This window comes from Ranitomeya imitator, chromosome 2, assembly GCF_032444005.1.
Source record: "Ranitomeya imitator isolate aRanImi1 chromosome 2, aRanImi1.pri, whole genome shotgun sequence".
NCBI lineage: Eukaryota > Metazoa > Chordata > Amphibia > Anura > Dendrobatidae > Ranitomeya > Ranitomeya imitator.
The window spans coordinates 527,686,790-527,975,147 of NC_091283.1; the positions used below are offsets into that span (position 1 = coordinate 527,686,790).

General features: G+C 44.7%; 1 protein-coding gene across 1 annotated transcript; it reads right to left on the minus strand.

Moving 5' to 3' along the window:
• Positions 1-13,222: 13,222 nt before the first annotated feature.
• Positions 13,223-188,722, minus strand: LOC138664849 (G protein-activated inward rectifier potassium channel 1-like). Its single transcript, XM_069751854.1, has 3 exons — positions 187,757-188,722; positions 37,398-37,614; positions 13,223-14,069 (listed from the first exon to the last, which is right to left on the minus strand). Exons 1-3 carry the CDS (start codon positions 188,423-188,425, stop codon positions 13,468-13,470), a joined length of 1,488 nt encoding a protein of 495 aa, XP_069607955.1. The 5' UTR covers positions 188,426-188,722; the 3' UTR covers positions 13,223-13,467.
• Between the last annotated feature and the right edge of the window lie 99,636 nt (positions 188,723-288,358).

A 288,358-nucleotide genomic window follows, 5' to 3' on the forward strand; every position in this document is an offset into this window, starting at 1 on the left:
TTAATGCTTTACTGCATGCCGGTTCTGCACATAATCCTTCCACCATTGGGGCCGTCCCGGTCGGACAATTCCTAAGAATGAGGCGTATTTGTTCCACCGATGATAGATTTTTGGCAGAGGCGGCTGACCTTGAGGGGCGCTTCAGGGATCGCGAATATAGCCACAGAAGCATTAGGCGGGGCTTTGAGAGGGCAAGGAGGACGCCCCGTAGAGACCTTCTGTACACCAACAGTATGGGACGTAGGGAGAGAACCGATGGAAATAAAATCAGGTTCATCGCAACATACAATCATGAATGGTCCAACATGAGAAACATACTTAAGAGGCACTGGTCGGTCCTGATGACCGAACCCTCTCCCAAGCCCTGGGTGACTTCCCGCTAATGACCTCCAAAGATCCCCTAATTTAAACAACTTGCTTGTCCGCAGTCATTATGTCCTTGCTGCTGCCAACCCTTTTAGCTCCAGGGGCCCGATGCTCGGCTCCTTTAAGTGTGGCCATTGTTTGGCATGTAACAACATCGTGCGGGACACCACATTTAAATCTTCCGATGGTAGAAAAGAGTTCACGATCAGGCAACACATCACGTGTAGCACTTCAATTGTTGTCTATTATGCTACATGTGGGTGCTCTCTGATCTATATCGGCCTGACATCTAGGGAGCTAAGGGTACGTGTCCGTGAACACGTTAGGGACATATGGGCAGCAAGGACTCTTGACAATGCCTCTGATCTGAAGACCATTCCCCGCCATTTTAAACAATTTCATGACTGTGATGCGGGGACTCTTCAGATCAGGGGCATCGAGAGTATCCATCTTGGCACTAGGGGAGGCAACTATAAAAATGTTCTTGCCCAGCGCGAGGCGGGCTGGATTGTTCGTGTGGACATTATGGCGCCCAAAGGACTCAATGAGTCTCTTAGCTTCTCCTCTTTCCTCTAAAACGATATTGTGGGTCTTGGTGGTACCGTGGTTTAGATTTTGGCGGTCTACCAGACTCATATTATTATGACTTTTTTACTTTTTCTCTTCTTCTATGTATGTGCTTCCTGCGTTTGTTCTTCCTTGGCCCCTCCTTTGTTCTAATCTCCCCCTTGAGTGAGCTTCCATTTTGGGATGTTCCCCTTCCTGTTATGGGTTTAATCATTGTTTTTATTTTCACTTTATTACTTTTGTATGTTTTTTAGCCATATTCACCTAAGGATTGAGTCACTGGCATCCACCATATACTCTGTGATCATTGTTTACCAGGATGGACCTCCCTCTCAAAACATCTTGAGGACGTCTTCTCTTCATTTATTCTTGTTAACAGATACCGATTATGAAAGTTTGTGCGGCATATTTTGCTTGGACTATACCATCTTATTGATCTATACGCTAGAGTATATCTGCCGCTCGCATATGTAATGTCACCATCTTTTTGTATTTTTTTTTATGTGACGATTCACATAGGGCTGTTGTACTGGCATATATTGCCTGAATTATATCGTTTGTATCTACTTATACTTGTGGTTCTTATATATTGACATGTCGGCATTTATCTCTTGTTCATATCAGGTATCTGTTATGTCTTTATATGTGGGAGGCCCTTTTAATTCAGTAACCGTGTTCCCGCGGTAGTGCGCATGCGTCGTGTTCCTTCCCCTGTTCCCTGTCGCAGCGGCGTCTTTTTTGCATCGCGCGTGCGTTCTGGATTTTTTCCAGGTGCTCCCGCGGTGCATGACGCCTTCTGCGACGCGGCACTTGGCATCGAACACGCGCATGCGCCACACACGCCACGGTTATTGGATGGTCACTCAGCATGTGACCGATCACATGGTGGTGTGCCGGCCTTATTTAAAAGCCGCCTGACTCATCCAGCATTATCCCCTTGATAAAGCTAATCAATTTGTGGGTGAAACGCGCGTCGGGGGTTGTGTTGGTGCCCTGCCTCGGTGCCTTGTTTTGGTAAGTGCTGCTACGTTAGACTTTAAATACTCTTTTTGCCACTGGGCATTACTTATACACTGGTGCAGTCATTTATGTGCACCTGAAGCAGCACACTCAAATTATATGCTTGCACATTGGCCCTATTGGCGGTGCACACCAGGGGATGTCCACTCATGTTTTTGTTTTAACCATCCTTGAGCATTATATATATATATTTTTGTACTATTGTGTGGTTACTATGTGCATGTTGCATTTTTACATGTAATTTAATAAAGTATTGTTACCTTTTCTGTCTACCTTATGCTCCTTATGTACTCCTTGTTCACATATCTTATGGAGTTGGTTCTTTTGTTTGGTGGGGGGTTATTTCGCACTATTTAGTGCCCTTATCCCCCTCCTGTATCTATTATGTTGCCTGGTTGTGTTACCAACATTTCAAAGAAATCTACATGGCTGTGATCTGACAGCCATTGCCTGATACCACACTATCTGTGGTATGGGCAGCATGTATTAGGTCTTAGATTATCTTTAAACAGTCACTGCTGATAGAGGCAGGTGCCATCTATCTTACACAACTCGCATATACCCTGTATGGAGTTGGCTCAGCTCCTGAGCACGCTTCAAACATGTTTCTGTGTATGATGTACACACCAAGGTGAAAGAAAGTCTTTAAGTATTGCCTCATATGATACATTTATGGTATATTCATAGGCTATCATAGCATGTTTCAAAAATGTATAAAAAATATTGGTCTCATCTCTAAGACCTTCACTGAAGTTCAGATTGGGACACTGACTTATGCTGCTGGGAAAGGATGCGTACAACAACTGAAATGCATGTCAACAGCTGTAGGGCCTACAGATTTTGCATCCATTGAACCTGGTTACTGATTCATAAGAGGTCCTTATCCCTTAATATTTGATGTTGTTTCAGTCATAGGTGCCACAGGATAGGTTTTTGATGGGAGTGCTGCTGGAGGCAGTTGTGTACTGCTAATAGGGTCAGACCATATGACTGGTATGGGGCTGATGAGTCAGGGGAGCCCTGTAACCGGCAACCCATCTGACCCCTGGTGTCAAGCTTTCAAGTATATCTTTATCCTGGGTGAATGCAGACACAGTTGAAAACAATGTGTGACCACGGAACCATCAGCATTTTCTGCCATCATTGTGTCTGAGCTCCCAGTCAAAGAACAGCATGGCCTTTTTATTTCAGGAATTAATAAGTTTATGGGGCTATGCTGTGTGTGCTTTTGGGGTCATCAAATGTATGTGGGAAGGGGACTTTGAGTGATCAAACTGGGGTTTTCGCTGTAGGGACCACCAAACTGTATATGTAGGGGATTACTTTGGGTGCCATTATATTGTGTTGGGGAACAGTAAGGGCCATCAAAAAGTGTTGAGATCACTGGAGATCTTACTGTGTGTATGTAAGGGTGGGGACTGTGGGGTCATCAATGTGTGTGGGCATTAAAAGGAAATCATGCTGTATATGCCGAGGGTACTGTGGAGGAATTCACTGTGAGAGTATAATGTGTTTGCGGAAAAAATATGCTGTATTATAGATTATGGTAGCCATTAATGGATTATCGTAGTGGGTGAGAACACTAGGGGGTTCAATAGACAAAAATGACTTTGTAGGTGCTACAATACATGTCCATCTCCCTGCCTTTAAGACCTGGGAGATAAAGCCTTCTGTGACTGCACCTATGTCGAAGGGAAAACCCCAATTAGGATGTCTGCTATGGAGCACCATTACTTCAATGTATGCCCCTAGCTACAGGAGGACCTACGGTCAGGTCATATTATGATAATTATAGTTTATAGACTCAGCTGATCCTCCCACCTTATTAAAGGAGTTTTCCACCCAGTTAAAATGTTTAGACACCAGTCCTGAATACTAACAAGAGTGCAATGTTAGAGTTCGGACTGGCGGTCAGTCGGTCACGTGACCAGGAATAGGTGATATGCAAACACACGGCCACATTCGCACTTGCAATATACTTACTAGTGACAGATAGTGTGAATGCAGACTTGTTGATTAAGGCTATGTGCACAAGTTGCGGATTCCCTGCGGATCCACAGCGTTTTTTGAGGCGCAGAAATGCTGCAGATCCGCAATTGATTTACAGTACAATGTAAATCAATGAGAAAAAAAAATGCTGTGCACACTTTGCGGAAAATCCGCTGCGGAAACGCTGCAGTTTAAAAGAAGTAGCATGTCACTTCTTTTTTGTAAATCTGCAGCGTTTTTGTACCCATTCCATTATAGAAAACTGCAGGGGTAAAAAACACAGCAAATCCACAAGAAAACCGCAGCAAAAACGCACAAAAAACGCTGTGGAACCGCACAAAAAGCGCGACAAATCTGCAGGTGCGTTTTCTGCCAGGAGAGGCAGAATCCGCACCAGAAATTCCTAAGCCTAATCCGCAATGTGTGCACATAGCCTTAGACTGGATAACCCCTTAAAGAGAAACGGATGAGAATCAGTTTGGTAAAAAGCATATTTACAGTAACGTGTCAACTGTTTGAGCTCCTAGTAAAGCCAAATCCAAATCCAATTACACTCTGTTCGTATTCAGCACTGGTGACTAAACATTTGCACTGAGTGGAAAATTCCTTTAATGTTATAACCACATAAAGAAAAATCTAAAGTGGTTGTCCAGTCAGGAAATACTACTCTTGAAGCAATGACCCCAGCAGCAGTCCACTCCTTGCGAATCTCCCTCAAATTTTTAAATGGCCTTTTTTAACTATCATTTCAAGGCTGCGGTTATCCCGGTTGCTTGTGCACCTTTTTCCAACACACTTTTTCCTTCCACTTAACTTTCCATTAATATGCTTGGATACAGCACTCTGTGAACAGCCAGCTTCTTTAGCAATGACCTTTTGTGGCTTACCCTCCTTGTGGAGTGTGTCAGTGACTACCTTCTGGGCATCTGTCAAGTCAGCAGTCTTCCCCGTGATTGTGGAGCCTACTGAAACAGACTAAGGGACCTTTTTAAATGCTAAGGAAACCTTTGCAGGTGTTTTTTGTTAATTATTCTAATTTACTGAGATAATGACTTTTTGGTTTTCATTGGCTGGAAGTCATAATCATCAACATTAACAGAAATAAATACTTGAAATAGATCACACTGTTTGTAATGACTCAATATAATATATGAGTTCCACTTTTTGTTTTCAAGAACTGAAATAAATTAACTGTTTGATGATATTCAAATTTTGTGAGAAGCACCTGTATGTATTTTTATTTATCTTTTACTTTTACTGCTGTTATCAGTGTACTTCCTGCTGTAGACGCTGGGGGCACCCAAGCGATTGAAGACCATGGGCATTTGCCCCTTCCCCTAACGATGGCCCAGATTGCGGTATACATTGGGAGAGTCCCATGAAGTACATCTCAATTATGGGCTCAAAATGAGATGTGAACACCGGCGGACATGTTGTTCTCTGATAGATATCAGCATGTCCACGTGCTTAAAGCAACCAAACTCCTAAAGCAGTTTCTTGCTTATTTCTGAGGGTATTTTGGCTTACTTTGTCTTAAACTTTGCTTATGGTATTTTGGAAAATATTATTTAAAGGGTATCAACTTATAGGGGTTTATTTAAACCCTAAAAAAATTGTATTTGTTTACACGGCTGCAACAATGATGTTCCCTTTACTCTTATGACTGTGTAAGAAGATGGACCGGACCGGGGGTACCGCTCTTGCGCTGGTTCCGGAACTGTTGCGGCTGTCATTATTGTTGTCTGGGGGAAAGTTTTCCAACCCAGACCGACCTTTGCACTTGACAGCAGGGGGCGTGACGATGATAAAAGGTCCTGTGTGCGGGAAAGAGGGGACAGACTTAGCAGGAAGACAGCGCACAGCAGAGGAAAGTTGGTGGTCCGGCCTCTGAGCATCGTGATAGTGCAGGCCTGCGCTGTAGATTTCCTTTGTCCAGGTACACTGACTGTGGACAGAGATCTGCTGGGTGCCCATTGTCTCCCGTGATGAAATTTACAGACGCTCTGGTCCGGTGGTTGCTGCATGCGTGCCGCCTAAGACAGACCAGGTGAAACATCTACAACTGTGTCATTCCTCACCCGCATACTACTATCGAGCTTAGTCGCGCTCTGGCGGTGTTACGGACTGTGCTGCTCCCATACAATGAACCTTGGATCCAAGACCCCGCTTGGTACAACCAGGACGCACTGCCATTGCAGGGAACCGGCCCTTCAGCTTCTTCAGGACGACACCGGAGTCATCATGCGCCAGTTGCCTGGGCGCCACCATTGGAACTTATGGCTCTGCAGCCAGGAAGCCTGTGGACTGATAAGTTAACGCTTTCAAGAACAGTTGTTTTATCTTTTACCTCACCTCTCACTCAAACTGTGCTAATATCAACTCCCATACCCCCTGCTTAACCCATTACCTCCCTGTGTGGAGTATACCTCCGTTAATAAATCTGTTAACTCTTGCTCTACCTCCTGTCCGTCACTGCATCCAGTAACTTGCTCACAACTGCTGCAGCCAATCAGCGGCATCAGTTGTTTCTTTATCCAAATGAATAAAAACCTATAGGAACTTTTTTTACTGTACATATGAGAAGATGTGTCTCAACTTCTTAGTCTCTCTTGTAACAGGGGTGCCACAGGATTGGATGATGGTTCACGTGGTACTGATTTTTAAGAATGGGAGGCACTGTACTGTGTAAGGAGGGTGCTTCTGACTGCGGCGCCCCCCCCTCATTCCCTTAAGGTTGCTAGATCACGCTGCTTCCCTCCTGCCAACTAGCTAATGGGGTGAGGGTGCAGGGTTTAAATTTGTAGGGCCAATGAAAGGGGCGAAAAGTACATTACAGCCTCTTCAGGATGTATATATATAGTGGCTCTTTGCCGCCCTCTCTTCAGCTTTCCCCTCTGTACTGGGCCCCGCAGGTGCTTGTAGCAGAGCCGATCAAGTTTTGGCAGCTGCTAGCCTCCCATGGACGCTATTGAAGCATGCCAAACGTGAAGAAAGAAAAGTTTTTAAAATTCTGAAAAAAATAAAATCATATAAAAGTTCAAATCACTCCCCTTTCGTCCCATTCAAAATAAAACAATAAAAAACATACCGTATATACTCGAGTATAAGCCGACCTGAGTATAAGCCGACCCCCCTAATTTTGCCACAAAAAACTGGGAAAACTTATTGACTCGAGTATAAGCCTAGGGTGGAAAATGCAGCAGCTACCGGTGAATTTCAAAAATAAAAATAGATGCTCCATACCGTTCATTATGGCCCCATAGCTGTGCCATATAGTGCTCTGCACCGTTCATTATTGCCCCATAGCTGTGCCATATAGTGCTCTGCACAGTTCATTATTGCCCCATAGCTGTGCCATATAGTGCTCTGCACCGTTCATTCTTGCCCCATAACTGTGCCATATAGTGCTCTGCACTGTTCATTCTTGCCCCATAGCTGTGCCATATAGTGCTCTGCACCGTTCATTATTGCCCCATAGCTGTGCCATGTAGTGCTCTGCACCGTTCATTATTGCCCGATAGCTGTGCCATATAGTGCTCTGCACCGTTCATTATTGCCCCATAGCTGTGCCATGTAGTGCTCTGCACCGTTCATTTTTGCCCCATAGCTGTGCCATATAGTGCTCTGCACTGTTCATTCTTGTCCCATAGCTGTGCCATATAGTGCTTTGCACCGTTCATTCTTGCCCCATAGCTGTGCCATATAGTGCTCTGCACCGTTCATTCTTGCCCCATAGCTGTGCCATATAGTGCTCTGCAGCGTTCATTTTTGCCCCATCGATGCTCCGTATAAAGCTGCTGCTGCTGCAATAATAAAAAAAAATGCCATACTCACCTTTCTTGCTTGCAGCTCCCGGCGTCTTGTCCCGATGTCTCTCTGCACTGACTGATCAGGTCAGAGGGCGCCGCGCACACTATATGCGTCATCGCGCCCTCTGACCTGAACAGTCAGAGCGGAGAGATGCCGGGAAGATGGAGCGGCACCGGGAAGACAGCGGCGCCCGGCGGGTGGAACGCGGACAGGTGAATATAAAATACTCACCTAGTCCCGGCGCTCCTGACGCTGCCCCTGCCTGTCACACTGTCTTTGGTGCCGCAGCTCTTCCTGTCAGCGGTCACTGGCACCGCTCAGAGGAATGAATATGTGGCTCCACCCCTATGGGAGTGGAGTCCATATTCATTTCTCTAATGAGCGGTCCCACGTGACCGCTGAACAGGGGAAGAGCTGCGGCACCCGGAGACAGTGTGACGGGCAGGGGGAGCGTCAGAAGCAGCGGGACTAGGTAAGTATGCCTCAGCGCCCTCTCCCCCTCACCTGCCGACCCTGCCGCCCACCGTGACTCGAGTATAAGCCGAGAGGGGCACTTTCAGCCCAAAAATTTAGGCTAAAAAATCTCGGCTTATACTCGAGTATATACGGTATACATATTTGGTATCGCCGCATTCAGAATTGCCCAATCTATCAATATAAAAAAGGATTAAACTGATTGCTAAATGGTGTAGCGATAAAAAAGTCAAAATGCCAGAATTACGTTTTTTTAGTCGCCACGATATTGCATTAATATGCAATAATGGGCGATCGAAAGAACGTATCTGCACCAAAATGGTATCATTAAAAATGTCATCTTGGCATGCAAAAAATAAGCCCTCACCCAACTCCAGATTACGAAAAATGGAGACACTACGGGTATCAGAAAATTGCGCAATTTATTTTTTTTAGCAAAGTTTGGATTTTTTTTTCACCATTTAGAATAAAAAGAACCTAGACATATTTGGTGTCTATGAACTTGTACTGACCGGGAGAATCATAATGGCAGGTCAGTTTTAGCATTTAGTGAACCTAGCAACAAAGCCAATCAAAAAACAGTGTGCACTTTTTTTTGCAGTTTCACTGCGCTTGCAATTTTTTTCCCTTTTTCTAGTACTCGACATAGTAAAACCAATGGTGTCGTTCGAAAGTAAAACTCTATGGCTCTGGGAAGGAGGGGAGCGAAAAACGAAAAGCAAAACCGAAAAAAGCTCCGGGGGTTAAGGTATTAATGTATATAAATGTAGAGTAATGCACCTAGGATGGAGTAATCCTATAGCTAAATATATATACAATAAATAGGGGTATACTTGGAACTACAGAACAGAACGATTTGGGTATTCTAGTTACCAGTAAGTTGAGCAGCAGTACTCAATGGCAAGCAACAGCCGCAATGCAAACAAGATTTTAGGATATGTAAAAAGAGAGCGAAAATCCTGCAATCCCAACATATTGTTACCCCTTTAAAAATCACTGGTGAGGTCACATCTAGAATACGGGATCCAGTTTTCGGCTCCACATTTTAAAAAGGATATTCAGAAGTTAGAGTCAGTTCAAAGGCGGCAACTAGATTATTGCAAGAGGTGGAAGGCCTTTCATATGATGGGAGTTGGAAAAGTTGGGCTTGTTCAGCTTAGAAGACGCCTCAAAGGGAATCTCATTTATATGTATAAATATATGTGTGGTCAGTACAAAACACTGGCAAATAATTTATTCCTTCCAAAGACCATATAAAGGACTAGGGGGCACTCACCATGGGTGGAAGAAAGGCGATTCCGGACGCTAAATAGGAAAGTTTTTTTTACAGTAAAGCAGTGAGAATGTGGAATACCCTGCCACAGGAAGTAGTAATCGCAGACACTATAACAGCTTTTAAAAAAAGTGAGGATACTTTCCTTCAGCACAAATGACATTGTGTCATAGATTATTTAGTGATAAAGACCTCACGCTTGGTGGAGAAAGGTTAAACTTGATGGACATTGGTCTTTTTTCACCCTATGTAACTACCAGAGAACATGTGTTGTAGGGGACGGTTAATTAACAGGTCATTGAAAAAATTGTCATTTCCATGCCAGGTTCGGCCAGCTTCGGGATGCGGCATGGTGTCACCCACTCATCTAAATCATGACAAGCCTTGTGTACTTTACGTCACAAATCTTATTCCAGTCTTTGACTGGAGTAAGAATTGTAGCTGGGTGCAAGGAGTTGCATGCCTCTTTGAAGACGTGCCTTCAAGAGTGAAAATATATCTCTATGCAAAGACCAACACTGATATCACCGCTATAAGTCGATCATAGAGTGGTAGATACCAATCTTGCAGAACATATAAAATATTGCAATACAGTTACAGAGACTCACAGGTAACGTTCAGTCTGATGAAATTGTTCACTTTTCTCGTCATTTCCATCTGGCCCAGACCGACCTGGCAACAACTTCTAGCCACGACTCGTCTGCAGAGTTTACAACAAAAATATGTTTGACTTCTCACATTTTCAGCATCATCTCCGTCTATTCCCAACTTGCACAAGCTCCTTATCCTACTTTCATCCCAATGCTGAGCCTTCTGCTGCCATATTCGTTGCTGTTACTGAACCTACTGTTTGGTACAGATACAGTGCTCCTTAGTGGCCCACATGATAATGCCTACCACTGCGCCCCTTACAAAGACAATGCCCTCTTGATCGTATATTTGATCCCTAGAAAATATGAATGTGCTCTGCAAGTGCCTTAGAAAACAATACCCACATTTTGTCCCCTAGAAAGTAATAATGCTCCAGTGTTCTCTTTTGACGATCACACCCATAACTATAGTTCTTCTTAAGTGGCAACTTAACATTTAACCCCTTAGTGACGGAGCCAATTTTTTAAATCTGACCAGTGTCACTTTATGTGGTAATAACTCTGGAATGCTTTGACAAATTCCAGTGATTTTGAGACTGTTTTTTCGTGACACATTGTACTTTATGATAATGGTAAATTTATGTTGATATGTTTTGCTTATTTATAAAAAAAATATCAGAAATTTGACAAAATGTAAAAAAATTAGCAATTTTCAAAATTTAAATGATTATCCCTTTAATTCAGATAGTGATACCATAGCAAAACATTAATAAATAATATTTCCCTCATGTTTGCTTTACATCAGCACCATTTGTAAAATGTTATTTTATTTTGTTAGCATTTTAGGAGGTTTAAAAGTATAGCAGTAATTTTTAATTTTTTCATGGAAATTTACAAAATTATTTTTTTTAGCGACCTATCCAGGTTTGAAGTGACTTTAGGGGTCCTATATATTGGAAAAACACCAATAAGTGATACCATTTTAAAAACAGCACCCCTCGACATATTAACATTTTCCATTATGTAGTTTATTAACCCTTCAGGTTATTTTCAGAAATTAATGCAAAGTGGCATGATAGGAATGAAAAAGTGTATTTTTTACCACCTAAATGTTGATAACTTCTGAACAGGCCGCTATAGCCAGCAGACTCTACGGCCACTATTTGCTCGTGAATTGCCATGGAAAACATCAGGACCACACAATCGCGATCTCAGGGCGCCAATGGGGAGAAAGAGGGAGAAGCCACACTCTTTTAAACATTTATGTTATATAGTCACTATTGATAGCAGCATCTAAGGGGTTAAACAGATATGGACGGTGCCAACACTAATGGCTGATGCAGCAAGTTGTCTTCTATAGTGTACAGCCGACAGCAGCTGGATTGTCACCTGTATGGGGAGGCTATTCTCTTATATCTCAGGTCAGTTAAAATACGTATAGACGGTCATTAAGGGATATCCTCTGAGTCCCCTTCACATACAGTAATAATGTTCACTAATTCTTCCGTACAGCAATATAGTCCCGTGTCCTCCACAGTACAGCATTAATTAGATCAATTAGTAAGATTCTACCCACAGCTCCGCTATATACATTGTGATGCCTCAGCTGCTTCCCTATAAATAGTATGATATGCGCACCACTCCCCTATATACAGTATGATGTCCCACACACAATATGATGTTCCCATTGATCCCCTATACACATTATGATGTACTCCACAGTCCCTTATACATAGTATGATGGGCCCCAGCTCCCTTTATACAGTAGGGTGGCCTCCACAGTTCCCTGTAAACAGCAATATGATGCCCTTATAGCTCCCCTATACACAGTATAATGCCTCTACAGCTCCCTGTAAACAGTATGATAGCCCTCAAAACGCCATGTGTACAGTATAATGCTATCCTACGCACAGTATAAGGCACCAATTCCCCCTGTAAACAGCATAATGCACCACACACTGTATGAGACAGTTTAATGACCCCTAGAGCCCCTCTATAATCAGTATAATGCCCACCTATACCCACTATGATGGCCTCACAGTAGTCCTAACAGTATAATGCCCCCCATGCCCCATGATGCACAGTAAAATGCCCCCACACTGGATGATGCCCCATGGCCCCCCTATACAAAGTGTAATGCCACCCACACGGTATATTTGCTGCCACAGTAGTCCCCACACCGTATGATGTTCCACTGTAGCCTTCACACTGTATGATGGCCTCACAGTCCCCTTACAAGTATTATTAAAATAACAAATAAACATCATATATGCATTTAGCCCTGGTTCCTTGCCTTGCGAGTCTGATGGCAGACAGCTGCAGGGTGCAGGTGGACCAACACAATGCAATCATCACAATGCAGTTTATAGCGACCTGCGGTCTCCAGAACAGAGAGCAGTAGTGCAGGGATACAATGCTTCCCTACTCTGCTATAGAGTTTAATTGTCACTGCCCCGTCCCCCGGTTGCTACACTGTTGATCTAGACATCTAGATACATTCTTTGTGGGTAGGAATGCCTCTTTGTTAAAAGGTTTTGGGTGACTCTTACCTTGAATAGCTATTCTTAGGATCAGTCATGAATACCTAATTAAGAGAAGTCCAGCTGTTTGTGCTGATATTCGGTTAGCTTTTTAAAGGGTCCACGGTATACAATTTGTAGTGGCTTTGCCAGGTATTACAGCCACTGCTGTTCAATCTCCTGAGTGGGACTTAGCTGCAATACCAAGCACTGCTACTAAAAAATGTATGGCCCTGTGCCAGGTAAGCAATAAAGACACAGACCTCTTCAATCAAACAAACGAGGTGTAGGGAGTCGGAACCCCATCGATTTGATATTGATAACCTGTCTAAGGTTTTTTTTTTACACATCAGTATTTTTGATCAATATTTCATCAGTGTTTGTATGGCAAAATCAGGAGTATCTCAGGTGTCAATCTTTCAGTTATAGTTTTTCTCTGTATGTTCCACTTGGCATACAAACACTGATGCAAAATACCGACCAAGACACGCTCTTAAGGACATAATAAAAAACTGGGAAAATAAAACATGTATGAAATAAGTATAAATCTTAAAAACTGCACACAAACAGAGCAGTAAATACCCGAGGTCATGCACATTCAGTAAATCTTGATTCACATTTTAAGAGAATTTTTATTATTTTCAACTATTTTTTTCCTCGTTCCAAATACATATTATATAATCTATGTGTCAATTCTCATGCATTAATGAAAAGAAACCACTTTTTCAATGCATGTTTTAATGTCGAAAACAATGTTTTATGACAAAAATGTAGAACAGTGAATGTCTCTTCTTGTCACAAAGTTTAAGGCCATTTATTATTATATTCCACTTAGGAAACCTCTTCAGGTCATATAAGTTTAGCTGATGCAGCCAGAATTCATTTTCCTCAGCTTTGCTGGTAGATTACTATCCAGCATTGTCCCCAAGGTTAGCATGCCCTGTGTCTTCTTCTGAAGCTGGAGGTTTCCAGTAGACTGTGTCATACACTCGGGTTTTACCTTGAAATATTTCAGTGGTGTATTCTCCTCGCTGTCTTCACATGTGGAAACTGTGATCCGTTGTATTTTTAATGGGAGGTCCCCGGTGCTACATGCTCTTTCCACACTATTACTACACATTCTTAGTAGTTTTCTCTGGGTGTTGTCACTGCCCCGACTGAGTTTTTGAAGCTTGGATGGAAGTAAACTGCTGCCTACTTCAAACACATTGAGGTAGTCCAAAGAGCAAACCCTATCCCGGTTATATTTATCATTGCAAAGAGATGTTAGAGGAGAACTTGGGGCTTGTTTGTCCTCTAATTCCTTTACACTGTAGTAAGGAGTTGGGACTTCAAAGGTTGCGTGAAACTGGGAGTAGTCCACCCTGAAGAAGCCCTCTTCTAGGGACATGACTGGAAGAAATCTATGTCCCCAAAGTACTTCATCCTCAGTATAGGATGTTCTTGCTTGGCAAGTCATTCCTGCAAGACAATCAAGATGTTATTAGATTTTTTTAAATTTAATAATATACATATGATATATTGTATGTATTAGAGGGAAACTGTCAGGAGCTTTAGAGTCGCCAAAGTAATCACATTTCTGTTAAACTATACGAGTCCCAAATAAGAATAAGGCCACATTCACACGTTGCTTTTTATTCTACGGGTTCTCCCGCAGCGGATTTGATAAATCTGCAGGGCAAACCCGCTGCGGTTATCCCTGCAGATTTATCGCGGTTTGTCCTGCGGGTTCCGCTGCGGGATTTACCCCTACTATTGATGCTGCATATGCAGCAATATGCAGCATCAATAGTAGTGTTAAAAATAATAAAATCATGATATACTCACCCTCTGACGTCCCGATCTCCTCGGCGCTGCAGGCGGCGGTCCGGTTCCAAAGATGCTGTGCGACCAGGACCTTCGGTGACGTCCCGGTCATGTGACTGCGACGTCACCGAAGGTCCTGGTCGCATAGCAAACCTGAGACCGGACGGCCGCGTGCAGCGCTGAGACTTCCGAGGGTGAGTATACATTATTTTTTATTTTAATTCTTTTTTTTACACAAATATGGTTCCCGGGGCCTGGAGGAGAGTCTCCTCTCCTCCACCCCGGGTATAACCCGCACATTATCCGCATTACTTCCCGCATGGTGGGCACAGCCCCATGCGGGAAGTAAGCGGATCAATGCATTTCTATGGGTGCAGAATCGCTGCGATTCTGCACAAAGAAGTGACATGGTCCTTCATTTTTTCCGCAGCAATTCTGTGCGGTTTTTTTCGGGTTTTTCCACATCATGTACACTGCGGTTTCTGTTTTCCATAGGGTAACATTGTACTGTACCCTGCATGGAAAACAGCTGCGGACCCGCAGCGGCAAAATCGCAGCGGTTCCGCAGTAAAGACCGCATAGTGTGAACATGGCCTAAAGGCATACAAGTCAATAGAGATATTATCCTACACAAATGTAATCCGAAATACCTATCTTTTTAATGTAATGATCTAATTACTTTTCTTCCTGATGTTTTGCTTGAGAATCTCCAGTGCATGTTGCGATAGTAAAACAAGACGTAATCAAGGGAGATAAGCTGCGGTCACTGACATCTATTCCAGGGGCAGAGCTACCCACTGCTCTATTGAGTATATGTTGGTTGTCAATTCCAAAGTGTGCTCAGTAGGATCTTGTCACTGTGCAATATTCTTTTTAATACACAGTGACAGTGCGATCCCTCGTCAGCTCTGGTGAGAAGTGACGAGCTGCCGAGAGAGCATATTATCAGTGCGCATTATAAGGAGATAACCCGGCAAGCAGAAGAAGCAGAAACAAGCCCTAACCCCAAAGTTGACATTAAGTTCAGTGGCGTTCCTCTCTACAAAGACTTGTTTTAGGAAATTGCTCCTAAAGGACAGGAAACAAGATTATTACAGAAAAAATGATCAAAACCAGAGTGAAGCATAGCAAAATGTTAAAAACTAAAGAGTCAAAAAAAGTTAGCCATTTGTTATTGGTGCATACTTGCAAACAGTCCTGTATTTTGTGGGAATGTTCTGCATTCTGGAACTCAAATATATACCTAACCCCTGACCAGGACAATTTTTTCAGTTCTGACCACTGTCAATTTATGAGGTCATAACTCTGGAATGCTTCAATGGATTCCACTGTTTCTGAGGGTTTTTTTTTGTGACGATTTCTACTTCATGATAGTGGTAAAATTTATTTGATATGACTTGCTTTTATTTGTGAAGAAATCGGAAATTTGGCGAAAAATGTGGAAAATGTAGCAATTTTTGTATTTTAATTTTTATGCCTTAAATCAGAATGGAAATAGTTAATACATAACATTTCCCACATGTCTACTTTACATCAGCACAATGTTTGAAATATAATTTTTACTTATTAGGAAGTTATAAGGGTTAAAATTTGATCAGCGATTTCTTATTTTTACAACAAAATTTACAAAACCATTTTTTGAGGGACCACATCACATTTGAAGTGACTTTGGGGGCCTGTATGATAGAAAATGCCAAAAAGTGACACCATTCTAAAAACTGTTCCCCTCAAGGTATTCAAAGCAACATTCTAGAAGTTTATTAACCCTTCAGGTGCTTCACAGGAATTTATGGAATGTGGAAGGAAAAATTAAACATATAACTTTTTCACAAAAAATTTCCTATAGACCCAAATTTTTATTTTCATGAGATTAACTGGAGATATTGCACCATACAATTTGTTGTGCAATTTCTCTTGAGCATGCCCCATATGTTGTGGAAAACCATTGTTTGGGCGCACAACAGAGCTCAGAAGGGAAGGAGTGCCATTTACTTTTGGAATGTAACATTTGCTGGAATAATTAGCGGACACATGTTGCGTTTGGAGAGCCCCTGATGTTTCTAAACAGTGAAAAAAAACACAAGTGACCCCACTTCGAAAACTACACCTCTCAGGGAACTTATTTAGATGTGTGGTGAACCCCCCAGTTGCTTCATAGAAGTTTATAACGTTCAGCCGCGAAAATAAAAAAAAATCTCATTTTTCCCACAAAAATGTTTTTTAGCCCAAAATATTGTAATTTCAGAAGGGTAACTGGATAAATTGCACCATACAACTTGTTTTGCAATGTCTCCTGATTAGCAACTTTCTCTGTCAGTGCAGAGCTGACAGATTGAACAGCATGGAGATGCTGTGCAAAATAAATATTTTTATGAAAAAAATAATAATTAAAAGTGCACAAATTTAGTATCGCCACAGTCACAACGACCTGACCTATAAGGGTATGTGCACACGTCCGGATTTTTAGCGTTTTTTTTGCGGAATTTCGCTATAAAAACACTATAAATCCAGTAAAAAAACGCTAACATTATGCATCCTATTTGTTAGAATGCATTCCGCATTTTTTGTGCATATGTTAGCGTTTTTTTTCCGCAAAAAAACCGCATTCCGCAAAAAGAACGGACATGCTCATTCTTTTTGCAGATTTTTTGTGGATTCCATATCAAAAAGGACATTCCGGAAAAAAAAAAATCCGCAAAAATTCCGCAAAAAATCTGCGAAAAAAACGTGCAAATTCCGCGGATTTCTGGCAGAATTCTCAGGATTTTGTCAGGAAAAAACCTGACGTGTGCACATACCCTAAGGTCATGTTCACACAGTGCGTTTTTTTCTGCGGAACCGCAGCGTTTTTGCAGCTGCGGTTCCGCAGCTGTTTTCCATGCAGGGTACAGTGTACTGTACCCTATGGAAAACAGGAACCACTGTGCACATGATGCGGGAATCGGGAAAAAAAGCCGCGCTGAATAGCCGCGGTAAAAAAGAAGTACCATGTCACTTCTTTTTTCGGAGCCGCAGCGGTTCTGCACCCATTGACCTCCATTGTGAGGTCAAACCCGCAGTAAAACCCGCAGATGAAAAAAATATCTGCGGGTTTTACTGCGGTTTGTGGTGCCGAACCGCTGCAGCAGGAAGTGCGGGGAAGCGGGCGGAAGTGCGTGGGCGGAGTGTGGCTGCCCCCCCGTGCTCCAATCCCGCCCCCCCGTGCTCCAATCCCACCGTCCCATGCTCCGATGCGCCCCCAGTGCTCCGATGCCCCCCCCCGTGCCCTAATCTCCCCCCCTTATACTTACCCGGCGTCCCGGTGTCCGTCCGGCCGTCTTCTCCTTGGGCGCCGCCATCTTGCAAAATGCCGGGCCGGCAGATTCGTTCCAAAGTGCATTTTGATCACTGAGATATAACCTATCTCAGTGATCAAAATAAAAAAAAATAGTAAATGACCCCCCCCCCCTTTGTCACCCCCATAGGTAGGGACAATAAAAAAAAATTAAGAATTTTTTTTTTTTCCCACTAAGGTTAGAATAGGGTTAGGGGTAGGGTTAGGGGTAGGGTTAGGGGTAGGGTTAGGGTTAGGGGTAGGGTTAGGGGTACGGTTAGGGGTACGGTTAGGGGTAGGGTTAGGGTATTTTCAGCCATTTTAACTGCATAGAAAACTGCATAAAAAAAGGATCAAAAAAAGGATCAAAAAAAGGATCAAAAAAGGACAAAAAAAGGACCAAAAAAAGGACCTGCGTTTTCTGCCAAGAGCTGCAGTTTTTTAAAAAACAGTCCTGAAAAAAAAAGGATGGAAATCAGGAACGTGTGAACATATCCTAAAACTGTCCCACTAGTTAACCCCTTTAGTAAACACCATAAAAGTAAATAAAAAACAAGGCAAAAAAACAATGCTTTATCATCATATCGCTGAACAAAAAGTGTAAAAAAGCGTGATTAAACAGATGGATATAAATAAACATGATATTGGTGAAAACGTCATCTTGTCAAGCAAAAAACAAGATGCCAAATAGCTCCATCAGCATTCTTATATAAAATATTTTTTATTATGTAATAAGAGATATAAATGAGGGATTGCTGTAATCGTACTGACCAAAGAAATAAAACTTCTTACCACCCACGGAACGGCATAAACCCCCTCCTCCCAAACAATTCCTGAATTGCTGGTTTTTGTTCATTCTGCTTCCCAAAAATCGGAATAGAAAGCAATCAAAAAATGTGATGTGTCCAAAAATGGTACCAATAAAAATGTTGACTCGAGTCACAAAAAACGAGTCCTCACATGATTCTGTGGGCCAAAATATGGAAAAATTATAGCTCTTAAAATATAGTGATGTAAAAACTATTTTTTGCAATAAAAAGTGTCTTTTAGTGTGTGACAGCAGCCAAACTCAAAAACTCAATATACAGTAATTTTTTTGTGAAAAAAAGTTAAATGTTCCTTTTTTTCCACATTCCAAAAATTCCTGTGAAGCACCTGAAGGGTTAATAAACTTCTTGAATGTGGTTTTGAGCATTTTCAGGGGTGCGGGTTTTAGAATGGTGTAACTTTTGGGTATTTTCTTTCATATAGACCCCTCAAAGTGACTTCAAATGTGGTGTGGTCCCTAAAAAAAATGGTTTTGTAAATTTTGGTGGAAAAATGAAAAATTGCTGGTCAACTTTTAACCCTTATTATAACTTCCTAACAAAAAAATTGGTTCCAAAATTGTGCTGATATAAAGTAGACATGTAGGAAATGTTTTTTATTAACTATTCTGCGTGACATATGTCTGTGATTTAAGGGCGTCAAGATTCAAAGTTGGAAAATGGCAAAAATTAACAAATTTTTCGCCATATTTCCATTTTTTTCGCAAATAAACGCAAGTCATAATGAAGAAATTTTACCACTATCATGAAGTACATGCTGTCATAAAAAAAATTCTCAGAATCACCGGGATCCGTTGAAGCGTTCCAGAGTTATTACCTGACAAACTGACAGTGGTCAGAATGATAAAAATTGGCCTGGTCAGTTTCGTGAAAACCATCTTCGGGGGTAAAGGGGTAAAAATGATACATTGGTTGATGAAAACCAACTTGTTTGGGGAGGTCTTCATGTGGTGCTGAGTGATTACCTATTCATAATGAAGACTGCTGACAAACTCAGTGACCTGCCCCCTAGTTTACGTAAAGAATATTAAATATCCATATTGAAAAAAAAAAACTCGCTCTGCCAGCATATTTATGTGTGTATAATTAATGTGTTTGACGTTATCCTGATTTGGGTGCCATTTTCAAATGGATTTTTTTTTGGGAATATCAGGATAACCTCAAACAGAGTGATCTACAGTGGGTATGGCAATTATTCAGACACCTCTAAATTTTTCACTTTGTTTCTTTGCAGCCATTTGATAAATTCAAAAAAGTTCATTTTTTTCTCATTAATATACATTCTGCATCCCATCTTGACTGAAAAAAACAGAAATGTAGTGATTTTTCCAAATTTATTATAAAAGAAAAACTGAAATATCACATGGTCAACTCATAAGTATTAACTTAGCTCATTATTTAGTAGAGGCACCCTTTTGAGCTAGTATAGCCATGAGTCTTCTTGGGAATGATGCAACAAGTTTTTCACACCTGGATTTGGGGATCCTCTGCCATTCTTCCTTGCAGATTCTCTCCAGTTCTGTCAGGTTGGATGTGAATGTTGCTGTACAGCCATTTCCAGGTCTCTCCAGAGATGCTCAATTGGGTTTAGGTCAAGGCTCTGGCTGGGCCAGTCAAGAATGGTCACAAAGTTGTTATGAAGCCACTCAGTGTTATTTTAGCTGTATGCTTGTTGAAAGGTGAACCTTCGGCCAAGTCTGAGGTCCAGAGCACTCTGGAAGAGGTTTTCATCCAGGATGTCTCTGTACTTGGCCGCATTCATGTTTCCTTCAAAGTCAAGCAGTCGTCCTGTCCCTGCAGTTAAAAAACACCCCCATAGCATGATGCTGTCACCACCATGTTTCACTGTTGGGATTGTATTGGGCAGGTGATGAGCAGTGCCTGGTTTTCTCCACACATACCACTTAGAATTATCACCAAAAAGGTCTATCTTTGTCTCATTAGACCAGAGAATCTTATTTCTCATAGTCTGAAAGTCCTTCATGTGTTTTTAGCAAACTCTATGCAGGCTTTCATATGTCTTGCACTGAGGAGAGGTTTCCGTCAGGCCACTCTACTAATAAAGGCCCGACTGGTGGAGTGCTGCAGTGATAGTTGACTTTGTGGAACTTTCTCCAATCTCCCTGCTGCATCTCTGAAGCTCAACCACAGTGATCTTGGGGTTCTTCTTTACCTCTCTCACCAAGGCTCTTCTCCCACAATTGCTCAGTTTGGCTGGACGGCCAGGTCTAGGAAGACTTCTGGTGGTCCCAAACTTCTTCTAAGGATTATGGAGGCCACTGTGCTTTTACAATCCTTGAGTACTGTAGAAATTCTGTTGTAACCTTGGCCAGATCTGTGCCTTGCTAAAATTCTGTCTCTGAGCTCCTTGGCCAGTTCCTTTGACCTCATGATTCTCATATGGTATGACATGCGCTGTGAGGTCTTATATAGACAGGTGTGTGCCTTTCCAAATCAAGTCCTATTAGTTTAATTAAACACAGCTGGACTCCAATGAAGTAGTAGAAGCATCTCAAGGAGAATCACAAAGAAATGGACAGCATGTGACTTAAATATGAGTGTCTGAGCAAAGGGTCTGAATACTTATGACCATGTGATATTTCAGTTTTTCTTTTTTACTGCATTTGCAATAATTTCTACATTTCTGTTTTTTTCAGTCAAGATGGGGTGCAGAGTGTACAATAATGTGAAGAAATGAACTTTTTTTTTAACTTACCAAGTGGCTGAATACTTTCAGTACCCACTGTATTTCCAGTGCTTTTTTCTGTTAATGTTGATGATTATGGCTTACAGCCAATGAAAACCCAAAAGTCATTATCTCACTAAATTAGAACACTTTATAACACCAGCTTGAAAAATTATTTTAAAATCCGAAATGTTGGTGTACTGAAATATATGTTCAGTAAATACACTCAATACTTGTTGGGGCTCCTTTTGCATCAATTAATGCATCAATGCAGCATTGCATGGAGACGATGAGACGATGAGCCTTTGGCACTGCTGAGGTGTTCTCGAAGCCCAGGTTGCTTTGATAGCAGCCTTCAGCTCGTTTGCATTGTTGGGTCCGGTGTCTCTCATCTTCATCTTGACAATACCCCATGGATTCTCTATGGGGTTAGGGTCAGACGAGTTTGCTGGCCAATCAAACACAGTGATACTGTTGTATTTAAACCAGGTATTGATACTTTTGGCAGCGTGGACAGGTGCCAAGTCCTGCTGGAGAATTAAATTTCCATCTCCAAAACACCTTGTTGGCAGAGGGAAGTATGAAGTGCTCTATAATTTCCTGGCTGCACTGACTTTGATCTTGATAAAACACAGTGGACCTACACCAGCAGATACAGTGGGGCAAAAAAGTATTTAGTCAGTCAGCAATAGTGCAAGTTCCACTACTTAAAAAGATGAGAGGCGTCTGTAATTTACATCATAGGTAGACCTCAACTATGGGAGACAAACTGAGAAAAAAAAATCCAGAAAATCACATTGTCTGTTTTTTTAACATTTTATTTGCATATTATGGTGGAAAATAAGTATTTGGTCAGAAACAAACAATCAAGATTTCTGGCTCTCACAGACCTGTAACTTCTTCTTTAAGAGTCTCCTCTTTCCTCCACTCATTACCTATAGTAATGGCACCTGTTTAAACTTGTTATCAGTATAAAAAGACACCTGTGCACACCCTCAAACAGTCTGACTCCAAACTCCACTATGGTGAAGACCAAAGAGCTGTCAAAGGACACCAGAAACAAAATTGTAGCCCTGCACCAGGCTGGGAAGACTGAATCTGCAATAGCCAACCAGCTTGGAGTGAAGAAATCAACAGTGGGAGCAATAATTAGAAAATGGAAGACATACAAGACAACTGATAATCTCCCTCGATCTGGGGCTCCACGCAAAATCCCACCCCGTGGGGTCAGAATGATCACAAGAACGGTGAGCAAAAATCCCAGAACCACGCGGGGGGACCTAGTGAATGAACTGCAGAGAGCTGGGACCAATGTAACAAGGCCTACCATAAGTAACACACTACACCACCATGGACTCAGATCCTGCAGTGCCAAACGTGTCCCACTGCTTAAGCCAGTACATGTCCAGGCCCTTCTTAAGTTTGCTAGAGAGCATTTGGATGATCCAGAGGAGTTTTGGGAGAATGTCCTATGGTCTGATGAAACCAAACTGGAACTGTTTGGTAGAAACACAACTTGTCGTGTTTGGAGGAAAAAGAATAGTGAGTTGCATCCATCAAACACCATACCTACTGTAAAGCATGGTGGTGGAAACATCATGCTTTGGGGCTGTTTCTCTGCAAAGGGGCCAGGACGACTGATCCGGGTACATGAAAGAATGAATGGGGCCATGTATCGTGAGATTTTGAGTGCAAACCTCCTTCCATCAGCAAGGGCATTGAAGATGAAACGTGGCTGGGTCTTTCAACATGACAATGATCCAAAGCACACCGCCAGGGCAACGAAGGAGTGGCTTCGGAAGAAGCATTTCAAGGTCCTGGAGTGGCCTAGCCAGTCTCCAGATCTCAACCCTATAGAAAACCTTTGGAGGGAGTTGAAAGTCCGTGTTGCCAAGCGAAAAGCCAAAAACATCACTGCTCTAGAGGAGATCTGCATGGAGGAATGGGCCAACATACCAACAACAGTGTGTGGCAACCTTGTGAAGACTTACAGAAAACGTTTGACCTCTGTCATTGCCAACAAAGGATATATTACAAAGTATTGAGATGAAATTTTGTTTCTGACCAAATACTTATTTTCCACCATAATATGCAAATAAAATGTTAAAAAAACAGACAATGTGATTTTCTGGATTTTTTTTTCTCAGTTTGTCTCCCATAGTTGAGGTCTACCTATGATGTAAATTACAGACGCCTCTCATCTTTTTAAGTGGTGGAACTTGCACTATTGCTGACTGACTAAATACTTTTTTGCCCCACTGTATGTGGGACCTTGATTTCCAAATGAAATGCAAAATTTACTTTCATTTGAAAATAACACATTGGACCACTGAGGAACAGTCCAGTTCCTATTCTCCTTGTCCAGGTAAAACGCTTCTGACATTGTCTATTGGCCATGATTGGCTTGACACAAAGAATGCGACACTTGTAGCCCATGTCCTTGATATGTCTGTGTGTGGTGGCTCTTGAAGCAATGACTCCAACAGCAGTCCACTCCTTGTGGATCTCCCCCAAATTTTTTAATGGCCTTATCTTAACAATTCTTTCAAGTCTGTGGTTATCCTGGTTGCTTGTGCACCTTTTTGTACCACACTTTTTCCTTCCACACAACTTTCCATTAAGATGCTTGGATACAGCACTCTGTGAACAGCCAGCTTCTTTAGCAATGACCTTTTATGGTTTACCCTCCTTGTGGAATGTGTTAATGATTTCCCTCTGGACATCTGTCAAGTCAGTAGTCTTCCCCATGATTTTGGAGCCTGCTGAAACCGACTACAGGACCTTTTTTAAACACTTAGGAAGCCTTTGCAGGTGTTTTTTGTTAATTATTCTAATATACCGAGATAATGACTTTTGGGTTTTCATTGGCTGTAAGCCATAATCATCAACAGAAATAAACACTTGAAATAGACTCTGTTTGTAATGACTCTATATAATGAGTTTCGCTTTTTGTATTGAAGAACTGAAATAAATTAACATTTGATGATATTCTAATTTTGCGAGAAACACCTGTGTATATATAATATTCATTATAGAAACTAGGGGGTAGGTCACTGAGGGATCAGTGGATACCGCGTTGATGTTCTCCTTCGGTCCACGTCATTTCGGAGCTGTATGATACCAGTATCGTTATATGGAATTACCCCTGGATACTTTATAACATAGTTATCCTTTGGACACCATCATTTTTCTATGTGTGTGACATTACTCTCGTAGCCACACATCTCTCCAGATATCTCAAGTCCTTCTCCCAAGTTATCCTTTCCTTATATTTCCTGTGGAAGAGAACTGATATCATCTTGTTTGGCTATATGCAGCCATCTTTCAGGTCCTACTGGATTTAAACATAGGACCCCTCAGTCATACACATATAAGTGCCGTTTACACTTCAACATAACAGCAGTCGGTTTACTGAAGAAGGTCTTAATGTTTGACCGAAACGTTTATTTTGCTGGACTGCTACTCTAAGTAATAAATTTTGATTTTCTTGACTACCACTATCCACCAAGTTGAGTGCCAAGTTATTTATTTACTATATTTACTGGTGTGGGAAACCTCTCTTGAGCACCGACACAGCTGTGCCACGTTATACTTCACTACTGAGGGATCAGTGACCTGTCAGAAGTCATACACATGAATAGCTAATCAGAGCATCACATGAAGATCTCTCACAGGCCGTCCTGGAGCATGAGCATATCATTAAATCAAAACTGAAAGTAAATTAAACAACAACCACAAGATGGATTTCATCAAACAAAGTATCATTTTAATCAGTATAACGGCACCGACCTGACAATGTGTGTAGGTTACTGTGCACCATCCTGCTGACAGGTTCCCTTTAACCCCTTCCGACATCGGGCGTAATAGTACGCCGATGTTGGACTACCTCCCTTTGATGTGGGTTCCGCCGCTGAGCCCACATCTTTTCTGGCACTTGACAGTTGTTTTGAACAGCTGACATGTGCCTCTAATAGATGAGGGTGGAATTGAGATCCACCTGCGGCTGTTAACTAGTTAAATGCCGCTGGCAATCTTTGATAGCTGCATTTAACTTGTGCTTCTGGCAAGCGCTCCGGAAATCCTGCCCATCGGTGACCCCGTCACGTGATTGCGGGTCAACGATCGGTAAGAATCACAACCAGGTCTCCAGCAGACCTCTATGGCTGTCACTGGCGGATCGCTATGAGTGCCACTGGGTTGTGGCCAAAAAGAACCTATACATGTTTGGTGTCTATGAACTCGTAATGACCTGGAGAATCATAATGGTAGGTCAGTTTTAGCAATTAGTGAACATGGTAAAAAACCACCGAAAAAAAACTGTGGGATTGCTCTTTTTTTACAATTTCATCGAACTTGGAATTTTTTCCTGTTTTACAGTACACTATATGTTAAAACTAATGATGTTCAAAATTACAACTCTTCCCGCAAAAAATAAGCTCTCATATGGACATTTTGACCAAAAAATTAAAAAAGTTATGGCTCTGGGAAGAAGGGGAGCAAAAAATGAAAATGCAAAACCAAAAATACCTCTGTACCTCTGGTCGTTAACCCCCTCATGACCCAGCCTATTTTGACCTTAAAGACCTTGCCGTTTTTTGCAATTCTGACCAGTGTCCCTTTATGAGGTAATAACTCAGGAACGCTTCAATGGATCCTAGCGGTTCTGAGATTGTTTTTTCGTGACATATTGGGCTTCATGTTAGTGGTAAATTTAGGTCAATAAATTCTGTGTTTATTTGTGATAAAAACAGAAATTTGGCAAAAATTTTGAAAATTTCGCAATTTTCACATTTTGAATTTTTATTCTGTTAAACCAGAGAGGTATGTGACACAAAATAGTTAATAAATAACATTTCCCACACGTCTACTTTACATCAGCACAATTTTGGAAACAAAATTTTTTTTTGCTAGGAAGTTATAAGGGTTAAAATTTGACCAGCGATTTCTCATTTTTACAACGAAATTTACAAAACCATTTTTTTTAGGGACCACCTCACATTTGAAGTCAGTTTGAGGGGTCTATATGGCTGAAAATACCCAAAAGTGACACCATTCTAAAAACTGCACCCCTCAAGGTACTCAAAACCACATTCAAGAAGTTTATTAACCCTTCAGGTGCTTCACAGCAGCAGAAGCAACATGGAAGGAAAAAATGAACATTTAACTTTTTAGTCACAAAAATGATATTTCAGCAACAATTTTTGTATTTTCCCAATGGTAAAAGGAGAAACTGAACCACGAAAGTTGTTGTCCAATTTGTCCTGAGTACGCTGATACCTCATATGTGGGGGTAAACCACTGTTTGGGCGCACGGCAGGGCTTGGAAGGGAAGGAGCGCCATTTGACTTTTTGAATGAAAAATTGGCTGCACTCTTTAGCGGACACCATGTCAAGTTTGGAGAGCCCCCGTGTGCCTAAAAATTGGAGCTCCCCCACAAGTGACCCCATTTTGGAAACTAGACGCCCATCTAGATGCATAGTGAGCCCTTTAAACCCCCAGCTGCTTCACAAATTGATCCGTAAAAATGAAAAAGTACTATTTTTTCACAAAAAAAATTCTTTTAGCCTCAATTTTTTCATTTTCACATGGACAACAGGATAAAATGGATCCTAAAATTTGTTTGGCAATTTCTCCTGAGCACACCGATACCTCACATGTGGGGGTAAACCACTGTTTGGGCACATGGTAAGGCTCGGAAGGGAAGGAGCGCCATTTGACTTTTTGAATGAAAAATTATCTCCATCGTTAGCGGACACCATGTCGCGTTTGGAGAGACCCTGTGTGCTTAAACATTGGAGCTCCCCAACAAGTGACCCCATTTTGGAAACTGGACCCCCCAAGGAACTTATCTAGATGCCTAGTGAGCACTTTAAACCCTCAGGTGCTTCACAAATTGATCCGTAAAAATGAAAAAGTACTTTTTTTTCACAAAAAAATTCTTTTCGCCTCAATTTTTTCATTTTCACATGGGCAATAGGATAAAATGGATCCTAAAATTTGTTGAGCAATTTCTCCCGAGTACGCCGATACCTCATATGTGGGGGTAAACCACTGTTTGGGCACACGGCAGGGCTCAGAAGGGAAGGCGCGCCTTTTGACTTTTTGAATGGAAAATTAGCTCCATTTGTTAGCGGACACCATGTCGCATTTGGAAAGCCCCTGTGTGCCTATGCAATGGAGCTCCCCCACAAGGAACTTATCTAGATGCATATTGAGCACTTTAAACCCCCAGGTGCTTCACAGAAGTTTATAATGCAGGGCCATGAAAATAAAAAATAATTTTTCTTTTCTCAAAAATGATTTTTTAGCCTGGAATTTCCTATTTTGCCAATGGTAATAGGAGAAATTGGACCACAAATGTTGTTGTCCAGTTTGTCCTGAGTACGCAGATACCCCATATGTGGGGGTAAACCACTGTTTGGGCGCACGGCAGGGCTCAGAAGGGAAGGCACGCCATTTGGCTTTTTAAATGGAAAATTAGCTCCAATCATTAGCGGACACCATGTCGCGTTTGGAGAGCCCCTGTGTGCCTAAACATTAGAGATCCCCCAGAAATGACCCCATTTTGGAAACTAGACCCCCAAAGGAACTAATCTAGATGTGTGGTGAGCACTTTGAACCCTCAAGTGCTTCACAGAAGTTTATAACGCAGAGCCATGAAAATAAAAAAAAAAAATTCTTTTCTCAAAAATGATTTTTTAGCCCGCAATTTTTTATTTTCCCAAGGGTAACAGGAGAAATTTGACCCCAAAAGTTGTTGTCCAGTTTCTCCTGAGTACGCTGATACCCAATATGTGGGGGTAAACCACTGTTTAGGCACATGCTGGGGCTCGGAAGTGAAGTAGTGACGTTTTGAAATGCAGACTTTGATGGAATGCTCTGCGGGCGTCACGTTGCGTTTGCAGAGCCCCTGATGTGGCTAAACAGTAGAAACCCACCACAATTGACCCCATTTTGGAAACTAGACCCCGAAAGGAACTTATCTAGATGTGAGGTGAGCACTTTGAACCCCCAAATGCTTCACAGAAGTTCATAACACAGAGCAGTGAACATAATAAATACGTTTTCTTTCCTCAAAAATAATTTTTTAGCCCAGAATTTTTTATTTTCCCAAGGGTTACAGGAGAAATTGGACCACAAATGTTGTTGTCCAGTTTCTCCTGAGTACGCTGATACCCCATGTGTGGGGGTAAACCACTGTTTGGGCACACGTGGGGGCTCAGAAGGGAAGTAGTGACTTTTGAAATGCAGACTTTGATGGAATGGTCTGCGGGCGTCACGTTGCGTTTGCAGAGCCCCTGGTGTGCCTAAACAGTAGAAACCCCACACAAGTGACCCCATTTTGGAAACTAGACTCCCAAAGGAACTTTTCTAGATATGTGGTGAGCACTTTCAACCCCCAAGTGCTTTACAGAAGTTTATAACACAGAGCCGTGAAAATAATAAATACGTTTTCTTTCCTCAAAAATAATTTTTTAGCCCAGAATTTTTTATTTTCCCAAGGGTTACAGGAGAAATTGGACCCCAAAAGTTGTTGTCCAGTTTCTCCTGAGTACGATGATACCCCATGTGTGGGGGTAAACCACTATTTGGGCACACGTCGGGGCTCAGAAGGGAAGTAGTGACTTTTGAAATGCAGACTTTGATGGAATGGTCTGCGGACGTCATGTTGCGTTTGCAGAGCCCCTGTGTGCCTAAACAGTAGAAACCCCCCACAAGTGACCCCATTTTGGAAACTAGACCCCCCCAAGGAACTTATCTAGATATGTGGTGAGCACTTTGAACCCCCAAGTGCTTCACAGACGTTTACAACGCAGAGCCGTGAAAATAAAAAATCATTTTTCTTTCCTCAAAAATGATGTTTTAGCAAGCAATTTTTTATTTTCTCAAGGGTAACAGGAGAAATTGGACCCCAGTAATTGTTGCGCAGTTTGTCCTGAGTATGCTGGTACCCCATATGTGGGGGTAAACCACTGTTTGGGCACACGTCGGGGCTCGGAAGTGAGGGAGCACCATTTGACTTTTTGAATACAAGATTGGCTGGAATCAATGGAGGCGCCATGTTGCGTTTGGAGACCCCATGATGTGCCTAAACAGTGGAAACCCCTCAATTCTAACTCCAACACTAACCCCAACACACCCCTAACTCTAATCCCAACTGTAGCCATAACCCTAATCACAACCCTAACCCCAACACACCCGTAACCCCAACACACCCCTAACCCTAACCACAACCCTAATTCCAACCCAACCCTAAGGCTATGTGCCCACGTTGCGGATTCGTATGAGATTTTTCAGCACCATTTTTGAAAAATCCACGGGTAAAAGGCACTGCGTTTTGCCTGCGGATTTACCGCGGATTTCCAGTGTTTTTTGTCCGGATTTCACCTGCGGATTCCTATTGAGGAACAGGTGTAAAACGCTGCGGAATCCGCACAAAGAATTGACATGCTGCGGAAAATACAACGCAGCGTTCCCGCGCGGTATTTTCCGCACCATGGGCACAGCGGATTTGGCTTTCCATATGTTTACATGGTACTGTAAACCTGATGGAACACTGCTGCGAATCCGCAGCGGCCAATCCGCTGCGGATCCGCAGCGGCCAATCCGCACCGTGTGCACATAGCCTAATTCTAAAGGTATGTGCACATGCTGCGGAAAACGCTGCGGATCCGCAGCAGTTTCCCATGAGTTTACAGTTCAATGCAAACCTATGGGAAACAAAAATCGCTGTACACATGCTGCAGAAAAACTGCACGGAAACGCAGCAGTTTACATTCCGCAGCATGTCACTTCTTTCTGCGGATTCCGCAGCGGTTTTACAACTGCTCAAATAGAAAATCGCAGTTGTAAAACCGCAGTGAAATGCGCAGAAAAAACGCGGTAAATCCGCCATAAATCCGCAGCGGTTTAGCACTGCGGATTTATCAATCCGCAGCGGAAAAATCCGCAGAGGACCAGAATACGTGTGCACATACCGAAACCCTAACCCTAGCCCTAACCCTACCCCTAACCCTAACCTTAACCCTACCCCTAACCCTACCCCTAACCCTAACCCTAGTTCTTACCCCAACCTTAGTGGAAAAAAAAAATTATTTTTTTTATTGTCCCTACCTATGGGGGTGACAAAGGGGGGGGGGTCATTTACTTTTTTTTATTTTGATCACTGAGATATAACCTACCTCAGTGATCAAAATTCACTCTGGAACGAATCAGATTCGGCGGAGGGGGGGAGATCAGGGCACGGGGGGGGGGGCGTCGGAGCACGGGGGAGTGGATCGGAACACGGGGGGGTGGATTGGAGCACGGAGTGGGGGATCGCTGTGTGGGCGGGTGGATTGGAGCACGGGGGGGATCGCTGTGCGGGGGGGGGATCGCTGTGCGGGGGGGATCGGAGTGCGGGGGGGTTTGATTGGAGCACCGGGTGTGTGATTGGAGCACGGGGGGAGCGGGCAGGAGGACGGGGGAGCGGAGCACAGGACCGAGGGGAGCGGACCACAGATCAGGGGGCTGGGGGGGCGATCGGAGGGGTGGGTGCACATTAGTGTGTCCAGCCATGGCCGATGATATTGCAGCATCGGCCATGGCTGGATTGTAATATTTCACCATTTTTTTAGGTGAAATATTACAAATCGCTCTGATTGGCAGTTTCACTTTCAACAGCCAATCAGAGCGATCGTAGCCACGAGGGGGTGAAGCCACCCCCCCTGGGCTAAACTACCACTCCCCCTGTCCCTGCAGATCGGGTGAAATGGGAGTTAACCCTTTCACCCGATCTGCAGGGATGCGATCTTTCCATGACGCATTTGCTGCGTCATGGGTCGGAATGGCACCGACTTTCATGACGCAGCGTATGCGTCAAAGGTCGGGAAGGGGGTAAAGTTCACCTGTCACCAGGTTTGGCCAAATTGAGTTATGACCACCACCTTTTGGAGCTTACATACAGCATTTTATAATATCTAGAAAAACTGAAAAATAACTATAAAATAAAAAAATAACTATAATAACTATAATAATATACTCACCTGCACTGTGGTCCAGTCCAAGAGGTGTCACTCTTCTTGGTCCGGCACCTCCCATCTTCTTACGATCATTGTTATCCTTCTTGGTTCATGTGGATGATGCGTCCCTGCATCATCCACACAGTCTCCCTGTACAGCCATACTTAACTGCCCTGCTGAGGGCAGAGCAAAGTACTGCAGTGCGCAGGTGCCGGGAAAGGTCAGAGAGGCCCAGCGCCTTTGCACTGCAGGACTTTGCTCTGCTCTCAACTGGCCAGATAAGTACGCCTGCGCAGGAGCTCGATGCCGGGGAGACTGTGTGGATGATGCAGTGATGCGTCATCCACACAAGCCAAAAAGGATGATGGTGATCCTAAGAAGATGGGAGGCGCCGGACCAAGAAGAGTGACATCCCTCGGACCGGACCACCCCGCAGGTGAGTATAATAAAAGTTATTTTCAGTTCTTCTTGGTCGGGTTGGGGGCAGATATACAGCATTAAAGAATGCTGTATATCAGCCCTGAAAGGTGATTGCCGTAACTCATATCGGCCAAACCTGGTGACAGGTTCCCTTTAAGGGGATATAAAATCCAGGCATAATACCGGCTTGTGGGACATTATGGGTCTCATTCTAAGATTTGCACAGTGCTGCCTGATGTTTTCTTTGAACGTTATGTTCAGATTTCAGGATGCTTATAATTCTCTCCGTATTGACTATAATTTACTCTGACATTTCTGAAAATTGCACCAAATGTTACTCTGGAGTAGGGAATGTAGCGGTTTGGTACACGTTACTGTTACATCTGATGGAACACCCGCCAGGGCCGTGGAGTACTCGGTACCGGGTTCGTTACTTAAAGGGATGTGTCACGGTGGCGGCGACCCAGTCCGTGGCCCTGGGCACCCATGTAAAAGGGAAGGTCTTTAAATGGGTATTATGAATGAAGTTTGTTCGTGACACCACCTGTGGTATTCGGTCAGGGATGACCGACGCTGCTGAAAGGGGTCTACTGGGGTGATGTTGTGGCAGCAGGGATGAAATGGCTTCCCATAGTTGAAGCTGGGTCCCCAGGGCTCCCGATGTAGTAGGGACAGGAGTTAGGTGGTATAGAAAGAAATGGAGGACACAGGGTTGCAGTCTCTTTACCTGGTTTACTGATGAATTCAGGTAGCCACAGTCCAGGGTATCGGATCACAGATACAGATATGGTCCGGCCATGGAAGCGAATCTGGAATCCACTTTACCGGGTGGGGTTAGAAGCCTTCCCTCTAGCACTGTGGTGTAGTCCCTTACTGCCTTAAGCCTCTCACAAGGTCCTCACGTTCTCTCTGTCCCCCTTGTTGGTAGGACACTAGCCTTTTTAAAGGATCTCTATCACGACCTGGGCTCTATGTGCTACTGTGTCCTCGGGTGTCAATGGTGGACAGGTGACTTGAAGTCCAGCCATCCTGCCGGTTTCTGCTGTGAGACATACAGTACTGCACAACCTCGGTCTTCTAGCTACCGGTATCTGCGCCCAGCGTGGAGGATGCTCAGTCGCAGCTTCTCTTTCCAGCTCTTCACTCTCCTGTTCTCAACTTCCCCTCTCAATCTCTTTACAGACTGCTCTGCTTTCTCTTTGCTCTTCCCAGGAGCTGCAACACCTCACGTGGCTGCACAGCCCCAGATCTCCTTCCTCACTCTCCTCTCACGAACTATCTGCTCTGGTCTCCCTGAACCAACTCACTCACTACTCCAGACCAGAATATATCTCTATATCTTATATCTAGGGAAGCTCCCTTGAAACTGGGTTCAGAGCTCCCTCTTCTGTCCTGGAGTCAGAACAGTGTTGTATGTGCTGAATACTTGATAAAGGGATCCTTCCTTGCTTCCAAGCGTGACATCACTCTCCCCGTGAGGAAAGCAATGCCACTGTAACAACCAGGAACCTGGGGTGTTACAGTTACAACCATTTAATGTGAAGTGTTTTTTAAGCACATAGTTTTTTTTACATTATCCAGATATAAGTGATGCAAAAAAAAAGAGAAAAACGCCGGGTATCTGCAGCCAGTTTTCTGGTAGTAGGCAAATAAATCTTGTAGATCCCTAGATCAACTTCATATTATTTATATATAGGCCACTTTCACACATTTAAGTTTCAGAATCCGTGTGTAGACCTTGATTTCTGGACCATGTGCAGGTCTTCTGACCCAAACCTTACAGCTTCATACAGTAGGCATGAGGCTGTTGAGATGAGTCAGACCTGTTAACTCTTAATGCCAATAGATGTGTTACAAAAGTCAAGGCTGTTAGTGTACTGGCTTATTCTAAATTTTAGGGTAGGGCATTGTAACTTTATGTGCACTAATTTCATATGCTTATTCTGATTCTCCTTTTCCCCCACACAGTTCTTGCAATGTATACATTAGGTGCCAATTCTTTACATTGAAAGGCTGAAATGGGAATATCTGACTGTGTAGCAGCCACAAGTAGTCAGGACTGTGAAAACAGCCAAGGAGACTGAGCTATGTTGTTTCTGTAACACCCTTTCATTTTTATGGGAATTATGGAAAAAATGTAAAACCAGTGGCTTGGCGGTTTCTTTAATCCTGACCACTAGTGTTGAGCATTCCGATACCGCAAGTATCGGGTATCGGCCGATACTTGCGGTATCGGAATTCCGATACCGAGATCCGATACTTTTGTGGTATCGGGTATCGGTATCGGATCCATAGTGAGGTGTAAAATAAAGAATTAAAATAAAAAATATTGATATATTCACCTCTCCGGCGGCCCCTGGACATCACCGCGGGTAACCGGCAGGCTTCTTTGTTTAAAATGAGCGCGTTTAGGACCTGAGGAATGACGTTGCGGCTTCTAATTGGTCACGTGCCGCCCATGTGACCGCCACGCGACCAATCAGAAGCCGCGACGTCATTCCTCAGGTCCTAAATTCCTCATTCTAGGAATTTAGGACCTGAGGAATGACGTCGCGGCTTCTGATTGGTCGCGTGGCGGTCACATGGGCGGCACGCGACCAATCAGAAGCCGCGACGTCATTCCTCAGGTCCTAAACGCGCGCATTTTAAACAAAGAAGCCTGCCGGTTACCCGCGGTGATGTCCAGGGGCCGCCGGAGAGGTGAATATATCAATATTTTTTATTTTAATTCTTTATTTTACACATTAATATGGATCCCAGGGCCTGAAGGAGAGTTTCCTCTCCTTCAGACCCTGGGAACCATCAGGATACCTTCCGATACTTGGTGTCCCATTGACTTGTATTGGTATCGGATATCGGTATCGGCGATATCCGATACTTTTCGGGTATCGGCCGATACTATCCGATACCGATACTTTCAAGTATCGGACGGTATCGCTCAACCCTACTGACCACCTGTACAGAGATTGATCCAGTTTAAAAAAAAGAAAAAGATAGAAAAATGAAAAAAGGATATCCCAATTTCAGTAATGAAAGTCCAAGAAGGGAATACACCTTTAACCACACATACACATAAATATACAGTATACAATTCCAATTATTAAGATCTACTCTAAAGGGTTCCTTTTTTAAGTTCAGTCAGTCCAGTTTTTCTAGCTTCCCGGTATACACACCTTTTACAATGTTTTTGTGTAGTCACCATTCTTTATAAGGGTTGTCCCATAAACGAAATATGTCACCTATCCAAAGGACGATAAATGTATGATTGATGGAGGTCCTCACTGATGATAAGAATCGGTGTCTCAACGTCTCCTATGTGAGTGAAGCATTAATGTGCATTTGTTGTGACCACTGCTTCTCTAATTGAATATTGCAATAGTGATTTCTCCACAGCTCAATTCACACAGGACTTTGTGCACAGCATTCTCAATGTGGGTCACGGTTGCCAGACTATCAACGATCATACTGATCCTGTGGATAGGTGAGAAATGTTGTTCATGGTACAACTCCTTTTAAGTACTGTAACTCTAAAATGCCCAGTTGTAAGAACGTTCTATATATATATATATATATATATATATATATACATATATATATATATGTATATATATATATATATATATATATATACATATGAATAATAATATATGCCTCTCTATTATATGCCTTATAAGCAGGTGCAGACTGGGGCTGAAATTGAGTCCTGGCATTTGAAATCACACAGGCCCATGTTGTCCCCGTTCCCATGAACCAGATGGGATATATTCATGATATTACCCTGGATGGTGGAAAGGAAGGTTTTCTACAAGATCAATATTTCAATTGATACCCATGGCCTGCTGGGGTAAGTGATGGAGACAGCAACTTTGTGCTCCATCACAACTCTTAAAGGGAACCTGTCACCCTCAAAATCAATGGTGAGGTAAGCCCACCAGCATCAGGGGCTTATCTACAGCATTCTATAATGCTGTAGATAAGCCCCGATGTATCCTAAAAGATGAGAAAAAGAGGTTATATTATACTCACCCAGGGGCGGTCCCCGCTGCGGTCCGGTCCGATGGGTGTTGCGGTCAGGTCTGGCGCCTCCCATCTTCATCAGATGACGTCCTCTTCTTGTCTTCACGCCGCAGCTCTGGCCCAGGCGTAATTTGTCTACCCTGTTGAGGGCAGAGCAAAGTACTGCAGTGGGCAGGCGCCGGGCCTCTCTGACCTTTCCCAGCACCTGCGCACTGCAGTACTTTGCTCTGCCCTCAACAGGGCAGACAAAGTACGCCTGTGCAGGAGCTGCGGCATGAAGACAAGAAAAGGTCGTGATCGTAAGAAGATGGGATGCCCCGGACCGTGACGCCCATTGGATCGGACCGCCCTCCCAGGTGAGTATAATCTAACCTCTTTTTCTTATCTTTCATGTTACATCGGGGGCTTATCTACAGCATTACAGAATGCTGTAGATAAGACCCTGATGCCAGAGGGCTTAGCTCACCCTACATTTTGGGGGGTGACAGGTTCCCTTTAACAGTATGGGTATCTTGAGAACACTGATTCTGTTAACAACATAGTAGACAAGGCAGCCCATGAGCAGGCAGGCCCTTCTTGCATTTGCCAGAATTTCCAGAAGGCCAGTCCGGCCCTACTTATAAGTTTACATTTTACAAATGATATGCTTTAGATTTGGTAAACCTTAAATGGAATCTGTCACCTGGTTTTTGATACCCCATCGGAGAGCAGCATAATGTAGGGGAAGAGACTCTGATTCCAGTGATGTGTTACTCACTGGGCTGCTTTCTTTTGTATCTACCAGTTCTCTGAATGCTGACTTCTGTGTAATCCCACCCACACCACTGATTGGCAGATTTCTGAGTACAATGTGCATAGGCAGAAAGCTGCAAATCAGTGGTGGTAGAGGGATTGTACAGATCTCAAGATCTCATAAATATGGAGGACTTCATGGCCGAAGGTTTACTAGACATAAAGTGATAATCCCCTGCTGATAAAATAATCCAGTCCAGTAAGTGATACATCGTTGTAATCAAGGTCTCTGTTGCTACATGATGCTGCTCTCAGATTATGTGGCAAACATTTGGTGACAGATTCCCTTTAACTGGAATCATGCTGTATTTGCAGAATCGATAGATTCCACCTATGGATTCAACTTATTTGGACCCAGAGGCCCATTGTTATACATAGAAGATGGAGGGTCCTATGACAAAGAATCAAAAGGGTTTGCTTATAGGTGGTGCTTGCCACCACTGTACACCTAACCACATACAACTGTTGGCCCCTGCCCTTTTTATGACCTTTGTACATTTTCCTATGCTATTCTTGCCACCTTTTATAATGCTGTTGCAACTGGCCCCAATGCTGCCCCGTCCGCTAGCTCTCCATAGGCATGAATGTGTGTAGGCTACACAGCAATATTAGTTGTCTGAAGATAGCGCTTTTGTGTTGCAGTTGACCAGTGAAGTTGGCTTATGCCTTCTCCCTTTATTTCTTTTGTGTTTTTCTCTTTTCTCCCTCCTTCAGCCTGACCTGTTTTCTCTGTCTCCCTCCCCCTATCACTTATTTTCTCATCTGATCTCATTCCTGCTCCCTCTCCCCGTATCCTCCTTATCACATTTATCATACTCTTGATATAAATCATTACATTATTGATCTGCTATTATAAACTATGTTGTATTTCATTCTCGGTTCCTGCTGTAGTGGTCATGGAATCATTATTATGCTCTAATCCTCACCTGTAGTTTCCACAATGCCTTCCAGAATGACCACTATCTCAAACTGCTCACTCCGCAGTGACTTGTGCGAGAGATCAAAGAATGGACTCCGACGGTTGATCTCATGGCAGATTGTTAGTGGAGAAACAAGGAACAGTTGATCAGCTCCGGTGCCAAATCCAACATCCAGCTCACGTTGGTCTAGTGGCAGGAATTCACCTTCTGGGGTCTGTCTGGACTGAGAAACAATGCAAATATTAAACGATTAATCATACCAGAAATTCTGCCTGCAATGTGGATGAAAGTAATAAGCGACATGAATGTTGTGATGATCAGTTACATGTCAATACAATTAGGGAGTAAAGAGAAACCATCATTTTAATTTTTATTTCAAAAATTAATAGAACATGTGAAAATAAGTAACTTCATAATATACACTGCTCAAAAAAATAAAGGGAACACTAAAATACCACATCCTAGATATCACTGAATAAAATATTTCAGCTACAAATCTTTATTCATTACATAGTGAAATGTGTTGAGAACAATAAAGCAAAAAAAAAATGATCAATGTAAATCAAAATGAATATCCCATGGAAATCAAAGTGGAAAATCAAATTACAAGCTGATCCAATTTCAGTGGAAATGCCTCAAGACAAGGAAATGATGCTCAGTAGTGTATGTTGCCTCGATATGCCTGTATGACCTCCCTACAACGCCTGGGCATGCTCCTGATGAGGCGGCGGATGGTCTCCTGAGGGATCTCCTCCCAGACCTGGACTAAAGCATCCGCCAACTCCTGGACAGTCTGTGGTGCAACGTGTCATGAGTGGATGGTGCGACATGATGTCCCAGATGTGTTCAATTGGATTCAGGTCTGGGGAACGGGTGGGTCAGTCCATAGCTTCAATGCCTTCATCTTGCAGGAACTGCTGACACACTCCAGCCACATGAGGTCTGGCATTGTCATGCATCAGAAGGAATTCAGGGCCTACTGCACCTACATATGGTCTCACAAGGTGTCTGAGGATCTCATCTTGGTACCTAATTGCAGTTAGGCTACCTCTGGTGAGCACATGGAGGGCTGTGCGGCCCTCCAAAGAAATGCCACCCCACACCATTACTGACCCACTGCCAAACCGGTCATGCTGAAGGATGTTACAGGCAGCAGATTGCTTTCCACGGCGTCTCCAGACTCTGTCACATCTGTCACATGTGCTCAATGTGAACCTGCTGTCATCTGTGAAGAGTACAGGGCGCCAGTGGCGAATTTGCCAATCCTGTTGTTCTGTGGCAAATGCCAATCATCCTGCAAGGTGTTGTGATGTGAGCACAACCCCCATCTGTGGACGTCGGGCACTCACACCATCCTCATGGAGTCGGTTTCTAACTGTTTGTGCAGACACACGCACATTTGTGGCCTGCTGGAGGTCATTTTGCAGGGCTATGGCAGTGCTCCTCCTGTTCCTCCTTGCACAAAAGTTGAGGTAGCGGTCCTGCTGCTGGGTTGTTGCCCTCCTAAGGCCCCCTCCATATTTCCTGGTGTACTGGCCTGTCTCCTGGTAGCTCCTCCAGCCTCTGGACACTACGCTGACAGACACAGCAAACCTTCTTGCCACAGCTTGCATTGATGTGCCATCCTGGATGAGCTGCACTACCTGAGCCACTTGTGTGGGTTGTAGAGTCCATCTCATGCTACCACAAGTGTGAAAGCAGAACCAGCATTCAAAAGTGACCAAAACATCAGCTAGAAAGCATTGGTACTGAGATGTGGTCTGTGGTCCCCACCTGCAGAACCACTCCTTTATTGAGCGTGTCTTGATAATTGCCAATAATTTCCATCTGTTGTCTATTCCATTTGCACAACAGCATGGGAAATTGATTGTCAAACAGTGTTGCTTCCTAAGTGGATAGTTTGATTTCACAGAAGTTTGATTTACTTGTAGTTATATTCTGTTGTTTAACCCTGCTGTTCTGTTCGGTCTGGGGAGACCTATTTTGAACTTTGGTATTTTTTGGGGTGTTCAAGATGCGGTTCTGAAACTTGTGGTTGATTGACTTAAATGAGGATGGGTCGGTCGGCCACGGGTTTCAGAGCCGCATCTTGAATATTTTAAAGAATATTGAAGTTCAAAGTCGGTCATTTTTGACCAACAGAACAGCAGGGTTAAGTGTTCCCTTTATTTTTTTGAGCAGTGTATATTTTCAGAACAATCAGCTTGTTTCTCTTCCTCTTGGATTGATAATTACATGCATATAAAGCAAAATAAAAAATATATATGTACCTCCCCTTTATCATATACTCACACGGAGCTTTTTTTTACTTTAGATTTTCCTTTAAAATGTATGAGGGCTCTCACTCCTACATTTGGGGATCCCTCAAACATTTCAAATTGTTAGCAAGAAAGTGGAATACATATTCCCCAACACGTTACAATGCCAGCTAAAACATGCCTGTTTGAATTTTGGGCTTTGCCCACCACCACCACCACGTCCACCGCCATGTCATTATGCAGCCCTTGTTTCACATTTTCAGAAGGCGCCAGCACCTGAGTTTTGTGAGCTCCACAGTTCATTTTGGCCATCGGATCCCAATGGAGCCACTGTAATAGCAGGTGCAGCCTCTGTAAGGTGAATTTAATACAGGAATTGGGGGAGCAGTATGCTCAATGTCAGGAAAATGGATTCTACCAGACACCAAAAGCATTAGAATTAAATTCTGAATACAGTGTATGCAAGCAAGAGCCTGTATTGTCAGTCTGTCAGGCCTGAAAACCATGTCAGGAACATGTACAAGCCTCATTTAACTTGTAAGCAACCTCCTCAAAGGAAAGAGACAGGAGTGCCATTGACCAATCTGCACAAGCCTACACACTTCTTCTGGAAACTACCCAACCACGCAGAATGTATCTTTTGCAAGGTTTTGAGCAAAAATGGAGTAATTAGTTGATATGTCCCAGAGAGTGTCGAGGTCTGTGGAGTGTATTACTCAGGTGACATGCAGTGCTACAGAGCTCAGGTAAAGGCCTTAGCATGGCAATGACCATGTTCCAATAAGTGTAAGGCTGCGGCCTGAATAGGTCTGTGGAGCATATTAACCAAGTCTCTTAGATGTATTTAAAATGTACAGAAACTGACCAATACCCCACCACCATTTTTTTTGTACCCAAATTTAGAAATTTTAAGGGAAGTGACAGTTTAATATTAATAAAGAGACACAAGTCTCATTTAGGAGCCTGGAAAAGCCAGCAATGGTATTTGTCCAGCACCGAACAATGTACAGTGCTAACAAATATGTATGCCCTATCTAACTAATAATTTGGGAAGAGACATACAGGTGTTTCTCACAAAATTAAAATATCGAAATGTTAATTTATTTCAGTTCTTCAATACAAAAAGTGAAGCTCCTATATTATATAGAGTCAGTACAAACAGATCGATCTATTTCAAGTGTTTAATTTTGTTGATGTTGATGATTATGGCTTACAGCCAATGAAAACCCCCAAAGTCATTATCTCAATAAGTTAGAATAATTAACAAAAAAACACCTGCAAAGGCTCCCTAAGCATTTAAAAAGGTCCCTTATTCTGTTTCAGTAGGCTCCATAATCATGGGGAAGACTACTGACTTGAGAGATGTCCAGAAGGCAGTCATTGACACACTCCACAAGGAGGGTAAGCCACAAAAGATAATTGCTAAAGACACTGGCTGTTCACAGAGTGCTGTATCCAAGCATATTAATGGAAAGTTGAGTGGAAGAAAAAAGTGTGGAAGAAAAAGGTGCACAAGCAACCAGGATAACTGCATCCTTAAAAGCATAGTTAAGAAAAAGCCATTCAAAAATATGGGGGAGTTTCTCAAGGAATGGACTGCTGCTGGAGTCATTGCTTTAAGAGCCACCACACACAGACTTATCCAGGTCATGGGCTACAAGTGTTGCATTCCTTGTATCAAGCCACTCATGACCAATCGACAACGCCAGAAGTGTCTTACCTGGGCCAAGGAGAAAAAGAACTGGACTGTTTCTCAGTGGTCCAAGGTTTTGTTTTCAGATGAAAGTACATCTTACATTTCATTTGGAAATCAAGGTCCCAGAGTCTGGAGGAAGAGTGGAGAGGCACACAATCCAAGCTGCTTGAGGTCTAGTGTGAAGTTATTACAATCAGTGATGGTTTGGGGAGCTATGTCATCTGACGATGTTGACGGTGTAGGTCCACTATGATTTATCAAGACCAAAGTCAGAGCAGCAGTCTACCAGGAAATTTTAGGGCACTTCATGCTTCCCTCTGCCGACAAGCTTTTTGTAGATGGAAATTTAATTCTCCAGCAGGACTTAGCACATGTCCACACTGCTAAAAGTACCAATACTTGGTTTAAAAACAACAGTATCACTGTGCTTGATTGGCCAGCAAGCTCGCCTGACCTTAATCCCATAGAGAATCTATGGGGTATTGTCAAGATGATGATGAGAGACACCAGACCCAAGATTGTAGACGAGCTGAAGGCTGCTGTCAAAGCAACCTGAGCTTCCATAACACCTCAGCAGTGTCACAGGCTGATTGCCTCCATGCCACGCCACATTGATGCATTAATTGATGCAAAAGGAGCCCCAACCAAGTATTGAGTGCAATTACTGAAAGTACATTTCAGTAGGCCAATATTTCGAAATTCAAAATCATTTTTCAACTGGTGTTATGAAGTGTTCTTATTTAATGAGATAATGACTTTTGGGTTTTCATTGGCTGTAAGCCATAATCACCAACATTAACAGAAATAAACACTTGAAATAGATCACTCTTTATCTAATGACTCTATATAATATATGAGTTTCACTTTTTGTATTGAATAATTGAAATAAATTAATTTTTTGCTGATATATTGATATTCTAATTTTGTGAGAAGCACCTGTATATGCTGACCAGGGATAACTGAAAGCTGCACTGCGACAACAAACTGGATGTGGTTGCTGACTGTTATGTCTCTGCAACTGCAAGTTGTGGGCAAGAGGCATCAGCGCCTCCTTCCTGGACAGCAGATTGGGAAAAATGTAACACAGGAGAAGGGCCAGCGGTTTCACCCTCAAACACAGATTTAGTAGAGAGCTGTTCCGCCCAATTACTGGAGTGCTGCGTATGTGAGCAGTATATGGCATATGCTAACAGAGAGATTATGTAGAATTTCCCTCTATAAAAGGATGTGTGGGTAAGATTTTTGAACTGGAGCTTATTTATATATAGAACATATTTCATTACTCATATTATCATTGTGTGTAAGGCTGAATCCTGAAGAAGTGTGTTTAGCATATTAATGGATTGATGTTCCACAATGTCCAAGTGCAGACCCAAAACTCAACATCAGGCTCCCAGATTCACACTTAAAGAGAATGTGAGAAGGGCAACACAATAAAAATTTTTAAATAATATAATATACTAGCTGAAGAGCCCGGCATTGCCTGGGCATAGTAAATATATGTGGTTAGTTATAGCACCTCACTTCTCTTATTTTCCCATTACGCCTCTCATTTTCCCAATCACATCTTTCATTTTCCCCCTCACATCTCTCATTTTCTCCCTCACTCCTCTCATTCCCCCCTAACACTTGTCATTTCAACCTCACATCTGTCATTTTCTGATCACTCCACTATTTTTCCTCACTTCTCTCATTTTGCACTCACACCTTTTCATTTTCACCTCACACCTCTCATTTTCACCTCATCACCTCAGTATATACATGTTTGTCATCTCCCTTATATATAGTATACATCTGTATGTCATCTCCTGTATATAGTATATACCTGTATGTCATCTCCCCTGTATATAGTATATACCTGCTGTGTGTCATCTCCCCTATATATAGTATATACCTGAATGTCATCTCCTTCTATATATAGTATATACCTGTATGTCATCTCCTCCTGTATATAGTATATACCTGTGTGTCATCTCCCCTGTATATAGTATATATCTGAGTGTCATCTCTTCCTGCATATAGTATATACCTGCATGTCATCTTCTATATATAGCATATACCTGTATGTCATCTCCTCCTGTATATAGTATATACCTGTGTGTCATCTCCCCTGTATACAGTATATATCTGAGTGTCATCTCCTCCTGCATATAGTATATACCTGCATGTCATCTTCTATATATAGCATATACCTGTATGTCATCTCCTCCTGTATATAGTATATACCTGTATGTCATCTCCTCCTGTATATATATGTACCTATATGTCATCTCCTCCTCTATATAGTATATACCTGTGTGTCATCTCTCCTGTATATAGTATATATCTGTGTGTCATCTCCCCTGCATATAGTATATACCTGTGTGTCATCTCCTCCTGTATTAGACCTCGTTCACACGTTATTTGCTCAGTATTTTTACCTCAGTATTTGTAAGCTAAATTGGCAGCCTGATAAATCCCCAGCCAACAGGAAGCCCTCCCCCTGGCAGTATATATTAGCTCACACATACACATAATAGACAGGTCATGTGACTGACAGCTGCCGTATTTCCTATATGGTGCAATTGTTGTAGTTTGTCTGCTTATTAATCAGATTTTTATTTTTGAAGGATAATACCAGACTTGTGTGTGTTTTAGGGCGAGTTTCGTTTGTCAAGTTGTGTGTGTTGAGTTGCGTGTGGCGACATGCATGTAGCGACTTTTGTGAGATGAGTTTTGTGTAGCAACATGCGTGTAGCAACTTTTTGTGTGTCGAGTTACATGTGACAGGTTAGTGTAGCAAGTTGTGTGCAGCAAGTTTTGCGCATGGCGAGTTTTGCGCGTTGCGAGTATTATGTGTGGTGCCTTTTGAGTATGTGCAAGTTTTGTGTGAGGCAACTTTTGCATGTGTTGCAACTTTTGTGCATGTGGCAATTTTTCCGCGTGTGCAAGTTTTGCGTGTGGCGAGTTTTTCATGAGGAGAATTTTGCACTTGTGGCGAGTTTTGCAAGAGCCTAGTTTTTGCATGTGGCGAGTTCTGCGCGTGGCGAGTTTTGAGTGGCGACTTTTGTGTTTTGACTTTTATGTGGCGAGGTTGGTGTATTTGTGGTGAAATGTGTGCTGAGGGTAATATGTGTTCAAGCATGTGGTAGTGTGTGGCGCATTTTGTGTGTGTTCATATCCCCGTGTGTGGTGAGTATCCCATGTCGAGGCCCCACCTTAGCAACTGTACGGTATATACTCTTTGGCGCCATCGCTCTCATTCTTTACGTCCCCCTTGTTCACATCTGGCAGCTGTCAATTTGCCTCCAACACTTTTCCTTTCATTTTTTCCCATTATGTAGATAGGGGCAAAATTGTTTGGTGAATTGGAAAGCGCGGGGTTAAAATTTCACCTCACAACATAGCCTATGACGCTCTCAGGGTCCAGACGTGTGACTGTGCAAAATTTTGTTGCTGTAGCTGCGACGCTTCCAACACTTTTCCTTTCACTTTTTCCCCATTATGTAGATAGGGGCAAAATTGTTTGGTGAATTGGAACGCGCGGGGTTAAAATTTCACCTCACAACGTAGCCTATGACGCTCTCGGGATCCAGACGTGTGACTGTGCAAAATTTTGTTTCTGTAGCTGCGACGCCTCCAACACTTTTCCTTTCACTTTTTTCCCCATTATGTAGATAGGGGCAAAATTGTTTGGTGAATTGGAAAGCGCGGGGTTAATATTTCACCTCACAACGTAGCCTATGATGCTCTCAGGGTCCAGACGTGTGACTGTGCAAAATTTTGTTGCTGTAGCTGCGACGCTTCCAACACTTTTCCTTTCACTTTTTTCCCCATTATGTAGATAGGGGCAAAATTGTTTGGTGAATTGGAACACGCGGGGTTAAAATTTCGCCTCACAATATAGCCTATGACGCTCTCGGGGTCCAGACGTGTGACTGTGCAAAATTATGTGGCTGTAGCTGCGACGGTGCAGATGCCAATCCCGGACACACACGCACACACACACACACATTCAGCTTTATATAGTAGATAGAGATTGAGAGTAGAAATTTGACCATTGCACAATGTACAAAAGTTTCCAAAAATTACCCAAGGGGTCTGTATCATACACACTGAAAGAGACTGTGATGGGGACCTCACAATACATTTTTCAATTATTAGAATGGAGTACAAGTTTCACCATTGCACAATGTGCAAAGTTTTCCCAAAATTACCCACTGTATTATACATGCTGAAAGAGAGCATGATGGGGACCTCACACTACATTTTGCAGTTATTACAATAGGTAGAAATAGGGAGTACAAGTTTCACAAAGGCTTCCAAAGGTTTTCCAAATATTTTCCAAATATTTTAAAATATTACCAACGTGGGGTATATATAAATATGACCCCTAAGTACTTGTTGCAGAAGCAGGAGGAGTAGGACGTGATTTCCTAAACAAAATGGATTTGGATGGTAAGGCATGGAGGTTAAGACAACTTCCAAAAAAGAACATTTGGGCTGCATTCTGGTTAGGTTGCTGTCATCCGTAGGGCTTATAAAGTAAGAGGAAATCCAGCCCTTGTTCAGTTTTTGAAGAGTCAGCCTGTCTGCGCCTATCCGTTATGATTGCACTGGCCAAACTAAAAACATGCTCAGACAACACACTTGTGGCATGGCATGGCAGCACCTCTAAGGCGTACAAGGAGAGGTTGGGCCAAGTGTGCAGTGTGGACAACCAATAGTTAAATGGCATTGGAGAATCAGGAAGGACGCTGGTATGGTCACTTAAGAACTACATCATCTTGATCAACTTCTCACTCCTCATCATAGTTACACCCACATGCCAACAGCAGAGTAAGGAAAATTATTGCCACTGGTAAATTGTGACATTTGCATATACCTGCACTGTTTGCATGAGTCGCACAACTGCTAGATAAAGATACGCTATTTATTTAACCAATATAATTTTTATTTTATTTTTTGTATCACCTTTTTGAGACACGCCAACAGCAGACTCAGGGAAATTACAGGTACATAGTCACGTTTCCATTAGCTCAGAAAGTTTTGCGCCAGTCGCACAACTGCTAGATAAATATTAGCTATTTCAGCAATAGGCAAGGAATGTTACTTAGCAATTAGCTTTTAAAAAGGATGTTTACTATATGCTGGCACTAACTAATATTATTTAGCTGTAAAAAAATTGTTTTAATATGCTGGTACGCAAGAATATTATGTTGGTTAAAAAAAAATTGTTTAGTATATGCTGCTACTAACTAATATTATTTGGCTCTAAAAAGAGCTGCTTTTTATATTATGGTAGCAGATGAAACCCTGCCTATCTCTCCCTAATCCCAGTCTGTTCCTAAACTTTACAACACAATGCAAACTAGCAGAGATCTGAAGCATGTTCTTGCAATGATGATAACACCCTGGTGCCTGCCTTTCACTCTCCCTTGTATTAAATCTCTCCCTTTGCTATCTCAACCTAACAAATAACTAATATTCACAATCTTAAGCCCTTAAAAGAGCTTTTTGCAATCACCAACTCTTCCTACATGCTGCTTTTACTCTCCCTACTCTCACACTACTCTCTCACTATGCTGTTTCTGACTGCAATGTGCGCTAGATGGCGCCAGCAGATATTAAATTTCCCCTAATAACACTGTGAGGCCAGCCAATCACAGTAATGCCACACCAAACATGGTGCCGATATTACTGTGATTGGCAAGCAAGCTGAGCATGTTAATTGGCTGCAAATAAAGTGCCAAACATGCTGGGCGGGTCACTCGAATGTACTGAGGCAAATAGCAAATTACTCGCCCCGTAACAAATAGCCCGAATAGCGTACTATTCGTGCGAGTAACAAATAGTGCCGAATGTATTTTGCTCATCACTATTTGGCTGCCATCACGCTAGCAGTATTTGATCAGTATTTTACATCAGTATTTGTAGCCAAAACCAGGAGTGGAACAATTAGAGGAAAAGTATAATAGAAACATATGCACCACTTCTGCATTTATCACCCACTTCTGGTTTTGGCTTACAAATACTGACATAAAATACTGACCAAATACTGCTAGTGTGACGGTAGCCTTTGACCCAACTCTTATTCTGTTGATTGCAAGAGAAGCTTTTTAACATATAAGATACTCTTAGACCATGTTCACATGTTGCGGTTTTTACCGTGGATCCGTGGCGATTTTGATGCTGTGGATCTGCAGCAGTTTCCCATGCGGTTTACAGTACCATGTAAACCTATGGAAAACCAAATCCGCTGTGCACATGCTGCGGAAAAAAACGCGCGAAAACGCAGCATTGTTTTTTCTGCAGCATGTCAATTCTTTGTGCGGATCTGCAGCGTTTCTGCACCCATTGAGTTGTATTGAGTTGGGCACATTCACAGCAAAACCGCAGATGTAAAAAAGATCTGCGGTTTAGCTGCGTGTGAAAACGCTGCAGATCGGGAGGGGGGAGTGTGTGGGCGGAGTGTGGGCGGAGATTGTGCGTGTCTGTGTGTGCGGGCAGGGTCTGTGCGGGCCTGCCGGGGGTCTGTGCGGGCTGCTGGGGGTCTGTGTGGCCCACTCAGGGGTCTGTGCGGGCCTCTCGGGGGTCTGTGCGGGCCTCTCAGGGGTATGTACGGGCCTGCCAGGGGTCTGTGCCGGACTGTCATGAGTCTATGTGGGCTCTCGGGGGTCTGTGTGGGCCTCTCAGGGGTCTGTGCGGGCTGCCGGGGGTCTGTGCAGGGCTCTCGGGGGTCTTTGTGTGTGTGTGTAGGCATCGTCCGATGGGACTACAAGTCCCATCGAGATATGCCTGCTACAATGACAGTGATTGACACATTAGCCAATGATGGGACAGTAATAGTCCCATCATCCAGCTAATGTGTTGAATGTAAAAAAAAACAAAAAACACAAACATATAACATACAACATACAACGTATAACAGAACATAGAACATACAACATATAACAGAACATATAACATACAACATACAACATATAACAGAACATATAACATATAACAGAACATACAACATATAACATACAACATATAGCAGAACATACAACATATAACATGCAACAGAACATACAACATATAACAGAACATATAACATACAACATAAAACAGAACATATAACATACAAAATATAACAGAACATACAACATATAACAAACAACAGAACATACAACATATAACAAACAACATACAACAGATAAAAGACCATACAACATATAACATACAACATATAACAGAACATACAAATATAACATATAACATACAACATATAACAGAACATACAACATACAACATATAACATATATGATTTCAATGGAAAAAAATTGTATTTTTTTCTGAAAAGGATAGTCAAAATTACAAAAAAAATCCCCAGATCTCAAATAATGCAAAGAAAACATGTTCATAATCATTTAGAAACAACAATACTAATGTTTTAACTCAGGAAGAGTTCAGAAATCAATATTTTGTGGAATAACCATGATTTTTAATCACAGCTTTCATGCGTCTTGGCATGCTTTCCACCAGTCTTATACACTGCTTCTGGCTAAAAAATTGAAGCAGTTCTTCTGTATTTGATGGCTTGTGACTATCCATCATCCTCTTGATTACATTCCAGAGGTTTTCAATGGGGTTCAGGTCTGGAGATAGGGCTGGCCATGACAGGGTTTTGATGTGGTGGTCTCTTTAATTTTTGCCAGAGCTATATATATATATATATATATATATATATATATATATATATATATACGCCCGATCTATCAATATATAAAAAGAATGAATTCAATCGGTAAACTGCTTAATGAGAAAAAAAATCAAAGCTCCAGAATTACGTTTTTTTAGTCACCAATAACGGGCAATCAAAACATTGTATCTACCCCAAAATGGTATCAATAAAAACGTTAGCTCAACACGCAAATACCACGCCCACACAGCCCAATACCATGAAAAATGGAGATGCTGCAGGTCTCCGAAAATGGTGTCATTTATTTATTTTTTTACAAACTTTGGATTTTTTTGATCACCACCTAAATTTTTTGATCACCACCTAAATAAAAAAGAACGTATACATGTTTTGGTGTGTTTGAACTCATAACCACCTGGAGAATCATAATGGCAGGTCAATTTTCACATTTCGTGAATATGTAAAAATAAAAAAAAGCATAAAACAGTTGTGGAATTGCAATTTTTTTTTGCAATTTCACCACACTTTCATTTTTTTTTTTGAAAAGGTCAAAAGTAAAACTCTTTCCACAAAAAATAAGCCCTCACATGGCCATATTGACGGAAAAATAAAAAAAGTTATGGCTCTGGGAAGAAGTGGGGCAAAATACGACAACTCAAAAACGGAAAAACCCAAGGTGGCAAAGGGGTTAAATTCCTAAGGAAAGTACTTGCTAGTCAATGTGGTTAGATCTGCAGCCCCCTGTAAGGGATAATTTATAAGAAAAATAAGCCACACATGCCTTTTACCCAATGTAATAAGCCTCATATCATTGGGCGACGCGTGAACGGTATGTGATATTTCCATGTGAGCTTTAGCTATTTGCATATAACATTTGATATAGGGGTTGCAGACTGCCATATCACCATACAAGGCATAGGAGCAATATACTTGCTGAACTTAACTGGTGGCATATCTGTAGTGGATGTGGCTACCACCCTGCGGGGAACCAATAGGGTTGTGCCCAGCCATAGTGTGCATGGCTAGCTTTATTCCATTCTGAAGTGTTTGTATCGGAGCAGATAACTTGACTAGAGCTGTGCTGGAATTGAGCTTGAAAATCATGTGTTTCGCCTAGGCAGTAAAAGATTAATGGAGCATGACAAATTTATATCCACCAAATGTGTGCATAAGAAAAAAAACCTGCATGAGCAAAAAAATTAAACAATTTTCCTTCAAGTTATGAATCTGAACTAGGCCCTTCTGAGACCAAGAAACCTTCAACTTTCAAGGAACAGTCAGAATATTTAAAGACTTGGCGCAATATGTTATTCTCTGCTGCTTGTGATATGCTTCCAGCGAGGTGTCGATACTTTACAGTAGGTTTACCTTTGAGTAACCCAAACACACGTGCTTGGGAACGGTGTAAACTGAAATTTCCTACCATAAATTTGTAATTGGAAGGGCTTCCGTAATAAGATGGAGCGATCCATTAACCCCTTCATGACCGGGGGTATTTTCATTTTTGCGTTTTTTTTTTTTGCTCCCCATATTCCTACAGCCATAACATTTTTACTTTTCCATCAATATGGCCATGTGAGGGCTTGTTTTTTGCGGGACGAGTTGTACTTTTGAACAACACCATTGGTTTTAAAATATCGTGTACTGGAAAAGGGGAAAAAAATCAATTGCAGTGAAATAGCAAAAAAAGTGCAATCCCACAGTTATTTTTTTTTTTTTTTTTTTTTTACTATGTTCACTAAATGCTAAAACTGACTAGCCACTATGATCCTCCACGTAATTGTGAGTTCATAGACACCAAACATGTATAGGTTCGAGTGGTGAAAAAAAATTACAAATTTGTAAAAAAAAAAATATTTGCATCATTTTCCGATATCGCGGACGCCTCTCCATTATTAATCTGGCTTAATGTCACCTTACAATAGCAAGGTGGCATTGACCCTTCATTACCTAATATCCCACCGCTACACGGGAATGGGAAGAGAGTGGCCAAGTGCCAGAATAGGCGCATCTTCCAGATGTGCCTTTTCTGGGGTGGCTGGGGGCAGATGTTTTTAGCCAGGGGGGGCCAAAAACCGTGGACCCTCTCTAGGCTATTAATATCTGCCCTCAGTCACTGGCTTTACTACTCTGGCGGAGAAAATTGCGCGGGAGCCCACGCCAATTTTTTCAGCGATTTAACCCTTAAATTGCCTTTAACCCTTAAATTTAATAGCTTTCAGCAATTTAAGGGTTCAATCGCTGAAAAAATTGGCGTGGGCTCCCGCGCAATTTTCTCCGCCAGAGTAGTAAATCCAGTGACTGAGGGCAGATATTAATAGCCTAGAGAGGGTCCATGGTTTTTGGCCCCCCTGGCTAAAACATCTGCCCCCAGCCACCCCAGAAAAGGCACATCTGGAAGATGCGCCTATTCTGGCACTTGGCCACTCTCTTCCCATTCCCGTGTAGCGGTGGGATATGGGGTAATGAAGGGTTAATGTCACCTTGCTATTGTAAGGTGACAGTAAGCCAGATTAATAATGGAGAGGCGTCAATTCTTACACCTATCCATTATTAATACATTTGCATTAAATATATATATATATATATGTACTTCGCGCTGATTAACCCAGTGTGAATACATACACAGGAAAATAAATAATAATGGTGCACTAAATAAGAAAATAGTACCAAAGTAGTACAGAAATCTGCAATTAGAAAATCAATACCTTTAAAAATAGAGTTCAGTCTTGTCACATATCGTGAGTTGACAAGGATTCCTGGGTGAAGATAGAGCGGTCTCCAGCAGGATACTTGAATCGGAGGGCTGCCCCGGCCGGTAGCAGTTCCTCCAAGCACCGAACCTTCAGTCTAAGGTGAAGAAGCAGCGTCCTGAGCTGATCGCGCCGTTTGGTGCGAACAAAGTGAAACGCCGCGTCTAGGACCTACGTGACGCTGTGAATCATGTGACCGCCCCACGTGACTACAAGGTTTGGTACGGATCGCGGTAAGGACCAACACAGCCTACGCGTTTCGAAAACAACTGTTTTCTTCCTCAGGGCTGGTCCTGTTCCGTCTTCAGGGTCCTTATGTAGCATCCGCGATCTCATTCAATAAAATCCAAACAGCTCTACTCCACAATTCAGTCCCCTAGGAGTCAGCGTATCTAAAAGGAAAATCCATTTGCTCTCGGTCCTGGACATCGATTTAATATAATTGCCACCTCTCCAATGTCGATTAACAATTTCAATGCCAGAGACCTCCATTGTTTGAACCGCGCCACCATGTACCTCTATAAAGTGCTTAGATAGTGGATGACCTTTGAACTTTTTCTTAATGTTGCGTATGTGCTCATTTATTCTAATTTTGAGGGGTCTTTTTGTATGCCCCACATACAGCTTCTGACATGGGCACTTAATAGTATAGATTACTCCTGTTGTGGAGCACGTAATAAAGTCTTTTATCCTAAAGTTCAAGTCCCCTTTCTCTATATTAAAAGTCCTATGTGTGTTAGTTTGCTTACACATGCTGCACTTGTGACATGGAAAAAAACCTTTCAGTACGCTGTGAAAAAATGAGTTTTTGACAAGAAAAGGTTCATTCTGTACAGTTGGAGCCACCATATTACCCAGATTCTGGGCTTTTTTATATACAAATCTGGGACAGGCCGATATTTGGTCCCCAATAATCCTATCATCCTTTAGTAGGTGCCAATGTTTATTTACTATTTTACGTAGTAAATGTGAGTTGGAATTATACTGAGTAATAATGGGGATATAGTCATTATTAGTTTTCAACTTGCCAGTAGGATTAATCAGATCTTGGCGTGATTTAATCAAAGCACTCTCTTTTGACCTTTCCAAGGCATCCGGTCTATACCGTTTTTGCAAAAATTTCTTGGTCATTGTTTCAGCCTCCCTATTGAAGTCTTCTTTTCTCGAACAATTCCGATGGATACGCATGAATTGGCTCTTGGGGATATTTAGCAACCAGGTTGGAAGATGGCAACTGTCCAAAGGGATAAAGCTATTGGTGTCTGTAGGTTTGTAAAAAGTCGTTGTTTGGATAGCACTATTCTCGACAAAAATCTGCAAGTCTAAAAAATTGATGACATCTGTACTAATATTTGATGTAAATTTTAAAAAGAAATCATTTTTATTTAAATTATTTAAAAAATCATTAAGAGTATTAAGTCCTCCTGACTATATAAAAACGATGTCATCAATAAACCGTTGCCAGAGGACCAGGTTCGCCCCCAGTCGCCCTCCGGGGTAGATGTCATGACCTATAGTTACCTTCATTCATGGTGATGCGCCCCCTGCTGGATGTCCTCATATGACCTCGAGCCTGGGAACTTTTCCCACACTCCAGGGACATACAGCAGGGGGCGCATCACCGCGAATGAAGGTAACTACAGGTCATTGACCTACATTACCTTCATTCGCTGGGGTTTACAGCCACGAGCAGTGCTGCATTAGCAGAGCTCGTGGCTGTAAAATATTTTAACCCCTTCAGATGGATTTACAACGTGGGACGTTACAGATCTACGGAAGGTATGTATATTGTTGGTTTATTATTTTTTATTTGTTACAGAGCGAGGGTATTCAGCAAGTGGATTGAGCGTACAATAAAATATTACAACAAACGGTGTGTTTATTTCATTAAAATACTTTTTAATATTGTGTGTGTGTTTTTTTTACTCTTTCATACAATTGGATTAATAATGGATAGGTGTCAGAATTGACGCCTCTCCATTATTAATCTGGCTTAATGTCAACTTACAATAGCAAGGTGGCATTAACCCTTCATTACCCCATATCCCACCGCTACACGGGAATGGGAAGAGAGTGGCCAAGTGCCAGAATAGGCGCATCTTACAGATGTGCCTTTTCTTGGGTGGCTGGGGGCAGGTGTTTTTAGCCAGGGGGGGCCAATAACCGTGGACCCTCTCCAGGCTATTAATATCTGCCCTCAGTCACTGGCTTTACTACTCTGGCGGAGAAAATTGCGTGGGAGCCAATTTTTTCCGCGATTTAACCCTTAAATTTAAGTGCTAGAGCGCTGAAATTTTGCACATGCACACTACTAACATTAGTAGTGTGGAATATGCAAAAAAAGGGGGATATGACATGGTTTACTGTATGTAAACCACGTCTCAAATCATGTTGGGTTTTGGCAGGAGAAATGAAAAGCCGGTAATTGAATTACCGGCTTTTCTGCTATATCGCGCTGAAGTTAATATAAATATATATTTATATATGTGTCTGAATGACATATATATATATATATATATATAAAACGAAACCCGACTTTTAATTAGAGATCGCCGACCGCCGACCCGATCCCAGAAAAGTGCCGATCTGTTTCTCTCAACCCTAGTCTCCACTTTTCGTGATCTGGGGTCGGGTGAGGGCTTAGTTTTTGTGCGCCAAGCTGACGTTTTTAATTATACCATTTTGGTGAAGATACGTTCTTTTGATCGTTCGTTATTGCATTTTTATGCAATGTGGCGGCGACAAAAAATTTGTAATTCTAACGTTTTGACTATTTTTCTTGTAGCGTTTGGGTTAATCCTTTTTTATTGATAGATTGGGTGATTCTGCATGCGGCGATACTAAAAATGTGTAGGTTTGATTTTTTATTGTCAATGGGGCGAAATGGGGGTGATTTAAACTTTTATATTTCTTTTATTTTTTTCATATTTTTAAAAACATTTTTTTTAAATTTTGGAATGCTTCAATAGTCTCCATGGGAAACTAGAAGCTGCCATAACCAGATCACCTCTGCTACATACAGGCAATGATCAGACCGCCTGTATATAGCAGAATTACTCACTTGCTATGAGCGCCGACCTCCTGGAGGCGCTCATAGCAATCAGGCAGTGACAACCATAGAGGTCTGCAGGTGACCTCTGGTTGTCATGCCAATGGGGGTCACCAATTAGTGGATTTTCGGCGCATTGGCCAGAACCGCGTGTTAAATGCCACTGTTAGAGTTTGACAATGGCATTTAACTAGTTAATAGCCATGGGTGTATCACGATTCCACCCGCGGCTGTTCCGGGAACATGTCAGCTGTTCAAAACAGCTGACGTGTGTCAGGAAAGATGTGGGCTCAGCGCCGGAGCCCACATCAAAGTGAGGGTGTCCGACATCGGCATATTATTACGCCCGATGCAATGCGATGATGCGATTTTCTCGCACCAATGTATCTGTATGACATCTGTTTGGATTTATATTTCTCATTGCTTTTCCACATTGAATTTAATGGCTCAATGGGCTGAAATGAGGAAAATGTGTGCGTATTTCTCGCAAGCTACACAGAAGGTCGATGTGGCGTTCTAGTTTTTCTCGCACCCATAGGCTTGCATTGGCGAGACTCGACCGATATACGCGTAAAATCGCACGCTGAATACACCCAAGAACAAAAACGGTGATGGGAGCTGCCCCATAGATTAACACTGGTCCGTGTGCTGTGCAATGTTTCATCACATAGCACTCGTCCGTATTCTATGGTAGTGTAACCCCGGCCTAATGCTAAGGTCAGTGATTGGCTACAGCAGTCACATGAATGATGTACATAACATCATTGTTGCAGAACCAGTGCAGACTACCAAACATGTACTGGTTACTGTTTATAGTTAAGTTGTATTAACATGATGCCTTTCTGACGTGTTTTATATGATTTTTCCAAAACTCAGTAAAATCACTGTTTTTACTGCATTTTTTGAAAATTGTGTGAAAAATGCAATTTGAAAGATAGGTCACAGTGGTCAGGGATTTGTCACTTATTAGGCCGTGTGCTGTTGTTTCAAAACAATGAATGTTTTATCACCAGGATATTATCACTGGCTGGACTATAGTTCCAATGAGCCCTGGTCCAACCACTTCCCCTCCTCTGAGAAGCAGCTCACTGTCAATAGACAATGTACACAGAGAACCTGGTGTGGGTGGGTTTAGCTTTCTGAGATCTGCTACATCTAAAAACTCTGATTGTGTCACAATTGCAACAGTAAATTGAGTAATACATTGCTGAAATGAGGGTTTATTTTTCAACATTATGCTGCTCTCAGGTGAGGTAGCAATAACCTGGTGACAAATTCCCTTTTATTTAGAAAGGTACCCTATTAACATACAGCTGTCCTACAGCTGGGACTCTAGGAATTAGTAGTAATCTTCCAGGGAACCTGGCATCAAAAGTTTGATTTTCCTGCAGCACCTCCGGAGGAAAAATGAAGTATTACAGGGTGCCAATTATAATCTGCTTCTATTATGCATGGATTGTCTGCGCCCTCAAGAAAGAGAGATGAACTCTTTGTAGAAACTAACTACTCCATTAAAATGATGGAGGTTCTGAAAGATGGACTACTTCTATTAAAGAGGTATTAGGTATCCAAAAATATTGAACCTATGAATGGTGGTCCACCGTTGAGGTCCTTATTTCTTAGCCAGAGATAAAAGCTGCTGTAGAGAGCCTCTATTAATTTGCAGGACCCAACAAATCTATGTGGACTGCCCAATTATCCACAGGGCATAATATGATGAGCCATCACACTGGACTCCGATATGACAATGCAATATTAATATCATGAACTTTGAATCAGAAGAAATTATATTTTAATAGTGACGTTCGCATTCACAACTTTCCCGTAATGATGGGTTTAACATACAATATATTGTAGCCCTCCAGGAAATGAAAGTATTTTCCTGGCTGCAGATGACTGATATCAGAATCTAATAAAAGTAAACCTTGTCTGATTTTAATATCAAAGTTTGTAGTAAAATATAAAAGTTTGATATTACTTTACTGTTACCACAATGAAAAACTAATTAAGAGCAAAAATCATATATATTGTAATAGCCAAAAATCCCAGCAAGTTATTGCTGTGGCTTCAGTAAGCCCCTCTCGCCTATCTCTGGGGCTTGTATCGTCAGGATTGCAGATTCATTGGATTCCCTGAGGTGTAGGTAGTTATTATGCGTGACTTCTCGAATTGTAAAACCAGTGGCGTAATATATGTAGCCACCTGTGGGTGCCCCAAAAACTATGTGGGGAAAACGAGGGAACTGAGAATGAGGGTAGGAGAGCACATTGGGGATATCAGGCATAAACGTGACCCCCCTATTGCTAGACACATGAATGAGGCACATCATGGCAACGTGAGTGATATCTCATTTAGTGTTATTGAAACATTGACTCCAAATCCCAGAGGTGGGAATTTTGACAGACTATTGTGGCAAAAAGAAGGTGCCTGGATCCATCGGTTTAATTGTGTCACTCCAAGGGGTCTAAATGAAAACACATCATATGCATGCTTCCTATAGGGAGAACATTAGATCTAATCCTAATGTGTTTTTAACATTCAGTATGCCTAGTCCCAATTTCATAATCATACAAGACCATGCGTTTAAAGCCTGATCTGTGTTTCCAAAAAAACATTATTCCTGTATGGAGGGGTTCCTGTATAATAAGTACGATATAATCTTGTCATGATACAGCCTCTACAGTATATTCTATTTTCTAATGGGATTCATAAATTATTATGGATTATCATGTAATATCATTTATAGCTGATTATTAACTTTCCAATAGTCATTAAACACCCAATTGTCATCTTTAATATCCAACTAGTATATGCAGTGATAAGGCATTGACATGTGCAGAATATGTGGAACACACATTAGCGCTCCATTGCGGTTTAGTCTGGATTGATCCCTGGTAAAATGGCCGCCGTTGTACATCTTGACATGCGCAATGTGATTTAATACATTGTTCCCTGGCAAAATGGCCTCTGATTTATATCCGGACATGCGCAATGTCTGATCTTTGGTAAAATGGCCACTGCAAAACATCCAGACATGCGCAATGCCTGATCTCTGGTAAAATGGCCGCCGCAACACATCCGGACATGTGCAATGTGATCTAGCATACTGCTTTCCGGTAAAATGGCCTCCGAACCATATCCGGACATGCGCAATTCTATTTATATACACGCCGAGACACCATGCGCTATGGATGCTGTACTCACTTCCGGTCTGGTGATACCTGTTGGTATCAGCCTATTATTAGCAGACCAATGATCAATTGACAACTGAAGTGCGTGGACATGACCACGTAAGCGGCGCACTTGCAATACAATGTTGGGGATATACTCTAGGCCCTTCTTGTGGAAATGCTTCCTCTACCTCTATCGGTTTAAGAGAGTGTCTCCTCATTCGGGCAAGGCCCATTTACGATATCTATATCTAGTAGTGATATGGGTGGTCATCATGCAGCATCTGTCTATCCAAGCCTCCTGATGATCCAGATCGGTGAAACGCATTGAGGCGTTTGTTCTTAAACATCAGAAATGATGAGTACCCCGTTGTTATAACTGTTATATTTATGTGTTGCAAGAATGGGATCACAGTCCTATATCAGAACTGTGCTCATGTGTATTAACTGGACTCAGCCTATTTGAAATTACTATTTGTGGCCATAGGATTTGGGCCCATTGTGCTATACACCTGGGAGTTATTAGCTTATCTATAGGGTTCTCTCCTGGGTGAGCCGTCGAGGAGTGGCGGCGCCATATCCACTGAACAGTAGGGTGCCAACCCGCACAGCTAGGTAGGCTGTTGCAATCAGCAGGGAACAGTTATAGTGAGGTATTCTGTGTCTATCATGCACTTGTATGCACCTTACGTTGTCTTGTCATTCACTCTCTCTCACACTGTCTAATGGTGGCCGCAGACTACTCAATTGTAAGGTGACCACTGTCCATTTCATTTTTTCCTGTCATGCTGGATCGGTGGCTCAATTGTATCACACTATTCATAGCTGACAGATAGGAGTAACAGGGACAGCCGCCATCGAGCGGGGGTGCCTATCTCGTATATACTATAGGGTGCTAACCTGCGCTGCATGGCAGGGTTAATCAGCAAATAACAGTCTGAGGGTTAGTTATAGTTTAGCACGGTTGTCAGCATGTTGATTGTATGTTCAATGTTTTAAAGTGAATAATAAATATTAAGTTTTATCCATGACCTATTAGAACACAAGGTTCTTCTTGGTTTTTGAACCTTGGTTATTCATTCTATTTGTTTTTTGAGCAGTTATTATTGCCATGAATAGACATGGATTACATAGTTTATTGAAATTTCTTTACATCCTCTGCTGCCTTGTCAAAATCTGCCCGGGGAGACATGGTGGGTTCAGGACAATAGTTTATTGAAAGTAAATATGTGGCAGGAAATTTTAGGCTGCACTATTTTGTAGTGATGAGTAAAAAAAGGCAAAGATTGGTACCACAATTTGATTCAAGCTGAATGAAAGGGTTCATGAACATGCTGTAGTACTGATCTGCAGGGACCCTGTGTGCTGCCATACACTGCCCGCATAAAGCCCCATATTACAGTTATTCTCCCCTAAAAGTAATCTTTCTAATGAAGAATACCGCTGTAATAAGGCATCTGAGGGAGCATGCCATGATTCTTTTTGTGTCAGACACATAATGGAATATGTCAGGAAACAGCCCTGCATGATTAGTAAGGCATATGGAAATGCAGAATGGTCCAAAGGGTTTCATGGATGAATTTCATAACTTTCCTCACAATTTGGAGGTTGTACAGTACCATCATACACCCATGTTTGAGGCACTCAAAAGTTCTTAAAGGTGTCTCCCCCATTAAATACAGTTATCTTCTATCTACAGGATTGGTGATAAATTAGTTATTGCAAAGGATCGGACCATTGGGACCCCAACAATCCCAAGAATAAATATCTCAAAAACTCTTGTGTGAATGGAGCACACGTGTTACCACCGCTCTAGTCACACAGAACTTTAGACTCATTGTGGGTCACTGTGGTCTGATCACCTCAGTGATCATACATTTAACACATGTGCTGTAGATTAGTGGTGGGGAGCCTCCGGCCCGCAAGCCCTTTATTGCCTGTAATGTCATTTCATCCGACCCCTGGGCAGATTACAGGACCAGTCCTTGGTGGTCTGGTTTTTCTGGCTGGCTGCCCTTGAATTCCTCTTTAGACTGTGAGTGACCTCAGCCAACTTTCAGTACTGAATGCTACAGTGTATGAACTGAAGGATTACTTCCTAATGATGGCCAGTAGGGTTGAGCGACCTTGACCTTTTTAGAGTCGAGCCGTGTTTCGCGAAACCCGACTATCTTAGAAGTCGAGTCGAGTGGAATCGGCCGATTATCGCGAAAAGTCGGGTATCGCCCGAAACACGAAACCCAATGCAAGTCAATGGGGGAGCATAGTCGGCAGTGAGTGGAGGCCAGGAAAACACCTACACTGCCCATTTTAATGGCAAAAACATCCATTCTTGTTACAGAAGCTTGTCAATCGTAATTTACCTTATAATAATTGGAAGGCATTTGAAATTGGGGGTCATTTGGCTAAAGTTGTGGGGGGTAGGGCTGGTTCAACTAATTAGTGGGCCCAGGAAATCTGGAACACGTCACGGCAGTGGAGCAGAGAGAGGTAAGTATTTCAACTTTGCAAGTGCTGAGATCCTGAGCAAGCAGGGGGGGCCCACTCGTTGGCATTGGCACTGGCACAGGGCCCCTCAAAGTACAGCGGTGTGTTTGCACGGCGGGGGCGCCTCCCACCGGCAGCAACACTTTTGCATACTACAAGAGGCCCTGTGCCAGTGACGTCGCCAACTAGTATTCCTCCCCTCACCTGATGAAGGAACCTGCACCTTCATCTGCACCTTCCTCTTTGTCACCGTGTAAGGTGGTATGGTATGCGGGAAGAGGAACCTGACTTTCAGCAGGGTCACAATCTTGCTGTGTAGCGTGCACGGGCAATTTTGCGTTATGGGTCAATGTACCAGCAGACTCATCTATCACTGGCTGGGCAATGGGCAGGATGAGGAGGAAACACAGATATAGGCCCAAAGAATAAAGTGGGCTAAATGCAGTTCAAAATTGGTAACACAGGACTAACCAGGGGGCATTGCAGTGGAGGACAACTGGAATGAGAGGCTGACACAGAGAGTAGGCCCAAATCAGTAAGTAGTCGAAATGCAGTTCAAAATTGGCAACCGTAGTAAACAGGCGGCACAGCTTTGTTCAGTGCAGGAGAACAGCAAGGAGTGGCAGACACCGATAGTAGGCCCCAACCCAACTAGTAGGCCAAATGCAGTCTAACATTAACAACTACTTAACGAGAGCCTGAAAATGGAATTTCAGGACAGGAAACCAGGAGAACAGCAAGGAGCGGCAGACACTGTTAGTAGGCCCCAAATCAACTAGTACGCCAAATGCAGTTGTTCCATTTAACCACTATTTAACAAGAGCCTGAAGATAGAAGCTCAGGAAAGGCAACCTGGAGAACACCTTGGAGTGGAACACACCGTCTCTACACCCCATACACAATTTGTATGCCTAATGCAGCGTAGTTTCCAACAACTACTAAACGAGAGCATGAAGATCGAAGCAATGGAGAGGAAACCTGGGGAACACCTTGGAGTGTAACACACCATCTCTCTACACCCCATACCCAATTTGTAGGCCTAATGCAGCGTAGTTTCCAACAACTACTAAACGAGAGCATTAAGATCGAAGCAATGGCGAGGAAACCTGGGGAACACCTTGGAGTGCAACACACCATCTCTCTACACCCCATACCCAATTTGTAGGCCTAATGCAGCGTAGTTTCCAATAACTACTAAACAAGAGCATGAAGATCGAAGCAATGGAGAGGAAACCTGGGGAACACCTTGGAGTGGAACACACCATCTCTCTACACCCCATACCCAATTTGTAGGCCTAATGCAGTGTAGTTTCCAACAACTACTAAACGAGAGCATGACGATAGAAGCTCAGGAAAGGCAACCTGGAGAACACCTTGGAGTGGAACACACCGTCTCTACACCCCATACACAATTTGTAGGCCTAATGCAGTGTAGTTTCCAACAACTACTAAACGAGAGCATTAAGATCGAAGCAATGGCGAGGAAACCTGGGGAACACCTTGGAGTGGAACACACCATCTCTCTACACCCCATACCCAATTTGTAGGCCTAATGCAGTGTAGTTTCCAACAACTACTAAACGAGAGCATGAAGATCGAAGCAATGGCGAGGAAACCTGGGGAACACCTTGGAGTGCAACACACCATCTCTCTACACCCCATACCCAATTTGTAGGCCTAATGCAGCGTAGTTTCCAACAACTACTAAACGAGAGCATGAAGATCGAAGCAATGGAGAGGAAACCTGGGGAACACCTTGGAGTGGAACACACCATCTCTCTACACCCATACCCATTTTGTAGGCCTAATGCAGTGTAGTTTCCAACAACTACTAAACGAGAGCCTGAAGATAGAAGCTCAGGAAAGGCAACCTGGAGAACACCTTGGAGTGGAACACACCGTCTCTACACCCCATACCCAATTTGTAGGCCTAATGCAGCGTAGTTTCCAACAACTACTAAACGAGAGCATTAAGATCGAAGCAATGGCGAGGAAACCTGGGGAACACCTTGGAGTGCAACACACCATCTCTCTACACCCCATACCCAATTTGTAGGCCTAATGCAGCGTAGTTTCCAATAACTACTAAACGAGAGCATGAAGATCAAAGCAATGGAGAGGAAACCTGGGGAACACCTTGGAGTGGAACACACCATCTCTCTACACCCCATACCCAATTTGTAGGCCTAATGCAGTGTAGTTTCCAACAACTACTAAACGAGAGCATGAAGATAGAAGCTCAGGAAAGGCAACCTGGAGAACACCTTGGAGTGGAACTCACCGTCTCTACACCCCATACACAATTTGTAGGCCTAATGCAGTGTAGTTTCCAACAACTACTAAACGAGAGCATTAAGATCGAAGCAATGGCGAGGAAACCTGGGGAACACCTTGGAGTGGAACACACCTTCTCTCTACACCCCATACCCAATTTGTAGGCCTAATGCAGTGTAGTTTCCAACAACTACTAAACGAGAGCATGAAGATGGAAGCAATGGAGAGGAAACCTGGGGAACACCTTGGAGTGTAACACACCATCTCTCTACACCCCATACCCAATTTGTAGGCCTAATGCAGCGTAGTTTCCAACAACTACTAAACGAGAGCATTAAGATCGAAGCAATGGCGAGGAAACCTGGGGAACACCTTGGAGTGCAACACACCATCTCTCTACACCCCATACCCAATTTGTAGGCCTAATGCAGCGTAGTTTCCAACAACTACTAAACGAGAGCATGAAGATCGAAGCAATGGAGAGGAAACCTGGGGAACACCTTGGAGTGGAACACACCATCTCTCTACGCCCCATACCCATTTTGTAGGCCTAATGCAGTGTAGTTCCCAACAACTACTAAACGAGAGCATGAAGATCGAAGCAATGGAGAGGAAACCTGGGGAACACCTTGGAGTGGAACACACCATCTCTCTACAACCCATACCCAATTTGTAGGCCTAATGCAGTGTAGTTTTCTACAACTACTAAACGAGAGTCGGAAGACCGAAGCAATGTGGACGAAACCTGGGGAACACTTTGGAGTGGAACACACCATCTCTCTACACCCCATACCCAATTTGTAGGCCTATTGCAGTGTAGTTTCCAACAACTACTAAACGAGAGCATGAAGATCGAAGCAATGGAGAGGAAACCTGGGGAACACCTTGGAGTGGAACAAACCATCTCTCTACAACCCATACCCAATTTGTAGGCCTAATGCAGTGTAGTTTTCTACAACTACTAAACGAGAGTCGGAAGACCGAAGCAATGTGGACGAAACCTGGGGAACACCTTGGAGTGGAACACACCATCTCTCTACACCCCATACCCAATTTGTAGGCCTATTGCAGTGTAGTTTCCAACAACTACTAAACGAGAGCATTAAGATCGAAGCAATGGCGAGGAAACCTGGGGAACACCTTGGAGTGGAACACACCATCTCTCTACACCCCATACCCAATTTGTAGGCCTAATGCAGCGTAGTTTCCAACAACTACTAAACGAGAGCATGAAGATCGAAGCAATGGAGAGGAAACCTGGGGAACACCTTGGAGTGGAACACACCATCTCTCTACGCCCCATACCCATTTTGTAGGCTTAATGCAGTGTAGTTTCCAACAACTACTAAACGAGAGCCTGAAGATAGAAGCTCAGGAAAGGCAACCTGGAGAACACCTTGGAGTGGAACACACCATCTCTCTACACCCCATACCCAATTTGTAGGCCTAATGCAGCGTAGTTTCCAACAACTACTAATCGAGAGCATGAAGATCGAAGCAATGGAGAGGAAACCTGGGGAACACCTTGGAGTGGAACACACCATCTCTCTACACCCCATACCCAATTTGTAGGCCTAATGCAGTGTAGTTTTCTACAACTACTAAACGAGAGTCGGAAGACCGAAGCAATGTGGACGAAACCTGGGGAACACCTTGGAGTGGAACACACCATCTCTCTACACCCCATACCCAATTTGTAGGCCTAATGCAGTGTAGTTTTCAACAACTACTAAACGAGAGCCTGAAGATAGAAGCTCAGGAAAGGCAACCTGGAGAACACCTTGGAGTGGAACACACCATCTCTCTACACCCCATACCCAATTTGTAGGCCTAATGCAGCGTAGTTTCCAACAACTACTAAATGAGAGCATGAAGATCGAAGCAATGGAGAGGAAACCTGGGGAACACCTTGGAGTGGAACACACCATCTTTCTACACCCCATACCCAATTTGTAGGCCTAATGCAGCGTAGTTTCCAATAACTACTAAACGAGAGCATGAAGATCGAAGCAATGGAGAGGAAACCTGGGGAACACATTGGAGTGGAACACACCATCTCTCTACACCCCATACCCAATTTATAGGCCTAATGCAGTGTAGTTTCCAACAACTACTAAACGAGAGCATGAAGATAGAAGCTCAGGAAAGGCAACCTGGAGAACACCTTGGAGTGGAACACACCGTCTCTACACCCCATTCACAATTTGTAGGCCTAATGCAGTGTAGTTTCCAACAACTACTAAACGAGAGCATTAAGATCGAAGCAATGGCGAGGAAACCTGGGGAACACCTTGGAGTGGAACACACCATCTCTCTACACCCCATACCCAATTTGTAGGCCTAATGCAGTGTAGTTTCCAACAACTACTAAACGAGAGCATGAAGATCGAAGCAATGGAGAGGAAACCTGGGGAACACCTTGGAGTGTAACACACCATCTCTCTACACCCCATACCCAATTTGTAGGCCTAATGCAGCGTAGTTTCCAACAACTACTAAACGAGAGCATTAAGATTGAAGCAATGGCGAGGAAACCTGGGGAACACCTTGGAGTGCAACACACCATCTCTCTACACCCCATACCCAATTTGTAGGCCTAATGCAGCGTAGTTTCCAACAACTACTAAACGAGAGCATGAAGATCGAAGCAATGGAGAGGAAACCTGGGGAACACCTTGGAGTGGAACACACCATCTCTCTACACCCATACCCATTTTGTAGGCCTAATGCAGTGTAGTTTCCAACAACTACTAAACGAGAGCCTGAAGATAGAAGCTCAGGAAAGGCAACCTGGAGAACACCTTGGAGTGGAACACACCGTCTCTACACCCCATACCCAATTTGTAGGCCTAATGCAGCGTAGTTTCCAACAACTACTAAACGAGAGCATTAAGATCGAAGCAATGGCGAGGAGACCTGGGGAACACCTTGGAGTGCAACACACCATCTCTCTACACCCCATACCCAATTTGTAGGCCTAATGCAGCGTAGTTTCCAATAACTACTAAACGAGAGCATGAAGATCGAAGCAATGGAGAGGAAACCTGGGGAACACCTTGGAGTGGAACACACCATCTCTCTACACCCCATACCCAATTTGTAGGCCTAATGCAGTGTAGTTTCCAACAACTACTAAACGAGAGCATGAAGATAGAAGCTCAGGAAAGGCAACCTGGAGAACACCTTGGAGTGGAACTCACCGTCTCTACACCCCATACACAATTTGTAGGCCTAATGCAGTGTAGTTTCCATCAACTACTAAACGAGAGCATTAAGATCGAAGCAATGGTGAGGAAACCTGGGGGACACCTTGGAGTGTAACACACCATCTCTCTACACCCCATACCCAATTTGTAGGCCTAATGCAGTGTAGTTTCCAACAACTACTAAACGAGAGCCTGAAGATAGAAGCTCAGGAAAGGCAACCTGGAGAACACCTTGGAGTGGAACACACCGTCTCTACACCCCATACCCAATTTGTAGGCCTAATGCAGTGTAGTTTCCAACAACTACTAAACGAGAGCCTGAAGATAGAAGCTCAGGAAAGGCAACCTGGAGAACACCTTGGAGTGGAACACACCGTCTCTACACCCCATACCCAATTTGTAGGCCTAATGCAGTGTAGTTTCCAACAACTACTAAACGAGAGCATTAAGATCGAAGCGATGGCGAGGAAACCTGGGGAACACCTTGGAGTGTAACACACCATCTCTCTACACCCCATACCCATTTTGTAGGCCTAATGCAGTGTAGTTCCCAACAACTACTAAACGAGAGCATGAAGATCGAAGCAATGGAGAGGAAACCTGGGGAACACCTTGGAGTGCAACACACCATCTCTCTACACCCCATACCCAATTTGTAGGCCTAATGCAGTGTAGTTTTCTACAACTACTAAACGAGAGTCGGAAGACCGAAGCAATGTGGACGAAACCTGGGGAACACCTTGGAATGGAACACACCATCTCTCTACACCCCATACCCAATTTGTAGGCCTAATGCAGCGTAGTTTCCAACAACTACTAAACGAGAGCATGAAGATCGAAGCAATGGAGAGGAAACCTGGGGAACACCTTGGAGTGGAACACACCATCTCTCTACAACCCATACCCAATTTGTAGGCCTAATGCAGTGTAGTTTTCTACAACTACTAAACGAGAGTCGGAAGACCGAAGCAATGTGGACGAAACCTGGGGAACACCTTGGAGTGGAACACACCATCTCTCTACACCCCATACCCAATTTGTAGGCCTATTGCAGTGTAGTTTCCAACAACTACTAAACGAGAGCATTAAGATCGGAGCAATGGCGAGGAAACCTGGGGAACACCTTGGAGTGGAACACACCATCTCTCTACACCCCATACCCAATTTGTAGGCCTAATGCAGTGTAGTTTCCAACAACTACTAAACGAGAGCCTGAAGATAGAAGCTCAGGAAAGGCAACCTGGAGAACACCTTGGAGTGGAACACACCATCTCTCTACACCCCATACCCAATTTGTAGGCCTAATGCAGCGTAGTTTCCAACAACTACTAAACGAGAGCATGAAGATCGAAGCAATGGAGAGGAAACCTGGGGAACACCTTGGAGTGGAACACACCATCTCTCTACGCCCCATACCCATTTTGTAGGCTTAATGCAGTGTAGTTTCCAACAACTACTAAACGAGAGCCTGAAGATAGAAGCTCAGGAAAGGCAACCTGGAGAACACCTTGGAGTGGAACACACCATCTCTCTACACCCCATACCCAATTTGTAGGCCTAATGCAGCGTCGTTTCCAACAACTACTAATCGAGAGCATGAAGATCGAAGCAATGGAGAGGAAACCTGGGGAACACCTTGGAGTGGAACACATCATCTCTCTACACCCCATACCCAATTTGTAGGCCTAATTCAGTGTAGTTTTCTACAACTACTAAACGAGAGTCGGAAGACCGAAGCAATGTGGACGAAACCTGGGGAACACCTTGGAGTGGAACACACCATCTCTCTACACCCCATACCCAATTTGTAGGCCTAATGCAGTGTAGTTTTCAACAACTACTAAACGAGAGCCTGAAGATAGAAGCTCAGGAAAGGCAACCTGGAGAACACCTTGGAGTGGAACACACCATCTCTCTACACCCCATACCCATTTTGAAGACACAAAAGAGAATAGTAAAACCAAAAACACTCAGTTTGAAAAAATGTTGCAGTAATCCGCAAGTGCTAGTAAAAGATGTAAAAAACAGGGTATTTGGTTGATACGTTTTTTGCAAAAAATGTATACTAAGCTGCTCTACCAATCTTCACGGTATACCCTTATCAGAGCAGTCCTAACTAATGTTTGCAATCCCTATCTGATGTATTTAAAAACCTGATCATCTGTATATAACCTGTGTGAACAGGGTTCAGAGAGGAAAAATCCATGTGTGCATACAGGGTAGAACAGCTTTTGTGCAGATAGCCCAAGAGGAGTGGTGGAACTCCCCAGTCTTGTAGACACAAGAGAACAATTATGGAAACAGGAACACATGGGCTACTTGCACAGTGAACAAGTCTGTATGATCATGTTCACACACCACCAAGAAACCTGAAGACACAAAAGAGAATAGTAAAACCAAAAACACTCAGTTTGAAAAAATGTTGCAGTAATCCGCAAGTGCTAGTAAAAGATGTAAAAAACAGGGTATTTGGTTGATACGTTTTTTGCAAAAAATGTATACTAAGCTGCTCTACCAATCTTCACGGTATACCCTTATCAGAGCAGTCCTAACTAATGTATGCAATCCCTATCTGATGTATTTAAAAACCTGATCATCTGTATATAACCTGTGTGAACAGGGTTCAGAGAGGAAAAATCCATGTGTGCATACAGGGTAGAACAGCTTTTGTGCAGATAGCCCAAGAGGAGTGGTGGAACTCCCCAGTCTTGTAGACACAAGAGAACAATTATGGAAACAGGAACACATGGGCTACTTGCACAGTGAACAAGTCTGTATGATCATGTTCACACACCACCAAGAAACCTGAAGACACAAAAGAGAATAGTAAAACCAAAAACACTCAGTTTGAAAAAATGTTGCAGTAATCCGTAAGTGCTAGTAAAAGATGTAAAAAACAGGGTATTTGGTTGATACGTTTTTTGCAAAAAATGTATACTAAGCTGCTCTACCAATCTTCACGGTATACCCTTATCAGAGCAGTCCTAACTAATGTATGCAATCCCTATCTGATGTATTTAAAAACCTGATCATCTGTATATAACCTGTGTGAACAGGGTTCAGAGAGGAAAAATCCATGTGTGCATACAGGGTAGAACAGCTTTTGTGCAGATAGCCCAAGAGGAGTGGTGGAACTCCCCAGTCTTGTAGACACAAGAGAACAATTATGGAAACAGGAACACATGGGCTACTTGCACAGTGAACAAGTCTGTATGATCATGTTCACACACCACCAAGAAACCTGAAGACACAAAAGAGAATAGTAAAACCAAAAACACTCAGTTTGAAAAAATGTTGCAGTAATCCGCAAGTGCTAGTAAAAGATGTAAAAAACAGGGTATTTGGTTGATACGTTTTTTGCAAAAAATGTATACTAAGCCGCTCTACCAATCTTCAACGTATACCCTTATCAGAGCAGTCCTAACTAATGTATGCAATCCCTATCTGATGTATTTAAAAACCTGATCATCTGTATATAACCTGTGTGAACAGGGTTCAGAGAGGAAAAATCCATGTGTGCATACAGGGTAGAACAGCTTTTGTGCAGATAGCCCAAGAGGAGTGGTGGAACTCCCCAGTCTTGTAGACACAAGAGAACAATTATGGAAACAGGAACACATGGGCTACTTGCACAGTGAACAAGTCTGTATGATCATGTTCACACACCACCAAGAAACCTGAAGACACAAAAGAGAATAGTAAAACCAAAAACACTCAGTTTGAAAAAATGTTGCAGTAATCCGCAACTACTAAACGAGAGCATGAAGATCGAAGCAATGGAGAGGAAACCTGGGGAACACCTTGGAGTGGAACACACCATCTCTCTACGCCCCATACCCATTTTGTAGGCTTAATGCAGTGTAGTTTCCAACAACTACTAAACGAGAGCCTGAAGATAGAAGCTCAGGAAAGGCAACCTGGAGAACACCTTGGAGTGGAACACACCATCTCTCTACACCCCATACCCAATTTGTAGGCCTAATGCAGCGTAGTTTCCAACAACTACTAATCGAGAGCATGAAGATCGAAGCAATGGAGAGGAAACCTGGGGAACACCTTGGAGTGGAACACACCATCTCTCTACACCCCATACCCAATTTGTAGGCCTAATGCAGTGTAGTTTCCAACAACTACTAAACGAGAGCCTGAAGATAGAAGCTCAGGAAAGGCAACCTGGAGAACACCTTGGAGTGGAACACACCATCTCTCTACACCCCATACCCAATTTGTAGGCCTAATGCAGCGTAGTTTCCAACAACTACTAAATGAGAGCATGAAGATCGAAGCAATGGAGAGGAAACCTGGGGAACACCTTGGAGTGGAACACACCATCTCTCTACACCCCATACCCAATTTGTAGGCCTAATGCAGCGTAGTTTCCAACAACTACTAAACGAGAGCCTGAAGATAGAAGCTCAGGAAAGGCAACCTGGAGAACACCTTGGAGTGGAACACACTGTCTCTACACCCCATACCCAATTTGTAGGCCTAATGCAGTGTAGTTTCCAACAACTACTAAACGAGAGCATTAAGATCGAAGCAATGGCGAGGAAACCTGGGGAACACCTTGGAGTGGAACACACCATCTCTCTACACCCCATACCCATTTTGTAGGCCTAATGCAGTGTAGTTTTCTACAACTACTAAACGAGAGCATGAAGATCGAAGCAATGGAGAGGAAACCTGGGGAACACCTTGGAGTGGAACACACCATCTCTCTACACCCCATACCCAATTTGTAGGCCTAATGCAGTGTAGTTTTCTACAACTACTAAACGAGAGTCGGAAGACCGAAGCAATGTGGACGAAACCTGGGGCACACCTTGGGGCGGCAGACACCGTTAGTAGGCCCTACCAAAGTTGTACCCCCAATGCAGTTTTAAAATTCCTAGAGGCTGAAAACAAGACTATTGACGCTCAGCTTTTTTCAAAGGAACACAGCTGAATTGAGTGGCGCAGACAGACACAGGTAGTAGGCCTTAAACCAAAAATGTGGCTCACTGCAGCTTAAAAAAGTTACAGGGGTACACAGGCAGCATTGCTCTGGGCAGTGGAGGACAATTTCAATAGTGGACCGCAGACAGACTTTGTACGCCTACTATTAAAAAAATGATGCTCTATGCAATTAAAAATTGGTTCCAGGGGTCCACGGGCAGCAGTGGTGTGGTCAGTGGACGAGTATTGGAAGGAGGGACCGCAGACAGGCGTAGTAGGCCTAACATAACAAAATTAGGCTGTAGGCACTTTAAAAATGGTTCCAGGGGTACACGGGCAGCAGTGGTGTGGTCAGCGGAGGAAAATTTGAATTAGGGACTGCAGACAGACTTTGTAGGCTGTCCCCTGTGGACCATGCATCCAACACATTAACCCAGTGCGCCGTAATGGACACGTAATTTTTTGTGGACATGCCTACTGGTCCATGCGTCTCTTGTCAGGTGCACCTTTCAACTGTTTGATTGCCTGAGTGCTATGACAATGCAGACTTTTTCATGCCGGTGGAAGGCTGGGATGGCTTTTCTCGCAAAAGAAATGTCGACTGGGTAGCTTGAACCATCTGGGCTTTCTAAATATAAAACAAAGAAAAAAAGGAGGCTCCATGCACTTTCAGCTGGGTTCCAGGGGTACACGGCCAGCATTGGTCTGGTCAGTGGAGAACTATTGGAAGGAAAGACCGCAGACAGGCTTCGAAGGCCTAACATAAAAAAATTGGGCTGTAGGCACTTTATAATTGGTTCCAGGGGTACACGGGCAGCAGTGGTCTGGTCAGTGGAGGCCTAGTGGAAGGAGTGACCGCAGACAGGCATCGAAGGCCTAACATAATAACAGATGGCTGTAGGCAATTTTAAATTGGTTCCAGGGGAACACGGGCAGCAGTGGCCTGGTCAGTGTAGTAGTAGTAGAAAGAACGGACCGCAGACAGGCTTCGAAGGCCTAACATAAAAAAATTGGGCTGGCTGTAGGCAATTTAAAATTGGTTCCAGGGGAACACGGGCAGCAGTGGCCTGGTCAGTGTAGTAGTAGTAGAAAGAACGGACCGCAGACAGGCTTCGAAGGCCTAACATAAAAAAATTGGGCTGGCTGTAGGCACTTTATAATTGGTTCCAGGGGTACACGGGCAGCAGTGGTCTGGTCAGTGGAGGCCTAGTGGAAGGAGTGACCGCAGACAGGCATCGAAGGCCTAACATAATAGCAGATGGCTGTAGGCAATTTAAAATTGGTTCCAGGGGAACACGGGCAGCAGTGGCCTGGTCAGTGTAGTAGTAGTAGAAAGAACGGACCGCAGACAGGCTTCGAAGGCCTAACATAAAAAAATTGGGCTGGCTGTAGGCAATTTAAAATTGGTTCCAGGGGAACACGGGCAGCAGTGGTCTCGTCAGTGGAGGCCTAGTGGAAGGAGTGACCGCAGACAGGCATCGAAGGCCTAACATAATAACAGATGGCTGTAGGCAATTTTAAATTGGTTCCAGGGGAACACGGGCAGCAGTGGCCTGGTCAGTGTAGTAGTAGTGGAAAGAACGGACCGCAGACAGGCTTCGAAGGCCTAACATAAAAAAATTGGGCTGGCTGTAGGCAATTTAAAATTGGTTCCAGGGGAACACGGGCAGCAGTGGTCTGGTCAGTGGAGGCCTAGTGGAAGGAGTGACCGCAGACAGGCATCGAAGGCCTAACATAATAACAGATGGCTGTAGGCAATTTTAAATTGGTTCCAGGGGTACACGGGCAGCAGTGGTGTGGTCAGTGGAGTCCTAGTGGAAGGAGTGACCGCAGACAGGCATCAAAGGCCTAACATAATAACATATGGCTGTAGGCAATTTTAAATTGGTTCCAGGTGAACACGGCCAGCAGTGGCCTGGTCAGTGTAGTAGTAGTAGAAAGAATGGACCGCAGACAGGCTTCGAAGGCCTAACATAAAAAAATTGGGCTGTAGGCACTTTATAATTGGTTCCAGGGGTACACGGGCAGCAGTAGACAGGTCAGTGGAGGCCTAGTGGAAGGAGGGACCGCAGACAGGCTTCGAAGGCCTAACATAATAAAATGGGCTGGCTGTAGGCAATTTAAAATTGGTTCCAGGGGTACACGGGCAGCAGTGGTGTGGTCAGTGGAGGCCTAGTGGAAGGAGTGACCGCAGACAGGCATCAAAGGCCTAACATAATAACATATGGCTGTAGGCAATTTTAAATTGGTTCCAGGTGAACATGGCCAGCAGTGGCCTGGTCAGTGTAGTAGTAGTAGAAAGAATGGACCGCAGACAGGCTTCGAAGGCCTAACATAAAAAATTGGGCTGTAGGCACTTTATAATTGGTTCCAGGGGTACACGGGCAGCAGTAGACAGGTCAGTGGAGGCCTAGTGGAAGGAGGGACCGCAGACAGGCATCGAAGGCCTAACATAATAACAGATGGCTGTAGGCAATTTTAAATTGGTTCCAGGGGTACACGGGCAGCAGTGGTGTGGTCAGTGGAGTCCTAGTGGAAGGAGTGACCGCAGACAGGCATCAAAGGCCTAACATAATAACAGATGGCTGTAGGCAATTTTAAATTGGTTCCAGGGGTACACGGGCAGCAGTGGTCTGGTCAGTGGAGGCCTAGTGGAAGGAGTGACCGCAGACAGGCATCGAAGGCCTAACATAATAACAGATGGCTGTAGGTGATTTTAAATTGGTTTCAGGGGTACACGGGCAGCAGTGGTGTGGTCAGTGGAGTCCTAGTGGAAGGAGTGACCGCAGACAGGCATCAAAGGCCTAATATAATAACATATGGCTGTAGGCAATTTTAAATTGGTTCCAGGTGAACACGGCCAGCAGTGGCCTGGTCAGTGTAGTAGTAGTAGAAAGAACGGACCGCAGACAGGCTTCGAAGGCCTAACATAAAAAAATTGGGCTGTAGGCACTTTATAATTGGTTCCAGGGGTACACGGGCAGCAGTAGACAGGTCAGTGGAGGCCTAGTGGAAGGAGGGACCGCAGACAGGCTTCGAAGGCCTAACATAATAAAATGGGCTGGCTGTAGGCAATTTAAAATTGGTTCCAGGGGTACACGGGCAGCAGTGGTCTGGTCAGTGGAGGCCTAGTGGAAGGAGTGAACGCAGACAGGCATCAAAGGCCTAACATAATAACATATGGCTGTAGGCAATTTTAAATTGGTTCCAGGTGAACACGGCCAGCAGTGGCCTGGTCAGTGTAGTAGTAGTAGAAAGAACGGACCGCAGACAGGCTTCGAAGGCCTAACATAAAAAAATTGGGCTGTAGGCACTTTATAATTGGTTCCAGGGGTACACGGGCAGCAGTAGACAGGTCAGTGGAGGCCTAGTGGAAGGAGGGACTGCAGACAGGCTTCGAAGGCCTAACATAATAAAATGGGCTGGCTGTAGGCAATTTAAAATTGGTTCCAGGGGTACACGGGCAGCAGTGGTCTGGTCAGTGGAGGCCTAGTGGAAGAAGTGAACGCAGACAGGCATCAAAGGCCTAACATAATAAAATGGGCTGGCTGTAGGCAATTTAAAATTGGTTCCAGGGGTACACGGGCAGCAGTGGTCTGGTCAGTGGAGGCCTAGTGGAAGGAGTGAACGCAGACAGGCATCAAAGGCCTAACATAATAACATATGGCTGTAGGCAATTTTAAATTGGTTCCAGGTGAACACGGCCAGCAGTGGCCTGGTCAGTGTAGTAGTAGTAGAAAGAACGGACCGCAGACAGGCTTCGAAGGCCTAACATAAAAAAATTGGGCTGTAGGCACTTTATAATTGGTTCCAGGGGTACACGGGCAGCAGTAGACAGGTCAGTGGAGGCCTAGTGGAAGGAGGGACCGCAGACAGGCTTCGAAGGCCTAACATAATAAAATGGGCTGGCTGTAGGCAATTTTAAATTGGTTCCAGGGGTACACGGGCAGCAGTGGTCTGGTCAGTGGAGGCCTAGTGGAAGGAGTGACCGCAGACAGGCATCGAAGGCCTAACATAATAACAGATGGCTGTAGGCAATTTTAAATTGGTTCCAGGGGTACACGGGCAGCAGTGGTGTGGTCAGTGGAGGCCTAGTGGAAGGAGTGACCGCAGACAGGCATCAAAGGCCTAACATAATAACATATGGCTGTAGGCAATTTTAAATTGGTTCCAGGTGAACACGGCCAGCAGTGGCCTGGTCAGCGGAGGATGATTGTAATGAGTGTCTGCCAGTTAGTAGTCCAAAACAATACATAAATGTGAATGTCTCACATTCAAATCCAGCGAAAACACTAAAGGGTGCAATCTTTAGGTACAGGGGTGGGATCCTCTGCGTTGTTTCTGACCTACTAATTTGGCGCAAAGTTTTTACTTGGGTAAATAGAGGACACTGCCCCTGACTATGTTAAGTACCATTATACATGTCAACACAATGGTATTGTCAGTGGCAGGAATGAAAGGATGTCAGCGCATAGTCTAAACATTGGTGGAAGTGTGAGAGATAATTGTGGAAGTGGCAGAGCAATGTTTGACCTGGGGGTGGGTGAACTCTCTTGTGGACGGCGGTACAGGCCCAGGGCCTCTCATGTTACAACAGTGTGTCTGACGTTGGGTGCGCACCACCACCACCAGAGACAGTTTATTGTACTATGAGGGACCCAGTGGCAGTGCCGTCGACCAAAAGCGGGCACACCCACCTCTTCAGACAAACAGCACTCTCACGGGTGCTTGCGCCAAGTCGCGATACCACGGCTCCGTTTGGCCATTTAGGGAGGTGTAAACATGTCGTATGCTGGACAATCAGCTGCAGCAAATTAGACATTCGAAAAGTAATTCACAGTAGTCCACAGGCAAGAGCTTTTCGTAGGAAAGCTAGGTGTCTGCCGGGCAAGGTGGGGCAAAAGAATTCGAAATCCAGTTGTGGTTCATTTTAATGAATGTTAGATCATCAACATTTTGGGTAGCCAGACGAGTCCTTTTTTCGGTTAATATTGAACCTGCAGCACTGAATACTCTTTCTGATAGGACACTAGCTGCCGGGCAAGCGAGCTCCTGCAATGCATATTCTGCCAATTTTGGCCAGGTGTCTAATTTTGATGCCCAGTAATCAAATGGGAATGACGGTTGAGGGAGAACATCGATAAGGGATGAAAAATAGTCAGTAACCATACTGGACAAATGTTGTCTCCTGTCACTTTCAATTGATGCAGCATTACTTGTCCTGTCTGCGGTCATAGCAAAATCACTCCACAACCTGGTCAGAAAACCCCTCTGTCCAACGCCACTTCTGATGTGTGCATCCCTAACACTCCTGGTCTGCTGCCCCCTTGAGCTCGTGTGAGAACGATCACGGGCGCTGTGTGCTGGGAATGCCTGAAGCAAACGGTCAACAAGAGTTGATTGTTTGGTTGCTAATATTAGTTCCAAGTTCTCATGTAACATAATATTTTGCAATTTGCTTTTATAGCGAGGATCAAGGAGGCAGGCCAACCAGTAATCATCATCGTTCATCATTTTAGTAATGCGTGTGTCCCTTTTGAGGATACGTAAGGCATAATCCGCCATGTGGGCCAAAGTTCCAGTTGTCAAATCTGCGGTTGTGATTGGTTGAGGGGCAGTTTCAGGCAAATCTACGTCACTTGTGTCCCTCAAAAAACCAGAACCCGGCCTTGCCACGCAACCAATTTCCAGTGCCTCCGGGAAAGCTTCCTCATTAAAAATATACTCATCCCCCTCGTCCTCCACCTCCTCTTCGCCCGCTACCTCGTCCTGTACACTGCCCTGACCAGACAATGGTTGACTGTCATCAAGACTTTCCTCTTCCTCTGGTGCAGACACCTGATCCTTTATGTGCGTCAAACTTTGCATCAGCAGACACATTAGGGGGATGCTCATGCTTATTATGGCGTTGTCTGCACTAACCAGCCGTGTGCATTCCTCAAAACACTGAAGGACTTGACACATGTCTTGTATCTTCGACCACTGCACACCTGACAACTCCATGTCTGCCATCCTACTGCCTGCCCGTGTATGTGTATCCTCCCACAAAAACATAACAGCCCGCCTCTGTTGGCACAGTCTCTGAAGCATGTGCAATGTTGAGTTCCACCTTGTTGATTAGGCGATGCTGGGGAAGGTTCAAAGACCGCTGATAGGTCTGCATACGGCTGGAGTGTACAGGCGAACGTCGGATATGTGAGCAAAGTCCACGCACTTTGAGGAGCAGGTCGGAGAACCCAGGATAAGTTTTCAATAAGCACTGCACCACCAGGTTTAAGGTGTGAGCCAGGCAAGGAATGTGTTTCAGTTGGGAAAGGGAGATGGCAGCCATGAAATTCCTTCCGTTATCACTCACTACCTTGCCTGCCTCAAGATCTACTGTGCCCAGCCACGACTGCACTTCTTGTTGCAAGAACTCGGACAGAACTTCCGCGGTGTGTCTGTTGTCGCCCAAACACTTCATAGCCAATACAGCCTGCTGACGCTTGCCAGTAGCTGGCCCATAATGGGACAACTGGTGTGCAACAGTGTCAGCTGCCGATGGAGTGGTTGGCCGACTGCGGTCTGTGGAAGAGCTGTCGCTTCTGCAGGAGGACGAGGAGGAGGAGGAGGGGGTGCGAACGCCTACAGCCAACTGTTTCCTAGACCGTGGGCTAGGCACAACTGTCCCGAAATTGATGTCCCCTGTGGACCCTGCATCCACCACATTCACCCAGTGTGCCGTGATGGACACGTAACGTCCCTGGCCATGCCTACTGGTCCATGCATCTGTAGTCAGGTGCACCTTTGTACTCACAGATTGCCTGAGTGCATGGACGATGCGCTGTTTAACATGCTGGTGCAGGGCTGGGATGGCTTTTCTGGAAAAAAAAGTGTCGACTGGGTAGCTCGTAGCGTGGTTCAGCGTACTCCATCAGGGCTTTGAAAGCTTCACTTTCAACTAACCGGTAGGGCATCATCTCTAACGAGATTAGTCTAGCTATGTGGGCGTTAAAACCCTGTGTACACGGATGCGAGGATAAGTACTTCCTTTTTCTAACCAGAGTCTCATGTAGGGTGAGCTGGACTGGAGAGCTGGAGATCGTGGAACTTGCGGGTGTGCCGGTGGACATGGCAGACTGAGAGACGGTTGGAGACGGTATTATTTCCGCCGGTGCCCTAGATGCAATATTTCCTCCTACAAAACTGGTGATTCCCTGACCCTGACTGCTTTTGGCTGGCAAAGAAACCTGTACAGATACTGCAGGTGGTGCGGAAAATGGTGGCCTTACAGTGACGGAAGGGATGTTGCGTTGCTGACTAGCTTCATTGGCCGAGGGTGCTACAACCTTAAGGGACGTTTGGTAGTTAGTCCAGGCTTGAAAATGCATGGTGGTTAAATGTCTATGCATGCAACTTGTATTGAGACTTTTCAGATTCTGACCTCTGCTTAAGCTAGTTGAACATTTTTGACAGATGACTTTGCGCTGATCAATTGGATGTTGTTTAAAAAAATGCCAGACTGCACTCTTCCTAGCATCGGATCCCTTTTCAGGGATTACAGACTGAGCTTTAACCGGATGGCCACGCTGTCCTCCAACAGGTTTTGGCTTTGACCCGCGTTTTGGGCCAGATACGGGCCCGGCAGATGGAACCTGTTGTGATGTTGATGCCTGCTGCGGCCCCTCCTCCACCTCCGCTTCTGAACTACTGCCGCCTGCACCCTGTTCCCCCAATGGCTGCCAATCGGGGTCAACAACTGGGTCATCTATTACCTCCTCTTCTAGCTCGTGTGCAACTTCGTCTGTGTCACCGTGTCGGTCGGTGGTATAGCGTTCGTGACGGGGCAACATAGCCTCATCAGGGTCTGATTGTGAATCAGTACCCTGAGAGGGCAATGTTGTGGTCTGAGTCAAAGGACCAGCATAGTAGTCAGGCTGTGGCTGTGCATCAGTGCACTCCATGTCAGAATCTACTTGTAATGGGCATGGCCTGTTAAGTGTTTCACTTTCTAAGCCAGGGACGGTATGTGTAAAGAGCTCCATGGAGTAACCCGTTGTGTCGCCTGCTGCATCCTTCTCTCTTGTTGTTGTTTTTGCTGAAGAGGACAAGGAAGCGACTTGTCCCTGACCGTGAACATCCACAAGCGACGCGCTGCTTTTACATTTACCAGTTTCAGAAGAGGAGGCAAAAGAGCTAGAGGCTGAGTCTGCAAGGTAAGCCAAAACTTGCTGTTGCTGCTCCGGCTTTAAAAGCGGTTTTCCTACTCCCAGAAAAGAGAGCGTTCGAGGCCTTGTGTAGCCAGACGACGAACCTGGCTCCACAGCTCCAGACTTAGGTGGAATATTTTTTTTCCCACGACCACCTGATGCTCCACTACCACTACCATCATTAACAGCTGACAATGAACGCCCACGGCCACGACCTCTTGAATCAGACTTCCTCATTGTTTTAAAAACTTAACCAAAGTAACTTTATTTGTTGCTGTCAAACAACTTACACGGTGACCTATAACTTCAGTATGATTTCAATATCCCTTTACAGGTTGGTGAGACCACAAGGAAAATCAGGCACAATGTTACACACTCTGTTTTCTGTGGCACCAAATCACAGAGATGCCACACACGCAGGACTGTCACTCAAGCACAAATGTCAATATTAATCTCCCACTGTTTTATTTATTTATTTTTTTTCAGGGAGACTTTAGAAACAAAATTAAAAAAAAAGATTTTTTCAGGAAGAATTTAGAAACCAAATAAAAAAAAAAAAAAAGGCTTTCTATGGCCCACTGAGTGAGAGATGGCACACACAGGAGTCAGGAGTGGCACACAAGCCCAGAGGCCAATATTTTTCTCCCACTGATTGATGTAGTGATTTTTTTCAGGTAGATTTTGGAACCCAAATCAAGCAAAAAAATAAATAGGATTTCTATGGTCCACAATTTGAGAGAGAGAGAGAGAGAGAGAGATGCCACACCCAGGAGTCAAGACTGGCACACAAGCAGAAAGGGCAATATTAATCTCCCACTGTTTTATTTTTATTTTTTTTTTCAGGGAGACTTTAGAAACAAAAAAAAATAAAATGATTTTTTCAGGAAGAATTTAGAAACCAAATAAAATAAAATGATTTTTTCAAGGACAATTTAGAAACCAAATAAAAAAAAAAAAAAGGCTTTCTATGGCCCACTGAGTGAGAGATGGCACACACAGGAGTCAGGAGTGGCACACAAGCCCAGAGGCCAATATTTTTCTCCCACTGATTGATGTAGTGATTTTTTTCAGGTAGATTTTGGAACCCAAATCAAGCAAAAAAATAAATAGGCTTTCTATGGCCCACAATTTGAGAGAGAGAGAGATGCCACACCCAGGAGTCAAGACTGGCACACAAGCAGAAAGGGCAATATTAATCTCCCACTGTTTTATTTTTATTTTTTTTATTTTTTTTCAGGGAGACTTTAGAAACAAAATAAAATAAAATGATTTTTTCAGGAAGAATTTAGAAACCAAATAAAATAAAATGATTTTTTCAAGGACAATTTAGAAACCAAATTAAAAAAAAAAAAAAAAAAGGCTTTCTATGGCCCACTGAGTGAGAGATGGCACACACAGGAGTCAGGAGTGGCACACAAGCCCAGAGGCCAATATATTTCTCCCACTGATTGATGTAGTGATTTTTTCAGTTAGATTTTGGAACCCAAATCAAGCAAAAAAATAAATAGGCTTTCTATGGCCCACAATTTGAGAGAGAGAGTGTTAGGACTGGCGGAACGCACCAAGAAAGGTGATATAGATGCGTTCGCAGTCCGGGGTCCACCGTACAGGTGAAAACCTGCTGCTAGTAAATACAGACTATGTGGCGGTACACTAAAGTATATACACGTGGGTTCAACCTCACCCAGCGTGAAGGGAGCAATCCTGTTGTGTCACAGGATCGCGGTACCGCACCTAAAGCGCGAGCGAGTAGTCAGCGTACTTAACCCCAACTGGGATTGAAGTCCGATTAGACCCTCGCTGGCACTACACCGCAACAGGGTGTGAAAGGAAACTAAATATAAATATATAAATGCACAGGACTGCGAGCAATGCCGCACTGACTGACGCCACCAACCACACAGGCTTGGGTAAGGAAAGCGCTAGGCAAGCGCACGGCGCCGTACAGGCAGACACAGCAAGAGGACGCTGTAATGTGCGTATCGTGCAGATGATTAGTCGGGCGCTAGATAGCTACCAACATCCGCGAGCAGACAACAACTCTAGGGAGGGATATTTAGGAGCTTTCATCCATCGACATACATTCATCTACACACACACATATAACATTATGAGACAATACTAGCGCATGGCCGTGCGGTCATGCACAGTTTATATAGTTGCAGCACAGGAAGTGGCTACAGAACTTTTGCCCTTCCAAGACCTGCCAAGAGGACCAATGGAATGTGCCGCAGAGCCCGAGCACATGACCCTCGATCTCCAACGGGAGATCTTGCCCTGGGCATGCTCAGTGTGTGCAGATAAGGACTTAGTCCCAGAGAAGTCCGCTCGCTGCTGACCAGTATTGGCTTTAAAGGCAGAAGCTGGAGAAGCAGCAGTAACTCTTCTCACAGAGTCAGACTGAGCGAGACGCTGGGATCGACGTCCCCGCTGAGCAGACTCCACTGCGGCTGGAGGAGAATGGGAGACCGCAGCGGAGACGGATCGAGATTCCCCCTGTGCAGCAGAGGAAACTCGACTCCTAACATTGGCCCCCCCCTCCTTGGGCCTCGCTACGTTCGAAGGCAGCAATGAGCTGCGGAGCCCGAATGTGCTCAACAGGCTCCCAGGACCTGTCCTCGGGGCCATAACCCTTCCAGTCCATCAAATAAAATTTTTTACCACGCACCACCTTGCACCCCAAAATAGCGTTCACCTCATAATCATCCGAAGACGAACCCGATGTCCCAGCAGATGACTCGGAGAACCGGGACATATACACGGGTTTCAAGAGGGACACATGAAAGGTGTCGGTGATACCCAGGCGTGGCAGAAGGGCCAAACGATAGACCACAGGATTAACCTGCTCGAGGACTTTGAAAGGGCCCAAGTAGCGAGGAGCAAATTTAGTGGACTCAACTCGCAGCCTGATGTTATGGGCGGAGAGCCACACCAAGTCGCCAGGAGCAAAGGTCGGAGCGGGGCGCCGATGAGCATCGGCGGAGGACCTCATTCTCTCCTTAGAGGCCCGAATGGCATCCTGAGTGCAGTCCCAAATATCCCGTGCCTCCACAGCCCAGTCTGCCACCCTGGAGTCGGCGGAAAACACGGGCATAGGCACAGGTACCCGTGGATGCTGACCATAGTTGAGGAGGAATGGGGTTTGTCCAGTGGAATCGGCTACGGCGTTCAGTGCAAACTCTGCCCATGATAGCAAGGATGCCCAGTCATCCTGCCTGGCTGAAACAAAATGTCGCAGGTATGTGACCAAGGTCTGGTTGGCCCTCTCTACCAACCCATTCGTCTCGGGATGATAAGCGGAAGAGAGATTCAACTCAATACTGAGAAGACGACAGAGCTCTCTCCAGAACCGAGACACAAACTGGGGACCCCGGTCACTGACAATTTTGTCTGGCATACCATGCAGGCGGAAGATATGTCTAATGAACAACGCTGCTAAGGCCCGTGCAGAAGGTAACCGTGGTAGCAGCACCAAATGCACCATTTTTGAGAAATGATCGGTGATGACCCAAATGATGGTACAGCCGCGAGACTTGGGCAAACCCACAACAAAGTCCATCCCGACCATCTCCCAGGGCCTATCTGCCACCGGCAAGGGATAGAGCAAACCAGCTGGCCTTTGACGCGGAGATTTATTTTTGGCGCAGGAGACACACGCCAGAACATAATCCCTGACATCCCGGACCATATGCGGCCACCAGTACGTCCTCGCCAGTAGCTCAGATGTCCTCTTTGTCCCAAAGTGTCCACCCACCCTGGATGAATGAGCCCAAGAGAGAACCTCCGGTCGCAAATTAATGGGCACAAAAGTCTTGCCCGGAGGCACAGACTCTAGCGAAACCGGCGCCACGGTTCTCAGGCTCTCGGAAGGGACAATAAGCCGAGGCTCCTCTTCCTCCTCCTCAGTTGACATAAGGGAGCGAGAGAGAGCGTCAGCATGGATATTCTTCTCCCCGGCGAGATAATGAAGAGAAAAGTGGAACCGGGAGAAGAACAGGGACCATCTGGCCTGGCGAGAATTTAGCCGCTGGGCTGTCTGCAAATAGACCAAATTTTTGTGGTCCGTGTAAACTTGGAAGGGAAACCGCGCACCTTCCAGAAGGTGTCTCCACTCCGAAAAGGCCAACTTCATTGCTAGCAACTCCCTGTCCCCGATGGAGTAGTTCCTCTCCGCTGGCGTGAAGGTCTTAGAGAAGAAGAAGCATGGATGCTTCCGACCTTGAGCATCCTTTTGGTAGAGGACTGCTCCAGCACCAACGGACGAGGCATCCACCTCCATTAGGAATGGCTTATCCACATCGGGACGATGTAAGATGGGAGCGCTAGCAAAGTGGGACTTAATAGAAGTGAAGGCCTTGCAGACCTCTTCCGACCACAATTTGGGATTCGCTCCCTTCTTGGTGAGGGCTACCAAGGGAGCTACCAGAGTTGAGAAGTAGGGAATGAACTGGCGGTAATAGTTTATGAACCCCATAAAGCGCTGCACCGCTTTAAGAGAATGGGGCTCTTGCCAGTCCATCACAGCCTGTAGTTTGGCAGGATCCATAGCCAATCCCTGGGCGGAGATGATATAGCCCAGGAAAGGTAAGGACTCCTGCTCAAACACACACTTCTCCAACTTTGCATAAAGAGAGTTTGCCCGTAGGAGATCGAAGACTCTGCCAACATCTCTCCGGTGGGAGTCAATATCTGGAGAAAAGATGAGAATATCATCCAGATAGACTACAACCGAGGTGGAAAGCATATCCCGGAAGATATCGTTGACAAAGTCTTGGAACACGGCAGGTGCATTACAGAACCCGAAGGGCATCACCAGATACTCATAGTGCCCATCTCTGGTGTTAAATGCCGTTTTCCACTCGTCCCCCTCACGGATGCGAATCAGGTTATAAGCACCCCGCAGATCTAGTTTAGTAAACACTCTAGCTCCCCGAAGCCTATCGAAAAGCTCAGATATCAACGGCAAAGGGTACTTGTTCTTAACTGTGATAGCATTAAGACCCCTGTAGTCTATGCATGGACGTAGTTCTCCATTCTTCTTCTGCACGAAAAAGAACCCTGCCCCAGCAGGTGACACTGACTTCCTGATGAACCCTCTTGCCAAATTCTCTTGTATGTACTGAGACATTGCCTCCGTTTCCGGGAGAGATAATGGATAGACTCGACCCCGGGGAGGCTCAGCACCAGGCAAGAGATCAATAGGACAGTCATAGGGGCGATGGGGCGGAAGAGTCTCCGCTGCCTTTTTGGAGAACACGTCTGCATAAGACCAATATTGCTTGGGGAGAGAGGAGAGATCTGCGGGTACCTCTGTAGTAGTAACCTGAACGCACTCTCGATGACACCTGTTCCCACAAGATTCACCCCATCCCAGAATTCTGCCTGAGGACCACTCGATGTGAGGAGAGTGGTACCGTAACCAAGGTATCCCCAAGAGAACCTCATCAATTCCCTCAGGAATGACGAGTAGAGATATAATCTCCTGATGAGATGGTGACATGGACAGAGTAAAAGGGATAGTTTGATGTGTAATCTGTGTGGGCAGTGTCGACCCATTCACCACTCGTACCGTTACTGGTTGAGATAGCATGACCAGAGGAATTGCGTGACGTTGGGCGAAGGCTGAAGACATAAAATTGCCCTCCGCCCCAGAATCCACACAGAGCTCTACCGAGTGGGAGGATGAGCCTAATGTTATTGTCCCCTTAAAGGACAATTTGGAGGCAAACGTCGCCGTGTCTAGTGCACCTCCACCAACTACCACTAGACGCTGACGTTTCCTCGACCGCTGGAGACATCTGGAGGCAAGATGTCCAGACTGTTGGCAAAGATGACAAATCTGGAGTGCACGAGCAGTCCGGGACTTAGATCCTGCTCGAGACTCTACCACAGGCTCATGGGGCTCAGGAGCCTGGTCTGGAGATTCCAAAGGTTTGGCGAAGGTGGGAGCCAGCCGAAACCTCTGCCTACACTGGGCTCGCTCTAACCTCCGCTCGTGAAAACGGAGATCAATACGAGTGGATAGAGTTATTAATTCCTCCAGTGTGGCGGGAATCTCCCTAGTGGCCAGGGCGTCCTTAACGTGGTCAGCCAGCCCCCTCCAAAATATTGGAATGAGAGCTTTATCCGACCACTCCAGCTCAGATGCTAAGGTGCGGAAGTGGACGGCAAAATGACTGACCAAGGACGAGCCCTGAGTCAATGCCAACAATTGGAGCGCCGTATCATGGGTGACACGAGGTCCCAAAAAGACCTGTTTCAGAGTGCTCAGAAACAACGGAGCACTCTGCACCACATGATCGCTACGCTCCCATAGCGGCGTAGCCCACTGCAACGCTCTGTCCGACAGAAGAGACACTATAAATCCCACCTTAGCCCGCTCTGTTGGGAAACGAGAGGCCAGAAGCTCGAGATGGATAGAGCACTGACTCACGAAACCCCTACAAGACTTACAGTCACCAGAGAATTTCTCTGGAAGCGGGAGGCGAGTTAGAGTCGGGACAGGAGCGGCAGTGGACAAGGTGGCTGCAGCAACACTAGCAGCCTGAACAGCGACAGCAGTGACATCCACAGCTGAGGTTGAACGCTCAAGAGCCGCCAACCTTCCCTCCAGCTGCTGGATGTACCGCTGTGAACGCTGATCGTCCATCATTTACTAGCCAGACCCTGGCGCTAGTATTCTGTTAGGACTGGCGGAACGCACCAAGAAAGGTGATATAGATGCGTTCGCAGTCCGGGGTCCACCGTACAGGTGAAAACCTGCTGCTAGTAAATACAGACTATGTGGCGGTACACTAAAGTATATACACGTGGGTTCAACCTCACCCAGCGTGAAGGGAGCAATCCTGTTGTGTCACAGGATCGCGGTACCGCACCTAAAGCGCGAGCGAGTAGTCAGCGTACTTAACCCCAACTGGGATTGAAGTCCGATTAGACCCTCGCTGGCACTACACCGCAACAGGGTGTGAAAGGAAACTAAATATAAATATATAAATGCACAGGAGTGCGAGCAATGCCGCACTGACGGACGCCACCAACCACACAGGCTTGGGTAAGGAAAGCGCTAGGCAAGCGCACGGCGCCGTACAGGCGGACACAGCAAGAGGACGCTGTAATGTGTGTATCGTGCAGATGATTAGTTGGGCGCTAGATAGCTACCAACATCCGCGAGCAGACAACAACTCTAGGGAGGGATATTTAGGAGCTTTCATCCATCGACATACATTCATCTACACACACACACGTATAACATTATGAGACAATACTAGCGCATGGCCGTGCGGTCATGCGCAGTTTATATAGTTGCAGCACAGGAAGTGGCTACAGAACTTTTGCCCTTCCAAGACCTGCCAAGAGGATCAATGGAATGTGCCGCAGAGCCCGAGCACATGACCCTCGATCTCCAACGGGAGATCTTGCCCTGGGCATGCTCAGTGTGTGCAGATAAGGACTTAGTCCCAGAGAAGTCCGCTCGCTGCTGACCAGTATTGGCTTTAAAGGCAGAAGCTGGAGAAGCAGCAGTAATGCTTCTCACAGAGTCAGACTGAGCGAGACGCTGGGATCAACGTCCCCGCTGAGCAGACTCCACTGCGGCTGGAGGAAAATGGGAGACCGCAGTGGAGACGGATCGAGATTCCCCCTGTGCAGCAGAGGAAACTCGACTCCTAACAGAGAGAGAGATATGCCATACCCAGGAGTCAAGACTGGCACACAAGCAGAAAGGGCAATATTAATCTCCCACTGTTTTATTTTATTATTTTTTTTTTTCAGGGAGACTTTAGAAACAAAATAAAATAAAATGATTTTTTCAGGAAGAATTTAGAAACCAAATAAAATAAAATGATTTTTTCAAGGACAATTTAGAAACCAAATAAAAAAAAAAAAAAAGGCTTTCTATGGCCCACTGAGTGAGAGATGGCACACACAGGAGTCAGGAGTGGCACACAAGCCCAGAGGCCAATATTTTTCTCCCACTGATTGATGTAGTGATTTTTTCAGGTAGATTTTGGAACCCAAATCAAGCAAAAAAATAAATAGGCTTTCTATGGCCCACAATTTGAGAGCGAGAGAGAGAGAGAGATGCCACACCCAGGAGTCAAGACTGGCACACAAGCAGAAAGGGCAATATTAATCTCCCACTGTTTTATTTTATTTTTATTTTTTTTTCAGGGAGACTTTAGAAACAAAATAAAATAAAATGATTTTTTCAGGAAGAATTTAGAAACCAAATAAAATAAAATGATTTTTTCAAGGACAATTTAGAAACCAAATAAAAAAAAAAAAAAAAAAAAAGGCTTTCTATGGCCCACTGAGTGAGAGATGGCACACACAGGAGTCAGGAGTGGCACACAAGCCCAGAGGCCAATATTTTTCTCCCACTGATTGATGTAGTGATTTTTTCAGGTAGATTTTGGAACCCAAATCAAGCAAAAAAATAAATAGGCTTTCTATGGCCCACAATTTGAGAGAGAGAGAGAGATGCCACACCCAGGAGTCAAGACTGGCACACAAGCAGAAAGGGCAATATTAATCTCCCACTGTTTTATTTTATTTTATTTTTTTCAGGGAGACTTTAGAAACAAAATAAAATAAAATGATTTTTTCAAGGACAATTTAGAAACCAAATTAAAAAAAAAAAAAAAAAAAAAAGGCTTTCTATGCCCCACTGAGTGAGAGATGGCACACACAGGAGTCAGGAGTGGCACACAAGCCCAGAGGCCAATATTTTTCTCCCACTGATTGATGTAGTGATTTTTTCAGGTAGATTTTAAAACCCAAATCAAGCAAAAAAATAAATAGGCTTTCTATGCCCCACTGAGTGAGAGATGGCACACACAGGAGTCAGGAGTGGCACACAAGCCCTGAGGCCAATATTTTTCTCCCACTGATTGATGTAGTGATTTTTTCAGGTAGATTTTAGAACCCAAATCAAGCAAAAAAATAAATAGGCTTTCTATGAAAAGTGAAAGGCTGAAAGGTGGCAGATGAGGTTTAACAAGGATAAATGTAAGGTTATACACATGGGAAGAAGGAATCAATATCACCATTACACACTGAATGGGAAACCACTGGGTAAATCTGACAGGGAGAAGGACTTGGGGATCCTAGTTAATGATAAACTTACCTGGAGCAGCCAGTGCCAGGCAGCAGCTGCCAAGGCAAACAGGATCATGGGGTGCATTAAAAGAGGTCTGGATACACATGATGAGAGCATTATACTGCCTCTGTACAAATCCCTAGTTAGACCGCACATGGAGTACTGTGTCCAGTTTTGGGCACCGGTGCTCAGGAAGGATATAATGGAACTAGAGAGAGTACAAAGGAGGGCAACAAAATTAATAAAGGGGATGGGAGAACTACAATACCCAGATAGATTAGCGAAATTAGGATTATTTAGTCTAGAAAAAAGACGACTGAGGGGCGATCTAATAACCATGTATAAGTATATAAGGGGACAATACAAATATCTTGCTGAGGATCTGTTTATACCAAGGAAGGTGACGGGCACAAGGGGGCATTCTTTGCGTCTGGAGGAGAGAAGGTTTTTCCACCAACATAGAAGAGGATTCTTTACTGTTAGGGCAGTGAGAATCTGGAATTGCTTGCCTGAGGAGGTGGTGATGGCGAACTCAGTCGAGGGGTTCAAGAGAGGCCTGGATGTCTTCCTGGAGCAGAACAATATTGTATCATACAATTATTAGGTTCTGTAGAAGGACGTAGATCTGGGGATTTATTATGATGGAATATAGGCTGAACTGGATGGACAAATGTCTTTTTTCGGCCTTACTAACTATGTTACTATGTTACTATGTATGGCCCACTGAGTGAGAGATGGCACACACAGGAGTCAGGAGTGGCACACAAGCCCTGAGGCCAATATTTTTCTCCCATTGATTGATGTAGTGATTTTTTCAGGTAGATTTTAGAACCCAAATCAAGCAAAAAAATAAATAGGCTTTCTATGGCCCACTGAGTGAGAGATGGCACACACAGGAGTCAGGAGTGGCACACAAGCCCTGAGGCCAATATTTTTCTCCCACTAATTGATGTAGTGATTTTTTCAGGTAGATTTTAGAACCCAAATCAAGCAAAAAAATTAATAGGCTTTCTATGGCCCACTGAGTGAGAGATGGCACACACAGGAGTCAGGAGTGGCACACAAGCCCTGAGGCCAATATTTTTCTCCCACTGATTGATGTAGTGATTTTTTCAGGTAGATTTTAGAACCCAAATCAAGCAAAAAAATAAATAGGCTTTCTATGGCCCACTGAGTGAGAGATGGCACACACAGGAGTCAGGAGTGGCACACAAGCCCTGAGGCCAATATTTTTCTCCCACTGATTGATGTAGTGATTTTTTCAGGTAGATTTTAGAACCCAAATCAAGCAAAAAAATAAATAGGCTTTCTATGGCCCACTGAGTGAGAGATGGCACACACAGGGATGGCACTCTAGCAGAAATGCCAATCTTAATCTCCCACAAAAAAAAAAAAAAAAAAAAAACAGGGACTGTCCTACAATTACTATCTCCCTGCAGTAATCTCAGCCAGGTATGGCAGGCAGCAATAAGGAGTGGACTGATGCACAAATTAAATAAAAAGTGTGGACAAACAAACAAGATAGCTGTGCAGAACAACAGGATTTGTGCTTTGAAAAAAGCAGTTGGTTTGCACAGCGGCGTACACACAGCAATGCAGCTATCACGGAGCCTTCTAGGGCAGCCCAAAGAGCTACAGCGCTGAGGGGAAAAAAAAAATGTAGCTTCCACTGTCCCTGCACACCGAAGGTGGTGTTGGGCAGTGGAAATCGCTACAGCACAAGCGGTTTGGTGGTTAATGGACCCTGCCTAACGCTATCCCTGCTTCTGACGAAGCGGCAGCAACCTCTCCCTAAGCTCAGATCAGCAGCAGTAACATGGCGGTCGGCGGGAACGCCCCTTTATTGCCCCTGTGACGCCGCAGACAGCAAGCCAATCACTGCAATGCCCTTCTCTAAGATGGTGGGGACCACGACCTATGTCATCACGCTGCCCACACTCTGCGTTCACCTTCATTGGCTGAGAAATGGCGCTTTTCGCGTCATTGAAACGCAACTTTGGCGCGAAAGTCGCGTACCGCATGGCCAACCACGCACAGGGGTCGGATCGGGTTTCATGAAACCCGACTTTGCCAAAAGTCGGCGACTTTTGAAAATGAACGACCCGTTTCGCTCAACCCTAATGGCCAGTTCCAGTTTCAGGGGGCAGAGTTAGCATGCTCTGCACTCACGTCCCACTCCTATTAAGAAGGCAGCAATCACTGTGATGTATATACTTCAGCCCCAGTGTCTCCTATGTGATTTATACAGCAGTCTCAGTGTCTACTATGTGATATATTATATGCCAGTCCCTGTGTATCCTATATGATCTACAGTCATGGCTGAAAGTGTTGGCATGCTTGAAATAATTGCAATTACACATTCTTTGTTATATACGTTTATTTCCTTCCTGTGTATTGAAATAACACAAAACAACTGAGAAAAAAGTCAAATTGGACATAATTTCACACTAAACCCCAAGAATGGGCTGGACAAAATTGTTGGCATCATCAACTTAATATTTGATTGCACACCTTTTGGAATAAATAACTGCAATCAATCACTTCCTATATATATGTATGTCAACAAGCTTCTTACACCTCCCAAATGGAATTTTGGACCACTCTTTTGCAAGTTGCAGCAGGTATCCCATATTTAAAGGGTACCTTCTCCCAACAGCAATTTTAAGATCTCTCTGTACACATGTTCAATGGGATTTAGATCCAAACTCACTGCAGGTCACTTCAGAACTCTCCAGCACTTTTCCATTCATTTCTTGGGTTCTTCTTGAAAAATGTTTAAGGTCATTGTCCTCTTGGAACGCAAACCCAGCTTTCTGATATTGGGCACTAAATTGCAACCTAAATCCTTTGGTAATCTTCAGATTTCATGATGCCTCCCACACAGTCAAGCACCCACTGCCAGAGGCAACAGCAAAACATCTTTGAACCTTCACTATACGAAGATTTGACTACAATATTTGACTGTAGGTACTGTGTTCTTTTTTTGATAGGCCTCATTTCATTTTTGGTAAACAGTAGAATGATGTGCTGTAACTAGTGTTGAGCATTCCGATACCGCAAGTATCGGGTATCGGCCGATATTTGCGGTATCGGAATTCCGATACCGAGTTCCGATATTTTTGTGACATCGGGAATCGGTATCGGGATTTAGATTAATGTGTAAAATAAAGAATAAAAATAAAAAATATTGATATACTTACCCTCGGACGGGCCCTGGTTGTCACCGCTGCAATCGCCATGTTTTCCTTCCTATGAATGAGCTTGTTAAGGACCTTCGATGACGTCGCGGCTTGTGATTGGTCGTGTGAGCGGTCACATGACCGCTCAGCGACCAATCACAAGCCGCGACGTCATCGAAGGTCATTAAAGCGCTCATTCTTAGGAAGAAAAGCATGGCGATTGCAGCGGTGACAACCAGGGCCCGTCCGAAGGTAAGTATATCAATATTTTTTATTTTGATTCTTTATTTTACACATTAATATGGATCCCAGGGCCTGAAGGAGAGTTTCCTCTCCTTCAGACCCTGGGAACCATTACGGATACCTTCCGATATTTGTGTCCCATTGACTTGTATTGGTATCGGATATCGGTATCGGCGATATCCGATATTTTTCGGATATCGGCCGATACCATCCGATACCGATACTTTCAAATATCGGACGGTATCGTTCAACACTAGCTGTAACAAAAAAGCTCTACCTTGGTCTCATCTTACCAAAAGACGCTTTCCCAGAACGATTTTGGCTTACTCACATACATTTTGGTAAACTGCAGTCTAGCTTTTTCATGTCTCTGTGTCAGCAGTAGGGTCCTCCTTTGTCTCCTGTCATAGTGTTTCATTTCATTTAAATGTTGTCAGATTGTTTAAGCTGACACTGATGCATCCAGAGCATATAGGACAGCTTGAACTTATTTGGAACTTGTTTGGGGCTGCTTATCCACCATCTGGATTATCCTGCTTTGCAACATTTCATCAAGTGTTTTCTGCCATCCACGTCCAGGAAACTTAGCTACAGTGCCAGGGGATGTAAACTTTTTGATTATGTTAGGAATTGTGGACAAAGGAACATCAAGATATTTGGAGATGGACTTGTAACTTTGAGATTGTTGATGTTTTAAACAATTTTGATTCTCAAGTCCTCAGACAGTTCTTTTCTCCTCTTCCTGTTCTCCATGCTTAGTGTGATATACACACAGACACACAGTGCAAAAATTGAGTCAACTTCTTCCCTTTTTATTTCTGGTGTGATTTTCATATTGCCGACACCTGTTAGTTGCCATAGGTGAGTTTGAATGAGCATCACATTCTTGAATGAAAATTTATCCACAATCCCAACAACTTTGTCCGTCCCATTTTTGGGGTTTTTGTCACGATTCTATTGTCATATAACCTGGGGCCAGGGGCTATCCCTGCTCCCAAGCTTACTTCTGATAGTGAAGATGCTGGGGCCATGTACCTTGCAGTACTCCTGAATCAGTCCTTATCTGGCCCTTCCCCCTCCCAGGGAAATGAGGAGGATTAGTGTATGTATATACACAAATCAGACAAACAAGGAAGGATGTCCAGGGATAAATGAATATAGCTATCATTCAAATATGCACTCACAGACAACAGTGGGGAACACCGGGTAGAAAAGTAGGGAGAATAAATAGGAGAAGACAGGGGATTGCACACAGTCAAAACACCTAGCAAAAGTCACAAAACAATTCTCCAAAAATGAAAATACCAAACACCGAATCCTCCACGCCTTCACCAGGCAGTACAAGACTTAACACTGGCAATCCAGATTGCCAGAGGCAGAAATATATTGGAGAGGGGTGTGGTGGATACTGCACAGCAGAGATCCTCTACAGACAAAGCTACTGAAACTCCAAGCTGAACAGTTTAACCAGTGCAGTTCTGAAAGAAAACGTCACCATGTTATTTGAGGAAGATGTGCTTCCGTTCAGTGCTGAAATATGAGAACTCAGACGCTGTGGTCTTTTGGCTCCTCTCTGTCGCGGTAAACCTGTGACAGTACCCCTCCTTCTAAGAGGCCCTCCGGAATCTCAGGGCCAGGGTTATCAGGGTGTGCCGTGTGAAAGGATTGAAACAACCTAACATCATGGACATCAGATGATGGTAACCACAACCTCTCTTCAGGACTGTAACCCCTCCAGTGTACCAGACACTGAAGAGACCAACGAACCAATCTGAAACTCCAAATTCCCATCCACCAAGACTGTAGATGGAGGTAGTGGTCATGGTTCAAAGAACGCAACATATTTTTTGAGCAAAGACCAATAAAACACATTTTAAATCATAAACGTAGGTGGAAAAGCAAGGTGAAATGCTACAGGATTTATGCCTGCCGACTAACCTGGGACCAAGGTTCCAAGAGGGAACCTTCAACTTAATGTTCCTTGAGGACAACCACACCAAGTCACCAACACACAGGTCCAGACCCACCACACATTTTCAATTAGTCACACTCTTATATTTGGTCTCCATCTTCTTCAAATTGTTAGGATGATGAAAATCTTTCCTTTTCACAATTTCCTTATGAACAATTCTTACTAAAAGAGCTGAATTGAGGATGAAACCTGCAGGCCCAAAAAAGGTGGGCTTACCAGTAGACTCAAGACAATGGTTACTCACCGCAAATTCAGCTAAAGGTAAGTAAGTAGCCATCCTGATTCTCAGATACAAGACACCAAAGAAACCGTATTTATTTTTGGACTCTATAAGACGCACCGGACCATAAGACGCACCCAAATTTGGGGTGGAAAATAGCAGAAAAAAGATTTTTATAAGATGGGGGTCTGTCTTATTGTTCGAATTTAAGGTATCTTACCTGAGAGCCGGTGGTGGTACAGCGGGGTCACACAAGCCATGGTCCCTTCCTCAGGAAGCCGGCGGTGGCAGAAGTGGAGCAATGCTGCAGTCCCAGGGTGCGGTGAGGCAGAGCATGGAGCAGGGTCCTTTCTTCAGGATACCAGTGGCAGAAATGTGGCAATGTCGCGGCCCGGTGTCCACGGCGAGCAGAGACAAGTGCATCACTGGTTTCCCTGCGGCCATCTTTCTGAAGCCGTGGGCCACTGGAGGCTTCAGGAAAATGGCCGCCGGAGGCAGCGCGTGCGCAGATTGAGATCTCAACAGCGATTTTCCTGAAGCTGAGTGCCGCCAAGATTTCAATCTGTGCATGCATGGCCTCCGGCGGCCATTTTCCTGAAGCCTCCGACAGCCCATGGCTTAACTAAGATGTGGTATCTGGGGCTAACACAAAATTTTTGTGATAAAAATTTTATTATTTTTTCTTCACTGCCCAATGGTATAAAATTCTGTGACACCCCTGTGGTGTCAATATGATCATTGCACCCTTAGATGAATTTGTTTGGAGGTGTAGTTTGTAAAATTGGGTCACTTATGGGGGATTTTTCTGTTCTGTCACCTCAGGGGCTCATCCATTTGGCCATGGCAACTGCAAACCATAACAATAAAATCTGCATATTAATATGGTGCTCCTTCCCTTCTCAGATTTGATTGCGCCTCTAAAGTATTTTACAATTACATGTAGGGTATTGGTGCACTCAGAATAAATTTCACAACAAACTCTGAGGTCCATTTTTTCCATTAGCACTTATTAAAATTTAAAATTTGAGGCTAAAACAACATTTTGGCGGTAACAATGTAATTATTTTTTCTTCACTGCACAATGGAATACAATTCGGTGACACACATGCTCACTGCACCCCCTAGATGAATTAATTGAAAGGTGTAGTTTGTAAAATTACTTCACATATGGGTGATTTCTGTCAATGTGACATGGCACACTCAAACCAGTCCAGCAATTTTTGAACTCCCATATGGCGCTCCTTCCCTCTTGAGCTTTGCACTGTGCCTCAAAAGTAGTTTTGCGCCACAGATGGAGTATTTTAAGGTGCATTCTCTCCTGTTACCGTTGTGAAAATAAAAAATATAGGGCTAAGCAGACATTTTTGTGAGAAAAATTTGATTTTTTTATTTTCACGGCTCAATGTTATAAACTTCTGTGAAGCACCTGGGGTTTCAAGGTTTCAAGACAGATACATGCCTTGAAGGGTCTAGTTTCCAATATGGGGTCACTTGTGGGGGGTTACCACATTTTCACATGGAGAAATGGGTAAAAATGGCATCGAGATTTGTCACACAATTTCTGTTGAACACCCCATATGTGGGGACGGTGCGCTATTTGCGTCCTTGATCACAGAGATAGTTTGCGGACTCCATATGCAGAGCCCCTAAGTGCTAGAACAGCAGAAGTGACCCCACTTTAGAAATAATATCTCTGCCAAACATGTGGACAGTAAATGAGGTTTAGGCACAATTTGGGGCTCAGAGGGACAGGGGCATTTGGTTTTGGGAGTGCAGAATTTGCTGAATTTCCTTTGGAGGGAGCATAGCACTTTTTCAGATCCTCTTTGCTATCAGTAACATGGAAGCCCCCTATATTACTGTTAACAGATGATGGACCTCAGTGGAGACTTTTTTTGTTAATTGAGCTGACGCTTTCGTTTGGAACATTTTGCATAATGATGCATTCCTCTAAAACCTGCACACCCTGCCCATGTCCCAAAGCAAGGAATAAAGGACTAACATTATTTATCAATTTGGTGAGTGCCGCATATTACTACTGTTGCATATTTTAAACCTTTTTTGTCAAGCACCTGTTATCATTCGATAAACCACTTCAGCTCCAATATCTGGTTGCATCACTGCTTCAAATACCACTAGGGTTGAGCGAAACGGGTCGTTCATTTTCAAAAGTCGCCGACTTTTGGCAAAGTCGGGTTTCATGAAACCCGATCCGACCCCTGTGCGGGGTCGGCCATGCGGTACGCGACTTTCGCGCTAAAGTCGCGTTTCAATGACGCGAAAAGCGCCATTTCTCAGCGAATGAAGGTAAACGCAGAGTGTGGGCAGCGTGATGACATAGTTCCTGGTCCCCACCATCTTAGAGAAGGGCATTGCAGTGATTGGCTTGCTGTCTGCGGCGTCACAGGGGCTATAAAGGGGCGTTCCCGCCGACCGCCATGTTACTGCTGCTGATCTGAGCTTAGGGAGAGGTTGCTGCCGCTTCGTCAGAAGCAGGGATAGCGTTAGGCAGGGTCCATTAACAACCAAACCGCTTGTGCTGTAGCGATTTCCACTGCCCAACACCACCTTCGGTGTGCAGGGACAGTGGAAGCTACATTTTTTTTTTTTTTCCCCTCAGCGCTGTAGCTCATTGGGCTGCCCTAGAAGGCTCCCTGATAGCTGCATTGCTGTGTGTACGCCGCTGTGCAAACCAACTGCTTTTTTCAAAGCACAAATCCTCTTGTTCCTTCCTTTCTGCACAGCTATCTTTTTTGTTTGTACACACTTTTTATTTAATTTGTGCATCAGTCCACTCCTTATTGCTGCCTGCCATACCTGGCTGAGATTACTGCAGGGAGATAGTAATTGAAGGACACTCCCTGTTTTTTTTTTTTTTTTTCTTTTTTTTTGTGGGAGATTAAGATTGACATTTCTGCTAGAGTGCCATCCCTGTGTGTGCCATCTCTCACTCAGTGGGCCATAGAAAGCCTATTTATTTTTTTGCTTGATTTGGGTTATAAATAGTGTTGAGCATTCCGATACCGCAAGTATCGGAATTCCGATACCGAGATCCGATACTTTTGTGGTATCGGGTATCGGTATCGGATACATAGAGATGTGTAAAATAAAGAATTAAAATAAAAAATATTGATATATTTACCTCTCCGGCGGCCCCTGGACTCAGCGCGGGTAACCGGCAGGCTTCGTTGTTCAAAATCAGCGCATTTAGGACCTGAGAATCACGTCCCGGCTTCTGATTGGTCGCGGGCCGCCCATGTGACCGCCACGCGACCAATCACAAGCCGCGACGTCACCGCAAGCTATTAACGCGCTCATTTTTAAAAATGAGCGCGTTAATGACTTTCAAAGACGTAGCGGCTTGTGATTGGTCGCGGCCACGCGACCAATCACAAGCCGCGACGTCACCGCAAGCTATTAACGCGCTCATTTTTAAAATGAGCGTGGCCGCGACCAATCACAAGCCGCTACGTCTTTGAAAGTCATTAACGCGCTCATTTTTAAAAATGAGCGCGTTAATAGCTTGCGGTGACGTCGCGGCTTGTGATTGGTCGCGTGGCGGTCACATGGACGGCCCGCGACCAATCAGAAGCCGGGACGTGATTCTCAGGTCCTAAAAGCGCTGATTTTGAACAAAGAAGCCTGCCGGTTACCCGCGCTGAGTTCAGGGGCCGCCGGAGAGGTAAATATATCAATATTTTTTATTTTAATTCTTTATTTTACACATCCCTATGGATCCCAGGGCCTGAAGGAGAGTTTCCTCTCCTTCAGACCCTGGGAACCATGAGAATACCTTCCGATACTTGATGTCCCATTGACTTGTATTGGTATCGGATATCGGTATCGGCGATATCCGATATTTTTCGGGTATCGGCCGATACTATCCGATACCGATACTTTCAAGTATCGGACGGTATCGCTCAACACTAGTTATAAAATCTACCTGAAAAAATCACTACATCAATCAGTGGGAGAAAAATATTGGCCTCAGGGTTTGTGTGCCACTCTTGACTCCTGTGTGTGCCATCTCTCAGTCAGTGGGCCATAGAAAGCCTATTTATTTTTTTGCTTGATTTTGGTTCTAAAATCTACCTGAAAAAATCACTACATCAATCAGTGGGAGAAAAATATTGGCCTCAGGGCTTGTGTGCCACTCCTGACTCCTGTGTGCATCATCACTCACTCAGTGGGCCATAGAAAGCCCTTTTTTTTTTTTTTTGCTTTATTTGGGTTCTAAATTCTACCTGAAAAAATCAATAAATCAATCAGTGGGAGATTAATATTGGCCTTTGGGCTTGTGTGCCAGTCCTAAGCGTGCCATCTCTCTCTCTCAGATAGTGGGCCATAGAAAGCCTATTTATTATTTTTTTTATTGGGTTTATAAATTTTCCCTGGAACAAAAAAAAAAAAAGTGGGAGATTAATATTGGCCTCTGGGCTTGTGTGCCAGTCCTGAGCGTGCCATCTCTCTCGCAAATAGTGGGCCATAGAAAGCCTATTTATTTTTTTGCTTGGTTTGGGTTCTAAAATGTACCTGAAAAAATCACTACATCAATCAGTGGGAGAAAAATATTGGCCTCAGGGCTTGTGTGCCACTCCTGACTCCTGTGTGCATCATCACTCACTCAGTGGGCCATAGAAAGCCTATTAATTTTTTTGCTTTATTTAGGTTCTAAATCCTACCTGAAAAAATCAATAAATCAATCAGTGGGAGATTAATATTGGCCTTTGGGCTTGTGTGCCAGTCCTAAGCGTGCCATCTCTCTCTCTCAGATAGTGGGCCATAGAAAGCCTATTTATTATTTTTTTTATTGGGTTTATAAATTTTTCCTGGAAAAAAAAAAAAAAGTGGGAGATTAATATTGGCCTCTGGGCTTGTGTGCCAGTCCTGAGCGTGCCATCTCTCTCACAAATAGTGGGCCATAGAAAGCCTATTTATTTATTTTTTTGGGGTTTTATAAATTCTCCCTGAAAAAAAAAGGGAGATTAATATTGGCCTTTGGGCTTGTGCGCCAGTCCTAAGCGTGCCATCTCTCTCTCTCTCTCAGATAGTGGGCCATAGAAAGCCTATTTATTATTTTTTTTATTGGGTTTATAAATTTTCCCTGGAACAAAAAAAAAAAAGTGGGAGATAAATATTGGCCTCTGGGCTTGTGTGCCACTCCTGACTCCTGTGTGCGTCATCTCTCACTCAGTGGGCCATAGAAAGCCTTTTTTTGTTTTATTTGTTTTCTAAATTCTCCCTGAAAAAATCATTTTATTTTATTTGGTTTCTAAATTCTTCCTGAAAAAATCATTTTATTCTATTTTTTTTTTCCTAAAGTCTCCCTGAAAAAAACAAACAAAAACAAATCAGTGGGAGATTAATATTGCCCTTTCTGCTTGTGTGCCAGTCTTGACTCCTGGGTGTGCCATCTCTCTCTCTCTCTCTCCAATTGTGGGCCATAGAAAGCCTATTATTTTTTTAGCTTGATTTGGGTTCCAAAATCTACCTGAAAAAATCACTACATCAATCAGTGGGAGATAAATATTGGCCTCTGGGCTTGTGTGCCACTCCTGACTCCTGTGTGCGTCATCTCTCACTCAGTGGGCCATAGAAAGCCTTTTTTTGTTTTATTTGTTTTCTAAATTCTCCCTGAAAAAATCATTTTATTTTATTTGGTTTCTAAATTCTTCCTGAAAAAATCATTTTATTCTATTATTTTTTTTCCTAAAGTCTCCCTGAAAAAAAAAAAAAATCAAATCAGTGGGAGATTAATATTTACATTTGTGCTTCAGTGACAGTCCTGCGTGTGTGGCATCTCTCTCATTTCTTGCCACCAACAACAGAGTGTGTAACATTGTGCCTGATTTTCGTTGTGATCTCACTCACCTGTAAAGGGGTAGCTAAATCATACTGAAGTTATAACTCACCGTGTAATTTGTGTGACAGCAACAAATACCGTTAGTTTGTTTACGTTTTTAAAACAATGAGGAAGTCTGGTGGAAGAGGTCGTGGCCGGGGGCGTTCATTGTCAGCTGGTAATGAGGGTAGTGGTAGTGGTGGAGCATCAGCTGGTCGTGGGAAAAAAAAATTGCACCTAAGTCTGGAGCTGTGGAGCCAGGTTCGTCGTCTGGCTACACAAGGCCTCGAACGCTCCCTTTTCTGGGAGTAGGAAAACCGCTTTTAAAGCGGGAGCAGCAAGAGCAAGTTTTGGCTTATCTTGCTGACTCAGCCTCTAGCTCTTTTGCCTCCTCTCGTGAAACTGATAAATGTCAAAGCAGCGCGTCGTTAGTGGATGTTCACGGTCAGGGACAAGTCGCTTCCTTGTCCTCTTCAGCAAAAACAACAACAGAGAAGAATACAGCAGGCGACACAACGGGTTACTCCATGGAGCTCTTTACACATACCGTCCCTGGCTTAGAAAGTGAAGCAGTTAACAGTCCATGCCCATTACAAGTTGAATCTGACATGGAGTGCACTGATGCACAGCCACAGCCAGACTACTATGCTGGTCCTTTGACTCAGACCACAACATTGCCCTCGCAGGGTAATGATCAAGAATCAGACCCTGATGAGACTATGTTGCCCCATCACGAACGCTATACCACCGACCGACACGGTGACACAGACGAAGTTGCACACGAGCTACAAGAAGAGGTAATAGATGACCCAGTTCTTGACCCCGATTGGCAGCCATTGGGGGAACAGGGTGCAGGCGGCAGCAGTTCTGAAGCGGAGGAGGAGGGGCCGCAGCAGGCTTCAACATCGCAACAGGTTCCATCTGCCGGGCCCGTATCTTGCCCAAAACGCGTGGCAAAGCCAAAACCTGTTGGAGGACAGCGTGGCCATCCGGTTAAAGCTCAGTCTGCAATGCCTGAAAAGGTATCCGATGCTAGAAAGAGTGCAGTCTGGCATTTTTTTAAACAACATCCAATTGATCAGCGCAAAGTCATCTGTCAAAAATGTTCAACTAGCTTAAGCAGAGGACAGAATCTGAAAAGTCTCAATACAAGTTGCATGCATAGACATTTAACCACCATGCATTTGCAAGCCTGGACTAACTACCAAACGTCCCTTAAGGTTGTAGCACCCTCGGCCAATGAAGCTAGTCAGCAACGCAACATCCCTTCCGGCAGTGTAGGGCCACCATTTTCCGCACCACCTGCAGTATCTGTGCAGGTTTCTTTGCCAGGCCAAAGCAGTCAGGGTCAGAGAATCACCAGTTTCGTAGTAGGAAACACTGCATCTAGGGCACCGGCGGCAACAATACCATCTCCCACCGTCTCTCAGTCTGCCATGTCCACCGGCACCCCCGCTAGTTCCACGATCTCCAGCTCTCCAGCTCTCCAGTCCAGCTCACCCTACATGAGACTATGGTTAGAAAAAGGAAGTACTTAGCCTCGCATCCGCGTACACAGGGTTTGAACGCACACATAGCTAGACTAATCTCGTTAGAGATGATGCCCTACCGGTTAGTTGAAAGCGAAGCTTTCAAAGCCCTGATGGACTACGTTGTACCACGCTACGAGCTACCCAGTCGACACTTTTTTTCCAGAAAAGCCATCCCAGCCCTCCACCAGCATGTTAAAGAGCGCATCGTCCATGCACTCAGGCAATCTGTGAGCACAAAGGTGCACCTGACAACAGATGCATGGACCAGTAGGCATGGCCAGGGACGTTACGTGTCCATCACGGCACACTGGGTAAATGTGGTGGATGCAGGGTCCACAGGGGACAGCAAGTTTGGGACAGTTCTGCCTAGCCCACGGTCTAGGAAACAGTTGGCTGTAGCCGTTCGCACCCCCTCCTCCTCCTCTTCGTCCTCCTGCAGAAGCGAGAGCTCGTCCACAGACCGCAGTCGCACAACCACTCCATCCGCAGCTGCCACTGTTGCACACCAGGTCTCCCATTATGGGGCAGCTACTGGCAAACGTCAGCAGGCTGTATTGGCTATGAAGTGTTTGGGCGACAACAGACACACCGCGGAAGTTCTGTCCGAGTTCTTGCAGAAAGAAACGCAGTCGTGGCTGGGCACTGTAGATCTTGAGGCAGGCAAGGTAGTGAGTGATAACGGAAGGAATTTCATGGCTGCCATCTCCCTTTCCCAACTGAAACACATTCCTTGCCTGGCTCACACCTTAAACCTGGTGGTGCAGTGCTTCCTGAAAAGTTATCCGGGATTATCCGACCTGCTCCTCAAAGTGCGTGGACTTTGCTCACATATCCACCATTCGCCCGTACACTCCAGCCGTATGCAGACCTATCAGCGTTCTTTGAACCTTCCCCAGCATCGCCTAATCATAGACGTTGCAACAAGGTGGAACTCAACACTGCACATGCTTCAGAGACTGTGCGAACAGAGGCGGGCTGTTATGTTTTTGTGGGAGGATACACATACACGGGCAGGCAGTAGGATGGCAGACATGGAGTTGTCAGGTGTGCAGTGGTCGAAGATTCAAGACATGTGTCAAGTCCTTCAGTGTTTTGAGGAATGCACATGGCTGGTTAGTGCAGACAACGCCATAATAAGCATGAGCATCCCCCTAATGCGTCTGCTGATGCAAAGTTTGACGCACATAAAGGATCAGGCATCTGCAGCTGAGGAAGAGGAAAGCCTTGATGACAGTCAGCCATTGTCTGGCCAGGGCAGTGTACAGGACGAGTTAGCGGGCGAAGAGGAGGAGGAGGACGAGGAGGATGATGGGGATGATTATATTTTTAATGAGGAAGCTTTTCCGGGGCCACTGGAAATTGGTGGCGCGGCAAGGCCGGGTTCTGGTTTTTGGAGGGACACAAGTGACGTGGATTTGCCTGAAACTGCCCCTCAACCAAGCACAACCGCAGATTTGAGAACTGGAACTTTGGCCCACATGGCGGATTATGCCTTACGTATCCTCAAAAGGGACACACGCATAACTAAAATGATGAACGATGACGATTACTGGTTGGCCTGCCTCCTTGATCCTCGCTATAAAGGCAAATTGCAAAATATAATGCCACATGAGAACTTGGAACTAATATTAGCAACCAAACAATCAACTCTTGTTGACCGTTTGCTTCTGGCATTCCCTGCACACAGCGCCCGTGATCGTTCTCACACAAGCTGCAGGGGCCAGCAGACCAGAGGAGTTAGAGGGGCAGAAATCAGAAGTGGCGTTGGCCAGAGGGGTTTTCTGACCAGGTTGTGGAGTGATTTTGCTATGACCGCAGACAGGACAGGTACTGCAGCATCAATTCAAAGTGACAGGAGACAACATTTGTCCAGTATGGTTACAAACTATTTTTCATCCCTTATTGATGTTCTCCCTCAACCGTCATTCCCATTTGATTACTGGGCATCAAAATTAGACACCTGGCCAGAATTGGCAGAATATGCATTGCAGGAGCTTGCTTGCCCGGCAGCTAGTGTCCTATCAGAAAGAGTATTCAGTGCTGCAGGTTCAATACTAACAGAAAAAAGGACTCGTCTGGCTACCCAAAATGTAGATGATCTAACCTTCATTAAAATGAACCACAACTGGATTTCGAAATCTTTTGCCCCACCTTGCCCGGCTGACACCTAGCTTTCCTATGAAAAGGTCTTGCCTGTGGACTATTCTGAATGCCTTTTCCAATCTCGTAATTTTCTGCACCTGATTGTCCAGCATACGACATGTTTACACCTCACTAAATGGCCAAACTCCCCACACGGGGCCGTGGTATCGACACTTGGCGACAGCACCCGTGAGAGTGCTGTTTGTCTGAAGAGGTGGGTGTGCCCGCTTTTGGTCGACGGCACTGCCACTGGGTCCCTCCTAGTACAATAAAGTGTCTCTGGCGGTGGTGGTGCGCACCCAACCTCAGACACACCGTTGTAATATGAGGGGCCCTGGGCCTGTACCGCCGGCCACAAGACAGTTCCCCCCCCCCCCAGCTCAAACAGTGCTCTACCACTTGCAAAATTATCTCACAGCTCCACCAATGTTTAGTCTATGCGCTGACATCCTTCAATGCCTGCCACTGACAATACCATTGTATTGACATTTTTGTTATGTTAGGCCTTCGAAGCCTGTCTGCGGTCACTCCTTCCACTATGCCTCCACTGACCACACCACTGCTGCCCGTGTACCCCTGGAACCAATTTAAAATTGCCTACAGCCAGCCCAATTTTTTTATTTTAGGCCTTCGATGCCTGTCTGCGGTCCATTCTTTCTACTACTACTACACTGACCAGGCCACTGCTGCCCGTGTACCCCTGGAACCAATTTAAAATTGCCTACAGCCATGTGTTATTATTTTAGGCCTTCGATGCCTGTCTGCGGTCACTCCTTCCACTAGGCCTCCACTGACCACACCACTGCTGCCCGTGTACCCCTGGAACCAATTTAAAATTGCCTACAGCCATGTGTTATTATTTTAGGCCTTCGATGCCTGTCTGCGGTCACTCCTTACAATATGCCTCCACTGACCACACCACTGCTGCCCGTGTACCCCTGGAACCAATTTAAAATTGCCTACAGCCAGCCCAATTTTTTTATTTTAGGCCTTCGATGCCTGTCTGCGGTCCATTCTTTCTACTACTACTACACTGACCAGGCCACTGCTGCCCGTGTACCCCTGGAACCAATTTAAAATTGCCTACAGCCATGTGTTATTATTTTAGGCCTTCGATGCCTGTCTGCGGTCACTCCTTCCACTAGGCCTCCACTGACCACACCACTGCTGCCCTTGTACCCCTGGAACCAATTTAAAATTGCCTACAGCCATGTGTTATTATTTTAGGCCTTCGATGCCTGTCTGCGGTCACTCCTTACAATATGCCTCCACTGACCACACCACTGCTGCCCGTGTACCCCTGGAACCAATTTAAAATTGCCTACAGCCAGCCCAATTTTTTTATTTTAGGCCTTCGATGCCTGTCTGCGGTCCGTTCTTTCTACTACTACTACACTGACCAGGCCACTGCTGCCCGTGTACCCCTGGAACCAATTTAAAATTGCCTACAGCCATGTGTTATTATTTTAGGCCTTCGATGCCTGTCTGCGGTCACTCCTTCCACTAGGCCTCCACTGACCACACCACTGCTGCCCGTGTACCCCTGGAACCAATTTAAAATTGCCTACAGCCAGCCCAATTTTTTTACTTTAAGCCTTCGATGACTGTCTGCGGTCACTCCTTCCACTAGGCCTCCACTGACCACACCACTGCTGCCCGTGTACCCCTGGAACCAATTTAAAATTGCCTACAGCCATGTGTTATTATTTTAGGCCTTCGATGCCTGTCTGCGGTCACTCCTTCCACTAGGCCTCCACTGACCACACCACTGCTGCCCGTATACCCCTGGAACCAACATCAGAAAATATAAAAATAAGTATTTTGCTTATAAAAAAGAAAATACTGGAGAGATATCAAATGCAGACATTTTAACATTAAAAACAAACACATACAACAAAAATCTGGTACAGTACTAAAAATGGCCACCAGCTACAATAACTTTCTCCTGCAAGTAGTTAACTGAAAGTTTTTTTCAATTTAAAACACAGATATGGCATCCACCGAGTGTTGTCCTGTCGCGTCTTCTTTATATTATTGCCAAGAAGATGCAAAACAATGAAAATAATAAAATCATTATTTACCAAAAAAATAGAGTAAGTCAAAACCACATTGCAAATAAACATTCATTACAAATAAAGAAGCAGGGCGCGTCCGAGGGTGAGTATATACCTAATAAGAATATAATCACCCTCGGACGCGCCCTGCTTCTTTCCGACAGCCTTCCTTCCTAAGAATCAGCCCTTCCGTGGTGTAGAGAAAGGGTTTGTTACACTCCAAGGTGTTCCCCAGGTTGCCTTTCCTGAGCTTCGATCTTCATGCTCTCGTTTAGTAGTTGTCGGAAAGTAGGCTGCATTAGGCCTACAAATTGGGTATGGGGTGGAGAGAGATGGTGTGTTACACTCCAAGGTGTTCCCCAGGTTTCCTTGCCATTGCTTCGGTCTTCCGACTCTCGTTTAGTAGTTGTAGAAAACTACACTGCATTAGGCCTACAAAATGGGTATCGGGTGGAGAGAGATGGTGTGTTACACTCCAAGGTGTTCCCCAGGTTGCCTTTCCTGAGCTTCGATCTTCCGGCTCTCGTTTAGTAGTTGTTGGAAACTACACTGCATTAGGCCTACAAATTGGGTATGGGGTGTAGAGAGATGGTGTGTTCCACTCCAAGGTGTTCTCCAGGTTGCCTTTCCTGAGCTTCGATCTTCCGGCTGTCGTTTAGTAGTTGTTGGAAACTACACTGCATTAGGCCTACAAATTGGGTATGGGGTGTAGAGAGATGGTGTGTTCCACTCCAAGGTGTTCCCCAGGTTTCCTCACCAATGCTTCGATCATCATGCTCTCGTTTAGTAGTTGATGGAAACTACGCTGCATTAGGCCTACAAATTGGGTATGGGGTGTAGAGAGATGGTGTGTTCCACTCCAAGGTGTTCTCCAGGTTGCCTTTCCTGAGCTTCGATCTTCCGGCTCTCGTTTAGTAGTTGTTGGAAACTACACTGCATTAGGCCTACAAATTGGGTATGGGGTGTAGAGAGATGGTGTGTTCCACTCCAAGGTGTTCCCCAGGTTTCCTCGCCAATGCTTCGATCATCATGCTCTCGTTTAGTAGTTGATGGAAACTACGCTGCATTAGGCCTACAAATTGGGTATGGGGTGTAGAGAGATGGTGTGTTCCACTCCAAGGTGTTCCCCAGGTTTCCTCGCCAATGCTTCGATCTTCATTCTCTCGTTTAGTAGTTGTTGGAAACTACGCTGAATTAGGCCTACAAATTGGGTATGGGGTGTAGAGAGATGGTGTGTTCCACTCCAAGGTGTTCTCCAGGTTGCCTTTCCTGAGCTTCGATCTTCCGGCTCTCGTTTAGTAGTTGTTGGAAACTACACTGCATTAGGCCTACAAATTGGGTATGGGGTGTAGAGAGATGGTGTGTTCCACTCCAAGGTGTTCTCCAGGTTGCCTTTCCTGAGCTTCGATCTTCCGGCTCTCGTTTAGTAGTTCTTGGAAACTACACTGCATTAGGCCTACAAATTGGGTATGGGGTGTAGAGAGATGGTGTGTTCCACTCCAAGGTGTTCTCCAGGTTGCCTTTCCTGAACTTCTATCTTCAGGCTCTCATTAAATTGTGGTTAAACGGAACAACTGCATTTGGCGTACTAGTTTGTTTGGGGCCTACTATCGGTGTCTGCCACTCCTTGCTGTTCTCCTGGTTTCCTGTCCTGAAATTCCGTTTTCAGGCGCTCGTTAAGTAGTTGTTAATGTTAGACTGCATTTGGCCTACTAGTTGGGTTGGGGCCTACTATCGGTGTCTGCCACTCCTTGCTGTTCTCCTCCACTGAACAAAGCTGTGCCGCCTGTTTACTACGGTTGCCAATTTTGAACTGCATTTCGACTACTTACTGATTTGGGCCTACTCTCTGTGTCAGCCTCTCATTCCAGTTGTCCTCCACTGCAATGCCCCCTGGTTATTCCTGTGTTACCAATTTTGAACTGCATTTAGCCAACTTTATTCTTTGGGCCTATATCTGTGTTTCCTCCTCATCCTGCCCATTGCCCAGCCAGTGATAGATGAGTCTGCTGGTACATTGACCCATAACGCAACATTCCCCGTGCACGCTACACAACAACATTGTGACCCTGCTGAAAGTCAGGTTGCTCTTCCCGCATACCATACCACCTTACACGGGGACAAAGAGGAAGGTGCAGATGAAAGTGCAGGTTCCTTCATCAGGTGGGGGGAGGAATACTAGTTGGCGACGTCACTGCCACAGGGCCTCTCATAGTACGCAAAAGTGTTGCTGCCGGTGGGAGGCGCCCCCGCCGTGCAAACACACCGCTGTACTTTGAGGGGCCCTGTGCCAGTGCCAATGCCAACGAGTGGGCCCCCCCTGCTTGCTCAGGTTCACAGCACTTGCAAAGTTGAAATACTTACCTCTCCCTGGTCCACTGCCGTGACGTGGTCCAGATTTCCTGGGCCCACTAATTACTTGAACCAGCCCTACCCACCACAACTTTAGCCAAATGATCCCCAATTTCAAATGCCTTCCAATTATTATAAGGTAAATTACGCTTGACAAGCTTCATTAAGAAGAATGGATGGTTTTGACATTAAAATGGGCACTCTAGGTGTTTTCCTGGCCCCCACTCACTGCCGACTATGCTGCCCCATTGACTTGCATTGGGTTTCGTGTTTCGGTCGATCCCGACTTTACGTCATAATCGGCCGATTTCACTCGACCCGACTTTTGAGATAGTCGGGTTTCGCGAAACCCGGCTCGACTCTAAAAAGGTCAAGGTCGCTCAACTCTAAATACCACAACTTTGTTGGTGTCATTATTTCTTTCTCAATCTATAAATCCATTCATACTACAGGGCAGGCGCCATTTTGATGAAGTCCATTTTTTTCTAACCTCACAATAGTATATACAGTATGTAAAATAGGGGGCAGGTCACCGAGGGATCAGTGACCTGTCATAACCCATACAGATGAATATGTAAGCAGAGCATCACATGAAGACCCCCCCACAGCCCTGCCCCGGAGCACGAGAATCTCATTAACTGAAAACTTCAAATACAGATTAAAAAACAATTACAAGACAGATTTCTTCACTCCAGGTATTATTTTAATTAGTGTAACGGCGCCATCCTGACAGTGTGTGTAGTTTACTGAGCCTTATAACAACCTTACACTGAAGCTACACAAACAGTGACTCGCAGAATCTATATGCAGATGGGTAAGAAATTGGCTGCAAAATAGGAAACAAAGAGTCATTGTAAATTATACATTCTCTAAATGGGATATAGCCAGCAGTGGAGACCGCAGGGATCTGTGCTAGGACTGATTCTTTTTAATCTCTTTATTTATGACCTTGTGGATGGGATTGAGAGTAGTGTTGAGCCACCCCCCTAGTGTTCGAGTTTGGTTCAGTTCGTTGAAATGGGGCGTGTTCGCCGAATGGTCGTCGAACATTCGACGAACACCGTCGAACCCCATTGAAACCAATGGCAGGCAAACACAAACACATACAAACACATAGAAAACACCTTAAAAGGTTTCCAAAAGCTGACAAACTGCTTAGAAGACACAACGAACACATGGAAAAGTCACAAGTACATATAGTCATGCGAAAAGGAAAGAGGTGGAGGAGTAAAAGGAGGAGGAGACACAGATATAGGCATGTCATGCCCTTCTAAAATCAAGAAAGGCTGGAGTAAAAATCTTAAATCAGCCTACCAACACCCAGACGTCGTGATAAAAAAATTTAAAAAAGAAATATCTTTAGGTAGAATGGCGGCGGGTCCGTTCAGAACACTTTACTTAGAAGAAGTAGTGGTGTCCCCGTTGGGAGTCGTGCCAAAAAATGAACCCAATACATTCAGACTAATCGACCATTTGTCATATCCAAGAGGCAGGTCAGTAAATGACAACATCAACGCGGAACCAAGTACAGTACTATATACTGTACCTCCTTTGACGAGGCAATCAGGAGGGTCAAGAAGTTGGAAAGGGGCACCCTAATGGCCAAAACAGACATTGAGGGGGAGTTCCGGTTACTACCTGTGCCTCCGAATAATGTCCGTCTATTGGGCTGCTTCTGTGAAGGAGCATACTACATAGATCGCTGTTTGCCCATTGGTGCTCCATATTCTGCTCACTATTTGAGGCGTTTAGTTGCTTCCTCGAATGGGTCGTCATGGACGTTTCTAAGGGGGCACATATTATCCATTACCTCGACGACTTCTTATGCCTGGGCCCAAAAGATTCATCACAGTGTGAATACACGTGGTAGTCCACCTGTGAGAAGGAGAGAGCTGGAGGGAGAGCAGACACCCCAGAGCCGAGGGGTTAGATTGAGAAAGGAAGAAGGCGGTGTAGCTTGCTTCATGGGTGGGGTACTCTGCTGAGTAGCACAAAATGCTACTAGGCCCAAAAGGATTTCCTGGGCTAGATGCAGTTAAAAATTTGTACTTAGATAAACAGGCGGTGTAGCTTGCTTCATGGGTGGGGTACTCTGCTGAGTAGCACAAAATGCTACTAGGCCCAAAAGGATTTCCTGGGCTAGTTGCAGTTAAAAGTTAGTACTTAGATAAACAGGCGGTGTAGCTTGCTTCATGGGTAGGGTACTCTGCTGACTAGCAGACACTGAAGCTTTGGAGCAGACCTTTGAATCCCAGGCCATAGTATGAGTAAACAGCTCTGCAGACTCAACCATCTGTGTTACCCCAAGCCATAGTGTATGTAGTTTCTAAAGGTTAAAAGGGGGGGAGCGACCCCACCCACCTGGAATTGACGATGACAACGTCATGTAAAACAAAGCAAGGGGACTCCAAAAAGAGTCTCCATTTTTTCCAAAAATTGGGGCACAGACACCACTTAAGTGGCATCAATTTCACCAGAGTTTTTTAAAATGGTTGGTGAGGTGATTTTCAAAAATCATCAAGCTTTTAGTCTCCCCAGGATGACACAGGGGTAGAAAAGTCCTTGCGGATCTTGATGAACGTTAGTCTGTCTACATTGTCACTGGACAGCCGCGTGCGCTTACATGTCAGCACACCACCAGCAGCGCTGAACACACGTTCAGAGAGAACGCTGGCTGCAGGGCACGACAAGATGTCCAAGGCGTGAGTGGCTAGCTCAGGCCATTTTTCCAGATTGGAAGCCCAAAATGAGCAAGGGTCCAGTTCCACAGTCATGGCATTGATGTTAACTTGGAGATACTCCTGTACCATCCTCTCTAGGCGTTGGCTGTGCGTCAGACTTCATGTCTCCTGTGGCCTTGCAAAGGATGGTCTAAAAAATTCTTGAAACGATTGGAAAAAATTGTTGTCACCACCAGATACGATGTTACTGTTACGGTTTGAGTGATGACTTTACAGTCTCATGGTTGGCAAGTTAGAACTCAGAGATTCACTATGTGCACCACTGGTGTTTTGTGGAAAAGCAGATGTTAGATTCTGTAACAGTCTCTGCTGATACTCCTGCATGCATGAATCCCTTTCTATGGCAGTAATTATTTAGCCAAATTTACTTTTGTACCAGGGATCTAAGAGTGTGGCAACCCAGTGGTCGGCATTACTTCGGATTCTGACAATCCGAGGGTCAAGTTGCAGGTATCCAGCAAGATGGCACTCATGTGTCTTGCGCATCAAGGAGGACCAAGTCCTTGTTGTCTTGGTGGCGTCGAGGTGAGAATCATGCTTCCTTCCTCTGCCCTCTCCCCCCAACCTCGCTCAACAGAAATTTGATCAAGGTCTCCCTCATCTGATGAGTCTTCCATGCCCAGTGCCAGTTCGTCCTCCACTTCTTCCTTGCCTCCTGCACCTTCCTCAACAGTTTGGCTGCTACCATGCGCCGTCGGTAATCCCTCTCCCCCACCCTCCAATGCCAGCCGCCTTGGTGCTGCCGACCGTCTGGACCTTGGAGATATTATCCCTTCCTCATACGACTCCTCCTGTTCCTCCTCCTCTTGTCCCACCACCTGACTCCAAATACTGTTTAAGGTGTTCTCACACATGTAAATGACCAGAATAGTCATGCTGATAATGGCATCATCAGCACAAAACATCTTCGCCGCTATTTCAAAACTGTGCAGAAGGGTGCATAGGTCCCTGATCTGAGACCACTCCTGCAGCGTGATTTGCCCCACCTCTGGATCTCGTTGGCCCAGGCTATACATCATAACGTATTGCACCAGGGCTCTTCGGTGCTGCCACAGTCGCTGCAACATGTGCAGAGTTGACTCCCACCGTGTGGGCACCTCGCATTTCAGCCGGTGAACTGGCAGGCCCAACGACTTCTGTAGAGATGTAAGTCATTGAGCTGTGGGATGTGAATGGCGGAAGTGAGCACACAGCGACCGTGCCCTCTGCAGAAGCCCATCTAGTCCGGGATAGCTGGATAAAAATTGCTGGACAACCAGGTTCAAAACGTGAGCCATACAAGGCACGTGTGTAACATTGCTCCGGTGAAGGGCCACATCCAGGTTTGCAGCATTGTGGCACATGGCCTTCCCTGGCTGCAGGTTGAGTGGAGACAACCATTGATGGAACTCGGTCTCCAGAGCTGACCACAACTCCTCAGCTGTGTGACTCACATTTCCCAGGCATTTCAAGGTAAACACCGCCTGATGCCGTTGAGCCCTGGTGACAGTATAGTAAGGAGGTGTGCAGGATTCCTTCTGCGCAGTTAGAACGCGGGTGGCATTACTAGACAGGCTTTGGGTGCAGGTGGAGGACCGAGAGGAGGTTGAGGAGGCAGAAGCAGTGGAGGAACTTCTAGATACAGAGGATCGACGAGCAACTCATGGGGACGGCAAGACTTAGACAGCAGCCCCTTCTCCTGATGTCACCATAGTTACCCAGTGCCCAGTCACCGACATGTAGCGCCCCTGTAACGCCCCTGTCCTTGTCTACTCATCCAAGTGTCTGTGGTGAAATGCACCCTGTCACACACAGAGTTTCTCCAGGAAGTGGTGATGTTGTGTGCAACATGCTGGTGTAGCGCAGGCACAGCTTTCTTTGATAAGTAGTGTCGACTGGACATCTGGTACTGGGGCACTGCGACGGACATAAGGTCTCAAAAATCCTTTGTGTCCTCTGTGGCGGAAAGGCAGTATTTCTGTAGCCAACAGCTTGCAGATGGTGAAATTCAACCTCTTAGCTTTGTCATGGCTAGGAGGAAATGTTCTTGTACTGGTCCACATCTGAGGGACCGAGGGCTGGCTGCCGTGCTTTGACGGGGTTCAGTAGGGTGTCTCCGGCAAACTGCTGGTCTGTGAGGAAGGTGCAGGCAGAGATATTATGTTGCCTTGATCAAAATGTGGTCTCGATGTCGGAGAGCGCTCAACATCAGCAGGTGTTTCCACTTGCAAATGTCCTGACGACCTGCCAATCACACTGGCTGTTGCGGGTAAAGAGGTGGAAGGTCTGCATCCAAAACCATGTGCGACTGCTGTCCCCACATTCACAGAGGATGAAGAGGCCGTGGATGCACTTGATGGGGCAGACGGTGGTTGGCCCGACCCACTAGGCCAGATTGTAGCACAGTGAGCTTCCCACTGCAACTTATGCCTCATATCCATGTGACAGTTCATGCATGAAGTACTCAAACTATTCATTTTTTGGCCTCTACTGAGATTTTGGTGACAAATCTTACAGACAACATGAGTTGGGTCATCCTTTGGGATCTCAGAAAATGCCCAGGCTATGCAAGGCTTAGAGCCCGTGCGACCTGAAGAGCCACCACGACTTGTGCTCAGAGGCACAGTTGTGGTTGAGGATGCAGTTGTTGACGTGCCTCCAGTACTCCGTCTCTGTCCAGGAAGGCGCAACCTAACCTTGTCGTCAGACTCGTCACTATTATCCTCCTCCACCTCCTCTGCTGACCTCATGGACTTTCGGACTGTGGGTTGACAGTAAGTGGGGTCTCCAACCTCGTCATCATCACCCTGTGTGTTCTCATACCCATCGTCCTCAGAGCCAACCTCTTACTGCCCTGACCGAAAAGTCAAGTTTTCGTTCTAATCAGGTATCTCAGTCTCATTATCATCTTCCTCATTGTCTCCAACAACAGGAGTTACAGTTTGGGAATGAGGGTCTACATTATGCTCAGAACCTTCTTCATCTGGGCCTGGATGCGACTCACAAAGATTCTGGGCAGATCATTTCATCGTCTGGATTCACAGAAACTCTGGAGCAGACCTCTGATTCCCAGGCTATAGCATGAGTAAACAGCTCTGCAGACTCAACCATCTGCGTTACCCCATACTCAGACAGGCGGGTGGAGACTTGGGAGCTGTGAGGAAGCAAGTGCGATTGGGGTGACACCTCTGAGGACTGGAGTATTTGTGATGTTGAGATGGAGGACAGCCCACTTGAATGAGCACTTGATATCCGTTCAAGCACCTGCTGTTTTTGTGCCTCATCTGGAATTTGTAGCAATGCTCGTAGCGATGGTCGTAAGAAAGGGATCATATCAGATTGTCCACGAAAAGAAGTAGACATCTTACTTTGGCTGGAAGATTGTCTTTCTTCTGCAGATATTACTGTTGCTTTACCACCTACCCCATGGACACAACTTTTTTTCCCTTTCCAACACGCCTACTCCCCTTTCCACCAGCAGCAGGCCTTTTGCCACTCATTTTGATGCTTTACTATTTTTAAACCCTGTATCTGCAGTTGTTGGCACAAAAAACGATGGATGGAAACCGAGCAGAGCTGAGTGGCCAAACTGTGCTCCTAGGCCCAAAACGATTTACTGGGTTAAATGCTATAAAAATTTAGATACACAGGTGATGTAGCTTCACAGGCGGGCTGCTCCACTGACGTGCAGACACTGCTCCTAGGCCCAAAATGATTTAATGGGTTAGGTACAGTACAAATTTAGATACACAGGTGGTGTAGTTAGCTTCACAGGCGGGCTACTCAGCTGACGTGCAGACACTGCTCCTAGGTCCAAAATGATTTACTGGGTTAGATGCAGTACAAATTTAGATACACAGGCAGGGTAGTTAGCTTAATAGGCGGGCTACTCCGCTGACGTGCAGACACTGCTCCTAGGCCCAAAATGATTTACTGGGTTAAATGCAGTAACATTTTGATACACAGGCGATGTAGCGTCACAGGCGGGCTACTCTGCTGACGTGCAGACACTGCTCCTAGGTCCAAAACGATTTACTGGATTAGATGCAGTAAAAATTTTGATACACAGGCGGTGTAGCTTCACAGGCGGGCTACTCGCTGACGTGCAGACACTGCTCCTAGGCTCAAAATGATTTACTGGGTTAGATGCAGTAAAAATTTAGATACACAGGCGGTGTAGCTAGCTTCACAGGTGGTCTACTCAGATGACTACCAGACAATGCTATTAGCCCAATAGGATTGGCTGAGCTAGATTACACCAAATGCTGTGACAAACACTTGCACAGCACTGGCACAGACCTGCCTGGCAAAAAGTGCTATGAACTGCTGTAACCTACTCTGAAAAGGGCTGATATTACAACTAGTCCCAACTCCTGACTCCCTAATCCTATCTCTCAGAAAATTCGCTCCCAAAAAAGACTCTCAGTCTGTATAGCGCCCACAGCAGCAGCGGTGCCATCTAACACTAAGCTGCAGCAGTGAGGAAATGGTGGCGATGGGGAAAATGGCTGGTTCTTATAGGGCAAGGACATGTGACATACACAGCCAATGACATATGCCCTTGCTTGTGTGCATCACATGCACATTGCTGTGTGTGTGCGCACTGCTGATAGGCTGAGAGACTGCACTGCCCCACTGGAAATGCAGGAAAGAAAAAAAAAATGGAGATCGGCGTTATTTCAGCACAGATCTATCCCCCGCGCCCCCCGCCCACTATACACTGAAACAGTCTATTAACAATGATAAACAGTTTTAATGTGCAAATCAAGCTAGGCTTTTGGTGAACGAAAAGTTATCAAACAGAAACTCGAACAGCCGAAATTTAAGCAAATCGTTTAAGTTCGTCGAACGACTCGAACACCGCCCAAAACAGCTCGAATTTTAAATTGGCGAACAGTTCGACTCAAACACCGCTCATCTCTAATTGAGAGTAAAGTGTCAGTCTTTGCTGATGATATCAAACTTTGTAGGATATTAAAATCTGACCTTGGCAGTACAATATTACAAAATGATCAGGATAAGATGTCTATATGGGCAAACATATGGCAGATTATATTTAACCCCTTTATGACCTGGGTTTTGTGTTTTTGTGTTTCCTTTTTTGTGTTTTCCTTTTTTGCTTCCCTTCTTCCCTTCTTCCCAGACTCATAACTATTTCCATCAGCATAGCCATGTGAGGGCTTGTTTATTGCAGGAAGAGTTCTGCTTTTGAACATCACCATTAATTTTACCATATAGTGTACTGGAAAACGGGAGAACAGGCCGGCGATCACAACAGTTCAGCAATGACAAGCACAGTCTTCTGCAGACAACTGCTTGTCATGCCAACCCATTGGTGCCCCACGATTATGTGACAGGGGGGCTGATGGACAGAGTTTGTGATGCGCTTCTGGCACGATCATTCCACTGTCATAGATTGACAGCGGTATTTAACATGTTAACAGCCATGGGTAGATCGCCATTCCACCTGCAGCTGTTAGCGGAACATGACATCTGATCAAATCAGCTGTTACTTTCAAAAAATGAAGTGAGCTCAGTGCTGGAGCCTGCATCAAAGGGGGAAAGATGACCTATTATGTACCTATATGCCAAAGGTCGTGAAGTGGATAATGTTGATAAATGTAGAGCAATGCACCTTGGAAGGAGTAATCTTACTGCTGCTTATACATTGAATGGAAATTTACTTGGGACTAAACAACAGGAGAAAGATTTGGGTATTCTGGTTACAAGTAACCTGAGCAGCAGTACTCAATGTCAAGCAGTAGCCGCAAAGGCAAACAGGATTTTAAGTTGTATAAAAGGAGAGATAAAAATCCAAACGTATTGTTACCTCTCTATAAATCACTTGTTAGGCCACATGTAGAATACGGGATCCAGTTTTGGGCCCCATGTTTTGAAAAGGATACTCAGAAGTTAGAATCAGTTCAAAGGCGGGCAACTAGATTATTATAAGGAATAAAAGGTCTCTCATATGATGAGAGCCCATAGTGGCCACATGGCCTGCCTTTATGGACAGTGCAACCCCGTCTCTAAATTTTCACAGAAATATGACAGTGAATTTTAGGCTGCATCAGACGTGATTGTCTGGTGAACTAGCATTTGCTCTTTGCTGGTTGGTGTCTGCCATGTTAACATGAGCCTAGAAGTAGGGGTCTTCTCCCTGGTCTGTGCAGCATACAGCCTCTATGGGTAAGCACTTTATATAGGTATTGATTATATTACTTTTTGTATCTTGGAACAAGGGTATGGTGGATGGCTGTATGGTACCAATATGGCTTAATGTTTAACCCACTAACATAGTAAACCTTTTATGGCCACTGATATTACTGCCCTTTGGACCAATTATAAGACGTTGTATTCACAGATGAATACTTACTCTGTATTTACCTATGTATATTGAGTTCATATATTGGTCTGCACATGACTTGGGATGTTTTTATGGTTGTCTAAAATAACCTCTTTATTATTGCTGTACAATTTTTGTTTGCTATATGTTAATTTTTTATCGCAATAAATTTAGATTTTTACATTGAATTTAGTGCTCCAATTTTTCTTTGTTTGGTTGGGTATGACTCAGGGGTTCATTCAGTACTATATTTAAATATAACAATTCCACTGGAAAAAATAGTAAATGGGGGGCCATATGTAATTTTAAAATTCTGTTCCTGGCTTATTTTTTGTGTTTTTGGCCTGTGAATTTGATATGACTAATTACAGGAGTAAACTGGCTTTCCAAGGTAGCAGGATAGCTTTGAGGGACATTTTTAAGATAAAAGCTTGAGCACCAAAATGGACTGTGGTTCAATCAAAACAGGCAGGCTCATTAGGATTGGTGATTGACAAGCAGATTCAGTATACCCAAGCTTAATTTTGGGCCACAGAATATAAATATCAAGTGACAATGGTTACAGTCTGGTGAGCTTCAAGAGTAGTGGTCTGGTGATCGTAGTACTGATCCATTACCCCTTATATTTCATAGATGTTATTCTTTATGCAGTGTAAAGCCAAATCATAAAAACCACAGAGCACACATAGCGTCTATGAATTTGGTATTAGCACCCACTGGACCTCAATGTCTATTACACCCCAGCTGCTATCTCTATGATGGACGGAAATAAATAGGACATGCGTTCAAACAAGTATTAAAAGACAAGGATGAAAGTAAATGATGTATATTGAGAACCACTGTGATATTTCAGGCACAATATATGGCTTTAAATAGGATGAAACATTTACATAGCTGTCAGTGGCCTTATCATTGTATTGTATGATATTTGGGCTGTCAGTACAAGCAGCGATCCTGTTGCCGCCGCTGAGAAACGACGTACAGTGAATGTAAAGTAGGACATTATTCTTCAAAAAATGAATTAGAGCTGACAACCCAGGAAGAGAATAGATAACACGCTATACTATATCCCAGCACTAATACATTCTTCGCAATGGTTACATTACCACTGTGTAACATACTGACAAATCCACTGAAAAATCTTCTCAGTTTCATATATAAGAATACAGTTCTAAAAGTGGGGCAACATAGAAATATTGGTAAAATCGAAGTGTGGGTGGTCAGGGCTGGTCCTATGGTGAAAAAAGCGCTCAAGCCATAAAGTGCACTGTCATGTAAATATCCATGTCATTCTGCAAGCTAGGGATTACAGATAACCATTTTCTATGTGACTAGTTGGTTATTGATGGCCCGTGAAGTTTGTCATCTTGGTTACAGTGCCATATATTAAAAGGCCAGTTCTGAAAAAAAAACGAATCAATCTCTGGTGTGATCTCTGCTCCAGTCTAAGCATACAATCATGAGAGCTGTCATTTGGTGGAAACGACTTTTCAATGACATCACTAGAAGAAGACTGAAAAATTCCAAAGTGGCAGATCAGCTTTTTGACAGATTTGTAATTAGTTGGCATCTGTCAAGCTCAACAAAATATTCAGCCTAAAATGATCAAAATCTGCATGCACAGTGAAGCACTTAAGTAACACCAGCATATAGTGATCAAATAAATACTCTAATGACTAAATGTTGCCACAAAACAGTTAAAGGGACACTGTCACCTGAATTTGGAGGGAACAATCTTTAGCCATGGAGGCGGGGTTTTGGGGTGTTTGATTCACCCTTTCCTTACCCACTGGCTGCATGCTGGCTGCAATATTGGATTGAAGTTCATTCTCTGTCCTCCGTAGCACATGCCTGCACAAGGCAATCTTGCCTTGCCTTGCCTTATCCATTCTGTGCTTTCTATGTTTGTCCAGCTTATCTGTTGTGAGTTCTGTTTTTGGTTTCCCTCTGGTGGTTACTGATGGTACTGGGTGACTTGTGTTCTCTGCGGTCTCTGGTGTCCACCTGTTCCATCAGGTTATGGGTGTTTCCTATTTAACCTGGCTTTTTTGTCATTTCCTCGCTGGCTATCAATGTAATCAGCGTGTCTTTTTACCTCTGCTCCCTGCGTCTGTTATCTTCAGGACAAGCTAAGTTTTGATTTTCCTGTTCTACGTTTTGCTTACTTTTTGTCTTAGTCCAGCTTGCAGATATGTGATTCCTTGCTGCTGGTTGCTCTAGTGGGCTGAAATTACTCCTCATGTTCCATGAGTTGGCACATGAGTTCAAGTAATTTGAGGATGGTTTTTTGAAGGGTTTTTCGCTGACCGCGCAGTTCACTTTTGTATCCTCTGCTATCTAGCTTTAGCGGGCCTCATTTTTGCTGATTCTATTTTCATAACTACATATGTGCTTTCCTCTCATTTCACCGTTATTACATGTGGGGGGCTGCTATTTCTGTGGAGTGTTTCTCCAGAGGCAAGTGAGGTCTGTGTTTCTTCTTATAGGGGAAGTTAATCCTTCGGCTGGCGCGAGACGTCTAGGAATCATCGTAGGCACGTTCCCCGGCTACTGCTAGTTGTGTGTTTAGGTTCAGGATCGCGGTCAGCTCAGGTTCCATCACCCTAGAGCTTGTTTTGTTTTTGTGCTTGTCCTTTTGTGATCCCCTGCCATTGGGATCATGACAGTATAGCCGGCCAAAAAAAAATTGGTCATCGTTTTGGCTGAAGTAGGAGGAAAAGTAGTCTGAGGAAGTTTTTTTTTTTTTTTCCCTCCTCAGTGTTTGCTGCCTAGCCTTAATTGCAGCTTGACTGCTTCTTTCCTCCTCTTAATCCTTGAATGGCTCTGACCTCAGCTGTATATCATGGACGTCCAGAGTTTGGCTTCCAGCCTGAATAATCTTGCTGCTAAGGTTCAAAATATACAAGATTTTGTTGTACATATGCCTATGTCTGAACCTAGAATTCCTGTCCCAGAGTTTTTTTCTGGAGATAGATCTAGTTTTCTGAATTTTAGGAACAATTGCAAGTTGTTTCTTTCCTTGAAATCTCGCTCCTCTGGAGACCCTGCTCAGCAGGTCAAGATTGTTATATCTTTCCTGCGGGGTGACCCTCAGAATTGGGCATTTGCATTGGCACCAGGGGATCCTGCGTTGCTCAATGTGGATGCGTTTTTTCTGGCATTGGGTTTGCTCTATGAGGAACCTAACCTAGAGATTCAGGCTGAAAAAGCTTTATTGGCTCTCTCTCAGGGGCAAGATGAAGCAGAAATATATTGTCAGAAATTTCGGAAATGGTCGGTGCTTACTCAGTGGAATGAGTGCGCTCTGGCTGCAAAATTCAGAGATGGCCTTTCTGAGGCCATTAAAGATGTTATGGTGGGGTTCCCGGCGCCTACAGGTCTGAATGAGTCCATGACTATGGCTATTCAGATTGATCGGCGTTTACGGGAGCGCAAACCTGTGCACCATTTGGCGGTGTCTTCTGAACAGGCACCTGAGATAATGCAATGTGATAGAATTCAGTCCAGAAGTGAACGGCAAAATTATAGGCGGAAAAATGGATTGTGTTTTTATTGTGGTGATTCAGCTCATGTTATATCAGCATGCTCTAAACGCACAAAAAAGGTTGATAAGTCTGTTGCCATTGGTACTTTACAGTCTAAGTTCATTCTGTCTGTGACGCTGATTTGTTCATTATCATCCATTTCCGTCGATGCCTATGTGGATTCAGGCGCTGCCCTGAGTCTTATGGATTGGTCATTTGCCAATCGCTGTGGGTTTAGTCTGGAACCTCTGGAAGTTCCTATTCCTTTGAAAGGAATTGACTCTACACCTTTGGCTATGAATAAACCTCAGTACTGGACACAAGTGACCATGCGTATGACTCCCGTTCATCAGGAGGTGATTCGCTTCCTGGTACTGTATAATTTACATGATGTCTTAGTGCTTGGTCTGCCATGGTTACAAACTCATAACCCAGTCCTGGACTGGAAAACAATGTCTGTGTTAAGCTGGGGATGTCAGGGGATTCATGATGATGCATCTCCGATTTCTATCGCTTCATCTACTCCTTCTGAGGTTCCGGTATTTTTGTCTGATTATCGGGAGGTTTTTGAGGAGCCTAAGCTCAGTTCGCTTCCTCCTCACAGGGATTGCGATTGTGCTATAGATTTGATTCCTGGCAGTAAATTCCCTGAAGGTCGTTTGTTCAATCTGTCAGTGCCAGAGCATACTGCTATGCGGAATTATGTTAAGGAGTCCTTGGAAAAGGGACATATCCGTCCATCTTCGTCCCCTTTGGGTTCTGGTTTTTTTTTTGTGGCCAAAAAAGATGGTTCCTTGAGGCCTTGCATAGATTATCGTCTTTTGAATAAGATTACAGTCAAATATCAGTATCCTTTGCCATTGTTGACTGATTTGTTCGCTCGCATTAAGGGGGCTAAATGGTTCACTAAGATTGATCTTCGGGGTGCGTATAATCTTGTGCGGATAAGGCAGGGTGATGAGTGGAAAACCGCATTTAATACGCCTGAGGGCCATTTCGAGTATTTGGTGATGCCTTCTGGACTTTCTAATGCTCCTTCTGTCTTCCAGTCTTTTATGCACGATATTTTCCGTGAATATCTGGATAAATTTATTATTGTGTATTTGGATGATGTTTTGGTTTTTTCTGATGACTGGGAGTCTCATGTTCAGCAGGTCAGGAAGGTGTTTCAGGTCCTGCGGGCCAATTCTTTGTTTGTAAAGGGTTCTAAATGTCTCTTTGGAGTCCAGAAGATTTCTTTTTTGGGGTATATTTTTTCCCCTTCTACTATTGAGATGGATCCCGTCAAGGTTCAGGCTATTTGTGACTGGACGCAGCCTACATCTCTTAAGAGTCTACAGAAGTTCTTGGGCTTTGCTAATTTTTATCGTCGCTTCATAACTAATTTTTCTAGTGTTGTTAAGCCTTTGACGGATTTGACTAAAAAGGGTGCTGATGTTACTGATTGGTCTCCTGCGGCTGTGGAGGCCTTTCAGGAACTTAAGCGCCGGTTTTCTTCTGCTCCTGCGTTGCGTCAGCCAGATACGTCGCTTCCTTTTCAGGTTGAGGTTGATGCTTCCGAGATCGGAGCGGGGGCGGTTTTGTCACAGAGAAGCTCCGATGGCTCAGTGATGAAGCCATGTGCATTCTTTTCTAGAAAATTTTCGCCCGCTGAACGGAATTATGATGTTGGTAATCGGGAGCTTTTGGCCATGAAGTGGGCATTTGAGGAGTGGCGTCATTGGCTTGAGGGTGCTAGACATCGTGTGGTGGTCTTGACTGATCACAAAAATCTGATGTACCTTGAGTCTGCCAAGCGTCTGAATCCTAGACAGGCTCGTTGGTCACTGTTTTTCTCCCGTTTCAATTTTGTGGTTTCATACCTGCCAGGTTCAAAGAATGTGAAGGTGGATGCTCTTTCTAGGAGTTTTGTGCCTGACTCCCCTGGAAATTCTGAGCCCACTGGTATCCTTAGGGATGGGGTGATTTTGTCGGCTGTCTCCCCAGACTTGCGACGTGCTTTGCAGGAGTTTCAGGCGGATAAACCTGATCGTTGTCCGCCGGAAAGACTGTTTGTTCCGGATAATTGGACCAGTAGAGTCATCTCCGAGGTCCATTCTTCTGTGTTGGCAGGTCATCCTGGAATATTTGGTACTAGAGACTTGGTGGCCAGGTCTTTTTGGTGGCCTTCCTTGTCGAGGGATGTGCGTTCTTTCGTGCAGTCTTGTGGAGTTTGCGCTCGGGCTAAGCCTTGCTGTTCTCGGGCCAGTGGATTGTTGTTACCTTTGCCTATCCCGAAGAGGCCTTGGACGCACATTTCCATGGACTTTATTTCGGATCTCCCTGTCTCTCAAAAAATGTCCGTCATCTGGGTTGTGTGTGACCGCTTTTCTAAGATGGTTCATCTGGTACCCTTGCCTAAGTTACCTTCCTCCTCTGAGTTGGTCCCTCTGTTTTTTCAAAACGTGGTCCGTTTGCATGGCATTCCGGAGAACATCGTTTCTGACAGGGGATCCCAGTTTGTGTCTAGATTTTGGCGGACGTTCTGTGCTAAGATGGGCATTGATTTGTCCTTTTCGTCTGCATTCCATCCCCAGACGAATGGCCAGACGTAACGAACTAATCAGACTTTAGAAACTTATTTAAGGTGTTTTGTTTCTGCTGATCAAGATGACTGGGTTTCCTTTTTGCCGCTTGCCGAGTTTGCCCTTAATAATCGGGCTAGTTCTGCTACCTTGGTTTCTCCTTTCTTTTGTAATTCGGGGTTTCATCCTCGTTTTTCCTCTGGTCAGGTGGAGCCTTCTGATTGTCCTGGAGTGGACATGGTGGTGGATAGGTTGCATCGGATTTGGAGTCATGTGGTGGACAATTTGAAGTTGTCCCAGGAGAGGGCTCAGCAGTTTGCTAATCGCCGTCGCCGCGTGGGTCCTCGACTTCTTGTTGGGGACTTGGTGTGGTTGTCTTCTCGTTTTGTTCCTATGAAGGTCTCTTCTCCTAAGTTCAAGCCTCGGTTCATCGGTCCCTATAGGATCTTGGAAATTCTTAACCCTGTGTGGTTTCGTTTGGATCTCCCGGCATCGTTTGCTATTCATAATGTGTTCCATCGGTCGTTGTTGCGGAAGTATGAGGTACCTGTCGTTCCTTCGCTTGAGCCTTCTGCTCCGGTGCTGGTGGAGGGTGAATTGGAGTATGTTGTGGAGAAGATCTTGGATTCTCGTGTTTCCAGACGGAAACTCCAGTATTTGGTCAAGTGGAAGGGTTATGGTCAGGAGGATAATTCTTGGGTGATTGCCTATGATGTTCATGCTGCCGATTTGGTCCGTGCTTTTCATAGGGCTCATCCTGGTCACCCTGGTGGTTCTCGTGAGGGTTCGGTGACCCCTCCTCAAGGGGGGGGCACTGTTGTGAGTTCTGTTTTTGGGCTCCCTCTGGTGGTTACTGATGGTACTGGGTGACTTGTGTTCTCTGCGGTCTCTGGTGTCCACCTGTTCCATCAGGTTATGGGTGTTTCCTATTTAACCTGGCTTTTTTGTCATTTCCTCGCCGGCTATCAATGTAATCAGCGTGTCTTTTTACCTCTGCTCCCTGCGTCTGTTATCTTCAGGACAAGCTAATTTTTGATTTTCCTGTTCTACGTTTTGCTTACTTTTTGTCTTAGTCCAGCTTGCAGATATGTGATTCCTTGCTGCTGGTTGCTCTAGTGGGCTGAAATTACTCCTCATGTTCCATGAGTTGGCACATGAGTTCAAGTAATTTCAGGATGGTTTTTTGAAGGGTTTTTCGCTGACCGCGCAGTTCACTTTTGTATCCTCTGCTATCTAGCTTTAGCGGGCCTCATTTTTGCTGATTCTATTTTCATAACTACGTTTGTGCTTTCCTCTCATTTCACCGTTATTACATGTGGGGGGCTGCTATTTCTGTGGGGTGTTTCTCTGGAGGCAAGTGAGGTCTGTGTTTCTTCTTATAGGGGAAGTTAATCCTTCGGCTGGCGCGAGACGTCTAGGAATCATCGTAGGCACGTTCCCCGGCTACTGCTAGTTGTGTGTTTAGGTTCAGGATTGCGGTCAGCTCAGGTTCCATCACCCTAGAGCTTGTTTTGTTTTTGTGCTTGTCCTTTTGTGATCCCCTGCCATTGGGATCATGACACTTATCAGTGTGAATTAATTCTGTCTTGCTGGAAGCTCTGGGAGGCAGATTTGCCCTCCACACCTTTAGTCAGGTGTAGAGATTTTTTGTAAACTCTGCGTGGATTTTTGTAATGTTTTATACTGACCGCACAGTATTCCATCCTGTCCTATCTATTTAGTTAGACTGGCCTCCTGTGCTCATCCTGGTTTCATTCTGTGTATGTCTTTTCCCTCTCCACTCACAGTCATTATTTGTGGGGGGCTAATCTATCCTTTGGGGATTTTCTCTGAAGCAAGATAGCTTTCCTGCTTCTATCTTTAGGGGTAGTTAGCTCTTAGGCTGTGACGAGATGCCTAGGGAGAGTTAGGAGAATTCCACGGCTACTTCTAGTGTTGTGTTGAGCTTAGGGACTGCGGTCAGTACAGTTACCACTTCCTTCAGAGCTCGTTCCATGTTGCTCCTAGACCACCGTATCATAACAGTACAAGTGGCCAAAAATGAATTAAATGCATCTCAAAAGATGGAAAAGAAGGTTCTGAACCATTTTTTTTCTGTGCTCTAGTTTGTCTTTTTTTTTTCTTTTCCTCTTGATATCTGGGTGGTTCAGGATATATGCTGTGGCATGGATGTTCAGGGTTTGTTTTCTCGTGTGGATCAACTTGCTGCAAGAGTACAGTGTATCCAGGACTATGTTGTCCAGACTCCGGCTTTAGAGCCCAGAACTCCTACTCCTGATTTGTTTTTTGGGGACAGATCCAAGTTTTTGAACTTTAAAAATAACTGCAAATTGTTTTTTGCTTTGAAACCCCGTTCTTCTGGTGATCCCATTCAGCAAGTAAAAATCATCATATCCTTGCTGCGGGGTGACCCTCAAGACTGGGCTTTTTCTCTTGAAACAGGGGATCCGGCATTATTGAATGTAGATGCATTTTTTCAAGCGCTCTGATTATTGTATGATGAACCTAATTCTGTCGATCATGCAGAAAAAACCCTGTTGGCCTTGTGTCAAGGTCAGGAAGCGGCAGAGTTATACTGCCAGATATTTAGAAAATGGTCTGTGCTCACTAAATGGAATGAAGAGGCTCTGGCTGCTATTTTCAGAAAAGGTCTTTCTGAAACCCTTAAAGATGTTATGGTGGGCTTTGCTACTCCTGCCAGATTGAGCGAATCTATGTCTCTAGCCATTCAGATTGATCGGCGTCTGCGCGAGCGCAAAGCTGTGCACCATATGGCAGTATCCTCTGTGCAAAGTCCTGAACCTATGCAATGTGATAGGATTTTGACTAGAATAGAACGGCAGGAATTCAGACATCAGAATAGGCTGTGTTTTTACTGTGGTGATTCGGCTCATGTTATCTCTGATTGCCCTAAGCGTACTAAGATAGTCGCTAGGTCTGTTACCATTAGTACTATACAGCCATTAGCACTATACAGCCTAAATTTCTCTTATCTGTGTCCCTGATTTGCTCATTGTCGTCCTTTTCTGTCATGGCATTTGTGGATTCAGGCGCTGCCCTGAACTTAATGGACTTAGAATTCGCCAGGCGCTGTGGTTTTTCCTTGCACCCTTTGCAGAGCCCTATTCCTTTGAGGGGCATTGATGCTACACCCTTGGCCAAGGATAAACCTCAGTAGTGGACACAGATGACTATGTACATGGCTCCTGCACATCAGGAAGATTGCCGTTTTCTGGTGTTGCATAACCTGCATGATGTTGTTGTACTGGGATTTCCATGGTTACAGGAACATAATCCGGTGCTGGATTGGAAAACTATGTCGGTGACTAGTTGGGGTTGTCGAGGAGTACATAGTGACGTTCCTTTGATGTCAATTTCCTCTTCCCCCTCTTCTGAGGTCTCTGAGTTTTTGTCGGATTTCCAGGATGTATTTGATGAGCCCAAGTCCAGTTCCCTTCCTCCGCACAGGAACTGTGATTGTGCTATTAACTTGATTCCTGGTTGTAAGTTCCCTAAGGGCCGACTTTTCAATCTGTCTGTGCCAGAGCATGCCGCCATGCGGAGCTATGTTAAGGAATCTTTGGAGAAAGGGCATATTCGGCCCTCTTCGTCACCATTGGGAGCGGGTTTCTTTTTTGTTGCTAAGAAGGATGGCTCCTTGAGACCCTGTATTGATTATCGTCTTCTTAATAAGATCACGGTCAAATTCCAATACCCCTTGCCTTTGCTTACTGATTTGTTTGCTCAGATTAAGGGGGCTAGTTGGTTTACTAAGATTGACCTCCGAGGGGCATATAATCTTGTTCGTATTAAACAGGGTGACGAATGGAAAACTGCATTTAATACGCCCGAAGGCCATTTTGAATACCTTGTGATGCCATTTGGGCTCTCTAATGCTCCATCTGTGTTTCAGACTTTCATGCATGATATTTTCTGCAATTATCTTGATAAATTCATGGTCGTATATTTGGATGATATTTTGATTTTTTCCGATGATTGGGAGTCTCATGTAAAGCAGGTCAGGATGGTGTTCCAGAGCCTTCGTGATAATGCTTTATTTGTGAAGGGGTCTAAGTGCCTATTCGGAGTTCAGAAGGTCTCTTTTTTGGGTTTTATTTTTTCTCCCTTGTCTATAGAAATGGATCCTGTTAAGGTCCAAGCTATTCATGACTGGATCCAACCCACATCTGTGAAGGGTCTTCAAAAATTTTTGGGTTTTGCTAATTTCTATCGCCGTTTCATTGCCAACTTTTCCAGTGTGGTTAAGCCCCTTACTGATTTGACGAAGAAAGGTGCTGATGTGACGAATTGGTCCTCTGAGGCTGTTGAGGCCTTTCAGGAGCTTAAACGGCGATTTACTTCTGCCCCTGTGTTGCGTCAACCGGATGTTTCTCTTCCTTTTCAGGTTGAGGTCGACGCTTCTGAGATTGGGGCAGGGGCCGTTTTGTCTCGGAGGGAGTCTGATAGTTCTTTGATGAAACCGTGTGCTTTTTTCCAGAAAGTTTTTGCCTGCGGAACGCAATTATGATGTCGGCAATCGGGAGTTGTTGGCTATGAAGTGGGCGTTTGAGGAGTGGCGACATTGGCTTGAGGGAGCTAAACACCGTGTTGTGGTCCTGACCGATCATAAGAATCTGATTTACCTCGAGTCGGCCAAGCGGCTGAATCCTAGATAGGCTCGATGGTCCCTGTTTTTCTCCCGTTTTGATTTTGTGGTCTCGTATCTTCCGGGATCTAAGAATGTTAAGGCTGATGCCCTCTCTAGGAGTTTTTCGCCTGGTTCTCCTGGAGTCCTTGAGCCGGTAGGCATTCTTAAGGAGGGGGTGATTCTTTCTGCTATCTCCCCTGATTTGCGGCGGGTGCTTCAGGAATTTCAGGCTGATAGGCCTGACCGCTGTCCAGTGGGGAAGCTGTTTGTTCCTGATAGATGGACAAGTAAGGTAATTTCTGAGGTTCATTGTTCAGTGTTGGCTGGGCATCCTGGGATTTTTGGTACCAGAGATTTGGTTACTAGGTCCTTTTGGTGGCCTTCCTTGTCACGCGATGTGCGTGCTTTTGTGCAGTCCTGTGGGACTTGCGCCCGGGCCAAGCCTTGCTGTTCCCGCGCCAGTGGGTTGCTTTTGCCTTTGCCGGTCCCTGAGAGGCCCTGGATGCATATTTCCATGGATTTTATTTCGGATCTTCCTGTTTCCCAGAAGATGTCTGTTATCTGGGTTGTTTGTGACCGGTTCTCTAAAATAGTCCATCTGGTACCTTTGCCTAAGTTGCCTTCCTCCTCAGATCTGGTTCCATTATTTTTTCAGCATGTGGTTCATTTGCATGGCATTCCGGAGAAAATTGTGTCTGACAGAGGTTCTCAGTTTGTCTCTAGATTTTGGCGGGCCTTTTGTGCTAGGATGGGCATTGATTTGTCTTTTTCTTCGGCGTTTCATCCTCAGACTAATGGCCAAACTGAGCGAACTAATCAGACCTTGGAGACCTATTTGAGATGCTTTGTGTCTGCTGATCAGGATGATTGGGTGTCTTTCTTGCCGTTGGCCGAGTTTGCCCTTAATAATCGGGCTAGTTCGGCTACTTTGGTTTCACCTTTCTTTTGTAATTTTGGTTTTCATCCTCGTTTTTCTTCTGGGCAGGTTGAGTCTTCTGATTGTCCTGGTGTTGATTCTGTGGTGGACAGGCTGCAGCAGATTTGGACTCATGTGGTGGACAATTTGATGTTGTCTCAGGAAAGGGCTCAACGTTTTGCCAACCGCCGTCGGTGTGTTGGTCCCCGGCTTTGTGTGGGGGATTTGGTTTGGTTGTCTTCTCGTCATGTTCCTATGAAGGTTTCTTCTCCTAAGTTTAAGCCTCAGTTTATTGGTCCTTATAAAATTTCTGAAATTATTAATCCAGTGTCTTTTCGTTTGGCTCTTCCTGCCTCTTTTGCCATTCATAATGTTTTCCATAGATCTTTGTTGCGGAGATATGTGGTGCCCGTTGTTCCCTCGGTTGACCCTCCTGCCCCGGTGTTGGTTGAGGGAGAGTTGGAATATGAGGTTGAGAAGATTTTGGATTCTCGTTTTTCGAGGCGGAGGCTTCAGTATCTTGTCAAGTGGAAGGGTTATGGCCAGGAGGATAATTCTTGGGTTATTGCCTCCGATGTCCATGCCACCGATTTGGTTCGTGCTTTTCACTTGGCTCGTCCTGATCAGCCTGGGGGCTCTGGTGAGGGTTCGGTGACCCTTCCTCAAGGGGGAGGGTACTGTTGTGAATTCCGCTCTTGGGCTCCCTCCGGTGGTTGTACTGTAAGTGGCACTTTTGTGAGTTCTGCTCTTGGGCTCCCTCTTGTGGTTTCTAGTGGTATGGCTGCTCCTTGGAGTTAGCTGTCATCAGCTGCCTCCACTTATCGTCTCTTCTGCTCTGCTATTTACCGTAAGTCTGGCTCTATCTTCAGCCAGTGCCACTTGTAAATGGTTCCTGGTTGGATTCACATCTCTTTGGAGTTCCCTGTTATCCTGACCAGTTCAGCTAAGCTAAGTTTTTGCTTGCCCTTTTCTGTCCATAGATTGTGGACTTATCAATTCTGTGCTTTCTATGTTTGTCCAGCTTATCAGTGTGAATTAATTCTGTCTTGCTGGAAGCTGTGGGAGGCAAATTTGCCCTCCACACCTTTAGTCAGGTGTGGAGATTTTTTGTAAACTCTGCGTGGATTTTTGTAGTGTTTTATACTGACCGCACAGTATTCCATCCTGTCCTATCTATTTAGTTAGACTGGCCTCCTGTGCTCATCCTGGTTTCATTCTGTGTATGTATTTTCCCTCTCCACTCACAGTCATTATTTGTGGGGGGCTTATCCATCCTTTGGGGATTTTCTCTGAGGCAAGATAGCTTTCCTGCTTCTATATTTAGGGGTAGTTAGCTCTTAGGCTGTGACGAGATGCCTAGGGAGAGTTAGGAGCATTCCACGGCTACTTCTAGTGTTGTGTTGAGCTTAGTGACTGCGGTCAGTACAGTTACCACTTCCTTCAGAGCTTGTTCCATGTTGCTCCTAGACCACCGTATCATAACATAGAAGCTCCCTTTTGAGCTAGTACAACCTTGGGAATGTTGCAACAAGTTTTTTACACCTGGATTTGGGGATCCTCTGCCATTCTTCCTCGCAGATCCTCTTCAGTTCCGTCAGGTTGGATGGTGAACCTTGGTGGACAGCCATTTTCAGGTCTCTCCAGAGATGTTTAATTGGGTTTAGGTCAGGGCTCTGGCTGGGCCAGTCAAGAATGGTCACAGAGTTGTTCTGAAGCCACTCCTTTGTTATTTTAGCAGTGTGCTTAGAGTCATTGTCTTATTGGAAGGTAAACCTTCGGCCAAGTCTGAGGTCCAGAGCACTGTGGAAGAGGTTTTCTTCCAGGATATCTCTGTACTTGGCCGCATTCATGTTTCCATCATTGGCAACTAGGGTTGAGCGAAACGGGTCGAACATTTTCAAAAGTCGCCGACTTTTGGCGAAGTCGAGTTTCATGAAACCCGATCCGACCCCTGTGCGTGGTCGGCCATGCGGTACGCGACTTTCGCGCCAAAGTCGCGTTTCAATGACGCGAAAAGCGCCATTTCTCAGCCAATGAAGGTAAACGCAGAGTGTGGGCAGCGTGATGACATAGGTCCTGGTCCCCACCATCTTAGAGAAGGGCATTGCAGTGATTGGCTTGCTGTCTGCGGCGTCACAGGGGCTATAAAGGGGAGTTCCCGCCGACCGCCATGTTACTGCTGCTGATCTGAGCTTAGGGAGAGGTTGCTGCCGCTTCGTCAGAAGCAGGGATAGCGTTAGGCAGGGTCCATTAACCACAAAACCGCTTGTGCTGTAGCGATTTCCACTGCCCAACACCACCTTCGGTGTGCAGGGACAGTGGAAGCTCCTTTTTTTTTTTTTTTTTTCCTCAGCGCTGTAGCTCATTGGGCTGCCCTAGAAGGCTCCCTGATAGCTGCATTGCTGTGTGTACGCCGCTGTGCAAACCAACTGCTTTTTTCAAAGCACAAATCCTCTTGTTCCTTCCTTTCTGCACAGCTATCTTGTTTGTTTGTCCACACTTTTTATTTAATTTGTGCATCAGTCCACTCCTTATTGCTGCCTGCCATACCTGGCTGAGATTACTGCAGGGAGATAGTAATTGAAGGACAGTTCCTTTTTTTTTTTTTTTTTGTGGGAGATTAAGATTGACATTTCTGCTAGAGTGCCATCTCTGTCTGTGTCATCTCTCCCTCAGTGGGCCATAGAAAGCCTATTTATTTTTTTGCTTGATTTGGGTTCCAAAATCTACCAGAAAAAATCACAACATCAATCAGTGGGAGAAACATATTGGCCTCAGGGCTTGTGTGCCACTCCTTACTCCTGTGTGTGCCATCTCTCACTCAGTGGGCCATAGAAAGCCTATTAATTTTTTTGCTTGATTTGGGTTCATAATTCTACCTGAAAAAATCAATCAATCAATCAGTGGGAGATTAATATTGGCCTTTGGGCTTGTGTGCCAGTCCTAAGCGTGCCATCTCTCTCTCTCAGATAGTGGGCCATAGAAAGCCTATTTATTATTATTTTTTTTATTGGGTTTATAAATTTTCCCTGGAAAAAAAAAAAAGTGGGAGATTAATATTGGCCTCTGGGCTTGTGTGCCAGTCCTGAGCGTGCCATCTCTCTCACAAATAGTGGGCCATAGAAAGCCTATTTATTTTTTTGGTTGATTTGGGTTCCTAATTCTACCTGAAAAAATCAATCAATCAATCAGTGGGAGAAAAATATTGGCCTCAGGGCTTGTGTGCCACTCCTTACTCCTGTGTGTGCCATCTCTCACTCAGTGGGCCATAGAAAGCCTATTAATTTTTTTGCTTGATTTGGGTTCTAAATTCTACCTGAAAAAATCATTAAATCAATCAGTGGGAGATTAATATTGGGCTTTGGGCTTGTGTGCCAGTCCTAAGCGTGCCATCTCTCTCTCTCAGATAGTGGGCCATAGAAAGCCTATTTATTATTATTTTTTTTATTGGGTTTATAAATTTTCCCTGGAAAAAAAAAAAATGGTAGATTAATATTGGCCTCTGGGCTTGTGTGCCAGTCCTGAGCGTGCCATCTCTCTCACAAATAGTGGGCCATAGAAAGCCTATTAATTTTTTTGCTTGATTTGGGTTCCAAAATCTACCTGAAAAAAATCACTAAATCAATCAGTGGGAGATTAATATTGGCCTCTGGGCTTGTGTGCCACTCCTGACTCCTGTGTGCATCATCTGTCACTCAGTGGGCCCTAGAAAGCCTATTTTTTGTTTTATTTGTTTTCTAAATTCTCCCTGAAACAATCATTTTATTTTCTTTGGTTTCTAAATTATTCCTGAAAAAAATCATTTTTTTTGTATTTTTTTTCTCTCAAGTCTCCCTGAAAAAAAAAAAAAAAAAAAAATCTGTGGGAGATTCATATTGCCCCTTCTGCTTGTTTGCCAGTCTTGACTCCTGGGTGTGCCATCTCTCTCTCTCTCTCCCCAATTGTGGGCCATAGAAAGCCTATTAATTTTTTTGCTTGATTTGGGTTCCAAAATCTACCAAAAAAAAATCACTAAATCAATCAGTGGGAGATTAATATTGGCCTCTGGGCTTGTGTGCCACTCCTGACTCCTGTGTGCGTCATCTGTCACTCAGTGGGCCCTAGAAAGCCTATTTTTTGTTTTATTTGTTTTCTAAATTCTCCCTGAAACAATCATTATATTTTCTTTGGTTTCTAAATTATTCCTGAAAAAAATCATTTTTTTGGTATTTTTTTTTCTCTCAAGTCTCCCTGAAAAAAAAAAAAAAAAAAATCTGTGGGAGATTCATATTGCCCATTCTGCTTGTGTGCCAGTCTTGACTCCTGGGTGTGCCATCTCTCTCTCTCTCCCCAATTGTGGGCCATAGAAAGCCTATTAATTTTTTTGCTTGATTTGGGTTCCAAAATCTACCAAAAAAATAACTAAATCAATCGGTGGGAGATTAATATTGGCCTCTGGGCTTGTGTGCCACTCCTGACTCCTGTGTGCGTCCTCTCTCACTCAGTGGGCCCTACAAAGCCTTTTTTTTTTTCCTAAATTCTCCCTGAAACAATCATTTCATTTTATTTGTTTTATAAATTCTTCTGTAAAAAATAATTTTTTTTTAATTTTTTTTTTTTCTGAAGTCTCCCTTTTAAAAAAAACAAACACAAATCAGTGGGAGATAAATATTTACATTTGCGCTTCAGTGACAGTCCTGCGTGTGTGCCATCTCATTTGTTGCCAACAACAACAGAGTGTGTAACATTGTGGCTGATTTTCGTTGTGGTCTCACCCACCTGTAAAGGGGTAGCTAAATCATACTGAAGTTATAGCTCACCGTGTAAGTTGTGTGACAGCAACAAATACCGTTCGTTTGTTAACGTTTTTAAAACAATGAGGAAGTCTGGTGGAAGAGGTCGTGGCCGGGGGCGTTCATTGTCAGCTGGTAATGAGGGTAGTGGTAGTGGTGGAGCATCAGCTGGTCGTGGGAAAAAAAATATTGCACCTAAGTCTGGAGCTGTGGAGCCAGGTTCGTCGTCTGGCTACACAAGGCCTCGAACGCTCCCTTTTCTGGGAGTAGGAAAACCGCTTTTAAAGCCGGAGCAGCAAGAGCAAGTTTTGGCTTATCTTGCTGACTCAGCCTCTAGCTCTTTTGCCTCCTCTCGTGAAACTGGTAAATGTCAAAGCAGCGCGTCGTTAGTGGATGTTCACGGTCAGGGACAAGTCGCTTCCTTGTCCTCTTCAGCAAAAACAACAACAGAGAAGAATGCAGCAGGCGACACAACGGGTTACTCCATGGAGCTCTTTACACATACCGTCCCTGGCTTAGAAAGTGAAGCAGTTAACAGTCCATGCCCATTACAAGTTGAATCTGACATGGAGTGCACTGATGCACAGCCACAGCCAGACTACTATCCTGGTCCTTTGACTCAGACCACAACATTGCCATCGCAGGGTGCTGATCAAGAATCAGACCCTGATGAGACTATGTTGCCCCATCACGAACGCTATACCACCGACCGCCACGGTGACACAGACGAAGTTGCACACGAGCTACAAGAAGAGGTAATAGATGACCCAGTTCTTGACCCCGATTGGCAGCCATTGGGGGAACAGGGTGCAGGCGGCAGCAGTTCTGAAGCGGAGGAGGAGGGGCCGCAGCAGTCATCAACATCGCAACAGGTTCCATCTGCCAGGCCCGTATCTTGCCCAAAACGCGTGGCAAAGCTAAAACCTGTTGGAGGACAGCGTGGCCATCCAGTTAAAGCTCAGTCTGCAATGCCTGAAAAGGTATCCGATGCTAGAAAGAGTGCAGTCTGGCATTTTTTTAAACAACATCCAATTGATCAGCGCAAAGTCATCTGTCAAAAATGTTCAACTACCTTAAGCAGAGGACAGAATCTGAAAAGTCTCAATACAAGTTGCATGCATAGACATTTAACCACCATGCATTTGCAAGCCTGGACTAACTACCAAACGTCCCTTAAGGTTGTAGCACCCTCGGCCAATGAAGCTAGTCAGCAACGCAACATCCCTTCCGGCAGTGTAGGGCCACCATTTTCCGCACCACCTGCAGTATCTGTGCAGGTTTCTTTGCCAGGCCAAAGCCGTCAGGGTCAGGGAATCACCAGTTTCGTAGTAGGAAACACTGCATCTAGGGCACCGGTGGCAACAATACCATCTCCCACCATCTCTCAGTCTGCCATGTCCACCGGCACCCCCGCTAGTTCCACGATCTGCAGCTCTCCAGTCCAGCTCACCCTACATGAGACTATGGTTAGAAAAAGGAAGTACTTAGCCTCGCATCCGCGTACACAGGGTTTGAACGCACACATAGCTAGACTAATCTCGTTAGAGATGATGCCCTACCGGTTAGTTGAAAGCGAAGCTTTCAAAGCCCTGATGGACTACGCTGTACCACGCTACGAGCTACCCAGTCGACACTTTTTTTCCAGAAAAGCCATCCCAGCCCTCCACCAGCATGTTAAAGAGCGCATCGTCCATGCACTCAGGCAATCTGTGAGCACAAAGGTGCACCTGACAACAGATGCATGGACCAGTAGGCATGGCCAGGGACGTTACGTGTCCATCACGGCACACTGGTTAAATGTGGTGGATGCAGGGTCCACAGGGGACAGCAAGTTTGGGACAGTTCTGCCTAGCCCACGGTCTAGGAAACAATTGGCTGTAGCCGTTCGCACCCCCTCCTCCTCCTCTTCGTCCTCCTGCAGAAGCAAGAGCTCGTCCACAGACCGCAGTCGCACAACCACTCCATCCGCAGCTGCCACTGTTGCACACCAGGTCTCCCATTATGGGGCAGCTACTGGCAAACGTCAGCAGGCTGTATTGGCTATGAAGTGTTTGGGCGACAACAGACACACCGCGGAAGTTCTGTCCGAGTTCTTGCAGAAAGAAACGCAGTCGTGGCTGGGCACTGTAGATCTTGAGGCAGGCAAGGTAGTGAGTGATAACGGAAGGAATTTCATGGCTGCCATCTCCCTTTCCCAACTGAAACACATTCCTTGCCTGGCTCACACCTTAAACCTGGTGGTGCAGTGCTTCCTGAAAAGTTATCCAGGGTTATCCGACCTGCTCCTCAAAGTGCGTGGACTTTGCTCACATATCCGCCGTTCGCCCGTACACTCCAGCCGTATGCAGACCTATCAGCGTTCTTTGAACCTTCCCCAGCATCGCCTAATCATAGACGTTGCAACAAGGTGGAACTCAACACTGCACATGCTTCAGAGACTGTGTGAACAGAGGCGGGCTGTTATGTTTTTGTGGGAGGATACACATACACGGGCAGGCAGTAGGATGGCAGACATGGAGTTGTCAGGTGTGCAGTGGTCGAAGATTCAAGACATGTGTCAAGTCCTTCAGTGTTTTGAGGAATGCACACGGCTGGTTAGTGCAGACAACGCCATAACAAGCATGAGCATCCCCCTAATGCGTCTGCTGATGCAAAGTTTGACGCACATAAAGGATCAGGCGTCTGCAGCTGAGGAAGAGGAAAGCCTTGATGACAGTCAGCCATTGTCTGGCCAGGGCAGTGTACAGGACGAGGTAGCGGGCGAAGAGGAGGAGGAGGACGAGGAGGATGATGGGGATGATTATATTTTTAATGAGGAAGCTTTTCCGGGGCCACTGGAAATTGGTGGCGCGGCAAGGCCGGGTTCTGGTTTTTTGAGGGACACAAGTGACGTGGATTTGCCTGAAACTGCCCCTCAACCAAGCACAACCGCAGATTTGAGAACTGGAACTTTGGCCCACATGGCGGATTATGCCTTACGTATCCTCAAAAGGGACACACGCATAACTAAAATGATGAATGATGACGATTACTGGTTGGCCTGCCTCCTTGATCCTCGCTATAAAGGCAAATTGCAAAATATAATGCCACATGAGAACTTGGAACTAATATTAGCAACCAAACAATCAACTCTTGTTGACCGTTTGCTTCTGGCATTCCCTGCACACAGCGCCCGTGATCGTTCTCACACGAGCTGCAGGGGCCAGCAGACCAGAGGAGTTAGAGGGGCAGAAATCAGAAGTGGCGTTGGCCAGAGGGGTTTTCTGACCAGGTTGTGGAGTGATTTTGCTATGACCGCAGACAGGACAGGTACTGCAGCATCAATTCAAAGTGACAGGAGACAACATTTGTCCAGTATGGTTACAAACTATTTTTCATCCCTTATCGATGTTCTCCCTCAACCGTTATTCCCATTTGATTACTGGGCATCAAAATTAGACACCTGGCCAGAATTGGCAGAATATGCATTGCAGGAGCTTGCTTGCCCGGCAGCTAGTGTCCTATCAGAAAGAGTATTCAGTGCTGCAGGTTCAATACTAACAGAAAAAAGGACTCGTCTGGCTACCCAAAATGTAGATGATCTAACCTTCATTAAAATGAACCACAACTGGATTTCGAAATCTTTTGCCCCACCTTGCCCGGCTGACACCTAGCTTTCCTATGAAAAGGTCTTGCCTGTGGACTATTCTGAATGCCTTTTCCAATCTCGTAATTTTCAGCACCTGATTGTCCAGCATACGACATGTTTACACCTCACTAAATGGCCAAACTCTCCACACGGGGCCGTGGTATCGACACTTGGCGACAGCACCCGTGAGAGTGCAGTTTGTCTGAAGAGGTGGGTGAGCCCGCTTTTGGTCGACGGCACTGCCACTGGGTCCCTCCTAGTACAATAAAGTGTCTCTGGCGGTGGTGGTGCGCACCCAACGTCAGACACACCGTTGTAATATGAGGGGCCCTGGGCCTGTACCGCCGGCCACAAGACAGTTTCCCCCCACTCCAGCTCAAACAGTGCTCTACCACTTGCAAAATTATCTCACAGCTCCACCAATGTTTAGTCTATGCGCTGACATCCTTCAATGCCTGCCACTGACAATACCATTGTATTGACATTTTTGTTATGTTAGGCCTTCGATGCCTGTCTGCGGTGACTCCTTCCACTAGGCCTCCACTGACCACACCACTGCTGCCCGTGTACCCCTGGAACCAATTTAAAATTGCCTACAGCCATGTGTTATTATTTTAGGCCTTCGATGCCTGTCTGCGGTGACTCCTTCCACTAGGCCTCCACTGACCACACCACTGCTGCCCGTGTACCCCTGGAACCAATTTAAAATTGCCTACAGCCATGTGTTATTATTTTAGGCCTTCGATGCCTGTCTTCGGTCACTCCTTCCACTAGGCCTCCACTGACCACACCACTGCTGCCCGTGTACCCCTGGAACCAATTTAAAATTGCCTACAGCCATGTGTTATTATTTTAGGCCTTCAATGCCTGTCTGCGGTCACTCCTTCCACTAGGCCTCCACTGACCACACCACTGCTGCCCGTGTACCCCTGGAACCAATTTAAAATTGCCTACAGCCATGTGTTATTATTTTAGGCCTTCGATGCCTGTCTGCGGTGACTCCTTCCACTAGGCCTCCACTGACCACACCACTGCTGCCCGTGTACCCCTGGAACCAATTTAAAATTGCCTACAGCCATGTGTTATTATTTTAGGCCTTCGATGCCTGTCTGCGGTGACTCCTTCCACTAGGCCTCCACTGACCACACCACTGCTGCCCGTGTACCCCTGGAACCAATTTAACATTGCCTACAGCCATGTGTTATTATTTTAGGCCTTCGATGCCTGTCTGCGGTCACTCCTTCCACTAGGCCTCCACTGACCACACCACTGCTGCCCGTGTACCCCTGGAACCAATTTAAAATTGCCTACAGCCAGCCCAATTTTTTTATTTTAGGCCTTCGATGCCTGTCTGCGGTCCATTCTTTCAACTACTACTACACTGACCAGGGCACTGCTGCCCGTGTACCCCTGGAACCAACATCAGAAAATATAAAAATAAGTATTTTGCTTACAAAAAAGAAAATACTGGAGAGATATCAAATGCAGACATTTTAACATTAAAAACAAACACACAACTAAAATCTGGTACAGTACTAAAAATGGCCACCAGCTACAATTACTTTCTCCTGCAAGTAGTTAACTGAAAGGTTTTTTAAATTGAAAACACACATATGGCATCCACCGAGTGTTGTCCTGTCGCGTCTTCTTTATATTATTGCCGAGCAGATGCAAAACAATGAAAATAATAAAATCATTAATTACCAAAATAATAGAGAAAGTCAACACCACATTGCAAATAAACATTCATTCCAAATAAAGAAGCAGGGCGCGTCCGAGGGTGAGTATATACCTAATAAGAATGTAATCACCCTCGGACGCGCAATGCTTATTTCCAACAGCCTTCCTTCTTAAGAATCAGCCCTTCCGTGGTGTAGAGAGACGTTGTGTTACACTCCAAGGTGTTCCCCAGGTTGCCTTTCCTGAGCTTCGATCTTCCGGCTCTCGTTTAGTAGTTGTTGGAAACTACGCTGCATTAGGCCTTTAAATTGGGTATGGGGTGTAGAGAGATGGTGTGTTCCACTCCAAGGTGTTCCCCAGGTTGCCTTTCCTGAGCTTCGATCTTCCGGCTCTCGTTTAGTAGTTCTTGGAAACTACACTGCATTAGGCCTTCAAATTGGGTATGGGGTGTAGAGAGAGGGTGTGTTACACTCCAAGGTGTTCCCCAGGTTGCCTTTCCTGAGCTTCGATCTTCATGCTCTCGTTTAGTAGTTGTCGGAAACTACGCTGCATTAGGCCTACAAATTGGGTATGGGGTGTAGAGAGAGGGTTTGTTACACTCCAAGGTGTTCCCCAGGTTGCCTTTCCTGAGCTTCGATCTTCCGGCTCTCGTTTAGTAGTTGTTGGAAACTACGCTGCATTAGGCCTTCAAATTGGGTATGGGGTGTAGCGAGAGGGTGTGTTACACTCCAAGGTGTTCCCCAGGTTGCCTTTCCTGAGCTTCGATCTTCCGGCTCTCGTTTAGTAGTTCTTGGAAACTACACTGCATTAGGCCTTCAAATTGGGTATGGCGTGTAGAGAGAGGGTGTGTTACACTCCAAGGTGTTCCCCAGGTTGCCTTTCCTGAGCTTCGATCTTCCGGCTCTCGTTTAGTAGTTCTTGGAAACTACACTGCATTAGGCCTACAAATTGGGTATGGGGTGGAGAGAGATGGTGTGTTACACTCCAAGGTGTTTCCCAGGTTTCCTTGCCATTGCTTCGGTCTTCCGACTCTCGTTTAGTAGTTGTAGAAAAGTACACTGCATTAGGCCTACAAAATGGGTATGGGGTGGAGAGAGATGGTGTGTTACACTCCAAGGTGTTCCCCAGGTTGCCTTTCCTGAGCTTCTATCTTCAGGCTCTCATTAAATTGTGGTTAAATGGAACAACTGCATTTGGCGTACTAGTTGGTTTGGGGCCTACTATCGGTGTCTGCCACTCCTTGCTGTTCTCCTGGTTTCCTGTCCTGAAATTCCATTTTCAGGCTCTTGTTAAGTAGTTGTTAATGTTAGACTGCATTTGGCCTACTAGTTGGTTTGGGGCCTACTATCGGTGTCTGCCACTCCTTGCTGTTCTCCTCCACTGAACAAAGCTGTGCCGCCTGTTTACTACGGTTGCCAATTTTGAACTGCATTTCGACTACTTACTGATTTGGCCCTACTCTCTGTGTCAGCCTCTCATTCCAGTTGTCCTCCACTGCAATGCCCCCTGGTTATTCCTGTGTTACCAATTTTGAACTGCATTTAGCCCACTTTATTCTTTGGGCCTATATCTGTGTTTCCACTTCATCGTGCCCATTGCCCAGCCAGTGATAGATGAGTCTGCTGGTACATTGACCCATAATGCAACATTCCCCGTGCATGCTACACAACAACATTGTGACCCTGCTGAAAGTCAGGTTGCTCTTCCCGCATACCATACCACCTTACACGGGGACAAAGAGGAAGGTGCAGATGAAAGTGCAGGTTCCTTCATCAGGTGGGGGGAGGAATACTAGTTGGCGACGTCACTGGCACAGGGCCTCTCATAGTACGCAAAAGTGTTGCTGCCGGTGGGAGGCGCCCCCGCCGTGCAAACACACCGCTGTACTTTGAGGGGCCCTGTGCCAGTGCCAATGCCAACAAGTGGGCCCCCCCTGCTTGCTCAGGATCACAGCACTTGCAAAGTTGAAATACTTACCTCTCCCTGCTCCACTGCCGTGACGTGGTCCAGATTTCCTGGGCCCACTAATTACTTGAACCAGCCCTACCACACACAACTTTAGCCAAATGACCCCCAATTTCAAATGCCTTCCAATTATTATAAGGTAAATTACGCTTGACAAGCTTCATTAAGAAGAATGGATGGTTTTGACATTAAAATGGGCACTCTAGGTGTTTTCCTGGCCCCCACTCACTGCCGACTATGCTGCCCCATTGACTTGCATTGGGTTTCGTGTTTTGGTCGATCCCGACTTTACGTCATAATCGGCCGATTTCACTCGACCCGACTTTTGAGATAGTCGGGTTTCGCGAAACCCGGCTCAACTCTAAAAAGGTCAAGGTCGCTCAACTCTATTGGCAACCAGTCATCCTGTTCCTGCAACTGAAAAACACTCCCATAACATGATGCTGAGCAATGCCTGGTTTTCTCCACACATACCACTTAGAATTATCACCAAAAATGTCTATCTTCGTCTCATCAGACCAGAGAATCTTACTTCTCATAGTCTGGAAGTCCTTTATGTGTTTTTTAGCCAACATTATGCGGTCTTTCATATGTCTTTCTCTTAGGCGAGGCTTCTGTTCTGCTACTCTGCCAGAAAGGCCTGACTGGAGGAGGGCTGTAGTGATAGTTGACTTTGTGGAACTTTCTCCCATCTCCCTGCTCCATCTCTGGAGCTCACCCTCAGTAATCTTAGGGTTCTTCTTTACCTCTCTCACCAAGGCTCTTCTTACACGATTGCTCAATTTGGCTGGACAGCCAGGTCTAGGAAGACTTCTGGTGGTCCCAAACTTCTTCCATTTAAGGATTATGGAGGCCACTGTGCTCTTTGGAACCTTGAGTACTGCAGACATTCTGTTGTAACCTTAGCCAGATCTGTGCCTTGCCACAATTCTGTCTATGTGCTCCTTAGCCAGTTCCTTTGACCTCATGATTCTCATTTGGTCTGACATGCACTGTGAGCTGTGAGGTCTTATATAGACAGGTGTGTGCCTTTCCAAATCAAGTCCTTTCAGTTTAATTAAACCCAACTGGACTCCAATAAAGGAGTAGAACCATCTCAAGGAGGTTCACAAAGAAATGGACAGCATGTGACTTAAATATGAGTGTCTGAGCAAAGGGTCTGAATACTTCTGACCATGTGATATTTCAGTTTTTCTTTTTTATTAAACTTGCAAAACATTCTACATCTCTGTTTTTTTCAGTCAAGATGGGGTGCAGAGTATACAATAATGTGAAAATAAATGAACTTTTTTGAATTTACCAAATGGCTGCAATTTAACATAAAATGAAAAATTTAAAGGGGTCTGAATACTTTCCGTATATATATATATATATATATATATATATATATATATATATATACATTTATTCCATGCATTGGAATCAGAGGTGTATATGCAGCGTCCCAGGGTCCTGGTCGTTGCATTAATATCATTCTCCTCTAGAGGAGAGTAGTGTAACATTTGGAGGCAAAGAAGGACAACTGCATCCAGGTATCACAAACATGCAACACATTTCACACTCCAGGCCACCAGGGGGAGCTCTTGCGCCTATTTATTAGGTCACTCCCCACATAGGTAAAACTGGTAGTCTGTAGGGAAAGTGAGTTCAGTTCCTGTCAGAGAAACAGAGAGGAAGGAAACAGAAAGATGTGCTAGAAAGAGAGATTGCCAGAAGGGAGCTTGTCATGGAACATCAGCTGAGGCGGAGCTGGTACTATAGGAGAATAGCTGGGAGTCTGCAGCTCCAGGCAGAAAGAGGAAACTGAGAAGGAAAGAACATCGTTCAGTTGCTGACAAAGTGAGTTCCAGACCAGAGTCTGAGGAGGACTGTTATGATCTGGTGGTTAGAACAAATAGTGGACCTGGTAGTTAGAGCACCAGAAAAGACCTGATAGCACATTAATACAGGACAAGCTCTGGGAAGTGCAACCTCTGCTGACCGCAATCCCTAATCCTATCACGTACACTAGAAATAGCCGTGGAGCGCTCCTAACATGACCTAGGCGCCTCGTCACAGCCTCAGAACTAGCTAGCCCTAGAGATAGGAAAAATAAGCCTATCTTGCCTCAGAGAAAATTCCCCAAAGGAAAAGGCAGCCCCCCACATATATTGACTGTGAGTAAGATGAAATCACAAACACAGAGATTAAATAGATTTAGCAAAGAGAGGCCCGACTTACTAAACAGACAGAAGATAGGAAAGGTCACTTTGCAGTCAGCACAAAACCCTACAAAAGCCACACAGAGAGTGCAGGGAAAAATACCTTCCGCACCGACTAACGGAGCGGAGGCGCCCCTCTGCGTCCCAGAGCTTCCAGCAAGCAAGGCAAAATTCACATAAGCATACTGGACAGAAAAAATAGCAAACAAGAAAAAAGCAAAGCGAAACTTAGCTTCAGCTGGAGAAAACAGGTAACCAGGAAGATCCAGGAGCGAACTAGACCAATGCTACAACATTGACAGCTGGCATCGGACAAGGATCCAAGTGGAGATAAATAGAGCAGCCCACTAACGAATTAGCCTCGTCACCTGTAGAAGGAAACTCAGAAACACCCACAGGCATCAGAGAAAGTCCATGGACAGAACCAGCCGAAGTACCATTCATGACCACAGGAGGGAGCCCGAAAACAGAATTCACAACAGAGGACAGAAGGTTAAAGGAGCTGTGCATGCCCTCAGAGCTGCAGCTCCCAGAAAGAGACATTGAAAGACAGAACTGTATTGCAGTGAGCGTGCAAAAGAAGTCGTAGCAAAGGAGTGGATATCAGAAGGGGAACAGCCCTACACAGACTGCCAGGCAGAAGTCCGGTAGCCGGAACTCCGAGGGAGTAACATCCTTTATGCCTTGCTCCAGAGACTGGCAGGACAGCTAATTTCACATTACCTGTCCGCCGTACACCCAGGAGGCATCGTGGCACCCCTTAGAGGCTGGGGCATGATAGAGTCCCTATAAACCGCCTCAAGCCATCTGTCAGGACTCTGGATTCCCTGTTTTCATTTGTGGTACTTTTGGCCCTTTTCCAAGATGGCATCTGCTGCCTCGCTTCTGCTCATGTGATCCACCTTCCCTGTCTTTATAACCCTGGTTCACATCCAACTCCTTGCTTGTGTATTCTGCTGGAATTCCTGGCTTGTGCTACAAGAGACTTTCCTCTTCAGATTCTTTGGCTCCGCCTCCTCAGCAAACCTTCCCAGCTCTCAGTGGTGTCTGTGCTGCAAGCTGTTTATGCCTGTGTCTATCTGCAATCTTCTCCTGCCTGCTAGGACACGTAAGCTCTGCCTGCTACAGCCAATCTAGTTTGGTATCCGCAGCCAGTTTGACTGTTTCTGGACTCAAAGCTCTGCACTGCTTCTGGACTCTTTTCTAGTGACTGCCAAACCTAGTATGAACTGTGTCTTATTATCTGCTTCACCAAACAGGGTGCTACACCCATAAGACTTTGCCCACAGCAGAGCGGCAAATGAACTACTCCTAAGAAGGACATTGTTTGCTATTTACTTGAACTGTTGTGCACATGCTGCATCCATGTTTGTGCATATGAACACTGACTCTGCCTACACAGAGCTGCTAAGGCACTTCTCCTGATATCATCTTGTTTGCTGTGTTTGAACTTGCTCCCACCTTGCACCTGTGTTCATTTGAATAATACAAACTTTTCACTGCACTTTGGTTCAGCTGCCTTATTGTCTCAAACCAAGAGATTCCTGAGTGTAAGACTATAATTGTTACACCACCAGTCATATGGGTTTGTCCTATCCTATCCGGGGGACAGAGAGAGAGACATAACATCTACAATGGTTCTGAGGACCTTATGAGAAGCTTAGCAGTAAGGGACTACAACACGGCAGCACTAGAGGAAGGCTACTGATTTCCACCTGGACAACGGGACTCTGGACTTGCCTCCAAACCAGCTGGACTCTGCCTGCCCTGTGATCTGGTGCCCTGGACTGTGGATGCTGAAGTCTTCAGTAAAGGTAAAGAGACTGCAACCTTGTATCCTCGTTCTTCACTGCGCCTCTCACCATCCACCATTTACACTCCAAGAAGCCCTGGGGATACAGTTCACTTGTGGGAAGGTATACCATCTAGCTGCCATAACATCACCCCAGCGGACCCCTTAATGCAGCGTCGGTCACCCTGACTGAATACCACAGGTGGCGTCATGAACACAAACTTTATCCCTTTAAGGAACTTTCCCTTTTACACAGACGTCCCAGGGCCACGGACTGTGTCAGCTACCTTGACATCCCCCCGTGAACCCGGTACCGAATACCCCACGGCCCCATGGGGGCGACCCATATATGAAGTACCATATGCTTACTGTGAGTTCCCCAATAACTGGCCTAGTGGTGGAAATATGTTGCCTTGTTGATCACTCATCAGTCAATTGCATAATTGTCCTCTTTATTGGAGGCAGTAGAGTTGTGTCTCACTGACAAATTGGTGGGATCTGTGTGTTCTTTTCCGTGTTCTCCCTGACAATGAGTGAAACTAGGGTACTATCTCAAGAACTTCTCATCTTTATTGTTGCAAAGCAAATTGATGGCATTGGTTACTGAAGAATTTTTAAACTACGGAAGGTTCCAATGAGCAGTGTTGGGGCCATATTTTTGAAGTGGAAAGAACATCATTTCACTATAAACCTGACACGATCAGGAGCGCACCACAATATTTCAGACAGAAGAGTAAAAATAATTATCAGAAGAGTTATTCAAGAGCCATGAGTCAGCTGTGGAGAGCTACAGAAAGACCTGGAATCAGCAAGTGCTCACCAGCAAAACTCCACTGGTGAACAAAAAAAACATGTTCGAGCGCGTTTAACCCCTCAGTGACAGAACCAATTTTGTACTTAATGACCAAGCCAATTTTTACAATTCTGACTACTGTCACTTTATAAGGTTTAGGTCTGGAACGCTTCACAGTATCCCACTGATTCTGAGACATATTGTATTTCATGCTAGTGGTAACATTTAGTCGATATGTCTTGCGCTTATTTATGAAAAAAAGGAAATTTGGCAAAAAGTTTGCAAATTTAGCAATTTTCAATCTTTTAATGTTTGTGCCCTTAAATCAGAGAGTCATATCACACAAAATAGTTAATAAATAACATTTCCCATATGTCTACTTTACATGAGCAGAATTTTGGAAACATTATTTTTTTGTTAGGATTTTATAAGGGTTAAAATTTAACCAGCAATTTCTCATTTTTCCAACAAAATTTGCAAAATCAATTTTTTAGGGACCACCTCACATTTGAAGTGAGTTTGTGGTGGTTAATATAACAGAAAATACCCAAAAGTGACACAGTTCTAAAAATTGCACCCCTCAAGGTGCGCAAAACCACATTTAAGAAGTTTATTAACCCTTCAGGTGCTTCACGAGAACTAAAGCAATTTGGAAGGAAAAAAATGAATATTTTACTTTTTTCACAAAAAAATTTACTTTGGAAGCAAACTTTTTTATTTTCACAAGGGTATCAGCAGAAAATGGACAACAAAATTTGTTGTGCAATTTCTCCTGAGTACGCCGAAAACCCTTGGGGGAAAGCCACTGTTTGGGAGCATGGTAGGGCTCAGAAGGGAGGGAGCACCGTTTGACTTTTTGAACGCAAAATTGGCTAGAATCCATGGCAGGTGTAATGTCGCGTTTGGAGACCCCCTGATGTACCTAAACAGCGGAAATCCCCCAATTCTAACTCCAACCCTAACAGGGCCCTAATCCTAACCCTAATCCCAACACAACCCTAACACTAATCCCAACCTTAACTAAAAACCTAACCCTAACACCACCCTAACCCCAATACTACAACCCTAACCCAAAAAACCACAACCTTAACCCCAACCCTAGCCCCAACCCTAACCCTAGGTCTACCCGTAGCCCCAAACACAACCCTAGCTCTAGCCCCAGCCCTAATCCTAGCCCCAATCCTAACCCTAATCCTATCCCTATCCCCAACCCTAACCCTATCCTCAACCCTAGCCCAACTCTAACCCTAGACCAAACCCTAACCCTAACCCAACCCTAACACTACCTATAACCCCAACCTTAACCCTAGTCCCAACCCTAACCCTAGCCCTAGCTGCAACCCTAACCCTAAGGAAAAAACGGAAAATAATACATTTTTTTATTTTATTATTTTTACCTAACTAAAGGGGTGATAAAAGGGATTGGATTTACTATTTTTTTATTTTAATCACTGTGATAGGGTCTATCACAGTGATCAAAATTAACCAATAGGAAAAATCTCCTATTGTTGCGGCTTAAAGATCTTGGCGGGCGCAGTGCGCATACGCTTGCCATTTTCTTCCCAGAAGAAGATACCGAGAAACAGGTACTGGGGATGCAGAAGGTGCCGGAGGTATCAGGTGGGTTTGGGGAACCCCATTTCTCTCTCCTCTGATGTGCTAGATCATATCAGAGGAGATAGAAATAAATGGAAAAACTGACTATTTTTTGGCGGTTGCGTTATTTGGTGAATAACGGTGATCGCCACAATGAGGACAGTGAAAACTGACCTGTACCATGTTCTCCGGGGTCTCAGCTACCCCGAGTAGATGAGTCCCCAGAGATTTTCGGAAGCTGTGGAGCGCTTATTTCTCACTGCCATTAAAAAGCGGCGCTGATGAATAAGTACCCTTAATTGCCGCCGTTAAACAGCATATCGGCTGTCGATAAGGGGTTAAACAACCCTGTGAAATACTGGGAAAATATAGTGTGGTCAAATGAGACTGAAATGGAACTTTTTGGGTACCATAATACACACCATATTTGGAGGCCAAAATGCACTGCATACCAATCCCAAAAAACACACCAACAATAAAGTTCGGAAGTGGAAACATCATGGTATGGGACTGTTTTTTAGCATACAGCACTGGCAAATTTCATATAGTTGAAAGAATTCAGAATTTGAAGAGAGTTTGTGAAAGAATGGGACAAAATCACACCTGAACATTGCATGGGACTAGTTTCTACATACAAGAGGCGTCTTGAAGTTGCTATCACCAAAAAAGCCTTTTGTACGAACTATTAATTAAATGTCAGTATGCGTGTTCAATAATTTTTCCCTGTGTCATTTCTCATTATTAAGCATAACTTTATTTATGAACATCTATGGTTTGATTTTATTTGCCTGTGTGGATTGGATGGACTGTTACTGACATGTGGTAAGAATTTCATGTCTATAGCATCTTTAGAAATATAGTTATATAGAAAATTGGTGATGTGTTCAATACTTATTTCACTCGCTGTATACAGTTTTGAAACTAAAAGTTTACATACACTATTTAAAAAGACACATGCATGTTTTTCTCAATATCTGACATGAATTCAGAATAAACCTTTCCCATTTTAGGTTAATTAGGATTACTATAATTATTAATATTTGCCAAATGCCAGAATAATGAGAGAGAGAATGTTTTAAGGCATTTTTATTACTTACTGCAAAGTAAAAAGTTTACATCCACTAAGATTACTATGCCTTTAAACAATTCTGGACTTATATAGTGTATGTAAACTTCTGGTTTCAACTGTTTGTACATATTTAGTGTATATCAAATTAAGTATAATTGCAATAATTTTCTGGGAGAAATACTTCATTTTCTGGAATAATTTCAAGGGTGTCAACACTTTTTGCCATGATTGCATATAAATAAATTTCAGCAGTCTTCCCCATGATTGTGGAGCATACTGAAACAGACTAAGGGACCTTTTTGAATGCTCAGGAAGCCCTTGCAGGTGTTTTTTGTTAATTATTCTATTTTACCGAGATAATGACTTTTTGGGTTTTCATTGGCTGTAAGTCATAATCATCAATATTAGCAGAAATAAATACTTGAAATAGATAACTCTGTAATGACTATATGATATATGAGCTTCATTTTTTGTATTGAAGAACTGAAATAAATGAACTTTTTGATGATATTCTAATTTTGTGAGAAACACCTGTATATGTTTTTCATGCAGTATAACAACTTTGTGTCTTGTTGCTGTACTCATGGTGCCATGACATGTGACATGTCTTCCACAATCTCACCTTTGTAGCACAATTTGGCTGTTCCTCACCCATTTTTAAACCTTCTGCAGAAAGGTACCTGTTTCAGTTATTGACTGTGTTTCAACCTACATATGAAATTACTGACCATTATCACCAGTTTGGTATAATTGGTTACTCCTTTGTGCCAGTATAACTTAGAAGAATTGTTGCTGTTTTGAAGGCAAAGGGTGGTCACATGAAATATTGGTTTGATTTAGATTTTTCTTTTGTGTACTCACTTACATTTGATAATTGACTAAAATAAACTATTAACACTTCTATTTTTTTAATCGTTCTTACTTTGCAGCATTTTTGTACACCTGTTTTAAACATTTGCACAGTACTGTATCTCTCTCTCGCTATATATATTTCTATCGGCTCTTTCGTACTGGATATACTATATGCACACTATACTATATAGGCATGACAATTGGGACACACTTCTTAATCATTGAGATTTTCATTTGGTCCCATTCACACAAATTCCAAAAATACGGCCCCTCGCCATGCAGCCTGCCTTTACTAACATTTGTATAAGAATGTCTTGTTCCAAAGAACCTACACTGTAATAAGACAGTTCATCAATTTCTTTTGTCAAAATATTCTTCTTTAATCATAAGTAGAATTATTTAAAAGTGGAAGCATTTCGGACCCACAATAACTCAGCTACAAAGCGAAGACTACGTAAAGTTGCAGAGTGGGGTCGATGCATATGGAGCGCCCCCAAGGGCAGCAGGGTACTCTGTACCGGGTCCTGCGGTTCGCGGGGGGACGTCATGGTGGCTGACCCGGTCTGTGGCACTGGGGCATCCGTTTAAAAGGGAAAGGTCTTTAAAGGGGAAATGTTCGTGACGCCACCTGTGGTATTCGGTCAGGGTGACCGACACTGCTTTAAGGGGTCCGCTGGGGTGATGTTATGGCAGCTAGATGGTATACCTTGCCACAGGTGAAGTATGTCCCCAGGGCTTCCTAGTGTGTAGATGGTGGATGGTGAGAGGCGCAGTGAAGAACGAGGACACAAGGTTGCAGTCTCTTTACCTTTACTGAAGGCTTCAGCATCCACAGTCCAAAGCACCAGATCACAGGGCAGACGGAGTCCGGCTGGTTTGGAGGCAAGTACAGAGTCCCCTTGTCCAGGTAGAAATCAGTAGGCTTCCTCTAGTGCCGTGGTATTGTAGTCTCTTACTGCTAAGCTTCTCATAAGTTCCTCACAGATGTTGTAGATGTTGTGTCTCTCTCTCTCTGTCCCCAAGATGGATAGAACAAACCCGTATGACCGGTGGTTTGAGGCGTTTTACAGGGACTCTATCATGCCCCAGCCTCTAAGGGATGCCACCTTGCCTCCTGGGTGTAGGGGCGGACAGGTAACATGAAATTAGCTGTCCTGCCGGTCTCTGGAGCAAGGCATAAAGGATCGTTTCTCCCTCGGTGTTCTAGCTACCGGGATCCTGCGCCTCAGAAGGAGGCAGCCTGTGTAGGGCTGTTCCCCTCCTGGAATCCACTCTTTTGCTATGACTTCTTCACCCTCTCTACAATACAGTTCTCCTTCAGTGTCTCTTTCTAGAAGCTGCAGCTCTCAGGGCATGCCCTGCTCCGTGTCCTTCTTCCTTGATCTCTGACACAATCCCACCCCTGTCAGGGACCAACTCAGCTCAGCCAGCAACTAACTAACTTGCTCCCCAGGCAACCAGCTTTACCTAAGTGTGAAGAGTGCCCTAATAAATAGGAGCAGAGCTCCCCCTGGTGGCCTGGAGTGCGAAATGTGTTGCATGTTTGTGATACCTGGATTCAGTTGTCCTTCTTTGCCTCCAAATGTAATATCACTCTCCCCTAGAGGAAAATGACATTACTGCAACGACCAGGACCCTGGGGCACTGCACATAGTGCATAACAGTTGCCAATTCTGCTGACATAATAGCTCCAGTGAAAGTTCCAAATCTCCTCTGGCAATTGTTGGCAGAAGTGCAACAGATGCATACTTATTTACACTTTTCTGACAGTAGATGGCAATGTTGTTACTGTTATATGTTTAGTTGAATGTCATGCATATATTTGTTGTACTTTGTTTTCACTTTGTCTCTTGTAACAGATCCTTTGGACTTCCTGTTATGCTGTATTAAGAAGCTGATGCATGTACCTCATGTTATGTGTAGATAAAAGTTGAATTACCCCAAATAATCTACTCTCACAAGTTTCTTCTACAACAAAACTATGTAACACACACGATGTGGATTTGTCGCGTTTCTGCAGGGATTTTTACTCCAGAAACGCAATGGATTACTTAAGCAATGTTAATCAATGACATTCCTGAAGTGTTGTGCACGTAATCCCAAAATTTCTGTCCTTATTTGCAGCGTTTTATTTTCCACAGCATGTCAATTCTTTTTGCGGATCTGCAGTGTTTCTGCACCCATTGACTTCCATTGAGTCAGTGAAATCCGCAGCAAAAACACAGGTATAAAAAGGTTTGTGGATTTGCTGCGGATTTGCTGTGGATTTGCTTCCAAAAACGCTGCAGAATTGTCAAAGGTAATGATGTATGATGGAGGAACAGTGTGTGGGCGGAGCTTACAAAACCGCATGAAAATCTGCAACAAAACACTAAAAAAAAGCTACAAAAATGTGACAAAAACACGCGGACATTCCACTGCATTTTTCTGCCAAGATATGCAGAAACCTTTCAGAAATTTCTGCAAGCAAATCCGCATCGTGTACTTAGCCTTAAACTCCTGACCCAACTCCTTCCCTTGACAAAGACCTTTGCAGCGACTCATGACTCACAAAGGGAAAATTGACTTCCTGTTTCTACATAGAGCTTAGAAATATTCAGTTTTTTAATCAAATGATGTCATAGATGTAATGGAAAACAGAAGAATTAGCTGGGTAGAGGAGCAAAATGAAGAATTTTGGTACACAGTGCCATAAAATATGATGATTGCAATATTTTAAGGCAATACAACATTTTCATGGGAGTGCTGCTTTAAGTTCTCACAGTAGTTATTTGGTGACCTTTTAACACTGCATATTTAGTGATGAGCGAGTGTACTCGGCACTGCTCGTTACTTGTTCGAGCATTAGTATGCTCTGCACGCTCGTTACTCGGCCAAATATCAGGTGTGCTCAAACACAATGCTTGAGTTCCTGTCCCATATGTTTTGCGGTTGTTAGACAGCCAATCAACATACGGGAATAGCCTGCCATACATGGTATTGCAGTAGATTTCTTGGCTACTAGTATTACTATGATTGGCCTTCCACATTGCATCATCGGGTCTTTCTAAGATTTGGGGACCTGATGCTCGGCACACTGACCTCTGAAATCAGAGGAGAAAATGAGTATTCACTGCTTCCTCTTCCCATCTCTTGGCACCAAGAGATGGGCATGGGGATATTTATTAAGCAGTTACATCTGCTTAACTGGCAGATGAGTTATTTAAAAACAATTAAACACACATGAAAGTTCTGTATTTAATAAAACACACCCGGACACTTTCCCTCATTTACCCATTTATTAGAAAGTAAAGGTCCCTCGTCTGACATAATCCATGGCACCACAATCACCGCTCTGACGTCCGCAGCATTTGGAGCCTCATTCACAGAACAAAGCTTTTTATGCTGTAGCAACCGCTGACGGTTCTCACACTAAAGGTAACATGAGAGGTGGCTGCTGTGACGAGCAGTGACGTGAGGAAGGATACTGCCAGTTACAGACACTACGTGACAACATGGGAAACAGCGACTGTGACCGGTGGTAACCTTACGGACTTCACCACCGGACACAGACACTGCCGGATATCATGGAGCACTGCGAGATCTGTCAGTGTGTGCTGGTGTGACAGTCTATGCTGAAATTTGGGACTGGGCTTGTCATGGTACATCAATGTGGAATACGGTGGTTTCATTGGACTCTGATGGACCAATGTGGGATTTTTTGGGGGAAATATATTGGTGAAAGGGGGCGTTTGGAATTTTTTTTACATTAAAACAAATGGCTTTTGTGTGTGTGTGTGTGTGTGTGTGTGTTTGTGCATATTTATTGATTTTTCAGAAAAAGCTGAGACAGGGTGCCAGAATTGTTGAATCTCTTGTGATGTACAAGTTCTGGGGCAGCTGAGGGCTGGTATTTTAAGGGTGGGAATGGGACAATAAACAAGGCCTTTCCGAGCCTGATGATATCAGCACGCAGCTGTCTATTTTGCCTTAGCTGGTCACTAAAAATAAGGGGAACCGCACTCCATTTTTTTCTATTTATTTATTCCTAGAAAGCTGCCGGATATATGCTGGCTATTTCTCTATTTTTAAGAAAATTTGATGCAGCACAGGAAAGTTAAAGTTATATATTGACTTTTGAATTTATATGTTTCTTTCTTGTTGGTCAAGAGTCTGAAATGTTGACTCTTCTTGGAAGTGAAATTGATAATTCCAAATGGATCAATGGCTAATGCTTGCATCTTATCAGCTACTTCAACTTATTGTCTGCTATCATTGCAAGACCGTGATACAGGGTCAATGAACTATGATGTTTGCTGATATGTTGATTACACATTGTCGAGGCCAGCCAGTTTGTTGACTTGCAAAATAGAGAAAAAAATCTATGCAAATAGATTAAATAATTAATGTGAGTTGATCTCGTCACCATTCTTCCCCTTTACCTGTGAATGATGGCTTGAATAACAGTTGTGATCTATAAAAAAGGGCATATATGACTCTGTGAGATTTAACCATACATATAGAAAGATAGACATCTGGACAGCCAAGAGATCCAAGGAAACACAGACTCTTTACAAGATAGCAACTAAGACATCATCTCTCTATTTTGAGGGACACAGTATTCTGCGGGATGCCAGCCTGGGGGATTTCAATGGACTGTTATCTTTGTAAGCTTGTCACTCTTTACCTCCTCTCTGTGCGTGCTACAGGTGGGGTATTCGGCCCTGGAAGTTCTGAAGTCACAGCTGCTCTTATCTTGGCAAGTCAGCGGAAGGGTAAGACTCTGTAATTTACACCATCTTCGGTATTCTGGTAAGTGTGTCCTACGTGTTATTTGCCTGTTTTGTGGTTTAATAAAGTATTGCCACACTGTCTTACCCTCATCCTGTGTTGTCTGAATAGTATTAAGCCTACGGTAAAAGGAGAGTTGGCATTTGGTGGGATGATATCTGGTCCATGCAGTTTTGGCTAGCAGACTAGGGAACTTGTTGCTTCCCCATGTCTCCACAACTCCCTTAAAGTTTCCGGATCTCAAAGTTGCTACAAGATTCAGTGGCTGTGAACGCTGATAACCTTTACAGGAGTTCACGGCTACAGGGTCTCCCGACAGCTGCGAGGCTCGGAAACCTTAAGGCAGCCTTTAAGGGAGACTTAAGGCTACTGGAGTTCCCACCTGATGAGACACCTGGAGACTTTGAACTAAGGTTGCTAGAGTTCACAACTTCCAGGTGTTCCAGCAGCTGGGAACTCTAGTAACCTGAAAGTCTCCCTTAAGGTTACCAAGCTTCATAGTTGCTGGGTTATGCAGAGCGCAGTCCAGCAGTCTGCATGACCCGGCGGAATTGCTGTGGTATGTCGGATTATGTTCTGTGTATCATGTCTGCAGCGCAGTCCAGCAGTCCAACTTATTACAGCAATTCCGCCAGGTAACGCAGATTGCTGGACTACTGGTCTCAGTGCTCCGTGAGACACAGGCAGTTGTGAAATGATGTAACCTCACTGACATCACTGATGTTACATCAGTTCATAGCCGGCTGGTCTCGCGGAACAGTGTACCCAGCAGTGGTGGCTGTGAAAGCTTATAGACAGTCGTTATGGCGCTCCATACATTTCAGACGACGTGGGACATCGTGGGAATGTTGGAATACTCCGGAACTGCATGGGATTTGTTTTTTTATTATAAGGGAGCAAGGGCATTTGTCTTGGAGTATTTTTTCCTTCTCTTTTTTATTTTGCCAAAAATCTAAAAAAAAAAATACATTATACAGGAAAGAATGTTTGCTAACATTTTTTTTCTGTAAAATCCATTTTAGCTTTGTTTTTTTAATTTTTTTGTCAGTTCGTAAAAGTGGCGTAATACTCAGACAACATTGGTGCCAGCAGAGACCTTGGAGTCAAAGATGTGCTCAAGGGTCTTCCTCATGCTGTTCCCATTCCATTTCAGTGGTATTTCCAACCATTTCAGCAATTTCCCATCACCTCCAGACCTTCTGATAGGGTCTGCTGGAAAAATGCTCAAGTTTCCCATTGACTTCCATTATGCTCATTAATCAAAACGAGCACCCAAGCATTATGATTTGCTCAATTCGAGTAACAAACACCCGAGCATTTTAGTGTCTTCACATCCTGTTCCATCCAGATGTGTCCGGGTCTCAGAATTCCAGGCGGCGGAAGTTCACCGACCTCCATATTGGGACACTCAAGTGATGGGTGTCTCCATATGGAAACTGCTGGTGGTGCCAGCCTCTTGTGCGGTACCTGCAGCGGAACATCGTCACACCACACACACACACACTGTATATGCCATATGCACCACACACACACTGAATATGCTGTACACACCACACACTGTATGTGCCATACGCAGCGTCTTGCGTGGTACAACCAGAGGAATACCGTCGCGAACACGCCACAGCCAGGACAAGCCGAATGATTCAATGGGGGAGAGAGAAAGCACACAGGGGTGAGAGAGACAGAGCACAAGGGGGAGACAGCTCAAATGGGACAGCACATGAGGGGAGAACACAGCACAGGAAGGAGAGAGACAGTAGACAAGGGGGATAGCACATGGGGTAGACAGGTCAAAGAAGAGAGCACAGACAGGAGAAGTCAGCACATGGAGAAAGAAACAGTGGATAGGTGGGTGAGCACATGGGGGGAGAGATTCTCAACACTGCAAAGCCTGCCTCAATCGTGACATTACCGCCATTTAGTGTTATTATATGAATCTACTGTCTTATGTGACATATTTTTGAGATTTTATGTGTATTGTGCAAGGTCATTATCCCGAAACAAAACAGTGAACACAATCAAATACAGTATGGCATTTGAAATAACATGAGGTTGATGGGGTCTGTTGAGTTGTTATCCTATTAGGTTAAAGAAGCTCTCCTCTTCCCATCAAAGTTTTTATCTTTTTATATATCGCAATCATCATATTATATAGTACTGTGAACTTACAATTGCTCATTTTGTCTTTTTATTCAGCTATCTCTTCTCTTTTCTCCGCTCTATTTAGAAACATGAAGTCCTTTTCCTGCATGAGCCATCTCCCTCTTAGGCTATGTGCACACTGTTGCAGATATGCAACAGATACAGACTTATTTGTGTGCAGCAGGAGTTTACACTTTTCTGACAGTAGATGGCGATATTGTTACTGTTATATGCTTAGTTGAATGTACTTCATATACTTGTACTTTGGTTTCACTTTCTAAAAGGTCCTTCAGACTTCCTGTTATGCTGTATTACGAAGCTGATGCATGTACCTCATGTTATGTGTAGATAAAAGTTGAATTACCCCAAATAATCTACTCTCACAAGTTTCTTCTACAACAAAACTATGCAACACACATGATGTGGATTTGTAGCGTATCTGCAGGGATTTTTACTCCAAAAACGCAATGGATTACTTAAGCAATGTTAATCAATGACATTCAATGGCAATGGCTCTCTCATCACTGTGCATATTTTCTCTGTGTAAAAAACTCTGCATCTTATAGTTCCAGCAAGGAGGATGGGATTTATAGAGATCTGATGCCTGCTGTGCTTTTTTCACATAGTGTAAACTGAGCTGTGGTGTGTGTTTCAGATCTGCAATTTGCCAGTTTCTCTTGTATTAAATATGAGTTTCATTTGGAAATTTACCTAGTAGACTTGAATGAGGAAAATCTGCATGTAAAAATAAAGTTTTACTAAAGCTAAGTAATAGGAAGTATCCAAAACAAAACAACTTTAGATATGTAATTCCTCCTCACCTGTCACCCATGTCCAGCAACATGCGCACCCCTGCAGAAACCTTGCACACCTAGACACCCACACGCTCTCTGACTCTGTTCTACCACTGGCATCCATATCCTCACTCCATGACACACATTGCTGCTGCTTTCTACAATGCCACTCTCGCTTCAGCTATTGACGCGGTTGCCACTCTCGTTTATGGCAGAGTGCAACGTATCAATAGACAACCCTGGCACAATAACACCACTAAAAAGCTCTGGCAAGTGTCCAGGGATGCAGAGCGGCGTTGGAAGAAAACATATTCACAAGACGACTTCACTGCATTCAAACAGGTAACACGCGCTTCAAATCTGCTCTCACCTCTGCTAAACAGGCCTACTTCACAACCCTAATTTCTTCCCTATCCTACAACCCCAAACAGTTATTCAAAACTTTTAACTCTCTCCTCCACTCCCCACTGCCCCCTCCAACCTCCCTCATCTCTGCTTAGGACTTTGCCACACACATTAAAAATAAGATCGACCAAACAAGGCAAGTTATCATTGCTCAACCACCACAACCCCTTTGTATACCAGACCAATGTCCAAACCCCATAACCTCCCTATCCAATATCACTTAAGGGGAGTTTAATTGTCTCCTCTCCAAATTGCACCTCACCACCTGTGCGCTCGACCCCATCCCATCCCACCTCTTTCCAAACCTCACCACCACTCTTATCCCATCCCTAACCCACTTCTTCAACCTATCACTAACTTCTGGTACCTTCCCTTCTGCTTTCAAACATGCCACAATCACGCCTATACTTAAAAAGCCAACCCTCGACCCAACTGCTATGTCCAGCTATCGCCCAATATAGCTGATCCCATTCACTTCCAAACTCCTGGAGCAGCACCTCCACGCTGAACTTTCCTCCCACCTCTCAAATAACTTGCTTTTTGACAATCTACAATCTGGTTTCTGCCCCCATTAGTCAACTGAGACAGCCCTGACCAAATTGACTAACGACCTACTTACAGCCAAAGCTAAGCTAACGTACAATAGTCTATACTCCTCCTCCTAGACCTGTCCTCTTCTTTTGACACAGTTGACCACTGCCTCCTACTACAGATCCTCTCCTCCTTTGGCATCAAAGACCTTGCCTTATCCTGGATCTCCTCATATCTTTCCAACTGCACATTCAGCGTCTCCCACTCCCCCACTACCTCCTCATCCCACCCTCTCTCTATTGGAGTCCCCAAAGGCTCTGTTCCAGGGCCCTTACTCTTCTCAATCTGTACACTTGGCATGGGCAACTCATAAAGTCCCATGATGGATTCCAGTACCACCTTTATGCTGATGACACTCAGCTCTACCTATCTGGCCCCGACGTCCCCTCTCTGCTGTCCAGAATCCCGGAGTGTCTATCAGCTATATCCTCCTTTTTCTCCTATCACTTCCTTAAACTCAATGTGGACAAATCTGAAGTCATCATCTTTCCTTCATCTCATAGTCATCATCTTTCCTTCATCTTACCTGACCTATCTATTGCAATTAATGACATCAAGCTTCCCCCGTACCAGAAGTCCGCTGCCTCGGAGTAACTCTTGACTCTGCCCTGTCCTTCAAACCGAACATCCAAGCTCTTTCCACCTCCTGTCGCCTCCACCTCAAAAATATCTCCAGAATCCATCCTATCCTCAACCCTCAGTCTACTAATATGCTTGTGCTTCATCATCTCCCGCCTCGACTACTGCAACATCCTTTTCTGTGGCCTCTCTGCTAACACCCTTGCACCTCTGCAGTCCATCCTTAACTCTGCTGCCTGACTAATTCATCTCTCTCCTTGCTACTCCTCCACTTCCCCCCTCTTCAAATCTCTTCACTGGCTCCCATTCCCTCAGCGTATCCAGTTCAAATTACTAATACTGACTTACAAAGCCATCCATAACCTTTCTCCTCCATATATCTCTGAACTAATCTCCCAATATCTTCCCTCATGTAATCTCCGTGTTAGAATCTATTTCGTTTTGACCATCCGCCATCATGTTGTGGGTTTTCAGGCTGCTGGTCTTTTTCCTCTGGTGCTGGGTTTGTCCTAGGTCAGGTGATTGCATCACCCTTTATTACCCAGCACCTGCCTCCCAGTCCTTGCTGGACAACAGTTTTAATCCGCTAGTGTTCTGCCATGGTGCCTTGTTAGCTTTCTGTGTTTGATATTGTGCAGTTCTGGGATCTCTAGTTCTGCCAGTTTTGTTTTTGGTTTTCCATTCGTTTCTGCAGCTTCCTCTATTTTCCTTCTAGGCAGTTACCTGTTTTTGTTCCCAGTCCCTAGATCATTCAGGGACACCCTTCCCCAGTATGTGTAGGTCTTCATTTGAGTTTAGATAGGGATTATATACATTAGATAGGACTGCTCGATTATGGGTATACCTTGGCGATTGGTGGAGCAGCTTAACATACATTTTTTACAAAAAAAAAAAAATTAACTAAATACCCTGTATTTTTTCATTTTTTGACTAGCACTTGCTTATTTACTGTGACTTTTTTACAACAGAGTATTTTTTTACCTCACTGTGCGCTTTTGTGTCTTCTTCATTTGAGTTTAGCCAAGGAAATGTCAGTGGGTCTGTAACGGGGTCTACCAAGCTGGGGTACCTCTTTTAGTACCACCCCGTGTTTCAGGAAGTCCACTCTGCTTTTAATGTAGATTCTGGATGAAGGACGCTGGCTGAAATTTCTTGATTACATGAGAGCATATAAAAGCTGACTGCTACCCCACGTATTTCCAGTCTAAGAACACCCTTTATTTACAGCACACAGAATATATAACACAGATACACAGGGCAGGCCAATAGGAACATAGCAGGCCAGACCTACATTACAATAGCCGCAGGAGGCCGGAGCCTGCCAATATTTACTGTGGGAATTACAAAGGTGGGGGGAGGTCAGAAAGAGAACATCTTGTCCAGGGGCGCAGCCTGTGGACTGATGTATTTCATATGGAAACTATTATACATACATATACTGCATAACATTCTTGGTGCTGGGGGGTTCTGTAACACAGCTCCCCTTTTCAGTGACACGATCGGCATACACAGTCTGATCCTTAACGGATCGGTTTTGGGGATGACCGAAGTTTATGGGGTTGGTACAAGTTCCGTTTGTCAACTTAGTCCGTCGGCGTTACCGTTTTGTTTGCCGGGTCTGTAGTGGATGGTGAAGTCCAGAGGTTGTAGGGCTAAACTCCACCGCAGTAATCTGGCGTTGTCTCCGTAGACCCGATTAAGCCAGACTAGGGGATTATGGTCCGTTAGGAGGGAAAACTGTCATCCATACAAATATGGTTGTAACTTTTTGAGTGCCCATACTATTGCCAGGCACTCCTTCTCGATGGCCGCATAGCTCACTTCACGGGGCAGTAGTTTCCGACTCAGGTAAGATACCGGGTGTTCTTGGCCGTCTGGCCCGACTTGGCTTACTACTGCCCCCAATCCAAACATAGAAGCGTCTGTGTGGACAAGGAAACGTTTAGTTGGATCGGGTGCGGCCAATACAGGGGTATTGGTGAGGGCATCCTTTAGCTGGCGGAAGGCTTCCTCACACTCTGGGGTCCAGGTTACCTGGCGGGGTTGGTTCTTACGGGTCAGATCAGTGAGGGGCTTGGCTACGCTGCTGTAATTGGGAACGAATTTCCTGTAATACCCCGCTGTCCCTAGAAACGCCATGACCTGGGTTTTAGTGCGTGGGGTGGGCTATTTGGCTATGGCCTCAATCTTGGCTGGTTCTGGTCTCTGTTTCCCACTTCCCATCCAATGCCCTAAATACTGAACCTCTGCTTTGCCCACGTGACACTTGTTTGGGTTCAGGGTGATTCCGGCCTTGTGGATCCTGTCTAATACTATCTCTAGGTGATTTAGATGCTCTTCCCATGTTGCGCTGTAGATGGCGATGTCATCCAGGTAGGCACACGCATAGTCCTGGAGACCATCCAGAAGCCGGTCAACCAGTCTCTGGAAAGTCGCCGGAGCAGTCTTCATCCCGAATGGCATAACTCAAAACTGGAATAAGCCAAACGGGGTGAAAAATGCCGACTTGAGAATAGCATCAGGACTAAGGGGAATCTGCCAGTAGCCTTTGCATAGATCGATGGTGGTCAAATACTTTGCCCATGCCAGCCGGTCTAACAAGTCATCCACACGCGGCATGGGATACGCATCCGTCACTGTTTTCTCATTGAGCTTACGATAGTCTACACAAAACCGTGTAGTCCCATCCTTCTTGGGCACTAACACTACGGGGGATGCCCAGGGATTATTTGGCTCTTCATTGACCCCTAAACACAACATCTCTTGTATCTCTTGTCGCATCCCTTCTCGTACAGACTCAGGGACGCGGAAGGGGGGTTGTCGCAGGGGGTCTGATCCTGGGTCTCAACCTTGTGTTGTGCCAGGTGAGTGTACACGGGTTTCCCAGAAAACATCCTCTGTCACTGCCTCAACAACTCCTCCGCCTGCTGTCTCTCCCAGGGACCTAAGTCTTCACCCCAGTGTACCTGGTCCCATGTTTTAGACTGAGTCCTCTCCCCTAAGACATCAGGCAAGGGAAGTCCGGCTAAATCCTCTGCTTCAGGTGCACAGATGGCCACTACCTCTTCAGGGCGCTCCCGATAGGGCTTCAGCATATTCACGTGGAACATGCGGATAACCCTGGGGTCGTCACAATCGTCGACATTATAGTTGGTGTCGGCTATTTTTCCCACTACCTGGTAGGGCCCCTGCCATGCAGCTTGGAACTTGTTCTGCCTAGTGGGCTCTAACACCAGGACCTTCTGCCCTATTTCCAAGGTGCGCTCTCTGGCCCTCCGATCGTACCATACGCGCTGGCACCGCTGGGCCACCTGCATGTTCCCACGTACAGCCTGGGTCAGCTCCTGTAGGTGGTCCCGAAATTCCAGCACATAGGGTACAATAGGTATTCCTTCTATGGTGCCCTCCCATTCCCATTGTTCTAGCACTAAGTCTAGGGGTCCCCTTACCCATCTCCCGTATACCAGTTCGAATGGGGAGAACCAAGTGGATTCTTGGGGCACCTCTCGATAGGCAAACAGGAGGGGAGACAAGAATTTCTCCCAGTCCCTGTAGGTCCTGGTAAAAGTCCCAATGAGTTGTTTTAACGTCCCGTTAAAGTGTTCACACAACCCATTGGTTTGTGGGTGGTACGGGGCGCTTCTAATGGACTTTACGCCGCACAGCTTCCACAGTTGGTTGGTCACCTCTGCTGTAAACTGGGTACCCTGGTCTGAGATAATCTCCCGGGGAAATCCAACCCGTGAGAAAACCTGGAGCAGGGCAGCCGCCACCGTCTCTGCCAGTATGTTAGGTAACGCAACCGCCTCTGGATACCGTGTGGCATAATCTACCACTGTCAATATATACCTTTTCCCTGACGGACTGGGTTTGGCTAACGGCCCTATCAGATTGACCGCTACTCGGCTAAATGGTTCCTCCACAATGGGGAGAGGGCGTAATTTGGCCTTGCATCGATCTCCCCTCTTGCCAATGCACTGGCAACTGTCACAGGTCTGGCAGTATTGACGAACATCATAGGTTACCCCCGGCCAAAAGAAGTTTTGTGTCAGACGATGCCTGGTGCGACTGACACCGAAGTGCCCGGCCAAGGGTATGTCATGAGAGATTCGCAGTAACTCCTGCCTATACTTCTTGGGAACTACCAGCTGTCGTTTTATAGTGGGGCTCGTCCCTGTGTGGTGCTGCTCTGTGATCCGGTAGAGGAGTCCCTGCTTCCATATAAACTGTTCCCCTTCCAGTACCCCTCCTGTGCCTTCCCACGATATCCCTCCAATGAAGGATCCTCAAGTAACTCCCTCTTAAATTCATCTGGGGTGGCCCAAGAAATGTGTCTGGCTATGGGAATACGTGTAGGGCTGGGATGTCTTACCTGGGCCTCCTCTGAGTGTGATTCCACCTCCGCAGCTCGAGCTTGTCTCTGGGTGGTCAAAGCATATGTCTTAGCCAGAGGGGCAACCGAGAAGGCAGACAACATGGGCCCCAAGTCATTTCCCAGCAAAACGTCTGCTGGCAAATCCTCCATCAAGCTGACCTCAACAAGGCCATCCCCAACTCCCCAGTTCAGGTGAATCCTGGCAGTGGGCAGTCGATGTATGGCTCCCCCTGCTACACGGACTGCCACTGTCCTGTCCGTCTTCTCTTGGTCCCGGACGAGATGAGGCTTCACAAGAGTCAAAGTTGCTCCGGAATCTCTTTGTCCCTGCATGCGTTTCCCATTAACCCACATGACCTGTCGATGCTGTTGTCGATTATCTGCCGGGCTGCCTGCACGGGGTCTACTTCATGCAGCACTTCCTCCATGTCTTCCACCCCTTGGTTAGTTGTAGCCCCCAATGCCGGGTCAGCTTTGCCTTGGTAGCAGTGTACAGTGGCCCGGTGGAAGGTAGCTGTTCCTGCCTTTGGCCACTGGGTATGCTGAGTCCGGTTGGGACATTGTCTTTGCAGGTGGCCCAGCTGATGGCAGATGTGGCATCGCGCCCCAGGGGAACTGTGGTAGGCCGGGTTTCTAGCTGGTCCCCCTACAATCTTCGGTGGCTTGGGGCCCTCCAGGTCCATGGGCGGACCCCTAGTGACCATCTTTGATCCGGACAACTGAGGCCTCCTGGCGTCATGATGTTCATCGGCCAGACGAGCGGCTTCCTCAAGAGTCATTGGCCGCCTGTCCCGAAGCCATTCCTTTGTCTCAGGGTTTAGTCCATTAAAGAATCATTCTAACAAGAAGAGCTGGAGGACGTCCTCCTTAGTGGTTGCTTGGCTCCCTTGTACCCACTGTAGCAGTGACCGCCGTAATTTACAGGCCCATTCAGCGTGGGTATCGGTTACTCATTTTATAAGTCCGCAGAACTTTTGGCGGTATGCCTCTGGTGTCAGCGCATACCGGGCCAAGATCACTTCTTTGATCTGCTCATAGTCCATACAGTCCTCATCGGGTACCGTGCGATAGGCGTTCGCTGCCCGGCCTGTCAGCTTGCTGGCCAGAATCTCAACCCGTTCCTCCGGCTTCACTTGATGAAGGGTACACCGCCGCTCAAAGTCCTGCAGAAAGCCATCAATGTCTTCCTCTGCCTCCCCCAACTGTCGGAAGGCATTATACTGGATCTTTTTGTGGCTTACTGTTGAAGGTACCTGGGCGGAGGCCAGAGCTCCCCTTGCTCGCTGACTCTCCTCTCTCCGCTCTGCCATCTCCATCTTGGCCAGCTCCACTTTGGTCCGCTCTGCCATCTCCATCTTGGTTAGCTCTATCCTGGTCCGCTTGGCCATCTCTTCCTTCAGATCAGTTCGCACATCAGCCATCACCTCTCGTATGATCTCTACTGCAGGGTTTGGGCCATAGAACGCCAGTCTGTTCTTTACTTCCCTCTGGAATTCAGTGTCCTCCACGTTCACATTGGGGGGCGCTGCACTGTCGTGTTCCATGATGGCTGCTATCAAATCCGCTTTTGTTTTGTTGCTGGCGATTAACCCTCGGGCTTCCACCAGATCTTTTAATGTAGTCCTCTTTAACTTCTGGTAGTTGTCTTCCATTCATTCCTTTCCTCCTGTAGAAGGGATATCACATCCCGCTATCTGCCACCAGTGTAACGGGGTCTACCAAGCTGGGGTACCTCTTTCAGTACCACCCCGTGTTTCAGGAAGTCCACTCTGCTTTTAATGTAGATTCTGAATGAAGGACGCTGGCTGAAATTTCTTGATTACATGAGAGCATATAAAAGCTGACTGCTACCCCACGTATTTCCAGTCTAATAACACCCTTTATTTACAGCACACAGAATATATAACACAGATACACAGGGCAGGCCAATAGGAACACAGCAGGCCAGACCTACATTACAATAGCCGCAGGAGGCCGGGACCTGCCAATATTTACTGTGGGAATTACAAAGGTGGGGGGAGGTCAGAAAGAGAACATCTTGTCCAGGGGCGCAGCCTGTGGACTGATGCATTTCACATGGAAACTATTATACATACATATACTGCATAACATTCTTGGTGCTGGGGGGTTCTGTAACAGGGTCTATTCACAAGGAATAGGTTGCCCACTTCATCGTAGGGTTTCAGCCTAGTCCTAGTACAGGGTCAGCTGTTCCCCCTTCTACTCTAGTCCTGAGCTGCAGATCCGTAACACTCCAATTCTCCCAAGACCTCCTTGTCTCCTCCACACTTATTCGCTCTCCACCCAACCACCTCCAAGACTTCTCCCGAATATCCCCCATTCTCTGGAATTCTTTGACCCAACACGTCCGACTGTCAACCACATTCAGATCCTTCAGACGGAACATGAAAACTCACCTCTTCAGGAAAGCTTACAGCCTGCATTGACCTCGCTGCCTCCTCACCACTACCGGAGCTACCGCCTCACCAACAAGGAGCTGCTGCAACTCTCAACCTATTGTCTTCTTCCCCACCATCCTGTGGAATGTAAGCTCTCAAGGGCAGGGTTCTCGTCCCTCTGTATCAGTCTGTAATTGTTAGTTTGCTTAATGTAAGTGATATCTGTAATTTGTATGTAACCTCTTCTCATGTACAGCACTATGGAATCAATGGTACTATATAAATAATAATAATAATAATAATAATAATAATAATAAAAATACCAAAAAGAGACAAAAACCACAAGTAAAAAAATGCATGTGAAAAAACACAATCACGAATGCAATGCAAAGATGCAAGTAACCTAATTTCGCAAATTGGTGCAGAAAATCTGCAACATTGAAAACTCACCAAATACTCATCATGGGAATGCAGTCTTAATTGAAAGTGGAATTACATGCTGTTTTATACTTGCCATCAAAAGTGCCAGAAATCTTGACATGACCCCACTAGGGATATAGCTTAACACCGGATGATAGTTAACAAGACATTTTATGGGCCACTTGCTAAATAATAGCATTTGGATGAAACCCATATTAACCCCTTTCCGACCTTAGACATATAGTTACGTATAAGGTGGGCTCCCCCTGTTTGCTGTAGGTTCCGGCGATGAGTCTGCAACTATTCCGCCGTATGACAGCTGCCCTGATCAGGTGACATGTGCACCTAACAGCTGTAGGTGGAGTCGCAATCCACCAGCGGCTGATAATATGTTAAATGCCACTGTCAATCTCTGACAGCGACATTTAACATGCTTGCGCCAAAAGCGCATCTCTAATCCTGCCCTTCGGTGCCCGTGTCACGTGACTGCGGGTCGCCAATGGTTTGGCATGACAACACAGGGTCTACAGGAGACCCCTACAGGAGTTGTGATTGCCGGATTGCTATGAGCGCTGCCCAGTGAGAATTTTAGCTAGAGGACGGCTGAAACCCTGCAATGTGTAGCACAGGCGATGGGATGATCGTATCTCCTAGTCTCCTATGGAGACTATTGAAGCAAGTAAAAAAAATGTTTTTAAAAATATAAGGAAGTAAAAAAATGTAAAAGTTTAAATCACTCCCTATTCAAATTAAAATAATATTTAAAAAAAAACCATATATTTCACCCGATCTATCAATATATAAAAAAATGAATCTGGCAAACGGCGTAATGAGAAAAAAAGTAAAAACACCAGAATTACATTTTTGGTCACCGCAAAATTGCGTTACAATTCAGTAACAGATGATCAAAAGATTGTATTTACACCAAAATGGAAGCAATAAAAACGTCAGCTGGGTGCGCAAAAAATAAGCCCTCATCCAACCACATATTCTGAAAAACAGAGACGCTACAGGTCTCGGAAAATGGCAACTTTCTTTTTTCTTTTTCTTTTTTTTTAACCACGTAAATAAAAACGAACCTCTACATGTTTGGAATCTATGAACTCGTAATAACCTGGAGAATCGTAATGGCAAGTCAGTTTTAGCATTTAGGGTAGAACATGGTAAAAAAATCTATCGTGGAATTGCACTTTTGTTGCACTTTCACTGCATTTTGAATTTTCTATTGGCTCATATATGGCTCTAGGAAGAAGGGGAGCAAAAAATGAAAATTCAAGGTCGCAAAGGGGTTAATACACATTGGGGTTTTTGACCCTGATATTAGTTAGGGCTCATGAAACATCTATGGATCTTGGTGCAGTAATGGACTGGCTGCAGGTCTCCCGACCATTTTCATATACAGGTGCTTCTCACAAAATTAGAATATCATCAAAAAGTTAATTTATTTCAGTTCTTCAATACAAAAAGTGAAGCTCATATATTATATCGAGTTATTACAAACAGAGTAATCTATTCCAAGTGTTTATTATTACTTATGTCGATGATTATGGCTAACAGCCAAAGAAAACCCAAAAGTCATTATCTCAGTAAATTAGAATAATTATTAAAAAACACCTGCAAAGGCTCCTAAGCATTTAAAAATGTCCCTTAGTCTGTTTCAGTAGGCTCCACAATCATGGGGAAGACTGCTGACTTGACAGATGTCCAGAAGGCAGTCATTGATACACTCCACAAGGAGGGTAAGCCACAAACGTTCATTGCTAAAGAAACTGGCTGTTCAGAGTGCTGTATCCAAGCATATTAGTGGAAAGCTGAGTGGAAGGAAAATATATGTAGAAAAAGGTGCACAAGCAACCAAGATAACCACTGCCTTGAATAGATTGTTAAGAAAAGGCCATTCAAAAATTTTGGGGAGATTCACAAGGAGTGAACTGCCGCTGGAGTCATTGTTTCAAGAGCAACCACACACAGATGTTTCCTGGACATGGGCTACAAGTTTCTCATTCCTTGTGTCAAGCCACTCATGACCAATAGACAACGCCAGAAGTGTCTTACCTGGGCCAAGGAGAAAAAGAACTGGACTGTTGCTCAGTGGTCCAAGCTTTTGTTTTTAGATGAAAGTGAATTTTGCATTTCATTTGGAAATCAAGGTCCCAGATTCTGGAGGAAGGGTGGAGAGGCTACAATCCAAGCTGCTTGTGGTCTGTTCTGAAGTTTCTACAATCACTGATGGTTTGGGGAGCCAAGTCATCTGCTGGTGTAGGTCCACTGTGTTTTATCAAGACCAAAGTCATTGCAGCCATCTATCAGGAAATTTGAGAGCAATTCATGCTTCCCTCTGCCGACAAGCTTTTTGGGGATGGAAATTGCGTTCTCCGTCAGGACTCAGCCCCTGTCCACACTGTCAACAGTATCACTGTTTTTGATTGGCCAGCAAACTCACTGACCTTAACCCCATAGAGAATCTACGGGGTATTGTCAAAAGGAAGATGAGAGACACCAAACCCAACAATGCAGATGAGCTAATGGCTGCTATCGAAGCAACCTGGGCGTCCATAACACCTCAGCAGTGCCACAAGCTAATCGCCTCCATGCCACGCCGCATTGATGCAGTAACTGATGCCAAAAGAGCCCCGACCAAGTATTGAGTGCATTTACTGGACACACATTTCATTAGGCCAATATTTTGGATTTTAAAATCATTTTTCAAGCTGGTGTTATGAAGTATTCTAATTTTCTGAGATAATGACTTTTGGGTTTTCATTGGCTGTAAGCCATAATCATCAACATTAACAGAAATAAACACTTGAAATAGATCACTCTGTTTGTAATGACTCTATATAATATATGAGTTTCACTTTTTGTATTGGAGAACTGAAATAAATTAACTTTTTGATGATATTCTAATTTTGTGAGAAGCACCTGTATTTTTATGAGGCTGTCACACCTAGGAAACCCACAGCCGATCAGTGCATTGCAGTCCCTGATCGGACCGAGATCCATGTCTGCATGAACCCTTATAATCTATAATCATCTTCCACATTGGGAGGTTGTCTTGGAGTGTCTCCAGCCACGCACATGCATCCACCGGAGACAGGAAATGAATGGGGGAGTGAACATCAGAAAAGATTGACAGATATACACATTCCTAACTCCAGCTGATCTGATGGGGAGCGATTTGCACAGCTCCCAAGTCTGCAGCACTGGATTAACAAAAACACCACTTGTGCTTTATTATATAAAGACAAAACCCCAGCCGTATTTCTCTGCACATATCCTTTACATAATGCTGTGCTCTCATTTTATCCCAGATTGCACACAATCTGGGCAACTCATGAAATGCACTCTGCTTGTTACAAGCAAATGTGACTGAGAATATATTACATATTTAATCTGCTGTTACATTAAAATCTGTGACAAATTCTCAAAGTGTTAGTTGTAACACATTACACTTGCTGGATCACTTCTTCCCCTCTCGCTATATTTTCAGCTTTATGTAAAAGTAAATGATTGCGGAGCATGCAGTGTCAGCCCCGTTGTGCTAGGTTTATCACTGAATGTTGGCTGTTTCCTATACTAACAGAGAGAATATATATATATATATATATATATATATATATATATATATATATATATATATCTAGAGAATACCAAGAGTGTGCAAAGCAGTCATCAAAGCAAAAGGTGGCTACTTTGAAGAACCTAGAATATAAGACATAATTTCAGTTGTTTCACACTTTTTTGTTAAGTATATAATTCCACATGTGTTAATTCATAGTTTTGATGCCTTCAGTGTGAATGAACAATTTTCATAGTCATCAAAATACAGAAAAATCTTTAAATGAGAAGACATATACTTTATACACACACATATATATATACATATATGTAAGGAGGAAGACTGGGCCTGCGCAATGCCGGGTCCAGAACTGTCGCGACTGCTTCCAGAGTTGCTAGGGGGAAAGAATGGGGAGCCGCAAAGGATCCATGACCGTGGGGGAGTGGTGAGACAGGAGAGAGAGCAGGAAGCGTGGGAAAAGAGCAGAGTTTCCCGCCGGCAGGGACAGGAAACAGGACTGTGCCGTGCACTGCGAGGAGAGAGAGGGTGCGGAGCTGTGACCTGGCAGATGTTATGTGAGGGCCCCGTGGAACCAGTGAGTGTGCAGAGCTTTGGGCGCTTAGATAGACAGTGTGCGGTGCTCGCATTGAGAAGCGAGAGCCAGGTGCAGGATTGTGAGGTATATTCCCCCTTGCTGACAGGCATGCGGCGGAGCACGCCCTGGGTAGAGTCTTCTACGGCGTTACCCACTTAGGCTCTACAGATTAATGGATTAGGGGCTCAACGGGCAAATCCGGTGACCGCCCATTGCCACCAGAAGCTGGATCGCGTGTTGGTGGGTTACGCCTGAGGACGCCGTACCGGCCATTGCCAGTATTACAACTCTCATCTGACTGCATGCGATTGGGGGACAGAGAAGTCACGATAAGTGAAGTTTATTTACAAGACTGTTGTATTATACCATAATTCTATTGTTAATTATGTGTTGTCACAGTACATTAATAGTGTATACAGCGATATCATAGTACACAAATAATGTGCATAGCAATTCCTCAGTACATGGGTAATGCATTGTTACACTACATGAATAATGCACAGTCATGTCACAGTGTATTGCTAATATAAACAGTACTTAGACAATGTATACTGCACTGTCATAGTGCAGAAAAAATTTACAGCGTAATTTAACATTATATGAAAAATATTCACAGTGTGTCACAGTACACGGTTAATGTACAGAGCAATTCCTCAGTACATGGATAATGAAATGTCACCATACATGGTAAATGCATACATCAATGTCACAGTATATCGATAATGGATAATGTACACAACAATACCACAATATATTAGTAATGCATGCAGCAATGTCACAGTATATTGATGATGTACACAGAACATGGATAATGTACACAACAATGCCACAATATATTAGTAATGAATGCAGCAATGTTACAATACAGAAATAATTTATACAGTGATGTTGCCGTACATGGATAAAGCACATTGTAATGTCACAGTATAGAGATTTAGTAATGTCACAGTTAAGTCGGAGTCACACTACCGTACAATACGGCCAAGTGCTATGCGATGAAAGCATAAAATAGAACTGGGCCCAGTGTTACTCTATGGGGCAGCTCACATCTGCGATTATTTTCTCCTGCCGTATCGGCAAGCGAAAACAATCACATCAGGCTGCGATTGGCACCCATACTCAGCCAAGTATCGGCTCACTCACACTCATAAGTCTATGGGTGCGAGGAACACAACGCACAGCACTCAGATATCATCCGAGTGATGTGTGATATACGCCGGCAGCGAAGGAGATGGAGAAATTAATTTCTCTGCCTCCTCCGCATCTGTGCTCCAATCGTTTCTGTGCGAGAGAATCGGAGCACAGACACATGACACTCGGCTTCCGCTCACAGCATCGGATGTCATATGCTAGTGTGACTGCAGACTACAAGGGAATCTGTCAGTAAGATCATTCCCCAATAACATTATGTCTGCTATCTGTTGCTGCATTCTTCAGTAATTAAATGTTTTAATTCATATTTAAATAAGATGTTAACTGCTCTGGTTTGACACAGCACTTCTCCAGCCTCTGTCTGCTGAGGTTGTTTCTGCACCCAGCACAAGCCTCCTTGGCTTCATGATGCCAGGTGCGAAAGAAATCAGATAGCGAACTATCACTCAAGATATATAGGCTGGTTCTGCTGAAGGAAACAACCCGGAGAGGGAGTGGCTTGTTAAGTGCTGTGCCACACCCACAGAATTTACTTGACACCTTTTTTGCATGTGAATTAAAAATTTCTCAAGAATGCAGCAACAGATAGAAGATAGAAAGGTGTATATGGATTTCAAAGACCTGCATGCTCATATATGTTGTTTGGGGTAGTTCATCTTACTGACAGATTCTCTTTAAGGAACGTTAAGTCAGTATCATTCCATTATTGGAATAAATGGCATAGTCATAGTCACAAATTGAAACAATTGACACAGTGATGTCATAGTTCGTATTAACGCTTACAGCATAAAGTTACAACTTTGTAGTTTAAAAATCAGAATCCCCATTGTGCAGGGACAATGTATACAGTGCTATATCATAAAAACATGGCATGCAGTGAAGTAGAACAGAGATGATGCTCTGAGCACTTCAATAAGGTGTATAAAATATCACTATGCAGACAGTGACATTAGAGCAAAGGAGAAACCACAATACATAATTACAAACATGAGGGCATTTTTATATTGTGTTGCTGCCCAGCATTTTGTTACTATTATGTCATACAGAAATGTTTTTTAGTTATCTATATTTTTACATTGGTGAGTGCATCTGGCAGTGGTCAAGAAATTGGAGGGATGTCTGCTCGATATCCATACCCACTATACAGTATAATTTTAGGGCTTTTTGCTTGAGATCGCCACAGTTGTTTGCATATTTGTTTAATGTATGCTCTGTCTATATGAAGCTATTACACTATACCTACTATTGTTTCACAACTGTACCTGATTCGACCCTACAAATCAATCCAACATTGTAAGGCTGCATTCACACATCCCTGAGAGATGTCTGAGTGCTGTTTTTATCGGATAGCACAGGTGCATCTGTTCACATATCAATTAGAGTTGAGCGACCTTGACCTTTTTAGAGTCGAGCCGGGTTTTGCGAAACCCGACTATGTCCAAAGTCGGGTCGAGTGAAATCGGCCGATTATGACGTAAAGTCGGGATCGACCGAAACACGAAACCCAATGCAAGTCAATGGGGCAGCATAGTCGGCAGTGAGTGGGGGCCAGGAAAACACCTAGAGTGGCCATTTTAATGTCAAAACCATCCATTCTTCTTAATGAGGCTTGTCAAGCGTAATTTACCTTATAATAATTGGAAGGCATTTGAAATTGGGGGTCATTTGGCTAAAGTTGTGGGGGGTAGGGCTGGTTCAAGTAATTAGTGGGCCCAGGAAATCTGGACCACGTCACGGCAGTGGAGCAGGGAGAGGTAAGTATTTCAACTTTGCAAGTGCTGTGAACCTGAGCAAGCAGGGGGGGCCCACTCGTTGGCATTGGCACTGGCACAGGGCCCCTCAAAGTACAGCGGTGTGTTTGCACGGCGGGGGCGCCTCCCACCGGCAGCAACACTTTTGCGTACTATGAGAGGCCCTGTGCCAGTGACGTCGCCAACTAGTATTCCTCCCCCCACCTGATGAAGGAACCTGCACTTTCATCTGCACCTTCCTCTTTGTCCCCGTGTAAGGTGGTATGGTATGCGGGAAGAGCAACCTGACTTTCAGCAGGGTCACAATGTTGTTGTGTAGCGTGCACGGGGAATGTTGCGTTATGGGTCAATGTACCAGCAGACTCATCTATCACTGGCTGGGCAATGGGCACGATGAAGTGGAAACACAGATATAGGCCCAAAGAAGAAAGTGGGCTAAATGCAGTTCAAAATTGGTAACACAGGAATAACCAGGGGGCATTGCAGTGGAGGACAACTGGAATGAGAGGCTGACACAGAGAGTAGGGCCAAATCAGTAAGTAGTCGAAATGCAGTTCAAAATTGGCAACCGTAGTAAACAGGCGGCACAGCTTTGTTCAGTGGAGGAGAACAGCAAGGAGTGGCAGACACCGATAGTAGGCCCCAAACCAACTAGTACGCCAAATGCAGTTGTTCCATTTAACCACAATTTAATGAGAGCCTGAAGATAGAAGCTCAGGAAAGGCAACCTGGGGAACACCTTGGAGTGTAACACACCATCTCTCTCCACCCCATACCCATTTTGTATGGCCTAATGCAGTGTACTTTTCTACAACTACTAAACGAGAGTCGGAAGACCGAAGCAATGGCAAGGAAACCTGGGGAACACCTTAGAGTGTAACACACCCTCTCTCTACACCCCATACCCAATTTGAAGGCCAAATGCAGTGTAGTTTCCAAGAACTACTAAACGAGAGCCGGAAGATCGAAGCTCAGGAAAGGCAACCTGGGGAACACCTTGGAGTGTAACACACCCTCTCGCTACACCCCATACCCAATTTGAAGGCCTAATGCAGCGTAGTTTCCAACAACTACTAAACGAGAGCCGGAAGATCGAAGCTCAGGAAAGGCAACCTGGGGAACACCTTGGAGTGGAACACACCATCTCTCTACACCCCATACCCAATTTGAAGGCCTAATGCAGAGTAGTTTCCAAGAACTACTAAACGAGAGCCGGAAGATCGAAGCTCAGGAAAGGCAACCTGGGGAACACCTTGGAGTGTAACACAACGTCTCTCTACACGACGGAAGGGCTGATTCTTAGGAAGGAAGGCTGTTGGAAATAAGCATTGCGCGTCCGAGGGTGATTATATTCTTATTAGGTATATACTCACCCTCGGACGCGCCCTGCTTCTTTATTTGGAATGAATGTTTATTTGCAATGTGGTGTTGACTTTCTCTATTATTTTGGTAATTAATGATTTTATTATTTTCATTATTTTGCATCTTCTCGGCAATAATATAAAGAAGACGCGACAGGACAACACTCGGTGGATGCCATATGTGTGTTTTCAATTTAAAAAAACTTTCAGTTAACTACTTGCAGGAGAAAGTAATTGTAGCTGGTGGCCATTTTTAGTACTGTACCAGATTAGAGTTGTGTGTTTGTTTTTAATGTTAAAATGTCTGCATTTGATATCTCACCAGTATTTTCTTTTTTATAAGCAAAATACTTATTTTTATATTTTCTGATGTTGGTTCCAGGGGTACACGGCCAGCAGTGCCCTGGTCAGTGTAGTAGTAGTTGAAAGAATGGACCGCAGACAGGCATCGAAGGCCTAAAATAATAACACATGGCTGTAGGCAATTTTAAATTGGTTCCAGGGGTACACGGACAGCAGTGGTGTGGTCAGTGGAGGCCTAGTGGAAGGAGTGACCGCAGACAGGCATCGAAGGCCTAAAATAATAACACATGGCTGTAGGCAATTTTAAATTGGTTCCAGGGGTACACGGACAGCAGTGACCTGGTCAGTGTAGTAGTAGTTGAAAGAATGGACCGCAGACAGGCATCGAAGGCCTAAAATAAAAAAATTGGGCTGGCTGTAGGCAATTTTAAATTGGTTCCAGGGGTACACGGGCAGCAGTGACCTGGTCAGTGTAGTAGTAGTTGAAAGAATGGACCGCAGACAGGCTTAGAAGGCCTAACATAACAAACTTGGGCTGGCTGTAGGCACTTTTAAATTGGTTCCAGGGGTACACGGGCAGCAGTGGTCTGGTCAGTGGAAGTCTAGTGGAAGGAGTGACCGCAGACAGGCTTCCAAGGCCTAACATAACAAACTTGGGCTGGCTGTAGGCACTTTTAAATTGGTTCCAGGGGTACACGGGCAGCAGTGGTCTGGTCAGTGGAAGTCTAGTGGAAGGAGTGACGGCAGACAGTCTTCGAAGGCCTAACATAACAAAATTGGGCTGACTGTAGGCACTTTTAAATTGGTTCCAGGGTAACACGGCCAGCAGTGGCCTGGTCAGTGTAGTAGTTGTAGAAAGAAGGGACCGCAGACAGGCTTCGAAGGCCTAACATAACAAAAATGTCAAAACAATGGTATTGTCAGTGCCAGGCATTGAAGGATGTCAGCGGCTAGACTACACATTGGTGAAGCTGTGAGAGATAATTTTGCTAGTGGTAGAGCACTGTTTGAGCTGGGGGGGGGAACTGTCTTGTGGCCGGCGGTACAGGCACAGGGCCCCTCATATTACAACGGTGTGTCTGACGTTGGGTGCGCACCACCACCGCCAGAGACACTTTATTGTACTATGAGGGACCCAGTGGCAGTGCCGTCGACCAAAAGCGGCCACACCCACCTCTTCAGACAAACAGCACTCTCAAGGGTCCAAGCGCAAAGTGGCGATAGCACGGCCCCGTGTGGGGAGTTTGGCCATTTCGTGAGGTGGAAACATGTCGTATGCTGGACAATCAGGTGAAGAAAATTACGAGATTGGAAAAGTCATTCAGAATAGTCCACAGGCAAGACCTTTTCATAGGAAAGCTAGGTGTCAGCCGGGCAGGGTGGGGCAAAAGATTTTGAAATCCAGTTGTGGTTCATTTTAATGAAGGTTAGATCATCTACATTTTGGGTAGCCAGACGAGTCCTTTTTTCTGTTAGTATTGAACCTGCAGCACTGAATACTCTTTCTGATAGGACACTAGCTGCCGGGCAAGCAAGCTCCTGCAATGCATATTCTGCCAATTCTGGCCAGGTGTCTAATTTGGATGCCCAGTAATCAAATGGGAATGACGGTTGAGGGAGAACGTCGATAAGGGATGAAAAATAGTTTGTAACCATACTGGACAAATGTTGTCTCCTGTCACTTTGAATTGATGCTGCAGTACCTGTCCTGTCTGCGGTCATAGAAAAATCACTCCACAACCTGGTCAGAAAACCCCTCTGTCCAACGCCACTTCTGATTTCTGCCCCTCTAACACCTCTGGTCTGCTGGCCCCTGGAGCTCGTGTGAGAACGATCACGGGCGCTGTGTGCAGGGAATGCCAGAAGCAAACGGTCAACAAGAGTTGATTGTTTTGTTGCTAATATTAGTTCCAAGTTCTCATGTGGCATAATATTTTGCAATTTGCCTTTATAGCGAGGATCAAGGAGGCAGGCCAACCAGTAATCGTCATCGTTCATCATTTTTGTAATGCGTGTGTCCCTTTTGAGGATACGCAAGGCATAATCCGCCATGTGGGCCAAAGTTCCCGTTGTCAAATCTGCGGTTGTGCTTGGTTGAGGGGCAGTTGCAGGCAAATCTACGTCACTTGTGTCCCTCAAAAAACCAGAACCCGGCCTTGCCACGCCACCAATTTCCCGTGCCCCCGGGAAAGCTTCCTCATTAAAAATATACTCATCCCCATCATCCTCCTCATCCTCCACCTCCTCTTCGCCCGGTACCTCGTCATGTACACTGCCCTGACCAGACAATCGCTGACTGTCATCAAGGCTTTCCTCTTCCTCTGGTGCAGACGCCTGATCCTTTATGTGCGTCAAACTTTGCATCAGCAGACGCATTAGGGGGATGCTCATGCTTATTATGGCGTTGTCTGCACTAACCAGCCGTGTGCATTCCTCAAAACACTGAAGGACTTGACACATGTCTTGAATCTTCGACCACTGCACACCTGACAACTCCATGTCTGCCATCCTACTGCCTGCCCGTGTATGTGTATCCTCCCACAAAAACATAACAGCCCGCCTCTGTTCGCACAGTCTCTGAAGCATGTGCAGTGTTGAGTTCCACCTTGTTGCAACGTCTATGATTAGGCGATGCTGGGGAAGGTTCAAAGAACGCTGATAGGTCTGCATACGGCTGGAGTGTACAGGCGAACGGCGGATATGTGCGCAAAGTCCACGCACTTTGAGGAGCAGGTCGGATAACCCCGGATAACTTTTCAGGAAGCACTGCACCACCAGGTTTAAGGTGTGAGCCAGGCAAGGAATGTGTTTCAGTTGGGAAAGGGAGATGGCAGCCATGAAATTCCTTCCGTTATCACTCACTACCTTGCCTGCCTCAAGATCTACAGTGCCCAGCCACGACTGCGTTTCTTGCTGCAAGAACACGTAACGTCCCTGGCCATGCCTACTGGTCCATGCATCTGTTGTCAGGTGCACCTTTGTGCTCACAGATTGCCTGAGTGCATGGACGATGCGCTCTTTAACATGCTGGTGGAGGGCTGGGATGGCTTTTCTGGAAAAAAAGTGTCGACTGGGTAGCTCGTAGCGTGGTACAGCGTAGTCCATCAGGTCTTTGAAAGCTTCGCTTTCAACTAACCGGTAGGGCATCATCTCTAACGAGATTAGTCTAGCTATGTGGGCGTTCAAACCCTGTGTACGCGGATGCGAGGCTAAGTATTTCCTTTTTCTAACCATAGTCTCATGTAGGGTGAGCTGGACTGGAGAGCTGGAGATCGTGGAACTAGCGGGGGTGCCGGTGGACATGGCAGACTGAGAGACGGTGGGAGATGGTATTGTTGCCGCCGGTGCCCTAGATGCAGTGTTTCCTACTACGAAACTGGTGATTCCCTGACCCTGACTGCTTTGGCCTGGCAAAGATACCTGCACAGATACAGCAGGTGGTGCGCTAAATGGTGGTCCTACACTGCCGGAAGGGATGTTGCGTTGATGACTAGCTTCATTGGCCGAGGGTGCAACAACCTTAAGGGACGTTTGGTAGTTAGTCCAAGCTTTCAAATGCATGGTGGTTAAATGTCTATGCATGCAACTAGTATTGAGACTTTTCAGATTCTGACCTCTGCTTAAGGAAGTAGAACATTTTTGACAGATGACTTTGCGCTGATCAATTGGATGTTGTTTAAAAAAATGCCAGACTGCACTCTTTCTAGCATCGGATACCTTTTCAGGCATTGCAGACTGAGCTTTAACCGGATGGCCACGCTGTCCTCCACCAGGTTTTGGCTTTGCCACGCGTTTTGGGCAAGATACGGGCCCGGCAGATGGAACCTGTGGCGATGTTGATGCCTGCTGCGGCCCCTCCTCCTCCTCTGCTTCAGAACTGCTGCCGCCTGCACCCTGTTCCCCCAATGGCTGCCAATCGGGGTCAAGAACTGGGTCATCTAATAACTCTTCTTGTACCTCCTGCGCAACTTCGTCTGTGTCACCGTGTCGTTCGGTGGTATAGCGTTCGTGATGGGGCAACATAGTCTCATCAGGGTCTGATTCTTGATCAGCACCCTGCGAGGGCAATGTTGTGGTCTGAGTCAAAGGACCAGCATAGTAGTCTGGCTGTGGCTGTGCGTCAGTGCACTCCATGTCAGATTCAATTTGTAATGGGCATGGACTGTTAACTGCTTCACTTTCTAAGCCAGGGACGGTATGTGTAAAGAGCTCCATGGAGTAACCCGTTGTGTCGCCTGCTGCATTCTTCTCTGTTGTTGTTTTTGCTGAAGAGGACAAGGAAGTGACTTGTCCCTGACCGTGAACATCCACTAACGACGCGCTGCTTTTACTTTTACCAGTTTCACGAGATGAGGCAAAAGAGCTAGAGGCTGAGTCAGCAAGATAAGCCAAAACTTGCTCTTGCTGCTCCGGCTTTAAAAGCGGTTTTCCTAATCCCAGAAAAGGGAGCGTTCGAGGCCTTGTGTAGCCGGACGACGAACCTGGCTCCACAGCTCCAGACTTAGGTGCAATATTTTTTCCCCCACGACCACCTGATGCTCCACCACTACCACTACCCTCATTACCAGCTGACAATGAACGCCCCCGGCCACGACCTCTTCCACTAGACTTCCTCATTGTTTTAAAAACGTAACCAAACTAACGTTATTTGTTGCAGTCACACAACTTACACGGTGAGCTATAACTTCAGTATGATTTAGCTACCCCTTTACAGGTTGGTGAGACCACAGCGAAAATCAGGCCCAATGTTACACACTCTTTTTTTGGTGGCTGCAAATTAGAGAGATGCCCCACACGCAGGACTGTCACTGAAGCACAAATGTTAATATTAATGTCACACTATTATTTTTTTTTTATTTTTATTTTTTTCAGGAACACTTTAGAAACCCCCCAAAAAAAAAAAAATAGATTTTTGCAGGGAGAATTTAGAAAACAAATGTAACAAACTATATGCTTTCTATGGGCCACTGAGTGAGAGATGACGCACACAGGAATCAGGAGTGGCACACAAGCCCAGAGGCCAATATTTTTCTACCAATGATTGATGGAGTTATTTTCTCTGGTAGATTTTGGAACCCAAATCAAGGAAAAAAAATGTAGGCTTTCTATGGACCACAATTGGAGAGAGAGAGAGAGAGAGATGGCACACCCAGGAGTCAAGACTGGCACACAAGCAGAAAGGCCAATATTAATCTCCCACTGTTTTTTTTTTGTTTTTTTTTGTTTTTTTTTTTTTCAGGGAGACTTTAGAAAAAAAAATAATAAAAAAAATATGATTTTATCAGGAAGAATTTAGAAACCAAATAAAATAAAATGATTTTTTCAGGGAGAATTTATAAAACAAATAAAAACAAAAATAGGCGTTCTATGGCCCACTGACTGAGAGATGACGCACACAGGAGTCAGGAGTGGCACACAAACCCAGAGGCCAATATTTTTCTACCAATGATTGATGTAGTTATTTTCTCTGGTAGATTTTAGAACCCAAATCAAGGAAAAAAAATATAGGCTTTCTATGGACCACAATTGGAGAGAGAGAGAGAGAGAGAGAGAGAGAGAGAGAGAGAGAGAGAGAGATGGCACACCCAGGAGTCAAGACTGGCACACAAGCAGAAAGGCCAATATTAATCTCCCACTGTTTTTTTTGGTTGTTTTTTTTTTTTTTTTTTTCAGGGAGACTTTAGAAAAAAAAATAATAAAAAAAATATGATTTTATCAGGAAGAATTTAGAAACCAAATAAAATAAAATGATTTTTTCAGGGAGAATTTATAAAACAAATAAAACCAAAAATAGGCGTTCTATGGCCCACTGACTGAGAGATGACGCACCCAGGAGTCAAGACTGGCACACAAGCAGAAAGGCCAATATTAATCTCCCACTGTTTTTTTTGGTTGTTTTTTTTTTTTTTTTTTCAGGGAGACTTTAGAAAAAAAAATAATAAAAAAAATATGATTTTATCAGGAAGAATTTAGAAACCAAATAAAATAAAATGATTTTTTCAGGGAGAATTTATAAAACAAATAAAACCAAAAATAGGCGTTCTATGGCCCACTGACTGAGAGATGACGCACCCAGGAGTCAAGACTGGCACACAAGCAGAAAGGCCAATATTAATCTCCCACTGTTTTTTTTTTTTTTTTTCAGGGAGACTTTAGAAAAAAAAATAATAAAAAAAATATGATTTTATCAGGAAGAATTTAGAAACCAAATAAAATAAAATGATTTTTTCAGGGAGAATTTAGAAAACAAATAAAACCAAAAATAGGCGTTCTATGGCCCACTGACTGAGAGATGACGCACACTGGAGTCAGGAGTGGCACACAAACCCAGAGGCCAATATTTTTCTACCAATGATTGATGTAGTTATTTTCTCTGGTAGATTTTAGAACCCAAATCAAGGAAAAAAAATATAGGCTTTCTATGGACCACAATTGGAGAGAGAGAGAGAGAGAGAGAGAGAGAGAGAGAGATGGCACACCCAGGAGTCAAGACTGGCACACAAGCAGAAAGGCCAATATTAATCTCCCACTGTTTTTTTGGTTGTTTTTTTTTTTTTTTTTTCAGGGAGACTTTAGAAATAAAAATAATAAAAAAAATATGATTTTATCAGGAAGAATTTAGAAACCAAATAAAATAAAATGATTTTTTCAGGGAGAATTTAGAAAACAAATAAAACCAAAAATATGCGTTCTATGGCCCACTGACTGAGAGAGAGAGAGAGATGGAACGCTTAGTACTGGCACACAAGCCCAAAGGGCAATATTAATCTCCCTTTTTTTTTCCAGGGAGAATTTCTGAAACCCAAAAAAAAAATAAAATAGGCTTTCTATGGCCCACTATTTGTGAGAGAGATGGGACGCTCAGGACTGGCACAGATGGCACGCTCAGGACTGGCACAGAAGCCCAGAGGCCAATATTAATCTCCCTTTTTTTCTGGGAGAATTTATAAAACCAAAAAAATATTTAAATAGGCTTTCTATGGCCCACTATTTGTGAGAGAGATGGCACGCTCAGGACTGGCACAGATGGCACGCTCACAACTGGCACACAAGCCCAGAGGCCAATATTAATCTCCCTTTTTTCAGGGAGAATTTCTAAAACCCAAAAAAAAAATAAAATAGGCTTTCTATGGCCCACTATTTGTGAGAGAGATGGGACGCTCAGGACTGGCACAGATGGCACGCTCAGGACTGGCACAGAAGCCCAGAGGCCAATATTAATCTCCCTTTTTTTCTGGGAGAATTTATAAAACCAAAAAAATATTTAAATAGGCTTTCTATGGCCCACTATTTGTGAGAGAGATGGCACGCTCAGGACTGGCACAGATGGCACGCTCACAACTGGCACACAAGCCCAGAGGCCAATATTAATCTCCCTTTTTTCAGGGAAAATTGATAAAACAAAAAAAAAAATTAAATAGGCTTTCTATGGCCCACTATTTGTGAGAGAGATGGCACGCTCAGGGCTGGCTGGCACAGATGGCACGCTCAGGACTGGCACACAAGCCCAGAGGCCAATATTAATCTCCCTTTTTTTCTGGGAGAATTTATAAAACCAAAAAAATATTTAAATAGGCTTTCTATGGCCCACTATTTGTGAGAGAGATGGCACGCTCAGGACTGGCACAGATGGCACGCTCACAACTGGCACACAAGCCCAGAGGCCAATATTAATCTCCCTTTTTTCAGGGAAAATTGATAAAACAAAAAAAAAAATTAAATAGGCTTTCTATGGCCCACTATTTGTGAGAGAGATGGCACGCTCAGGGCTGGCTGGCACAGATGGCACGCTCAGGACTGGCACACAAGCCCAGAGGCCAATATTAATCTCCCTTTTTTTCTGGGAGAATTTATAAAACCAAAAAAATATTTAAATAGGCTTTCTATGGCCCACTATTTGTGAGAGAGATGGCACGCTCAGGACTGGCACAGATGGCACGCTCACAACTGGCACACAAGCCCAGAGGCCAATATTAATCTCCCTTTTTTCAGGGAAAATTTATAAAACAAAAAAAAAAATTAAATAGGCTTTCTATGGCCCACTATTTGTGAGAGAGATGGCACGCTCAGGGCTGGCACAGATGGCACGCTCAGGACTGGCACACAAGCCCAGAGGCCAATATTAATCTCCCTTTTTTTCAGGGAGAATTTATAAAACCAAAAAAAAAAATAAATAGGCTTTCTATGGCCCACTATTTGTGAGAGAGATGGCACACTCAGGACTGGCACACAAGCCCAAAGGCCAATATTAATCTCCCACTGTATTTTTATCAGGGAGAATTTATACACCCCACAAAAAAAAATACAGAAAAATGAAAAGGCTTTCTATGGCCCACTATGTGAGAGAGATGGCACACACAGGGATGGCACTCTAGCAGAAATGCCAAATTGCCAATCTTAATCTCCCACCAAAAAAAAAAAAAAAAAAAAAACAGGGAATGTCCTACAATTACTATCTCCCTGCCTGCAGTAATCTCAGCCAGGTATGGCAGGCAGCTACTATCTCCCTGCCTGCAGTAATCTCAGCCAGGTATGGCAGGCAGCAATAAGGAGTGGACTGATGCACAAATGAAATAAAAAGTGTGGACAAACAAAAAAGATAGCTGTGCAGAAAGGAAGGAACAAGAGGATTTGTGCTTTGAAAAAAGCAGTTGGTTTGCACAGCGGCGTACACACAGCAATGCAGCTATCAGGGAGCCTTCTAGGGCAGCCCAATGAGCTACAGCGCTGAGGGGAAAAAAAAAAAAAAAAAAACTTCCACTGTCCCTGCACACCGAGGGTGGTGTTGGACAGTGCAAATCGCTGCAGCACAAGCGGTTTTGTGGTTAATGGACCCTGCCTAACGCTATCCCTGCTTCTGACAAAGCGGCAGCAACCTCTCCCTAAGCTCAGATCAGCAGCAGTAAGATGGCGGTCGGCGGGAACGCCTCTTTATAGCCCCTGTGACGTCGCAGACAGCAAGCCAATCACTGCAATGCCCTTCTCTAAGATGGTGGGGACCAGGACCTATGTCATCACGCTGCCCACACTCTGCGTTTACCTTCATTGGCTGAGAAATGGCGCTTTTCGCGTCATTGAAACGCGACTTTGGCGCGAAAGTCGCGTACCGCATGGCCGACCCCGCACAGGGGTCGGATCGGGTTTCATGAAACCCCGACTTAGCCAAAAGTCGGCGACTTTTGAAAATGTTCGACCCGTTTCGCTCAACCCTAATATCAATCCAAGAGTGAGATCCTTGAGCAGGTCCTATCCTGATTCGTGTTTGCGGATCAGACTCGGACATACAAGTAAACGGGGATCGGCGAAACACAAATGTAAATTGGAAGCCTTTCAATTTGCATCCGTTTTGCTTCCGTATTCATTTATAAATTTGGATAAAAATATGACTTTTCAGGGATTACTTTTGGCTTGGAAGCAAGCACACCCTTTCAGTGGAACAAAAAACAGATGAGAACGTACAAATGCAATAATGATACAAATCGTTTTGTTTCTTTCAGATGGTAAACTCATGTGTGAATGTAGCATACTTTGGGATGAGTGGTCCGTTTAAACAGATTTCTCCATGTAACCAGGATATTAAGTTTAGTGTTTGGACTTGTAGAGCTGATAGAGCGGGGGTCTCTTGACCGGAATTTCCTCTACTAGTAAAAGGTTCATTTATTCTAGAAAACATGAAGGTATAGAACAGTTGTGCCAGGTTGAATACCAGGGGCTAATGGATATCTGGGTTGAGGAATGTTTGACACTTATCATACTTCTAAAAGATGACTTCCATATGTGAGAGGTAGTGTCCGTCTGTCATCTCCAATGGTTGATTCAACCGACTACAGTTGATGCTTGGTATCATGTCATGATCATTTCAACCTGAACTTTCAGAATGATGCTAAAGATACTATGGCTTCACAACAAATATCTCCATTTCAACAAATATGGGTAGTTGTTGTCACTGTACAGTATATGAGCCTGCATACCAAAAATTGGGTTCAAAAGGATGGGAAATAGTTCATATTTTGGAAAGGCTTGGGAGCCTTCAAGAGGAGATAGGTGGCAACATAAAATGTTAAATTGCAGGAAGTAATGCATGTTCATAACTAGATTAGGGACCCTTGTAATCCACCCCTGATAGATTTTGCTGTAGACAACTCATACTACCATGGTTAACCATTTTTCAGACCTGCTAACCATGAGTTGATCCACAGCCCATCATGAAGGACATGAAAATGTTACTGTTCTTCCAAAAGTTTAGGACAAATAATACCTGAATAGTTAAACTAGACTGAAAAATCATGATCTAATTCATTATTAACTTTACTATTTATCTGCAGTGAGATGGATGGCACATATTCAACAACAAATTATAGTTACAAGTGCCAGCCTATTGTCCCTATATGAATGCAGTAAGTCAATATATGAATGAGCAGCTCTATACAGTGCTGCTAGTAGTTTGTGTTTCTTTACCTTGAAAAAGACACTACTGTAGTCTGGCACCGAAACGCGTTGACGTTATAAAAACCTTATACCAACAAGGATTCTTAATTTCCACAAGCACAGCCCAGGTACCGTGATCTCTCCACTGAAGTGAATCGCCATCTAGAAGGCTTTTTCCTCCAGTCACGGGGCCGCAGCCATGGATTCTAAGGCCATGTTCACACAGTGCGTTTTTTACCGCGGAACCGCGGCGGTTTTGCGGCTGCGGTTCCGCAGCTGTTTTCCATGCAGGGTACAGTACACTGTACCCTATGGAAAACAGGACACACTGTGCACATGGTCCGGAAATTGTAAAAAAAAAGACGCGCTGAATAGCTCCCGGAAAAAAGAAGGAGCATGTCAATTCTTCTTCCTGAACCGCAGCGGTTCTGCACCCATAGACCTCCATTGTGAGGTCAAAATCGCAGTAAAACCCGCAGATCAAAAATATATCTGCGGGTTTTACTGCGATTTGATGTGCAGAACCGCTGCAGCAGGAAGTGCGGGGGAGCGGGCGGAAGTGCGTGGGCGGAGTGTGGCTGCCCCCCCGTGCTCCGATCCCGCCCCCCCATGCTCCGATGCCCCCCCCCGTGCTCCGATGCCCCCCCCCCAGTGCTCCGATGCCCCCCCCGTGCCCTAATCTCCCCCCCTTATACTTACCCGGCGTCCCGGTGTCCGTCCGGCCGTCTTCTCCCTGGGCGCCGCCATCTTGCAAAATGGCGGGCGCATGCGCAGTGCGCCCGCCGAATCTGCCGGCCGGCAGATTCGCTCCAAAGTGCATTTTGATCACTGAGATATAACCTATCTCAGTGATCAAAATAAAAAAATAGTAAATGACACCCCCCCACTTTGTCACCCCCATTGGTAGGGACAATAAAAAAAATTAAGAATTTTTTTTTTTTTTTTCACTAAGGTTAGAATAGGGTTAGGGTTAGGGGTAGGGTTAGGGGTAGGGTTAGGGTTAGGGTTAGGGGTAGGGTTAGGGGTAGGGTTAGGGGTAGGGTTAGGGTTAGGGGTAGGGTTAGGGGTAGGGTTAGGGGTAGGGTTAGGGTTAGGGGTAGGGTTAGGGGTAGGGTTAGGGGTAGGGTTAGGGGTAGGGTTAGGTATTTTCAGCCATTTTAGCCCTAAAAAGCTTCCTAGGAAACACACAGTAAAAAAAGGATAAAAAAACGCATCAAAAAACGCATCAAAAAACGCATCAAAAACGCATCAAAAAAGGACAAAAAAAGGACCTGCGTTTTCTGCCAAGAGCTGCAGTTTTTTAAAAAAACTGTCCTGAAAAAAAAAGGATGGAAATCCTGAACGTGTGAACATACCCTAAGGCTCTTTTGGGTGTTGTGCCCATACACAACCACCCCAGGTGAGCACTACATCACTCTCACCCTCTCTCATTTCTCTAGCGATATTGCCCTATTTTGAGCTTCTGTCCCAACCAGACCTCAGCACTACATAAAGTTATGTATACGGAATATAATGGTATATCTTGACCAGTTGCACAGAATATATTCTTTACTACAGGAAGAAGATATTATCTATGTGTGTAATACTAGTTCCTAAGCATAACAAATACATGGATACATTGGTTATTGCTATGAGAACCGTCCTTTCTAGATTATGTAAAAAGCAATGGTTATGATTTTTCTAGACAGGTGGAGGCAGATCTGGATGCAGTAAATAGATTGTATTGATTTTCCTATGTGCTGATCGCAGAATGAATCTTTTGTGGGGAGGAAAGTTGAATAATACTCTACACATGGGCATCACAGGAGCTCCATGGTCCTGGGGTCAGATCCTACAAATGACAACATCTGTAAGGAGTTTGTATGTTCTCCCCGTGTTTGTGTTTCCTCCCACACTCCAATAACATACTGATAGGGAATTTAGATTGTGAGCCCCAATGGGGACAGCAAGTGATAGTAATATCTGTAAAGCGGTACAGAATATGTTGGCGCTATATAAACATTGGAAATAAGTAATGAGAAAATATCCCAAGTGACTTATAAGAAATAAAACGTGAATGTTTTCTAGTCATGAATTGAGGTTTGCCAGGAGAAAGATTCCAGATAAATGATGACTGAGTAAATAAATTATGAGGGAACTGCTTTACCACCAATATCCTATTCTTTGGTGGACGTCAAAGAAGTGATCGAAGCAGAGAGCAGTGCAGTGACGTGGGATTTAACTGCACAAAATCGCCTCCTGGCAAGCAGCATCTTCTCTGCGGATCCAAAGCCTTTAGTACACGCCAAGCGACGCTCCAATAACAGGCGATGTTGAGCCACACTGAATATTAAGCTAGGAACAAAGCCAATTCGAGATATGACTTAAATATATTCCGGTAATGGAGTTTTGACTCTAGTAATGCTGTGACATAGCTGGCACTGTTACTGCAGAATTGTATCTGCAGCTGCCAACAACAGGGCACTAAGCAAAGCCGCCCTGGAGCCACATGTGTCTCCTGAGGGCCATGTGTGTCTCCCAAACCAACGTTTAAGGAGCACTGCTGTAAAGTCTATGCCTAGGATATGGCTTATAAATGCTCTAAGGCCACACATGTTGAGTATTTGGTGAGTTTTTTACCTCAGTTTTGTAAGCCAAAACCAAGTGAGGAACAATCGGAGGAAAAGTATAATAGAAACACGTCACCACTTCTGTATTTATCACCCACTCCAGGTTTGGGTTAAAAATACTGAGGTAAAACACTGACCAAATTCTGAATGTGTGAATGTGGCCTTATAGTGCAGTCTGCTTCTACATTATGCTATTTGGCTGAAAACTGGGAAATTGCTTGTAATGTAATTATCTGTACTTTTAATCAAAGTTTGTCACAAATGATGCAACGATAGTGACTAAGCAATGTAACTTTATATGCAATGTGGACACGCTATCAGCTCCGTACAATGGTGCAGTTTTTTTTTTTTTTTTATTTCTTACTGAGTAGGCTAGCACTCAGAGGCACTGTGGGCTCACTGGTTAGCCCTGTTGCCTTGTTGCGCTGGGGTCCTAGGTTCAAAGCCCACCAAGAACAACATCTTTAAGGAGTTTGAATGTTCTCTTTGTGTTTGTGTAGGTTTCCTCCAGGTTCTCTGATTTCCTCCCTTACTCCAAAGACATACTGATAGGGAATCTAGATTGTGAGCCACAATGGGGACAGTAATGATGATGTCTGTATAGTGCTATGCATATGATGGCGCTATATACGGTAAGCAATGCATAATGAATAAATCGAATGAGATGGGATGCTACTTCTACTACTTTATCTCTACTATCCCATATATTCTAATCAATGGAACAAAGGGATGGTAGAATAGGTCACTTCTTACCTTTATAAGCTTGCATCTTATCTGAGCAGACACCATATGGCTATTTCTTAAGTTGCCTACTCTGAACATCAGACACAGTTTTCCATCACGCTGGGAAATGACAGCATTGTGGCTGAACATGAGAGTCTCTGCTCTCTTTTTCGGCTGTGACATCTTTATAAACATACAGCCTATAAGGAAAGCATCCACGATAGATCCCAGCAAAGACTGAAACAAAAAGAGTATGATCCCTTCAGGGCATTTCTCAGTAATGTACCTAAAACCGTACCCAATGGTAGCTTCTGTCTCTATAAAGAAGAGGAACGCAGAGGGGAAGTTGTAGACATTGGCTACACAGGGAGTGTAGTTGTCATCATGAGGTCTGTTAATGTCACCTCGAATGTAGGCTATAATCCACCACATTGAAGCCATTACCAACCAAGCCACCGTGTACGTCAAGATGAATATTAACAGGTTCCATCTCCATTTCAGGTCCACTAAGGTGGTGAACAGGTCTGACAGGTATCTACTCGTCTCGCCCCCCAGATTCCCATGTTGTACGTTGCATCGTCCATTCTTGTCCACAAACCTCTGCCTTTTTTTCCTCTTAACAGAAGGGAAGAATCCCCCTCCCACTGTGGTGGTTACGACATGGTATTCTTCACCAAATTTCCTCCTCAATGCCGACATCTTTTTCCCTGTGGATCAATCGGGTAGTAATGTCCACTGAAAAGTTAGTTTTTTTCCCCTTCCGTCAATCTAGGATGCAATTCTTACTTGTCTTCATCTCTAGAACTGGTTGTGCAATATTGGGTTACTGGGCATAGAATTATGTGCAATCTGTATGTGAATCGCCCCGTTTAGTCTGGCTGGTTGCTTATCCCTTTAGCTGGATGCGCTGACTGTGTGCATGGAATAGGAAGATAGTGTTCACAGCCTGTTCAAGGGAGCGCAATGTGGACGTGTTCTGTGTGCTCGCCTGAAGCCAATCATTGGAATCCTATTACAAAAGTAATCATCCACTGTGTACGCAGCTGGGCACTAGGTGGTGCTAGACGTAAAGCTATCTTCAAGGGAAGGCGTTCATGAAGAATGCAACAGCCAAAGATTTAAAACATCAGAAAAAAAGCAATTTTTACAATAAACACATCCCTTAGTTCTTCGCACAACTTTGATTTCTTCTAATAGTGATGGAAATTCAGAACTGCAATTTATGGATAATATATATGTGTATTTGTAAGCTTGCAAGCAGGGACCTCACCCCTAATGTCACTGTTTACATTGTCTTAACTTGTACTGAATTTATTGTCTGTACATGTCCCCGCTTAAATTGTAAAGTGCTGCGGAATATGTTGGCGCTATATAAATAAAAATTATTATTATTATATACACATACAGTTAGGTCCATATATATTTGGACAGAGACAACATTTTTCTAATTTTATTTATAGATATTACCACAATGAATTTTAAACAAAACAATTCAGATGCAGTTGAAGTTCAGACTTTCAGCTTTCATTTAAGGGTATCCACATTATAATTGGATGAAGGGTTTAGGAGTTTCAGCTCCTTAACATGTGCCACCCTGTTTTTAAAGGGACCAAAAGCAATTGGACAGATTCAATAATTTTAAATAAAATGTTCATTTTTAGTACTTGGTTGAAAACCCTTTGTTGGCAATGATTGACTGAAGTCTTGAACTCATGGACATCACCAGACGCCGTGTTTCCTCCTTTTTGATGCTCTGCCAGGCCTTCACTGCAGTGGTTTTCAGTTGCTGTTTGTTTTTGGGCCTTTCTGCATGAAGTGTAGTCTTTAACAAGTGAAATGCATGCTCAATTGGGTTGAGATCAGGTGACTGACTTGGCCATTCAAGAATATTCCACTTCTTTGCTTTAATAAACTCCTGGGTTGCTTTGGCTTTATGTTTTGGGTCACTGTCCATCTGTAGTATGAAATGAGGACCAATCAGTTTGGCTGCATTTGGATGCAGCTGAGCACACAGTATGTCTCTGAATACCTCAGAATTCATTCGGCTGCTTCTGTCCTGTGTCACATCATCAATAAACACTAGTGACCCAGTGCCACTGGCAGTCATGCATGCCCAAGCCATCACACTGCCTCCGCCGTGTTTTACAGATGATGTGGTATGCTTTGGATCATGAGCTGTACCACGCCTTTGCCATACTTTTCTCTTTCCATCATTCTGGCAGAGGTTGATCTTGGTTTCTTCTGTCCAAAGAAAGTTCTTCCAGAACTTTGCTGGCTTTTTTAGATGGTTTTTAGCATAGTCCAGTGTAGCCTTTTTATTCTTGAATCTTGTGAATGGCTTGCACCGTGCAGTGAACCCTCTGTATTTACTTTCATGCAGTCTTCTCTTTATGGTAGATTAGAATATTGATACGCCTACCTCCTGGAGAGTGTTATTCACTTGGTTGGCTGTTGTGAAGGGGTTTCTCTTGACCATGGAGATTATTCTGCGATCATCCACCACTGTTGTCTTCCGTGGGTGCCCAGGTCTTTTTGCATTGATGAGTTCACCAGTGCTTTCTTTCTTTCTCAGGATGTACCAAATTGTAGATTTTGCCACTCCTAATATTGTAGCAGTTTCTTGGATGGGTTTTTTCTGTTTTCGCAGCTTAAGGATGGCTTGTTTCACCTGCATGGAGAGCTCCTTTGACCGCATGTTTACTTCACAGCAAAATCTTCCAAATGCAAGCACCACACCTCAAATCAACTCCAGGCCTTTTATCTGCTTAATTCAGAATGACATAACGAAGGGATTGCCCACAGCTTTCCATGAAATAGCTTTGGATTCAATTGTCCAATTACTTTTGGTCCCTTTAAAAACAGGGTGGCACATGTTAAGGAGCTGAAACTCCTAAACCCTTCATCCAATTTTAATGTGGATACCCTCAAATGAAAGCTGAAAGTCTGAACTTCAACTGCATCTGAATTGTTTTGTTTAAAATTCATTGTGGTAATGTCTATAACCAAAATTAGAAAAATGTTGTCTCTGTCCAAATATATATGGACCTAACTGTACATACTGTATATGCACTGTGTGTGTTTGAGCATATGTTAATAGCATTAGACACAGATTCCTTTTCTGTTTATTAGTGAAATGTTGGTTGACCTCGCCAGTTTCTGCGGGATTAGCTAATTAACTGACAGTCTATATACAGGGAGCGGCTTAAGTGTCCCCTGTCCCCCAACATCAGCTGTCACAGAAGCCAGGGATCATGTTGTATTTCAGCCTATCTGATCCTGTGCTCTCGCAGGAGATAAGAGAATGCAGAAGTGTCTGGCAACAGCTTATCCCTCTTCTCCTTTTGGAATAAGTATGCATGCTCAGCCTACCAAGCATGCATGTTTGTAGTGAAGTCTGGGCAGCTGGCTGACAGCTATTTTATGTGAGTGGTCAACATCCAAATTTCATATGTAGGCATAATATGTGATTTAAAAATATGAAGACGGTATTTAATCTACGGTATATGAGTGCAAAAATTTAGTTTGCAGTCTAAATACGCTGTCCGAGGCAAAGTGACTTATCCTATAGTATGCAATCACCGTGCCCTGTCAGCTTCCCCCTGTGCCTGCCATTAATGTTCTGTGTATGCAGAATGTGGCAAATCTTAATCTAAGTGGATTATAACCATAAAATATTTTTAACATACTGACCTACATGGCAATTCTTTAGATTTTACCTTAGAACACATTAGTGTATGTAGATGACAATGAGTTTGTCACGGGGATACCGTGACAGAGAGGGGTCAGAAGATTGCGGCATCTGGCTACCCGTGCACCTGCACTGGTTGGATCTGCGTTGTCTTCCAGGTAGCTGTGCAGGTTTCCCTTTTCCGATTGTTGCAAGGGTTAAACAGTACTGTTCGTTTCCTAGAGCTCTCCATCCTGAATTATCTCAGCTGTTCAGATTCCTCCACTCCCCTCTGGTATAAATACTCACCTCTTAGCTTGAGAAGTTGCCAGTGATATCTTGCTATAACCTGGTTTGAGCTGTAGGTGTGAGCTGTGTAAAGAGAGGTCGTCTCGTAGATATATGTTTGGAAGTTTGTTTGAGTGTTATCCTTTACCTTATCTCCTATTTGTTCTGTCTCACCTTGTCCTTCCCCTTTATGTAGTCTGTGAGTGTGTTGAGTGATTGCTTTTTTTTACCCTTGTCTTTTTCCTTTTGTGTCTTTACGTTAGAGCAGAACTAGCGTTCCTGCTGCCCTATGCACTAGTCAGGGTCATTCTTAGGGTAAGACAGGGATAAGCTTATGATCGCCGCACGGGTGAAAGAACCCGTCTAGGAACGCTCGGGAGCGTAAGGTTGCACATTGCAAGTGTCTGGGGTCCCCCACTTTAATTTTTCCCTAGTGGCAGTGCTCCCCTTTCCCTTCCATCTCACCATGCGCTGTCTTGTTCTGGCAGAAGCATGACAGATTTTTAGCGCAGCCATGACAAATCATTGCATTATCTGCGTTTTCGTAGTGACCATGTGCATTTACTGAAAAAACCCTCATGTTTCTGTGTATTTTCCAATGCTGCCTAAATGTTTTGAAAAGTCACATATGTATGTATGTATATTTCTAATGGAGCAATATCACTAAGGGAGTGTGGCTAATGATTTTAGAAACTATCTATTTGCAATTTGTTAATAAGCTACAATTAAGACAGGAGGGTTGAATTGTGTCGACATGATTTTTGCTGTCTTGCTATCAAAATATTTTAAATGGCTTTCTAATTCAACTATATTATCTTATAGATATGGAATATTAATGATTTCCACATATTTACCCATGACACCACATTGGTAATCGCTATCACATTGGTATAATTATAGGAGAGGTAATGGTTGTGATTACACCTGGTCCATGTAGTCTGGGTGTCTAGAAAGTTCCTTTACCCCATTGAGGTTAGTGTCTCATGATATTGGGAGCCCTGTTATATATTTTACATGGGGCCCATATTACATCTCTGTATAATAACATACCTCTTGTATACATTATTTTTCTTTATTCTGATTAGCAGCAACAAATTAGATACATCCAATTGAAAAGTAATCCACATGTGCTCTTGGACTGCCAGGTATGCATTGGAGACATTATATTACTCAGTGGCTTCCCTGTTGTATTACCAAATCATTCATGCACAAGAAGAGCAACCCTGATATTAGACACATATTATTTAATTGCTGTGGTAACAGTTATCTCATAAAGAACATAATGAACTAAGTATAAGTGAACTATAGAGGTCATTATCGGGGACGCACTTTCTTAACCTTCATTGCCTTCCCACAGTGGAGAGCTACTGTTACAGGGTTGGTGCGACAGAGACAGACAGACCACACTGTCTTATTTCTCTTACTCCTGCACTGACTAGAAGCACTTCACCTTCATATTAAATGGTGCAGGTGTGGCGCCCCAGGGTCCTGGTCATCACAGTAACATTGCTCTCCTCACCGGGAGAGTGATGTTATGCTTGGAAGCGATCAAGGATAACTCTCATCAGGTAATCACCATGCTCACAACATGTTCACAATCCAGGCCACAAGGGGGAGCTTTTGATCCTATTCCTAGGTGACTCCCCATATATATTGTTGTTTGGAGGGAAAGTGGATCAGATAGTGCCAGGAAGCAGACTGGAGCAGTCTGAGGCAGGGAGAACGCATGCGGGGCCATACAGACACGCAAAAGTGCTGCAGCCCCTGGAAAGGGACATACAGAAGGAAAGGACATTGTTCAGTGAGAGTGAAGGAGAGCAAAGCACAGGAGAGGAGGTATCAGGGGAGACCAGCTACGAGCAGGCTGCCTCCTTCTGAAGCGCAGATAACCGGTAGTCGGACCACCGAGGTTGTAAGGGACTCTAAGACTTACAGCAGAGACTGGCAGGACAGCTGAACTGCAAGTTACCTGTCCGCCACATACACCTGAAGACACAGCAACACATAGAGCCTGGGGCATGATAGAGTCCCTGTAAAAAGGCTTGAGTTACCAGTCATATAGGTATTGTCCTATCCTATATGGGGACAGAGAGAAGAACTGTGAAGACTTTATCTAAAGCCATAGGCAGTAAGGGACTACAACACGACCACGCTAGAGGAAGGCTTTTAACTCCACATGGTAAAGGGGACTCTGGATTCGCTTCCAAGCCGGCCAGACCCTGCCTGCCCTGTGATCTGGTACCCTGGACTGCTTCTGCCTGAAGTCTTTAGTAAACCAGGTAAAGATACTGCAAACCTGTGTCCTTGTTCTTTACTGCACCATTCACCATCTTTCATCTACACATCGTGAGCCCTGGGGATATACTTCACCTGTGGGAAATTATACCATCTAGCTGCCATAACATCACCCCAGAGGACCCCTTAAAGCAGCGTCGGTCCCTACTGACCGAATACCACAGGTGGCGTCATGAACATAAACTGTGATCAATACCCCTTTTACATGGGTGCCCAGGGCCACGGGCCGGGTCGCCACCGTGACATCCCCCTGTGATCACCGGACCCAGTACCGGGTACCCCATGGCCCTGGCGGGCGACTCACAGATTTCTTCAAGCAGAGCAGTGCAGGGGTTAATCTACTCAGTTGAGAGCTCCTGGAAGCTTACTTGCATTAAGGCTCTTAGCTGTTCACTGTTTGCCACTCCCCTCACTTACACTGGAAGGGGTACTGTCCTGAGGAGAGGATGTGGGTACTAGCATCTGACGTCCATGCGGTCAAGTTGATCCGTTCTTTTCACACAGCACACCCTTATTTCCCTGGCCCTGAGGTTCTGGAGGTTCCTCATAGAGGATGGGTTCTGTCATAGGGTTGCCCCAAGAGAGGAGCCAGAAGACCCCACTGACTAGAAGCACTTCGCCTTCACATCAAATGGTGCAGGTTTGTTCTAGCAGAGCAAGGGTTAATCTATGCAGTTGAGAGCTCCTGGAAGCTTACCTGCCTTAAAGTCCTCAGCTGTTCATTTTTTGCCACTCACCTCTTCTATATAAACTGGACTTGGGCAACTAAATATTGCCAGAGTTAGCTTCACGCTGCATAGTTCAGAAGTTGGTGGTGTGTTGTTTGAGAAGGTGTTTGGTGGATTTATCGAAGACTGTTGCTAGGTTCTAGCTGTTTGCAAATCCTCTCCTTCTCTTACTTTGATTTTTCCCCCATACTTCACTCCTCTGGGTGAATTTAGGAGCTCAGCAAGGTACGTGACCACAACATCTTCACCATTAGAAGCAATGCATGGACAGGACTAACTTTTGGCACCCCTAGTATTAGGAACAGGGACATCTCCCCTTCAGAAGCACCAGAACATCAGTCTAGTATAAAGACAGCTCATTGGTTTCAAGGACACTGTGTAATGCTTCATCTATCCTGTGGAGGAACTGTAGGATAATTCAGCACTGTTTAGTGTTTTGAGCATCTTTTAACTACTTCAGATTTCTAAAGACACCAAGCTGTTGAAACAAGTGACCTGATCATTCTTCAGGCATTTTTGGCTAGAAATACATGCTATGCTTTATAATGTAAGTTAATGGGGAGTCTCTAAAGTGGTCAGGAAAGTGCCGAGATAAAATTTTCTGTTCTGAAAAAATACACTAGAAACTTTTTTCGTTACTTAATGGAGTTAAAAAAAAAACACCTGAAAAATGCCAGTTAAAATGACGCCTCAAAAACAACTAGAAAATGCTTGAAAAAAACATCAAAGGAGTGCACAGGAAAAGAGCAAAAAAAATCTAAAAATGATGCTTCCTGAAAAAAGATGATGTTGTTTCCTGAAGCGTCTTCTTCTTGAAGATCTCGGTGGGTTTGCTGCCTGCAGAACGTAGTGTGCACATACACTTAAGATTGCTTATTTCTTTCTGTGGAAATACAATCCATATCGTCAGAGCGAAAAAATCATGAAGGCAACTGAGGCAAGGGATAAAAATATAAAATAAAGGGAGCGAGAGAACAGTGGAAGACAAGAACTGAGTGCTTGACAGATGGATGTGCATTAATCAAATGCTTGGGTAAACAGATGAATGTTAAGTCTGATTTTTTTAAGTATTTCCGGTGAGGAGAACTCTCAGACTGTAGAGATGAGGGAAATCAGGTGTTCAGGTGTAAGAGGAAAAGGCTCTGGCACCTGTGAAGAAAGAAGATAACTCATCATGATTGCGTGAGTTATAAGTTAAGCATCTTGTTTCATAGTTGTCAAGGTTGTCCGGTTTCTAAGCAAAATTTACCAGTGGCAGTGATGTTTTGGAAATGCTAAAATCAGGTATTCTCACTGCTCTAACCTACATGGAGACAATCCAGGAAGCTCCAGTGGTCCCCATCTTTACACTTTTATTATTTTTTATTTATATAGCACCATTAATTCCATGGTGCTGTACATTAGAAGGGGTTACATCAAAATACAAATAGCACTTACAAAAAACTGTGATGGAAATATATATCATACTAGATGGTGGCCCAATTCTAACGCATCGGGTATTCTAGAATATGCATGTCCACGTAGTATATTGCCCAGCGACGTAGTATATTGCCCAGTGACATAGTATATTGCCCAGCGACGTAGTATATTGCCCAGCCCACGTAATATATTGCCCAGCCACGTAGTATATTGCCCAGCGACGTAGTATATTGCCCAGCGATGTAGTATATTGCTCGGTGACGTAGTATATTGCCCAGCCATGTAGTATATTGCCCAGCCACATAGTATATTGCCCAGCCACGTAGTATATTGACCAGTGACGTAGTATATTGCACAGCCCACGTAGCATACAGCACAGAGCCACGTAGTATCAGACCATTTGAATATAGAGGGCACCATCAACAATCATGTCTAATGTGCTCAACCTGCAGCATGTCAAAAAACAGACTATACAAAAAAAGAGAAAAGAAACATGCACAAACGCAGGGATCACCAAGACAGTATATAGTATATAAACATATAACGTTTTATTTAATGTCTTTTAACCACACAACTGGAATTTTAAAAACATCTAAAAAACATGAATACAAAAAATACACCCAAGAACAAGGGCAGTGTACAAGGATGAAATCTTGCCAATGGAAGAGGACAATCCCTCACCAAATAACCTCAAAGAATCGCATAATGCCCCACAAACATCAATAAATCATATTTTACCTCCAAACAGCCTATTGATTATGGATTGGTACCCAATATAGATATAAACAATGTAAACAATATAATATAGTATAAAGTGCAGTTATGGTGCTAATATAATCAAGAAGACATGTAGCTAAATAACCCAAAAGCACAAATAACAGTTTGGCACCAAATCTAGATAGGAATCTCAATAGATACACAGCATGGTTGAGCAAAAAGACCCCAAAGGGTTAATCAGGGAAAAAAAATATATACATTTACCCAACAAATAGTTCCTAATAGGCCAGCTCACATACTGCATAGGGCTGAGGGGTTTGAGGCGAAAAGAGGGAAAGTCAGCTCCAAAATAGCAGACCCAATGCGTATCATCACCTAAGTGACTTCACCCCTGATGAAGTCCAGGCGGCATAGCTTTGTTCAGCGGAGGACAACTGTAATGAGAGGCTGAAACAGTTACCAGGCCCAAATAAGTAAGTAGGCTAAATACAGTTCAAAATTGGTAAGAGGAGTACACAGGGGGCATAGCTTTTTTCAGCGGAGGAGGACAACTGTTATGAGAGGCTCCGACAGACTTAGTAGGCCTAAAATAAAAAAGTTGGCTACATGCAGTTCAAAATTGGTAACAGTACTAACCAGGCGGCATAGCTAGGTACTGGGGTGGGCTCTTCTGCTGAGTAGCAGACAGTGGTAGTAGCCGCAAAGTATTAACTGGTCTAAATGGAGGCCAGGGCCCCTGTATATTTTAACTATCATCTATCATTTCAACAAATTTGCATTGGCAGTGCCATTGAAGGATTTAACAGCACAGACAACACAGTGGTGGAGCAGGGAGAGGTAAGTATTGCAAGTGGTAGAGCACTGTTCGAGCTGGGGGGGAACACTGTCTCGTGGGCGGCGGTACTGGCACAGGGCCCCTCATATTACGATGGTGTGTCTGACATTGGGTGTGCACCACCACCGTCAGAGACACTTCATTGTACTATGAGGGACCCTGTGCCAGTGCCGTCGCCCAAAAGTGAGCACACCCACCTGTCCAGGCAAACGGCACTCGCACGGGTGCTTGCGCCAAGTGGTGACCACGGTCCTGTGGGGGGAGTCAGCCCATTTAGGGACGTATAAAAATGGCCTATGGTGGACATTCAGCAGCTGCAAATGGAGGAATTGGAGCAGTCAGTAAGAGGAGGCCAAAAGCAAGGCATTTTTCAGGCAAGCTACGTGTCAGCAGGGGAAAATGGGGCAAAATAATTAGAAATCCATGATTGGTTCATTTTAATGAAGGTTAGATCATCAACATTTCGGGTAGCCAGACGAGTCCTTTTTTTGGTCAGTATTGAACCAGCAGCACTGAAGACTCTTTCTGATAGCACACTAGCAGCTGGGCAAGCGAGCTAGTGTTATGCATATTCTGCCAATTCAGGCCAGGTGTCTATTTGTGATGCCCAGTATTCAAAGGGGAATGACCTGTGAGGGAGAACATCGATAAAAGAGGAAAAATAGTTCGTAACCATACTGGACAAATGCTGTCTCCTGTCACTTTGAATCAATGCAGCAGTACCTGTCGTATCTGCGGTCATTGCGAAATCACTCCACAACCTGGTCATAAAACCCCTCTGTCCAACGCCACTTCTGATTTGTGCACCTCTAACACCTCTGCCATGTTGCCCCCTACAGCTCATGTGAGAACCATCACCGCCGCTGTGTGCTGGGAATGCCAGAACCAAATGGTCTACAAGAGTTGCTTGTTTGGTAGCCAAAATTTGCTCAAGGTTCTCATGTGGCATGATATTTTGTAATTTCCCTTTATATCGTGGATCCAGGAGGCAGGCCAACCAGTAATCATCATCGGTCATCATTTTTATAATATGGGGGTCCCTTTTAGGATACGCAAGGCATAATCAGCCATGTGGGCCAATGTTCCAGGTGTCAATTCACTGCTTGTGCTGGGTTGAGGAGCACTTTCTTGCAAATCAACATCACTTGTCTCCCGCAAAAAACCTGTACCTGACCTTGCAACGCCCCCAGTTTCTATTGCCCCCTGAGAAGCATCCTCCTCCCATAAATATTCATCCCCATCATCCTCCTCCTCTTTGTCCGCCACCTCGTCCAGGAGAGTTCCCTGAGTGTTATGATCCGGTGACCTTGGAGCAGCATGAAACTTTCTCTGGAGTAGGTGGAAACTATACTGACCGCAAATCCTGAACTGACACCGCAACTAGAAGTAGCCGTGGGGTGTGCCTAACAAATCCTAGACACCTCGACACAGCCAGAGGACTAAATACCCCTATAGATGGAAATAGGAAATCTACCTTGCCTCAGAGCAGAACCCCAAAGGATAGGCATCCCCCCACAAATATTGGCTGTGAGTAGTAGAGGAAAAGACACATGCAGGCAGGAAACAGGATTTAGCAAAAGAGGCCACTCCAGCTAAAATAGGAAAGGATAGGACAGAATACTAAGCGGTCAGTATTAAAACCCTTCCAAAAATATCCACAGCAGAAAATACAAAAAATTCCACCATCTAACTAAAGATATATCTGCAACTCCAGAGAATCCAACAAGACTGAGAAAACACTGACACAATCTAAGCTGGACAAGAGAAAACAAATGAATAGCACTGAATTATTAAGCACACAGCATGTGTGCCACAGAAACAAAAACCAGACACTTATCTTTGCTGAATTGGCAGCAAGGCAGGAGGAACCAGACAAAGATCCAAAACCTCCCAGAACCATGGACAACTGGCAAGGACTAATGAATCCTGCACACCTAAATATCCCAGTCAGAACTGCAATCAGCAGATACACCTGGCCAGGACTGCAACTCAGGGACAACTGCATTCCCACCTACAACCACTGGAGGGAACCCAAAAGCAGAATTCACAATACCTGAGCAGACAATGGCTGACTGTCATCAAGGTTTCCCTCCTCCTCGGCCACAGACGCCTGCTCCTTAATGTGCGTCAAATTTTGCATCAGCAGACGCATTAGTGGGATGCTCATGCTTACGATGGCGTCGTCTGCACTTACCAGCCATGTGCATTCCTCAAAACACTGACGGACTTGACAGAGGTCTTGGAGCTTCGACCACTGCACACCAGACAACTCCATGTCTGCCATCCAACTGCCGGCCCGTGTATGTGTATCCTCCCACAAATACATTACAGCACGCCTCTGTTCGCACAGCCTCTGAAGCATGTGCAGTGTGGAGTTCCACCTTGTTGCAACGTCGATGATTAGGCGATGCTGGGGAAGGTTCAAAGACCGCTGATGGTTCTGCATACGGCTGGAGTGTACGGGCGAACGGCGGATGTGCGAGCAAAGTCTGCGCACCTTGAGGAGTAGGTCGGGTAACCCCGGATAACTTTTCAGGAAGCACTGCATCACCAGGTTTAAGGTGTGAGCCAAGCAAGGAATGTGTTTCAGTTGTGAAAGGGCTATGGCAGCCATAAAATTCCTTCCGTTATCACTGACTACCTTGCCTGCCTCAAGATGTACACTGCCCAGGCATGACTGAGTTTCTTGCCACAAGTACTCGGCCAGTACTTCCAGGGTGTGTCTGTTGTCGCCCAAACACTTCATTTCCAACACAGCCTGCTGACACTTACCACTAGCTGTTCCATAATGTGACACCTCGTGTGCAACACTGGCAGCTGCGGATGGAGTGGTCGGGCGACTTGCGCTCTGTGGACGAGCTTTCGCTTCTGGAGGAGGAGGCGGAGGAGGGGTGTCGAACGCCTACTGCCAACTGTTTCCTAGACCATGGGCTAGGCAGAACTGTCCCACTATGGCTGTCCCCTGTGGACCCTGCATCCACCACATTAACCCAGTGTGCCGTGATGGACACGTAACGTCCCTGGCCATGCCTACTGGTCCATACATCTGTTGTGAGATGCACCTTTCTACTGACTGATTGCCTGAGTGCATGGACAATGCGGTTTTTGACATGCTGGTGGAGGGCTGGGATGGCTTTTCTCGCAAAGGAGTATCGACTAGGTAGTGTTGTGACTTCTGCTCTTGGGCTCCCTCCGGTGGTTATGAGTGGTAGTGCTGCGGTAGTTGGATCGCAGGATTTATCAGGTGTATCTATTTTTTGCAATTTGGGCTGGGCTATATAACCTTGCTTGATCCTTTAGTCAGCGCCAGTTGTCCATTGTTTTTGGAGGATTCACATCTCTTCTGGTCTCTCCTGTTTGCTGTGCTTTTCTTCAAATATAAGTCCTGGCTTTGTTTTTGCTGTCCACCTGCTGTGGACCTTATAGTTCTGTGCATTTTCATGTTTTTGTCTTGTCCAGCTTAGTCTGTGAAGGATTTTTTTGCAGCCTAGCTATTTCTCTGGAGATGCAGATATACCCTCCATGTCTTTAGTCAGATGTGGTGTTTTGTATTTTCTGTGGTGGATATTTTCTAGTGTTTTAATACTGACCACATAGTACTCTGTTCTATTCTTTCTTTTTAGCTAGTATTGCCTCCTATGCTAAATCCTGATTTCATTTTTGCGTATGTTATTTCACTCTCCTCTCACAGTCAATATTTGTGGGGGGTTGTCTTTCCTTTAGGGATTTTCTCTGAGGCAAGATAGGTTTCCTGTTTCTGTCTTTAGGGGTAGTTAGTTCTTAGGCTGTGTCGAGGGGTCTAGGGAGTGTTAGGTACCCCCCACGCTACTTCAAGTTGCGCTGTTAAGTTCAGGGTTTGCGGTCAGTACAGGTTCCATCTTCTCCAGAGTACGTCTCATGCTGCTCCAAGGCCACCAGATCATAACAGGGTAGGTCATAGCGTAGTACTGCGTAAGCAATCAGGGCTTTGAAAGCTTTGCTTTCAACCAACCGGTAGGGCATCATCTCTAACGAGATTAGTCTAGCAATGTGGGCATTCAAACCCTGTGTACGCGGATGAGAGGATGAGTACTTCCCTTTCCTAACGAGAGTCTCTTGTAGGGTGAGCTGGACTGGAGAGCTGCATATGGTGGAACTAGCGGGGCTGGTGGTGGACATGGCAGATTGAGAGAGGGTTGGTGAAGGTATTCTTGATGTTGGCCTACCTACAGTGTTTCCTACCAAGAACCTTGTGATTCCCTGACTGCTTTGGCCTTGCAATGATACCTCCACATTTGCTGTTGGTGCTGTCCTAACCGGTGGGCTTACAGTGATAGAAACAATGTAGCGTTGCTGACTACCTTCATTGTGAGCGGGTGCACCAACGGTACGGGACGTTTGATAGTTAGTCCAGGCTTGCAAGTGCATGCTGGTTAAATGTCTACGCATGCACGTTGTATTTAAATTTTGGACATTCTTCCCTCTGCTAAAGGTCTTTGAGCATTTCTTACAGATAACTTTATGCAGATCATTCTGTACACTGTGGCCTCTGTTCAGGATGCATTTTATCACTGGGCAGCCCGCCATAGGGCGCTATTAATAGGCTGGAGCCAGATGCTTAGCATTCCTTGTGTGAACACGCCACATACAGAGTATTTTATCTTAGTGCATTGGTGTACCACATGGCCAAACCCTTATTGAAGGCTGGCTGTTTCATTAGGTATTGCACCTGTGCATATGTTATTTTATTTGGGTCCGCTGCACCCTGCTTGTGCATTTGTATTGAGGTCCATTTAGACTGGTAAGCATCTCTGCCTGTTTTTGGTATGTTTTCTTGCATTAGGGGAATGCTCATGCTTATTATGGCGTTGTCTGCACTAACCAGCCGTGTGCATTCCTCAAAACACTGAAGGACTTGACACAGGTCTTGTAGCTTCGACCACTGCACACCTGACAACTCCATGTCTGCCATCCAACTGCCTGCCCGTGTATGTGTATCCTCCCACAAATACATAACAGGACGCCTCTGTTCGCACAGTCTCTGAAGCATGTGCAGTGTGGAGTTCCACCTTGTTGCAACGTCGATGATTAGGCGATGCTGGGGAAGGTTCAAAGACCGCTGATGGTTCTGCTGGAGTGTACGGGCGAACGGCGGATGTGCGAGCAAAGTCTGCGCACCTTGAGGAGTAGGTCGGGTAACCCCGGATAACTTTTCAGGAAGCACTGCATCACCAGGTTTAAGGTGTGAGCCAGGCAAGGAATGTGTTTCAGTTGTGAAAGGGCTATGGCAGCCATAAAATTCCTTCCGTTATCACTCACTGCCTTGCCTGCCTCAAGATGTACAGTGCCCAGCCATGACTGAGTTTCTTGCTGCAAGAACTCGGACAGAACTTCCGCGGTGTGTTTGTTGTCACCCAAACACTTCATTGCCAATCCAGCCTGCTGACACTTGCCACTAGCTGTTCCATAATGGGACACCTCGTGTGCAACAGTGGCAGCTGCGGATGGAGTGGTCGTGCGACTGCGGTCTGTGGACGAGCTCTCGCTTCTGCTGGAGGCGGAGGAGGGGGGGGGCGAACGACTACAGCCAACTGTTTCCTAGACCATGGGCTAGGCAGAACTGGCCCAATATTGCTGTCCCCTGTGGACCCTGCATCCACCACATTAACCCAGTGTGCCGTGATGGACACGTAACGCCCCTGGCCATGCCTACTGGTCCATGCATCTGTTGTCAGGTGCACCTTTCTACTCATAGATTGCCTGAGTGCATGGACAATGCGGTCTTTTACATGCTGGTGGAGGGCTGGGATGGCTTTTCTCGAAAAGAAGTGTCGACTGGGTAGCTCGTAGCATGGTACAACATAGTCCATCAGGGCTTTGAAAGCTTCACTTTCAACTAACCGGTAGGGCATCATCTCTAACGAGATTAGTCTAGCAATGTGGGCGTTCAAACCCTGTGTACGCGGATGCGAGGATGAGTACTTCCTTTTCCTAATGAGAGTCTCTTGTAGCGTGAGCTGGACTGGAGAGCTGCATATGGTGGAACTAGCGGGGGTGCCGATGGACATGGCAGACTGAGAGAGGGTTGGTGATGGTATTCTTGCTTTTGCCCTACATACAATGTTTCCTACCACGAACCTGGTGATTCTCTGCCTGCTTTGGCCTTGCGACGAAACCTCCACATATACTGCAGGTGGTGTGGTAAACGGTGGGCTTACAGTGAGGGAAGGGATGTAGCGTTACTGACTAGCTTCATTGTGAGAGGCTGCTACAACGTTAAGGGGCGTTTGGTAGTTAGTCCAGGCTTGCAAGTGCATGGTGATTAAATGTCTATACATGCAACTTGTAATTAGATTTTTAACATTCTGACCTCAGCTGAAGGTCCTTGAGCATTTTTTACAGATGACTTTGCACTGATCATTTGGATCTTGGTTAAAAAAATGCACTCTTCCTAGTATCGGATACCTTTTCAGGCATTGCACACTGAGCTACTTTAACTGGATGGCCACGCTGTCCTACAACTGTTTTTGGTTTTGCCACATCTTTCTGGAAAGATACGGGCCTGCCAGATGGAAACTGTTGCGATGTTGATGCCTGCTGCGGCTCCTCCTCCTCCACTTCAGAGCTACTGCCGCCTGCACCCTGTTCCCCCAATGGCTGTCAATCGGGGTCAACAACTAGGTCATCTATGATCTCCACTTCTATGTCCTGTGCACCTTCCTCCGTGTCACCATGTAAGCCGGTGATATAGCATTCGTGACAAGGCTCCATAGTCTCATCAGGGTCAGATTCCGGATCAGTACACTGCGAGGGCAATGTTGTGATCTGAGTCAAAGGAACAGCATAATAATCTGGCTGTGGCTGTGCATCTGTGCACTCCATGTCCGATTCATCTTGTAATGGTAACACAGACAGGACTGGCACAGATGCAGATTTGCCAATATTAATCTCCCCCTTTTTTATTTTTTTCTGGGAGACTAGTGAATAAATCTGGCCCACTGTAATACAGTATATTTTCTGTGGCAGAAAATGAGTGACAGATACCACAGACAGGACTGGCACAGATTCAGATTTGCCAATATTAATCTCCCCCTTTTTTATTTTTTCTGGGAGACTAGTGAATAAATCTGGCCCACTGTATTACAGTATATTTTCTGTGGCAGAAAGTGGCTTGAAGATATATAACAAAAAAAAGGGACTGTACTACAATTACTATCTCCCTACAGTAATCTCAGAAAAGTATGGCAGGCAGCAATAAAAAGGGCTGCTGCACACAAAAGTGTGGACAAACAAACAGGATAGATGTGCAGAAAGGAAGGAGCAACAGGATTTGTGCTTTGAAAAAAGCAGTTGGTTTGCACAGCGGCGTACACACAGCAATGCAGCTATCAGGGAGCCTTCTAGGGCAGCCCAATAAGCTACAGAGCTGATGAAGAAAAATCTAGCCTCCACTGTCCCTGCAAAGAAAAGGTGGTGTTGGACAGTGGAAATCGCTACAGCACAAGCGGTTTGGGGGTTAATGTACCCTGCCTAACGCTATCCCTGCTTCTGACGAAGCGGCAGCAACTTCTCCCTATACTCTGATCGGCAGCAGTAAGATGGCGGTCGGCGTGCACGCCCCTTTATAGCCCCTGTGACGCCACAGAAAGCAAGCCAATCACTGCCATGCCCTTCTCTAAGATGGTGGGGACCAGGACCTATGTCATCACGCTGCCCACACTATTGCATCCACCTTCATTGTCTGAGAAATGGCGCTGAACGCGTCATAGGAAACGCGACTTTGTCGCGAAGGTCGCCGACCGCGTGGCCGACCCCACACAGGGATCGGGTCGGGTTTCATGAAACCCGACTTTGCCAAAAGTCGGCGACTTATGAAAATGACCGATCCGTTTTGCTCAACCCTAGTTAATTGTATTACATGTTTGTAGGAGTGTCCAAAGCATGCTGGGTTTGAAGATCTTGAGTTTCCCTACATGTGTGTGTGTCTTCTTCCCTGCATTATCTCACTTAAAATCTGTTATCTTGGACAAAGTATATGTGTTTCAACATGCTTTATGATTCTGTGTCGACCGCAAGAAAATGCAACATGTTGCGTTCGGCGCAGTTCGACGCAGCATCAAAACGACACATGCGGAGGCATCTGCATACATTCGCATGGCCTGCGTACCCAATGTTAAAGATAGGTATGCAGGATGCATGCTGCCGTAAGCGGAGCTGAATGGAAAAGGTGTGGCAGCAGGCAGAGCTTAACGGAGGAACCATGCAGCCCTCCGCAGCTCTGACCAACGCAAGTGTGAAACCAGACTAAGGGTACCGTCACACTATAACATTTCGATCGCTACGACGGTACGATTCGTGACGTTCCAGCGATATCGTTACGATATCGCTGTGTCTGACACGCAGCAGCGATCAGGGATCCTGCTGAGAATCGTACGTCGTAGCAGATCGTATGGAACTTTCTTTCATCGCTGGATCTCCCGCTGTCATCGCTAGATCGGTGTGTGTGACACCGATCTAGCGATCTAGCGATGCGATCGAGCGATGCGTTCGCTTGTAACCAGGGTAAACATCGGGTAACTAAGCGCAGGACCGCGCTTAGTTACCCGATGTTTACCCTGGTTACAAGCGTTAAACTAAAAAAAAACAAACAGCACATACTTACATTCTGGTGTCCGTCAGGTCCCTTGCCGTCTGCTTCCCGCACTGTGACTGCCGGCCGTAAAGTGAAAGCAGAGCACAGCGGCTGTGCTTTCACTTTCACTTTACGGCCGGCAGTCACTGAGTGCGGGAAGCAGACTGCAAGGGACCTGACGGACACCAGAATGTAAGTATGTGCTGTTTGTTTTTTTTTAGTTTAACGCTTGTAACCAGGGTAAACATCGGGTAACTAAGCGCGGTCCTGCGCTTAGTTACCCGATGTTTACCCTGGTTACCCAGGGACCTCGGCATCGTTGGTCGCTGGAGAGCTGTCTGTGTGACAGCTCCCCAGCGACCACACTACGATTTACCTACGATCACGGCCAGGTCATATCGCTGGTCGTGATCGTAGGTAAATCGTATAGTGTGACGGTACCCTTACTCCATTTGCCAGAATCTCAAATCTGCTCATCAGTTGCTCATGTTACCACCCTGCCAGGATAGTTTCCATTGTTCCATTTGAATCTCATTCATCTGGACCAAGGACTGCAAGCATCCACCTCACCTGATAAGACATAACATCTGTTCTTTTTTAAAGAGGAGGATTCCTTTTACAACATTCATTTACCCTATTATAGTGCATGAACAGTGGTTGTCTGCTGTATGAATACAGCAGTTGTCTTGAGTGTTGAGCGATACCTTCCGATACCCATAAGTATCGGTATCGGATTGGATCGGCCGATATCCAAAAAATATCGGATATTGCCGATACCAATACCCGATACCAATGCAAGTCAATGGGACACAAATATCGGAATGTAAATAAGCCCTTTCTGTCCTTAAACATCCTTTTCTGGAGGGGGGAAGAGTGTGGGCAGTGTGTGGGTGGTGCGTGGGCGGACACTGTGAGTGTCTGTGCGGGCGGGGTCTGTGCGGACCTGCCAGGGATGTGTACCTGCCTACCGGGGCTCTCTGGATTCTGTGCGGCATGCGGGGTGTCTCTGTGTGTTGGGCGGGGTGTCTCTGCGGCGGGCGGGGTGTCTCTGCGGTGGGTGGGGTCTCTGTGCGGTGAGTGTGGTCTCTGTGCGGCAGGCGGGGTCTCTGCAGGCGTGCGGGGTGTCTCTGCGGGGCGTGCGGGGTCTCTGCGGGGCATGTGGGGTGTCTCTGGGGCGTGCGGGGTGTCTCTGTGGGGCGTGTGGGGTGTCTCTGCGGGGCATGTGGGGTGTCTCTGCAGCGGGTGGGGTCTCTGTGCGGTGGGCGTGGTCTCTGTATGGTGGGCGGGGTCTCTGTGGGGCGTGTGGCGTGTCTCTGTGTGGGGTGTCTCAGTGCGGGCATCATCCGATGGGACTACAAGTCCCATCGGACGATGCCTACTACACTGACAGTGATTGACACATTAGCCAATGATGGGACAGTAACATAGTAACATAGTTAGTAAGGCCGAAAAAAGACATTTGTCCATCCAGTTCAGCCTATATTCCATCATAATAAATACCCAGATCTACGTCCTTCTACAGAACCTAATAATTGTATGATACAATATTGTTCTGCTCCAGGAAGACATCCAGGCCTCTCTTGAACCCCTCGACTGAGTTCGCCATCACCACCTCCTCAGGCAAGCAATTCCAGATTCTCACTGCCCTAACAGTAAAGAATCCTCTTCTATGTTGGTGGAAAAACCTTCTCTCCTCCAGACGCAAAGAATGCCCCCTTGTGCCCGTCACCTTCCTTGGTATAAACAGATCCTCAGCGAGATATTTGTATTGTCCCCTTATATACTTATACATGGTTATTAGATCGCCCCTCAGTCGTCTTTTTTCTAGACTAAATAATCCTAATTTCGCTAATCTATCTGGGTATTGTAGTTCTCCCATCCCCTTTATTAATTTTGTTGCCCTCCTTTGTACTCTCTCTAGTTCCATTATATCCTTCCTGAGCACCGGTGCCCAAAACTGGACACAGTACTCCATGTGCGGTCTAACTAGGGATTTGTACAGAGGCAGTATAATGCTCTCATCATGTGTATCCAGACCTCTTTTAATGCACCCCATGATCCTGTTTGCCTTGGCAGCTGCTGCCTGGCACTGGCTGCTCCAGGTAAGTTTATCATTAACTAGGATCCCCAAGTCCTTCTCCCTGTCAGATTTACCCAGTGGTTTCCCGTTCAGTGTGTAATGGTGATATTGATTCCCTCTTCCCATGTGTATAACCTTACATTTATCATTGTTAAACCTCATCTGCCACCTTTCAGCCCAAGTTTCCAACTTATCCAGATCCATCTGTAGCAGAATACTATCTTCTCTTGTATTAACTGCTTTACATAGTTTTGTATCATCTGCAAATATCGATATTTTACTGTGTAAACCTTCTACCAGATCATTAATGAATATGTTGAAGAGAACAGGTCCCAATACTGACCCCTGCGGTACCCCACAGTAGTAGTCCCATCATTCGGCTAATGTGTTGAATGAAAAAAAAAAAAAATACTCCATACATACTCCATACAGTACATACATATAGACATACAGTACATTAAACATAGAGTTCATACTCACCATTACTTGTCATTTTGATCCCCGAAGCCAGTGTCAAGGTGAAAAAAACAAACAACCAATATACTCCCTGTCTGCAGAAATCCACGAGTGTCCCACGACGATCTCCCGTGGAGAACGGCAGCAACAGCTGTTGCAACCGCTCTCCAGGGGCCCCAGAAACACAATGACGGGGGGAAGGTATTCCTCCGCCACTGTAAAAAAAATAGTCCCTAGCCTCACTTATGGCATTGCTGCATGAGATATTTTCCCACGCAGCAATTGCCATAAAGTAAGACTTTGAACTTTAGTAACCTCAGTGATGCACTGCAGGAGCCATTGTCTCCTGTCAGTGTGTCACTGAGGGTCCTATAGAGCAATGACATCACCCGATGTCACTGTTCTAGAGGGGAGATCGTCGTGGGACACTCGTTATTAATTGGACTATGGCGGACAGGTAGTATACGGTTTATTATTTTACTTTTTTTGCATGGCGCTGAAGTATGATAAGTATGGTTAAATGAAGAATATTAAAATACTTTTTTCCGAATGTGTGCGTGTTTTATTAACCCTTTCTTACTATTGGATTAATAATGGATAGGCGTCTTATTGATGCCTCTCCGTTATTAACCTGGCTTAATGTCACCTTACAATAGCAAGGTGACATTAACCCCTTATTCCCCCATATCCCACCGCTACACGGGAGTGGGGAGAGAGGGGCTAAGTGCCGAAATTGGTGCATCTTACAGAGGCGCCATTTCTGGGGCGGCTGCAGACTGATATTTGTAGCCGGGGGGGGGGGCAATATCCATGGCCCCTCTCTAGGCTATGAATATCAGCCCGCAGCTGTCTGCATAGCCTTTCTGGCTATAAAATATAGGGGGACCCCACGTCATTTTTTGGGGGGGTCCCCCTATTTTAATAACCAGTAAAGGCTACACAGACAGCTGCGGGCTGGTATTCATAGCAGGCTACAAATATTGGCCCCCGGCCGTCGGCTTTCCCCCTCTGGCGCAGAAAATTGCACGGGAGCCCACGCCGTTTTTTTCTGTCAATGAGACGCCTATCCATTATTAATCCAATAGTAAGAAAGGGTTAATAAAACATGCACACATTCGGAAAAAAGTATTTTAATATTCTTAATTTAACCATACTTAGCATACTTCAGCGCCTGCAAAAAAATGTAAAATAATAATCCGTATATTACCTGTCCGCCATAGTCCAATTAATAACGAGTGTCACACGACGATCTCCCCTATAGAACAGTGACATCGGGTGATGTCACTGCTCTATAGGACCCTCAGTGACATGCAGCGCCCCAGAGACCTGGTTGTTGCAGTATGGCACTCTGCCGCTAAGGGGAGTGGCGGTACGTCTGATGGCACTGAAGGAATTCTCCTGACCAGGTATCACCAGAACACATTACACTTCACACTCCGGCCACTAGGGGGAGAAAAAGGCTTTATTTATTGGGCCACTCCTCACATTGGTAAAACTAGGGGCTGGGGAGGAAGTTAGTCAGAAGCTGACTGGGTTGGATTCAGGCAACATCCCGTGGCAGGGGGTGTTGCAGGGAGAAGGCACAGGGGGGTCCCTGTCAGGCGTGGGAACCTGGCAGGTGCCTAGCGAACAGATCAGAACGGAACGGAACCGCGCCTGCACACCCTGCGGCGGTATCCTAGGAAAGAGACACGAAGGGAAGGATATTGTGGAACCGTGTAAACGAGATCAAGCACAAAGGAGAGCCAGTAAGAGTCGTGCCGAGAGAGAGAGAGGCAACATCTTACTGAGGCACGTAGTCGGTGGCCGGAACACCGTAGGAGTAATTGACTTAAGGCCTTACTTCAAACTCCGCCGGACAGTTATTTATAGGTTGGCTGTCTACCTTAAATTTCCTAAGAAGACATAGGGGGCAACATTGGGAGAGGGGCGTCTCTAGGGTCCCGGAAGACCTCCAAGCCTTCCCGTCATACGGGTGCGTCCTAGCCAAAATATACCTGGGGACGAGAAACTAGTAACATCTGGAACTAAAGAGAACGAGAGAGAGCTGTAGAGAACGAACGAACGAGAACAGCAGTTGTGAGGACTATTCCGAATGCTCAGCAGGGTAGGACTACAACACACAGGCGCTAGTGGTAGGCAACGATTTCCATCTGCGAAGGAAACTCTGGATGTGCCCATCGGACCGGCCGGTCTCTGAGAGCCCTGTTAAACGTACTCTGGTTTGAGGATCCTGAAGCCTTCAGTAAAGAGGTAAAGAGACTGCAACCTTGTGTCCTCATTATTGACTGCACCTCACACCATCGCCACCTACACCACTGGGAAGCCCTGGGGACATACTTCACCTGTGGGAAGTTATACCATCCGGCTGCCATTACATCACCCCAGCGGACCCCATAGCAGCGTCGGTCACCCTGACCGAACACCACAGGTGGCGTCACGAACCCCTGACAGACTGTTCCACTACTTTCATTGGACACCCCTTAGCAGGGTCGCGGACCGGGCCTAGCCACCGTGACTGCCTCAGAACCGAACCAGAGAGGCCCGGTACCGAAACGCGTGGCCCTGTGTCTGGGGGCGCTCCAGACACACTGACAGGAGACAATGGCTCCTGCAGTGCATCACTGAGGTTACTAAAGTTCAAAGTCTTACTTTATGGCAATTGCTGCGTGGGAAAATTTCTCATGCAGCAATGCATGGAGAGCAGTTGCAACAGCTGTTGCTGCCATTCTCCACGGGAGATCGTCGTGGGACACTCATGGATTTCTGCGGACAGGGAGTATATTGGTTGTTTGTTTTTTTCACCTTTTTTACAGATGACACTGGCTTCGGGGATCAAAATGACAAGTAATGGTGAGTATGAACTCTATGTTTAATGTACTGTATGTCATGTATGTAATGTAATGTATGTAATGTATGAATGTACTGTACGGAGTATGTATGGAGTATGTATGGAGTATTTTTTTTTTTTTCATTCAACACATTAGCCGGATGATGGGACTACTACTGTCCCATCATTGGCTAATGTGTCAATCACTGTCAGTGTAGTAGGCATCGTCCGATGAGACTTGTAGTCCCATCAGACGATGCCTGCACTGAGACACCAGGCACACCGCAGAGACCCTGCACAGAGACACCCCGCACACCCCGCAGAGACACCCCGCATGCCCCCAGAGACACCCCGCACTCCCCCAGAGACATCCCGCACACCCTGCAGAGACACCCCGCACGCCCCGCAAAGACCCCGCCCGCCGCACAGAGACCACGCCCGCCGCACAGAGACCCTGCCCGCCGCAGAGACACCCCGCCCACCGCAGAGACACCCCGCCCACCGCACAGAGACCCCACCCGCCGCACAGAGACCCCACATGCCGCACAGAGACCCCACACGCTGCACAGAGCCCCAGCACACATGCAGAGAGCCCCACGGTCACGCACAGACACCGCCCGCACACACACCCAGTCTCCGCCCACGCACCACCCACACTTCATTATACTGCATAATTGCACTATAGGAACTTCCGAATCCGATTTCCAATATCGCAAAAATATCGGAACTTGGTATCGGAATTCCGATACAGCGAATATCAGCCGATACCCGATATTTGCAGTATCGGAATGCTCAACACTAGTCTTGACACGACAGTCCTTGTAAAAAAATTTGTTTTACCCAGTATATGCAAATAATATCTCTTATCTATATATATAATTGTCTAAGGGGTACTTCCGTCTTTCTGTCGGCAACTTCCGTAACGGAAATCCTGCGTCGCTGATTGGTCTCGCCAGCTGCCTGTCACGGCTGCCGCGACCAATCAGCGACGGGCACAGTCCGATTAGTCCCTCCCCTACTCCCCTGCAGTCAGTGCCCGCTCCATACTCCCCTCCAGTCACCGCTCACGCAGGGTTAATGCCAGCGGTAACGGGCCGCAGGTACCGCACTCCGTTACCGCTGCTATTAACCCTGTGTGTCCCCAACATTTTTACTATTGATTCTGCCTATGCAGCATCAATAGTAAAAAGATCTAATGTTAGAAATAATAAAAAAACAAAAAACCTGCTATTCTCACCTTCTGTGTCGTCCGTGCCCTGTGTTATATGTTACGTGGGCTGTGTTATATACTGCGTGGCCTGTGTTATATACTCCGTCGCCTGTGTTATATACTGCGTTGCTGCTATATACTGCATGGGCTGTATTATACAGTATGTGGGCTGTGTTATATAGTACGTGGGCTGTGTTATATACTCCGTGGGCTGTGTGATATACTGCGTGGGCTGTGCTATATACTACGTGCCCTGCATTATATACTGCGTGGCCTGTGTTATATACTATGTCGCCTGTGTTATATACTGCGCGGCTGTGCAATATACTGCGTGGGTTGTGTTATATACTACATGCCCTGTGTTATATACTGCGTGGCCTGTGTTATATACTACGTCTCCTGTGTTATATACTGCGCGGCTGTGCAATATACTGTGTGGGCTGTGCTATATACTACGTGCCCTGTGCTATATACTACGTGCCCTGTGTTATATACTGCGTGGCCTGTGCTATATACTGCGTCGCCTGTGTTATATACTGTGTGGCTGCTATATACTGCGTGGGCTGTTATATAATACGTGGGCTGTGTTATATAGTGTGTGATATACTCCATGGGCTGTGCTATATACTACGTGCCCTGTGTTATTTACTGCGTGGCCTGTGTTATATACTATGTCGCCTGTGTTATATACTGCGTGGCTGCTATATACTGCATGGGTTGTGTTATATAGTATGTGGGCTGTGTTATATACTGTGTGGCCACTGTTATATACTGCATGGCCTGTATTAACGCATCGGGTATTCTACAGTATGTATGTATATAGCCACATAGTATATAGCACAGGCCACGTAGTATTTGCTATATAGTACGTGGCCTCTGCTCAGGGCCGCCATCAGAGCAGTACTACCCTTAAATGTGTAAGGGGTCCGGTTAGGAGAGGCAAGGAGGGAGGGCCCGGACTGACTGAGACACGCTGGCACCATCTCTCACACACTTCGGGCCCCACCTCTTTTCCTCCAGATAATCAGGCCCCAGGGACGGGGAGGCACTTTCCAGTGGCAGACTACATCGCTTCTTTCTGATGTGGCCGCACTCACTGCAGCAGACACGATGTACAAGGTCCTCGGCTCTTGCGTTGTGTGTGTGCAGTGCACTGTGCAGAGCTATGTGCCGCCTCCAGCAGAGGCTCCGCCTCCATCTTCTCTCACCCCCTCACCTACTCCTGAACATGACAGCAGCACTGACCGGAGCTCTGCAGGAAGAGATTGGAGGAGCCAGAAAAGGTCAGCAATTGTGTGATGCTGCCTCCTAGTGGCTCCAGAACTAGGGCTTCTCACTGGGCTGCAGGAGGGACCCCCGGGGCCCCACTATTCCTGTGGGATCAAGCTGCCAGCACTGCAGTACACTACACTGCCCCTCCATAACACCACTGTGGTGTCTCCCTGTACTCACATCACTTGCTGCAGTCGGGACCGGGGGAGGGGGTGACCAAGTGTCTGTACTGGAAGAGGAAGCAGCCATCATAGTCTTCTGCTGTAGTGGGTCCTCATCCTATTGACTTCTGCCCTGTCTGTCTGCTGCCCTGGGATGATGAGGCAGGTGGTGAAGGTCCTGCAGGATAGGTAAGTATATATAATAGTGTGAGTACGATAGTATGTGTATATAATGTATGTAATATATAGTGTGCAGTATATGTATTTTCTTGTTTGTAAATAAGTGTATGGATATACTGGAGATGATCCTTGTATATGTAATAGTGTATCTGCAGTATATAGTGTAGGGAATGTATAGTGTACAGTGTGTGTATATATATATATATATATATATATATATATATATATATGTGAATATAGTGCTATCAGTGTAGAGTGACTGTAGAGTGGCCATGTCTGCAGATGAGTGCTGCACTCTGTACCCTGAGGGAATGTGTCCACAGGCCGGATTGCCGGCGCTTTGGACGGAGCGGAAAACCCGCTCCACCCAAAGCGCCGCCCCTTCTATACATGCAGTGATTCCAGATGTGTTCATTGCACACATCCGGAATCTCCGCACCCCATACATAGGGCCCTGTGATTTACCTTGCGGAGACAGAGCACATGCTGCAGTCTATAAAGACGCACCGCATGTCCGGAATCGCAGGGCCGCCGGATGCGTGTTACCACGCATAGTGGAGACGGGATTTCATAAAATCCCCTCCACTATGCTGTAACATCTGGACGCTGCAGGTTGAACGCTGCAGTTGTACGCGGCGTTCAATCCGCAGCTAATCCGGATGTAGTACTGAACGTGGAAACATATGCATGTGTGTATGTTCATGAATTATCTCCTTCAAAGAGTCTTATCTTTAATAACACTCCTCACCTATAATGCGTGAGTAGACGCCATATACCGGTACACTGTATGTATATATAAGTGAGCATTTTACAGTAGCCACAGAAAAAATTTTTTCTTGTGTTGTGTGTTCTTTTGAAAAAAATGCAGCATGTCAATTCTTCCATGTTTTTGCTGCATTTGTTTTACCTTTTTAAATGAATGCATCAAAAATGCACATAATGTGCCCAGCATTTTTCCTGCCAACACTCCATTTTTCATAGCAGAAAACTGGCTTAAAAAAAAGCATTGTGTGAACATCTTCACAGCACTGGTGGGATCCAGTATTTCTGCATTCTCATATTTATCATTATGGTCGTTATATAATGGACGCAATAGTCCACGCAGTAAAACAGCAGATATTTCACTATATGTAGGTTTAGAGATGAGTGCGGTCAGGGTCCGCGCTGATTATCATGTCAGTTTTATATGGTCGCTGAGGTCTCTTTTTATATTTTCACAAACTATTACATGTGTGACACTGCGGGAACGGCACCAGCACGGGAGGTGAGTATAGGCTTTATTATTTTATTGGTGCCAAACATTTACATCAAGAAGGGGTTGTCTTAGTAGTGGACAACCCCTGTAATATATAAAGCCTGTGGACCCTTTGTTGTGCAGCAGTTCCTCTGTTGCTACTCTTGGAAATGTGCATAGAGCGCCTGGCCTAAGCAGACACACTTGATGTTACCTATAGGGCAATAGCTGCTGTACTAAGCAATTTACTGCATGCCGTGCAATTCTTAGAGCTGCAAATGTCACTTGATGGGTTAAATCAATCAGTCACATTGTTAAATCTGTACCCCAGGCCTAACTGAAATCTAGGGGTCACCAATCCCCTCCTAAATAAGATGCTTCCATACAGTCTGATACTGTCAGCAGTGATCAGCCAAGATTAGACTGGATAGGGACACAGATGAATGGTATCAGCCACTTGTCAGTTTATTCATAGATTTTAAGGAGAAATAACAGAGGAACGACACAATGCAAAAAAAACTCCATAATGGTTTCCAAGTATCCACTATCAAAGACAAGTGAAGACGGCAGAAAGGTCCTTGTTACTAGTCATGAGTGAATATACTCGTTGCTCGGGTTTTCCAGAGCACGCTCGGGTGATCTCCAAGTATTTGTTAGTGTTAGGAGATTTAGTTTTTCTTGACTCAACTGCATGATTTACGGCTGCTAGCCAGCCTGAGCACATGTGGGGGTTGCCTGGTTGCTAGGGAATCCCCACATGTAATCAAGCTGTCTAGTAGCCGCAAATCATCTAGCTGCCTCAAGGAAAACTGAATCTCCGAGCAGTCACAAATACTCGGAGACCACCCGAGTGTGCTCTGGAAAACCCGAGCAACGAGTATACTCGCTCATCACTAGTTGTTACCTCTCCCAAGAATGGTCTGATCAGTGCTGTAGACTTATAATGTCAGAGCGTAATAATAAGGTTAATAATAATAAGGTTAGTAATAATAAGGGTATAAGGTTATATTAGCGTATACCTATCTCTGACTAAAGTACAGGTGTATGTCTGCATATCTTGACCATGTAATTAGAAAGTTCCCTGCCCAACAGGGATATTTATGGAATATTGATGGGATATATCATCTACAGTATGTTACATACATAAATAAACATACATACATAAAGGTCCCACCTGGGTCATTCAGAAATTTTTGGAGTTCCTATAGAAATGAATGGAGAGTGGCACATGCTTTGTCACCGTTCCTTTTCTGGAAGCCACCGCTGAGTCCCAATTTTTCCGTTCAACAGTGGAACATTCGGACATACACTATATGGCAGATCTTTTCAGTTCATCATTATTATCTGTTCACTATATGGTGGTAATATTTTGTCTGATTATGGTGTGATGTTATTTGTCCCTTGATGTGGTATTATTCGGTCACTATGTGATGGTAATATATGGACTTGTCATGGCGTGACGGTATTTGTCCCTTGTATATGGTGTTATTGGTCATTTAAAAAAATTTTTGTGACTCATTCCGTTGAAGAAAACTAAAAAATCGACCTAAAAGAGTATTGGATATTTAAAGAAATTTTTAAGAGGTTAGAGTAGAGTATTACTGTCCCAAAAGAGTCTGCCTTGTTGTGGTGGTGGATGAAAAAAATCTTTTGACCAAACCAAAAGCTGTTGGCTATGTATGCGATATGATATTCGATGGGAACTGATAATGTGTGATTGGTGAGGACGGGATGCAGAAGTGGAGTTTTTCCAAGAGTGGGCAGTGGGATTGTGGAAGGTTCGATGGGTGGAGGCGGAGCTGGGGGTGGAGCCTGGGCGGAGTCTCAAGGGGGCCCCAAAAATTTTGCCAGTATGGGGCCTTGAAATTCCTGGTGGCAGCCCTGCCTCTGCTATATACTATGTGGCTGCTATATACATACATACATACATATTCTAGAATACCTGATGTGTTAGAATCGGGCCACCATCTAGTGTTCAATATGCACAATCTCCAACATAAGCTAAGCATGCTGTATAAATCATAAGTAATTGTCCTCAGAAAGCGATAATAGAACCATTGTGTGCAGCACAAAGGAGCACACACAAGGTGAGCAAGCAAAACAAATGACCCACAGACAAAAGCACAGGACTATAATATAGATAAAGCGTTAATTAGACCCGCTGTTAAATTTACGGCCTTTGATTTAATTACAGGAAGGGAACTTGGCAGTATACATCATCGAATACGGCATATAAAATAGAAACACCTAGTGCAAACAACAAAATGCTAGAGATCGGATAAGATGGGAGGCATATTTATGAAATCAACATCTTTTCTTGCATTTAAAAAAATAGGTCAAGCTGCAGAAACAGTATTTTTAGCATGAGTCTTTTATCTACATCTACTTCCAACTTCCACTATATATTTTTTTAAGTATTTATAACCTTTTTTTCTGTATTAAAAGATTGTGCTGAAAAAGTGATAAAAGATATTCAAAATCGCAGGTATCTACAGTGGGGCAAAAAAGTATTTAGTCAGTCAGCAATAGTGCAAGTTCCACCACTTAAAAAGATGAGAGGCGTCTGTAATTTACATCATAGGTAGACCTCAACTATGGGAGAAAAACTGAGAAAAAAAAAATCCAGAAAATCACATTGTCTGTTTTTTTAACATTTTATTTGCATATTATGGTGGAAAATAAGTATTTGGTCAGAAACAAAATTTCATCTCAATACTTTGTAATATATCCTTTGTTGGCAATGACAGAGGTCAAACGTTTTCTGTAAGTCTTCACAAGGTTGCCACACGCTGTTGTTGGTATGTTGGCCCATTCCTCCATGCAGATCTCCTCTAGAGCAGTGATGTTTTTGCCTTTTCGCTTGGCAACACGGACTTTCAACTCCCTCCAAAGGTTTTCTATAGGGTTGAGATCTGGAGACTGGCTAGGCCACTCCAGGACCTTGAAATGCTTCTTACGAAGCCACTCCTTCGTTGCCCTGGCGGTGTGCTTTGGATCATTGTCATGTTGAAAGACCCAGCCACGTTTCATCTTCAATGCCCTTGCTGATGGAAGGAGGTTTGCACTCAAAATCTCACGATACATGGCCCCATTCATTCTTTCATGTACCCGGATCAGTCGTCCTTGCCCCTTTGCAGAGAAACAGCCCCAAAGCATGATGTTTCCACCACCATGCTTTACAGTAGGTATGGTGTTTGATGGATGCAACTCAGTATTCTTTTTCCTCCAAACACGACAAGTTGTGTTTCTACCAAACAGTTCCAGTTTGGTTTCATCAGACCATAGGACATTCTCCCAAAACTCCTCTGGATCATCCAAATGCTCTCTAGCAAACTTCAGACGGGCCCGGACATGTACTGGCTTAAGCAGTGGGACACGTCTGGCACTGCAGGATCTGAGTCCATGGTGGCGTAGTGTGTTACTTATGGTAGGCCTTGTTACATTGGTCCCAGCTCTCTGCAGTTCATTCACTAGGTCTCCCCGCGTGGTTCTGGGATTTTTGCTCACCGTTCTTGTGATCATTCTGACCCCACGGGGTGGGATTTTGCGTGGAGCCCCAGATCGAGGGAGATTATCAGTGGTCTTGTATGTCTTCCATTTTCTAATTATTGCTCCCACTGTTGATTTCTTCACTCCAAGCTGGTTGGCTATTGCAGATTCAGTCTTCCCAGCCTGGTGCAGGGCTACAATTTTGTTTCTGGTGTCCTTTGACAGCTCTTTGGTCTTCACCATAGTGGAGTTTGAAGTCAGACTGTTTGAGGGTGTGCACAGGTGTCTTTTTATACTGATAACAAGTTTAAACAGGTGCCATTACTTCAGGTAATGAGTGGAGGAAAGAGGAGACTCTTAAAAAAGAAGTTACAGGTCTGTGAGAGCCTGAAATCTTGATTGTTTGTTTCTGACCAAATACTTATTTTCCACCATAATATGCAAATAAAATGTTAAAAAAACAGACAATGTGATTTTCTGGATTTTTTTTTCTCAGTTTTTCTCCCATAGTTGAGGTCTACCTATGATGTAAATTACAGACGCCTCTCATCTTTTTAAGTGGTGGAACTTGCACTATTGCTGACTGACTAAATACTTTTTTGCCCCACTGTATATTTAATGTGCCAAAGATCTAAGCTCATCCATCTGTTTGTGTGTCGAGAGCAGATTATAGCACTGGTGTTCAGCAGTTCACCCGGTTGGAAAAGATAATTCAGTTTTAGTTGTTTCAGACTGCGGTTGTAATAGCATTTGTATGGATATGATAATACTACATTACAAACAAATATGATATATACATTCTGTAATCCTGGGCCATACTGTATATACCTTTGTCTGGTTATGGCTGGCAGTCAATACAATCTTTTTAAGGGAGACCTTGATAAACAATGCATTGAAAGCAATGATGGAGGAGGGAGTGTGGTGCCCCTGAAGGTTCAGTCGCCACAGAGGTACTGCACATCATCCAGAGGTGCGGTATCCCACTCTCAGGTTAGGAGGGGGCACTACCCAGGACTCTAACACCAGCATCCACCACCACTCCAGTCAGGGCACCAGGGTGTACCCCATGGGAGGATGGCCTCATTCCAGTCTGGAGAGGGTTACTAGGTAGAGGTTGTGGGTGGAGATAGGAGAGATGTCATGGAAACAAGAGGGAGGAGTTAGTTAGAGAGTCAGTTGGAGCTGGGGACCAGCATCAGAAGAGAGAGAGAGAAAGAAGTTGCAGAAAGTGAGAGAGAAAGAAGGGGTCCTAGGGGCATGGGTAGTGAGCAATCAACCCATGGGGCCCGCTTCCACGCTGACCATCGCCAGGTGGAGAGACCAGGTTGCAGTGGGGTACCGGCCCCCAAGACTAGTGGAGAACTACAAGGCTCAACTAGTCAGCCGGAGGCTGTGGTATCTGTACGTGCCACAGCTACATCCATAAAATGCGAAAAAACTGGCGCACAGCCATAAATGTATACATCCATACACAGTCGCTAAAAAGGCAGCCATATAGGAGCAAGGGGACTCAGAAGAGGTTGCCCGACAAGGTCCGTGGCTGCTGGCTTGGGACACTGTGTGTGAAGGTGCAGGCCAGGAGACATGGTAACCAGTGCAGTTAGATGGCGAGGAAAGGACCATAAGAGAGGAGTCCTGGATAAGTGTACCCTAAATCATCTGGGGGTTGGCTGGACCACAGTCCCGAAGGACACAGCACACGGCTGGAGACAATAAGCATTGAAAACTGCGTCAAGCTGTGTCCTCTGAATTATTCCGGGGCCATTTGCCCTGCACTACAACTACCACAACCACCATCATCACAATTAACACCTATATCTGCCCTGGGGATTAGCACTGCCCATGGAGAGCTGAAACATCTTTGCTGCGTCACCAACTTCCCCAGTGGATCTGAACTGCAGCGTCGGCCAAATTGACTGAACAACTCTGGTGGCGTCACGAACTAATCCCCTATAAACTTTATTTTCCCCTTTTATTATCTTTTTTATTGGACGCCCTGGGCCGTCGACCGGGTCACTGCTACCGTGACACATCCCCTTTAAGAACCGGCCCGGTACTGAGTATCCCCACGGCCCTGGCAAGTGCTCCAGGAGCATCAGCTGATGCGTCCTCTACCATCATTTTTCCTGGGCTCTGACGTCTAAGCGCAATGACGTGACTTTATGGTGTGCTCTATGCTGAGATGTGCAACGCTTCAGAAGACAAGCTGTGGAGACTGGCGCAGCAGAGGAACAAGGAGGAGACGTGAGTATAGTATTTTATTTTATTTTGAGAAAATTGTGTTGGCCATAAAAAAGTATTGAGGACTATGGGGTGAATTATACTGTATAGAGTATAGGGTGCATTATTCTGTATTGATTATGGGGTACATTATACTGCATAGACTATAGGGTGCATTATACTGCATTGACTATGGGGTGCGTTATACTTTTTGACTATAGTGTACTTTATAGTTTATGGACTATGAGGTGCATGATACTGTATGGACTTTGGGGTGCATTATTTTGTATGGACTTTGGGATGCATTATAATGTATGGCCTATGGGGTGCTTTTTACTGTATAGCCTATGGTGTGCATTATACTGTATGAATTATAGGATGCATTAAACTGTATGGGCTGTTGTGTGCATTATACTGTATGGGCTATGAAGTGCATTATACTGTATGGACTATTGGGTACATTATAGCATATGGGCTATGGGGTGCATTATACTGTATGAGCTATAGGGTGCATTATGCTGTATGGACTATGGGGTGCATTATGCTGTATGGAGGACTATGTGATGGCTATTATAATATATGGAGGACTATTTGGGAGCCTTTAAACTTTATTCAATCAATTATACAGTGTAAAGGTTTGTGAGAGGTTCATCATACTCTTGTGGGGTCATTATAAAGTGTGGAGAGGTGTGGGGCCATTATATTGTATGCTGGCCCATTTTGCTGAATGGAGGACTGTGTGTGGATCACAGTTGAGGGATCATACTGTGTTGAGGTCACCATACTTTTCTGGGGCAGTAGAGGGGTGGGGTATAGAAGGGTCATTATTCTGTGTGTGTGGAGGGTACTGTGGAGAAATTAACTTTAGGGGTATCTTAGAGTTTGTGGAGCACTTTTGTTGACATCAAACTTTACGAGTGAAATGAAGGAGGAATCTAGGACTCCGGTAGGAGGAAAATTAGAAGGCACACAGTAGGTGCAGTAATAGGGACACATACGGCAGCAGTGGCTCAGTACTGGGATATCAGCGGAATAAGGAGTTTGTGCAGGTTGGGAATGGATGGAGATGGTGCCTTAAAGAACATGTGTCTTTATTGTAATCTCTGCAGCCGGGTCCTGGCTGGAAGAAGTTGCCATGTTGGTCTGGGCTGCATGGATAAGACGGGAAAAGTTAATGACACCACCAGAAAGAACTTCATCTATAAATCACTATATATAACTGTACACTAATCTCTTATATGTCCTGCAGGACTATCAGTGTTGGTCATGGTCTTTGTATAGAGATTTTTTTAGTAACAGTTCTGTCATCTCCTGAGGTTCTCACACATCCACCTTTGGAGTGCACCACTATATTTGTAATCAGGATTACCTGGGTATGCGCCCACTTTGAAGTTTCGCCCCCCTCCCTCTCCTGAATCAAACCCCTAGCTATGACTTGTATAGGTGAGTAAACGTTTGTTTCATTCTTACAAAACATAGGGACTGTTTTGGAAAAAAAATGTGGTTGACTAACCCTTTAAATCAACATTTAAAATCAGTATTGCTTAAAGGGAATCTGTCATCAAGTTTTTACAGTGGCATGTAAAACTTTGGGCACCTATGGTCAAAATTACTGTTATTATGAACAGTTGAGCAAATTGAAGATGAAATTATCTCTAAAAGGTATAATGTTAAAAATGACACATTTCCGTTTTTTTTCAGAAAAAAAAAATATATAGTCATTTTTTACATTTTAAAAATTATAAAAAGGAAAATGGGCCTATGAAAGAGTTTGGGCACCCTTAGAGATTTGTGTGCTCAGATAACTTTCACCAAGGTTTCAAACCTTAATTAACCTGGTAGGGTTATGGCTTGTTCACTATCATCGTTAGGAAAGGTTAGGTGATTTCCCAGCTTTCTAAAAACGTAGCCTCCTCTAATCTTGTGCCAAAACCCAGCAGCCATGAGTTCTTATAAGCAGCTGTCTAGCACTCTGAAAATTAAAATGGCAGAGGTCCATAAAGCAGGAGAAGGCTACATTGTTCAGAGACACCTGCCCAAATAAGGCCGTCATGGAAGAGTCATCAAAAGAAATCCTCTCCTGTGTCCTCACAATAAAATTCAGAGTCAGGAGTCGGCAAAACAATATTTAAACAAGCCTGATGAATTTCGGAAACAAGTCCTATGGACTAATGAGAATAAAATAGAACTGTTTGGAAACACTGATAAAAGGTATGTGCGGAGAAAAAAGGATACAGAATTTCTGGAAAAGAACATCTTGCCAACCATTAACCATGGGGGGTGGATTAATCATGCTTTGGGGTTGTATTGCAGACAATGGCACTGGGAACATTTCACAGGCAGAGAGGAGAATGGATTCAATGAAATTTCAACAAATTCTTGAAGCAACATAGCGCCATCTGTAAAAAAGCTGAAGTTGAAAAGACGATGGTGTCTACAAATAGATAATGATCCTAAACGCACTAAAATACACAATAGACTACCTCAAAAGACGCAAGCTGAAGGTTTTACAATGGCCCTCACAGTCCCCTAATCTGAACATCATTGAGAATCTGTGTCTAGACCTCAAAATAGCAGCACATGCAAGATGACCCAGAAATTTCACAGAACTGGAAGGATTTTCCCAGGAAGAATGGATGAAAATCACTCTAACAAGAATTGAAATACTCTTGCATAGCTACAAAAAGCATTTACAAGTATTTTTCGAAAGGGGGTGCTACGAGGTACTAACCATGCAGGGTGTTATGATAAGGTAATTCAGTACCACAATGGACATAGAGGTCAGAGCACATACAGTGACCTGACAATAACCCAAAAACATAGAACGAGCTCTGAGACATGGGAACTCTGCTGACCGCAATCCCTAATCCTCTCCAACCACACTAGAGGCAGCCGTGGATGCCGCCTAATGCTCCCTATGCAACTCGGCACAGCCTGAGAAACTAGCTAGCCTGAAGATAGAAAATAAGCCTACCTTGCCTCAGAGAAATACCGCAAATGAAAAGGCAGCCCCCACATATAATGACTGTGAGTTAAGATGAAAAGACAAACGTAGAGATGAAATAGATTTAGCAAAGTGAGGCCCGACTTTCTGAACAGAGCGAGGATAGGAAAGGTAACTTTGCGGTCAACACAAAACCCTACAAAAACCACGCAAAGGGGGCAAAAAGACCCTCCGTACCGAACTAACGGCACGGAGGTACACCCTCTGCGTCCCAGAGCTTCCAGCAAGCAAGAAAAAAACAAATAGACAAGCTGGACAGAAAAAACAGCAAACAAAAATAGCAAAGAGGAACTTAGCTAAGCAGAGCAGCAGGCCACAGGAACGATCCAGGAGGAAACAGGTCCAATACAAGAACATTGACTGGAGGCCAGGATCAAAGCACTAGGTGGAGTTAAATAGAGCAGCACCTAACGACTTCACCACATCACCTGAGGAAGGAAACTCAGAAGCCGCAGTACCACTCTCCTCCACCAACGGAAGCTCACAGAGAGAATCAGCCGAAGTACCACTTGTGACCACAGGAGGGAGCTCTGCCACAGAATTCACAACAGTACCCCCCCTTGAGGAGGGGTCACCGAACCCTCACCAGAGCCCCCAGGACGACCAGGATGAGCCATATGAAAGGCACGAACAAGATCGGGAGCATGGACATCAGAGGCAAAGACCCAGGAATTATCTTCCTGAGCATAACCCTTCCACTTAACCAGATACTGGAGTTTCCGTCTTGAAACACGAGAATCCAAAATTTTCTCCACAATATACTCCAACTCCCCCTCCACCAAAACCGGGGCAGGAGGATCAACAGATGGAACCATAGGTGCCACGTATCAGGATTAAGAACCTCAGAAATCCTATACGGACCAATGAAACGAGGTTTAAACTTAGGAGAGGAAACCTTCATAGGAATATGACGAGAAGATAACCAAACCAAATCCCCAACACGAAGTCGGGGACCCACACAGCGTCTGCGATTAGCGAAACGTTGAGCCTTCTCCTGGGACAAGGTCAAATTGTCCACTACATGAGTCCAAATCTGCTGCAACCTGTCCACCACAGTATCCACACCAGGACTGTCCGAAGACTCAACCTGCCCTGAAGAGAAACGAGGATGGAACCCAGAGTTGCAGAAAAACGGCGAAACCAAGGTAGCCGAGCTGGCCCGATTATTAAGGGCGAACTCAGCCAAAGGCAAAAAGGACACCCAGTCATCCTGATCAGCAGAAACAAAGCATCTCAGATATGTTTCCAAGGTCTGATTGGTTCGTTCAGTCTGGCCATTAGTCTGAGGATGGAAAGCCAAGGAAAAAGACAAGTCAATGCCCATCCTACCACAAAAGGCTCGCCAAAACCTCGAAACAAACTGGGAACCTCTGTCAGAAACGATATTCTCTGGAATGCCATGTAAACGAACCACATGCTGGAAGAACAATGGCACCAAATCAGAGGAGGAAGGTAATTTAGACAAGGGTACCAAATGGACCATCTTAGAGAAACGATCACAGACCACCCAAATGACTGACATCTTTTGAGAGACGGGAAGATCTGAAATAAAATCCATAGAGATATGTGTCCAAGGCCTCTTCGGGACCGGCAAGGGCAAAAGCAACCCACTGGCACGAGAACAGCAGGGCTTAGCCCGAGCACAAATCCCACAGGACTGCACAAAAGAACGCACATCCCGCGACAGAAATGGCCACCAAAAGGATCTAGCCACTAACTCTCTGGTACCAAAGATTCCAGGATGTCCAACCAACACCGAACAATGAACCTCAGAGATAACTTTATTCGTCCACCTATCAGGGACAAACAGTTTCTCCGCTGGGCAACGATCAGGTTTATTAGCCTGAAATTTTTGCAGCACCCGCCGCAAATCAGGGGAGGTGGCAGACACAATTACTCCCTCTTTGAGGATACCTGCCGGCTCAGATAAACCCGGAGAGTCGGGCACAAACCTCCTAGACAGAGCATCCACCTTCACATTTTTAGAGCCCGGAAGATACGAAATCACAAAGTCAAAACGGGCAAAAAACAGCGACCAACGAGCCTGTCTAGGATTCAACCGCTTGGCAGACTCGAGATAAGTCAAGTTCTTATGATCAGTCAAGACCACCACGCGATGCTTAGCTCCTTCAAGCCAATGACGCCACTCCTCGAATGCCCACTTCATGGCCAGCAACTCTCGATTGCCCACATCATAATTTCGCTCAGCAGGCGAAAACTTCCTGGAAAAGAAGGCGCATGGTTTCATCACCGAGCAATCAGAACTTCTCTGCGACAAAACAGCCCCTGCTCCAATCTCAGAAGCATCAACCTCGACCTGGAATGGAAGCGAAACATCTGGTTGACACAACACAGGGGCAGAAGAAAAACGACGCTTCAACTCTTGAAAAGCTTCCACAGCAGCAGAAGACCAATTGACCACATCAGCACCCTTCTTGGTCAAATCGGTCAATGGTTTAGCAATACTAGAAAAATTGCAGATGAAGCGATGATAAAAATTAGCAAAGCCCAGGAACTTTTGCAGACTTTTCAGAGATGTCGGCTGAGTCCAATCATGGATGGCTTGGACCTTAACAGGGTCCATCTCGATAGTAGAAGGGGAAAAGATGAACCCCAAAAATGAAACCTTCTGAACACCAAAGAGACACTTTGATCCCTTCACAAACAAAGAATTAGCACGCAGGACCTGAAACACCATTCTGACCTGCTTCATATGAGACTCCCAATCATCCGAGAAGATCAAAATGTCATCCAAGTACACAATCAGGAATTTATCCAGGTACTCTCGCAAGATGTCATGCATAAAGGACTGAAACACTGATGGAGCATTGGCAAGTCCGAATGGCATTACTAGATATTCAAAATGGCCCTCGGGCGTATTAAATGCAGTTTTCCATTCATCGCCTCGCTTAATACGCACAAGATTATACGCACCACGAAGATCTATCTTGGTGAACCAACTAGCCCCCTTAATCCGAGCAAACAAATCAGATAACAACGGCAAGGGGTACTGAAATTTAACCGTGATCTTATTTAGAAGGCGGTAATCTATACAGGGTCTCAGCGAACCATCCTTCTTGGCTACAAAAAAGAACCCTGCTCCTAATGGCGACGATGACGGGCGAATATGCCCCTTCTCCAAGGACTCCTTCACATAACTCCGCATAGCGGCGTGCTCAGGCACAGATAAATTAAACAGTCGACCTTTTGGGAATTTACTACCAGGAATCAAATCGATAGCACAATCACAATCCCTATGCGGAGGTAGGGTATCGGACTTGGGCTCATCAAATACATACCGGTAATCAGACAAGAACTCTGGAACCTCAGAAGGGGTGGATGACGAAATAGTCAGAAATGGGACATCACCATGTACCCCCTGACAACCCCAGCTGGACACAGACATGGATTTCCAATCTAATACTGGATTATGGACTTGTAGCCATGGCAACCCCAAAACGACCACATCATGCAGATTATGCAACACCAGAAAGCGAATAACCTCCTGATGTGCAGGAGCCATGCACATGGTCAGCTGGGTCCAGTACTGAGGCTTATTCTTGGCCAAAGGCGTAGCATCAATTCCTCTCAATGGAATAGGACACTGCAAGGGCTCCAAAAAAACCCCACAACGCCTAGCATACTCCAAGTCCATCAAATTCAGGGCAGCGCCTGAATCCACAAATGCCATGACAGAATACGATGACAAAGAGCAGATCAAGGTATCGGACAGAAGAAATTTTGACTGTACCGTACCAATGGTGGCAGACCTAGCGAACCGCTTAGTGCGCTTAGGACAATCAGAGATAGCATGAGTGGAATCACCACAGTAGAAACACAGCCCATTCAGACGTCTGTGTTCTTGTCGTTCAACTCTGGTCAAAGTCCTATTGCACTGCATAGGCTCAGGTTTAAGCTCAGGTAATACCGCCAAATGGTGCACAGATTTACGCTCACGCAAGCGTCGACCGATCTGAATGGCCAAAGACATAGACTCATTCAGACCAGCAGGCATAGGAAATCCCACCATGACATCCTTAAGGGCTTCAGAGAGACCCTTTCTGAAAATAGCTGCGAGCGCACCTTCATTCCATTGAGTGAGTACGGACCACTTTCTAAATTTCTGACAATATACCTCTATCTCATCCTGACCCTGACACAGATCCAGCAAATATTTCTCTGCCTGATCCACTGAATTAGGTTCATCATACAGCAATCCGAGCGCCAGGAAAAACGCATCGATATTACTTAATGCAGGATCTCCTGACGCAAGAGAAAATGCCCAGTCCTGAGGGTCGCCACGTAAAAAAGAAATAATGATCCTAACTTGTTGAACTGGGTCACCAGAGTAGCGAGGTTTCAAAGCCAGAAATAGTTTACAATTATTTTTGAAACTCAGAAATTTAGTTCTATCTCCAAAAAACAGATCAGGAATAGGAATTCTTGGTTCTAAGGCTACGTTCACATTAGCGTTGCGCGCCGGTGCGTCGGCGACGCAACGCACGACGCACTAAAAACGCGCGCAAAACGCGCGCAAAAACGCTGCGTTTTGCGACGCGTGCGTCGTTTTTTGACGAAAATCGGACGCACGAAAAATGCAACTTGTTGCATTTTCTTGCGTCCGACGCTAGCGTCGGAAACGACGCACGTGTCGAAAAACGCCACCCAAAAAACGCACGCGTCCCCTATGTTAAACATAGGGGCGCGTCGCTGCTGCGTCGCCGCTGCGTCGCCGACGCAACAGCGACGCACATTAGCGGAACGCTAATGTGAACGTAGCCTAACATAGAATTCTGAACCACAAAGTCTTGAATATTTTGTACTCTTGCCGTGAGCTGATCCACACATGAAGACAGACCTTTAATGTCCATCGCTACACCTGTGTCCTGAACCACCCAAATGTCTAGGGGAAAAAAAAGGCAAAACACAGTGCAGAGAAAAAAAAATGGTCTCAGAACTTCTTTTTTCCCTCTATTGAGAATCATTAGTACTTTGGGCCTCCAGTACTGTTATGATAAGGTAATTCAGTACCACAATGGACATAGAGGTCAGAGCACATACAGTGACCTGACAATAACCCAAAAACATAGAACGAGCTCTGAGACGTGGGAACTCTGCTGACCGCAATCCCTAATCCTCTCCAACCACACTAGAGGCAGCCGTGGATTGCGCCTAACGCTCCCTATGCAACTCGGCACAGCCTGAGAAACAAGCTAGCCTGAAGATAGAAAATAAGCCTACCTTGCCTCAGAGAAATACCCCAAAGGAAAAGGCAGCCCCCACATATAATGACTGTGAGTTAAGATGAAAAGACAAAAGTAGAGATGAAATATATTTAGCAAACTGAGGCCCGACTTTCTGAACAGAGCGAGGATAGGAAAGGTAACTTTGCGGTCAACACAAAACCCTACAAAAACCACGCAAAGGGGGCAAAAAGACCCTCCGTACCGAACTAACGGCACGGAGGTACACCCTCTGCATCCCAGAGCTTCCAGCAAGCAAGAAAAAAACAAATAGACAAGCTGGACAGAAAAAACAGCAAACAAAAATAGCAAAGAGGAACTTAGCTAAGCAGAGCAGCAGGCCACAGGAACGATCCAGGAGGAAACAGGTCCAATACTAGAACATTGACTGGAGGCCAGGATCAAAGCACTAGGTGGAGTTAAATAGAGCAGCACCTAACGACTTCACCACATCACCTGAGGAAGGAAACTCAGAAGCTCAACGGAAGCTCACAGAGAGAATCAGCCGAAGTACCACTTGTGACCACAGGAGGGAGCTCTGCCACAGAATTCACAACAGCAGGGTGCCCAAACTTTTGCTTTTTGTAATTTTTAAGATCTAAAAGATGAAAATATATATATGCTAGCTGAAGTGCCCGGTGTTGCCCAGGCATAGTAACTAACTGTGGTTAGTTATAACAAATTATAATGATTGAGCAAAAAAAGGGGAGAAGCGAGCGCTGCCTAAGGTTAAGACGCAATACATAAAGTGCAAATGCACATATTAATTTCTAACTGTATTTTCAAAATGAGACATTTAGCAAACAATTGATCAATTCTTTGAGCCACCCCGCCTCTTCACGGCAATCGCATATTGGGGCAGTCCTACACTACGTTTTTTATATTCGCTATGCCATAAAGGCCTCCTAAATGAACTAAAAGCAAGACCACATAAAAAGCATGCTGTACCTGGAGCATTACTGAGTCACCCCCATGGCGCCAGAGTAGGCAAGCGGGGATAAAGGTTGACCAGGTCCAGACAGACATTTCGGTCTTGCTTTTAATTCATTTAGGAGGCCTTTATGGCACAGCGAATATAAAAAACGTAGTGTAGGACTGCCCCAATATGAGATTGCCGTGAAGAGGCGGGGTGGCTCAAAGAATTGATCAATTGTTTGCTAAATGTCTCATTTTGAAAATACAGTTAGAAATTAATATGTGCACTTGCACTTTATGTATTGCGTCTTAACCTTAGGCTGCGCTGGCTTCTCCCCTTTTTTTGCCAAATTATAATGATTATCCTCCATCCCATAGTCCCGTGCCCATATACCCATCATACATATCCTCCATCTCATAGTCCCGTGCCCATATACCCATCATACATAACCTCCATCCCATAGTCCCATGCTCATATACCCATCATACACATCCTCCAACCCATAGTCCCATTCCCATATACCCATCATACACATTCTCCATCCCATAGTCCCATTCCCATATACCCATCATACACATTCTCCATCCCATAGTCCCATGCCCATATACCCACCATACACATCCTCCATCCCATAGTCCTGTGCCCATTTACCCATCATACATAGTCTCCATCCCATAGTCCTGTGCCCATATACCCATCACACATCCTCCATCCCATAGTCCCGTACCCATATTCTCATCAAACATATCCTCCATCCCATAGTCCCGTGCCAATATTCCTATCATACATATCCTCCATCCCATAGTCCCCTGCCCATATACCCATCACACATCTTTCATCCCATAGTTCCGTGCCCATATACCCATTATGACATCATCTTCACCATGACAACATTCTGATATCATCATCGCCATGGCAATCTATTATGACATCATCGTCACCATGGTAACAATTATGACATAACCGCCACCATTACAACTATTATGACATCATCATCGCCATGGCAACCATTATGACATAACAGTCACCATTGCAACCTATTATGACATCATCGTCGCCATGACAACCATTATGACATCATCTTGCCATGGCAACCTTTATGACATCATCATCGCCATGGCAACCATTATGACATTATCGTCGATACACACACACACACACACACACACACACATACACTCATTTTTATATATATACTAGCTGAAGAGCCCAGCGTTGCCTGGGCATAGTAAATATCTGTGGTTAGTTATAGCACCTCACTTCTCTTATTTTCCCATCATGCCTCTCATTTTCCCAATCACATCTTTCATTTTCCCCCTCACATCTCTCATTTTCTCCCTCACACCTCTCATTTTCTCCCTCACTCCTCTCATTCCCCCCTAACACTTGTCATTTTGACCGCACATCTGTCATTTTCTGATCACTCCACTATTTTCCCTCACTCCTCTCATTTTGCAATCACACCTTTTCATTTTCACCTCACACCTCTCATTTTCACCTCAGTATATACATGTTTGTCATCTCCCTTATATATAGTATACACCTGTATGTCATCTCCTGTATATAGTATATACCTGTTTGTCATATCCCCTGTATATAGTATATACCTGCTGTGTGTCATCTCCCCTGTATATAGTATATACCTGTATGTCATCTCCTCCTATATATAGTATATACCTGTATGTCATCTCCTCCTATATATAGTATATACCTGTATGTCATCTCCTCCTGTATATAGTATATACCTGTAGGTCATCTGCTCCTGTATATAGTATATACCTGTGTGTCATCTCCTCATGTATATAGTATATACCTGTAGGTCATCTGCTCCTGTTTATAGTATATACCTGTGTGTCATCTCCTCCTGTATATAGTATATACCTGTAGGTCATCTGCTCCTGTATATAGTATATACCTGTGTGTCATCTCCTCCTGTATATAGTATATACCTGTAAGTCATCTGCTCCTGTATATAGTATATACCTGTATGTTATCTCCCCTGTATATAGTATATACCTGTATGTCATCTCCTCCTGTATATAGTATATATCTGTGTGTCATCTCCTCCTGTATATAGTATATATCTGTGTGTTATCTCCTCCTGTATATAGTATATACCTGTGTGCCATCTCTCCTGTATATAGTATATACCTGTGTGTCATCTCCTCCTGTATTAGACCGCATTCACACGTTATTTGGTCAGTATTTTTACCTCAGTATTTGTAAGCTAAATTGGCAGCCTGATAAATCCCCAGCCAACAGGAAGCCCTCCCCCCTGTCAGTATATATTAGCTCACACATACACATAATAGACAGGTCATGTGACTGACAGCTGCCGTATTTCCTATATGGTACAATTGTTGCTCTTGTAGTTTGTCTGCTTATTAATGAGATTTTTATTTTTGAAGGATAATACCAGACTTGTGTGTGTTTTAGGGCGAGTTTTGTTTGTCAAGTTGTGTCTGTTGAGTTGCGTGTGGCGACATGCATGTAGCGACTTTTGTGAGATGAGTTTTGTGTGGCAACATGCGTGTAGCAACTTTTTGTGTGTCGAGTTGCATGTGACAGGTTAGTGTAGCAAGTTGTGTGCAGCAAGTTTTGCGCATGGCGAGTTTTGCGCGTGGTGAGTTTTATGTGTAGTACCTTTTGAGTATGTGCAAGTTTTGTGTGAGGCAACTTTTGCATGTGTTGCAACTTTTGTGCATGTGGCAATTTTTCCGCATTTGCAAGTTTTGCGTGTGGCGAGTTTTCCATGAGGTGAGTTTTGCACTTGTGGCGAGTTTTGCGTGAGCCTAGTTTTTGCATGTGGCGAGTTTTGCGCATGGCGAGTTTTGAGCGGCGACTTTTGTGTTTCGACTTTTATGTGGCGAGGTTGGTGTATGTGTGGTGAAATGTGTGCTGAGGGTGATATGTGTTCAAGCACATTTTGTGTGTGTGGTCATATCCCCGTGTGTGGTGAGTATCCCATGTCGGGGCCCCACCTTAGCAACTGAACGGTATATACTCTTTGGCGCCATCGCTCTCATTCTTTAAGTCCCCCTTGTTCACATCTGGCAGCTGTCAATTTGCCTCCAACACTTTTCCTTTCACTTTTCCCCATTATGTAGATAGGGGCAAAATTATTTGGTGAATTGGAAAGCGCGGGGTTAAAATTTCACCTCACAACATAGCCTATGACGCTCTCAGGGTCCAGACGTGTGACTGTGCAAAATTTTGTGGCTGTAGCTGCGACGGTGCAGATGCCAATCCCGGACATGCATACACATACACACACACATTCAGCTTTATATATTAGATAGATTTTGCTTAAAATCCAAAGGAAATGTAACTTTAAAAAAACTGTTCGGAAAAGACAGCGCAATAGGGTTATATCCAAGGGAAATAGGGCTGTTAAATAAGGTTATTCTATCTTGATTTAGTTGTGTATACACAACATTTCCATCACTTATAAATTCAGCAAAAGCAAGTCCAATGAGTCATCAGACCCGGAAAGCACAGATAAGGAGAATTTGCATATAATCTGCGCTGCTGGTTAGAAATGAGCGAACATGTTTGCCAATCGCAAATTCGTCACAAACCTTGCACATTCAAATACATGTTCGGATTCCAGAGCATTTTCCTCAAATTAGGCAAAATTCGGCCAAAGTTTGGCAAACAATCGAGTTTCCACTAATGATTTGTTAGGACTCTGTCTAGGATAGTGGTGCTGTACTATGAGCGGGGAGGGACGTGCTTGATTAGGGGAGGATGTGGGGAGAGGTCAGAGGAGCAGCAAACTGTTATTATTTTTATTATATTTTTTATTAACTTATTGTGTGGAGATTCCACCAGCCAATCAGGGCGCAGAAATTATCAACAACGTCTAGACACAAGGACATGTGTCATTGGCTGTCGAAGTCACATGTTCCTCTACATATAAAAAGTAGACACATGGCTTCAGAGCCATTTTGTGAGTGTAACAGCGTAGTGTGGCTGCTGCAAGTAGTCAGATAGTTGGCTAGGCGGCTTATTCTCAGCTAGGTCAGATAGAAAGGTTCCTGTGTCAAATCGACTTTGCAGCATATAAATCTGGAGTGCTAATTCTGTGGTGCAGCCACAAGTCACCACTTGAGTATATAAATCCATAGTGCTGCTGATTCTGTGCAACAGCGAATAGTCACCACTTCAGTATATAAATCCATAATGCTGCTGATTCTGTGGTTAAGTGACCAGTTGCCACTTTAGCATATAAATTCTTTGTGCTAATTGTGTGGTGCAGACACCAGTCCACATTGCAGCATCTAAATCACATGTTCTAATTGTGTGGTCCAGACACCAGTCCATATTTTAGCATCTAAATCCTTTGTGCTAAATTTGTGGTCCAGCCACAAATCCACATTTCAACACATAAATCCTTTGTGCTAACTGTGTGGTCCGGCCACAAGTCCACATTTCAGCATATACTGTAAATCTTTTGTGCTAATTGTGTGGCCCAGCCACCAGTCCACAATTCAGCATGTAAATCTTTTGTGGCAACTGTATGGTCCAGACACCAGTCCACATTTCAGCATATAAATCCTTTGTATTAATTGTGTGGTCCAGCCACCAGCCCACATTTCAGCATATTAATCCTTTGTGCTAATTCTGTAGTCCAGCCACACTATCTTAGTAAATAAATACTGATTGTTAATTTTGTGACAGGTGACTGACAGGTCTGGGCTGTGAAACAGCTCGCTAAAAGAGAGGAAGGGCACATCCAACTTGAGTGAGAAAAAGTGAGGTCGTGGTGGAAGGGGGAAAAGGCTTGGTGTTCGAGGTGTACATGGTAAGTGGTAATGTTACTCAACTGAACAAACACCAATTTGTTCTATCCAAAGACAACTGACAACTTCTATTACTGGATGGGCTACTCGACTACCTTTCTTTGGCAGCCATGCAGCGGTACACCTTTTAGTAAATGGCCAGAAAAAGCATGTGCTCCAGTGCATAGCAAGCGCTGCATCAAGTGGCCTCTCCTCCTCTTCCTCCACCTAAACATCACACACAGTACATTCCTCAGAGGTGGCATCCCAATTACCCTAGTTTCTCCCCCCTAGTTTCTCCCCATGTCACAACTCTCCAAATGCCCAACTGACTGTGGGGAACCACAGATGGACGAATCTACTTAGATGTTCACACATTCTATTCCATGGGCATCAGAGGTCTCCTCCAAAGTTCACGAACTCAAGAAGAGGAAAGCATCCGCACAGATGCCCAACATTTTTTTCAGTTGGATCCTGCTGGGCAAAGCAGGGTCCGAGCAGAATCCAGACCATCGGCACCAGATGTTAACTCCTAGGATGGAGGTGATCTTGCTGAGACTAAGATACCTGAGGTGCACAAGGACTGTACTATGCTGTCAGGGCAGGAAGAGGAGGAAAGTGATGCTCAGAGCGAGGAGTGGGAGAACAGAGAGGAAGGCGATGAGTTTGTAGATCTATCTGCTGGATTGGGCATAATGAAAGTCATGTTGGTCCCTTTTAGACTATTTCTACTCTTGTGAAATTTATGCCACTTTGGTGGTGGCTGCCAATAGTTTTTGGAAATGTGAACACTCCTGGTTGGGTGACGTGCCGGACGTTAAAAGTCTGGAGCTGCGATGTGCACTGTGCTTATCACTGCTGTCTTAAGGTTGTGTAAAAGCGTGTTTCAATAATCCACAATTCACGGGTCTCTTTCCAGGGCAGGAAGCATCTGGCAAATTTTGATTTTATAACGTGGATCTAACAGAGTGGCAAACCAGTACTAGTCAGTACTATTTCTAATCATAACTATATGTGGATCATGTTGCAGATAGTGCAGTAAGAAGGCACTCATATGTCGGGCACCGCTATGAGGTCCAAGCCCATGCTGTGTTGGTGGCTGGGTAACACTGATGCTTGTTTCCTCCGTCCCCTCCCACCAACCATAAACAACAGAGAGGAGATGATAATCCTCTTCATCTCCTGACAGTGGCTCACCTATCACCTCTTCCTCCTCCAATTGTTCCTTCGCTAACAGTTTGCCTGTTATCACCAGCCCCCCTCGATCACAGTAATCCACCCTCCCTTGGCAGCCACCTGTGTGACCACAGTCTGGGACTTTAAGACTATGTTTTCCCTTTTGCATTCTTCTCTACTTCCTCCTCTTCCTCTGGGAACACCACCTCCTCCCACAGACTTTTCAATTCAGCTCTAGCATATAGATGTTCGGAATAATGATATTGATGAGGCGGCATTAGTGCTAACCATCTTAGTAGCCATTTTGAAACTGTACAGAAAGATGCAGAGGTCCTTAATCTGTGCCCACTACGTAAACGTGATATGTGCCATGTCTGTGGCCCAGGCTATACAACATGACTTACTGCGGCTGACACCACGAAAATGACAAATGAAAATGCAAATAAATTTATATAATTTATACAATGTGATTTTCTGGATTTCATTTTTGACATTCTATTTCTCAATGTTAAAATTAAATTACCCTTAAATTACCCTTAAAATTATAGACTATTCATGTCTTTGTCACTGGGCAAACTTACAAAATCAGCAAGGGATCAAATACTTATTTTCCCCACTGTGTACTGTGGTGAAATTGATGCCACTTTGGTGAACTCCCCTGGTTGGGTGTCCATCTGCATGGTTGTTGTAGTGAAACCTCCACCAGGGGGAGCTGGTGAGGGAAGAGAGGTTAAACACTACGCAAAGTAACAGAGCTCAGGCACAGGTGTCACAGGTAATGAGAGAAGTCAGACAAGCCAAGGTCATACACAGAGATATCAGCACTGTGCACAGGGGCAGTCAGGAGAATAGTCAGGGACACGCAAGGAATCAGAGCCTACCGGGAACGTAGTAACCAAAACGTGAGACGTAAGACAAAGTCGGGGTACAAGCCAAAGTCAGAACCAGGAGGGGAGCGTGGTATCAGAGACAGAAAACAAGAGCCGAAATCCAGAGATCAGATCGAGTCGTACACGGGTACGGGCAGTCAGAGACACAAGGATAACCAAAATCAGGATAAAGGTCAGGGACTCAAGCTGAGAAGCATGAACTATCACTAACAGCGGTAGGCAGGCTGTGAGGGACTGAAATAGCCCAGCTAGCTCAAGAACGAGGCTGAGGAGATTAACCCTCGCATGACCAGTCTCAAAAGAGAAAAGATGAAAATAAACTCTGGACTGAACCATGACAGTTGTGTGTAGTGGAAGACCTGTGGTAAAATTCATGCCACTTTAGTGGTGTCTGCCACTATTTTTTGTAAATGTGAACACTCCTGGTTGGGTGTTCATCTGCTGGGTTGTGTGTAGTGAAATACCTGCCTCTGACATATGCCAATCGTCCTGCATGGTGTTGGGCTGTAAGCCCAGCACCCACTTATGGATGTCGGGCCCTCATACCACCCTCATGGCGTCTGTTTCTTACAGGTTTAACAGACACATGGATGTTTGTGGCCTGCGTTAGGTCATTTTGCAGGGTTCTGGCACACTCCTCCTGCTCCTTCTTGGACAGGGTCCTGCTGCTGGGTTGTTGCCCTCCTAAGGCCCCCTCCATGTCTACTGGTGTACTCGCCTGTTTCCTGGTATCTGCTCCATGCTCTGGGCACTGTGCTGACAGGCACAGCTATCTTTTTTGCCACAGTTCGCATTGATGTTCAATCCTGGAGGAGCTACACTACCTGAGAAATTTCTGTGTGCTGTAGACACCGCATCATGCCACTGCACAATACCTCTAGAGGTGAGAGTAATGACAAAATGCAACAGTGACCAAAACAACAGCCAAAAAGGATGAGAACGGAGAAATGGTCTGTGCTCACTCTCTACAGAACCACTCCTTTATAGGGGTTGTGTTGTTAATTGTCTATCATTTCTACCTGTTGCATTTTCCATTTGCACAACAGGAGAAATTGATTCACAATTGGTGTTGCTCCATCACTGGATAGGTTGATTTCACACATGTGTGATTGACTTGAGTTTTGGAGTTACAGTGTATTTTTTAAGTGTTCTCTTTATTTTTCTGAGCAGTATATATGGGATAGATAGATAGCTAGATATCTGTGAGATATGTATTTACTGTATTGCATGTGGAGCTTACTGTACATGGATTAACCTAATAAATAAGTACATGAAAAAAAGGTCCCCTGCCATGTTTGATATCCAACAAAAGTAAATCAGACAGCTGCGAGCTTATATTATCAAGCTGGGAAGGTCCATGATTTTTGGTCCCTTCCCAGCCTATAAATACCAGCCGGCAGCCGCCCCAGAAGTGGCCCATCACATTAGATGTGCTATTTCTGGCTCTTTGCTTTGGCTTGCATTGGCAATCGGACTTATGGTAGTTGGATTTGATGTCAGCTGTGAATTTTGCAAAAACACTGGTGTTAGTAATAAAGAGGCGCCTATTATGCACATTACAAACCCATTCGTAAAAAAAAAAACACAAAAAAAAATACTTTATTTAAATAAATACTCTCCAACACTTTTTCTGGTTCACCAATTTATTTTTTAAAGAAATCCTATGCAGGTCCAACATTGTCCAGAGATTTCGATGTATTCCACAAAGTTAAACCAGAAAAATATTAAAAAAAGACATAAAAACAAGACTGTAAACCTACAGCTGGGAACTCGATACTGCATGCTATCAGCTGCCATCCCAGGCATGTTGTTAATAATGTTCCAACAGGAGAGTATATTCGAGCCAAAAGATGTTGTACTTATAAGGCCGGCCTCACACTCAGCGTATAAAAATACGGTCCGTAATTTACGGCCGTAATACGCAGAAAAGTCCCCAAAATAGTGGTCCGTATCTCATCCGTAGGCAGGGGGTGTCAGCATATTTAGCACATGGCATCCTCCGTATGTAATCCGTATGGCATCCGTACTTCGAGATTTTCTCGCAGGCTTGCAAAACCGACATACGGACATACAATGTATTCATGGTCTCAAAAAATCGTAAAAACATAAATACTGTCTATATATATATATATATATATATATATATATATATATATATGTCAGTGAGACATATATATATATATATATATATATATATATGTGTATATATTAATATATCATACAGCGCTAGATAGCTTAAAAGCCGGTAATTCAATTACCGGCTTTTGCTATCTCCTTCCCAAAACCGACATGATATGAGACATGGTTTACATACAGTAAACCATCTCATATCCTTTTTTTTTTGCATATTCCACACTACTAATGTTAGTAGTGTGTATGTGCAAAATTTGGGCGCTCTAGCTATTAATTTAAAGGGTTAAATCGCGGAAAAAATTGGCATGGGCTCCCGCACAATTTTCTCCGCCAGAATGGTAAAGCCAGTGACTGAGGGCAGATATTAATAGCCTGGAGAGGGTCCATGGTTATTGCCCCCCCCTCCCCCCGTCCCGGCTAAAAACATCTGCCTCCAGCCACCCCAGAAAAGGCACATCTGGAAGATGCGCCTATTCTGGCACTTGGCCACTCTCTTCCCATTCCCGTGTAGAGGTGGGATATGGGGTAATAAAGGGTTAGTGTCACCTTACTATTGTAAGGTGACATTAAGCCAGATTAATAATGGAGAGGCGTCAATTATGACACCTATCCATTAGTAATCCAATAGTATGAAATGGTTAAACACACACACATTATTTTTATTACCTTCCAATGATCAGTCTCATCCCACGCTGTAAATCCATCTGAAGGGGTTAACTAATTTTACAAGCAGGAGCTCTGCTAATGCAGCTGTGCTCATGCCAGTAAAACCCCAGTGAATGAATGGAATGCAGGTCAATGACCTGTAGTTACCTTCAGTTGCGGTGAGGCGCCCTCTGCTGGATGTCCTCATATGAACTCGAGCGTGGGAAAATACAGCCAGGCTGTAAGACTGACTTGTCAACAATTTGATTTATATTAGGTGACTCAGATGCAGCAGAGCTCTGGATTTCATATGGAGGAACCTATAATGAGATGACAATGTGGGTTCTATGGTTTTACATAGGACTGCAGGAAAATCTGCTCAGTTATGCGGTGGCAATGAAATGAAGCTTCACTGAATCTTTATATCTCAGTTTACAACTTCAAGTGTCTTCTAGTTTTCTCACCATACATGATCCATGGTTTGGAATGTATATCAATGGCATTGGCAGGGTTAGAATTTTGGATTCACATTCTATATATATATATATATATATATATATATATATATGCATCAGGATTTATAGCTTGGTAAAGTCGTTTCTTATCTAGAGAAAAATTATTGCCTTCAGTTCACAGGCGCCTATAGAGCCCTTGTCTTATTCCGCTACAAACCAAATATGACACTTCAATTAAGATAAGTCAGATTAGTACAGTGTTACCCTTGCATGCACTGTATTCATTGTGTTTGATAACACTTATGATATATGAGAGTCCATGTATTTCCTGCCTATTGTGAAGGGAAAAGCTGGCAATGATTCATCCGTGTTTCACAATGGCAATACTTCAAAGCAGAAAATTTGGAAAGCAAAGAGAGAAAACAAAAATACCCTGGAAAATCAGCAAAAGAAAAACTGTCCTCTGTACATTCAGGATATGTAGAACAAAAATGAAAACTGTGACTTGATGGGAGACTGCCAACATAGCTGTATAAATATTGGACATTTTCCTTTAATTTCTCTCAGATTATTTACAACTGGGTCGATACTGGCTCTAAAATTGAATTCAGCAAGATAGGAGAAAGCTCCTAATTCAAGCCCCACCCCTGAGTATTATGGCCACTCCTTTTACACTAGTTGTGACCAAGCCCAATACTGATTTTATTGGTACTAATCTTTTATTTCAGCGAAGTAACAGACAACAGTACTGAAAGTGTACTTATCTTATGCATATAATGATGAAGTATGCTTTGACCCTAAATGACTAGCTGTGGAATACATTGGTGTGGGACATAAGTAATGAAAGTATAAGTATCCAGCAGAGCTTCTGATGCAAACCCTACCCCTGAGTACTATGACCACTCCTTCTAAACTACTTGTGGTCTGGTCACGTCAAGTACTCATATTGGTACAAAAATTTTATTCAGCAATGTAGGAGACTGCAGTACTGAGTGTGTACTATATATATATATATATATATATATATATATATATATATATATACATATATATATATATATATATATGTACTAGATGGTGGCCCGATTCTAATGCATCGGATATTCTAGAATATGCATGTCCACGTAGTATATTGCCCAGTCATGTAGTATATTGCCCAGTCACGTAGTATATTGCCCAGTCACGTAGTATATTGCCCAGTCACGTAGTATTTTGCACAGTCACGTAGTATAATGCTCCATGCAGTTATGGCCCCATAGATGCCCCATATAATGCTCCATGCAGTTATGGCCCCATAGATGCTCCATATAATGCTCCATGCAGTTATGGCCCCATAGATGTCCCATATAATGCTCCATGCAGTTCATTATGGCCCCATAGATGCCCCATATAATGCTCCATGCAGTTATGGCCCCATAGATGCTCCATATAATGCTCCATGCAGTTATGGCCCCATAGATGTCCCATATAATGCTCCATGCAGTTATGGCCCCATAGATGTCCCATATAATGCTCCATGCAGTTCATTATGGCCCCATAGATGCCCCATATAATGCTCCATGCAGTTATGGCCCCATAGATTCTCCATATAATGCTCCATGCAGTTATGGCCCCATAGACGCTCCATATAATGCTCCATGCATTTCTTTATGGCCCCATAGACGCTCCATACAGCATTGTGCCATATGTAATGCTGCTGCTGCTACTGCAATAAAAAAAAAATCACATACTCACCTCTCGTCGCTGCTCCTCAGCGTCTCGTCTCTCCGCACTGACTGTTCAGGCAGAGGGCGGCGCGCACACTAATACGTCATCGCGCCCTCTGACCTGAACAGTTACTGCAAGAGGACGGGACGACGGAGCGGCGCCCGACGGATGGAACGCGGACAGGTGAATATGAAATACTCACCTGCTCCTGACGCTGTCCCTGCCTGTTCCATGGTACCGCAGCTTCTTCGCGCCTGCGGGAGAAGGACCTGCCATGACGTCACGGTCACATGACCGTGACGTCATGGCAGGTTCCTCTCGTGCAGGGCCTGTGATGACGTCACGGTCACATGACTGTGACGTCATGGAAGGTCCTTGTCGCATACCATCCTTAGCACCGGAACATCGCGAAGAGCGGTAAAGACGTAGGAGGGTGAGTATATGATGATTTTTTTATTTTTTTAATTATTTTTAACATTAAATCTTTTTGCTATTGATGCTGCATAGGCAGCATCAATAGTAAAAACTTGGTCACACATGGTTAATAGCAGCGGTAACGGAGTGAGTTACCCGCGGCATAACGCGGTCCGTTACCGCCGGCATTAACCCTATGTGAGCAGTGACCGGAGGGGAGTATGCGGACGCCGGGCACTGACTGCGGGGAGGAAGGAGCGGCCCATCGCTGATTGGTCGTGGCTGTTTTGCCATGACCAATCAGCGACTTGGATTTCCATGACTGACAGAGGCCGCGACCAATGAATATCCGTGACAGACAGAAAGACAGACAAACGGAAGTGACCCTTAGACAATTATATATATATATATATATATATATATATACAGTATAATGGAATAGAATGTCTCTGAATGTTTTTATGTGGAATATATATTGCTGAGGTAAGAAAAGTATCTTTATCTAGTAAAGCTTCTGATGTAACCCAACCCTTGAATACTATGACCACACTTTTTAAACTACTGTGGTCACGCCCAGTACTCACAGTGTCAGGCTTAAAGGGAAACTGTCACCAGTTTTGTGACATAGCCGCTAAAAATATCACCTTATGCAGCGTCTGCGCGGAATTCCCCAAATCCTTATACAAGCCCCTAACTCCCTTTGTATACTCCCGAAAAACCTTTTTAATTTCTCCAGCGCTATATGGTAATCGTCTCAGTCCAGTCTGATGGGTGTGTTTTCGGGCCTCTTAATCCCTTCCATTGGCTGTTACTTGCTGTACTACTTTGTGGATGATGCCTCTTGCGTCATCCCCATCGTCGTGGGACATCTCGCGCCTGCTCTGAAACACTGCGTTTTGCATCTTTGTAGTATGCTTTGCCCAACTGCGGGCCGAAAAACAGAAGTATCATTTAGAAGTGTATAAGATTAAAAAGACAAACCAAATGTGTCAGAATTAATTAATTAAAGTGCGTAAAGTGAGCAAAAAATCTGTATGATTATGAATGAGTATGTGCAAATTAGAAGATAAAAAATCAGTAAATGTGAAAAAAGTGATTATAAATAAAGTGTATGCAGATTAAAAAAACAAAATAATGAGTGATTGGAATACATGGAAAGTGACTTTATGACTAAGCAGAATGTGTTGGTGATACTATATGAGAAAAAAAAGTGTGAAAGGGAGGGCGATGTGGATCATTATCCATGTCAGGAGGACGGCGAGCAAAAGCCGGGAGGAGGGATGCAGAAGTCTGAAACAACACCCATTGGATCGGACTGAGACGATTACAATACAGTGCAGGAGAAATTAAAAAAGGTTTTCGGGAGTATAGAAGGGGAGTCAGGGGGTTATATAAGGATTTAGGGAATGCATAGCAGATGCTGAATAAGGTGATATTTTTAGCTCCTATTTCACAAAACTGGTGACAGGTTCCCTTTAAAGTAAAACACTATACTGCTGTGTCAGTTAACTTTTCACTAATCAATTGAACAAGCAATTATTAGAAGCTTTGAAATATATCTTACTAGAGAATTCTGCTTCTTTCTCACTTATGAGCTATTTCTTCGCAATACTCTGCTGCCTGAAATCACAATCCAATCAAAAAATGAGCTCAAACCCATTTTGTTCAAAAACAGATGACACATTCACTTAAATTATGGACAGGTAAAGGGGAGGAGAATTGAGCAGCAGGCGGAGAGATAACAAGCAGAGGCAGAAACTGGCAGATCATGGTGAAGGTAGTGAGTGATTTAGCTATTTCCAGTGCTGGATTTACAACTACATTGCTCAGTTCTGTGTTGTGAATTCTGTGGCAGAGCTCCCTCCTGTGGTCACAAGTGGTACTTCGGCTGATTCTCTCTGTGAGCTTCCGTTGGTGGAGAAGAGTGGTACTGTGGCTTCTGAGTTTCCTTCCTCAGGTGATGTGGTGAAGTCGTTAGGTGCTGCTCTATTTAACTCCACCTAGTGCTTTGATCCTGGCCTCCAGTCAATGTTCTAGTATTGGACCTGTTTCCTCCTGGATCGTTCCTGTGGCCTGCTGCTCTGCATAGCTAAGTTCCACTTTGCTATTTTGTTTGCTGTTTTTTTTTCTGTCCAGCTTGTCTATTTGTTTTTTCTTGCTTGCTGGAAGCCCTGGGACGCAGAGGGTGTACCTCCGTGCCGTTAGTTCGGTACGGAGGGTCTTTTTGCCCCCTTTGCGTGGTTTTTGTAGGGTTTTGTGTTGACCGCAAAGTTACCTTTCCTATCCTCGCTCTGTTCAGAAAGTCGGGCCTCACTTTGCTAAATCTATTTCATCTCTACGTTTGTCTTTTCATCTTAACTCACAGTCATTATATATGGGGGCTGCCTTTTCCTTTGGGGTATTTCTCTGAGGCAAGGTAGGCTTATTTTCTATCTTCAGGCTAGCTAGTTTCTCAGGCTGTGCCGAGTTGCATAGGGAGCGTTAGGCACAATCCACGGCTGCCTCTAGTGTGGTTGGAGAGGATTAGGGATTGCGGTCAGCAGAGTTCCCACGTCTCAGAGCTCGTTCTATGTTTTTGGGTTATTGTCAGGTCACTGTATGTGCTCTGACCTCTATGTCCATTGTGGTACTGAATTACCTTATCATAACAGTACTGGAGGCCCAAAGTACTAATGATTCTCAATAGAGGGAAAAAAGAAGTTCTGAGACCATTTTTTTTTCTCTGCACAGTGTTTTGCCTTTTTTGTCCCCTAGACATTTGGGTGGTTCAGGACACAGGTGTAGCGATGGATATTAAAGGTCTATCTTCATGTGTGGATCAGCTCACGGCAAGAGTACAAAATATTCAAGACTTTGTGGTTCAGAATTCTATGTTAGAACCGAGAATTCCTATTCCTGATTTGTTTTTTGGAGATAGAACTAAATTTCTGAGTTTCAAAAATAATTGTAAACTATTTCTGGCTTTGAAACCTCGCTCCTCTGGTGACCCAGTTCAACAAGTTAGATGTTAGGACTGGCGGAACGCACCAAGAGAGATGTAATGGATGCGTTCGCAGTCCGGGGTCCACCGTGCAGGTGAAACCTGCTGCTAGGACATGACAGACGATATGGCGGTACTCATAAGTATACACGCGTGGGTTAAACCTCACCCAGCGTGAAGAAAGCGATCCTGTTGCGTCACAGGATCGCGGTACCGCACATAGAGCGCGAGCAAGTGGTCAGCGAACTAGACCCCAACAGGGATAGTAGTCCGATTAGACCCTTGCTGGCACTACACCACAACTGGGTGTGAAAAGTATATACAATAGAGGCACCGAAGTGCAAACTGTGCCGTGCTGGCAGGCACCACTAAGTACCCAGACATGGGTCAGGAAGCGCACACAGGCGCGTGGCGCCGCACTGGCGGTCACAGCAGAGGACGCTGACACGTGTGTGACACGTTGAGTGTTAAGTCGGGCGCTAGATAGCAGCCATACACCATACGCGAACAATCATACAGTAGGGTAGGGGTATTTAAAGGACGACTTGCACTCACAACAAACACACGTATAAAGTTGTACACTAGCGCATGGCCGTGCGGTCATGCGCAGTTTATATAGCTGCAGGACAGGAAGCGGCCACAGAAACTTTGCCCTTCCAAGACCTGCCAAGAGGACCAATAGAATGCGCTGCAGAGTCTGAGCACATGACCCTCGATCTCCAACGGGAGATCTTGCCCTGGGCATGCTCAGTGTGCGCAGACAAGGACTTAGTCCCAGAGAAGTCCACTCGCTGCTGACCAGTATTGGCTTTAAAGGCAGAAGCTGGAGAAGCAGCAGTAACTCTTCTCACAGAGTCAGACTGAGCGAGACGCTGGGATCGACGTCCCTGCTGAGCAGGCTCCACTGCGGCTGGAGGAGAATGGGAGACCGCAGCGGAGACGGATCGAGATTCCCCCTGTGCAGCAGAGGAAACTCGACTCCTAACATTAGAATCATTATTTCTTTTTTACGTGGCGACCCTCAGGACTGGGCATTTTCTCTTGCATCAGGAGATCCTGCATTAAGTAATATTGATGCGTTTTTCCTGGCACTCGGATTGCTGTACGATGAACCTAATTCAGTGGATCAGGCAGAGAAAAATTTGCTGGCTCTGTGTCAGGGTCAGGATGAGATAGAGGTATATTGTCAGAAATTTAGAAAGTGGTCCGTACTCACTCAATGGAATGAAGGTGCGCTCGCAGCTATTTTCAGAAAGGGTCTCTCTGAAGCCCTTAAGGATGTCATGGTGGGATTTCCTATGCCTGCTTGTCTGAATGAGTCTATGTCTTTGGCCATTCAGATCGGTCGACGCTTGCGTGAGCGTAAATCTGTGCACCATTTGGCGGTATTACCTGAGCTTAAACCTGAGCCTATGCAGTGCGATAGGACTTTGACCAGAGTTGAACGGCAAGAACACAGACGTCTGAATGGGCTGTGTTTCTACTGTGGTGATTCCACTCATGCTATCTCTGATTGTCCTAAGCGCACTAAGCGGTTCGCTAGGTCTGCCACCATTGGTACGGTACAGTCAAAATTTCTTCTGTCCGTTACCTTGATCTGCTCTTTGTCATCAAATTCTGTCATGGCATTTGTGGATTCAGGCGCTGCCCTGAATTTGATGGACTTGGAGTATGCTAGGCGTTGTGGGTTTTTCTTGGAGCCCTTGCAGTGTCCTATTCCATTGAGAGGAATTGATGCTACGCCTTTGGCCAAGAATAAGCCTCAGTACTGGACCCAGCTGACCATGTGCATGGCTCCTGCACATCAGGAGGTTATTCGCTTTCTGGTGTTGCATAATCTGCATGATGTGGTCGTGTTGGGGTTGCCATGGCTACAAGTCCATAATCCAGTATTAGATTGGAAATCCATGTCTGTGTCCAGCTGGGGTTGTCAGGGGGTACATGGTGATGTCCCATTTCTGACTATTTCGTCATCCACCCCTTCTGAGGTTCCAGAGTTCTTGTCTGATTACCGGGATGTATTTGATGAGCCCAAGTCCGATGCCCTACCTCCGCATAGGGATTGTGATTGTGCTATCGATTTGATTCCTGGTAGTAAATTCCCAAAAGGTCGACTGTTTAATTTATCTGTGCCTGAGCACGCTGCTATGTGGAGTTATGTGGAGGAGTCCTTGGAGAAGGGGCATATTCGCCCGTCATCGTCGCCATTAGGAGCAGGGTTCTTTTTTGTAGCCAAGAAGGATGGTTCACTGAGACCTTGTATAGATTACCGCCTTCTAAATAAGATCACGGTTAAATTTCAGTACCCCTTGCCGTTGTTATCTGATTTGTTTGCTCGGATTAAGGGGGCTAGTTGGTTCACCAAGATAGATCTTCGTGGTGCGTATAATCTTGTGCGTATTAAGCGAGGCGATGAATGGAAAACTGCATTTAATACGCCCGAGGGCCATTTTGAGTATCTAGTAATGCCATTCGGACTTGCCAATGCTCCATCAGTGTTTCAGTCCTTTATGCATGACATCTTCCGAGAGTACCTGGATAAATTCCTGATTGTGTACTTGGATGACATTTTGATCTTCTCAGATGATTGGGAGTCTCAGGTGAAGCAGGTCACAACAGTGTTTCAGGTCCTGCGTGCTAATTCTTTGTTTGTGAAGGGATCAAAGTGTCTCTTTGGTGTTCAGAAGGTTTCATTTTTGGGGTTCATCTTTTCCCCTTCTAATATCGAGATGGACCCTGTTAAGGTCCAAGCCATCCATGATTGGACTCAGCCGACATCTCTGAAAAGTCTGCAAAAGTTCCTGGGCTTTGCTAATTTTTATCGTCGCTTCATCTGCAATTTTTCTAGCATTGCTAAACCATTGACCGATTTGACCAAGAAGGGTGCTGATGTGGTCAATTGGTCTTCTGCTGCTGTGGAAGCTTTTCAAGAGTTGAAGCGTCGTTTTTCTTCTGACCCTGTGTTGTGTCAGCCAGATGTTTCGCTTCCATTCCAGGTCGAGGTTGATGCTTCTGAGATTGGAGCAGGGGCTGTTTTGTCGCAGAGAAGTTCTGATTGCTCGGTGATGAAACCATGCGCCTTCTTTTCCAGGAAGTTTTCGCCTGCTGAGCGAAATTATGATGTGGGCAATCGAGAGTTGACCCCTGACGAAGCCACTGGTGTGGCGACACGCGTAGGGTCTCTGCTCCTCCTGTTGATACCCCCCTTGGCTATGTACAGAGCTTGAACAGCTCCTGGGTTTGCATACTGGTTTCTTGTTATTGGTGATCTGAATCCTCACTCCTCAGCAGATCTTTTTAGTTCCCTTACTATGGGAGCTTTTGCAACTTAATGGCACAGGTTATATACCACGTTAGACTAGACCAGTGGAAGCGCTACACAACTAACGTTGCATTATATATGCATTATATACAACTCTATACCTTAATGGAGTAGACCTACATGCTATATGTGTGGTTTGGGATCAATCTGATTCACTGTGTATGCTTTATTAAGCTTTTGTCTATGTCTTATGTTATTGCAAAAAGGTTATTTTTTTTTTTTTTTTTTTTTTTTTTTGCATATCTGCTTATTTGTGTTACATAGGTAATCCTGCTGGTGTGAGGTATTCAGACTGGTGCATTATATATCATGGTCACAACTATACTTCTTAGGTTGTGTTGCTTTACCCTATATTCCAATAGTGCTGTTCATGCAGACATCTTACACTGTACTATATATTATTATTAGCCATTACAGTGTGTTTGGGGAGGGATCGCATCTAGGAGGAGGGTTCTATTATGGGCCATTTGTTCATGTTTCTAGGTCCTATGTGTGACCAATTTTAAATGCTTTTAATTGTGTGCTCCATGTGGTTGTTTCCTATGTCCATGAGTGTTATTCTAATAAAATTTGTAATTTTCATATTTAATCCATTGCCTTGGGTGATCCCCTTTTATGGTCTATTTCTTGTGTTGTTTTTTCATGGCAATCGAGAGTTGCTGGCCATGAAGTGGGCATTCGAGGAGTGGCGTCATTGGCTTGAAGGAGCTAAGCATCGCGTGGTGGTCTTGACTGATCATAAGAACTTGACTTGTCTCGAGTCTGCCAAGCGGTTGAATCCTAGACAGGCTCGTTGGTCGCTGTTTTTTGCCCGTTTTGACTTTGTGATTTCGTACCTTCCGGGCTCTAAAAATGTGAAGGCGGATGCTCTGTCTAGGAGTTTTGTGCCCGACTCTCCGGGTTTATCTGAGCTGGCGGGTATCCTCAAAGAGGGAGTAATTGTGTCTGCCATCTCCCCTGATTTGCGGCTGGTGCTGCAAAAATTTCAGGCTAATAAACCTGATCGTTGCCCAGCGGAGAAACTGTTTGTCCCTGATAGGTGGACGAATAAAATTATCTCTGAGGTTCATTGTTCGGTGTTGGATGGTCATCCTGGAATCTTTGGTACCAGAGAGTTAGTCGCTAGATCCTTTTGGTGGCCATCTCTGTCGCGGGATGTGCGTTCTTTTGTGCAGTCCTGTGGGATTTGTGCTCGGGTTAAGCCCTGCTGTTCTCGTGCCAGTGGGTTGCTTTTGCCCTTGCCGGTCCCGAAAAGGCCTTGGACACATATCTCTATGGATTTTATTTCAGATCTTCCCGTCTCTCAAAAGATGTCAGTCATTTGGGTGGTCTGTGATCGCTTCTCTAAGATGGTCCATTTGGTACCCTTGTCCAAATTACCTTCCTCCTCTGATTTGGTGCCATTGTTCTTCCAGCATGTGGTTCGTTTACATGGCATTCCAGAGAATATCGTTTCTGACAGAGGTTCCCAGTTTGTTTCGAGGTTTTGGCGAGCCTTTTGTGGTAGGATGGGCATTGACTTGTCTTTTTCCTCGGCTTTCCATCATCAGACTAATGGCCAGACCGAACGAACCAATCATACCTTGGAAACATATCTGAGATGCTTTGTTTCTGCTGATCAGGATGACTGGGTGTCCTTTTTGCCTTTGGCTGAGTTCGCCCTTAATAATCGGGCCAGCTCGGCTACCTTGGTTTTGCCGTTTTTCTGCAACTCTGGGTTCCATCCTCGTTTCTCTTCAGGGCAGGTTGAGTCTTCGGACTGTCCTGGTGTGGATACTGTGGTGGACAGGTTGCAGCAGATTTGGACTCATGTAGTGGACAATTTGACCTTGTCCCAGGAGAAGGCTCAACGTTTCGCTAATCGCAGACGCTGTGTGTGTCTCCGACTTCGTGTTGGGGATTTGGTTTGGTTATCTTCTCGTCATATTCCTATGAAGGTTTCCTCTCCTAAGTTTAAACCTCGTTTCATTGGTCCGTATAGGATTTCTGAGGTTCTTAATCCTGTGTCTTTTCGTCTGACCCTTCCAGATTCTTTTCCATACATAACGTATTCCATAGGTCATTGTTGCGGAGATACGTGGCACCTATGGTTCCATCTGTTGATCCTCCTGCCCCGGTTTTGGTGGAGGGGGAGTTGGAGTATACTGTGGAGAAGATTTTGGATTCTCGTGTTTCAAGACGGAAACTCCAGTATCTGGTTAAGTGGAAGGGTTATGCTCAGGAAGATAATTCCTGGGTCTTTGCCTCTGATGTCCATGCTCCCGATCTTGTTCGTGCCTTTCATGTGGCTCATCCTGGTTGTCCTGGGGGCTCTGGTGAGGGTTCGGTGACCCCTCCTCAAGGGGGGGTACTGTTGTGAATTCTGTGGCAGAGCTCCCTCCTGTGGTCACAAGTGGTACTTCGGCTGATTCTCTCTGTGAGCTTCCGTTGGTGGAGGAGAGTGGTACTGCGGCTTCTGAGTTTCCTTCCTCAGGTGATGTGGTGAAGTCGTTAGGTGCTGCTCTATTTAACTCCACCTAGTGCTTTGATCCTGGCCTCCAGTCAATGTTCTAGTATTGGACCTGTTTCCTCCTGGATCGTTCCTGTGGCCTGCTGCTCTGCATAGCTAAGTTCCACTTTGCTATTTTGTTTGCTGTTTTTTTTCTGTCCAGCTTGTCTATTTGTTTTTTCTTGCTTGCTGGAAGCTCTGGGACGCAGAGGGTGTACCTCCGTGCCGTTAGTTCGGTACGGAGGGTCTTTTTGCCCCCTTTGCGTGGTTTTTGTAGGGTTTTGTGTTGACCGCAAAGTTACCTTTCCTATCCTCGCTCTGTTCAGAAAGTCGGGCCTCACTTTGCTAAATCTATTTCATCTCTACGTTTGTCTTTTCATCTTAACTCACAGTCATTATATGTGGGGGCTGCCTTTTCCTTTGGGGTATTTCTCTGAGGCAAGGTAGGCTTATTTTCTATCTTTAGGCTAGCTAGTTTCTCAGGCTGTGCCGAGTTGCATAGGGAGCGTTAGGCACAATCCACGGCTGCCTCTAGTGTGGTTGGAGAGGATTAGGGATTGCGGTCAGCAGAGTTCCCACGTCTCAGAGCTCGTTCTATGTTTTTGGGTTATTGTCAGGTCACTGTATGTGCTCTGACCTCTATGTCCATTGTGGTACTGAATTACCTTATCATAACAGTTCTGCTGTATGACATACTCAATCTTTCTGCTTCTGAGCATGTCCTAAAAATTTAACTAAAATCAAGAATTCTTATTTTTGTGTGTATAGTGTATGGGAAAAATCATAATAGTTATTCACCACGCCTTGGTACAGGGGGAACCAAAAATTTGAGATGAAGTCTGCAAAGGGGAAAACTTGCGAAAAATGCAGGATTCAAATAAAGAAAATGCCAGAAATAGTGATATTTCTCATTTAATGTCGAAAGCAGGGTGTGACCAATAGTATAAAAATTAACTTTTAATTCATATATACTAAAAAGTTGGTATGTCCAACTAAGTAAAAAACATAGAAGACTCCACAAAAAAAGATTCCCAAACTAGGGGAATAGTATCAAAATCCAACCCCAAAAGTCTCTAAACACACCTAAGTGTGTCAGCAACACAGGGGGTATGGTATACACTCCTGTGTGGGAGTATTTGAACACAAACATAAATCACAAGGTTCATATATCTGTGACCTATCGCCTGTCAGCTGCCCCCACCTGTCATATGGAGATGCAGTAAATGCGAACAAGTGCCAAAATAATTGGAACGATCTCACCTCGAAATTTCCTGTAATGTGGGTGAGAGTTCTCGTGGTAACAGCATACAGAGGGGGGCCTGTGATTCTGGCCGCACATCAACCCATCCACACTGTTTGAGCAGGTAGTATAGACCCCAATAATCACCGCATGTTTCCCTACGCGTTTCGTTATGATCAACTCATCAGGGGAAAGTTAGAAAAGGATCCTCGCCCGCTCCGTGGGGGATCCGCAATATAGGGGTATATCGGCAATCACTGTTAGTCAGCGTTGCGCATGTTTTAAATAACCCACCCAGAATCTTCTGGGCTGGGTCTCGTGACGTAGGTTCAAGGCGCCCCCTCTGGAACGCTAGTGCTGAACCGCACGCGGAGTACGGACAATATTACAGAAACACTGGTCCGTTTTGAGCATGGATGGGGACATCGGAGAGATGGTGGGGGATTCCCCACAAATCACTTTCAAAAAAGGTAGATCTGTTGGAGATAGACTCGTACACAGTCACTATTCCCCGCCGATAAAAGATACATGGCTCCCTAATCCACCTAAAGGTTGCCATAAATGTAGCGGGTGTATAGCCTGCCCGGTACTCACAGTAGGATCAAAGTTTCAAAGTGGAGTGACTGGGAAAGAATACGAAAACTACCATTTCATTAATTGCAGGTCCAAGGGAGTAATCTACAGAGCAGCGTGCATATGCGGCTTAGAATATGTTGGCAAGACTATACGTGAATTTAGGAGACGTGTAGGGGAACATCTGAGAGACATTTCACTTAATAGAGATACACCCCTGGCTAGGCATATTAACACTGAACACAATGGTGACAGTCGAGGAATTAGATTCATGGGGATTGACAGAATTGGTGCACCCAAGAGGAGGGGCAATTGGGACCAGATGTTACTACAATTTGAGACAAGATGGATCTTCCACTTACGAACACAAACGCCGGAGGGCCTAAACGAAATTCTCACATACACCTGCTTCCTGGAAAATTAGCCCAAATATACATCATAGGGACCCTTTCCTTTCTTCCTCCTTTAATTTACATTAGGGTTTCTTTAGGACCAATAACAGGGACAGCCGTCGTGGAATGGGGGCGCCAATCTTGCGTTCTCTCTATCCTAGGGTGCCAACCTCCATTGCCAGGCAGGTATTGATAGGAGTTAATTAGGGACATTGGATGTATACATAACCCTATCTTTCCATCTATGTTTTTTCTGGTGCACCTCCCCCATGAGTCCCCCCTTCATCTCTCCGTGTTAACCACTCCATGTTCAATTTTTCCTTATCATTATTTTTGTAACTGTGTTTGGCCGTTTTGCTCCCCCTCTTTTTCTCTCTTTTTTCCAACAGAGTTTGGGCTTGTGTCTTCACTGACCTCTAACTGCGGTTTCATTCCAGCTCGCAGGAGACAACCAGCATGTGCTCTTTTATTGCGATCCTCCCTTCAATGTTAAGGATATGTTAGGATCGGTGATACGAATTGTAGTCCATACCCTGTACAAATGGTGGGATGCTATCTATTGTACTTAGCAACCATGGAGGGGTTAATAACATTTTTGTGTTTATCACGGCATCTGAGCTAGTGTAGAGACAGATGCAGGGTGATTACAAGACTCCGGAAAGTGGCTTACAAAGTGAACGCCTGGACTTGAGGTTACGGTCGGGTGTCACGTTGTTATGGCAGCTGGACAGGGCCAGGGCACCAGTTGGTGATATACACGGCCCCATTGTTTGCTTTAGGACACGAAAAAGCACGCTACCATAGCAACCTTACCTAACATACACTGCCGGAAATGAAGTGGGCGGTACGGGACTTAACTCTAAGAGCTGCGATAGGAGTGGATAATGTGCCACCTCAGCAACCTGACGAGCACGCGCGGCCGGAAGTGACGCGTGCGGTCCAGCATTCGCGTTCCAGAGGGGGCGCCTTGAACCTACGTCACGAATGGATAGTGTGCCACCGTAGCAACCTGACGAGCACGCGCCGCCGGAAGTGACGCGTGCGGTTCAGCACTAGCGTTCCAGAGGGGGCGCCTTGAACCTACGTCACGAGACCCAGCCCAGAAGATTCTGGGCGGGTTATTTAAAACACGCGCAACGCTGACTAACAGTGATTGCCGATATACCCCTATATTGCGGATCCCCCACGGAGTGGGCGAGGATCCTTTTCTAACTTTCCCCTGATGAGTTGATCATAACGAAACGCGTAGGGAAACATGCGGTGATTATTGGGGTCTATACTACCTGCTCAAACAGTGTGGACGGGTTGATGTGCGGCCAGAATCACAGGCCCCCCTCTGTATGCTGTTACCACGAGAACTCTCACCCACATTACAGGAAATTTCGAGGTGAGATCGTTCCAATTATTTTGGCACTTGTTCGCATTTACTGCATCTCCATATGACAGGTGGGGGCAGCTGACAGGCGATAGGTCACAGATATATGAACCTTGTGATTTATGTTTGTGTTCAAATACTCCCACACAGGAGTGTATACCATACCCCCTGTGTTGCTGACACACTTAGGTGTGTTTAGAGACTTTTGGGGTTGGATTTTGATACTATTCCCCTAGTTTGGGAATCTTTTTTTGTGGAGTCTTCTATGTTTTTTACTTAGTTGGACATACCAACTTTTTAGTATATATGAATTAAAAGTTAATTTTTATACTATTGGTCACACCCTGCTTTCGACATTATATTAGACTGGTGCATATTATATATTTTTTTTTATATTTCTCATTTACACCCATGCCAGCCTGTTTTGCAAACTTACCTTAGATGGCGAGTATGCTTTAACATTTACAGTCATTTTTTTAAAAGATTGCACAAAACGCATTAATGTGTTTTGTATGTAAGTGGCATTCTTGTCATTTGTGATCTTTCTTTTTCTACAAAATTCATTATATCCTGCCTTTTTTTTTTACATTTTTCTGTTTTTTTGTATAGAAATGCCAGAAATGAGAGCATGTATTACATTTCTCAAATTAAAAAAACTTCACCAAAAGTACTTGTGAAAACTCTATAAGGATATGTGCACATGGTGTCTTTAAGACTGAGCTTTTCGTAGGCAAAGATGCTTCAGGAAAAAGCAGATGCTCATTTTCCTGGGGCAGTTTGGCTGTAAGTTTTGCTGTAGTTTCTGTGGCGTGGCTCTTTTGTTCTTTAATTTGAACTGTAACTATCACATGGTGTTAAAGAATGCAGCTTGGATGGTCGCACAGATCCACCCGCTGTTATCTTTGGAGCGAACAGCTTTCTGCTGCCCCCTATCATCTGGGTAATTATGTGATCGACGATCAACGGAGGAGGCAGCAGGCTGTTTCTGCTAAAAGGCTATATGGTATATACGCCTCAGATTCCAACGCATGGAATATACAGTGCCTTGCGAAAGTATTCGGCCCCCTGGAACTTTTCAACCTTTTCCCACATATCATGCTTCAAACATAAAGATAACAAATGTAAATTTTTGGTGAAGAATCAACAACAAGTGGAACAAAATTGTGAAGTTGAACGAAATTTATTGGTTATTTTACATTTTTGTGGAAATTCAAAAACTGAATGAAAAGTGGGACGTGCAATATTATTTGGCCCCTTTACTTTCAGTGCAGCAAACTCACTCCAGAAGTTCATTGTGGATCTCTGAATGATCCAGTGTTGTCCTAAATGCCTAATGATGATAAATATAATCCACCTCTGTGTAATCAAGTCTCTGTATAAATGCACCTGCTCTGTGATAGTCTCAGGGTTCTGTTTGAAGCATGGAGAGCATCATGAAGACCAAGTGCAGCGCCCCAGAGTCCTGGTCGTTGCAATAACTTTATTCTTCCACCAGGGGGAGTGATGTTACGTCTGAAGGCAATGAAGGAGATCTTCTGTCCAGGTATCACAACCACAAAACACACTTCACACTCCAGTCCGCCAGGGGGAGCCATGCTTCTATCTATTAGGGCACTCCTCACACTTAGGTAAAACTGGTGGGTTGGTTAGGAAGTTAGACAGAAGCTGACTGGAGGGAGTAGGAGATAGTCAGTGAGTCCCGACCGAGTTTGGCAGAGGCTGGTTGGATTGGGTTCCAGCCAGCTCCAGACTGCAGCCTGTGAAAGACGAAGGTACACGGAGCTGTGCCTGCATCCCATGCGGCAGCATCCTAAAAAAGGACACAAGGAATTGTGTTGCAGTGAGTGAGCAACGAAGTCATAGCAACAGGAGAGGAACATCAGAGGGAGACCAGCTAGAAGCAGGCTGTCTCATTCTGAAGCGCACTACTGGTAGCCAGAACACCGAGGGAGTAAGAACCTCTATGCCGTTACTTCAGAGACTGGCAGGACAGTTGATTCCACGTCAGCTGCCCGACCATATACCCAGGAGGCAGGGTGGCAACTTGTGGGGGCCGGAGTATCTCTAGGGTCCCTATAAAAAGCCTCAGGCCACCAGTCATACGGGTTTGTCCTATCTGTCAGGGGGACAGAAAGAAGAGACTTAACATCTACAATAGTTGTGAGGACCTTATTGAGTTGCTCAGCAGGGAGGTACTACCATGCCCAGGCGCTAGAGGAAGGCTATTGAATTCCACCTGGATAAGGGGACTTTGGATTTGCCTTCGGACCGGCTGGACTCTGCCTACCCTGTGGTCCCTACCCTGGACTGTGGATGCTGAAGCCTTTAGTAAAGGTAAAGAGACTGCAACCTTGTGTTCTCGTTATTCACTGCGCCTTACATCATCCACTATCCACCATCTACACTCTAGGAAGCCCTGGGGACATACTTCACCTGTGGGAAGGTATACCATCTAGCTGCCATAACATCACCCCAGCGGACCCCTAAGCAGCGTCGGTCGCCCTGACCAAATACCACAGGTGGCGTCATGAACATTATCCCCTTAAAGACCTTTCCCCCACAATTTACAGTGGACGTTCCCCTAGGGCCACGGACCGGGTCAGCCACCGTGACATCCCCATTGAGAACAGAAGGGCCCGGATCCGAGTACCCCACAGCCCTGGCGGGGCGCCGCACAAGGAACACAACAGGCAGGTCCGTGATACTTTTGTGGAGAAGTTTAAAGCCGGATTTGGATACAAAATGATTTCCAAAACTTTAAACACTCCAAGGAGCACTGTGCAAGCGATCATATTGAAATGGAAAGAGTATCATACCACTGCAAATCTACCAAGACCCGGGCCGTCCCTCTAAACTTTCATCTCAAACAAGAAAACTGATCAGAGATGCAGCCAAGAGGCCCATGATCACTCTGGATGAACTGCAGAGATCTACAGCTGAGGTGGGACAGTCTGTCCATAGGACAACAATCAGTCGTACACTGCACAAATCTGGCCTTTATGGAAGAGTGTCAAGAAGAAAGCCATTTCTCAAAGATATCCATACAAAGTGTTGTCTAAAGTTTGCAACAAGCCACCTGGGAGACACACCAAACATGAGGAAGAAGGTGCGCTGTTCAGATGAAACCAAAATCGAACTTTTTGGCAACAATGCCAAACGATATGTTTGGCGGAAAGGCAGCACAGCTCATCACCCTGAACACACCATCCCCACTGTCAAACATGGTGGCAGCAGCATCATGGTTTTGTCCTGCTTTTCTTCAGCAGGGACAGGGAAGATAATTAAAATTCATGGGAAAATGGATGGAGCCAAATACAGTACCATTCTTGAAGAGAACCTGTTGGAGTCTGCAAAAGACCTGAGACTGGGACGGAGATTTGTCTTCCAACAATGATCCCAAACATAAAGCAAAATCTACAATGGAATGGTTCACAAATAAATGTATCCAGGTGTTAGAATGGCCAAGTCACAGTCCAGACCTCAATCCATTCGGGAATCTGTGGAAAGAGCTGAAAACTGCTGTTCACAAACGATCTCCATCAAACCTCACTGAGCTCGAACTGTTTGCCAAGGAAGAATGGGCAAGAATTTCAGTCTCTCGATGTACAAAACTGATAGAGACATACCCCAAGCGACTTGCAGCTTTAATCGCAGCAAAAGGTGACACAACAAAGTATTAAGTTAAAGGGGACGAATAATATTGCACGCCCCACTTTTCAGTTTTTGAATTTCCACAAAAATTTAAAATAACCAATAAATTTTGTTCAACTTCACAATTGTGTTCCACTTGTTGTTGATTCTTCACCAAAAATTTACATTTGGTATCTTTGTTTGAAGCACGATATGTGGGAAAAGTTGAAAAGTTCCAGGGGGCCAAATACTTTCGTAAGGCACTGTATATACACTTGAAACCAGAAGTTTACATACACTATATAAAAAGACACATATGCATACTTTTATAAATATCTGACATAAAATGGGAAAGTTTATTCTGATTTCAAGTCAATTAGGATGACCATTAGTGATGAGCGAATATACTCGTTACTTGAGATTTCCCGAGCACGCTCGGGTGTCCTTCGAGTATTTTTTTAGTACTCTGAGATTTAGTTTTCATTGCCTCAGCTGAATAATTTACAGCTATTAGCCAGGCTAAGTACATGTGGGGGTTGCCTGGTTGCTAGGGAATCCCCACATGTAATCAGCCTGGCTAATAGCTGTAAATCATTCAGCTGCGGCGAAGAAAACAAAATCTCCGAGCACTGAAAAATACTCAGAGGACACCCGAGCGTGCTCGGGAAATATTGAGTAACGAGTATATTCGCTCATCACTAATTATCAGAATTATTAATATTTGCCAAATGCCAGAATAATGAGAGAGATAGAATGTTTTAAGGCATTTTTATTACTTGCTGCAAAGTCAACAGTTGACACACATTTAATTAATAATGACTTGGGTCAAACGTTTGGGATATCCTTCTAAAAGCTTCTCACAATAATTTGTCGGAATTTGGACCCATTCACCTGACAAAACTGGTGTAACTGATCTAAGCTTGTAGGTGGCCTTGCTCACACCTGCCTTTTCAGCTTTGCCCATACATTTCTAATAGGATTGAGATTAGGGCTTTGTGATTGCCTCTCCAAATATTGACTTTGTTATCCTTAAGCCACCTTGTTACCATTTTGACAGTATGCTTTTGGTCATTGTTCATTTGGGAGACCCATTTCCACCCAAGCTTTAACTTCCTGGCTGATGTCTTGAGATGTTGCTTCAGTATTGCCACATAATCTTATTTTGTCACGATGACATCTATTTTGTGAAGGGCACCAGTCCCTACTGCAGCAAAACAACCCCCATCACATGATGCTGCCACCCCGGTATCTGCGATAATGGCCACTACACCCCAACTGGTGGAAAAAGGAGGGCAGACCTAGCGGGAAGACTGAGTGCACAGCAGGGTAAAGTGCCGGCCTTGTCAGCGGAGCATCGTGTGAGCGCAGGCCTACCTTGCAGATCCCCTGTGACGATGTCCACTGTTTGTGTATTATCGACTGCAAAACCTCTGTTGTCTCCCGCTCCTGGAGGTGGCTGACCCTCTAGACCAGTGACTGCTGTGTGCGTGCGGTCCCGCTGAGAACAGGGGACTAAGCCAGTACTGACTAACTCCTCACCCGCATACACCACGGAACAGAGATACATTTCAACAGTATCACCGTTTGAGCTGAGCCCTATACTAAGAAGTGGGAACAGGAGACCACCTTGGACAGTAAAGACTCCCTGCTTGCATCGAGAATCGGCCCTCTGTCTACTTAGGACAACTCCTGCACATCACATGTCACTGGTGTCGGCGCCATCGTTGGAGACCAAGATGCTGCAATCAAGAAACCGACAGACTGATAAGTTTACTCTTTCTCTTGAACTTTCACCATACTCTAGTTCTCCCTTTTCATTCCCTCTGTCTCCACATTGTACTTTACCTTAGCTTCTGTACTTCCTCTCTCCCTGCGTGAAGTTTAACTCTGTTAATAAATTTGTTAACTCTTGATCTGCCTCCTGTCCGTGACGACATCCCGGTTCCTGCATTTTTACACTTGGCGTAGTGCGGCAGGATCCCGCAACCATGAAGCGTGGGAATACTGTGGAAGATGTGATTCATGTGACTAGGAAAAGTGAAGATAAAGAAATTGTAAATGTTACCGAAATACTGGAAGTGACTGATATAACGGACATGTCTAAAACCCTAAATGTGACTGACGTGGTGATGGCAGAAATGGTGTCTCTAAAGATGGCGGAGTTTGGCGCCAACAAGGAGAACGTCAACTATAACTTTACCCTTCGTGGGTGTGATCCCCCAAAGATGGCATGAAAATCTGTCCCACCTTGTTTCTCGCCCCACCCATGGTGGGTGCGCTGCCGTAGGAGAAGGTCTCGCCTTCTGGCACATGCTACTAGGAAATGGGTGGAGCGGCCAGAAGTGACCCCACCCTGGAACGGGTGGAGCCCAGATGAAAACTCTGGGTGCAGCAGCGCGGTGTCATTATGAGACACGGCATTGGCAGCGATGGAGCACTCTTGCATATGTCACTGCAAGGGAGTGGGCTGTGTGGAGTTAAAATGAAGGCAGGAAGAGGAGAGGACCTGACCCGGACGAGAGAGAGGAGTGTCAGATGAGTTTTGGACAGACCGCTTTCCAGTTTTCCCAGGAGAGGACCCAACCCGGACAACAGAGGGGAGACGATGTTGCAATATGCCCATTACCTGAGGAGGAGATTTGCTGGCAGCTGCCAGAGCCAGAGCGCCATCCACAGGAGCCTGAGCCACGTCGTGCAGAGCCGGAGCATTTGCGGGAGGTGGAGCCTCAGCGTCTTCCAGAGCAGAAGCCTGGTCTTTAGGAGTCGGGACTCCAGCGGAGGCCGGAACCACTTTGTCCAGAACATTTCTCTCAACAGCATCGGGGAACGGGATCGGCGAAAGCCCTGGAGGAGCCTGAACTAGAAGCAATGGTCCAGCTGGGACTTTGTCAGCGGGAGTAGGAGTGTGCAGTGGTGTCCGTGGAGGGCTTCACCAATCGCAAGATGGGTGCAGCCAGACCACTGCAGACAACAGCAGTGAGTGCACCTTGGCCCTTGACCCCAGAGGGTTGGTTCCTACTACGGCCCTCCACTCCGCCAAGGTGGACTGTCACTCGACCTTCTGTTTTGGGGACCGAGCTCATTGATCCATCCCGCAGCTGTCCAGCGTGGGAGACCAGGCCCACGTCTGGCACAAATACAGCGGTGGGCACTTTTTGTTTTTATCACGCCGCAACAGGCCCAGTCCCATCTCCCGGGCAGTCTGCCTGTATTGCTGGTGTCATTGAGAAAAAGAAGCAGCGGGAAAGAGAGATTTGGGCCGACTTGCACCTGCATGGAGAGGGTGCTATGGCTGGTCGACGTACTCGCAGCCAGCTCATGTATACGGAGATGGGAAGAGGTTTTGACTTAACTTGTAAGTTGAGAACCGATGACAACATATATGTCAATGCTGCCTCGATAAAATTCGGGAGACTCCTGAAAGAAGGGAACTGGGTCTCCTTTATAAAAGAGGACTGTTCCTGAGAATACTATGCTGTGTCACTGACGCTCTGCTCAGAGATCGATGGCCTGGGACTGTATGCAGGCCTGGACCAGACTAGGTTGGCCCCCTGTATCTCTTCCACCTCCCATGCTGATGGAGCGGCATGGGATGTGTGCCGTTGAACTGCGTACACTTGCTGGTGAGACTTAAGAAAAGTTGTGCTTGTTGCACCTTAAGAATAAACGGGACTGTTCTGCGTCCCTGTGGGCTAAGGAGCCCTGGTGATACTCCTAGAGTCAGGAGTAATGCGGCTGCTATGGATAGAGAAGAAAGTTGAGTTGTTAGTTAAGTTTTGCTGCCCCTGTTGAGCCCTTTCTGCTGGAAAGCAGAACTCCGCCTTTGTAGAAAAGAAGGGTCCTTGGACTAACGGACCGCTTGTGGCTGCAGCAACAGACTGTGCTCTACAACCAGGCAGCACACACGTGGCACGTAGGACAGTGCCATATACAAAAGGATGGGGACTTTTCCCTTAAAAAACTGCTGACCTTATGAGAAGGTCATACCCTTGTAAATACATTGGATTTTGGTAGATGGGTCCAGACTGCTTCATCGTTAAAATAGCAGTGCTTAGGGAAGGACTGTTTCTGGGCACAGGTTAAAAAGTTTTGTGGGTAAACGTACTTTTGGTTCCCACATTGCACTGAAGGTGTAACATGGAGGACTGTGAGCCAGGCACCTCTTAATGGAGAGAGGACTCTCGTGCGTTAGCTTTGCACAGTTTCATTATCTACCTTGTTGAACTCCCTGCGTGGAGTATTTATTGTAACTATTAAAGTTTTGGTAAATGGTCAAGTACAACCATTGTTAAAGGGAGGGAGAATGTAATGTGCCACGTCCCTACCCCCTTAAAGGTGTATAGTCGTTATGCTACTATTTATTTAACTGATGTTGTTACGAGTTAGATCTGTATATATATATGTATATACATACATATATATATATATATACTCCATTTTGTCATATATCTATTTCAGTACTGATAGGGTAAGTGTAGGACCCTACATCAGACACTAGATGGGGCACCACATTTTACATAGTTATGCAGGAGGGGTTGTCTGTGTCAAGAGAAAAGTGTCTTCCTGTTATTGGAGAGTAGGGGCCTAGCGCACATGTTGGGCAGACAGCTCAGCAATGTTAAGCCTGATACCCAGCCATTCAGAGTCCGGATGGACAGAAGTACAGTTGGGGCAGCAGCGTTACTTCAGTTTGGAACAAGAGCTTGAGAAGTGGTCCTGGATCAGTACAGGGACACAGGTCACTCACCGTGTAGCAGATCATTGCTTGGTCTGATGCCCTCTGTACTGGGTCAAAAAAGATGAGGGAAAAGTGCAGGGAGAGCGGAGAACGTGAACTGTGTGGAACCTAATGCTGATGATGTGGCTGAAAGAAAATGTGCTGCGACAAGCAAAAAGTAAAGTTCATAGTTTTAAGTTTGAAAACAACTGTCTCATTGTACAAAGGAAGCAGCAGAACTTCAGCCAGCCCAATGGGACCCAGATGGTGCAGAGGGTGAAGTGAAAGGTATGATGCAGAAGGGACATTGTTTGTATGTAACTGGGGGCCAGGGTGCACGTAACCAGTTATTCGCAGCCACGATTATGGCTCTGGCCCTGCCTTTTACATGTTCTTAAGCTTCCAAGCTTCTCCCTTTTTCATCAAAATGTAACAATGGTCATAATGCCCCAAAAAGTTCAATTTTAGTTTCATCAGACCACAGTACATGTCTCCAAAAATGAAGGTCTTTGTTCCTGTATGCATTTGCAAACAGAAATCTGTCTTTTTATGTTTGTTTTAGAGTAATGGCTTTTCCTGGCACTGTGGCCTTTCAGCCCATGTTGATACAGTACTCGTTTCACTGTGGATATTAACATAATCTTCCCATCTTGTTTGTACTGTAAGGTACTAGCAGGAGCACGGGATGCAGTGACGAGCAGGAGGCAGAGCAAGAGTTAACAGGTTTTATATATAAATGTCTCAACAGTAAATACTCCACGCAGGGAGAAAGGGGGTGTAAACATACAGGCCTACAATGTGTATATAGCAACAAAGTAACTGCAACGGGTGAAATAACAAGTTAGCTTATCAGTTTCTGGTTCCTGGATGAGGGTGGCTGGAATATCCCACGATGGCACTGTAGGTGGCACGTGACATCACAGAGCCGGTCCTGGAGAAAAGTGAAGCACTGTCTCTGCACAGCGGCAAAGTATTCTGGTCCTCTTACACATGGTGTTGTGATCCTGGAACGAGGTGCAGAACAGAGAAAAGTCTGCTGCACAGCCAAAGTCCCGGCGTGGAGGTCGCAGTCTCACCGCTGCGAACCGCAAGGGACGCCGGATCAGCATTGCAAAGAGTCAGCAGATGTCCAATGCACCAACCGGTTAGTGCTGTTAGGGTCAGGGATTAATGGGGAGTTAGTCTCTGGAGATACACAGTCTGTCTGCGCGGGGGATGGAATGCTGCAAAGCGGGCCTGTCAGTTGGCGTCGGTCTGCGGAGATGAAGTCAACCTTCTCCTGTAGCACATGCTGGGTACCCGCCAAAAGCCCTGTTTCTGCATGCACAGTCCCTTTTATCTCACACCCGCCCCCGGCAGTTAGGTGCATAGGTCCACTCCGGTCAGAAAGTACATCCCCCGGCAACACTGATGACAGTCCTGACAGTTCCGGCCTGGACACGCAAGAGAGACCACTATTCTGATCCATCTTCCTACAGTACTTGCAAATACTTTTTTGTACAGATGTAGGAGGCACCTTTATGTATCTTGAAATTATACCCAATTATACATTCTCTTCCTGATATCTTTGCTGATTTCTTGAGACTTTCTCATGATGCTATACAAAGAAGCAATGTGTCAGGTGTGCATTAAAATACATCCACAGGTGTGTCTATAAATTAACTCAGATTTTGCAGAATCTCAGAAGCTTCCAAACACATGACATCATCATATGGGCAGTCCAGAATTGTTTAACCTTTTAACGACTGCCGATACGCCTTTTAACGGTGGCAGTTAAGGGTACTTATGTCTCAGCGCCGCTTTTTAACGGCGCCGAGAAATAAGTGTTTAGCGCTCCCCAGAGTCAGAATTTCTCCAGGGTCTTGGCTACTGGGGATAGCTGAGACCCCAGAGAACATGATTCGGGTCAGTTTTTACCAACCCCAGTGTTACAATCGCCATTAATAATGGTGTAATAGTGACCACAAAAAAAAGTTGGATTTTACATATAATTTCTCTCCTCTGATGTGATTGCACATCAGAGGAAGGAGAAATTGGTTTCCACCAATCCCCCCAAATAACTACAGAGTCCATGCATCCCCCCACGAAGTCCCCCAGGCCGTCAGAGACTTCTTCCATGAGGAAATGGTGGGCGCAAGCGCCCGAAGAGATCTGCCAGCCGGCACCCGGCAGCAATAGGAAATTTTTCCTATTGGTTCATTTTGATCACTGTGATGGTTAGGCATCAGGATTCTCCTGCTGCGCGGGATAGATCCTGGGCATTGCCTGGTGTTGTGGTCTCATATTCTGGCCTGGGCGCTGCGGGTGCTGTTCAGCACAGACGTCGGTCCCAGCATCTTGCTCAGGCTTATGATATTCGTGAGGATACTGCTGGCCCCCCAGCCAAGTCTATGGTAATCAGCGAGAGGCAGGTGCAACCTGACGCTTGGAAGTCTAAGTCCAGAGTTCACCTGACTGAGCATGTCGGTGATGTGGCGTCTGCTCATTGGTGGTTGGACGTTTGCTGCTCTGGTGAGGTGGCAACCCTGGATTGGTCCGCGAGCAATGTCTCAGCCGACAAAGCGTGAGTGATTGGGGTGGAGCCTAGAGTATAAAAGGCCCCCATCGGCGCACACGGACACGTTAGTATCACTTTTATGAGGTGTATGTTAGTGGATACTCTACCACTCTGTTTGCTCTCATAAACTGAGAGCACTTGCATTGGCAGGTAGGGTTTGGACTGGGCAACTTCCCCTTGGCTTAGCACCTGTCTCCTTAATATGTGCGGTTAGCACAGTTGAATTACAGAGCAAGTCCAAACCTCAGGTTACACCTTTCAGGGAGAGCTTCAGGGCTTTGCAGCTAGCGTCACATGAACTCTTTCCCTTGACTCGGTATCTGCTTTATTACACATGTGCAGTTAGCATAATTTACTTGCAGAGCGAGCACTACTCACATGCTATTTCTCCTGTGATGTTTAACAGGGTTTAGTATACTGCTTTCTTTCAGCAGTACTTTTCTGTACAGTAACTGAGCTGGGTACTCTGAGTTCTGTTCACACTGTGTGATGTTTAACACAAGAAATCACTATAACCGGACTGGTTATAGTGATTGCTTGCTGTTTAGTTCCGCCATTGTTCACTAGCAGCAGTTTTCCATCTCTGCACGGTGGACCATGGGTTGCAATTGCACTTTATTATTTACTTTTATTTAGCGCAATCCACCAACCCTAGCAGTGATAGACTCTATCACAGTGATCAAAATAAAAAAAATAGGAAATCAAACTCTCCTTTATTACCCCCTTAGTTAGGATAAAATAAAAATAAAGTATTTATTTCCATTTTTCCAATAGGGTTAGAGTTGGGCTAAAGTGAGTTGGGCTAAAATTAGGGTTAGGGTTGGGCTAAAGTTAGGGTTAGGGTTGGGTGAAAGTGAGTTGGGCTAAAGTGATTTTGGCTAAAGTTAGGGATAAGGTTGGGTTAGAGTTAGGATTGGGGCTAGGTTTAAGGTTGGGGCTAGGGTTAGGGTTGGACTAGGGTTAGGGTTGTGGTTATGGTTGGGATTAGGGTTAGGTTGGGATTAGGGTTAGGGGTGTGTTAGGGTTAGGTTTGTTGCTAGGGTTATGCTTAGGGTTGGGATTAGGATTAGGGGTGTGTTGGGGTTAGGATTGTGGTTAGGGTTATGGCTAGGATTGGGATTAGGGTTAGGGGTGTGTTAGGGTTAGAGTTAGAATTGGGGGTTCCACTGTTTAGGTACATCAGGGGATCTCCAAACGCGACATGGCACCACCATTGATTCCAGCCAATTTTGTGTTCAAAAAGTCAAACTGTGCTCCCTCCCTTCCGAGCCTTGCCATGCACAAAAACTGTGGCTTTTCCCCACATATAGGGTATCGGCGTATTCAGGAGAAATTTCACAACACATTTTGTGGTTCGTTTTCTCCTGAAACCCTTGTGAAAATAAAAAAATGGTTCCAAATTTAATTTTTTGTGAAAAAAGTAAAATGTTCATTTTTTCCTTCCAAATTGCTTTAGTTCTCATGAAGCACCTGAAGGGTTAATAAACTTATTGAATATGGTTTTGCGCACCGTGAGTGGTGAAGTTTTTAGAATGGTGTCACTTTTGGGTATTTTCTGTAATATTGACCCTCCAAACTCACTTCAAATGTGAGGTGGTCCCAAAAAAAGGATAAATTGTAAATTTTGTTGTAAAAATTAGAAATCGCTGATCAACTTTTAACCCTTATAACATGCTAACAAAAAAAATTATGTTTCTAAAATTGTGCTGATGTAAAGTAGACATTTGGGAAATGTTATTTATTAACTATTTTATGTGACACCACTTTCTGATTGAAGTGTACAAAAATGAAAAGCTTGAAAATTGCAAAATTTTCAAAATATTTGCCAATTTTCCATTTTTTTCATAAATAAACGCAAGTTATATTGAAGAAATTTTATCACTAACATGAACTACAATATGTCATGAATCTCAGAATTAGTGGGGTAGGTTGAAGTATTCCAGAGCTATAGCCTCATAAAGTGACAGTGGTCAGAATTGTAAAAATTTGTTTGGTCATTATTAGTACCAAATTGGCTCTGTTACTAAAGGGTTAAAGGCATAGTAATCTTAGTTTTTGTAAACTTTTGACTTTGCAGTAAGTAATAAAAATGCCTTAACACATTCTCTCTTTCATTATTCTAGAATTTGTCAAATATTAACCCCTTCATGACCCAGCCTATTTTGACCTTAAAGACCTTGCCGTTTTTTGCAATTCTGACCAGTGTCCCTTCATGAGGTAATAACTCAGGAACGCTTCAATGGATCCTAGCGGTTCTGAGATTGTTTTTTCGTGACATATTGGGCTTCATGTTAGTGGTAAATTTAGGTCAATAAATTCTGTGTTTATTTGTGATAAAAACGGAAATTTGGCGAAAATTTTGAAAATTTCGCAATTTTCACATTTTGAATTTTTATTCTGTTAAACCAGAGAGTTATGTGACACAAAATAGTTAATAAATAACATTTCCCACACGTCTACTTTACATCAGCACAATTTTGGAAACAAAATTTTTTTTTGCTAGGAAGTTATAAGGGTTAAAATTTGACCAGCGATTTGTCATTTTTACAACGAAATTTACAAAACCATTTTTTTTAGGGACCACCTCACATTTGAAGTCAGTTTGAGGGGTCTATATGGCTGAAAATACCCAAAAGTGACACCATTCTAAAAACTGCACCCCTCAAGGTGCACAAAACCACATTCAAGAAGTTTATTAACCCTTCAGGTGCTTCACAGCAGCAGAAGCAACATGGAAGGAAAAAATGAACATTTAACTTTTTAGTCACAAAAATGATTTTTCAGCAACAATTTTTTTATTTTCCCAATGGTAAAAGGAGAAACTGAACCATGTACGTTGTTGTCCAATTTGTCCTGAGTACGCTGATACCTCATATGTGGGGGTAAACCACTGTTTGGGTGCACGGCAGGGCTTGGAAGGGAAGGAGCGCCATTTGACTTTTTGAATGAAAAATTGGCTGCACTCTTTAGCGGACACCATGTCACATTTGGAGAGCCCCCGTGTGCCTAAAAATTGGAGCTCCCCCACAAGTGACCCCATTTTGGAAACTAGACGCCCCAAGGAACTTATCTAGATGCATAGTGAGCCCTTTAAACCCCCAGGTGCTTCACAAATTGATCCGTAAAAATGAAAAAGTACTTTTTTTTCACAAAAAAATTCTTTTAGCCTCAATTTTTTCATTTTCACATGGACAACAGGATAAAATGGATCCTAAAATTTGTTTGGCAATTTCTCCTGAGTACACCGATACTTCACATGTGGGGGTAAACCACTGTTTGGGCACATGGTAAGGCTCGGAAGGGAAGGAGCGCCATTTGACTTTTTGAATGAAAAATTATCTCCATCGATAGCGGACACCATGTCGCGTTTGGAGAGACCCTGTGTGCTTAAACATTGGAGCTCCCCCACAAGTGACCCCATTTTGGAAACTGGACCCCCCAAGGAACTTATCTAGATGCCTAGTGAGCACTTTAAACCCTCAGGTGCTTCACAAATTGATCCGTAAAAATGAAAAAGTACTTTTTTTTCACAAAAAATTTATTTTCGCCTCAATTTTTTCATTTTCACATGGGCAATAGGATAAAATGGATCCTAAAATTTGTTGAACAATTTCTCCCGAGTACGCCGATACCTCATATGTGGGGGTAAACCACTGTTTGGGCACACGGCAGGGCTCGGAAGGGAAGGCGCGCCTTTTAACTTTTTGAATGGAAAATTAGCTCCAATTGTTAGCGGACACCATGTCGCATTTGGAGAGCCCCTGTGTGCCTATGCAATGGAGCTCCCCCACAAGTGACCCCATTTTGGAAACTAGACCCCCCAAGGAACTTATCTAGATGCATACTGAGCACTTTAAACCCCCAGGTGCTTCACAGAAGTTTATAATGCAGAGCCATGAAAATAAAAAATAATTTTTCTTTTCTCAAAAATGATTTTTTAGCCTGGAATTTCCTATTTTGCCAATGGTAATAGGAGAAATTGGACCACAAATGTTGTTGTCCAGTTTGTCCTGAGTATGCAGATACCCCATATGTGGGGGTAAACCACTGTTTGGGCGCACGGCAGGGCTCAGAAGGGAAGGCACGCCATTTGGCTTTTTAAATGGAAAATTATCTCCAATCATTAGCGGACACCATGTCGCGTTTGGAGAGCCCCTGTGTGCCTAAACATTGGAGATCCCCCACAAATTACCCCATTTTGGAAACTAGACCCCCAAAGGAACTAATCTAGATGTGTAGTGAGCACTTTGAACCCTCAAGTGCTTCACAGAAGTTTATAACGCAGAGCCATGAAAATAAAAAAAAAAAATTATTTTCTCAAAAATGAATTTTAGCCCGCAATTTTTTATTTTCCCAAGGGTAACAGGAGAAATTTGACCCCAAAAGTTGTTGTCCAGTTTCTCCTGAGTACGCTGATACCCCATATGTGGGGGTAAACCACTGTTTAGGCACATGCTGGGGCTCGGAAGTGAAGTAGTGATGTTTTGAAATGCAGACTTTGATGGAATGCTCTGCGGGCGTCACGTTGCGTTTGCAGAGCCCCTGATGTGGCTAAACAGTAGAAACCCCCCACAAGTGACCCCATTTTGGAAACTAGACCCCGAAAGGAACTTATCTAGATGTGAGGTGAGCACTTTGAACCCCCAAGTGCTTCACAGAAGTTCATAACACAGAGCAGTGAAAATAATAAATACGTTTTCTTTCCTCAAAAATAATTTTTTAGCCCAGAATTTTTTATTTTCCCAAGGGTTACAGGAGAAATTGGACCACAAAAGTTGTTGTCCAGTTTCTCCTGAGTACGCTGATACCCCATGTGTGGGGGTAAACCACTGTTTGGGCAGACGTGGGGGCTCAGAAGGGAAGTAGTGACTTTTGAAATGCAGACTTTGATGGAATGGTCTGCGGGCGTCACATTGCGTTTGCAGAGCCCCTGGTGTGCCTAAACAGTAGAAACCCCCCACAAGTGACCCCATTTTGGAAACTAGACCCCCAAAGGAACTTATCTAGATGTGTGGTGAGCACTTTCAACCCCCAAGTGCTTTACAGAAGTTTATAACGCAGAGCCGTGAAAATAATAAATACGTTTTCTTTCCTCAAAAATAATTTTTTAGCCCAGAATTTTTTATTTTCCCAAGGGTTACAGGAGAAATTGGACCACAAAAGTTGTTGTCCAGTTTCTCCTGAGTACGCTGATACCCCATGTGTGGGGGTAAACCACTGTTTGGGCACACGTGGGGGCTCAGAAGGGAAGTAGTGACTTTTGAAATGCAGACTTTGATGGAATGGTCTGCGGGCGTCACATTGCGTTTGCAGAGCCCCTGGTGTGCCTAAACAGTAGAAACCCCCCACAAGTGACCCCATTTTGGAAACTAGACCCCCAAAGGAACTTATCTAGATGTGTGGTGAGCACTTTCAACCCCCAAGTGCTTTACAGAAGTTTATAACGCAGAGCCGTGAAAATAATAAATACGTTTTCTTTCCTCAAAAATAATTTTTTAGCCCAGAATTTTTTATTTTCCCAAGGGTTACAGGAGAGATTGGACCACAAAAGTTGTTGTCCAGTTTCTCCTGAGTACGCTGATGCCCCATGTGTGGGGGTAAACCACTGTTTGGGCACACGTGGGGGCTCAGAAGGGAAGTAGTGACTTTTGAAATGCAGACTTTGATGGAATGGTCTGCGGGCGTCACGTTGCGTTTGCAGAGCCCCTGGTGTGCCTAAACAGTAGAAACCCCCCACAAGTGACCCCATTTTGGAAACTAGACCCCCCAAGGAACTTATCTAGATATGTGGTGAGCACTTTGAACCCCCAAGTGCTTCACAGACGTTTACAACGCAGAGCCGTGAAAATAAAAAATCATTTTTCTTTCCTCAAAAATGATGTTTTAGCAAGCAATTTTTTATTTTCTCAAGGGTAACAGGAGAAATTGGACCCCAGTAATTGTTGCACAGTTTGTCCTGAGTATGCTGGTACCCCATATGTGGGGGTAAACCACTGTTTGGGCACACGTCGGGGTTCGGAAGTGAGGGAGCACCATTTGAATTTTTGAATACAAGATTGGCTGGAATCAATGGTGGCGCCATGTTGCGTTTGGAGACCCCCTGAAGTTCCTAAACAGTGGAAACCCCTCAATTCTACCTCCAACACACCCCTAACCCTTATCCCAACTGTAGCCGTAACCCTAATCACAACCCTAACCCCAACACACCCCTAACCACAACCCTAACCCCAAAACACCCCTAACCCTAACCACAACCCTAATTCCAACCCAACTCTAAGGCTATGTGCCAACGTTGCGGATTCGTATGAGATTTTTCAGCATCATTTTTGAAAAATCCGCGGGTAAAAGGCACTGCGTTTTACCTGTGGATTTACCGTGGATTTCCAGTGTTTTTTGTGCGGATTTCACCTGTGGATTCCTATTGAGGAACAGGTGTAAAACGCTGCGGAATCCGCACAAAGAATTGGCATGCTGCGGAAAATACAACGCAGCGTTCCCGCGCGGTATTTTCTGCACCATGGGCACAGCGGATTTGGTTTTCCATATGTTTACATGGTACTGTAAACCCGATGGAACACTGCTGCGGATCCGCAGCGGCCAATCCGCACCGTGTGCACATAGCCTAATTCTAAAGGTATGTGCACACGCTGCGGAAAACGCTGCGGATCCGCAGCAGTTTCCCATGAGTTTACAGTTCAATGTGAACCTATGGGAACCAAAAATCGCTGTACACATGCTGCGGAAAAACTGCACGGAAACGCAGCGGTTTACATTCCGCAGCATGTCACTTCTTTCTGCGGATTCCGCAGCGGTTTTAGAACTGCTCCAATAGAAAATTGCAGTTGTAAAACCGCAGTGAAATGCGCAGAAAAACCGCGGTAAATCCACGATAAATCGGCAGCGGTTTAGCACTGTGGATTTTTCAAATCCGCTGCGGAAAAATCCGCATAGGACCAGAATACGTGTGCACATACCGAAACCCTAACCCTAGCCCTAACCCTAACCCTACCACTAACCCTAGCCCTAACCCTACCCCTAACCCTACCCCTAACCCTAACCCTACCCCTAACCCTACCCCTAACCCTAACCCTACCCCTAACCCTAACCCTACCCCTAACCCTACCCCTAACCCTAACCCTAGTTCTTACCCCAACCTTAGTGAAAAAAAAAAAATTCTTTATTTTTTTTATTGTCCCTATCTATGGGGGTGACAAAGGGGGGGGTCATTTACTATTTTTTTTATTTTGATCACTGAGATAGGATATATCTCAGTGATCAAAATTCACTCTGGAACGAATCTGCCGGCCAGCAGATTCGGCGGGCGCACTGCACATGCGCCCGCCATTTTGGAAGATGGCGGCGCCCAGGAAAGAAGACGGACGGACCTCGGGCGGCCAGGTAAGTATAAGGGGGGGGAGATCAGGGCACGGGGGGGCGTCGGAGCACGGGGGGTGGATCGGATCATGGGGGGGGTGGATCGGAACACGGGAGGGAGGATTGGAGCACGGGGAAGGATTGGAGCACGGGGTGAGGGATCGCTGTGCGGGGGGGGTGGATCGGAGCACGGGGGGGGTCGCTGTGTGCGGGGGGGGGATCGGAGTGCGGGGGGGTTTGATTGCAGCACAGGGGGTGTGATTGGTGCACGGGGAAGCGGACAGGAGGACGGGGGAGCGGAGCACAGGACGGAGGGGAGCGGACCACAGATCGGGGGGCTGGGGGGACGATCGGAGGGGTGGGGTGGGTGCACATAAGTGTTTCCAGCCATGGCCGATGATATTGCAGCATCGGCCATGGCTGGATTGTAATATTTCACCAGTTTTTTAGGTGAAATATTACAAATCGCTCTGATTGGCAGTTTCACTTTCAACAGCCAATCAGAGCGATCGTAGCCACGAGGGGGTGAAGCCACCCCCCCTGGGCTAAACTACCACTCCCCCTGTCCCTGCAGATCGGGTGAAATGGGAGTTAACCCTTTCACCCGGCCTGCAGGGACGCGATCTTTCCATGACGCATATGCTGCGTCATGGGTCGGAATGGCACCGACTTTCATGACGCAGCGTATGCGTCAAAGGTCGGGAAGGGGTTAATAATTATGGTAATCCTAATTGACCTAAAAATGGAAAGTTTTATTCTGATTTGATGTAAAATATTAAGAAAAACGTATGTCTTTTTATGTAGTGTATGTAAACTTCAAGTTTCAACTGTATATAATCCCAATACGGTCACTGCGCACTCCATAATAACTCACGTATTACCTGGGGTGCAGGCTACAGAACAAAAGAAACAGAAAAATAAAATTTTATACTTAATTCAAAACGATAGTGTTTATAATAAAATACACAAACGATTTTACAAAGGGGACAAAACAATACAGCATATACAAGTACATAACATAAAACAGGATTAACAAAATAATTTACTACACTGCTTACAGAGATGATTCAGCTTCATGGATTGAAGCAATCCAATTGAAAATGTCTGCTTAACAAGATAATTCCTACAGCTACACTGGTATGCATCTGTAACAACCCTGCTGGCATCACTGCATGGCCTCCCATCCCCCACCTACTTTTCACTCAAACTCACTCACTTCTCTGGTCCATGCTCTGAGTTCTCTCTGATGCCAGCTCCATGCTGTGTGTCTCATGTCTGCTGCTTTCTTTGTGCATGCTCTGTCTGTGTGCATAGGGGGTGGCACCGGCAGTTCCTGTGTCTTATTAAGACTGTGTGCACCTTGCTAAGGTGTCCCCGGCCAATTGCCATGAGGCTTCCTGTATTTAAGACATCCCCACCCATTGGTGGGGGCTTGTGCAACTTACTCCCTCAGTCAATTCTTAGCTGCTGAGGTGCCAGGCCCTGTCTTTGTGATTCTTGTGTCCGCCACCCAGTGGGGAGTTGTACCCTGTTCATTGTCCTGTGTTTGCCACCCAGTGGGGCGTAGTACCCTGGCCTGTGTCCTTGTGTAGCCAACCAGTGGGGCTTCATACTCTGGCCTGTGTCTGCCACCCAGTGGGACATCGTACCCTGGCTTGTGTCCGTGTCTCTGTGCCTTGTCCTGTTCCTGACTCTGTCTTAGTCTAGACCTGTTCCTGTGTCTGTTTATGTCACTGTCTTGGTTTGCTTTCTCTGCCGTGTGTACTCTGTGTCTTGCTTTGCTCTGCTCTTGGCTCTGCTCTCTGTGTCTTGCTTTGCTCCGCTCTCAGCTCTGCACTCCTTGTCTTGCTTTGCTCTGCTCTCAGCTCTGCACTCTGTATCTTGCTTTGCTCCTTGCTCTGCATTCTGTGACCTTGATCTGTACTCTGTGGTTTTGCTCTCAGCTCTGCACTCTGTGTCTTGCTCTGCTCTGCTCTCAACTCTGCACTCTGAGGTTTTGCTCTTGGCTCTGCACTCTGTAGCTTTGCTCTGCACTCAGCTCTGCACTCTGACTTTGCTCTGATCTCTGCTCTGCACTTGGTGTCTTGCTTTGCTCTGCTCTCAGCTGTGCACTCGTCTTGCTTTTAGCCGCTCTCGGCTCTGCACTCTGTGGTCCTTCTCTGCTCTGTGCTCTGTTGCTCCGCTAAGCTCTTGCTCTGCAGCTCCGCTCCTTGCGGTTCTACCTGGCTCCGCTCCTAGCGGTTCTATCTGGCTCTGCTCCCTGCGGTTCTACCTTGCTCCGCTCCTACATCTCTGCTCTTGGCTCTGCCTCTTGCGTTTCCATACTTGACTCCACCTCCTGCTCTTGGCTCCACCTCCTCTGTGTCTGTACTTGGCTCTGCCTCCTGCTCTTGGATCCGCCTCTTGCTTTTCTGTTCTTGGCTCCGTCTCCTGCTCTTGGCTCCATCTCCTGCGTTTGTGTTCTTGGCTCCACCTCCTGCTCTTGGCTCCGCCTTCTGCATTTCTGTTCTTGGCTCTAGCTCCTGTGATTCCGCTTTGCATCCGTTCTTGTGGTCTTTCTCTACCTGTTCATAAGTTCTCCTGTCTGAACAGGTTCCTACCTGTTTTTATATATCTGCCTATATACCAGTCCCTACCGGCCCTGCCAGTGTACCAGTCTTGTCCTGCCAGAGCGTCAGCCATGCCCGCCTGCCAGAGTACTAGCTGTGCCCTCCTGCCAGTGTCCCAGCCGTGCCTGCCAGTGTTTCCTGCCTGTGTCCCAGCCGTGCCCGCCTGTCTGCCAGAGTGCCAGCCGTGCCCACCTGCCTATCTATGTTCCGTTCCTCCGGTGGGATCAGCAGCCACAGCCAGACACCACCGTGGAGTGGTACCTGGTAGCTTCCTGCCGCACAAGCCTGACCTCTCCATCAGAGGCTCCAGTGAATACCAAGGAAGCTACTTAGTTATGCCCCTTCCAGGGTAGTCTGATCTATGGCACAGTGGGGACACACCCCCGCACGCCCACGCAAACCAGTCTGGGCGAGAGCGTGACAGTATCTTCCTCATTATTGAACCCAGATCATATTATGTCCTGATCTTTAATCAGCATCTAAAGTTACACCAAGACACCATCTTGATGACCTCATGTGGGCCAAGTTGTGGGATGTCCTCAGCCCTTCAGGATTTTATGAAATTCCCAACTTGTGCAATAACTTTACTCTTGATGATTGCAGAAGTTCAAGATCGCCGTCATATTTTTAATTTGAATTTTACCATTACTCAGAGACCAAACATGACATGGCTTTTGTCAGCGATCTGCCCACTATTGATTTGGAGCTTATAGGCAGGGGTTAAAGTTATGAAAAAAACATGTATTTTCTTCCCTGATTCGTACTGAATCTGATAATGTGTGTCCCATCACTATCGCACCTATATGAACTCCAATAATCATAATTTTTTTTCGGAGACATTATTCTGGGGTCAATATATAGCATTTTCCATGCAGGAAACAACCGTTTCACTTGAATTCAAGATGCATTTTCTGTTGACAAAACCTTTTTCCATTTTGCTATTTATGTGTAAACACAAGTACATTTGTTGCAACCCTCTGAAAAGACCTTTTCCTATCTCAATTATTTGTTCAATCTATAACTGTTTATCCGCGCACAATAGAAATCCCCTTTTTCACTGCAGGGGCCCTTTGTACTAAAAGGAACTGCCTGTATTTTAATTAGGATGGTTCACCTCACAACTAGATATAATATCCTACTTCCTTATGTCCATTATACAGTCTATTCCAAGAGACTCTGACTGTCAGCTATTTGCTTCCTAACCGCAAATCTATGTGAGAGGAGGAGGAGGGAAGAAAGTGAATGCCTTCCTTGCTGGTGGCTTCAGAGTTTTTATTATTTTCTATGACAAGCGGCTTCCAAAGAATAATCATACCACCTCTTTTAACCGCTTCATGGTTTCCGAATCTTGAAGTGGTTAAAAAAAAATGATAAAAGACTGAACATATGTACAGCGTTGCTGTTTTTACATTGCTGTGCATGATCTTATTTTTTTTATAGCAGTCCTGCTGCAGTTTTTCATGCTGAATTCTCATGAAAGAGATGTTGTTTGCACATACCCCAAAGATGATTAAAGAGGACAATTCACTACATTTTTCGTGTTGAACTGGACACATGATGAAATAGTGGCTGCAGAGGAGAATTAAACTATATATTTTTTTTGTATTTCGCCTCTCCATTGCACAGACTTGTTAATCAAAGTATTTGGCATCTAGTAAATTTAATTTTATTAGGCTCAAGGTGCCTAAAACAGTGAGTTTTCACTAGAGGCATGTACTTTTCCCCTAGTATGGCGTGACCTGTCATAAGCAGGCAGCAACACAAAGGACAAAAAAAAGAATACACCCCCATGATAACATAGAACAGTGTTTTTCCTGTATAGAAAAATAAATGGGGGGAGAGACAAGCACACATAGGGTGATATTGACAGCTACAGATGAGAAGGGAGTTATGGAGTTGCTCACCTGGAAGGGTTGTAATTGTCACCACTCCAATAATAATAATTGCCCATTAACATTACAGCTGTTGCAGTCCCGTCGGCAAATGAAGATAAACCCTCTTTTACATATTGATTAATAGAAAAAGGAGAAGCAGTTCTAGAGTAGTGTCACACTCAGGTCAGTTGCACTCACAGAAACTTGTATTTGCTCTGTAGTTTGATCTCGCTGTCTGTCATTATATGCCTCAAGGTGAAAAACATGCTTTAAGCTACTTAGGCTACTTTCACACTAGCGTTTTCTGCAATCCGTCACAATGCGTCATTTTGCAGAAAAAACGCATCCTGCAAAAGTGCTTGCAGGATGCATTTTTTCCCCATAGACTTGTATTGACGACGCATTGCGACGGATTGCCACACGTCGCATCCGTCGTGCGACGGATGCGTCGTGCTTTGGCGGACCGTCGGGAGCAAAAAACGCTACATGTAACGTTTTTTGCTCCTGACAGACCGCTTTTTCCGACCGCGCATGCGCGGCCGGAACTCCGCCCCCACCTCCCCGCACCTCACAATGGGGCAGCGGATGCGCCGGAGAATGCATCCGCTGCCTCCGTTGTGCAGTCCGTTAAATGCTAGCGTCGGAATCTCTGCCCGACGCATTGCGACGGGGAGATTCCGACGCTAGTGTGAAAGTAGCCTTAGTCTTTGGTCTTTTTCTCCTGTATGTTGCTTCCTGCTTGTGCTTGGACAATGTTTGACTGGGAGAAGAAGTACACGCCCGCAGTGAAAACTATCTGATAAAGCCCACTTATACTTAACTAGATGGCAGCCCGATACTAAAGAATCGGGAGTCTAGAATCCATATATACTTTATTTATTCAAATGTAAGAATAATACAATTAATAAATAATAGTAAGAAAGAACAAAAATAATAGGCAGTATATGGAGAAAACACCAAACAAAAGTTCAAAATTGGTGTGAAAATGTCACTGAACCACTTCACAACTAAATATATATAGTTTTGGTAAATGGTATTATCATTTTTTTGACGAAATTCGGCAGGAGCTTGAAGAGCAACGTCACTGGGCCCGCCTCCACGCAGTAGAAACTTGCTGTGAGGTAAAAATTCAAAAATCACACCAAAATGGCGGGCGGAGTGGGCGGAGTGTGTCACAGTACGGCACGTTTCTGATTGGTCGCTCGCAGCAGGCGGCAACCAATCAGACACTGGACACTGTTGATGTCACTTATCTCCGGACATTAGCTCCGGACATTAGCTCCGGACATTATCTCCGCACATTAGCTCCGGACATTAGCTCCGGACATTAGCTCCGGACAAAGCCACGGAAGTTGGCACAAATTGCAGGAAGTAGTATTCTAGGCAATTAATCTCCGGACATTAGCTCCGGACATTAGCTCCGGACATTAGCTCCGGACAGGAAGTTGGCACAAATTGCAGGAAGTAGTATTCTAGGCAATTATATATTAGATAAGAATGAATTTATGTTTTATTCTGCTCTGCAGACACTATTACATCATGTGTCCAGTTTAACATAAAAAATATAGTGAAAAATCCACTTGAAACTTTTTTTTTCACAATTGTAGACTGAAAAAAATGCATAAACTCTGTGTTAAGGAGGCCCAAATTACTATGTGTAGCACTTATATGTAAAGCAAATTATTAGTCTAAATTTCTTAATCACTATAAAATTACATTATGCTAAGGGACAATAAAAAGTGACATTTATTATCTTAATAAGGCAAAAGTGGATATTTAGTTCATATTCCGTGCAGTCCCCTTTTCTTTTTTTAAATCATCTTAATGTACGCCAGCAAATTAACAATAACATTTCATATAAATTGAGAAGTACCAAACATGTTGTACAGAAAGTAATGTTTCTTACTTTCCAGTCTGGAGAATTCTAAAAGAAAATCTGTGTTCAGAATGGAGACAACATATAATCCTTAGAAGAAAAAGGTGAAGGGTGTTCGCAAAAATAAGCATCTGTTCAAAAGCACATTTAGCAGTGTGAGGGCCCAGTAGCCCCATTAATCAGGAGTGTTGGCTTGTGTTCATTTGTGTCATTAGACTGGCACTACTATCAACCCAGAGAGAAGTGTAGCCTACAACTGGTTTGTCAGAAGTAGAGAATCCAAACCCTTCCCAATGGACGTTAGACCCCCTTTACACATCCTGATTTTACTGGTACTGGAAAACAACAGTGTTGTGTGCCTGTGTGACATACTTCTGTATGTGTGCATCATCCGTGTGCTGTCTGTGTGACATGCACTGGAATAGAATGCAGAATAGAAATTGTAGCCTTTTTGGTGTTAAAGATGTGCAAAGATATATATATATATATATATACTAGATGGTGGCCCGATTCTAACGCATTGGGTATTCTAGAATATGCATGTCCACGTAGTATATTGCCCAGCCCACGTAGTGTATTGCGCAGCCACGTAGTATATTGCCCAGTGACGTAGTATATTGCACAGCCACGTAGTATATTGCCCAGTTACGTAGTATATTGCCCAGTCACGTAGTATATTGCCCAGTGACGTAGTATATTGCCTAGTGACGTAGTATTTTGCCCAGTCACGTAGTATATTGCCCAGTGACGTAGTATATTGCCCAACCACATAGTATATTGCGCAGCCACATAGTATATTGCCCAGTCACGTAGTATATTGCCCAATGATGTAGTATATTGCGCAGCCACGTAGTATATTGCCCAGCCACGTAGTATATTGCCTAGTGACACAGTAAATTGCGCAGCCACGTAGTATATTGCACAGTGACGTAGTTTATTGCGCAGCCACGCAGTATATTGCCCAGTGACTTTGTATATTGCGCAGCCACGTAGTATATTGCCCAGTCACGTAGTATATTGGCCAGTGACGTAGTATATTGCGCAGCCACGTAGTATATTGGCCAGTGACGTAGTATATTGCGCAGCCACGTAGTATATTGCCCAGTGACGTAGTATACAGCACAGAGCGAAGTAGTATATTGGGCAGTCACATAGTATATTGCCCAGTGACGTAGTATATTGCCCAGTTACGTAGTATACAGCACAGAGCCACGTAGTATATTGCCCAGAGCTACGTAGTATATTGCGCAGCTACGTAGTATATTGGCCAGTCACGTAGTATATTGCCCAGCCAGATTTGTCACAGGTTAAAAAATAAAAAATATACATATACTCACCTTTCCGAGGGAGCCCTTGTAGTCCACGGCATCTTTCGGTCCCAGGGTTGGTATGAGCACAGGACAGGACCTGTGATGACGTCGCGGTCACATGACCGTGACGTCATGGCAGGTCTTTGTAGCGCAGGCGCGCAGGGCCTGTGATGATGTCGCGGTCACATGATCGTGACGTCATGGCAGGTCCTTGTTGCGCAGGCGCACAGGGCCTGTGATAATGTCCGGTCACATGACCGTGACATCATGGCAGGTCCTTCTGCCACCGGAACCTGCAACGGAAGATGGCGAGCGGCTACGGAGGGTGAGTATAGCACGTGTTTTTTTTTATTATTATTTTTAACATTACATTTTTTACTATTGATGCCGCATAGGCAGCGTCAATAGTAAAAAGTTGGGGACACACAAGGTTAATAGCGGCGGTAACGGAGTGCGTTACCCGCGGCATAACGGGGTCCGTTACCGCCGGCATTATCCCTGTGTTAGCGGTGACCGGAGGAGAGTATGCGGGCGACAGGCACTGACTGCATGGAGTAAGGAGCGGCCATTTTCTTCCGGACTGTGCCCGTCGCTGATTGGTCGCGGCAGCCATGACAGGCAGCTGGCGAGACCAATCAGCGAATGAATAACCGTGACAGAAGGACAGACAGACAGACAGAAGTGACCCTTAGACAATTATATTTATAGATATATATATAAATAGATAGGTAATAGATAAATACATACTTTATATTTCCACGATATATATTAGTGCCTTGCATGTTTAGCGTACTATACATGTATTGAGCCTGTAGAATGTAAGCCCGCAAGGGCAGGGTCCTCTTCCCTCTGTACCAGTCTGTCATTGTTAGTTTTGTTTACTGTAAGTGATATTTGTATTTTGATGTAACCCCTTCTCATGTACAGCACCATGGAATTAATGGTGCTATAGAAATAAATAATAATAATAGTATTGAGCTTATGAATAAACAGATAAATGAATGAAAAAAATGTCTATAGGTCTTCCCCATTTTTGATAACTACAGTGCGTACGGAAAGTATTCAGACACCTTTAAATTTTTCACACTTTGTTTCATTGCAGCTATTTGGTAAATTCAAAAAAGTTTATTTTTTTCTCGTTAATGTACACTCTGCACCCCATCTTGACGGAAAAAAAACAGAAATGTAGAAGTTTTTGCAAATAAAGTAAAAAAGAAAAACTGAAATATCACATGGTCATAAGTATTCAGACCCTTTGCTCAGTATTGAGTAGAAGAACCCTTTTGCGCTAGTACAGCCATTAGTCTTCTTGGGAATGATGCAACAAGTTTTTCACACCTGGATTTGGGGATCCTCTGCCATTCTTCCTTGCAGATCCTCCCCAGTTCCGTCTGGTTGGATGGTGAACGTTGGTGGACAGCCATTCTCAGGTCTCTCTAGAGATGTTCCATTGGGTTTAGGTCAGGGTTTTGGCTGGGTCCGTTAAGAATGGTCACAGAATTGTTCTGAAGCCACTCCTTTGTTATTTTAGCAGTGTGCTTAGGGTCATTGTCTTGTTGGAAGCTTAACCTTCGGCCAAGTCTGAGGTCCAGAGCACTCTGGAAGAGGTTTTCTTCCAGGATATCTCTGTATTTGGCCACATTCATGCTTACTTCAATTGCAACCAGTTGTCATGTCCCTGCAGCTAAAAAACACCCCAATAGCATGATGCTGCCACCACTATGTTTGACTGTTGATTGTATTACGCAGGTGATGAAGTACCTGGTTTTCTCCACACATACCACTTAGAATTATCACCAAAAAGTTCTATCTTCGTCTCATCAGACAAGAGAATCTTATTTCTCATAGTCTGGGAGTCCTTCATGTGTTTTTTAGCAAACTCTATACGGGCTTTCATATGTCTTGCACTGAGGAGAGGCTTCCACCGGACCACTCTGCCAAAAGGCCCGAGTGGTGGAGGGCTGCAGTGATAGTTGACTTTCTGGAACCTTCATCTCCCTACTGCATCTGTGGAGCCCAGCCACAGTGATCTTGGGGTTATTCTGTATCTCTCTCACCAAGGCTCTTTTCCCACGATTGCTCAGTTTGGCTGGACGGCTAGGTCTAGGAAGACTTCTGGCGGTCCCAAACTTCTTACATTTAAGGATTATTGAGGCCACTGTGCTCCTTGGAACCTTGAGTACTGCAGCAATTCTTTTGTAACCTTGTCCAGATGTGTGCCTTGCCACACTTCTGTCTCTGAGTTCCTTGGCCAGTTCCTTTGACCTCATGTTTCTCATTTGGTCTGACATGCACTGTGAGCTGTGAGGTCTTATATAGACAGGAGTGTGCCTTTACAAATCAAGTCCTATCAGTTTAGTTTAACACAGCTGGACTCCAATGAAGGAGTAAAACCATCTCAAGGAGGATTACAGGGAAATGGACAGTATGTGATTTAAATATGAGAGTCTGGGCAAAGGGTCTGAATACTTATGACCATGTGATATTTCAGTTTTTCTTTTTTAATAAATTTGCAAGCATTTCTACATTTCTGTTTTTTTAATCAAGATGGGGTGCAGAGTGTATATTAATAAGAAAAAAATGAACTTTTTTGAATTTACCAAATGGCTGCAATGAAACAAAGAGTGAAAAATTTACAGGGGACTGATTACTTTCTGTACCCACTGTAGCAAAGGTAAAGCAGACAGCTGAGAGCTGATATTATCAGGCTGGGAGAGTTCATGGTTATTGTGCTCTTTCCAGACTAAAAAACAGTCCGCAGCCGCCCCAGAAGTTGTGATTCACATTAGAAGCCCCAATTATAAAGTTTTGCTTCCTAATTGCCCTTGCAGTAAACAAATTTACAATGACAGACTGGTATAGAGGGGAGAGGACCCTGTCCTTGCGGACTCATCTTCTATGGGATCATGGGGAAGAGACAGAACGTTGGGGGTGCGGCAGCTCTGGTGGTGGTGAGGCGGCAGCTCTGGTGGTGGTGAGGCGGCAGCTCTGTGGTGGCTAGGCGGCAGCTCGAGTGGTGGTGCGGGGGCAGAATGGTTATTGCAGGCTGTAGGCTTTCCTGTAGAGATGGGTTTACAGGGTCCGTCTGAAGGATCTGAGGGTGGTGGATAATCAGACGTATTGAGGCATGTAATTCCAGAGGATGGGGGATATTCGGGAGAAATCTTGGAGGCAATGGTAGTTGGTTTTGCTGTCAGCTGTGATTTGTCCACAGCTTTGGTGATTTGGTGTTAGTAATTGACAGGTGTCTATCAGACACCCCCTTTACTAACCCAGTAATAAAAATAAAAAAATAAAAAAAAACTTTATATTAAAAACACTACTCAACTCTTTCCCTGGTTTACCAATTTAAAATATTCTCACACAAGTCTGACGTAGTCCAGGTAATCTATACACTGAGTGGTGACTAAACCTGTGCCGGTCTGTCTCCATGACTGAAATCTAAACACTACCGAGAGGAATAAAGTTCATTTCCTCGTCTAAGTACTATAGCTGGGTAGATTCAGAACTCTATTAACCTGCAGGCTAATAGCATTTTGTCACATAGCATACTATGTTTATGGATCACTGGATGACATAACAGATGAACATCCGTTATGATCTGCTTCTTGCCGACTTCAATGTAATGGAAATAGATCCAGCTAATATTTGTTTTTTTGCAAAAATGAAGACTTTTTTTTACATTTCTTACCCCATTCAAATAAATATTCTGTTCTGATTCATTTTATTCTGTTTATTGCCATTCAAAAATACATAAAAAAATGCAAATAACTACTGGATATTTGAAGCCTTAGAAACAAAGGTGTGGTAATTTTTAATTGGGCCAAGGGTATGGAACAGCCTTTGGTAATTGTGTAATAACTATGTATGTTAGGTGTTTAAGCTTTTCTGAAGCCAAATTAACACATAGTTTTCTACAGTAAATTTTGAAGCTACAGTTTACACATAGGGCAAATTAAATGTCTACAATTACTGTCTGCTAGTTAAGGGTGTATTCTCAAGTTTAGAAGTTAGCCAGTATTGATGGGATAGTGGATAACTTCACAGTTGCTGACATTCCAAATTAACCGAAGCTTTGAGGGGCTCCATGTAAATAGAGCTGTAATTCAACATGAGCACTGCAGATTCATTCATTCTTATAGGAGTGCTGAGGACAAGACTAGCACGGTGCTTTTTCATAGGCTATTTCTGGCGGTGCCACTAATAATGAATTGCATTGCAGATCGCATGATTGTTCGTCAGTGACGTCACTAGAGATGGGTGAACTAGAACAGCAAAGTTCGAGGTCCGTACCGAACACCTACTGTTCATGCATAGACCCCAAACACCGACTTCACCAGGATGTCCATTTTACTGTTCAGGTTTGGCAACCCGAACACTGGTTATTTCTCGCGCTGTCATAACAACATTGCAATAACAATGCAATAAACACTAGCAACTCTTATTGTTGGTAAGATTAATACCACTGGTACGAGTGCTGAGTTCACCGCAGTTTAGCGTGAGAAGAATTGAAATCTAAATCCATTACTAAACTGCGGTTTACTCACCACTGCACCGTGAGACTTTTTCTCACTGTGCTAGCGGTGATCTCACCGAGGTCACCGCAGTTCAGATGCCCAGCTGGGATCATAGCCTCAGTTACCTGCATTAACCTTGATGACGTCACCACTAGTCACTGAGGCTGAGCTCACAGCAGCTCATTCCACAGTGGTTCTCAGCATGGATGGTGGCATCTTGGCACCATCCAGGTTGAAAACTGTTTATCGCAGACTATGGATTATGACATGGGACAGGTGAGGGATATGGTTGTTTTTTATTTTAGTTTTTTACAGAAGATGTTGGCTTCAGAGGAATTGGGTGTTAGCTGACTATAACTGTTTTTGTTATTTAAAATGCCTTAATCCCATATGACGTACTATCCCGTCGAGGTGACCTGGGACTTAATTCCCTGTGACGGGATAGTATGTCATATGCAATCGGCCGCGCTCACGGGGGGAGCGAAGCCGGGTGTCAGCTGACGATTGCAGCTGACATCCGGCACATGATCGCAGCGTTCTGGGGGCATAGGGAAGCATCTGCAGGGAGGGGGCTCCCTGCGGGCTTCCCTGAGACCCTCGGTACAAGGCGATGTGCTCACCTTGTACCGAGCGTCTCCTCCCTGCAGGCCCACAATCCAAAATGGCCACGGGTCCTGCAGGGAGGTAGCTTACAAGTGCCTGCTCAGAGCAGGCGCCTATAAGCCAGGAGCACAGCCTGTCAGATCGCTGATCTGACACGGTGCTCTGCAAAGTCTCAGATCAGCGATCTGTCACTATATAGTGATGTCCCCCCGCCCCAGGACAATGTGATACTGTAAAAAAAAATATTTAGATGCGTAAAAAAAAAAAAAAAGTGTTCCCATAAATACATTTCTTTATTTAAAAAAAACAATAGAAGTACACATATTTAGTATCTCCACGTCCGTTACGACCCAACCTATAAAACTGTCCCAGTAGTTAACCCCTTCAGTGAACACCGTAAAAAAAACGAGGCAAAAAACGCTTTATTATCATACTGCCTAACAAAAAGTGGAATAACACGCGATCAAAAAGACGGATATAAATAGCCATGGTACCGCTGAAAACGTCATCTTGTCCCGCAAAAAACGAGCTGCCATACAGCATCATCAGCGAAAAAATAAAAAAGTTATAGTCCTCAGAATAAAGCGATGCAAAAATAATAATTTTTTCTATAAAATAGTTTTTATCATATAAAAGTGCCAAAACATAAAAAATGTTATAAATAAGGTATCGCTGTAATCGTACTGACCCAAAGAATAAAACTGCTTTATCAATTTTACCAAACATGAAACGGTATAAACAAAAGAAATTCATGAATAGCTGGTTTTTGGTCATTCAGCCTCACAAAATCAGAATAAAAAGCGATCAAAAAATGTCACGTGCCCAAAAATGTTACCAATAAAAACGTCAACTCGTCCCGCAAAGCACAAGACCTCACATGACTCTGTGGACCAAAATATGGAAAAATTATAGCTATCAAAATATGGAAACGCAAAAACTATTTTTTGCAATAAAAAGCGTCTTTTAGTGTGACAGCTGCCAATCATATAAATCCGGTAAAAAGCCCACTATAAAAGTGAATCAAACCCCCATTCATGACCCCCTTAGTTAGGGAAAAATAATAAAATTAAAAAAAAATGTGTTTTCATTTTCCCATTAGGGTTAGGGCTAGGGTTAGGGCTAGGGCTAGGGTTAGGGCTAGGGTTAGGGCTAGAGTTAGGGCTAGGGTTAGGGTTTGAGCTACGGTTAGGGTTGGGGCTAGGATTAGGGTTGGGGCTAGGGTTAGGGTTGGGGATAGGGTTAGGGCTACAGTTAGAGTTGGGGCTGGGGTTAAAGTTAGGGTTAGGGTTGGGGCTAAAGGTTAGGGTTAGGGTTGGGGCAAAAGTTAGGGTTAGGGCTACAGTTAGGGTTGGGGCTAAAATTAGGGTTAGGGTTGGGGCTAAAGTTAGGGTTAGGGTTGGGGCTAAAGTTAGGGTTACAGTTGGGGCAAAAGTTAGGGTTGGGGCTAAAGTTAGGGTTAGGGATACAGTTAGGGTTGGGGCTAAATTTAGGGTTAGGGTTTGGATTACATTTACGGTTGGGATTAGGGTTGGGGGTATGTCAGGCTTAGGGGTGTGGTTAGGGTTATGGTTGGGATTAGGTTTAGGGGTGTATTGGAGTTAGAGGTGTGGTTAGGGTTGGGATTAGGGTTAGGGGTGTGGTTGGGGTTAGGGGTGTGGTTGGGATTAGGGTTAGGGGTGTGTTTGGGTTTCAGTTAGAATTGGGGGTTTCCACTGTTTAGGCACATCAGAGCTCTCCAAATGCGACATGGCGTCCGATCTCAATTCAAGCCAATTCTGCGTTGAAAAAGTAAAACAGTGCTCCTTCCCTTCCGAGCTCTCCCGTGCACCCAAACAGGGGTTTACTCCAACATATGGGATATCAGCGTACTCAGGACAAATTGGACAACTTTTGGGGTCCAATTTCTCTTGTTACCCTTGGGAAAACAAAAAAATGGGGGTGAAAAGATCATTTTTGTGAAAAAATATGATTTTTTATTTTTACGGCTATGCATTATAAACTTCTGTGAAGCACTTGATTGGTCAAAGTGCTCACCACACATCTAGATAAGTTCCTAAGAGGGTCTATTTTCCAAAATGGTGTTACTTGTGGGGGGTTTCTCCAAACGCAGCATGGCATCACATCTCAATTCCAGTCAAT

Coding starts and splice junctions, on each gene's coding strand:
- LOC138664849 (XM_069751854.1), bottom strand. CDS start 188,425: ATGTCGGCATTGAGGAGGAAATTTGGTGAAGAATACCATGTCGTAACC. Junction 37,615..187,756: donor TAAGATGCAAGCTTATAAAG/GTAAGAAGTGAC, acceptor ATTGTTTCTCAG/TCCAGACAGACCCCAGAAGG. Junction 14,070..37,397: donor AGGCATTGTGGAAACTACAG/GTGAGGATTAGA, acceptor ATTGTCTTGCAG/GAATGACTTGCCAAGCAAGA.